Consider the following 203339-nt stretch of genomic DNA (forward strand, 5'->3'; position numbering starts at 1 on the left):
TTTTTTTGTTTGTTTTCCTGGTGCTGGGGATTGAACCCAGGGCCTCCTGCACGCTTGGCAAGTGCTTCACTACTTAGCTACACCTCAGCCTTCATCAGACCAATAACTATTTTTTATTTTTTTGGTACCAGGAATTCCAACTCAGGGGTTAAGTAACTAATGAGCCATCTCCCCAGTCCTCTTTCTTTTTTCTTTCACTTTTTTTTTTTTTTTTTAATTTGAGACAGGGTTTTGCTATGTTGCTCAGGGCTTCACTAAGTTGCTGATGCTGGCCTGGAACTTGCAATCCTCCTGCCTCATTGTCCCCAGTTGCTGCGATTACAGACCTGTGCCAAGACACCCGGCCTAATAACTTATTTTTAATTTTTTAGTTAATAGAACTTTATTTATTTATAGGTGGTGCTGAGAATCAAACCCAGTGCCTCACACATGCCAGGCAAGTGTTCTACCACTGAGCCACAACTCTAGCCCCCCAATAATTTATTTTTAAAGGTATAGCTTCCTGCTACACACTCACCTTTGGAATGAATACAATCACTTAGTGTGCAGATAATGTTTAATTTGAATAATTAGGAACTGAACTAATATTGTCCACTTCCCCTGCCAGAGGGTTCACCCAAACCTCAACAACAATCTCTGGGAGTCAGTTCCACCCGGGGAAGGCCTTCTGTGGTCTCTGTTTCTCTTTTCTAATCAAAAACATCCCCATCTGGCAGCCCCTTTCTACTGCTTAAGGAGTTGATCCCAGATGGCCTGTGGGACTCTCCACTGGGTGGTCAGTAGCCAAAGGAAAAGGCCTGTAGCTGCTCGCAGTGCATCACACCCGGAGAACCTCAGCGCCTAAGGATTAACCATTACCACAAATTCTCAAGACTGGGAAAAGCTAAACCCATAGCCTTAGGGCAAAGCTGGTCTGGCGTTCACTTTAAGGCCTTTCACCACAGATGCCCGGGGAAGCCAAAGTGACTGCTGTCCCAATCGCTCTGGCTGGATCTTCCTCAAACCTGCCTGGGCTCAGGAGGTTCCACACCAGGCCGGACGTGGACCTCACGTGAGGTCTGCAAAACCTTGACTGCCTGACTTGACTCAACCGCAGCCTCTGTAGAACCCCTTCGCGCCCCCGTGACTCAGTTTCTCCATTTGCTCACGCGAGCCAACGGCGTGAGGCACCGGAGTGGAATGCGGACGGTGCTTCCTACAGCTTCCTCGCTGTTGGCCGTGCGTGCTCCCAGGAGTTTACAACGCCCAGAGTGCTCCTTCTGGCTATGTCCTGCTCCGGCCGCAGGATAGTCTTGGGGTGCAGTGTCTCGGCCACATCACCAGAAGGACTGCTGAGGAGACATCGCCTTAAACCCACCCGCTATGGCTCCTGCATGGCCCGGGCCAGGAGGAGTTGCCAAGGAGAGGCCCACTGCCTGTGACCACGCGGGGCCCATGCCCACTGCCCGCCGCCTGACGCAATCCGAGGCGCCCTTGCTGCATGCGGGCGCTGGGGAAACCTTCCCTGCCGTTGCATCACTTCTGCCAGGTTTGCCACGAGGTGGAGCCGAACCAATCAGCGAGCGCACTGGGCCCGGGGCAGGCCACTCAGCCACCCACTTGAAGAGTAGCGCGGTTAACTGAGAAGCAAAATCCGAAGATGATTGGCCCAAAGAGGATTTGCTCCGCCCCAATCACCGCGGCAGCTGGCCGCGGCGGGCGGGGGGGTCCCTCCGCCGGAGGGTTTAAAGGGCACCTCCGTGGGGGCCACTCAGCTGGAGCGACCGATCGGTGCCAGGCCAGGTGTGCGCGTCCGTCGGTCCTTCCGTGCCCGCGCCGGAGACCAGCCCCGGAGGCCGTCCGGGCCCGTCCCTGTGCCCGGCACCATGAAGCAAGAGCCCGCAGCCCAGAACACCCCGCCCCCCTCGCCGTCTCCGAACGCATCCGCGCAGTCCCCCCAGGAGGATGGCGACCCTCCAGCACTTTGGATTTTCGGGTATGGCTCCCTAGTGTGGAGACCCGACTTCGCTTACAGTGACAGCCGTGTGGGCTTCGTGCGAGGCTACAGTCGCCGTTTCTGGCAGGGAGACACCTTCCATCGGGGCAGCGACAAGATGGTGAGAATCTGACTGTGCCCAGGGGGGTGAGGGCGGTGGGTAACATAGTGGGCGCCGGTGCCCTGGAATAGCCTGGGCTCTCTGGGCCAATGTGTAAAACTGTGTCTGGCTTTGTGGCTTAAATTTGTGTGCCCAAGTGATCACTGTGTGATTGATGCCTGGAGTCGGTAAACCTGTGGATCCCTGGGTTGTTTACCAATCTGGACCATTGCCATCTATCTGCCTTACTATTTCTCCTGTATCCCTACATCACTCCGTGCTCATCCCTCTGTATGAATAGGACTCTCTGAGGCCTAGCCAACAGAATGATAAGGCTTTCTCTGCATTGATGGCAGAACTGATTTCTAACTTGTCTTTCAAAATCTTCCTTCCCTCCCTAGCCTGGTCGTGTGGTGACCCTCCTTGAAGATCGTGAGGTAAGTGCTCCCGGAAAAGGGGGACCTAGCACCCAATGTGGAAGGGTGCCACACACAGAGCTTTTTGGGCCCATGACTATAAGCTATAGCTGTTGCTTGTCTGGCAGAGTGGAAGTATGTTTTGGCTCAGTGTTTCTCAGAGTTACCTAGGATCTGCAGAATTTAATTCAGTAGGATTGGAATGAGGTCTGAGGTGCACCATTTCTAACAAGCTTACAGGTGATGCCATTACATGTTTCTGAACCACACTATGAATAGAAATCCTGTCCTCCCTGGGATTAGACCACCTTTTAAGAAAGGAGGCATAAGCCAGGCCTGGTGGTGCACACCTGTTATCCCAGGGAATTGGGGAGGTTGAGGCAGGAGGATCCCAAGTTTGAAGTAAACCTGGGCGACTTAGTGGGACCCTGTCTCAAAAAATAAATAAACAAGAGGTGGAGTTGTAGCTCCGTGGTAGAGTGCTTGCCTAACAAGTATGAGGCACAGGGTTTGAACCTGAGCATCACATAAAAAAATAAATAAGATAAAGGTATTGTCTCCATCTACAGCTAAACGTATTTTAAGAAAAATAAATAAGTAAGCAAACAGATATATAGAGTGGAGTTATAGCTTGGTGGTAAAGCAGCCCTGGGCTCCCTAGTACCACCACAAAAAAGAAAAAAAAAGTACAGTCCTTGGGTCACTGGGGGTGGGGGAATAGCATTCTGTAATGAAGGAGGGACCAGCAAACAGTTTGCTGTGACTGACCAGAAATATCTTTATTTCCTCCTAGGGCTGCACTTGGGGTGTGGCATACCAGGTCCAAGGTGAGCAGGTGAGCGAGGCCCTGAAGTACCTGAATGTGCGAGAGGCAGTGCTTGGTGGCTATGACACCAAGGAAGTCACTTTCTATCCTCAAGATACACCTGATCAACCACTCAAGGCATTGGCTTATGTGGCCACCCCACAGAACCCTGGCTACTTGGGCCCTGCTCCAGAAGAGGCCATTGCTACACAGATCCTGGCCTGCCGAGGCTTCTCTGGTCACAATCTTGAGTACTTGCTGCGTCTTGCAGACTTCATGCAGCTCTGTGGGCCTCAGGCCCAGGATGAGCATCTGGAAGCCATCGTGGATGCTGTAGGCACCATGCTGCCCTGCTTCTGCCCCACGGAGCGAGCTCTGGCGCTGGTCTGAGGGGCTGAGCCCCTGCAGGGAGTGCCCATGTGGACATCAGGGCCAGGTGCCCACTACAGTGCTTGAGACAAACTTGATGCAGTTAGAATTCCTGAGATGACATGGTAGACAACTGGGGACTTCTCTTCCTAAGCCCCTGTCAGTCTGCCAGCTTCTAGCTCTTCTGCTTGACACTGACTTCTGAACACTTTATTTATTGCACCATGTTGGTGTGGTGGCAGGGTGGGTGGGGGGGCCTGCCCTGGACATGGCCCTGCTGCGCAGTGGCTCCACCTCAGGCCCTGATGCCTGACCAGATTTCCCTCATTGTTGCTGCTAACCCCACACTACACAGGCCTCCACCTCTCCAGGGAGCCTCTAAGAGCCTTGATTTTCTGTCCATCCAGACCAACCATTTCCCAGCCTTGGAAATATTACCTGCCCAAGTTCCCAGCCAGTGGGAGGGGCAGTGGGGAGTGAGCAGAGGGAGCCCTACAAGGACTCAGGCCCCTTCCAATCCCACTCACCCACTAGACTCCCAGGGCAGAGCTGGATCTGTTGCCTAGACAAAACTACTGAGACTGAGACTGGACCTGGGCCTCTTACCTTTTGGGTTTTGTTTCTCCGACTCTGTCTCCTTGTCTGTCTGGACCACTTTTGTGTATCTATTGGTCTGTTTCTGGGAAGCTCATCACCATAGGCCCTTGCTCCTTCCCTCTCTGTCTCATACTGTTATTCATAAATTGATCTCTTATTATCTCTGCTGTGCTGGGATGTGCTTCTTTCTTTACATGAGGGTTGGGGTAAGCAAGAGGTATACCCTAGAAGTTTCCTAGGAGGGAAAAGGCTTGGATCCTATACCAGGTCTTCTTTCAGCTGCAGGGCCAGCTGCTAGCTCTTCCTGGCAGGTAGGCCAGAACTCTGGCTTCCTACTAAAGGAGCATGTGGGTTAGGGTATGGGGATGACAACTTCTGGGCAACACTGACAGTGGGATTCTGTGGCCTGTAGGACCTGAGGTCCCTTTTACTTCCAGGGTCAGAGTGCTCACTGCTGCCTCCTGGGGCCGCAGTTACTGGCTGTCCCTTCTCCTGCCCCGAGCTGCCAGGACTTGCCCATATTGGGATAAGTTGTAAGATGCTCTCTTGCTGCTGCATATTTACCCCCTGCCTCACCCTGTGTACTCTTCCTCAGGTTCTGGCTCCAGGGAGGTCACAGTACCTAGATGTCAGCCTGGTCTGCCCCTCTTTAACAATGAATGGCTCCTATGAGGGTCTCCTGGACCTGCAGGATGGGAGTGGGGCCAAGATGACAGGATTTAGCAGAAGAGTCTCTGTCCAAACCACCCCTTCCTTCACTACCTAGAGACCTCAGAGAAGTACCTAGCTCTCTGAGCACTTCACCCTATGAGGGGACAGTTCCCATGAAATGATGGATGGGGACAGGCTGTATGGTATGTACTGCTGTTGTGGCCAGTGCCCTGGATTGGTCTGGTGTCCCCAGCAGGGTCAGTTCCAATCATGATGGGCAGGTGTTGTGCCTGGGGAGGGTGCCATGCTGAGTCGTGTGCCCATGTCTTGGCAGCCTTGTGATCTTAGCCATTGATGGGAAAAGTGTGGAGTTCAGCCAGGTTCTTCTGGGAACCTGGTCAGGACAACACAACAAGTGTGTGACAGAAATCCCTGGGCAGCCACCTCTGGGGCTTCCTGCATCAGAGCAGAGCCTGGCTCTAGACTGGAGGTTGAAAGGGGTGGGGAGGGCTATTTGCCAGCTAAACATGGACTCTCATTCCTCAAGTCATTGTGTCAGGCACTGTTCTAGGCACTGGGGATACAACGATAAAAGGGTCCTCTCTTTTTTTTTCCAGTGGTGCTGGAGATTGAACCCAGGGCCTCACACATGCTAGGCAAGCACTCTACCACTGGGCTACAGCCCCAGCACAGGATCCTCCTCTTTAAGGAACCTGGAGTCCAGAACTGATGGTGACCATTCCATATGAAATGGGAGCAAGTCGAAAGGAGCCCTGAGCTGAGTGAACAGGCAGTCATGGAAGACTTTCTGGGGGAGGGAGCCTGAAATGGGACCTCTGGGAACAGGGAGTCAGAGAACAGCATGTGCTTGACCAGGAGACAAGGTCAGACAGGCTGGCCCAGCAGCAGGGGAGGGGACATAGAGGGAAGGACTGGGGCCAGCTGCCCTAGTGACTGTGCTGGGCTGTGCAGGTGGCATTCCTCCTGGGTCAGTGGCGGACCTCCAGTGGATTCTGGCGTGCTAATGAGGAGATTATGGTTGCTGTGTCACACTGGAGGAGGAAGGCCAGTCAGCAGGAGGTGATGGCGCAAGCCATGGCAATAGGCATGACCAGCGGTGTGGATCTGAGTGTGATTTAGGGGTGAGATTGATAGGATTTGGTGACAGACTGGTTGAGCAGAGTGAAGGTCTGAAGATATAGTAGGGAAAAGCAGCTCAAACTCAGGCTCAGTTTCTTGTACTAAACAATACAGACCACTTCTGAGCCCAGATGTGGGTGGGTTTTCCCTACACACTGAGTAAGCAAGCAATTCTGCAGCAGGAACTCAGCAGGGTGTCCTGGAAGCCAATTTGATTCTGACACTCCTGGTGATCCCACAGGCTGAGGGTTCAGTCCCCAAGACCAACCCCTCACTTCTGATGCCAGGAGTACACACCAAGTTTTGCTTTTGTTTATTTGTTTTTGGTACTGGAGATTGAACCCAGGAGCTGTTACTACTGAGCCACATCCCCAGCCCTTTTTATTTTTCATTTTGAGACAGGGTCTCTCTGAGTTGCTTAGGGCCTTGCTAAGTTGCTGAGGCTGGCTTTGAATGTTGTGATTCTCTTACCTCAGTCTCCTGAGCCTCTGGAATTATAATCATGTGTCACCATGCCAGCTTGTTCAGCTTCTTCAGCACTCCTTCCTTGCAGCTATGGATCGGGACCCCTTCAGACATGTCAGAGAATGTTAGAGTTTCTATGACCTGTCTTGGAGAGGGAGTTATGAGCCAGGCACTATGGATGAAAACATATATGTATATCATCATATCATAAAGGTGAGGGTAGAGCCAGGAGGGCCAGGTTCCTTGGAACCAGAAAGGGAAGGGTAAAGATCTACCCTGGGCAAAAGTTGGGATTGCTTGTGGGAGAGGCCATTCACATGGATGTTGGGGGCAGCTAGATATGTTGCTGTGAAACACAGGAGAGAAATCTGGGCGAGAGTTGTATTAGATACATGCAATTGGTGCTTGAGGCCATAAGGGGAGGGAAAAAGAGGACGGGGCAGGCTTAGTGTTGAGGTCCCCAGGCCTGGCGGTCTGAGTAAAGCAAGAGGAATTGGGAACACAAAACTGGAGGGTAGGAGAGAACCAGGAAAGAGATGGGTGTCTCTAGGAGTGTGAAACATTGTCATGCTGCCAGGATGTTGAGGTAAATGACAGAGGAAAGTCCACTGGATAAAATGCCAGCGGGTCCCTGGGGGGTCTCAGTGTGAGGAACTACAGGAGCAGTGGTGAGAAGCCACAAGGCCAAGCTCTCCTGGGCCAGTGGGGGAAAGCAGATGGGTTTCAGATGTGGCCACCAAGAGGAGAGAGAAGCAAAGGGGTGAGTGAGGATGTGGGAAGGTATTGGGGTCTCAGGACCCCTTTACAAAAAGATTGTTGAAGACCCTGAGGGTTTTCTTTATGTGGAATACAGTGTTCTGTATTTACTATGCTAGAAATGGAAAATGAGAGGTTTAAAACATACTCAAAAATAAAAACAACAGGCTGGGGTTGTGGTTCAGTGGCAGAGTGCTTGCCTAGCACAAGTGAGGCACTGGGTTCGATCCTCAGCACCACATTAAAAAAAATAAAGTTAAAAAAATTAAAAATAAAAACAAGGCTGGGGTGGAGTTCAGTGGTAGAATAAATGTTTAGCTTGCATCAAGCCCTGGGTTCAATCCTCAGCACTGAAAATAAATTTAAAAAATAAATAAATAAATAAAAATTTAAATAAATAAATACACAAATGGTTACATACATACAATAAACCAGCTACATTTTACTTTTCCCTTTCTTTTTTGAGATGGGGGGGAGGGTCTCACTATATTGCCCAGGCTGGCCTTGAACTCCTGGGCTCAAGTTATTCTTCTGCATCTCTTGAATGCTAGGATTACAGGCAAGTACTACCATGCCTGGCACATGTTTAAAACGTTAGTTAAAATTTAAAATATGTTTTTTCTTTTTGGTACCAGGGATTGAACTCAGGAGTACTCAACCACTGAGCCACATCCCAAGCCCTATTTTGTATTTCATTGGAGACAGGGTCTCATTGAGTTGCTTAGCGCCTCACAGTTGCTGAGACTGGCTTTGAACTTGCGATTCGCCAGCCTCAGCCTCCCAAGCCTCTGGGATTACAGACCTATGCCACTGCGCCCAGCTACATGATGACATTTTTAGAGAAAAAAAAAATTTTACTTATCAAAGCAAAGTAGTGAAAAAGTGGCTTTATTTTTTATTTTTAACGTCTGGCTTAATTGAACCTGCTGAGAGCTCATCTGCTCCTGCATCCACTCTGTTGCAGATTCACATGTAGCTTCTAGAAAACTCTACCATGCACTGCTAAGGAAAGAGAGAGAAGACAACCCCTTGGTTTTATTATAGACATAGTTTTGAGTTTACATTCACCTGAGAGGTGTTTGGGGGACCCTTAGGAGTCTCTGAGCCAACTTGGAAAACTTCTTATGTCCTTTTTTAGTTGGGAGAGTCTTGAGAGGGGTGAAGGTTGGGTGCCCAACTTTGGACATCAGCAATGAGGAATTTCAGAGCTAATAGAGACCTCAGAAATCATCCTGTCCATTCCGCCAGGGCATCTTCCTGGACAACCAGGAGTTAGTGGGAAGGATAAGTCAATTCAATTGCCATTTGTTGAGTCTACAAGGCAGGAGGGCCCTTGACCTCCAGCTGTGGGAGACAAACAGCCCCACCCTCGCACCTGGAACTCTGGGAATGGGGCAAAGCTGTTCTGCTTCACTCAGTGAAGGGCCTTCAAGAAGCGGTAGGAGCCCAAGGGGTGGAGAGGCCCTCCAGGAAAGGAGGGAGGCACTGCAGAACTTGGCATGCAGCTGAGTGGTAGAAACTTTGGGGTGTTAGAGAGGAGGCCGGAAGCCACCTTGGGGTCAGATGTAGAAGGAAGTGTTAGGCGTTTTCTTGCAGGAAAGTCAGTTCTGTGGTGATGTTTTTGTTTTTTCATGTTTTTCCTCCCACAGAAGGATCTTTTGTTTGTTTTTGTTCTGTTTTGTTTGTTTTGTCTTCTTTAAAGTAGGCGGGCATGAGTGTTGTGTTCAGGCTATGGTGAAACTTATGCTTGTAGTGGGGAAAAGATGGGTCGCAGGCTGCTAGAGCTGAGGAGCCTGTTGTGACTCCTGTTCTGGGCAAGGATGGGTGAGGGCTGGAAGAAAGCCAAGGACCTGAGGGCATTGGAGGTGCCTACTTCTTGGCAGCTAGTTGCAAATGTGAGGCACGCAGTGGGGAGGAGACTGGCTTTGCAGAGAGGACAGGAACACCAGCCACTAGGAGCTGTGGACAGACAAGAGGATATGGCAAATACGTCTGGTTTCTGTGTGTCTTTCAAGCTCTGAGGGGCTTCTCCTGGTTGACCCCATTGGGCCACAGGAAGGATCACATTCTTCTGGGGGCTGTGGTTCTCCTGAAGAGAGTAGCTGTGCCCATGTTAGTTGTCAGAGAAGCAGAGAGTGGGTGGCTTTGGTTATTAGTAGAGCCAGTGGCTATCAGAGGGGCTTGGTCAAAGCCTGCATGGCTGTGCTTGTCCTCTGCCCTCCTCTCTATAGGACTGAACCCTTCACCTGACAGCATAGTGGCAGAGGCCCAACTCAGGGCACAAAGCCTGAGGTGGCAGCCTGTCCTTCCTTCTGTCCTTCCTCTTGCTCCCTGTGGAGAGTCCCCACCAGGCCTGACCTTCCTCACACTTCCTCAGTCCAGACCACCTCAGGCCTCAGCCCTACTCCAATCATTTCCTTGGGTTTGGGAGCTTGACACACTGAAGGTTCAGCTAGGTTATCAGCCCTTCTTGGTAGCGCCTTCTTTACCCTGGGCCTCTCTCTTCCCACCCTCTCAGCTGGGGACTGTGTGCACACTCCTGACTTTCGTCCTTTGGAGCTCTCCTCCTCTGACTAGCACTTTAGTCCCTGTTCTTGGCTCTGTTCTGGATCCTGCCCATTATCCTGGCATCTCCTTGGTGGATTCATTTTCCACATGATTCAAAATGCAAATCTGGCCACACACAACCCTCCCACTCTGATGGCCTCCAACATTGATTCCTGGCCCTCAGCACAAGTGTCACAGCAACCTGGACCCAGCGTTCCCGGCAGTAATGCCCACCCCTGACCCCTCCACCCTTACCCCTGTAAATCAATCTGCCTGTCATCTCCTCCTGCCTCGCTCCATTTCCAACCACTTGGACTCTGCTCCCACTGCTATCCCCACCTAGGCGCCCTTCTGACTGACACCTTCTCCCACCTTTCATCACCTAATGTGGCACCTTGCTGCTGCTGTGTCCAGTGCAGTCCTTCCATCTCTGACCACATCTGTTTTTGTGCTCAGCATGTTGTATGGACAAAATCTGCTTGTAGTTCTGTCTCTACTAAATCAAACATCCCCAAGGGCCGGAACTATGTATCCCAGCACAAAGCACAGCACCAGGCCCTGGGAGAGTGGGAGCACAGGGGACATATGGGAAATGACTCTTCTACTCTGTTTTGTTTGGTTCTGAGGTGATGGGAATTGAAGCCAGGGCTTCACACATGTTAGGCAAGTACTCTACCGCCGAGCTACACCCCCCAGCCTTTGGAAATGGCCCTTCTGAATGCAATGTCACACGTTACCTTGGAGGGAAACACCCCATGAAATGTTCAACCATAACCAAGGGTGAAAGCTAAGCCACCTCCCCAGGCTAATATTCCATATGAACATTCATGCGAAAAGCCCAGGAATATGAACATGGCATCACTGGGGCAAGGAAAACCAGCCAGGAATGGGCAGTGCCACCCCACAGGACTGCCATCTTGAGTAGGCCCCTTTCTACCTCAGTCTGTCAAGGCAAGGACCTTAAACACAGGCCACGGGAAAGGGGCTATCCTTTACTAGTCCCCCCAGTTCAGGGTGCTAAACTGGAGGGATTGCCCTTCAATCATGGAGTGGTACTTCCCCCTTCCCACCATCCCTCTCCTGTCCCTATAGGAGGAGCCGGCCTTCCTGGGCACAGCACAATGGTGGTAGAGATGTGAAGGAAGGGCATCCAGGTCAGTAACATAGCCACCAGTAGCTTCTCCCCACAGGTCCAAGCCTCTAGCCAAGCACAGCCCCTTGTGGGCCCAGTCATGCCCTGGCCCAGGTCAGGAGGCAGCAGGAGATGGGGAGGGTTGCTGGCTGGAAGGGATGGTGAATCCATGGTGGTGCAAGCAAATGAAAAGCTGGTTAATGGGGCCTGTATCACCCCATTAAGAGTAGGCCCTCACCCATGAGGTTTCTAGAGGAAAGACCTGGATTCTGCTCACAGGCCACTCAGCCTGAAAAGTATGATTTACACTGAATAGATGGGAGCTGATGGCAGAAACCTGCCACATTCCTGCCACATGCAGGGGGGCCTTTTACCTTGGGTCGCGCGCCTTTGCTCTCACCCTGAAAGTCTCTTCCCCGCCAGCTCTGGCATGGCTCATTTTCCCCTCAGATTTCAGGGCTCAGTTTAGATATCACCTCCAGGAGGTGAACCACCTGAACCTCCTCTAGTCACAACCAGTAAGGCCTGATTTGGGTATCCTGCAATGTGTCTCTGATATCTGTGCCCTTTCTCTTGCCCTTTATCTTTGTCAGATCCTCTCCATTCTTGTTGGCTCCCCAGGAGACAGCCCTTGAGGGCAGGGACCAAATCTGTCTTGAGGTATCCCAGCAGGTCTTGCATACAGTAGATGGTTACATCATGCTGGTTGACCAAAAGCCCACTCACTTGGCAAGAGACACTGGTGAGGGAAGGGGAGGAGCTGGGAGGGGCACTTTGAGCTGTTACCTAGATGAGGGACTATGCAACAAATGAGGTGGGCTGGTACCACCCATGGTCACAGTCCACCTCAAAGATGCTAGGGCCTCACCTGGGCAGGGACACTGGATTGTCACTCAGATGCAAAGCAAGTGTACTGGGCTGGAAGTCTGTAAGTTCTTATCCATGTTTTATGCAGTGTGTCTTAGGCAAGGCATCTTTAATTTATCTGGATATCTGCTCAAATGTAAAATGTACAGCTGGGCCAGAAACTAGTTCCTGTCTAGTCCTAATGGCTCCTCTTTTTCAGGATGGATGTGAGCTTGAAGTCAGTTCAAGAATCAAGGCTCAGCCAGGCATGGTGGCACATGCCTGTAATTCCAGCGGCTCGGGAGGCTGAGGCAGGAATATCTCAAGTTCAAACCTCAGTGGAAGTGAGGTACTAAGCAACTCAGTGAGATGTGGGGATGCGGCTTAGTGGTCGAGTGCCCCTAAGTTCAATCCCTGGTACCCTGACCCAGCCCTCACAAAAAGAACCAGGGCTCCAGCAGGGTGAGGTGGTATGTGCCTCTAGTCCCAGCTACTTAGCACTAGAGATAGCTGGGCACAGTGATGCCCACCTATAATCCCAGTGACTCTGGAGGCTGAGGCAGGATCACAAGTTTGAAGCCAGCCCGGGCAACTCAGCAAGGCCCTTAGTAACTTGGAAAGACCCTGTCTTGAAATAAAAAAACAAAAGGGCAGGACCAAATGTAGTTCAATGATAGAGGGCTCCTGGGTTCAAGCTCCAGCACCAAACAAAACAAAACAAAACCCACCAAACCAGAGCTATACTTGCCTGTTGAAAGTCCTTGGCCAGGTTATTTAATATCTCTAAACTGGAAAGCAAGACTGAGAACCACAACTTCCTCTCAGATTCTTGGAATTAGATAAAGGGAAACATTCCACATACTTTAAAGCACCATGTGAGTGTTGGTCATTATTGTTCTCGTCACTGTTATTTTTCACCAATACTTCATAAGTTTTTAGATTATCTCTCATACTAGGATGAAGCACTATGAGGATAACAGATGGAACTCCCCTGTTTTTTGCTGCTCAGCTCAGAGTCTGACTTATTTCAGGCCCTCAAAAATTTTGCTGAACAGGCCAGGTGCTCTGGTGCAGCTCAGGAGGCTGAGGCAGGAGGACGGCAAGTTCAAGGGCAGCCTTAGCAACTTAGTAAGACCCTATCTCAAAATAAAAAAAAGAAAAAGAAAAAGAACTGGGGATGTAGCCAATGGTAAAGGGTCCCTGGGTTTAATGTCCTCTACTAAAAGAAATTTTTTTTAATGAACAAATAAATGGATACATGAGTTCCACAGAATGAATGAACACATGAATGAATTAACTTAGCAGGACAAACAGGATTTCCTGGGATGTAGGGAAAAAGAGAAGTGTGGGAACAGGGTCAGTGCCTCCTGGGCAGTCCAGGTTATGCCACGTTGCTGAGGGCAGGTGACAAGCTACAGGAGATCCCTGTTTATGAGCCTCTCTCTGCTCACTGCCCCTCTCCAGCAAGGAAGGGAGAGGGAGGAGGGAGAAGGCTGGCTTCAGCCAGGCCCTTCTGATTTGTTTACTAACACTACAGTTCTGGGTCATGACAGCAGTAGCATCTGATCCAGCTAAATATATCTGCTCTGCTGGCTTGGACCACACAGCTGGCCCCTGAAGGTCACACAGACCAGGGACCACCCCACTCATCCCTTGGGGTTGGGCCCTGGGTCTTGTCCTGACCCCAAAGTCCTGTGTCCCCAGGGTACAAATGGTTACTTTAGGTCCAAACAAAGCTGATTCCATGTGGATAGTTTCATGCTGGACAGAATCAGAGGATGTCAGGGAGGAAACCCTAACTGTCCAGCTGTAGGACAACAAAATGGGTCATCTCTCTTTGTAAGCATATTTGCATTATTTATGAATGTCAAGAGAATATTTTACTCTTGGTCAATTTTATTACTGTATAATGTCTAGTGAAAAGAGCACAAGAATTAGGTACAGTGTGAGTACTATCATGTCCTTTAAAAAGCATAGAAATAGGGCTGGGGTTATCGCTCAGTGGTAGAGTGCTTGCCTAGCATGTGTGAGGCACTGGGTTTGATTCTCAGCTCTGTATATAAATAACTAAATAAAATAAAGGTCTATCAACAAATAAATATACATCTAAAAAAAGTATAGAAATATATGTGGAAGGAATCACAAGAAACTGTCAACACAGTTTACCTCCCAGGAGGGGAACTGGGGACCAGAGAATGGGAAGGGAGAGAGATTTTTCTCCTCTCATGCCTTTTCATGTTTTTTTTTTTTTTTTTTTTTTAAGAGAGAGTGAGAGAGGGAGAGAGAGAGAGAATTCCAACATTTATTTTTTTTAGTTATCAGCGGACACAACATCTTTGTTTTGTATGTGGTGCTGAGGATTGAACCCGGGCCGCACGCATGCCAGGCAGGCGCGCTACCGCTTGAGCCACATCCCCAGCCCCTTCATGTTTTGATTTTTTTCCCCCTTGGTACTGGAAATTGAACCCAGGGGCACTTTACTGCTGAACTATATTCCCAGCATTTTTTTTTATTTTTTAAGACAGGATCTTGCCAAATTGCTAAGGTTGATCTCAAACTTGCCGTTCTCCTGCGTCAGCTTCCCAAATTGCTGGGATTACAGGCATGCGTCACTGTGCCCAGCTGTTTTTGATTTTGAACTGTGCAAGTGAATTGCTTGTTCATAAGTCAATAAGTAATAATAATAATAATAATACAATGAAGATCTGCCAAGTGTAATGGCACATGCCTGCAATCCTAGTGACAGGTGGCAGGAGAATTATAAGTTTGAGGACAGCTTCAGCAACTTACCAAGATTCTCTCTTAAAATAAAAATAAAAAGAGCTGGTGATGTAGCTCAGTGGTACAGTGCCCCTGGGTTCAATCCCCAGTACCTAATCCCACTAAAAAAGAAAAAAAAATGCAGATCTGAAAAAAGAAAAACCTTATACCCAAAGAGGGGCTACATGGAAATAACCCACCTAAGTTAAGAGTACTCATTTGGTGGTGGGTTGTGCAGGGAACTCCCTTTTCTACCCAGGAGCAGGGTGGTGGTAGGGAGAAGCTAGTAAATCAAAACAGCAGACTTGCAAACAAAGTATCTGTATCTAACTTCAGATATCACAAAGAAGTAACTGCCATAAAATATACTCCCAAGATCTGAAATTTCAGCCTCTAGTCACTCATTGATCTGATCTGCAGCTCTTTCCCCTTGAAAACCTGCAGGGTCAGGTGGCATTTCCAGGTTACCATTTTATCATGCCCCAACCTAGTACTGGAGATTGAGCCCAAAGCCTCAGATATGCTACGCAAGTGCATGACCACAGAGCTACATTCCTAACCTTTTTTTTTTTTTAAATTAAAATATCTTTATTTTGTTTTATTTATTTTTGTGGTGGTGAGGATCAAACCCAGTGCCTCACATGTGTGAGGCAAATGCTTTGCCACTGAGCCATAACCCCAGCCCTCCTAACCCTTTTTATTTTGAGACAGGGTTTTGCCAAATAATCCAGGGTAGGCTTAAACTCTCAATCTTACTGCCTTGGCCTCCCGAGTCCCTGGAATTATAGGCATGTGCCACCACACCTGGCTCAAAAAGATTTTTGATTAAGGATTATTTTTGCTTATTCATTTACTTATTTTTGGTACTGGAAATTGAATCCAGGGGCACTTTACCACTGAGCTACATCCTCAGTTCTTTTTTATTCTTCATTTTCAGAAAGAGTGTGCTAATTGCTTAGTGCCTTGCTAAATTGCTGAGACTAGCTTTGAACTTGAGATCCTCTTGCCTCAGTCTCCAGAGCCACCATGCCCAGGGATTATTTTTGCTTTTGAGTTTATTCTGAATTTCTCTTAAAAACATAAACTTTCTTACTAATAGTATTGATAAAATAGCACACAATCATAGTAGCAAATTTGGAAAATACAGAATAGAAATATACACGATTTTTAAAACATTCATGATTGCATTATCCAGGAGTTTACCTCCTTACTATGTATTGAAAATCTTCACATACTCAGGAGGCTGAGGCAGGAGGATCATGAGTTCAAAGCCATTCTCAGCAATTTATTGAGGCCATAAGCAATTCAGTAACAGCCTGTCTAAAAATAAAAAATAAAAAGGGCTAAGGATGTGTGGCTCGGTGATAACCCCCCCCCCCCAGGGTTCAGTTTCTGGAAGCTAATACCAAAAACAACAACAAAACACTATTAGAATTCACATACCATACAACTCATCCCACAAAGTGTACAACTCAATAGTTTTTACTGTATATTCACAGAAATGCAACTATTGTCACAATAAATGTTGAGAGCCACAGCCCAAGGGGCCCCAGCAAACTTCCAGCTGCCAGCTGATGATTGGCTCACAGTGGCCCCAGTCAACTTCTAGCTGCCAACTGATTGGCTCCTCTGTGGTGATGCTCATTGGGCTGTTTCCCTGCCCTTTCAGACCATTGAGCTGCTCATTGGGGGACTTTTTTTGGCTCTGCCCACGTGACCCAGCCAATCAGCCTCAAGAGCAGGAGGAGTGGGGGAGGTTGAGAGGCTTGTGGGAGGCCTGTGGTGGCAGTTGGGCTCTGAAGGTTTTTCCTGAGGAGCTGTGTGGTTTGGCGTGTGTTCTAAAAATAAAGTTCGTTTCTTTTGACAAGTGGCTTCTGAATTGTGCCCAGCCAGACTGCAGCAAATAAATTTTTGAGAATTTTAATTAGAACAAAATGAAACCCAGCTTACACTAATCTCCACATCCCTAGGCAACCATGATCCTACTCTGTTTTTTATCTATTTGCCTCTTTTGCGGGGAGTGAGGGATACTGGGGATTGAATCCAGGGTCCCTCTAACCATTGAACTACAGCCCTAGCCCTTTTTCTTAAATTATTTTATTTCTGATACAGGGCCTCACTAAGTTGCTGAGGCTTGCTTGGAACTTGGGATTCTCCTGCCTCAGCCTCCTGAGGTGCTGGGATTATAGGCATGTGCCATTTACCCTGGCAATTTGCCTATTCTGGACTTTTTGTTTTTATTTATTTTGCAGTGCCTGGGATTGAACCCAGGACTCTACACATGGTAGGCAAGTGCTCTACCACTAAACTACATCCTTAACATTTTTTATTTTGAGACAGAGATTTGATAGCCCAGGCTAGCTTTGAACTTGTAATCTACCTGCCTCAGTTCCCAGAGAAGCTGGCATTATTGGCATGCACACAATGCTGGCCATCTGGACTTTGTATAATCATACAATATAAGATCTTTTTCTTTTGTGTCTGACTTCTTTCACTTAATGTTTTTTTTTCAAGCTTTATCCATATTGTAGCACCTATAATATTTCATTGATTCATTTATGTATGTATGTATGTATGTATGTATGTATTTATTTATTGGTGCTGGACATTGAACCCAGGGTCTCAAGCATGCTAGGCAAACACTGTACCCCCCAATATATTTTTTTGGGGGGAGATACCGGGAATTGAACTCAGGGGCACTCGACTACAGAGCCACATCCTCAGCCCTATTCTGTATTTGATTAGAGACAAGCTCTCACTGAGTTGCTTAGTGCCTTGCTAAATTGCTGAGGCTGGCTTTAACTTACAATTCTCCTGCCTCTGTCTCTGCCTCCCGAGCTGCTGGGATTATAGGCATGTACCATGGCACCTGGCCTCCGATATCCCCCAATTTTTTTTATTGTTGAAATTGCGTTATACAGCCATACATTTTATTCATCTATTTACCAGTTAATGAATATTTGAATTGCTTCTACTTTTTGGCTGTTATGAATAATGCTGCTATGAACATTCACGTTCAGGTTTTTGTGTGGACATGTTTTCATTTCTCTTGGGTGTGTACCTAGGAGAGGAATTCCTGAGTCACATGGTAACTATATGAGAGTTCTCCAAAGAAACAAAACCAAGAGGACATATATAAGTTTTTTGTTTTTGTACCAGGGATTGAATCCACTGAAGCACATCCCCAGCCCTTTTTATATTTTATTTTGAGACAGGGCCTCAATAAGTTGCAGAGGCTGGCCTCAAACTTGTGATCCTCCTGCTTTAGCCTCCCAAATTGCAGGCATGTAATCAGGCATGTGCCATTGTGCCTGATATCAATTAATATAAATGTTGATCTCATCCAAAAACACCCTCACAGAAATAACCAGAATAATGTTTGACCAAATATCTGATCACTCTGTAACCAGTCAAGTTGACATATAAAATTAAAACATCACAATAGGTATTCTTTTTCTTTATTTTAAAAATATATTTAAATTAAAAAATAGTTTTTAAAATTGTGGATGGACACAATATCTTTATTTATTTTTATGTGGTGCTGAAGATAGAACCCAGTGCCTCACATATGCTATGTAAGCCACAACCCCAGCCCACAATAGGTATATTCTGTTTTTTTTTCTTTTTTAAATATTTTTTAGTTTTTGGCAGACATGATACCTTTATTTTATTTATTTTTATGTGGTGCTGAGGAGCGAACCCACAGCCTCACACGCCCCAGACAAGCGCTCTGCCACTGAGCCACACCCCCAGCCCAACAGGTATATTCTTAACTTTTAGAGGAACTGCCAAACTATTTTCCAAAGTACTACCCATTTTACATTACTATCACAGTGAATGATTTTAATTTCTCTGTCCTTAACACTTGGGTTTTTTTTTTTTTTTTTTTTTTTGGTACCAGGGATTGAACTCAAGGGTGCCGAGCCACATCCTCAGCCCTTTTTTACATTTTATGTTGAGACAGGGTCTTGCTGAGTTGCTTAGGACCTCGATCAGTTGAACTTGTGATCTTCCTGTCTCAGCCTCCTAAACCGCTGGGATCACAGGTGTGCGCCATTGCACTTGTGATTGCATCTTGATTATAGCCATTCTAGTGATGTCAAAGTGTTGCATATTCTTTGACTTTTGAGCAATAATGATATTGCAATATCACTTTCTAAAAAAGAATAATTAGAAAATGTGGTCCTTTTATTTTTTAGAATGTTAGATACAAAATTTTTATTATTGATAATTCTGGAAACTTTCCCATTGCTACCCTTAAATTGTTTCTTGATACATGTTCACAATTGTTCATTAATCTTATAGGAATTGCCCTTCGGGGCAGCTGTTCCAGACAGCTAGGTCCTCACTGCTCTTTTTTTCCACCCCCCACCATACCTGTCTTTGGGGGACTCATTGGCCATGAAAATGGGGTCATGGTGGAATAGTGTTTTGTTCAGATCATTCTCTTTAAGGTCAACAATGGAGTCTGCATGTTGGATGATGACAACCAGGGGAATCTGTCATTGGAAGTAGAGGGGCAACCCCAGGACCTCTTCCAAGGCACAGAGAGGGTGCCAGGCTAGAGCCAGGCATCTGTGCTACCTATGCAAAGGCTCCCCTCAATGAGAAGTTCTGAAGCTGAATCTACAATATTTCATAGTAAATCAGCTTCTTGAGTAGCTGGGATTACAGGTGTGGACCACGATGCCTGACACATTTTCTATTTGTGTATAGTGTATGACACACAGAAGGTGCTTAAAAAATAAATCTTGAATAAATATTTTTGCCCATTTTCTACTGAGGTATTGTATCTAAGACCAACAGCTGTCCATTCAAATTTGTTGTCTTCTTCCATAATTATATGGTAAACTTTTTTGCAGTTCATGGATGGTTGGTCTGAAGTTCTCTGATAGAATGTAAGCCAACTTAAAGGTCTAAGTCTGAAGATAGCAGGAAATCTCCTCTTCAGTCTTTCTTTTTCCTGTAAGATGTTTCTGCAAACCAATACTGACCATGCAGATGAGAACAAAGCCTAGGGATGGCAGAGAAACAAGATGGAAGAAAACTCAGACCTTGAATGACTGTCAAGAGCAGATGCAAATTCAAACACTTTTTTTTTTTCTTTTGCAGTGGCAAGGGTCAAACCCAGGGCTTCACATCTATTCTCCCACTGAGCTACATCCCCAGTTACAAATTCAAACTCTTACGTGAGAGGGAAATATATATATATATATATATATATATATATATATATATATATATATATATATTTTTTTTTTTTTTTTTAAATTTTAACCATTTTGGGGTCTCTGTTAAAGCAAGGTGTCCTATCCTAATTAATACAAACAATGATATTACTTGGTCAGAGAATACTTCATGGCCCAAGCAGTAGACATCTGCAATTGCTTTCTATGCATGAGTAGCTTAGACCCACATAAAGATGAATCAGAAAGAAGAATTAGATTCAGTGACATTGGCCTTAGAGATCATTCATTTTATTTTCTTGCTCCCACTAAATTCTGATGATGTACTACATTGGCTTATATCGACTTTATTTATTTATTTATTTTAAAGAGAGAGTGAGAGAGAGAGAGAGAGAGAAAGAATTTTTTTAATATTTATTTTTTAGTTATCGGCGGACACAACATCTTTGTTTGTACGTGGTGCTGAGAATTGAACCTGGGCTGCACGCATGCCAGGCGAGCGCGCTACCACTTGAGCCACATCCCCAGCCCCTTATATCGACTTTAGATTGAATTCTAAAAATCAACATGCACAAGTCTATCATTCAGACCTTTTGGTAGAGGTGTTCCTAGGTGTTTAGATTAAATTGATCAATACAGTTTTTGTTATTTTTTAAGAATTAAAAAAACAGGGCTGGGGATGTGGCTCAAGCGGTGGCGCGCTCGCCTGGCATGCGTGCGGCCCGGGTTCGATCCTCAGCACCACATACAAAGATGTTGTGTCCGCTGAGAACTAAAAAATAAATATTAAAATTCTCTCTCTCTCTCCCCCGCTCTCTCACTCTCTCTTAAAAAAAAAAAAAAAAGAATTAAAAAAACAAAGCTGGGTGCAGTCAATGGTGCACACCTGTAATCCCAGCAGTTGGGGAGGCTGAGGCAGGAATTTCTAAGCCAGCTTCAACAACTTAGTGAGATCCTAAGCAACACAGGGAGGCCCTGTCTCAAAATTTAAAAAAAGGTGGGGGGGCTGGGGATGTGGCTCAGTGTTAAAGCATCCCTTGTTTCAACCCCTGGTACTCCCTCTTCCCCCCAAAAAAATAATAATTAAAAAGGTAAAATAAATCAATAAATTGGTTCAATCCAGAACACACTTCTCTAGTACATGTTATTTATCCAGAATACAGGTACTGCAGAGGGCCAGAAGGCAGCTGATGGAAAGCATTCACTGAAGCTCAATCACTTGGTTTCTAGTTCACCCCCACAAATTTTCTTTTCTGAGTTTTTCTCATTATTCAGAAGTTCTATATTTGGCAAAATGGTTTCCAAGCTCCCAAGAATTTAGAAAAGGAAAGGTTGTCTTGTACAGGTTCAAAACCACTTAAGTGTTTTTGGTTCTCAAAGCCAACTACAGGCATGATTCAGTGCTGGGCAAATGGAAGTCATACTGAAGTGGGCCTGGGAGCACAGATGCTCAATGACTTAACTCTCCGGAAAGGTAAAGGTATGTGCAGTATATTTTGGTTAACTAAGCAGGAACAGTCATAAAATCCCTAAGAGGGAATCTACCAAGATTAGGTACTTAAAAAGATTACAATGTCAATCTCTCCCCAATTTTCCTTTCTTAACTGTTCAAAAAAAAAAAATTCTGGATAAGTATTATACACTATCTTTTCCAAATCCCATTGAGTCTGAAGGCAAAGCAAGACTGCAAAAGCTGAACTGTACTGTCCGTCCATGGATTGGACCTCTTTTCCTCCCCATGGCCTCCTCATATATCCTCACACAAACAGCACCATCTCTTCAGGGGTAAGTGTCAAGGCATAAGTAAGTGTCTATATTTGGCAAAATGGTTTATAGACACTTACTTCAAGGTATAAGTGTCACCCAGGGTCTTCCAGGACCTCACCTGGGATATAAGAGGGGAGCCCCTCTCTTTTCTGGCAGTCGGAACTGCTGCAGGATGAGTCCATTATTCCGGGTTTGTACTCTGTGCTGGGGGAATGGGTCAAGTGTTCTGTATTAGTCCATTTTCCATTTCCGTCACAAAATACCTGAGGCTCGGAACCTTATAAAAAGAGTCTTGTTTTTTTAAATATTTATTTTTTAATTACAGATGGATACAATATCTTTTTATTTTATTTTTATATGGTGCTGAGGTTCGAACCCAGTGCCTCATGCATGCTAGGCAAGTGTTCTACCTCTGAGCCAGAACCCCAGCCCCTCTAAAAAGAGTCTAATTTAACTCACAGTTAGGGAGGCTCAAAGTCAAAGACTAAGCAGCTCCAACAATTCAACCTCTGGTAAGGTTTTCACAGTGGATGGTATCATCGGAGTTTGTGCAAGAGTGGTCACATGCGATACAGGAGGCCAGAGAGAGAGTCAGGGGTCTGGTTTGCTCTTTTAAAACAATTTACTCACTGGGTATGATGGCTCACACTTGTAATTTTAACAACTCAGGAGGCTGAGGCAGGAGGATCATAAATTGGAGGCCAATCCTAGCAATTTAACAAGGCCTTGAGCCACTTAGTGAAACTGTCTCAAAATTAAAAACAACAGGAGCTGGGAATGTGGCTCAGCTGTAGTGCAGGTGCCTAGCAAGGACCTGGGTTCGATTCTCAGCACAACATAAAATAAATAAAATAAAGGTATTGTGTCCAACTAAAACTAAAAAATAAATATAAAAAAATTAAAAACAACAACAAAACACAACCAAAAAACAAACAAAAACACAAGCACCCAGGGTTCAATCTTTAGAACCAGTACCTAAATAAATAAATTTTTAAAATATTCACTCTTCTGGGAACAAACCAGGGACCCAGAGGAACTATCATCATCTCTTCCAGGGGCAGTGCCTGCAACTGCCTAACCACCTCTCACTAGGCTCTACTTGTTGAAGGCACTATCACCTCCCAATATCACAAGACTGAGGGTCAAACTTCTACCCTACGAACCCTTGGGGGTACAGACTACATCTATACCACAGGAGCCTGAGCTGCTTCTGGCTATTTCTCTAGAGAACAGTTCTTGGAGAACATGAGTTGGGCTGGGGGAGTTTAGAAAACTCCCCAAAGGCTGCCAGGTTGAACTCCTGTGCTCTGATTTGGTTTCTCTCTTCCCTTGAGGCTACTGAAGCCCAATCTCCCGTCCAAGTTAGACCAGGGTAGCTGCCCCAGCCCTTGATGAGGTCAGGCTGGGGCAGCCACTCTGGGTCTTTTTTACTTTTGGTATTGGGGATTAAACCCAGGAGCACTTTACCACTGAATTATATCCCTAGTCCTTTTTATTTTTTGAGATAGTTCTTGCTAAGTTGCTGAGTATGTAAGTTGCTGAGGCTGGTCTTGAACTTGTGATCTTCCTGTTGCAGCCTCCTAAGTAACTGGGATTACAGGTGCCACTGTACCTGGCCAGGCATTCATTTTTAAAAAATATTTATTTATTTTGTTTGGTGTAGATGGATACAACACAATGCCTTTATTTTTATGTGGTGCTGAGGATTGAGCTAGGCGAGCGTTCAACCACTGAGCCACAATCCCAGCCCTTAGGCATTCATTTTTGAGCTTTGGGTCTCAGGACAAAGAAATCCCGAGAGGTAGGAGAGCAGAGTGAGAGCAATCACAACAGCACATTCCCAACCCCTACCCGCTTTTGGAAGAAATTTGGTAGCTCCCTAGGAGTTCAGGTAAGAATTGGGGAGTATCACATTCAGAAAGAATACTTCTTGGACTGGGGTTGTGGCTCAGTGGTAGAGCACTTGCCTAGCATGTATGAGGCACTGGGTTCAATTCTTAGCACCACATATAATAAATAAATAAAATAAAGGTCCATCAACAACTAAAAAAACAAAAATAAAAATAAAAGAAAGCCTAATTCTTTCACCCAAGGTACCAGGAACTGTGGACCAGGGATTCTGTGAGAAATGTGAAATATGCAAACTTTATAACTTCCCCTGTCCAATATTGTTTTTACTTGGTATCCTTGTTTTTGTTTGTTTTTTGGTTCCAGAGATAGAACCCAGGGGTGTTTAACCACTGAGCCACATCCCCAGTCCTTTTTATGTTTTATTTTGAGACAGAGTCACACTAAGTTGCTGAAGGTGGCTTTGAACTTGTGATCTTACTGCCTCAGCCTTCTGAGCCACTAGGATTACAGGCATGAACCATTGAGCTCGGTTGGTGTCCTTGTTTTGATAAGCAAGGAAACCCTTAAATTAGCTGGGCATGGTGGTATATACCTGTAATCCCAGCTACTATGAGCACTGAGGCAGAAGGATCACAAATTTGGGGCCAGCCTGGGCAAATTAACAAGACCATGACTCAAAATAAAAAGGGGCTGTAGCTCAGTAGTAGAGTGCTTGCCTTATATGTACAAGGCATGTGTATACACACACACACACACACACACACACACACACACACACACACAAGATGCTCCTTTGAGGCAGCAGCTAGGAGAGAAGTCCATTCCCAGCAGCTTGCCATGAGGGAGGGGAAATTGGTGGTTAAGGATAAGGAAGCCAGCCAAGCCTCAGGACCTGAAGCAAGGAAGTAAAGGGACACAGGAGAGGCCATGGGTTAGTAATAAGCAAGGCATCCAGTTTCCTCAAGGTTCCTCAACCACCAGGAAGTGAACCTCAGACACACCTTCCCTCCTCCCTTTCCTTCTACCTTCCACCATTCTGACACCTAGTCTTGGGGACTGTCATTTAGGATTGGCATTTCTATAGCCTGCTCCTGGGGCTGTTTCCCCAGACAGTTCCCGAGTGGCAAATGGGTGAGCCATTCTCATGAGGGAGGTCCAAAATAGTCCAAGTTCTTGCCACTTGAATTTTCAGGGACCTCTGTGCAGGGGGCTCTCCCCCAGTCAGATGCCTTTCTTAGCACCATTTGCTACCTTAGAGCAAGTATCTTGGCACAGCCAGAGGCTCTGTCTTTAGAATAGAACCTGCCCTGTACATTTAAGTGATTTGAAGGTGCATCATGAAGATGGTTGGATTGGGCAACCAGCACTAATTATGCAGAGTCCCAGATTGCAGGGTTTTGCCACTCCCTAGCAATCACAGGGAAGCATGGAAGGCAGTCAAATCTCTCCATGTTCCTGAGAAGAGCTCAGGAATTAGCTGAGAAAGTTGACTGACCCCAAAGAAGTCTGGCAGTCCCCATAAAAGGACACATTATATAGGAGACAGTCCAGGAAACATAGACCCTCTAGTGAGACAGGTTGCATCTTGGTAAAGGGCACACAGGAGAGTGGCAGCAGTAAATTAGAGATCTTCTTGCATATCTAACATATCTAGTGGAGGTGAAATCCAAGGAGAGGACCTCAGTGGAGAAAATAATGAACTGACAGTTTTAAAATAAAAACAAAACAAAATAACCTGAGAAAATGCATACAGGACTGTTTTTTCCTAAAAATGCTAGGGTTTTATGTATTTATTTATTTATTTGGTCATCAGGTCAATTGAGTAATAGAAAATGCAGAGTTGCACTTTCTCTGGGCATGGTGGTACACACCTAGACTCCCAACTACTTGGGAGGATTACAAATTTGAGGCCAGCCAGGGTAATTTAAATAAATAAGTGAGTAAATAGATTTATTTTAAAAAAGGACTAGAGATGTAGCTCAGTAGTACAGTGCTTACCTAACATGCACAAGGCCCTGGGATTGCTCCCCAGCACCTAAGGGCCTCCTGTCTAAGGTTGGACAATGATGGGAGTTTATTCTGATTGGCAGAACGGCCATTATCTGGGATCTTGTTAGAAATTCAGTCTTAGGCGTCACTGAAGACAGAAGTGGAACTTGCAATTTAAAGAAGACTCCAAGGTAATACATATACATATGAAGTTTGAGAAATATCACCTTACAAGTGATATTTCAAGTTTATTTTGCTTTACAGCATGTAGAAACAGTGGCTGTATTCCGATGGGGTAGGGAGTGGGCTTGTACCAGCCCTGGAAGCACATGTGAGACTCTCTAAAATCCACCAGACAGCTAAAACCTACTAATCTAGTCTGAGCTCCCGATTGTGCATTTAAGGAAACCAAGATCTGCTTCTAAGGGCCAGGTGGTCTACTGTGAGGGACACAGAGATGAGGGCATATGGACTGCTCTTGAAAGCCAACAAGACTATGAATGGAACATACCTGCTGGCACAAAGGTAAGCCAGTGCAGAACACACTAAATACATTGCTCAGTTTGTTCTGCCCACCTGCAGCCCAGCCCAACCTCTCAGGCCTAAGTCAGTTTAGGAGCCAGTACCCAGAGTCCTGGAAGCTTAGATAAACTCCTACAAAAAGGTGTTAGTGGGTCTGGCTGGGCACAGTGGTTCATGCCTGTAATCACAATTGCTCTGGAGACTGAAGCAAAAGGATTATCATTTTTTGGGGGGGAGGGGGTACTGGGCCATAGTTAGTCCAATTTAGACCCTTGATTTCCAAGGGTGACTGTGTGTAATTTTTCTTTTTTCTTTTTGAACTTGTGATTAAACCCAGGGCTTCTTTGTGTATGTTAGACAAGTGCTGTACCATTGAGCTACACCCACACCCGCAGTTGAGGCTGATTTTGAACTTGTGATCCTTCTGCTGGGTGCAGTGGCACATACCTTTAATTCCAGTGGCTTAGGAGGATCATAAGTTCAAAGCCAGCCTCAGCAACCTGGCGGGGCTCTAAGCAACTTAGTGAGCCCTGTCTTAAAGTAAAATATATTTTTTAAAAAAGGGCTGGGGATGTGGCTCAGTGGTTAAGGACCCCTATGATCATTTCCCAGTACCCCCCAAAAATAAATAAATAAAAGTAATCCTTTTGCTTCAGTCTCCAGAGAAACTGTGATTATAGGCATGAACCACTGTGCCCAGACAGCGTCACAATCTTTTTTTTTTTTTTTTAAGAGAGAATTTTAAAAATATTTATTTATTTATTTATTTTTAGTTTTCGGTGGACATAACATCTTTGTTTGTATGTGGTGCTGAGGATCGAACCTGGGCTGCACGCATGCCAGGGGAACGCGCTACCGCTTGAGCCACATCCCCAGGCCAGAAACACAATCTTAAAAGATACACTAACCTAGGCTAACATGGCAAGGTGACCCTGGCAAAAGGGACTGGTTCACTGATCCAACCCAGGCCTTTATGTAGTACTAGATTTTTTTTTAAAATTTATTTTTTAGTTTATTTCACTTATTTATTTTTATGTGGTGCTGAGGACCGAACCCAGGATCTCACACGTGCGAGGTGAGTGCTCTACCGCTGAGTCACATCCCAAACCCAGTACTAGATTTCTGATTCTACTGAGGGTATTTCTTTCAGCCAGGCTGGAGCTCTCCCTAGCATTTTTTCAGTGTTCAAGAAAAAAATTTCTGTTGAGAGTTGAGCTGCTGCTCATGTGGAAGACTGACACATCCTGGAAGAGAACAGCTGGGAAATGAACAAGTTATTAATGAGTTTGAAGCCTTTATTTAAAAATTCAGAGCTGGGCGTGGTGGTTCACGCCTGTAATCCCAGTGGCTCAGGAGACTGAGGCAGGAGGATTTTGAGTTCAAACCCAATCTCAGTAACCCAGCAAGACCATCTCTAAATAAAATATAAAAAAGGGCTGGGGTGTTATTTTACAGCAAATTGTTGTTCGGCTCCAAGATAATTGTCTCCTTTTAATTGTTTTGAATACTTTATCACCCAAATTGTTCTTTGTTTCATTTCATAAATTCATTTGATCCCAAGGACTTTGTTTTAATGCATCTTGACCACCTGCTTCACTTAGCTGGTCCCATGTGCCATACAGTAGATTCTGCTTAATGGCACTTCTTCTCTCTATATATATATTTTGTTGTTGTTGTAGATGGACACAATATCTTTATTTTTATTTATTTATTTTTACGTGATGCTGAGGAACAAACCCAGGGCCTCACGCGTGTGAGGCACATGCCCTACCACTGAGCTACAACCCCAGCCCCAGCACTTTTTTTAAAAGATATTGATGGACCTTTATTTTATTCATTTGTTTATGTGCAGTGCTGAGGATCAAATCCAGTGCCTCACACATGCTAGGCAAGCGCTCTACTACTGAGCCACAGCTCCCTGGCACTTCTATCTTGCTTGAGGATTTGCATGACTCTTAGTGCTTTGAAGTCAATTTTAAGAGTATACAAGTTACAAACATACAAGGAAGAGCAACCTATGAAATCTAACAAGAACCCTGAAAATTTTTATACTAAGACTGTTTACAGATTTCAGTTTTGTGTTTACTGTCAGTTGATCAAAACATCTGGAAGAAAATAACTAAAACTGTTTGCATCTTTGTATATATTTATTATTTGATGTAATAAAGCTTATTTCACTGAAAAATAAAAGAAAAATAGCTGGGGGGCTGGGGGTGTGGCTCAGTGGTACAGCCCTTACCTAGCATATGTGAGGCACTGGGTTTGATTCTCAGCACCACATATAAATAATAATAATAAAAAAAATAATAAAGGTCCATCAACTACTTTTTTTTTTTTTTTAAGCGTGGGGACTGGGAATGTGGCTTAGTGTTTAAGTGCCCCTGGGTTCAATCCCTGGTACAAAAAAAAAAAAAAAAAAAAAAAAAGTCCCATTCCTCTATCCTCAGGTAAGGGAGGGACAGGTGAGGAGAACATTAAGGCTGCAAGTTTGCCTCAATACAATATATTACCTGTCTTCAGTGACGAGACTGAAGTGGTTGAACAAGTATTATAAAAGTCTGCCGACAGAAGACTATGAATGAACATACCTGCAGACAAAATAAAATATGAAAACTTCACATCCATTTCAGAAGAGGAATGGCTTAATTGAATATGCATGAAGCTGCTTTAGGTCCTCAAGAGCTGTCAGATCCCCAGGGAGGTGCTGCTGCTAACCTTGGCAAGGTTTTTGTAGGAATACACCAGAGGCCTTGCTGAGATGAAAATGAGAGAACCCATCCCAATGGGCTCTATTAACTTTCTAGATCATAGCAGCCACAGTGGTGACAGACATAAGGCATGTTAAGTTAGGAAACTGATGCTGGTTTGTACTGTATAAAGCCTTGGGTATGCTTACCATCAAGAAAAACAAGATCTGGAGTATCTGCTAGTGCTACCTGAGAACCACATAATGAAGAAAGGCTGATCCTCGTGACTGGGAGGTGCGCAGCAGCTGTCCAGGAGACTGCCCACCCTGATTAAAGCATGCAGAGTAAGTCAATGCTAGGGAGGACACACAGCCAGCTAACATGGGAACAGTATGAGCCCTACTCAAAGGTGATGCAAGAACACATTTAGTGTTTTAGTTCAATCATAGAATCACTGAATGTCAGCCTAGGCTAGGAGCAACTGCTCTTTTCTCAGCTGATCACTGAGCTACGTTTTCATAGCCTGGATATCTCTCGAATTCCTAGGAACACATTTTACTGTTTTCCGTCATAATTCTTGAAAGTAAAGCTAACTTGGAGACACTATCAGTAGTACGATTATCACTATGTAATGGACCAAGCTGTCTATACCTAGGTCCAGAGTCACAAAGAGTCCCACGTCCCCAGGCCCTTGGCTGCTACATGCCAGGGACTTGGTCAAGCCTTCTTTCTGATGGCTGGAGGCGAAATCCTAAGTCCAATAAAGACTGCTACTGAGGAAACACCCACAGTGCACTCCTTATTCCATTAACCCTGTCCTCTGATCACAGAAAGACAATAGGGCTCCACCTTCTCTTCATTCTGCCACATCCCACAAGAGCCTTAGTTTGTCCCCCAAAGCAGCAGCTAAAAAGACCACAGACACCCTGATTTACATAAAATTATCTCACTCCATTTTATTTAAGATTTTTTTAATCCAGTTAGTAAAAGAAAGAAGTGTCTCTCTTTATACATATGTACAAGTTCAGTTATAAAAATAGACAGCACATTCAAAGAGAAAAAAGGCTTGGCATTTTTCTGATTCCCTCTAAATAGCATCTGTACACAGGAGTCTGGGTTTGGTCAGGGGAATCTTAATGATTTAAATTAAATGATTCCCCTAGAACCCCTACTCCAAAAAAAAAAAAAAAAAAAAAAAAGTTTTAAAAATCAATCTATCTAAACTCAATTCCGCGATTTTCAGGTGTGCAAATTAGAGGCTAGCCCAACTGGAAGCACCTGCTCCACCAGGGACATCAGGTGGTGGGCAAGCGGGAACCCCTTCCGTCAGATACCACCCCCTTGCCTCTCTTGGAAGGCCAGCAAGCTCAGGCTGGTTGGGTTGGGGATGGGAGGGTTGGTGCTGAGCTTTCCTCCTCCTCCACCCTCTCTACCTCATTCCTGTTGCCCCTTCCTTTCTCAGTGCAATACAGACAGTGCATACAGCCAAGCAGGGGCTGAAGGGCAAGGGTGGGGAGACTGTGCATTCAGGATGGGCACAGGGGCATCTGTAAGAGGGGCAGTGAGGATGTCCTGCTGATTGAGGTGGCTCCTGGTCTCTTTACTGGCTTCTGGGAGTCCCTGGGGTGGGAGTTGCTGCTACTGTTGCTGGTGGGACCTGAAGGTTCCCTGGTGTGAACCATGCAGGACAGGGGAGGAAATGCTGGAAAAACAACTGCCTGTGGGTCTGCTTCCTTTGGCCTTTTGTCATCCTTATAAGCCACCACATTCTCTGGCACATACTGCTCTCTCTTCAACAATGACACAGTGGCAAATAGAGTTTGTAGGCCTGAGGAGCTGTCCAAAGATTGTGGACACCAGGTACACAATTTTCTCCCTTCCTAGTCCTCCAGGAACAACCTTATACGAAGTCTCCACCATGGAAGGCTCTTCACAGCACCTGCAGAGCCTTTGTAAGGGACATGGTCAGAGCTGAAGGGTGGAATGGGGCTGGAGACAGCATGCCTGAGCATCTAAAGAGTGTCTATGTCAGGCCCTTCCCCAGTAGAAGGTTTAAGACTTGGCCACAGAGTTCATTGGGGATGTTGTGGGGCTGACCCTGTCCTTGGGCCCTCTTCCTATAGGCTACCCCAGAACACTCCTTTGGAAATAGGTGATGAAAGTGCTCACACTAACCACCTATCTTTCCCTTGCTGCAACTTGTCCTCTCTACCCTCTGACTTGGGATGTAAGATGCTGCACTAGGCAAGCCATCCAAAGTCCATCTGCAGGCCAGGACTCTAGCCCCTGGTTTGGTTGAAGGAAGCTGGAGGGCCCAGATGGTTACCGTCCTCCAGAGGGGATGGTGCCTTTGCCCTGTTTCCGGACCATAGAGTCTGAGGCTAGGCTGCTGGTCAAGTGGAGGCTCTTGGGAGTCCCAGGAACATTATTTCCTTTGCTCAAAGGGGAACTCAAGGGAGAAGAGGCGCTTGAAGGTCCAAAGTCAGCAAGACCAGCAGGCCTGACAAGGGATGTCTGCAGAGGACTGCTGGCAGAGATTCCTGTGGGGATGGAGAAAGAGAATGATTTGTAAGTACCAGTTTAAGTGTGAACCTGTGATGTTGGTTACCAGAATCTGGGCTGGAGGACAGGGGTGGGGAATCCTTCCCTGCCACCCTATTCCTGACATTTTTGCTTACTCTTCCTGTCAACTATCTTTTCAGTAAGAGGGATTAGTTTTGAAAGAAAATGACATCAAACCAGCACTCACTACATTATCTTACTGAGAGTAAAATGCCCTCTTGGGACTCTGGACAGAGCACACATATAATTGGGGATGCCAGGGCTGCAGGATGAGTAAGAATTATAACTTACTAGGCGCTAATGCATTTTTCTACCTTCTCTCTCTTTTCTTTTTTTTGGTGGAGGGAGACCTAAGGATTGAACCAGGAGTGCTTAACCACTAAACCACATCCCCAGCCCCAGTCCCTTTATATTTTTTTGAGACAGGGTCTCCCTATGTTACCTAGAGCCTAGTTACTGAGGCTAGCTTCGAACTTGCAATCTTCTTGCTTCAGCCTCCCAAATTATTGGGATTGCATCACCATACCCAGTCCTGTCTTCTCTTTTGACACCACTTGATATTACCTGATTCCTTCTCGATTTCATGCATATTCTTTCTCTACTCTCCATAAGTTTGGCCTGAGGGCATAAGCCTGTCCACTCTCTTATCTTGTGTGTCCATTTTCCTGACATTGGCTATGACCACTTCAAGGCACTCCAAGACTTGCCACTTTAAGAACCCAGGTGAAATCCCTCATCTTTGTTGATGGCTTGCTGCCTGGACAACAGTGAATATATCCTTTTTCTAATATGAGCTAAATCAACTTTCATCTGATACAACGATTCATCAATGTTTCTTATGTACCATTTTACTTTTCTAAAAACGAATTCTAAGTGCTTGGTGGACAGACAGGTTCATCCACAGGGGAATTGCAGGTAACTTCTAACTAGTTCCTCCCCTTGCTTTCCATCCCCAGTTAACAAGCACTGTATCCCCCGCCTCCCCCCACTTAGTAGTGGGGATTGAGCTCAGGGCCTCACACATACTAAGCAAATGCTCTACTACTGAGCTACATCTCCAACCTTTTTTAAAATTTTATTTTGAGACACGGTTTTGCTAAGTTGCCCAGACTGGCCTTGAACTTGTAATACTTCTACTTCTGCTTCTTGAGTAGCTGGAATTACAGGTATGTACCATATGTCTAGCTAGTATTCTTGATTTATCTTGTGTTATACTATCCCTTTGCTTTCTGCATCCCTCCTTTAGTTCAGGTTTCCAAAGAAAACCTGATGAGCAGCATGCTCTGCCCTATCCATGGATGAGATGCTGTCATGGCAGCCTTCACTATTGGAATGACTGTTGTTTTCCAAGGATATGATGAGTTGGCAAAGAAACACCAGGCCAGACTATTGTATATCATATTTTCTGAATGAATTAATAAATGAAAGCTGAGATTTCTGCAGTAGGGAGGTGAACTAATATTTAGAACATTTACTACTGGCCAAACACTTTCTATCCAAGAATGACTTTATTTGCTACAATAATTCTATGAGCTAATGCTAACCTAGTGTTTTAAATGGGGACAGAGTTCTATGAATGAATTCTCCCCTTCTCACCATATCTGGATGTCTAGCATTCCACAGAACAATTATTCCTTTTGGCTCAGTCACAACAGCCATTTCTCTTCACAAACTGTCTGTAACTGCTCACATATACCTGCTAAGCTCTTGCCCATCAGAACTTGCTAGATCTTTCCAACCTTGACTTTCTCTGGTCCTCTTTGGTCCAACTGACCAGCTTGGTGACTCCCAATGCACGTTGGTTCTTGCCAATTCTTTTTTGTCTGTCCAAATCTTTCCTTATCCATCTCCTTTTTGAATTACAGTCTAGAATCCTTATCAGCAGCTTCATGGTTCTTCCCATCCTGATCTATAACCACAAATAAGCCTTCTCTTTTTTTTCATTTATCTGTATATTGCCTTCTATTGCTATTAAACATACTCCCCTTCTCACTTCTATTACACTCAAGAGCAAGGCTCACATTTTATATTCTTTTTTTTTTTTTTTTAATTTTTAATATTTATTTTTCAGTTTTTGGCGGACACAACATCTTTGTCTGTATGTGGTGCTGAGGATCGAACCTAGGCCGCACGCATGCAGGGCGAGCGCACTACCGCTTGAGCCACATCCCCAGCCCACATTTTATATTCTTATGCACATAACATGTGCTCAATACCTAAGGTGATAGATCACATTGCTGGATGAATGTTATTAACTTCTGTTAGCCTGAATATTAAAAATGTGGGCATTAGGGGGAAAAAATATCTAGGAATTAAAAAAAAAAACAAACTCTCAAGCAGGAAAGCTTGTGGATGTTTAAAGCAGTATAGTTCATAACTCAGCTGTCTTTTCACAGCTATTTCTGATTCAAAGGTGGCACTGTATCAAATAAGAAGGGCAAGGGAAGAATCAAGACTGCTCAATGCAAAGAAGCGGAATCTGAGTCTGTGCTCTGGGAAGGAAGCTTCTGGTCTGGAGGCATGCCACATTTCTCCCTGGTAGTACTCTCAATTATAGACTTCCAGATATATAAAGAACTCAAAAAACTTAACACTAAAAAAACCAAAAAAACCCAATCAATAAATGGGCTAAGGAATTGAACAGGCACTTAAGAGAAGAAATATAATCATCAACATATATATGAAAAAATGTTCAACATCTCTAGCAATTAGAGAAATGCAAATCAAAACTACACTGAGATTTCATCTCATTCCAATTAGAATGGCAGTCACCAAGAATACAAGCAACAACAGATGATGGCAAGGATGTGGGGAAAAAGGTACACTCATACACTGTTGGTGGGAGTGCAAATTGGTGCAACTACTATGGAAAGCACTATAGAGATTCCTCAGAAAAGTTGAAATGGAACTACCATTTGACTCAGTTATCCAATTCCTTGGTTTATACCCAAAGGACTTAAAATTAACATACTGCAGTGACACAGCCACATCAACGTTTATAACAACTCAATTCATAATAGCTGAACTATGGAACCAACCTAAGTGCCCTTCAATAGATGAATGGATAAAGAAAATGTAGTGTATTTATACAATGGAATGTTACTCAGCCTTTTTTTTTTTAAATCTTTTTTTTTTTTTTTTTAAATTTATTTTTTAGTTCTCGGCGGACAAAACATCTTTGTTTGTATGTGGTGCTGAGGATCGAACCCTGGCCGCACGCATGGTGCTGAGGATCGAACCCCGGCCGCACGCATGCCAGGCGAGCGTGCTACCGCTTTAGCCACATCCCCAGCCCATTACTCAGCCTTAAAGAATGGAATTTTGACATTTTGCTGGTAAATGGATGGAACTAGAGAATATCATGCTAAGTGGAATAAGCCAATTCCCCAAAACCAAAGACCAAATGCTTTCTCTGATATGCTGATGCTAATTCACAATAATGGGGGAGGGGGTTTGGGAAGAATTGTTACTTTGGATTAGGCAGAAAGAAGTGAAAGGAGGGAGTGGGTATAGGTGTAGGAAGGATAGTAGAATGAATAGAACATTATTATATTATGTGGATATATGATTATACGACTGGTGTAATTCTATATCATATACAACCAGAAGAATGATAAGTTATATTCCATTTATATATGATCTGACAAAATGCATTCTACTGTCATGTGTAACTAATTTGAACAACAACAATAACAAAAAACAGACTTCCAGACTGCCTCTTGACAGTCTGTAGCCACCCCTGACTTCCGCACCTTTAGACACATTGTACCCGTATGCAGCATAGGCAGCTGCGGAGGCTGCTGCAGCTCCTGCTTTGGCTCCTGCCATTGCAGCGGCACTGCCTGCCGTGGACTTCCGGCTTCGGCCTTTCCCTGCTCCTTTGGCTGTGCTTCCTGAACCTTTGGGGCGGCCTCGGCTTCGAGCTGAGTGACCACGACCTACAGCTGGCATTTCCTGAATGGAAATTCCTGTGGGAACAAATGGCCAAGAAGGGGGACAAAATGAACATCATTAAAATGTTAACATGATTCTCCCCCAACAGAAAGCTTGTTCTCAGGGTGTTTTTCTTCTTTTTCACTGTGAAATGGGTCTTGGCATGTTGCCCAGGTGGGCAAGCGCTATACCACCAAGTTTCAACTCAAGCCTTGCTTTCTTTTCTTTCCTTTTTGGTTTTGATGGTGCTGGGATCAAACCCAGAGCCTTACACATGCTAGGCAAGTACTCTACCATGAGCTATATCCCCAGCCCTTGAGCCCTACTTTTAGGTTTTAGATTTAGAGTTCTCTAAAAAAAACAGCAACAGTGGGCCCCACATGACAAGCAAGAAATGCCCAGACAAGCTAACTTTGACTAAAAAGTAGCAAAAATAAGTGAACTACAAAAGATGGAAATGACTAGAAACTAAATTTCAAATCTTTATGAAGTTCTTACTTTGCTTTCTCTAAACCGTCTCTCCTTTCTCCCTCCCTCCCTACTTCCTTCCTTCTAATTAAACACAGGGTCCGTTTTTCCATTCTTTTTTTGGTACTGGGAATTGAACTCAGGGGCACTTGTGCCTGGCCTTTTTTTCATTCTTGAGATAAGGTCTCACTAACTTGCTAATTTGCAATTCTGCCTCCCGAGTTGCTTGAATTATAGGTTTGCACCACCGAGTCTTGCTAAACCTCTTTCCTCCATTCACTTGATAAGCTTATTGAAAAAATAAGATCATAAAATCTTTTTGCTCCCTTTTACTCTTCTTTTTTTAAAAATATTAGTTATTGATGGACCTTTATTTATATATATGTAGTGCTGAGAATCAAACCCAGTGCCTTATACATGCTAGGCAAATGCTCTACCACTGAGCCACAACCCCAGCCTCTTTTTACTCTTCTTTAAAGAATGAAAATTCCCTTTTTGTACAATGAATCAGGACCTCCACCCATTACCAAACTAATGCTTTCTGCGAGGTAGTGAAATAGCTCTGACCATCTGGGACACCAGCAACACTCACCATTCACGGTGTCTGAGACAGAGGAACCTGTTATGGAAGCAGGAGAGTTGGTGGCTCGAGACTGAGGGGCTGAGGAGGCTGGGTCATCCACAATGACTAGCATGTCACTGCTGCTCTCGTCAGGGGGAATGGAGCCTGTGTGCAGCTCACTGCTGATGGAGATCTAGAAGTAGAAGAGTTGAGATCACTACTACTCTTAGTGCCCACAGCCCACAGCTCTGGCACCCAAGCGAGAACACGCTTTACAGGACTTGCCCGTATTTCTCTTTCCTGCCTGGAAAGGTTCACTGTTGAGGTTCAGATCCCCCTGCTTTGCTTCTGAGTAGCCAGCCTGTCCACATTTGCTTTTCTCCTTATGAATCCCATGTGCAACCCCCTTCTGTGAGGCAGGAAGACTCCAGAAGCAAAGGATGCCCAGCAGTGTGTCCCTGGTACAAGGTCAGGATGCAGTTCCACTGCTGTGATGAAGGCATCAAGGAACCTCACCTCACTGAAAGGGCTGGGCATAGCTGAATCCACACTAATGAAGGAGTCGTCCCCGTCAGCAGAGAGGTTAGAGTTATCAGCCGAAGGAACAAATGGGATCACCAGGTTTACACCCTCTTTTCTCCTTTTCCCATCCAACTCATCTTCTTTTTTCTTCTGAAAACACAAAGATTAGGCTATGAAAACACAAAGATTAGGCTATAAGGAAAAACCATAAAGATATACCCCAAGAGAGAAGTGGGATTAGAGAAGAAAATTATGATCAAACCTCTATTTATTTTTCATAAAATTGTCATTTTTTTTCTTCTTTTTTGAAGCACTGGTGATCAAGTCCAGGGCCTTGCACATGCGAGGCAAAGGCTTTTCTAACCAACTACACCCAGGCTCCTCTATTACTATATTTTTAGGGAATTAAAAACTCTTAAGGAAGGAGAAAAGGGATACTTTAAAAACTTATGTGTATTTTAGTCCTGAAATACAGGGCTGTTTTTTTAGGCTCTGGGGATTGAATCCAGAGCCTCATACATACAAAGTATGTATTCTACCAATGAGAAACCCCCCCCCCCAACCCCCTACCCCAAACAGTTTAAAGGTAGGCCAACTACCCTGAACCAATAAGTGGGCAAAGGATGCCTCTGATATATCTAAGCAGCAGCAATTATAGAATGAATGCACTCTCACAAAAGGGAAGAACAGTGTTTTACACAGACACACAGACACACACAGAGTTTTTCTGGTACTGACAACTGAACGCATGGTCTCACATATGCTAAACATGAACTCTACCACTGAGTTATAGCTCCTATATATGTTTTTAAAACTTTATTTTTGGGTTGCTTTTATCATTATCTCCTCAATTTCATGTAAGCTCTTGAATGACTAAGCAATATTAGGCAGTTCAGGATCAAGTTCAGCAGGGCTCTGTCACAGATTAGGGATCTGGAATCATAGAATGTGTCTGGATACATCTGAGAATCTCACCAATCCACTGCACCACTGTGTTTGTATTTACATCTGTTGTAGGGTTAATATATGATGTCTCTGTGAAGTTTATATTTTCAGTGGGCATTGTCTATTCTACACTTTGAGCAGGGATGACCTGATGTAAACTGTTAATTCATGACATTGTTTCTGGATATTAAAACCATTTGTATTTTAAATAGTGGTAAATAATGGGTTAGATATTTGAGGGTAGAGAGATAAAAGAGCTTGGGGAAATAAATAGAGATGGCAGCTCAGTCTTATACAGATCTGGATTCTTCATTCTCAGGATTTTTCTGTTTTGTAAATGAAGTGAGTACCCGGGGCATCCTTTAGGCTAAAAAGAGTTTGGCCTAGAGTAGGTCCAATCAAGGACATGAATTCTGTAACAGGGAAAGCTAGCACGTCTACAGGAAGATGATAATGTAATACAGACAGGATCCTACGTTGCTGACCATCAAAGCTTTATGGCTAAAGAGACACAAGGCCCTTTCTTAAAATCCTATGAAATCTAATAATATATGTGTGTAACATCAATTTTACCCACATTTAGCAGTGAAAAGTAGTTTCTATAATCAAACTGTGGCCATCAACAAGGTGGGTCTTTGAGATGAGTACAGCCCTACCTACCAAAGCTGTTTCTCTTGATCAAATATCATGGAACTGGTATAAATCACAGCTAGAGCTGGATACCAACCAATGACCAAGAGGACAACCTGCCTGGCCCCTACCAATACCCCAGGGTGGAGATACCTTCTCTGCATACTTTTCCCGCTTGCGTTTGCGTTCCTTCACTCGGTTGGTTTCCTCCTGCTGTCGTTTTTCTTCCTGCCGCAGTCTCACTACCAAGAGAAACCAAATCAAACCAAAACAAACAACACCAGATAAAGTAACTGTGGCAATCATAATCCTCATTCTCTGAAAATTAAGGAGGCCCCATCTGATACTTATGTTCCAAAATATGACGTTAATCTATTTAAGGCAGATAACTAGTAGTTTTCTAACTGAAGAATTTGTGAATCTCAACAGATTTTGGGTTCAAACCATTATTACACTTATTATTTTTTTCAGTACTGGGATTGAACCTAGGGGACTCTACCAGTGAGCTACATTCCCCTGACCCTCCCTTTTCATTTTTATTTTGAGACAGGGTCATGTTAAGTTGCTGACTTGAACTTGCGATCTCCTGCCTCAGCCACCTGAGTTGCTGGAATTATAGGCATGTGCCACCACGCTTGACTGTACCACAAGTATTATAAACCTTTCCTTATCTGTGTCCTCACTCCCATTCTCCTTAGTATTTAAATATCTGCATTACACAGATCAACAAAAGGTTTCTAGAAGGTGCTGCCAAATGTGAGTGAGCTTATTTTCTAATGGGGTCCTATGAAAGCCCTAAGAAACTCACAGGATAAATTTAAAACCCAATGTTCTCAAAAGCTAGAAACACAGGGGAGAGAGATCTGAATGATTATAGCAGTGTGCTTCTTCCTTCCCTATAAAAACATTTTCTGGGCAGAAGAGTAAATTCATTATTGCTGAGGAATTGGGCAGAGCCTTCCTTGTGCAAGCTAAAAGTATATTTTAAGTATATTTGCTTTTAAAGTATATACAAATTTATTTCACAACATCTGTGTTTGGAAATTAATAAGAATAATTAATATAAAAATGTTCCTCCCCAATATGGCCTCTGGTTTTGTCTAGCCCTGGAATACATGCAAGTGCTCCTCCCATTTTCAGATGTGTGGGACTGGAGAGGAGAGGGCACAAAGTGGTTAGAGTACGTACGTTTCTTCTCCAACTCTTCATCATCTAGAAGAAGACTAACCACCTCTTTCGGTTTCAAGGTATCTGGTTTGAAGTTCCCACCTGAAATCACCATTCGCTGAATCTACATAAAGCAAATCAAAACATCACCTCCAGGAATCCATTACCAAACAGCAAATATCGAGAAAGAAACAAATGTCTTTCTCAACCTGCTCCTCAGATGAGGGCTCTAGTTTCCCTATTTCTTTCTTGTTCACCTCCTTGTTTGCTCCTCCAGATTATTTGCCCAACAGAAAGAACAATAAAAATTTCTTTGCTTGGGACTATTAATTCGAAAGTAAAAAACCTAATAATACTGAATCAGGATGGAAACACAAAACAAAACAAATTATTACCTTGGAAACTAGCAGATTTGGAATGCAAGTCAGAAGTAGCTAAGTTAGAATGCCAGGAAGCAAGCTCAAAAATGTCATTCCTTCTTCTGAAGGTGACAGGGTGTTAGTCATGAAGGTCCTTATGAGTGTCTGTATGCACATGAACAACAGCTGAGACTGCTACTGTGCAAGTTCTGATTTTGAAGAAATTTGTTTCTTCATATCCAATGAAAGGCAACAGTCTCAAACAGTCTTAATCCAGTCAGTGTTGCTGACTTTGTATTCTCTCCACCAGGACAACCATCCTTTTCCCCTTGTGCTTACCTCACTCTTCTCCTTGGCTCTCTGCAGAATGCGTTCCTCAATTGTGCCTTTACAGATGAGCCGATATACTGTAACCTGCTTTGTCTGCCCCAAGCGGTGGGCCCTATCCATGGCCTGCTGGTCTACAGTGGGGTTCCAGTCACTGTCATAGAATATTACCTACACAGGCAAGATGAGAATATAGCAAAGACTAAAGCATTCTCAAGGCAGGACCAGAAACTGGGGGCAACCCAGTCACTCATATTGTTTGAAATGGATTAGCATCAGCAGGGTCAAGCTTCTTTCTATACTAGAATATTGTCTCAGAAAACCAAGCCATTCCTTCATTTGCTCTGGGCAAGAGACATGCTCCTGGCCTTTGCACAGTTTTCATTTCAAAAGAAGGAATAAGCTGAGCATGGTGGTGCATGCCTGTAATCCCAGTGACTCAGAAGACTGAGGCAGGAGGATAGCAGGTTCAAAGCCAGCCTAGGTAACTTAGTAAGGCCCTATCTTTAAAATAAAACAAAACAGGATTAAATAAAAAGGCAGTCGGCTGGGGATGTAGCTTAGTGGCAGAGTACCCTGGATTCAATCCCAATACTGAAAACAAAACAAAAAAACCAAGCCAAGTGTTGTGGTACCCCTATAGTCTCAGCATTTAAGAAGCTGAGGCAAAAGCATTGCTTGAGCCCAGGAGTGTAAGGCCAGCCTAGAAAAGGAATCAAGACACTTTCTTTAAAAAAAAAAAAAAAGGGGGGAAGGAAAGGAAAAAAGGGATAGTAGTTACTGGCAAAGTACTTGCCTTGCATGCCGTGAGGCCCTGGGTTTAATTCCAAGTACTGACAAAAAACCAAAAATATAAACACAAATGTGCGCACGCGCACACACAATCATAGCAGTAGCTAACATAACACTGTTAATTAACATTTATGTCGGGGCTGGGGATGTGGCTCAAGTGGTAGTGCGCCCGCCTGGCATGCATGCAGCCCGGGTTCGATCCTCAGCACCACGTACAAACAAAGATGCTGTGTCCGCCAAGTACTAAAAAAAAATAAATATTAAAAAATTCTCTCCCCCTTTTTCTTAAAAAAAAAAAAAAACATTTATGTTAACATTTAGTACTTACTAATCCTTAACGCAGCAATTTTTCAAGTGTATTAACTCACCTTGCAATCTCCATACCTTATGTACTATTAAAACCTCTATTTTAGGGCTGGGGTTGTGGCTCAGTGCTAGAGCCCATACTAAGCAAGCATAAGGACCTCGGTTCAATCCCAAGCACACACTCTCATAAAAAAACAAAAACAAAAAAACCCTAAACAACCCTCCATTTTACAGATGAGGAGACTGCAGTGCAGAGAAATTAGAGAATTTAAAGACTGCACAGGCTAAGTAAGTGATGGGCTTGGTGTAGGAGATGAGAAAGCCTTCTGCTTTCTCTTAAGCATTAGGGCTACCTTGGAAAGGGACAGGCATGGCTTTCAGTGCATTCTTGGGTTCTCATCATAGGATCATTTCCTGTTACATTAATTTCAAGGATAGAATAGAGTGTTTAAAGGAATCCCCGGAAGTTATTTTTAGTTTGTTGAAAAACAAATAAGCAAATAACAAAACGTAACACTAAGTGATTCTAAAATCTAGACTGCTAGTCTTTAGCTATTGAGTCTACTACCATCCCACATGTGGACATTCTAAAAGAATTCCCAGTTCAAAATGTCCTCATCATCTTTTTGGTCACCAAATCTAGCCAGTGCTTCTTCAGAAATGAAGTTGTGCTTTCTACAATCACACTGTCACCATCCTGAACTGGGCCCTCACTGCCTTCTTCTGGATAGTGCTCTGTTCTATCAATGGGCTTCCTAGATCTCATTTTCTGTCTTCGGTCTACTGTAGGTTCCACTACAGACGACTCCTTCTATCAGTTAAGCGGTAACAAACCAAGTTTAAACTGAGCCCTGCTATACTGAATTAACTTCGTATCCTATTTGTATATTTTTCCCCAATACAATATGTCTCTTCCCTTTAATTAGATGAGTTCCTGATTTGTATTTGTTTGCCCCTCTTTTTGCCCAGGTTGTTTCTCTAACCTAGAATCCCTCTACTTTTTTTTTTTGGCAGAGAGGTGTGTGTGTGTGTGTGTGTGTGTGTGTGTGTGTGTGTGTGTGATCCCGATCCTGGGATTTTCTCCAAACTCCCCTTAAGCATCTCCTCTTCAGCCTTCATCATTGCTTCCTCCTTGGCTTTCTCTGTGGTGTTTTACATTGGGATAAAATGATCTATTGGCAATTCAGCCTTCCCAATTGCACTCTAAGCTCTGTACAATTTAGGAGTCTAGCAGGAATAAAATTCCCCTCATGATTTTTTTGTTTGTTTGTTTTGGTACCAAGGATTAAATGAGGGGTGCTTAACCACTGAGCCACATCCCCAGCTCTTTTAATATTTTATTTAGAGACAGGGTCTTGCTAAATTGATTAAGGCCTTGCTAAGTTGCTGAGGCTGGCTTCTGAATTCATGATCCTCCTGACTCAGCTTCCGGAGCCACTGGGATAACATGTGTGTGTCACCGTGCCTGGCTCCCTCTACTTTTCTTCATTGGTCCTTTTATCTTTATAGTTCTAGCTTTAACATTTCTAAGAAGGCCTCCTTAATTTCTGTCACCTATAATAATGATGTCTCTTTTTCCTATTCCTAATTCCTCTAAATATCTATTAGAAATAATAAAGGCTAAATTCTGCTGAGCTGAATTTATTGTGTGGTGCTAAGGATAGAACCCAGTGCCTCACACATACTAGGCAAGCGCTCCACCACTGAGCTTCAGCCCCAGCCCCTACAGTGACTTTTTCTTTGCCTGGGAGTTTACAGTTTTCTCTCCAAGGATTCTAAACTATGCTAAAAAATGAAAGATAATGCCACAAAAAAAGCCAGATCAAGAGGACAGCATGAGAGAGAATAAGAGCTCTTTCTTTTTACTGAGTATGATGCTAGGGTATATACATATCTATCTGAATTCTTGCAACAATCCTGTGAATAGCCTCCATGTTACTAAAAAGGAAGAGATACTGGACTGAGACCACAGCAAGTGGCTGAGCTGGGGTTTGACTAAACAGTCGCCTTCAACACTAGCACAGTACTTCATGTTGCTTACCACCTTGGTATAAGTTCCCACTTAATTACTATCTTCCACGGATGTTCAATTATTAAAAAAAATTTTTTTTGTGTGTGTGTATGGGGGGGTACTGGGGACTAAACCCAGGTACCCTTTGCTACTGAGCTATAATCCCAGCCCTTTCTTATTTTTTTTTTAAATATTTATTATTTAGTTGTAGTTGGATATAATATCTTTATTTTATTTTTAGGTGATGCTGGGGATTGAACCCAGGGTCTTGCATGAGCTAAGTGAGCGCTCTACTGCTGAGCCCAGCCTCCTTTCTTATTTTTTTAAGACATAGTTGGTCTTAAAAAATTGCTGGGATTATTAGCTGTGTACCACCATATCTGGCTCTTGCTCTTTCTTATGGTGTCCTCTTGGTCTGGCTTTTGTGTGGCATTATCCTTCATTTTTTAGCATAGTTTAGAACCCTTGGGGAGAAAACTACAAACTCTCAAAGAAAAAGTCACTATAGGGGCTGGGGCCGTAGCTCAGTGGCAGAGCGCCTGCCTAGCATGTGTGAGGCACTGGGTTTGATCCTTAGTACCACATAATAAACAAATTAATGCATTCTGTCCATCTATCAAAACACACACACACACACACACACACAAACACACACACATCATTGTAAGCCAGGTGAGGTGGTGCACACCCTGTAATTCCAGCAACTCGGGGGAGGCTGAGGCAAGAGGATTATAAATTCAATCTCAGCCTTGGCAATTCAGTTTCAAAAAAAAAAAAAAAAAGGTATTATAAAAGCTTATTATTATTAATGTAGTGTCCACAAACCTGATTTGCAAATACACAATGCTTGTCACAGCATTACTATATTACCATAAGATATATTTTGGAATTTCAAATAAGACATACAAAACTCTAGAAACCAATATTCCTAAAATGATACATAAGGAGAGGCAATGCAAAATAAATTCTTAAATAAAACCATGTTATGTGTATATATAAATATACTACAGGAAACTTCACCTTTATGCATAGGTAGAAAGAACCTATCAAATAAAAGTAAATAGACAAGTGAAAGGAAATCGAATGAAGTACACAAAGGAGAATGGGAGAGAGGAATGAGATCTGAAAGGAAAGGTGCAGGGAAAGGAGGAGGAATCATAAATTGAAATGGAATTCCATGCATGTATGAGTTTGTCGGGATAAACCCAACTATTATGTATAACTAAAATGCTCTAATGAAAAAATAAAAATAAAATAAAACACATATAGCAATTGAGGGCTGACATCATACTCAAAGATTGTACCTTGAGATGTCCAAGCCTGGGGAATGGTTCCATATACATTCAAAATGAAGAGGCTTATATCATGAATCATCTTACTTAATACTTACAATTTTCCCCTAAATTTCAGTGGCAACCAAATCCTTGATTTAACTTGGGTTCTTTTGGGATCACAAACAACAAGAAGATTAAAGCCAAAGAAGATAAATTAACAATTTAGCCTTGAAAAAACCCCCAAATTTAGTGGCTGTATATCCTTTAAATGGATTAAAAGAAATGAGGGGTTAGGGGAAAAAAAAAAAGAATTAAAAACAGGGATTTTTTGAAAAAATAAACAGGGAAAGCCAGGTGTGGTTGCACACACCAGTAATCCCAGCTACTTAGAAGGATAAGGCAGGAAGTTTGAGGCCAGCCTGGGCAACTCAGCAACACTCTATCTCAAAACAGCTGGGACTGTGGGTTCAGAGATAGAGTGCTTCTAGGTTTGATCTCTAGTACAGAAAGAAAAGAAGGGAAGGAAAGAAAAAAAAAAGAAAAAATACAAAGGGGAAAAAGAATAATAAACTATGTAAAAGCTCATAAACAGGTTAACATAAGAATAAGGTCAGGCACAATGGTGTATGGCTAGAATGCCAGCAACTTGGAAGCTGAGGTAGGAGGATCACAAGTTAGAGGTCAGCCTTAGTAATTTAGCAAAGCTCCTAGGAAACTTAGTTTGTCTCAAAATTAAACAAACAAAAAACAAATAAAAATAAAATGCCTGGGAATGTAGATCAGTGGTAAAGTGTCCTTGGTTTCAAGTCCCAGTATGTGTACACACATACACACACACACACACACACAGAGAAGAATAAGAGAATGAGACAAGTGTTCAATCCCAGCACCAACCCTCAACACATACACATACACAAAGAATGAAAAACCAAAACAGATGTTTATCTAATTTGACAACCAATGAATGCCGGATCACCCATGTGAACTGGGGGAATGATGGAGACATTGTACCACAGTAGGACAGAGATACACCTTTATTTTATAATCAGGTTTAGTGAGTTCAGTGAGTTCAGTGAGACACACTAGAGAAAAACAACTAATAATTATAGGACTAGAACAACTGACATACCTAGGAAAGATTAAAAGCTACAGATTAATCTTTAAAAGATTAAAGCTACAATGCATGGCCTAGCAATGACTAAGTGGAAATATATGAATAGTCAACACCTTCATGAAGTTGTAAAACCCAAGCCAGGCAGGCATGGGGGAGGGAAGGGAGAGTAGAGATGTGGTGTAGAGACCCAGCTATAATACAGGTGGATGAGAGGGAGTTCCAGGAGATGAGAGAGTGAAATGGAAAACAGGAAAATTTCTATAGAACAATTGGAAAAAGCTGGACCAATATTTGGAGGGTGGTGCTTTTCTCCCAAGAGAATGGGTGAAAGTTTAGTCCCTTGGGAGGGCTAAAAGTTGACCCATTGGACATATGTCTTGTCATCTTGCTACTTGTTCTCATTATATGTAAGCATTTGAGACAGGTCTAATAGAAACAAAAACAGGGGAATTTATCATAACAACCCTCACTAAACAGAATTAAATGCAAAGATATCCCCATGCTAAAAACATATTTACTAAACAAGTGGGCCAGACAGAATACATGCTTACCTATGGGCCCTCAATCACAAGACATTAAGTTTTTCCTGACATTTTAGGCTGACTAACCTCTTCCTTGTCCATAAATGGTTCTAGGGATCTCCCAGAGCTAAATAAATCTTGAAGCAAAGGAAAATGCCAGACAAGCAGCTAAAACTATTGTTCTCTAACACACACATACACATACACACACATAGCAAAACTTGAGTTCACACAAAAAATTGAGAATTAATTTCAATCTTGCTGTCCCATATCTCTAAGGAATATTCCAGGAGCTTCTAATTTACAAGTGAATCACAAGCCTCCCCCAGATCAAGTTATTTTGGAATTCAGAGTATTCAGAGTCTCTCTCTAGCCCTCAGATGGAAAAGGAATTAACTTTTATTCCTTTTGCTATGGGTTAGAGGCCTAATACTTTGGTTCTTTGTGGCAGGAGGTCCTTACCCCCACAGGACAAATTATGTGAACCTTGCAAGCATAATATAGGTCACTCTGCAAACCTGCTTATCATTTTGACCATTCAAGTAAACAAAACAACTAGAGGAACTATTTCTTAAGAAAGCATAGCCAAACCTAAGACAGGCAAGATAGGAAGGGAAATACAAATGTTAGACCTCCCCAGGTGATCCCATGTAGCCTTATATATTACCAATGACTGATTCCAAAATACATATTTAGTCACAATCTTTCTCCTGAATTCCAAACCTTGCTGCCTGGGCAACATTTCACTTAATGTCTGATATTCTCAATTTTCTTGCTTCTACCTTTCTCAGTGTTTTGTACTGACCCCCAACAGAAGCCAGAGGGGCACATGTGAAACCCAAGCTAAGGTGAATATCGTAGTGTGTGGCTATAGTCCTAGCACTTGGGATGCTGAGGTCAGAGAATCACTTGAGTCTGGGAGTTTGAGGCTGGCCTGGAGACACAATGAGAATTTATCTCAATAACAAACATACAGAACCCAAGCTAGACCATGTTACTCATCTGTCAAATTCTTCCAAATTCTCCATTTCCTATGGCTTACTTAGCCTTGCATGCTCTGCTTCTGTGACACATACCTCTTACCAGTCTTCCCTCATTGATTCTGCCTACCTACTCTGGGCTTCTGGCTGTTGCTTGATTATGCCAAGCATGTTCTCACCCCAGGGCTTTGCACTTATCGCCTCAGCTTGGAATGCTCTTGTCAGATAGACACTTGGCTCATGTCCTTGCTTTCTTCAGATCTTGGCTCAAATATCACACTATCAGAGAGGCTTTATCACCCACATAAATAGCAACCCTGATCACTCTACCACTCCTTATTTGCTATATGTCTCTTTGTAACATTCATATTAAATAGTTCTTTAAATTTTGTTCATATCTTATCCCTTACCTTTACTAGAAATATAATTTTTAATAATTATGAGGACAGGAATGGAACTTCATTGTGTTGCATGCTGAATCCTACTGCCTAAAACAATGCCAGGCCCTTGAATGATGCTCATTAAACATCTGTTGAACGAATGATTTCATGCACTAGAAATAAGACTTCCTTCTACTGATGAGATCTAAATTCATTATGTAAAATAATTAATTACAATATAATGTGATTAACTTGAGTAGGGGAGGTAACTGGAAAGGAATGTGACACCTGAATGGGGTTTTGATAAGCAAATAAGTTTACCAGAAGAAAGAGGAGCTCACAGGACAATCTAAGCTGAGGGAACAGTTAACCCAATAGTGTGAAATGGCATGGTGTATTAAAAACAAAAAAACAAAAGTCAATCATTTATTTCTGGAACATAAATTTTAGAATGGAAAGTAGTCTGGAAATTAGGCTGGAAAAGCAGATAAAGAACACAAATTAAGGGCCTTATGTGTAATGTAAAGGAGCTTACACTCTATTTTATAGATGATGGAGAATCCCTAAGAGTTTTGGGTGAAGGAATGGCATGGTTAATAAAGAAGGATATGGCTCAGTTGGTGATGCACATCTGTAATCCCAGCCTGGGAGGCTGAGACAGAATTTTAAGTTCAAGGCAGTCTTGGCAATTTAGCAAGACCTGTCTCCAAATATGAAATAAAAAAGGCTACAGGCTGGGGTTGTGGCTCAGCAGTAGAGCACTTGCCTAACATGTTCGAGGCCCTGGGCTCTATTCTCAGCACCATAGAAAAATAAATAAACAAAATAAAGGTATTGTGTCCAACTACAACTAAAAAATAAATGTTAAAAAAAAAAAAAAAAGACTAGAGAGGGAAAGCATCTCGGTTCAATTCCCTGTACAGGAAAGGTGGAGCGGGGTCGGGGGGAAGGGAAGAGAGGAATAAAACAAAACAAAACAGAAGAGGGGGAGAAGAATATAAACAAACTTAATAATCAGCACAGCAAAAAATGGATCTGGGTTAATAGGTATGGAGCTGGGGACTGAGACTGGAGCTCAAAAGATCAGCAAGGAGAAAGCAGTGAATCTGTACTCACACAGAACCTATATAAAATGCTTGAAAAATAGAGCAGAAAACCAAGAAAAATAAGGACAAATTTCTACTATCTGATATGGCATTGAGTGAACTACCACATCAGAGAACCCACAAGAACAGGATCTACCACCACTGACAACCTACCCAGAGATGAGTGGTTGATGATGTGCAACTATGCCTGCAGCAATCCTCAGGCATTGAAGCTCTACCCCACCTGGCTAACTGGTAACTGGTGGAGATTTAGAGGGCAAGAAAGGTATAGCTGGATCCTATGAAGACAGGGAGTTAAACATACAGTAGACAATAAAGAGAGTGAACCCAGCCTAGAAATGGAGACTGAAAGATGCAGGATCTAGTTCTAGTTTTGGTTCTGTCTCTTCAAGAATCTCCATCTGTACTTGGTTTTTTTCATGACACTCCTGAGTTTGCATCCTTTGCATCCTCTTCACATATGTGGGGAATTTTGTTGTTGTTGTATTGGGGATTGAACCTAGGGCCTTGAGCAAGCAAGGCAAGTACTCTACCACTAAGCTACTTACCCAGCCTTTTAAATTTTTTTAAAAAATCTTTATTTACTTAATTTATTTTTTTATGTAGTGCTGAGGATCGAACCCAGTACCTCATATGTGTGAAGCAAGTGTTCCACCGCTAAGCCACAACCCCAGCCCCCAGCCTTTTAAATTTTTATTTTGAGATAAGGTCCTGTTAAATTACTGAGGCTAGCCTTAAATTTGTGATCCACCTGCCTCAGCCTCCATGCTGTTGGGATTACAGGATTGTGCCGCCAGCTTATATTTTAATTTTACTATTATTGGTGGTGCTGGCAATTGAACCAAGGGCCTTATGTATGCTAGGCAAGCTCTCTACCATTAAGCCACACCCCTTCCTGTTATTTTATTTCTTAGATTAGCAATCTCATTACTCTCTAACAAACTTTTGAAGTTCAGGATGTTAAAAAATGTGAGTTTTTCCAGTAGTGGAATAATGCATAAAAATAATGAAATTATCGTTTTTTTTATCTATTCAGTTACAGTTCCTAAAACAAATCTAGTGGGATTACTTGTCTTTTTTTTCTCTAGTCTGTTTATTTAGAACAGTATCAGACACAGAGTAGACATTCATCAAATACTTGTTGAGTAAATGTGTAAGAAAGTTAAGCAGTGTATTATGTTCTCATTATAACTTACTGTATCTGCAGCAGTGAGATTAATACCCAGTCCTCCAGCTCTTGTGCTTAACAGGAACACAAAGATGTCATTCCTGCAGAAAAGGGAGGAACATGTTAAGAGGAAAAACTGAAAAGAAAAAAATAAAATGTGGGAAGAAAAGAGAGGTCTCTGAATACAGAACATGGAATCTAGTGCTGGAAAGAGTTCTGGTGGTTATCAAGGCCTGCTGATATTCCCTTAAAACACTACACAAAGGTGCACTATTCCTAAAATAAAATGATGGGAGTCACCTTCTAATTTGCACAGAAACTTGCTGCCCATCAATATCTAATTGCTCAGCACACAAGCAAAAACGTGTAGCAAATATACTAGAAAAATAATGCTACCATGAAGTAGAGACCTCTTTCTCTTTATGAACTAAGAGCAAATAAATCAGTATTCCCTGATGTTTTCCTTAGGAATCATGAATTCCAATACTTTGGAAACTTATGATCATTATAGCAAAGAACTCATTTTAAGATGAAGAATATAAGTTCCAGAAAAATGAACTGAAGTCAGGGACTAAGACTTAGGCTATGTCATCTATGTATAAAATTGAATTTGGGATTAATTCTTGAGATAGGCTATAATTAAAGGGCTTTTGGATGTATGCCAACACAGCTCTTGAGTGCGCGCGCGCACACACACACACACACACACACAGTTAAAATTTTCTTCGATTTATACCCCAAGTCCTTTTGGAACAGGATTCTGACTGTAAGATTTATCTTAAATAAGGAGGGACTCAGCTATAGCTCAGTACTATATCTTAAGATCATCATACACTTTCATGTTTTTATCCTAGATTATATTCAGAACATTTCTGAGGGAAAGGAACTGCATCATACCACTAAGTAAACCTGAAAATCCACTAAATCAAGTTGCCAATCCCCGTTCTTCCTAGCTATAGTGAGGAATACAACTAGATATTCATTCAGATCAGGATTAAACTGTAGGTCACACTTATTCTTGGTCATGAAATAAGTTTGGTAGATCTGGATGCATTTAAAAATATAAAGACTAGATTAAAAAATTTTCTAGTGCATCACAGCCACAAGGGTACCATTCTGTAAAGTTTTAGACATGGTATATAGGTACTAAATCACAATGTAAAACAATTATTATTATGAGGTTTTGGAAAAAAAATAAAAACATACTGACATCAGGATGTTCTCATCCCTTCAGTCTATTCTTCCTTAGTGAAGTCACTTGACTGCAGAAATCAGGATGTCATGAATATAACTGAAGTGATTAACTGATGACATCAACATCAAATACGAATATCAGTGAAGGAATGAACTATTTTGAAATAAGCATCCTGATTAATCATTAAGTTGGTCATGATAGAAATTAAATACAACTTTCCTAGAGGGAAGCATGGATTATAAAATGTCTGCAGAGTCTATTCCTAGGAAAGTTCTACTGTTGTGTGTGTGTGGGGGGGAGCAGTGCACAGGAGTGCTGGGGATTGAAGCCAGAGGCATTTTAGCACCGAGTTTCAATCCCAGCTCTTTTTAGCCTCCGGAGTTGCTGGGATTATAGGTATGTGCTACCATACCTGGCCTGCTTTATCCTTGAAATCTTTTGAAGAACTTTTTTTGGGGTTTGTTTCTTTTTCTTTTTTTACTCACTGTTGCTTCTATAGAGTTGGGGACTGAACCCTGGATTCTACAAAAGTTAAGCATATACTCTACCCAACTAAGCTAAAACCCTAACCCCTAACCTTGAATTTCATAATAAAGTTTTCAAAAAAATTTTACTGAATTTACATTCTCTTTTATGATTGAATCATACAGAGAAAAAAACTTTTTAGGGCCCTATTAGTGTCTCTCTCACTCTGGCACCGAGATTATTGCATGTATCTTCTTCTGCTTTGGTAAGTACAGAGGCAGGGGGTGAGAGGCTTCTCTAATACTTGTGTGAGAGGTGACAGTCTTCCAATGGCCAGGACTTTTTTTGGTAATTTTTGAAGAAGCCCAGCATAAGAACATGGGTCAGAGTGGGATGAGGGAAACACTGGAATGGAACAAGGAGGTAGACAGAAGACAACTGGCAAGTATAACAAAAGAAAAGTGTGGAAGCAGAAAGAAAGGCCATTTCCCACAGTCTAAGGGAAATCAGTTGGAGATGCAGTAGCCACTTACAAATAGGGCTATAAACATAAAAATACTGGTCAATGCAATGTAGATAAAAATAATTCTAAAAAAATTAGAAATATAATGGCAGAAAAGGCTTCTTTCAGATACAATTATGTATTGAGAAGATGCCCTTTGATGACGTACATGTATGCTACAAAGACTGGCTGCATTCAATGTTATTTTATTATACTGTTGTGGAAAAAAAGAATTATAGAAGTCAAAGATATCAGCTTCCATTCTGGATTATTTATAACAAAAATATATAGATTAAACTGCTGAGAAGTTCTATTATTCTTAATAAATCCAGTATTTATAATGTGGGTTAATGTTTTGAGAATTCTGATTAAATAGAAGAAAACAAAATTCTGGAAGGCAATGGGGGTGGTCTGGGTGCCCTCTAGAGGCTGAAAAGGAATCTCTCACAGGGTTTCTGTTGAAAGAGGCCTTAGGTTTCTGGGTGGTCTGTATAGGAGCCTATGAAACCAAACAACAAAGACATGCTTAGGTCTCACTCTCACATCTTTAAGGAAGACTCTCAACCAAAGTGTCCAGGCAGTGCTAGTTACCAAAGACTACAGTAAAGGCTTGTTGACTGACTAAAAAAGAACCAGAATGAAAGAAGATATTGGAGCTTTATAACACTCTTACCAAAAAAGAGAAACCCATGCTACAGCTACTTTTTCTCATATTTTCTAAAGAGTCATCTTGAATGGTCAGAAAACCATGGTAGGGGGAATAAGTAGGGGATCCATCTGAAAAAAGTTCATGGGGTGAGTAAGTGAAGTAAGGGTCAAGGCACCAGAGTGCAAAGACCTTGTGAATGGCTTCTAGGATCATGCTCTGGTCACATGTTCTGAATGTTGTCCAGTCAGGACATCCTGGCCAAACAGTCTTTAGTCTCAGTCAGACTTTTTCCTGGAAGGATCCCTCATAAATAAATCTTGTATGAAGGGAATGTAAATGACTTTTTATAGGAGTTCTTGTTTACTCTGGCTGACCTTTGAGCCACAGGGCTTTCCAGTTGAAACTACACTTTTTTTCTTTTGATGTCTTTTCATTAACAATAATAAAAATATTTAGCAAGACATGGCTTTTTGTTTTCAAAAACACCTGCCCTTTTCTGTATATTGGGCTACCATTGCTACTTAAAAGCATAAGCTGAGAGGGGCTGGGGTTGTGGCTCAGCGGTAGAGCACTCGCCTAGTACGCGCGAGGCCCTGGGTTCGATCCTCAGCACCACATAAAAATAAATAAAATAAAGCCATTGTGTCCAACTACAACTAAAAAATAAATAAATAAATAAAATGTATAAGCTGAGAACCCCTTCCTGATGGAGGGGTCAGTTTAATAACCTTCTGGTCAGCAGAGGCATATTCAGAGAACATACATGAAAAGCAGATTATTTCTGAGCCATAGCCTCAACTCTAAGAATCTAGCTAATAATGCAAAAATAGATCAGAAGGCACAAATAGTCTCTTTTTTCCTCCTAATCCTAGATACAGGGTAAAATGATGGTACCCAGATGCTGAATCATAAATTATCTGCTTTGATAATTAAATAACTCATAAATAACTCACTATTATCTTAGTAATTTTCAGTTATAGAGCCTGGAGGCTCAAGTAAGGTTTCCCAGTTAATGATGTGCAAATATTTTTACTAAGCAGAGATAGTACAATTTAGTGGTAAAAACACTTTTTTTTTTTTTTAAGAGCTAAGTTTTCTAAAACTACTATGCATTTCCAGGACTGCCCAAATAAGTGTTTCACAAATAATCAAGAGACTGTAGATGTAATAAATTAGATATATCTACTCTTTTTTTTTTCCCCATTAAAAGGTTGTAGCAGGGCTGGGGTTGTAGCTCAGTGGTAAAGCGCTTGCCTAGCATGTGTGAGGAACTGGGTTCAATCCTCAGCACCACATAAAAATAAATATATAAAATAAAGATATTGTGTCATCTACAACTTAAAAAATTAATAAAATAAAAGGTTGTAGCCCAGTTTTCTGGAAATGAATTGTTACAAGAACAGCTCTACAACTTGGAAGTCCAATCTAGCTCTGATTAGAGTCTAAATCAATAGAACTTTTCTGCAAAGCAACTATCTGCATAGAATCTTAAAGGCTTATCCGTTCACCTAGTGATTTCCTTGTTTGAATCTATGAAAAGATAATTTGAAATAGTGACAAAGTTTTATATGCAAAGATATGGTCTTAAAAGTAAGAAGATAAAGTTAAAGTAAAAAGGGTCTGGGAATGTAGGCTAGTGGTAAAGTACCCCAGGTTCAAACCAAAATATATATAATATATATAATAATAGTATATTAACATAGTACCAAAATATATATAATAAAATAGTACCAAAATATATATAATAATGATTGCAAAGAACTTTAAAAGATATGTGAAAAATGAGATCCTTAAATGAACACTATCAAATATACTAGTGGGAAGTAAATGGAGAACTGGTGAAATAACTATTACCTAATGGCTTTTCTTATAACAATGTATAAACCTCATACAACATACCAATAATGTGTCTATGTGATGAGAAAAGAAAGACTTCCTAGGGAACTGCATACTCTATAATAAACTTATTTATTTATTTATGGTACTGAGGCACTTTACCATTGAGCTACATTCCGGTCTTTTCAATTTTTTGAGACAGTTGCCACAACAAGGTAGTGGGCTAACAGGCACTGCTATACTTATAAGTTTCAAATCAATTCTGGAATCTGATTACTTCTGCTAAGTAAGAAATTAGGTCAGTCTATCTCCACAGCTACTCCAAGGTAACAAACTGAAATAGTTTCAAAGTGGATCTTCCCTTCCACTGTTGGCTGAACAGCCATCTGGAATTCTTGTGTGCAGTTTTAACTTAGGAGTTATCAGCCTAACTGGGTACATACTGTAAACCAAAACATCAGGCTATGACTCTTCACCTCCATTGTAAAGGACAGCAAAACTGGCAATGGCAAAAATTCTGAATCAGAAGAGGCATTTTTGTTGAGCTATGGATGTCTTCTATCTTAAACTGTTTTATATTTGAGTTAAACCATGTTCTAAAACACAAATAAAATTAAAAATTGTAACATAAATATAAATGGCTATGTGCTTAATTTTCTTCCCAAGAATTAATAATTATTAGTTAATTGGCCATACAATTAACGGTCAGAAAGTTAAAACTATTCTGATTTAGACATTAAGATCTACTTTATTTTTCAATTCTCCAGGTTTAAAGAAGAAAATTAAGGGTGAAGTTCAGCAGATCTGTCATCAATGAAGTTTGGCTTTCTCTGTGGAGAAAGCAGTAATCAGACTCTGCTTACTTAAGAACCAGCACTTAGGATAATTATGGCTCTGTAAACCATCAGCATTCAGCAGGTGGTATTTGAAATTTCATAGGCTCATTAGCAAGTGGGAGAGGTTCTGTGACTAAGAGCCACTGGCTGATTGTCAACTACTGCAATTTATTAAACTGCCAGCAATGCTTGAAGAAAGCAAGGAAAGATATTTTCCCTTAAACTCATACAAAATGAAATGCAAAAACAAACTAAAACTCAATATAAGCTGGGCATAGAGGTGCACATCTGTAATTCCAGTGACTAGGGAGGCTAAGGAATGAGAATTTCAAGTTTGAGGCCAGCTTTAGCAACTTAGCAAGACCCTGTCTTAAAAAAAAAAAAAAAAAAAAAAAAAAAAAAAAAAAAAAGAGGGCTGGCGATGTAACCCAGGGGTAAAAGCCCTCACCTGAGTTAAATACCCAGTATGAAAAATCAAGGCTGAGGCAGGAGGATCACAAGTTCAAAACTATCGTCAGCAACTTAGCAAGACCATCTCTCAAAATAAAAGATAAAAAAGGGCTGGAAATGTGGCTCAGTGGATAAGTGCCCTTGGGTCCAATTGGGGGGGGGGGAGCTGGGAAAAGGGGAAAATCAACCCTAACTCAACAGAGTAAAGCTGGCTGGCTATTGTTAACATTCAGGAACACATCCTACAGCCCTGTGGACTTTTTTCCTACATACACATTATCCACTGAGGAGGATCTTCATTCACATTCAGAAATCCTTTTGTTACCCAAATAAATAGGCACTGGCATGGTAAGAAGGCTTATTTAAAATAAAAATGACCAGGTGGATATTCTCATTTTCTCTTTTGCTCAGACACATAAATATGAAACACTCTAAGCAAATATAGCAACCTCTAAATGGCAAGTACTTTACTGTGATTGCTTAACAATCTAAGATAAAATGGTATTTCTTTTTAACTCACCATTTCAAAATCAAAGTAAGAACTTTTATAATTTCTAACCTTACCTGTTTTGAAAATCAGCAACCATGTCCCGCCTCTCTGAGATCTTGGATGAGCCATCAAGTCTCATGTAGGTATGCTTCCTGTAAACCATATATTCCTATCAGCCAAGAGAAAAGGATATAGTAAGTCTGATGCAAACTAATGCATTATAATTCTCACAAACATCTACCCACCTTCTACTTCATCCATACACTTACCGAATGTAAGTCATTATATCCAGTATGGGGAGAAAGCAATCCCCAAAGCACAAGAAATTAACTGTATATGAGTTTACTGCCATTATATGGGAATCAAGAACAAACTGCACCCTCAAATTCAACATGGAACCTAATTTTATTCCTACAGATTTCAGTAGACTTTACTAAGAAAAAAAAAATTTTTTTTAAGAGAGAGGGGGGGAGAGAGAGAGAGAGAGAGAGAATTTTTTAATATTTATTATTTTTTAGTATTTGGTGGTCACAACATCTTTGTATGTATGTGGTGTTGAGGATCGAACCCGGGCCGCACGCATATCAGGCGAGCGCGCTACCGCTTGAGCCACATCCCCAGCCCTAAGAAAAAAATTTCCAAGTGGAAAAACAAAAAACAAAAACAACCCTCAAAATGAAATACCCAGGGGCTGGGGATATAGCTCAGTTGGTAGCGTGCTTGTCAAGCACATACAAAGCAGTGGATTCAACCTCAGCACCACAAAAGGGAAAAAAAAAAAAAAGAAATACCCAAATCAAAATGGCTTTTAGTTACCAACCAGATGTTTTTCACAGATAGGAACATATACTGTTTTCTTTCAGTGATTAAGGTTCACACTAGAAATTGAAGAAGACAGCAGAAATTCCATGTTTTTATGGAGAGGCAGAATTAATATTGTTAAAATGGCCTCACTAACAAAAGCAATATACAGATTCAATGCAATCTCCATTAAAATACCAATGGCATTCTTCACAAACTAGAAAAAACACTCCCAAAATTCATTTGGAAGAATAAAAGACCCAGAATAGCCAAAGCAATTCTAAGCTAAAAAAGCACTGTGGGAGGCATCACAATATCTGACTTCCAATTATACTACAGAGCTATAGCAACAAAAACTGCATGGTACTGACATAAAACATAGACCAAAAAAACAATGACAAAGAATAGAAGACACAGAGATAAACTGTTTATCTGTAGTCATCTGATCCTTCACAAAGGTGCTAAAAACCTCTACTGGAGAAAGGACAGTCTTTTAAACAAATGATGCTGGAAAAACTTGTTATCTTTATGTGGAAGAATGAAACTAGACCCTTACCTCTTACCTACACCAACATCAACTCAAAATGGATCAAAGACCTAGGAATTAAGACCACAAACTATGCGACTCCTAGAAGAATACGTAGGGTCAAGATACCAATTATATAGGTATAGGCAACAATGTTCTTAATAGGACCCCTAACACTCAAGGAATAATGCCAGGAGTTAGTAAATAAGATGGCATCAAATTAAAAAGCTTCTGCACAGCAAAGGAAACAATTAGGAATGTAAAGACAGAACCTATAGGATGGGAAAAAAATCTTTGCTAGCTACTCTTCTGACAAAAGATTATAGTTTTGTGAGTTCTTTATTCTAGATATTAAACACCAAAAAACGAATAACCCTATTAATAAGGGGCAAATGAAAAATACAGTTTTCAAAAGAAGAAATACAAACGGCCAATAAATAAAATATATGAAAATACATTAAATAAAAATATATGAAAAATGGACAACATCATCAGCAATCAGGGAAATGCAAATCAAAACTACACTGAAATTTTATCTCATACTACTCAGAATGGAAGCCATCAAGAATACAAATAATAATAAGTGCTGCAGAGGATATGAAGAAAAAGGAACACTTTTACACTGTTTGTGAGATTATAAATTTGTACAGTCACTATTGAAATCAATATGGAAGTTCCTCGAAAGACTAGTAAGGAAATACCATATGACCCAGCTATACCACTCCTTGGTATTTATTCTCAAGTATTAAAGTTATCATACTATATTGATACATGCATACCCATGTTTATAGCAGCACAACTCACAATAGCCAAACTTTGGAACCACCTTAGATGGTATATATACACAAAGGATAAAGAAAATGTGATATACACACACATACACACACACAATAGAGTTTTATTCAGCCACAAATTTTTAAAAACTTGTTATTTGGATGGATCTAGAGACCAATATGTTAAGTGAAATAAGCAAAATTCAGGTCAAGGATCATGTTTTCTATCATAGGTTGAAGCCAGAAAGAAAAAAAGAAAAGAGGGTGGTGGGAGGGGGTAGGATCTCCTGAAAACCAACAGGAAATCAGTAGAGGAAAGAGACAAGTGGACAGGGGGTTGGGAGGAAGAGGAGGAAGTGCTAGGGAGTGATAGTGGCCAAATCGTTTTGTTATATTGTGTGCACGTATGAATACGTAACAACAAATCCTACCATTATGTACAACGATAATGCACCAATTAAAAAAAAAAAAAGATTCACATTATAGTGCCCAAAAACCCCACACAAGCAAATCCTGGCTGACCAACGTTTTGAATTTACAGCCTCCTTATCAGAGCGAAACAGAAAACAAGATAATTTCTTGTCTGGCACAGAATCTTCTTGACATCATCTATAAAAGGAATTACAACTTTAAGAACGGAGAGGAGGGGGCTGTGATTGTAGATCAGTGGTAGAGCGCTTGGTTAGCATGTATGAGGCACTGGGTCCAGTCCTCAGCACCACATAAAAATAAAGGTATTGTGTCAATCTACAACTAAAAGAAGAAAAGACTTCAAGAGATGTAGTGGACAGAATGTCTTCCTATTTTTAGAATTTGCAATTCCTCTTATAGATTATGTTCAAATGAACACTGATTTCCTCTGTGACCTTCTGGTTGCATTGGTAATATTATAAATAGTCCACTGTGGAAAAGCCAATGCCTATTTATAAGCAAAAACAAGAGACAGTTATAGTAGTCCTTCCTTATACATGATTTCAGTTACCTGTGGTAAACCACGCCTGTAAATATTAAATGGAAAATTCCAGAAATAAATAATTTATATGTTTTGAATAACTTGTAGTATAGTTTACTGTTGTAATTATTCCATTTTATTACTAGCTCTTGTTAATCTTACTAATTTATAAACTATCAAGTATGTACAGGCAAAAAATATGTATGGTATTTGATAAGATTAGGCACAAGATGAGGTTCTTAGAATGAATGTATCCTTCACAGATATGGGGGAGACTGTCCTTATCTAAAGGCCCCCCTTATCTAGAGGATACTTTAATCTATTTTAAAAAAACTAAGCAAGTTTTTAAAAATTAGAGCATCATGATTATACATAATAACTGGGTTCATTTTGACAAAATCATACATGTAAGAAATTTGATTTAAATTCCCATTCCCCTCCTTTCCTTCCCTCCTCCCTCTCTACTAAACTTCTTCTCTTCAACATATTATAAAGGTTGAATTCTCTTTGATAACTTTAAATATGAATACAATGTAATTTTGTTAAATTCATTATCTTCCCCCTTCTTCCTCCCTCCCTCTTAATTCTCCTTTTTTTGCTCTGATCTTCCTTCTATCTTTTTGCTATCTTATCTCTTCTCTGAGACTAAATATTTCTACTTTTGGAAAATGGTTATATCAGTCTCTGGGCTCAAATATTCTTTTACTAATATTCTCATATGTATTTTTGACATAAGGTTACTGAAGTTTGGTATGGCTAATGCAGTGTATGTGGCAGCCTATTAAGAGCAAATGATGTTCAACATCTCTAGCAATTAGAGAAATGCAAATTAAAACCACACTTGAGATTTAATCTCACTCCACTCAGAATAAGTGTTGATAAGGATGTAGAGAAAAAGATACACTAATACATTGCTGGTGGGACTGCAAATTGGTGGAATCGCTCTGTAAAGCAGACTGGAGATTCCTCAGAAAACTTGAAATCAAACTACCATTTGGTCCAGCTATCCACTATCCCACTTCTCAGTTTATACCCAAAGTACTTAAAATCAACGTACTACAGGGACACAGCCACATCAATGTTTATAGCAGCTCAATTCACAACAGCTAAGCTATGGGACCAACCTAGGTACCCTTTAACAGATGAATGGATAAAGAAATATGGTATATACACAATGGAATATTACTCAACCATAAAAAAGAATGACTTTATGACATTTCCTGGGAAATGGATGATCTGGAGACTATTATGCAAAGCAAAATAAGTCAATCCCCCAAAACCACAGGTCAGATGTTCTCTCTGATATGTGGATGCTAACACACAACAAGAGGAGGTGAAAAAGAATAGAAGTTCAGTAGATTAGACAAAGGAGAATGAGGGAGGGAGGGGAGACAGGAAATAGAAGACAGTGGAATGAATCTGACTTAACTTTCCTATGTGCACATATGAATATACCACAATAATATCCACATCATATATAACCACAGACTAGGATCCTAATTAGAATAAGATGCACTCCATGTTTGTATAAATATCTCAAAATACACTCTAGTGTTATGTATAACTAAAAATAACAACAAAGAGCAAATGATTGTAAAGAACTTGACAGAGGTCTTGGGCTAGGGTATCACTGAGGTGAAGCTAGTCAACCAACTACATTAGGGCACTGAGGCACATATATTTCATTGTGTTTTATGGTGTTTGTTTGTTTTAACTATTTTTTTCCCCTGTCTTGGGGTAGTTCCCTAATGGCTCTGATAATCAAATAGGGACAGAAAATATTCAACCAAAGTAAAATTTCAAGGTTACACTTAGTGGTAAAAGCCCTACAACTGGACAGAATTAATGGTAGATGAGAAGGAATTCAGGATAGAAGATGAAAACAGTAGCATCCCACAAATTTAAATCTAACAAAAAAAAAATTAGTGAATGGACATGCAAAAATCTGTTAAAAGCTGGACGGGGGAATATCTAATTTTCATACTATAGAAAAACACTTCAAAGACAACTCATAAGCCCATTCATACCTTGGCAGCTAATCCAATCAGGAAATGCTGCAATCCAAGACAGCAAAATAAACAGACTATACCAGGACAGTTTACAAAGTCATCCATCCCACAAATTTAAATCTAACAACAACAACAACAAAAAAGGTTGGCTTCTTGCACAGACTCTAAGTACTGGTGATTAAACCCAGGGCCTCAACAGAGTAGACAAGTGCTCTGCCACTTAGCTACATCTCCAGATCTTTCCAAAAATTTCATTTTGATATACAACAAAAAAAATTATTTTAATCTCTGCTACATGGCCCAGACTGGCCTTGAACTTGAAACCCTCTTTTCTCAGCCTCTTCAGTAGTTGGAATTACAAGTGTGTACACCTGTGCCTAGCCCACACAAGCACTCTTTTGCCTTTTAAACCAGAACTTCTAAACTCATGAAAGCACTAATAATAAATTTCTTTAAAAAAATCTGGAGGGTACTTGGGATTAAAACCATTAAAACCAGGGTGCTCTACACAGAAGTACATCCACAGTCCTTTTTATTTTTTTAAATTGAGATACCATTTTTCTAAGTCTTGGAGGCCATCCTCAAAGTTGTGATCCCCTTGCTAGAATGGCTAAGATTATACCACCTGGCTTCTTGTAAATCTTGCTGCTCACATACTTAATATTTCAAGGTTAGCAAAACATCAGGGACATTAATCCTAGACCAACCCTGATTACAGAAAGCCTCTTACAGAGGCAACAGAAGTGAATCTTTCGTTTTTACTACTTCAAAACTTAGCTCTTAGAAGGGGAGAAATGGGATTTCAGAAGGCTTTAGATGAGTTAAGATCCTACTTCAGCAAACAGCTTCAAGATATTAAGTAAATGGACATGCAAAAATCTGTTAAAAGCTGGACAGGGGAATATCTAATTTTCATACTATAGAAAAACACCTCAAAGACAAAAGACTATGCTAAAAAAGCAATACAATGATTTTTTTTTTTGGGGGGGGGGGAGGCACTAAGGATTGAACCCAGGGGCACTTTACCATTGAGCCACATCACTAGTTCTTTTATTTTTATCCTGACAGTGTCTCGCTAAATTACCCAGGATTCACTAAATTGCTGAGGCTGGCTTTGAACTTGCAATCTGCTTGCCTCAGCCTCGAGTTGCTGGGATTACAGGTGTGTGTCACCACGCCTGGCTTCTAATGCTTCTTTTATTCACCAATTCTGAACATTCCAAAGTGACTCTAGATGTCTTTCTAAAATTCCAAGCTGTTTAGCAAAAGATAATACAGTCAAATGCTTATTTGGAAAGAAATTCTTAATTCCTTCCAAGTGTTAATTTCAAGAACTGTACCCACTTCCATTCTTAGTTTTTACATAACCTTTTTCATATTATATGAAAGAAATCTTAATATTTGAGTATACAATTCAATTCTATACAGTTAAAATCCTCTAACAAATGATTTTATAGTATTCATAGCACATCTGAAAATTATAAAAATCTACCTCAAAAAACTATCAACACTCACCAATTGCAACACCAAAAGGGTTTCCTAAAATCTGTTGTTAGACCCTTCCTTACTATATTCTTTTCAAACCCTGCAGTTGAGATCCAGTTAATCAAAAACTTTTGCTGAATTTTGCAGCCTAGGTATGGCTTAAAAATGGTACAACCATTTCCATTTATCCTTCAATTCCCTATAGTACACTCTTGTATCTGAGGACTACTGTGGATGATTAAATTTAACATTTATGAGGTTTGTAGTACTTGTGCATTAAAGCACTTCTGAGCATTAAGGAGGATTTATGGGACAAAAAAAAAAAAAAAGACACCAAAATTTTTTAAATTTTTATTTTATTTATTTATTTTTAAATATTTATTTTTTAGTTTTCGGTGGAAACAAATAAAATCTTTATTTTATTTTTAAGCGGTGCTGAAGATCGAACCCAGCGCCCCGGCACGCCAGGCAAGCGCATTACCGCTTGAGCCTCATCCCCAGCCCTTATTTTATTTTTTGGAATGCTGGAGACTGAACCCAGGATCCTGTGCATGTTAGGTAAGCACCCTACACCAAGTCACACCCTCAGCTCTCAAGACCAATTATTACCCAATTCTTTACACCAGGAACTTTGTAGAAATCAAGGATATTCCACCTATATCCATTATTGGCATTTAGTAAAGGATAACCAATTAGTATGATTAAGTTTCCTGAAGCCTCTAAAAGCAAGCAGAATTCCTTCTGCTCCATTTAAGCAGCAGCAGAATAGAACCAAAATGTATAATTCCTTTCCTATAGCTTTAAAGTTCTCTCCTTTGATTAAACAGATATGAACATCACAAATAGACTACAATGGATCAATAATTATGAACCAAAGTGAATGCTACTTGAACTAACAAAATGTAGTCTTTAGCATTTAGGAAGTATTGAGAACTATGTAGTTTTAATAGGCATTATTTTAATTTTAAAATTACTTTAAAAAAGAAAATTTAAAAAAGAAGAAAAAAATTAACAAAAATAATTACTGAAGAAGTAAAAGGCATTATTGATAAGATGTCCTATTGGCATTTGAGTAGTGATTCTTAAATAGGATTAAAAATAAATAAACTGGGATCTATGCTGGTGATTCTGATTTTGTGGGAGGACTGGGGCCCATACTGATTTATTTTGCTAGAATTGCTATTATCAGAAAGACAAAAGATAACAAATGCTGATGAGGTTGTTGAAAAATGGAATCCTTGTACATTGCTGGTGGGAATATAAATTAGTGCAGCCATCATGGAAAACAGAATAGAAGTACCATATTATCTGGGATGCCCACTTCTACTTCTGGGTATACAGTCAAAGGAAATGAAATTAGTATCTCAAAGAGATAATTGTACCGCCATGTTTACTGCAGAATTATTTGTTACAGTCAAGAGATGTTCATCAACAGAGGAATGGATAAAGAAAATGTGCTATGTGTATGTAAGTACATACACGTATACACATGTACTATTATTCAGTTTAAAAATAAGAAGGAAATCCTGCTATTTATGACAACATGTATAAACCTCAAGGATGTTATGCAAAAGTAAACCTATTAAGTCAAATTCATGAAAGCAGAGAATAGAAAGGTAGGTATTAGGGACTGGAGTTATGTTGGGCAACAGTTCAGTTATGCAGGACAAAAAAAGTTCTGAAGATCTAATGCATAGCACAGTAACTATATATAGTTAATAATACTGTATTGCATGCTTAAAATTTGGTAAGAGTCCATTTCTAAATGTTCTCATAACATACAAAATTATAACTACATAGGTGATGAATATATTAATTAGCTTGACTATAGCAATGATTTCACAATGCATATGTGTATTAAAATATGTTATGGAGCTGGGCATGGTGGCGCATGCCTGTAATCCCAGTAGCTTAGGAGGCCGAGACAGGAGGATTATGAGTTCAAAGCCAGACTCAGCAACTCAGCAAGACCCTAAACAATGCAGCAAGACCTTGTCTCTAAATAAAATTCAAAAAAGGGTTGGGGATGTGGCTCAGTAGTTAAGCATCCCCTTGGTTCCAATCCCCAGTACAAAAAAAAAAAAAAAAGAAGTGGTCCAAGGTGGTGTCTTGCACGTGGCCTTTAATCTCAGTGACTGAAACGGTTGATGCAGGAGGATCACAAGTTCAAGGCCAGCATAAACAACTTAGCAAAGCCCTAAGCAACTTAATGAGACCCTGCCCCAGCTCCCCCCCAAAAATAGGGGTGGGGACATAGCTAAATGGTAAGGTAAAGCACTCCTGGGCTCAATACTCAGTATCAAAAACAAACAAACAACAACAACAACAAAATTATGCTGTCCACGTTAAAAACACACAATTTTTATTTAGCAACTATACCTCATTTAAAGTTGGCCATTTCAAAGTTAATAACAATAGACACCACATACCAGCAGTTGAGACACTATAGAAGGAAAGCAGGGCAGGGTCTTTTTGATCCTTCCTATGCAATACGGCCCAATATCTAAAGTTTGTCAAAAATGCAGGATAGAGGGAAACACCCTATGAACAGTGAACCACAATCTGTATTTTAATAATGTATGACTTGCAAGCCACAAACTGTTGTAGAACATATGCTATTTTTAAAGCACTGGGACTAAAAAATACACTATTTATAAAGTAAGATTCTTATAAAGAATCCTTCTAACATATAAAATAGAGAAGCATTACTATTCTGGTTGACAAAGAAGGAAGGAAAGTTCAAGGACCCATCTGCTTAATCTTTACCTGTCCTTTGCGTACCACATCCCATTAGTTTGAAAACCACTGCTTCTTTTTTCTCCTTAATATGTTTTTAGTTGTAGTTGGACACAATACCTTTATTTTATTTATTTATTTTCATGTGGTGCTGAGGATTGAACCCAGTGCTTCACATGTGCTAGGCAAGCGCTCTACCATTGAGCTACAACCCCAGCTGAAAACTACTGTTTTTTTTTTAAACATTTATTTTTAGTTATAGGTGGACACAATACCTTTATTTTATTTTTATGTGGTGCTGAGGATCGAACCCAGCACCTCATGCACGCTAGGTGAACGCTTTACCCCTTGAGTCACAACTCTAGCCCTGAAAACAGTTCTGGATCATATCCACAAGTCCTACTTGTTAAGCAGTAATATGTAGATGTGTCAACATAACTCAAGATAGTTTTATAAATGATTTTTCACCACTTTAAGGTATAAATAAAAGCAAATATACATGCACTCTGTAGTATAATATAAAGGGACTAGGCTCACTTGAGTAGCAGTGATAATTATGGCATTTACTAAATATTCATTAATAATATTCACTAAGTTATAGTCACTGTTTTATGTACTTTATCTGGTTTAGCTTATCTAATCCTAAGATAATTTTTAAAGTAGTATTATTATCCCATTTTCCAGATGTTAAGTAAGGTCTCTAAAGCAAAACAAGTGGTAGGGAGTAGACCTAGAACTGAAACTCAAGTGGACTGAATCCAGAGCCCTCAGCTTAATCCTTCTATTGCTTCCCAAATGAAAAGAATGTTCACCACCACTGGGGGCGGGGAGTGGGGGAAGAGGTGGAGGGAATCCCACTAATCCTAAATTTCTTATTATATTCTATCCACAAGACCTAGCCATTATCATCAGAAAAATTAAACACTTGGAAAAATAAAGGCAAATGTTGACACACCCCTATTGTCAACCTTCTATTCTGAAACTTCTATTTCACAGTTGTCTTTGAAGTTCATTCTAACCCAATTTCACTTTCATAAAACAATCTGAGAAAAGAACCAAGGATAATCAACAAACCTTTAGACCTGGGTTAACTTTAATCTTCTTGGACATGCTTTCCATCTTTTCCATCAGGGAAAAGTTAGGTTTTTCTCTATGGGCATCACAATTTCTTTGCAGTCCAACCAAATAGCACCAAAAGAGTGAAACATGACGGCCACACTTCTCTATGTAATAGAGAGAGCCCTTCACAGCATGTTCCTATCACAAGGCCTTCCTGGGCCCATCATAACCTGCCTTCAACCTACTTAACATGTTTCCTTTTCTCCTAGATCATACATTCTAGTATCACTGGACTACTTCCCTCAAATGTCTTGTACCTTTGGGTCTTTTTGCCTTTTTATATTAGGCTTCTTTTGTCTTAAATTCCCTTCTTCCCTAATGGTTAATAGTCTGTTTAAATTCAGATATCACAGTCTATGAAACTTTTCTCAATAGTGACCCCTCATGCTGTTCTTAACCTTGTCAATGCTTCACTTGGGCACTAATATTAAGGTTCATCTGATGATCATTTCTGTATGTATGTGTTTCCTTGAAGTCAAAGACAGGTTTAACTGACCTTCACATCTGCTTTACTCATGGGCTGGGGATATAGCTCAGTTGGTAGAGTGCTTGCCTTGCATGCACAAAGCCCTGGGTTTAATCCCCAGCACTACCAAAAACAAACCAACAAAAAAAGCTTTACTCATGGGTGCCATAGGATGAGAGGAAGAACTCTACAAATACTGTGATGGTAAGCTGACAAATTTCCCTCTTTCATTCTTAAGATCTTATGAAGATTCCAGTTCACAGCAACCCAAATTTGCTTTTCATTTCATGGGGGCAGTTTTGGAATCTTTAGCTTTTCAGTAATCCAAATGTCACCATTTATTATGGATTATTTACTTTTAAACTCTATAATGTACTATTGGAAGATTTGTCTGGGCTTCAGTACTTAATAATCACACTACACATAGCATCAGTTGGCTGACCCTTTCCAAGTACTTCTGTATTGCATTAAAAAAAAAAAAAAAAAAAAAAAAAAAAAGACCATATGGCTTATTTCCTTAAACTACAGACTTAGTTGCTTGATATGCAACAAGAATAAATCTCAAAAGAGGAAACCCAGAGATAAGGTAAGTCATGTGTAATGAGTTAAAAGCACTTTGCAACTACTGGATATGGAAGGGGTCCCCAACTATGATAATACCAGTGAGGAGAAAAAGAGTTTTGCCCATGTCTATACCATCATCCCAATGCACAGGGATTATGTCTATTTCCATAGTACTCTGAATAGGCAGACACCACAGGGGACTCAGTAAGTATAAAATAAATCTACTAACATATAACATTTAATGATCTACCATATCTTTATACTTTTTTAGAAAAATATTTATTTGTTTTTAGTTATAGGTGGACACAATATCTTTATTTTATTTTTATATGGTACTGAGGATTGAACCCTGTGCCTCATGCATGCTTGGCAAGCGCTCTACCTCTGAGCTACAACCCCAGCCCCTTTACCATGTGTAACTTATACCTACTGCAAACTAAAAATTCTTGATCCTAGAAATTAAATGATCACTTTTTTTGTGTGTGTGTGTGTGCACAAAGCCCTGGAGATTGAACCCAGGGCTTTGTGCATACGAGAGGCAAGCACTCTACTTACTGAGCTATATCCACAGCCCAGCATCACCCTTTTGACAATCCTCTAATCCAGAATATTTAGAAGACATGGGAAAGAATAAGACATTCCTGAATACAGAATTCTATTTGAAAGAAGTTCTGATATTTACACAAGCAATTTCAATTAATTTCATATTTTTACCCAAGGGAAAAAGAACACTATCATTCTCTTTAGAAAATACTAAGCAAATACTAAAATGCCTAGAACAAATTTTTCTTACAGAATGGAAACCAAGCATGTGAATCTTTACTGCCATCTATTTCTGCTGAGTTCTAGAAATAAAGAGATGGACAGCTAAGGCTAACACAAAAAACAATAACAAGGGGGAAAAAATGCCAAATAAAAGGGAAATGCTAACACGTTCCACAGCTACACAACTGAACTTTGATGCTTCCATGTGAGTTTCTAACTCCTACTCTATTGGAAACTTTTCAATCCCTATTTGTATGGTATAAGATGTCAATGGAAAAAAAAAAGAGACTCCTATAAAAACCAAAACAATCAACATACTCTGTGAAATAAAAATGGAGACATAATCATGCATTATACCAACATTCACAATATGCTTACATTTCAAAAAATGATTAGACATAGAAGAACACTGTAGCCATTATAATTCCATGCTCACACAAAAAATTCTATTGAGAACTAGTTTCTTGGAATATAGAATGTGGTTCATTTGAATGAAAAACATTAATACAAATGAACAAAAAAATAATACATTTTCATAAAAGAATATAACATTGAAGAAACAACATTATAAACTATGTCCTACTCCCTCAAGTAAATACTGGATTAGATAGAAGTGACCTATGGGTGGGGCTTTACAGCATACTTCCTGAACAAAACTCATCATACAAGACTCTATTGATAATGCCTTGGAAAAAAAAAAAGATCATCACCTCCCTTACTAAATCTGTATGTAGCATTATTGATTTTTCATAACTCTTAGCATCTGAAGAACACTACTTTATCTGTACTGTCCTGACTCTTAAGGACAAGACAAGTGTACTTTACCTAAAAAAGGCATCAGTGTAGGAAAATTGTTTTGGTTGTTGGCATCATCAGGTTTGAACAGAACATTAGAGATGCAGGCAGCCCTTTTATTTTGGATTGCTGCTGTCAGTACCTTTAACATGGTCAAAATTTATATCAAACATAATGGTTTAAACACTTATGACTTATAGCTTATTAGCATTATTTTCAACCTTCAAAAATAGGTGATCTACTCAAAACACAAACCAGAAAGTTTGTCTTATCAATGGCATTCAAGGGGCTAAACATTATTATGAAACCTAAGACTTGGTGATTAAACTGACTTCAAATAGCACATATGTCTCTTGCACAAAGAGCCTGACACCCAATTTGGATAAACTCACTGTAAAATTCAGTAAATCAATCTTGGCTTCCCAAGATCCTAAAAACCTTCCTTACAGGTACCTTTGTTCCTTCTGCACTTCTATGGTCCCTATACCGTTATTCATAGACAGCGATGTCATGGTCCAATTTCCATTTACTGGAATATAAAGCCTTACAAATATTATACTCAAGGAAAAACATAAAAGCATTTATATACTCCTCACAACTAGGCACTTTAGCCTCTCCAACATTCTTGTATAAAGACTTAATCTAGTGGTTTATGATTATTTATTCTCATTCTCACTCTATTTCTGTATCCATGATCTCCTCTCCTTTATTAAGGCAAGAAAGAGTGAGAAACTGAATGTCAAAATAATTAAAGGGAAAAAACCCCTGCTTTCCTGTAAATATTTTTCACCACTAATCCAGTGGTTGTGAATCCTGGATGTATACTATAATCACTTCAGGAAATTTTAAATATCCTGATGCCCAAGTTACATTCCAAACTTCCTAAATAAAAATCTCTGGAGTTGAGATCAGATGTCAGCATTTTTTAAAAGCTTACTAGGTAACTGCAATATGTAGTCAAGAATCATTTCATTAATTAAGGTTGAATACTGGCTCTCTGGTTTTCTATATAGAAAAACTAATCCCAATCTTGTGGGTTTTTTGTTTTTTTATTCAATAGAAGAGATAGAAGTCAGGGTTGCTCAACCACTGAGCCGCATCTCCAGTTCTTTATTTTTTTAGAGATAGAGTCTTGCTAAGCTGCCGAGGCTGCCTTTGAACTTGTGATTTTTTTGCCGTAGCCTCTCAAAGTTGTTGGAATCACGGGTGTGCACCACAGTGCCCAGCTCCCAATCTTGGTTTCCATACAGAATTTCAAGAAACTTTTCAAAGATTCCTGGGCTGTGATTTGCTTTAATATTGGGGAATTTCACCAGGTATGGTGGCACATAACTGTGATACCAGCAATTTGGGAGTTTGGGGCAGAAGACTGCAACTGTAAGACCAGCCTCAGTAACTCAGCAATACCATGTCTCAAAAAGACTGGGATATAGTTAGCTCAGTGGTAAAATGCTGTTGGGATCAATCACTAGTATGCACCCCACCCCCCAGTCAAAAAGGGAAAAATTAGAGAATTTTGTCCCTTGGAAAAGGATGTTTTACATTGGCTATAAGGAAGGAGACAGAAGAATTTTTTTTGCATACTCTCCATCTGCCAGGAGCTGGTTCTGTTCCCTATGTTGACTAAAAGCACAAAAAGAAATTTGGGGGTTCTCATTAAATAGGATTAATACTAGTCATGAATATCTGATTCTGCCAATGTAAATGCCAAGGAAGCTTAGGCCCCCAAGATTCCTTCTCCTACCTCCAGCAGATCTATCATCCTGGTCATCTGGGAGTAGATAAGGACCCTATGTCCTTGAGATTTGAGCCGAGTCAGCAGGACATCAAGGGCATATAGTTTTCCACTGTCAGTGATGAGGCTCTCCTTGCCTGGGGAGAAGAAAAAGGAGGAGGGGACAAACTATTTAATTGAAGCAACAAAATCACTCACTGCAAAGCTGTATGCAGGCAAAATTTTACATCCAGGATACCTTTTATCATGAGAACAGGAAAATGCACCCGAAGAAGAGTGCAAAGTCCTGTTAAATCATGACTCCAGGAGTACTCGACATTCTAAAGAGGTAGGTATAGACTTTCTCTCAGCTGACAGCTCCCAATCAGACAACTCCCAATTATTCTGTTGTTAAGTGTTTATGTCCTGAATAAGGAACATGATGTCTGAATTTTGAGAAGCTTCAACTGATTTCTTTGTCTGCTGCAAAGAAATCTGGAAGCTTCTCTGTTCCACATTCTTATGCAGGGGGCACCAGGTTCATGTGGGCATCTATGAGTGATGTCTATGTCATACCTGCTATAAAGTAAACTGAAAAATCTGGTTTTTTTTCCTTTGACTATCTCCAGATAGGTTTCTATTAGTTCTGTTGTTAAGTGTTTATGTTCTGAATAAGAAACATGAGAATATATAGGAAAAATGGCTGTTCCTGCCTTCTCTTGGAGAAATATAAACACTAAGAAATGTAAACACACATATCCACACTTGACCTTTCATTAACATTTTTTATTGTTCTGCAGTGCTGGGGATCAAGTTCAGTACACTGTGCATGCCAGGCACATGCTCTATGACTGAACTACATCCTCAGGCCATTGAGGTTTTTGTTTTGTTGTTAAAACCTGATTAACCAACAAAACAACAACAACAACAACACAAAATCAACCACCAAAACTCACTCTTCTGATGATTTCAAAAGGCTGGCTAGTAAATGTCATTAACCCAAGATGTAATTCAATAAAGACATAAGGGCTTGTTCAGCTTTTAGAAGGACTGGTTCTGGATTTCTGTGAAATGAAGTTGCTTTCACTTGCTGACGTGCATTTTTTCCTTTCCTCTTCCCATTAGAAAAGTGTTCTGTGGCTGAATGCATTTCTAACTCACAAATTTTCATCTCATCCATTCAGCATCATTCAACTCCCATCATATTTCAGGAAGCAGAGTTTCCTGTTTCCAGACTGGTCCATAAACATGCCCTGAACAATTGCTGCCATTAGAGGATAAAAGAAGAAGCTTGAGAGGTTGGATAAGAGTACATATGGAAGTGGCTCGGGGACACAAAAAGGATGGAGATCATACATTGAAAACTAACAACTGGGGCTGGGGATGTGGCTCAAGTGGTAGCGTGCTCGCCTGGCATGTGCGGGGAGCTGGGTTCGATCCTCAACACCACATAAAAATAAAATAAAGATATTGTGTCCACCTAAAACTAAAAAATAAACATTAAAAAAGTAAAAAAACTAACAACTGAAAGTCAAGGAGAAAATTATAAAGGAAATTGCTTCGTGCATCCTTAGTATCTGGGTTTAAACCTATGAATTCTTTTTTTTTTTTTTTTTTTTTTTTAGATTTTTTGTTGTTGTTAGACCTTTATTTTATTTATTTATATGTGATGCTGAGAATTGAACCCAGTTCCTCACACATGCCAGGCAAGTGCTCTACCGTTGAGCCCCAGCCCCAGCCCTGAACCTATGGATTTTTTTTTTTTTTTTTCAGAACTAAAGAGTCTGACTATTGAGAGTAGTCCAAGAGTTGTCAACTGTCATTCTCGCCACTATTTACCAAGTGCATAATTATTGTCTAAACTGAACAAGAATGGATGTGCTGATAGCACCATAACAAATCATCAGACACTGTTTACGCTACAAAGCTATGGGTTCTGGATGTTTACTCCTCTGTGCCACAGCCTGCCTTTTCCCACCTTCGGAATACTGCCAGGTCACATCTCTCCCTCCCCAATCCTTCCCTGTCTTTGTGACATACACCTTTTTTTCAGCTTCTTTGTTTGGTTCTGTTTAGATTATTGAAATGCTCTTCATTTTGTTGTCTTCTTAACAGCACAATCAAACAACTACAGCTGGGACAGAAGAGACTACTAAGCCCCCTCCATGACACCAAACAAGGAGGCCTGTATAAATTCCAAGTCTGATCAGGCAGCAACATAGTTCTGTTAACAACTTGAAATTTTCTTTCTCTCATAATTACCCTTTTTTAACTAGATTGCTAGGGGTGTCTCAATTTTGATTGTTCCTAAATAATCCCCACTGAGCTACCTACCAATCTGCTTCAGATATTATGTTCTTTCTGTTCTCATTAAAAGCACAAGAAATCTAAACGTGTGTGTGTGTGTTCTTTTTCTGGGATTACAGGTGTGCATGACGGTGCCTAGCAAGCCCATGTGTATAAGTGTGTATGGTGGGGGGGGGGACTAGGGATTTAATTCAGGGGTCCTTTACCCACTGAGCTACATTCCCAACCCTTCTTATTTTGAGACAAGTTGCTTAGCCTAGTTAAGTTGCTGAGGCTGGCCTCAAATTCGTGATCCTTCTCTATCAGGCTCCCAAATCACTAGGATTACAAGATGCATAACCATGCCTGGCAAACACACATATTTTAAGCCACTGAATGAGTGGGAAAGCTTAGCTCTCCAGATTTCTGCAGTTTACTTATCTACTATTTCCATATATACTCCCTCAGCATAAATATTAAAGTGTGGGCATCCATGAGTGACGTCTCTGTCATACCTGCTATAAACTAAACTGAAAAATCTGTTTTTTTTTCCTTTGACTATCTCCAGATAGGTTTCTATTAGTTCTGTTGTTAAGTGTTTATGTCCTGAATAAGGAACATGATGTCTGAATTTTGAGAAGTTTCAACTGATTTCAAAATCATGATTAAATGGTTTTCATGCATTCCACTTTCTACATTGACTGCTAACCAGAATGACCTGATGCGAAGATTAGAAACACTCAAGAATGAAGATGTGCATACACTTACAAGGATAAACTCTGATGCACCCCCGAAAAAGTAAGAAATGGTGTCTATTGCCAGCTTATTATTATGGGAGTGGGGGAGGCAGAAATGTTTGGACTGAACTTCTTTGGACTGGCCTGAAGGAAAAAGCCTAAGAAAAAAATAGCAGCAAGGGCTTAAAAATGAGAAAACCTTAGATTCTCTGGTAAGTGTGCTAGGCAGGGAAAATCAGTCTCAAGTATTTGTCCCTAGTAAAGAATGTAGAAAAAAATAAGCTTCTTTTTCTGCATAAGCTGTTGTCTTCTGTGTCTGACATACATCACCCGATTTTGAGGAGCTACCAAAAGTCGCACTGGACAAGAGCACCACCTGTTGCTAAGCAGGGCACAGAGCCAGGAGGAGCACAATTCCACAGAAATCAGAATGATTCTGCCAAGTCAAACCAAGGCCCAGCCTATTCTTTAAAACAGGAGCTCAATGTTGAAACAGACGTATCCTACCCTTATAATCTCTCCTATAATGCTACTGTTATTTTCATGTAGATTTAGGTTTGTACTGTCCACAGTTTACGATACTGTTCAGAGACAAAACAAAACAACAACAACAAAAATGTAGCCGGTGACAGTAAAATTAGGGTAACAGATTAAATAATCTCTGTTTTCCAAGGAAAGGAGCCTTCTGAAAGGATCTTATATCCACCTGGTGAAGCATGGGGAAGCAATCAAGGTGAAAAACCCAGGAGATTTTGGTTCAGTCTCTCCAAGGAATGTAAAAGAACCAACACTTCCCAGTGGAAGAAAAAATGTGAAAGTATAAAGGAAAGAGAGATAAAATACAGGTTCCAGTGACACCCGCCTCTGCGCCCACCACTGGCCCAGAGAGTCTACAGAGCACAATGGGGTCAGTGAGGAGCTGGTTGGTTCTCACAGTAAACAGCCAGTGAGGCTGGTGCTTTTTATCGATGCAAAAAGAACTCAGACACTTCCTGCTATTTAAACAAGGTCCATTTTTCTTTCAAAGAACAGGAAAAGCCACAAGAGATTCCCACAGCACCAGCAATAAGCCTTCTAACTCCTGTACTGGGAACTAAGAAACCAGAATGAAGAAGAAATAAGGTGCTATCCTGCTTTTTTTGATACCTGCACTCACCTCCAGCCTGGGCTTTCTACAGTTGGGCTTTCCCCTGATTTCCAAACAATATACATCCACCATATTCATGTGTTGTAAGTCAGTTCTGAGTATGCAATAGTGCTTTAAAAAAATTTTTTTTTAAATTGTAGTTGGACAAAATACCTTTATTTTATTGTTATGTGGTGCTGAGGATCGAACCCAGTGCCCCACCATGCTAGGAGAGTATTCTACCGCTGAGCCACAACCCCAGCCCAGCAATAGTGCTTTTACATATCAAAAAAGGCATCTTCCAGTCAGAGCTTCAACAAATCACAAGAAGCCTTGACACAAAGCCCCTTGACACTTGTAATAAAGTTAACATTAAATGGAAAAACCAGGCCTTCAGCACTGGAATCCAATAACTTTTAGAAATAATAGATGTTCCCTTTTGAATGTTTAGCTCTAGTTTACTTACATTTCATGTCAGTAAGATGAATATACTCAAGATATCAGAGAATTAGAACAACCATAACTAATACCGTAGCTCCAAGTTCATACGCCAGTATGCCAGCAGGTGTAAGTAAAGATTATGAGCATTAATAAGTTGAACACAGAGATTATGAACTCTCTTTATGTTCAACTTCCTTACAAGTAGTCTCACCAAAGCAAAGATGAAAACCTAGTTTCCTCTCAACCCCTGACCTTGACCCTAGGGGGTCTGGGAATCTGCTAGAATTTTGGCACAAAACACGCTGTTTTTCCTTTTGTTATCATTCAGATCTCTAGTGTTCCGTGCAAGACACTGTTTATGCTACTTAAATGAGGCTTTCTGGGAGTGACGACATTCTCATTCATTCAACTGGCAATGACATAGACAAATGAATTCATTCTACCTGAATCCTTTCCTCCTACCATGCTTCCCCCCTCTTTTTTCCCATCCCCCCTGCTGTACTGGGGATGGAACCCATGGCTTTGTGCATGCTGGGCAAATTCTCTACTACTGTGCTTCATTCCAGTTCCACTCACTCCCCACCCCCCCAAAAGAGTATTAGTATTTTCACTTAAAAATTACTAAGAATTAAAAATGAGATAGAAACCTCAAGAACTCTGCAAAACCACCACAGGGAATATCTCATGTATTCTCCTTTTGCTAAAGCTGAGAACACATTCCAAGAGAATGTATAACTCACCTGGAATCCTGATGAAAGACCAACCATTCTGGGGCCTGATGCTCCACAGTCCTCCGGCTGGCTCTGGGAAGAACTGAGATCGTCGATTTAGCCAGTCTGCAGCCAGTTCAGGGGCCCCATTCAACAAACACTGCTTGGCTGCCAGACTCCCTCCTTCCTTCAGAACTCGCCTCTCATATTCTGCACTTCGGTCATTGCAATAAGAATCCAATGGCACTGCGGTGACCTGCAAAGATTCACACAAGACAGCTTTCACGTTTTTCATACACATTAAGTTTTTGGGACTCTGAAACCAGACTGATATGGAAAATTCTTAGGTTGATAGTTTTAAATACCCTGTACTGACAAATTAAGCGTCCCAGATACTGACTTAATGAGCTTCTCCAGATTAAAAGGCCAACTCTAGTAACATGAATCTGCAAACAAAATAGAGAGAGCTAGAGTAGACAGATAAGTGAGGGTATCAGGCCAGCAATGATTCTGTTTTTATATATATATGTCCCATCATTCTACCACCTCCATTCATTGCTAGATTATGTTCCTGGTAAAGTGCTACTAGTGATACACATCATGGCGATGCCTAAAAGACAGCTGGAGCTAGTCATCATTAAAGAACTACAAGAGTATTGGCCTGGCACATCTGGAGCCATCTTTAATGCTCCAGTAGCAAAATTCCCAAGTTTATCAACACTTCTTTCTGTTTCTCTGACCAGTTTTCTGTCAAACCTAATGGAAGATAAAAGAAACTTTCTTTCAAGCTATAAGCTAGGAAAGAGGGGGTCAATGGGGTGAAGGATAGGAGAGAAGCAACTGCCAGAAAAAAACAGATTCATGGCCTGGGTAAGTAAGAGACTGCACAATTCTTATCAAAAGGTGTTTTAAATGTAGATTATTTGGCCTGGTGCAGTGGTGCATGCCTGTAATCCCAGTGGTTCAGGAGGCTGAAGCAAGAGGGTCAAGAGTTCAAAGCCAGCCTCAGAAACTTAGCAAGGCCCTTAGCAACTCAGCAAGATCCTGTTTCTAAATAAACTATAAAAAAGGGCTGGGGATATGGCTCAATGGTTAAGTGCCCCTGGTTTCATTGCCTGGTAACAATAACAACAATAAAAAAAGGTGCAGCCCAACAACAGTATGATGCCACCCTAATAAAATAGTGGTATATTCAGATGGCTGTGGCATCATCTGATAAGGAACCTGCTGAAAATGACAAAGCTACCTCTTGTCAAAATGTAGAGGCCAAGAATGATAATAATGCTAAAGCCTATTACAAGCAATGAATTGGTCACGAGAACCTTGGAGCTAGACTGAGACACAGAGAAACTGGGCATAAGGAATAAGGGCAAGAATATGAAAGAAAACAAGAACATAAAGCATTGGCTGTAACTCTATTACTTCTTAGAAGTAGGCTATTAACTATTCTATTTTTACATCAATGGATTTTTGAGGGCAACAGTTCTGAAGTTTTTGCATGCATAAGCAGTTGAGTGGGAATGTATCAAAAGTGAGCATTTTAATATAGAAGGCCTGGTCTAGGTTTTTAATACACCCCAGATTATCAAGCTACACCTTGAAAAATACTGCATTGGGGTACATAAACAATCAGGTACATAAATGAACCTGTAGCTGTAGGTGTTTCTACTGGGAACAAGAAGGTATCAAGATCAGAGAAAGAACATCATTTATCAATAATCAGACAATAACCTCTCTGGGGGCGGATGAAGTGAAATGGAGTTTGCTAGGGAACAGTGCCATCTATAGTCCATATGCAAAATTACAAAATGCCATTGCAAATGGGGCTCAGAATTCTAAAATCCACCCAGGTTCACTAAAGAAATAACTTTATCCGGACAGTTCTAGGAGATCATACCACCTATATCTCTCAAGATCTTGCTTTCTTGACTCCAATGTATGAGCCTTCCCAATGATACTTGAGCTTAGGAAAATAAAAGACTGAAATACATAGCACAAGCATAAAAATTAGATCTCTCCTCCCTGTTATTGTTTGCCCTCGTAAGACCCCAGGAAGACTCTGAGCCAGAGTAGACATTCTCCATGTAGGATGTGAGTCCCATAACCTCATGATTCATAATACCTATACTTCAATAAAAACAGCTAAAGTAGGGCTAGGGTTGAAGCTCAGTGGTAGAGTGCTTGCCTAGGTGCCGAGTTCAATACTTATCACCACATATAAATAAGTAAAATAAAGGTATTGTGTCCATGTACAACTAAAAATATTTAAAACAACAATAACAACAAAAACAGCTAAAGTAGTAGTGGCCTGGACATCAGAAATATGATCAGCTTTATATATTTCCAACAGCATGCATACTCTTGAAGTAAAGCATACTTGGTCTTTTCTAATGAGACTGATAATGATCAATTGTACATTCAATGACAATTGCTTTTTTTTTTTATAAAAAGCAGAACTCACCTGGGAACTATACATAAAGATTTTGGGCCATTACTCTTAAAAGAAAAATTAAGAGCTAGAAACTCAGGATGAATAGGTAGAGAACAGTGACGGAGAAAGGATGCTTTCTGCTGAGGACTCATTTCTACGCACTTTTTTTTTTAAACTTGTCCTTTTTAGATATACATGACAGTAGAGTATATTTTGACATACCCACATGGAGTATAACTTATTCTAATTGGGATCCCATTCTCGTGGTGGTACATGATGTGGAGTGGAGTTTCACTGTTGGTGTATTCATATATGAACATAGGAAAGTTTTGTCTAATTCATTCTAATGTCTAGGTATTCTTTTTAGGGAGGGGGTGGTCGTGGGGGATTTAACTCAGGGGCACTTGCCCACTGAGCTACATCCCCAGCCCCTTTTTTTTTTTTTTTTTTTTTAATTTAGAGACAGGGTCTCACTGAGTTGTTTAGTGCCTTGCTTTTTTTTTTTTTTTTTATAAAAAGAGAGTGGGAGAGAGAATTTTTTAATATTTATTTTTTAGTTCTCGGCGGACACAACATCTTTGTATGTGGTGCTGAGGATCGAACCTGGGCCGCACGCACACTAGGCAAGCGCACTACCGCTTGAGCCACATCCCCAGCCCTAGTGCCTTGCTTTTTGCTAAGACTGACTTTGAACTCACGACCCTCTTGTCTAAGACTACTGAGCCGCTGGGATTACAGGCATGTGCCAACGCACCTGGCTAGGCACTCGTGGTGCTGAGGATCGAACCCGGGCCGCATGCATGCTAGGCGAGCGGGCTACCGCTTGAGCCACATCCCCAGCCCTCACCTAGTTTTTCAATTTCCATTTTGCTGATATCCTTCCAAGACCAGGGCTGAAAGCAAAGTATAGTTCTTAGTGAAATATTTTTTAATGTTTTGATAAGCTTCTTTGGCTAGGAACACTGGATCAAGATATATGCAGAATCACAGATGTCATGTTCTAAGTAGTAAGGAGTGTACTTGTGAGGTCCTAAAGAGGGCAAAAAAAAAATCTTTTTCTGCTTAGAATCAATCCCGCTTCCAAGTCAGCTCCATTCTAGACAGCTTTCACCCATTCTGCTAACCCTAAATGGCCTTCCTGATGGCCCAGGTTGAAGCTTCAAAGGAAATAATTTTCTCTAATCCCATCACAGATGGGATGAAAATTCATAGAAGAGCTGGAAAATGGTGGCACATGCCTATAATGGTAGCTACTCCAGAAGTTGAGGCAAGAGTATCAGACGTTCAAGGCCAGACTACTTGGCAACTTAGCAAGATCCTGTCTCAATGTAAAATAAAAAGGGCTGGGGATGTAGCTTCATGGTAGAGTACTTGCCTAGCATGTGCAAAGCCCTGGGTTCAATTCCTAGTATCTTAGGAAAGAAGAAGAAAAAAAGATAACACAAAATAAGATGTGTCATGATAAGTCATCATTCACTCTAAGACTGATCTGAAGGTGATAACTACATATATGTACATGTAACATTCAGACACGCTTAGAATTCTTACTATCTTCATAATCTTGATGTAATTACTGCCATTTTCAGGTTCAGCACAGGCTATATGATAAAACTTTACAAAGATGAGAGGGTCTCAGGTGGAAAGAAGGGTGCTGGGGAGTAGCTTTTCAGAAAAATTAGTAGTTGGTTATAGAACACAGAAGGATTCAGTAGTAATGAAGAATTTTTTTAAAAAAAATTAATCTTTTTTTAGTTGTAGATGGAAATGAAACCTTTCTTTTATTTTTATGTGGTGCTGAAGATCGAACCCAGTGCCTCACACATGCTAAGCAAGTGTTCTACCACTGAGCCACTACCCTAGCCCAGTAACAAAGAATTTTTATGTCCGTAAATGCAACTACAGGTCAAAATAGTTCATTTTTATTGGCTCTATAAAATATTGGGAATGTGAGAAATAAAGCCTTGATATCCGTCTCCCAGAAATCTAAACTTCCTCTACTAGGAAGAACAAAACCAGAAGTGTATCTCCAGCAATTAGAGAAATGCAAATCAAAACATCTCTGAAATTCCATCTCACTCCAGTCAGAATGGCAATGATCAAGAATACAAGCACTAGAGTAAGTGTTGGCAAGGGTATGTGGAAAAAAGATACACTCATTGATGGTGGGACTGCAAAACTGGTACAACCACTATAGAAAGCAGTATGGAGATTCCTCAGAAAACTTGGAATGAACCACCATTTGGCCCAGCTATCCCACTCCTTGGTTTATACCCAAAAGACTTAAAATCAAGATACTATGGTGACATAGCCACAATAATGTTTACAGTAGCTAAATTCCCAATAGCTAAACTATGGAACCATCCTAGATGCCCTTCAACAGATGAATGGATAAAGAAAATGTGGTACATATATACAATGGAATATTACTTTAAAGAAGAATTAAACTATGGCATTTTGCTGGTAAATGGATGGAACTAAAGAATATCATGCTAAGTGAAATAAGCAGATTCAAAAAAAAAAAAAAAAAAAACAAAGGTTGAATAATGTTTTCTCTGATAAGTGGATGCTGATTCATAATTGGAAGGGGTGGGGTAGGGAAGAGACTGAAAAAAAAAAACTTAAAATTTTTTTTTTTTTAGTTGTAGATACACACAATGCCTTTAATTAATTATTTTTTATGTGGTGTTGAGGCTCAAACCCAGTGCCTCACAGGTGTTAGGCAAGTGTTCCACCACTGAGCTGCAATTCCAGCCCTGGGAACTTTTTATGCAGAGGGGAGTGAAGGGTGGAGTGGGGCTGTGGGGAAAAGGATGGTAGAATGAGACTGACATTATTACCCTATATACATAACTATGATTACAGTACTGGCGTGACTCTGCATCATGTATAGCCAGAGGAATGAGAAGTTGTGCTCTATTTGGGTACAATGTGTCCAGATGCATTCCACTGTCATATATAACTAATTAGAACAAATTAAAAATTGAAATTAAAAAAATTAATTAAAACAAAACCAAAAAACCAGAGGTGTAAGGCTGTCTTCTATGGAAACATGGCTTTAGATGCTGTCCAGTGTAAGTATACTTCCCTAAGTCAACTTAAGCTTCCAAGACCAAGAGTATTTTGGAAAAGCAGGATACATACAAAATCTAAATTCTTTCTAGATAGCCAAATAAACCCAATGAAGTTGATAGTGGCAAGAGAATGAAGTTCACACATCAAAGGACTAGTAGAAAGAAATCTAGGCATGCAGGAGTCAGTGGGACTCAATACCTTATTTCCATTCATCATTTCTTTGGAATCTGCCAGATTCTGGTGTTTTTGTTTTGTTTTGTTTTGTTTAAAATAAACTTAAAGATGCAAGCCAATAAAAATAATGTTAGAAAAATGTTTTCCAGGAGACTGACCCATATATACGACTCCTCAGTATTTATCAAGAAGAATTAAAGTTATTATATAACAGTGATACATGAATACCCATGTTCACAGAGGCACAATTCAAAATAGCCAAACTATGGAACTAGCAGCCTAGGTGTCCATCAATGAATGGATAGATACAGAAAATGTGGCATATATACACAATGAAATTTTATTCAGCCATAAAGACAAATGAAATTATATTATTTGCAGGAAAAAATGGATAAAATTACAAATCATCAGGTTAAGGGAAATAAGTCAAATTCAAAAGATTAGGGTAGCGTGTTTTCTCTCATAATATGCAGAAGCTAGAGAGGAAAAAGGAAAAAGAAGGTGAGGGTAAATCTTATAAAAATCAAAGGTAGATCAGTAGAGGAAAGGGACCAAGGCGTAGGAAGTAGGGAGGTAGGAGGAAGTACTGAGGAATGATAATGGCCAAATTAAGTAAGTAACGATAAATCTCATCATTACATACAACTATATTGTACCAAAAAAAGGAAAAGGAAAAAGAAAGTTTAAAAAAAAAATATATATATATATATGTATGTATACATATACATATGTATATACATTCACACACACATATATATACATACACACACACACACACACACATATATATACATACATACATACATATAGATATATATAAAAGAAGAAGAAAATGTCAGTCTCAGAGAGCTGCCTGGCCAACTAGAAGTTGTCCACTGCAGCAAAAGAAAAAAACTGGGTAAACAGAAACTTACTCTTTTCTCTAATTACTTAGTCTAGCCACATGTCTATTCTGCCTTTCTCCCATCATTACTTCTTTGTAGAGCTTTTGTCTGGCTCTGATCAACATGGATAGGAAAGGCAGTGAAGATATAGGCAAAGTAAACAACTCATTGAGCCAATGGAAGCCTTTGCAGTGATACTTGTTAGCAATCACGGAAGTACTGTTTTGATAAACAGGGTATTAGGAAGGATCCAGCCAGCTGCTCAAAGTTGAACCACAATAGAAATTACTCCCGCTCTGCAAATAAATGTATAACTGCTGAATGGGGAATAGATGCAACAGTCACCTTTTAGATAGAATGAACTTGTGAACCTCCAATGTAGGCAAGACTGCTTAGGAAGTGAGAAAACATCAGAATGAGAAACTGCTTGATTCTGGAGTGTAATATTTCCTTTTATTATGTGAAAACTGTACTGAGGTGATAAGGCCCAGATCAAATTTCCCCCCTAATTGGGGTCCCTCCTATGAAAATCCTTTAAAACCTCAATGCACACGACAAATGCCTCCCTCTCCCCTGACCCTGCAGTTGAGTGATAATCAACCCGACAGATGGCTTGTTCCTATTGTAGTTTAGAACCCCTGATAAAATGAGAAGCAGCAGCTATCCACAATAAACTATTCTCAAATCTACACAATGCAAGATAAAGAAATGCTGTCTTGTGAAGGCCAGGACCATGGATGTCATCCTTTTTAAATACTATGACTTATATGTTCCCTTAAGGTTCAAATAGCCTTAAAACAGTTCTGTTTACAAAGCAGACTCTTTGAAACTTGTTTTATTTCTTCTAGTACTATTCATTTAATCTCTTCCCCTCTGTGGCACTTACTCGTGGACTGGCCACACACAAAAAAGATGGCAGCTCAGTGAGCAGGCAGCAACGAAGTGAAGAGGTAGCTGATCTCCGCTGATGGACAACCTGGTCTGAGTAGCCACTCACGGCTTTACAGTGGCTGCTGAAAACAAGAGACTTCAAAACAAAAATGCAAGTTAGTGCCAGGACAGACGCAAAATGAAGAGCAAACAAAACAAAACCTCATTAAGTATCTGAATCAACGTTTGTCTTCACCAATACTATTAATTCTAGTAAACAATTAGATACTAATTAGAACCAAGTATGTAATATAGATGATGTCCATATTGATTTCAAAATGTGCTTCTGTTGGTATACCTTAAGTAGTATAACTAATTCTACACCTTGAAGATAATACTGTTGATTATAAATAGACACAACAAAATTTTAAAAGACAAAAGTGTACATAGGACCCAGAGCCTCTTAAAATTTCAAATACTCACAGCACTCATTTCTGAGAGTTTATAAAATGTGTCAATATGCAAAAATAAAAACTTGATTCAATTGTGTTAAAACATTTACAATAGCTGCCTAACATAGTTACATCGATAAAGAAAAATTTTATTGTATAATTTGAAAAGCTCAATGCAACATTTTCTAAATTCAAGAATCAAAGAAATACTATTTTTTATGAGATGCTCCATGAAAGAGAAAATTTTTTAAAAAATCACTATGCAAATATATTTTGCAAACCCTCTATGGTTATTTTCCTTCTTGAATAATCAAAATACACATTCATGTATTAAAGGCTCTGAGGAATTCCTTTTCAAGAGAAAGCAGTTTATGTTTTTTAACTTCTGTGTAGCATAACATTTAAAAAACTTTATCTGACTACAGAGCAAGGGAAAGACTTAATGTAACATATTTTCATACCTGACAAAATTGTTTAACTAAAGAGCACATTTTGAAAAATGCTAGCTTATTTCATAATGTTGTTTTTACTATAATCAAGGTAATAACTATATCTTAATTGAAACTATTTGATGCTTGAATCAAAGTTCATGTCTTATAATCTTACACACAAGTTTGTAACCTTAGGTCCATGACTTATGCGTATTCAATAAACTCTTAAAAATTGTATGTTAAAAAAGAAAGTGTACACAGGGAAAATTTAGTTCGTTTGTTATACTGTGGATTCAAACTCACATCTTGAATTAAAAACAATGATGACCAACATTATTTACCTAAAATTTTAAGGCAATTTAGATCATGAGTACCAATATAGTGCAGTACAGTTCTAGCAAAGGTAGATGTTTTCTTTATTTTAAAGAAACATAAATATAAGTGGTCAGGAAAAGCAAACAATATCCATTTAGAACAGCTATCTCATAATCATTTAAAAATATAAATTCCTGACTTAAATTATTATATTAAAGAGTCTTCATAGCTGCCATTCATACAAAAGATTTTAAGCATGGAGTGTTCACACAAAAGAGAAGCCCACAGTGAGATCATTGTTCTATGTTGTAAACACAGAAGTTCTTTCATTAGAACAATGTTAGATATTTTATCTTTGGGTATTCAATCTTGATTATTTCATTTATTTGTTTTAGTGGTTTTTAAGTAAGATAGGTGGTAATCCTAAAAACGATAGAGATGAAGACAGAACACAAACTAGTCAAATTTATACACAGTTTTAAGATCAAAAAATAAACTGTAAGAATAGCAACCATGATGCTGCAAGAGAATGACAGTTATAACTGCAGTAACATCTTTCTGATGTTTTTTCCAGTACATATCCTGTTCTTCCATTCATATGGACCTATTTTACCCAGGGCTTAAAGCTCCTGAAATAAAAGAGTCTCAGGATCATGATTTGAGTGAAGTCTTCTCAAGTTGTCTAGTAGGACATATGCATCAACATCTGTTTTAATGAACTAATCAAATGTTCTTTTGCTATTTCTCAGCAGAGTAGAACTGTCTTTGGAGGTTTCTAATCACAAGCATGTAAGTTTTTACAACATTTGTTTTACGCAGTTACATGAGTAAAAAGTTACATGGGTAACTTTGACATGTTTGGCTTTGTCCATAGATACTGAAGTCCTGGTCAATACCCAGGAAAAAATTTTGACCTTCTGGCAGTTTTCCAATACCATCTGTATTCTCATCTTGACTGAAATGTGCACTGAAGGTCATCTATTTCACTACATGCTTATGTCCTTTACCATCTGAATGCCTAGTATGAGGATAATTATGAAGATTGTTAAGTCTAGCTGTTACCTCGTTCTTTGAATACTGAATACAAGGGACATTATTCAAAAAACACTACTGTTACTGCAGAGACAAAGGTTTAAAAAAAAAAGGCCTCCAAGTTTGTTTTGTTCCCCAAAGCATATTTCTGACCTTGACCCTCCTGTGGTTGGAGAAATGACACAGGTCTACCAACTTCTGTTCATCTCAGCTAGCTAGAAAAGTAGTTCAGGGCTGCTAGCTGGGAAGCCCACTGCCTCGGACCATCCCTCCGCAGATGGCTGAGGCAGCAATTGAGATGGCCTGAAGACATCTGAATTCTTTACTAACTTCTAGAGAAAATAAACAATGTCAGGGATTTCTGTAAGTTGTTCTCATTTTACGAATCATCAAATGGCAAAATTCAGCAGAAATCTGTTTCTTAGTACATGGAAAAGATATAAAAGTAGGGGCTAGCGCTGTAGCTCAGTGACAGAGCACTTGCCTAGCATGTGAGGTATTGGATTTGATTCTTAGCACTGCATATAAACAAACAAACAAAGATCCACCAACAACTAAAAATAAATAAATAAAAGTAGAATGAACATTTCCTCCAATCTCTTCCCTTCAACAAAATAGTTATTACTAAGAAAGAGATATAATATTTATCATGGGGGGGGTCCTCTTAAAAAATGTTATTGAAGGTACCTTTCTGGGAAAAGTCTGTCTAATAATAATTATATTGCCAGGGTCGTCATTTCCAAATTAGAACACACTTACTTATATGGGACAGGAAAAATGGAATTCTTATTGAAGTCACTAAGCCAAGGTGATATATTCCTTAAAATATATATATATATTTATTTAGTTAGTTAGTTTGTTAGTTTTAGGTGGACACATTTCTTTGTTTTTATGTGGTGCTGAGAATCGAACCCAGTGCCTCACGCATGCTAGGCGAACATGCTACCACTTGAGTCATATCCCCAGCCCCTGATACATTCCTTTCTAATTCTACATTTAAAACAAAACAAAACAGCAGGACATGAGGGAACATGTCTGTAATTCCCAGGTACTCAAGAAGGCTGAGGCAGGAGGATTGCAAGTTCAAAGCCAGCCTTAGCAATTTAGTAAGATTCTGTTTCAAAATAAAAATTATAAAAGTCTGGGGGGTGAGTAGCTCTATGGTAGAGAACCCTGTTGCATTCAATCCCCCTAGTACTGGAAAAAACAAAAACAAAAACAAAACAAAAAAAACCCACACCCAAAATCAGTAGTTCAAAATGTTCATTCAACATACAGCCTTTACTTTAAAGAAATCTTGACTATTCCTAGAATATTATACTTATTATATACTTTTCTAGATTTGTTTCTCTAACATTAGCTCCATCAATTCCTCCTTAATCCAATGGTCTTTTGTAGCACATTAATTCCCTTCCATTTAATGACATGAAACCACTGGACAAAGAAAAAATTAATGTTTGAGATAAAAAAACACCTCAAATACCATTATATAATATAGTTGGAGGGTAGAAATAGAAAATAAGGTTCTTACTTCTTTGGTCTATTTTGGCCACACACACACACAAAAAAAAAATCCTAGAAAGTTAACAGAATTTCACACTATGGGGAAAGTGACTTGATTTTAATGTGGTCACAGTTTTTGCTATTCTGTTGTCCCTTTTTCATGCTCTTGAATGTCTCATTACCCTGTAAGCCCTGGCAGCTGTGTGCATCTAGCTGCCAGAACCACAATATGCACATAGTAGTGAAGTTAGGCTTCTCTAAAGAGTCTCTTGGCACCATGTAAAAGCCTCAAGTGAAAACAAGCAGGCCAGGATGGCAGGCCCCCACAGCTGCCCACTCCTTGCCACAGTGTAACATAGAAAACACACAGATGTTTTTCCTTTAGGTGTAATTTTATTCATTTAACAAGGGGCCGTGCATTGTTCTCCATTTCAAAAATTAAAGAAAAGGTCTCATTGTAATGAAAGGGTACAGTGTTTATAAATCAACCGCCAGAGTACATGGATTCTACTTTCACAGATATTTTAAGTATCCAAACAAAAAGGGGGAAAATAAAATACAGAAAAACACAATGGTTTCTCAGAGCTTTCCATAAAGGGCGTTGGCAGCTCTCATTATCTCAGGAAATGATGATAGATATAGATACCACAGCTGAAAAATTTAACACTTAGCGGAGGAGTTTTTGAAAATTTCCTGTTTGAGGGCTTCTTCATCAATAGCCAGTTAAAGCTCTTTTAAGGATTTAACAGAGAACAGTGTTTAAAATCTAAGCATAGGCCAGTCTTTTCAAACAACTCCCCTCTCCTTTCAGTAAAGGATTGAATCCAGAAGTGCTCTACCATTGAACAACATCCCCTTCTTTTTATTTTTATTTTTAGATTGGGTCTTGTTTAGTTGCTGAGGAAGGCCTTAAATTTGCAAACTTCCTGCCTCAGCCCCCAGAGTTGCTGGAATTACAAGTGTAATTCTGACTACACCTGACTCAAAAACAACTCTTTATGCTGAAACTTTTGTATATTTTAAATTAGAAAATCTGAAACGTCCCTAATTTCTATAAATTAGTTAGGTCACTATAATTGTAGAATATATAAAGTTTTCAACACCCATATGCTAAAGTAGAGCATTACCATGACAACTGTTCACTGAGATAGAAGTTAGAATGATACTGGTACTTCATGTCTGCCATACAACATTTTTAGTATGATATAGTTTTAATATGGTATGTTCTGCCTCAACAAAGAAAAAATGGTGTTTTTCCAGATTTTGTTTTTACTCTTTTAAGCAAAAGATTGAAAAAAATTCCTTATATATGACATGTAATACTCTTTACACTCTCAGAACTCTTCCCCCTCTGCAAAACAATAGAGGAAGAGATCTGACCAGAGTACCACACTTGGGAAGAAGGTATATGTGAGAATAAATTTATGAAAGTTTTGAACTACATACTATTCCGTACTGAAATTCAACAATAACGCAATACGGAACACAATGGAAAGTAAATAAAATACAGGAAATGATGCTGGGTTTTGCTCAACAAATATGAGAGAAGGCAATGTCAGAAAAGTATTCATATTAAGTAAGAGATTTTTTAAAACCCTAAACATTGTCCTAAACACCTCTAAGTGTTAACTGATCTTTTTTCTTTCTTTTTTTTGGCGGGGAGGGTACCAAGGATTAAACTTAGGGACACTCAACCACTGAGTCACATCCCCAGCCCTATTTTGTATTTTATTTAGAGAGAGAGTCTCATGAGTTGCTTTAGCACCTCACTTTTGCTGAGGCTGGCTTTGAACTCTTAATCTTCTTGTCTCAGCTTCCCAAGCCACTGGGATTACAGGTGTGTGCCACTGAACCCAGACTGATCTTTCTTTAGTCTACTATTTACCTTCTTATTGTTTATGTATCATCCTGAAATCAATAATATGAGAATACTTTCTTGAATTATATAGCAACAAATTCAAATTTAACTTGATTATAGGGTGAGAACAAAGGTTTTAGTGGTACATTGCAAGGGAGAAGCAGGGAAAGAAATTCACATACATGTCCACAGGGAGAAAGAGATAAGAGGGAAGATTAGATTAGACTGCTCAATATGGCTCCAGTAGTATGTGGCCTAACAGAGGTTTCCAAGAACCAGATGACAACATGTAGCTAAGTCAACATATATTATCTGTCTCTCCCCAGAGGAATAAGAACAAATTCTTCACCTTGATCTGATGATAAGAAGCTGTACTTAGGAGGCAGGCTGCTGGAACAATACCTACTACTCTTTCATGAAAGAAATGAAGACACAGAAGAACAGAATGAAGGATTTTCTGCCTTCGGTCTGAGGACAAATATGGGAACATTAATTTAAAGCTAGCTTGGTACTTCAAAGGCATCTTATTATAAAATATTATCAGAATATTATTACAGAAAGAATTTTGATATCCTTTCCAAAATGTTTGCATGTTCCCTTGTCTCTTCTCTCATCTCCATGTACCTGAGAATAACTCAGAATTTAATCTTCAAGATAGATCTGGGGGACTAGGTATGATGGTGCATGCCTATAATCCCCATGCTTCAGGAGGCTGAGAGAGGAGGACACAAGTTTGACGCCAGCCTCAGCAACTTACTGAGGCCCTAGGCAACTCAATGACACCCTGCCTCCAAACAAAAAAGATTGATCTGGAGGGCTGGGGATATAGAGTCAGTAGTAGAGCATGGAATCTGGGTTCAACGTGAAAGTTCTCCCATTAAAACCTTGAAACATAGTTTATATTCACTCTGCATCACAAAACAAGGCTACTCCTCTTCCTAGTATCAAAAAAGAAAGGAAGAGAAATTGCATCTCACCTGTATTATGTGTACAAATAATCAAAGATATATAATCAGAATTATGGTGGCAAATTAAAGGAAAAATGCAAGATCCAAAACAAAACATAGCTTGTAATGAAAAATACTGTTCATAAGGTCAGCTATCTGAAACTTCCTTACACTATGAGGTAAAACAGATAAAACAAATGTTTCTTAAGAAATATTTCTTACAAGGCACAATGGCATATGTCTGTGATCCTAGCAACTCAGATGACTGAGGAGGATCACAAGTTCAAGACGAGCCTCAGCAATTTAAAAAGAAATATTTCTTGCCAGGTGCAATGGTGTACACCTGTAAACACAGGACCTCAGTAAACAGGTATTCTGAACATAGAACAGAGGAGAATACAAATAAATGATGCTTATTTACAAACATTAAATAAGATACACATGTTTATATTAGTAGGGCAAAACAATCTCTTAGCAAAATGATGATTCAGTACCAAAAACAGAACTGGTAAAAATTTATTAACTTAATAACATATATTACCAAATTTAGTGGCTGAGAGAAGAAATTCATCTACAGGAGATTACACAGTTTTTTATTAGACATATTGGTGATTTTAGTTGATACATAAAAAGTATTTCAACTTTCAGAAATCACACTGCCAGCACTGACTACTACATTATTTCAAACAGGCCCAATTCTATTGTCCTTTTGTATTAGTAACCCTAACTTCAAAGTCCAGAAAAGTAAACTGAGAAATGCTTGAGAAACCAACTGGGAAAACAGAAGGAAAATATGGCGTTTGCAAAGTACAGGGGGCAAATATTTGACACTGGCTATAGCAAAATCCAGAACGAAACAGTTTGCAATGAAAAAAATTGTTCCTAAGGATTAGTTATTGGCTATAGCTATATCAAATATTTGCATCCTGTATACTGAAAAATCCATTTTTTCTTTCTATTCCTACCTTCCATAGTAAACAACTTTAAAACAACTATAAGACTTTCTAGAGGACCCAAGAAAAATAATCTAGCTTCTAAACTTTAAATCTAGTCAAGGCGGTTGTGTGTGATGGCACATACCTATAATCCCAGCTACAGTCTCAAAAATACAAGTGTTGGCGATATAGCTTAGTGGCCCTAGGTTCAATGACCAGTACTAGAAAAATAAACACATAAACAAATCTAGCTGAAGGACTAAAACATACAAACAATTACTTTCCTTCTCATAACTCTCCAGGTAGAACCCATTTCATTCAGAATAAAATCCAAATCCTTAGCAGTACTTATGAGGCCCCCCATGACCTGGACCTATGTCTGTAACTTCATTTCTTGCTACTTAGCCTTTCACCTACACTGCAACCTCCAACAACTGCAGGAAAAAGAATGCAACATTAATTTTTTTCATGGACATGCAATGTAAAATCAAAATGAGATATGACTTAAATTCATATTAACATGAAAAGAATTGGCAGTATCAGGTGTAGGCAAGGATGAAGAATAGCAATTTTTAACCACTGTTGCATGTATAAATTTAGAAAATCAAATGTTTTGCAGCATTACTAACAAGTAACTGATGATGAAGCATTTCCATTCTTGGATATAAGTCTCAAAGAAATTATAACACACGTTTATCAAACAACATTTGCAAGAATATGAAGAGCTATTTATTCATAAGAGCCCCAAACTCTAAAGAATTTAAATGTCCACCATTCATATGTAGAACATATTAATAAACTGTGATTCATGCAGACAATAAAACGATTTGTGGTAATAAAAACAAAATCCTTACATACAACACAGAGGAACCTATTATAATAAAGGACCCAGACATCAGAGTATATACCAAATAATTCTATTTTACAGAAAGTTCAAACACAGGTAAAAAATAATCCATAATACACTAAGATATAATTCAATATACTATACATACTCCCTTGGGAAGGTTTTGGTTCTATCAGGACATTTCTTATCATTTTTACTGACTCAAAGACCAAGGGAAAAGGAGGCTAATGCAATGTTAAGATAATGTATGTTCAAATAATTGCTTACCTTTAACAAAGGGCAGCTACAAAGGTTGGGAAAGGAAAGTGGAAAATCAACTCCAAGAAGGAAATCTTTGTTTCTCATATAACTCTGCTGGCTTCCCCCTTCTGACTCTCCCCATGAGCGCAGCTGATGGAGCCTGTAGGAGGCTTTCAGAGACAGGAAAAGAGCTAACCATCTGAAACAAACCACAGCAGATATGCTTATTCAATGCTCCAAGGAAGTCTGAGGGTCATTCACAGCAGTGAGGAACTCTCCAAGGGATATCTCTCATTACACATTTCTTTGGTAAATTATGAGCATTTTAGAAATAGTACTTTTTTACTTTCAGATAAAGCAAGTATTTTATACATCTGTTCTACAATTTTTTTGGCATGACTTAGTTTGCTACTATGAAATTAAAAGCTTCTGGAAAGCTCTTCTCAAAATTCAGGAATATTTATATCTATCATGAAAACTCATATCATGAAAATATCTTCATAATAGGGAGAGAACAGTTTCTATTGAGGTCCCTGTTACATGAATACAAAGTAAAAGTCAATGAAAACCATTATGCCTAAGTATAAGAATACAGAACTAAATTTCCCATAACACCTGAGGCTGGTTATGCTACAATTACCACTAGCTAAATGAATCACCAGCCACCATTTGCCCTGTACAAGCAAGTAAAACAGAATAAACTAATCCAATATTACACAGTTTGAAGATCTTCTGGTAGCATACAGAAGTCTATATACTCTTTATTCAAGGAATATTATGAAATTAAACAATCAAAAGAAAATTACAGCTCCCTTATAAAAAAAGAAAAAAAAACCTTAACAAATGAAAAAGAATGAGAGGCAAAGATAATATTAAATATTTAATTTCACAGTATTTCAACTTTATCCCTGTTTATTCCCAGTCTCTCTCTTATCAAATAATAATAAAACTTCTCACCTGGCCAAAAGTCCCTGAAGCATGAGGTTTGCCATTTCTGCTGGAGATACATCAATAAAACGAAGGAAAGAGAAACAGCTTTCTTCATTAATACCTGTAATATCAGAAAACAATGTCAAGGGCTGGTGAGATAGCTCAGTTGGTAGAGTGCTTGCCTTGGATGCATAAGGCCCTAGGTTCAATCCTCCGCACCCAAAAAAATAAACAAAACAAAACAAAAAACCAATCCAACAGCAAACCTAGAGATAATACTCTACCATAGCCTGCTAAACTGCTGAATTTTGACTTAAGCACTGAAAAATAGTCTAAAGATTTTGATCTAGCCAGGCGCAATGGCACATGCCTATAATCCCAGTGGCTCAGGAGGCTGAGGGAGGAGCATTATGATTTCAAAACAAGCCTCAGCAACAATGAGGCACTAAGCAACTCAGTGAGACCCTGTATCTAAATAAAATACAAAAGTGTAGGGCTGGGGATGTGGCTCAGTGTTTGAATACCCGAGTTCAATCCCTGGTACTCCCCATTCCACCCTAAAAAAAGATTCTGACCTAGCTACAGTGTCACATGTTTGTACTAAAATCACAGGTAGAAAAAGCAGGCCCATGAAATAGGGCTTATATAAACCAGAATGGTGATGGCTCATCAGTCACCTTTGGGATTTTTAGATCCTTGGTTAACTACCTTCTTCTCTCTTTTATCATGCCAAGAAATAGAAAATAACAGAACAGAGGTCAAAGGTTCTGGCTTTAATATTTTGGACAATGCATGAAGTTGAGCAGCCTCTTTTCCTCAAGCTGACTGAGGAGGAAGTAAGTCTCATTAACAAGAGTTCAGTTTTCACTTTGCACAAGGGTAAGAAATTCTTAAGAGATGGGACTGAGGTTGTGGCTCAGTAGTAACGCACTTGCCTAGCATGTGTGAGGCACTGGGTTTGCATCTCAGCACCACATACAAATAAATAAAATAAAGGTCCATCAACAACTAAAAAAAGAAAAAAAAGAAAAGAAATTCTCAAGAGGCAGGTATAAAATAAAGACAGAAAGAGTAACCACTTTATAGTGCTTCCTATTACACCCACAAAACTTAGTGCCTGGAAATGAAGATAATTAATTTGCTTAGTTAAATCTTATTAAGACATTATAAATAAAAAGCTAGTATATAGGCAAAACCACTAATAGGAACAAATCAGTCACTAAGCAAAACAAAGAGCATAGGGGAAAGTCCCTCCCTGACACTCCTTCCTTCCAAAGATTAAAAAAAAAAACTTACCTTTTCTGTGGAAGAGAGACTGTTGTATATAGTCTGGTGCAAATGGAGAAAGAAGAACCCTTAACCACCTAAAAAGTAAGTAAATAAAATAAATCCAAGCCCAAATATACATACTGAGAAATTAAATAAATGGGAGGTTCCAAACTAAGAAAAATCCTTTAGGTTTCAAAGTGTTTCTAGTTTTAAGAAGTTTCTTGTAACATTACCAGGAAAATCATGGCATAAATGTCAAAGTACAAAGTACTTAATAATGAAAAGGATAACACAAGTTCAAACAGTCTATTTCAGAGAATAATTCTAGCATTATAAATGATCAAATACTCTATTAAATAAAAAGCACTACAGTTCTGGCCTGTTTTTTGCTGCTCATCTAATTAAGCATTAACCTGGAGCTATCACAAAGAACTCAAAGTCAAACCCATGGAATACATCTTAATTTCAGTTTCATTAGGCCATGCTTATGATTATTTTTATAACATGGTTTATAATGTTTCTCTACAAAGGAAAATTTACAAGTTCATGTTTCTCAAATGTTGGTATACAAAAGAATCCTTTGGGAGCACATGAAAAAGTCCAGTAGCTGGGCATAGGGGCACATGCCTGTAATCTCAGTAACCTGGGAGGATCACAAGTTCAAGGCCAGCCTCAGGAACTTATCAAGGCCCTAAGCACTTTAGCAAGACCCTGTCTCAAAATTTAAAAAGGGTGGCAGGAATGTGGCTCAGTGGTTAAGCACTCCTGGGTTCAATCCCTAGTACAAAAAACAAAAACAAACAAACCCACAAGCATTCAGAAGCCAGGATAATTCTAACTCAGAAGTGTAAACTGAATCAACACTTATTTTTTGAATTAAGTGGTCTCTAGCATATCAGCTTAATGACCTCTTCTGCTTTTACCAAATGTATCATTGCTAACTCTATGAAGAAGGTAAATTTGATCAATCTAAAATCCAAGCCATTTCCTAATAAATATGTTCCAAATGTGTTGCCACCACAAGCCAATTTCTATATACTGGGGCATGTCAAAACATTTGCTATTCACTCCTGTGCAAGGAAATACTTGCACACAGGTGCACATTCCTGATTCATAAAGGAAACTGGAAGTGGCTACAGTCTTTAAGTTCATCTAGTTCAAGCCTTAATAGTGTTCAAATTCCTACTGTAAGTTTTCTCAACAAATAGTCCTCTACTCTTACCTTAAATTTGATCTCATTGTTAGAACTTGCAAAATTTCCATTAAATTTATCCTCAAAGCCAAAAAACTCCAAATTACAAAAGACACTCACACTGAACAGATACTAGTATTTTTTCACCTGTCTCGTGAATGGTTGAAGACCCTGATCTGTCCATGACGGTAGATAAACTTTGAAATCTCATATGGCTTTAGGGAAATGTGAAATGGAGACCACGTTTCTTGCCGTTCAAATAACTCTGGGTGATTACACACCTATGAGAAAGGAAAATGGTAAGAAAACATTATACTGTGTAGACACCTGTCTATGAAATAATGAGGATACCAACCTTGAATGTTTACTTTTCTATTTTCATCTCTAACAATCTCTGTTTTGTTTAGCATTAATCTTAGAGCCTTTTTCTTGAAATGTGTTTATAAAGACATCAAGATAGCTGACCTAAGCTCTTACCTTCCTAAATTGCATGACTAGATTCATGAGGCTGCTGGTGGTGTTCTGCGCTTGCTGGGTAGAGCCCATAGAAGATTGCAATAAATCCTCAATGGAAATTTTGTTCTTTAGTGCCTGATATAATAGCTTTTGTCGGCTGGTCAGTTGGCAGTACATTAGAATCTCGATCTAAAAATCAATAAATTATTTGGAAAAAAATGCTTGTAAGAAAATTTAATATCAACCTAAATTTGAAAACACATGCAAACCAGATTATGAACTCATAATCTCTATAAACCTATGATGCGGATTTTCATTCAGAAATAATGTTCTTTCCTTGACCTTTCTGTTGTTATTCACACACACACACACACACACACACACACACACACACACACATTCTCTCTCTCTCTCTCTCTCTCTCTCTCTCCCCAGTCTCTTGGATTTCTGATAACATTAACTATCACTCTTCACAGTAACTTGGGAAAATGTATTTCCAAACAACCCCAGCCCAATATTTTCAAGTACCAACTATGAAGGTACCAGTCAGTCTGCAACAACTGCATATGTGGACATCTCAGGGTGGGGAAAATTGCCTTTTCCACAATTTACTAAATGGGTTAATAGCATTACCATTAATTCAGTTGTCCAAAGACAAACTTGGATCATCTTTTGATATCTCTCTCTAGCCCACTGCCCCCTATACCTCTCTCCATGTTTTATTATATCCTAGATCTTGAACTTTACCTGGGAATTTGTCACTATCCACCCTTTCTGACCACTCCCATAGCTCCTCATCAGATTTAGTTTATTTTGGGGTCTTCCTGCCTTTAGTCTCTTCTGGTTCTAACATTTCTCACAAAAACCTTCCAAAGTAATTCAATTCCTATAAAACCCACAATGAGTGTTACTGCCTATGGTAAAATATTAAAAACTTTTCCTCTAGGCAGAAAAGGACTCCCATACTGTAATCCACCCTATCCTCCTAGACTACCTCCTCTTAAAACAATCTAGCCATGCTGATCTGAATACTATTTGGCAAAATACACTACATGTTTGAACACTGTTCTACCTTTGTTGCCTAATTTTTCATACATACCATATTTTTCTAGAATATGACAGCTTATCATTGGAGACCCAGCTCAAAAGTTATCTCTGCTTTGATACCTTCTCTAACCTTCCCTAACTGAACTATAGAGATCAGAAACATTAAATTACAGGGGCTGGGGCTGTAGCTCAGCGGCAGAGTGCTTGCCTAGCATGTGTGAAGCACTGGGTTCAATCCATAGCACCACATAAAAATGAAGCAAATAATATAAAGACATACTGTTCATCTACAACTACAAAAAAATGCATTAAAAAAGAAACATTAAATTATGTTTAAAACAATGAGATTTATCAAATTATGTTACACACATATATGAAAATGGCCATTCAAATAACTCTGGGTGATTACACACTTAAGAGAAAGGGAAATGATAAGAAAACATTGTACTATGTAGACACCTGTCTATGAAATGATGAGGATACCAACCTTGAACGTTTACTTTCCTATTTTCATCTCTAACAAACTCTGTTTTGTTGAGCATCAATATGAAAATGGCATAATGAATCCCACTTTGCATCCATTAAAAGAAGAAATGTGTGTTAAAGAAAAGAAATTGGGCTGGGGCTGTAGCTCAGCGGCAGAGAGCTTGCCTAGCATGAGAGATGCACTAGGTTCCATCCTCAGCACCACATACAAAAAAATAAAATAAAGGCATTCTGTCCATCTACAACTACAAAAAAAGAAAAAAGAAAAGAATGTATACTATCTATAGTGGTTAAGAACCATACCACAGCCGGGCATGGTGGTGCACACCTGTAATCCCAGTGATTTGGGAGGCTGAGGCAGGAGAATTGCAAGTTCAACGCCAGCCTCCCTGGTACAAAAAACAACCAACCAACAATAACAAAAACAAACAAACAAACAAACAAACAAAACACACTGTATCTGATCAGTTCCCTTTACCACTAAACAGCAGAAGTTATGATGCTGTTATTATTTGAAAAACCCTTTTTGATTTAAATATTTCAAGGATCCATATTTCATAAAATGTTTTCCTAATATTATGGCTGTTATTAAAACCAGAAATTTCACAAAAAGTAACTAAGATGTTAGAAAAAGGAATAAAACAAAGAGAGATATGGTTCTACTCCTCTCCTTGAAGCCATATACCCACACAACAATCTTCCAAGGAGTCACTGATTCCAGTATGACCAAATCTTCTGTCAGTGAATAGAGGATAGTACCAACAATCAGGGAAGAAGGCTTTTAGGCAGAGAAAATTGTAACAGGTGCAATACAGGGAAAATGGGGAAAACCCCTAAAGGACTGGAAACCATGAGAAAAAGAAGAAAGACTACAGGAAGGATTCAAGGAGTTAATAGAAAATTACAGAAGTTTGAGAAGGATTTAAAAAAAAAAAAAAAAAAAAAAGCAACTTTTAACAAACTAAAATCACTGGTTTTGTATTAGTAAAAAAAAAAAAAAAAAAAAAAAAAAAGTTAAAAACTCCAAAGCAAACTAAATTTCTATAATTAATTCTTAATTTGCAGAAGTACAAAAGACAAAGAAACATGTTAGATAATACCACAATAGATACAATCAACAAAATCTAGTTTATGGAAAACTCAACAGCACAACTCAGTTTCTTCAACAAAGAATGGCAAAGAAAAAAGAAGACAGTGATCAAAAACTACATACCACCTATGCTATCTGTGGACCTTGCTTAAATTTGAGATAGACACAAACAGATCTAAAGACAACAAATGATATTTGGGCACTGACTGGATATGCAATATTGTCATAGAACTACTGCCTTTTTTAGGAAAAGGGGTAATTGTATAGGGATTGTCTTTTGTTTTTTAGAGCAAATCTTTCAGAGATACTATAAAAATATTTGTGAATGAAATAAAATATCTGGGGTTTGCATGAGAATAATCCAGGGGGGTATGGATAATCACAAACGATCATTGTTGGTGATATACATAGGTTAAAGGGAATTCATTATACTATTCTTTCTACTTTTCTAATGCTTCAAATTCTCCACTAATATAAGTATAAAACAAAACAAAGGAATAAAATGTTACCTTCATTGATTATTTGACTTATTTTAAGTCCTCTTTAACTTTAAACCACTCAACTTTAAAGGCCTTCTCTCAAACTAATTACCCTTCCAATAAATACATCAAGTACCCCCCAATAATAATTTTGAGCCTTCTGAAGCTTCTTTCCTTACCTTATCAGACAATTCATTCTCTACATCTTTCTTGATTCTCCTCAGCATAAATGGCTTCAAGATCATGTGTAAGCGAGAGAGTTGATCTGATAAAACAATAATACATCATATTGATTTAATACAACCTACCAAAATAAATACCATACTCATCTCTCCTAAACTCTCCAAACTTACCTTCCAGTTCAATGATTTTCTGAAAGAAAATTAGAACTTTTTCTCAAGTAGGAAAAACCAAGGAATTTAAATTTTCTAGAGGATCTTGGCACATACATTAGGATGTTTTCTTTTCAATTTTATGGTGTGTGATACTGGAGACTGAACCTGGGGCCTCTCATACACTAGGCAAGTACTCTATCATTGAGCTACATCCCCAGTCCATGGTTCTATTTTTATTAGAATTTACTTTTAGAGCATTTTTGGAACATTTCATTAAATAGTTTTCTAATAAACGTCTAGTGAAAGTTATTTATTCCAAAAAAATGATTTTTCAAAGGATGATGACAATATAGTGTAAATCACTCAAAAACTTATTTATCTATCTATTTATTTATTTATTTTGGTGTCAAGGATTGAACCCAGGGGCACTTAACCACTACACCACATCCCCAGCCCCTTTTACAGTTTTTATTTAGAGATAAGGTCTCACTAAGTTGCATAGGGCCTCACTAACTTGCTGAGGTTAGATTTGAATTTGTGACCCTCCTGCCTCAGCCTCCTTAGAGGTTGGGATTATAGGTGTTCAACACCAGGTTAAAGAACTTTTTCTTATAGTTGGTATATGTCACCTTATGTTTATGTAGTAAACATCCCAGACTGTTTTTAATATCAGGCAGATATCATTCAATGAGGCCAAAAGTATTGATAAACAAAGTTAAAAATGTTTCTTCAACAAAGAACGGCAAAGAAAAAATATATACTGATTAACAAAAATGACCCTTCTAGTAATTTTGGTTATCTTAAGAAAAAAGTCATGAGGTGCTGGGGTTGTGGCTAAGCAGCAGTACGCTTGCCTAGCACGTACAAGGCCTTGGGTTCGATTCTCAGCACCATATAAAAATAAATAAATAAAACAAAGGTATTTGTGTTCAACTACAACTAAAAAATAAATTTTAAAAAAAGAAAGAAAAAAATCATGAACATTACACAGGGAATATAATTCTGATATGAGTTTTCCAGGATATATATGGTAAATGAGGAGTCTATGAGCCAAAATATAGTATTTTATGTACTGTTTTCTTGATTAAAATCAAAAGACTAGAGATAGCTATTACCTAATTAGTTCATTTTGTCTCTAAAACACATCTAAAGTACATTATTATTTTATAGGAGAAAATACTCCCCCCCAGATTATTCTATGTTTAATGGAAGAAAAATTCTTTTCACAGAAGAAAATACATCACAATGCAGTTAATCACACTAATAGGTAGAATGAAAAGAAAGCTCTTAGTAGTAGTACTCACTCTCATCAATGGCGGATTTGTTTTCAGCATGGCTCTCAATGTCCTTGGAAAACCATTCATTAAATTCTTCATGGGAATCAAATAATGTTGGCATAATGAAATGTAGCAGAGCCCAGAGCTAAAAATAAAGGATAAAATAAATGGCTGTAAAGTAACAAAGTATCAGTGTGTGATGATACATTAGGGTTTGAAGATAGATAGTCATGGGTGTGTGTATATGTGTTAATATTTGTACCTGTGTAAGTTAAAGGAAAGTAAATGAGAACAAGTTTATGCTTCATTAATCAATCCTGATTCTATTAGGTATTGTAGGAAAATATGATTTAAAACAAAAAGACGAAAAGTACAAGCACTGCTTTAGTATTACAGCAGGATAGTTTTAAAGACACACACATAAGTCTATATATTAAAAACTCCATGCCACAATTGAACACAATCTGAGGTACCATAACTTGCTACACAAAATTATAGCCTCTGGGGCTAAGTCTGTTCTGTCATCTACTTTTGTATATAAAATTTTATGGTAACACATCCCTAACTATGGTTGCTTTCACATTACACAGGCAAAACCTTAGAGTAGTTGCAACAGTAAGTGTATGAACTAAAATATTTCAATATATTTACTATCCGGACCTTTATAGAAAGTCTTCTAAAGATTATTCTAGATGAGAATGAACTATCTTCCTTAAAGAAAAAATTTAGTTCCTTTTGGTGTTAAGTATTAATGTATTACCTTTCAATTCTGCATAAAAACATCTCTGAATTAGATGTGTAACATTTCTGTTATGGTCACTATTACATAAACATAAAGGAATAAAATAATAAGAAATAAGAATATATTAAAAGAAATAATAAAAACAAAATTAAAATGATGACTAAAAGACTACTTAAGGAAAACTGCAGTCAATTTTTTATTTGATGTGGGGAATGTAATTTGTACAAAGCAATAACACTCTAGGGAAATAAGGGTAAGGAATTCTATGCTGTGCTGAAACTCTGTCTTATAAAGACATAAATATGGGACCTTGATTTGCTTACCTCTGCCATGGTGTTCTGAATGGGGGTCCCAGTTAACAAAAGCCGATTGCGACACTGGAACTGTAAGAGGATCTTCCAACGAACACTGTTAAAGTAAGTTATGAATTCCAAGTAAGCAATATTATCTTTCTTAGTTACAGTGCTGCAACCCCATATTTCTAAAAATGCTTTCCAAACAACACCCAGAATCATGTACTCCATCATGTAAACAACTACAAAATAATATTCAATTTCAGCAGGATTAACTCCTCTACATTAAAAACATGGTTTTAGGGTGTCCAAAAAAAAAAAAATAGCCCACGAATAAGACAAGCAGGATTCTTTCTTGTGTTAGAAGCCTTCTACCACCCTTGATCTGTTTTTCTTTTAAAACAAAACTCACTTACTTAAAAGGCATTTACCTATAATAGTGTTAAAACTATTAATCTGTGCTCTTCCACTGTGAATTAAGAGGGAGCAATGTAGGAAGGAGAAGAATGTGGGAAGAAGATGTAAAGTGAGTATCCACTGCTCCTGGCCACAGATATGTCCTCTTTCAAAAGTACAATATGAAGTAACACCCTTCAAAGGATGAAAAGGTTCCATGAAAAAATACCATGTGCTGGGCTGGGACTGTGGCAGAGCGCTTGCCTCGAATATGCGAGGCACTGGGTTAGATCTTCAGTACCACATATAAATAAGTAAAATAAAGGTCCATTGACAACTTAAAACAAGCATGTGCTGGTTAGTATGGACCTCTTAAAAGTCCCACGGACTCATCAAAAGTTAGAATTACATCTCACTCAAGGTTTAATAACACCAAATAACAACATATAGAACTCAAACACACTTGGTTTGAAACCTTAAAGGTACTGAAATACTTAAAACATATAACTTACAATAAAGATTCTTAGAGATCTAATAAATCATGCAAGAATTAAGATAACCCATATAAAATAAGAGAGAGGACTGGGGATGTGGCTCAAGTGGTAACACACTCGCCTGGCATGCGCAGGGCGCTGGGTTCCATTCTCAGCAAGACATAAAAATAAAATAAAGATGTCGTGTCCACTGAAAACTGAACAATAAATATTAAAAAAATTCTCTCTCTCTTTTCTCTTTCTTAAATAAATAAATAAATAAAGACAGAAACTTCAGTCCTTCAAATTTAACATTCCACTTCTTACCAAGAACTCTAGTCTAAAATAATGATTCAAACAAAAGGCAAAGACTTCTTCTATACAGCAATTTTCCCTGCAGAAAAGGACTTGTTAGGATGTCATAATGACTGAATGGGAAAATAAAAGTTTTTAAAAAAGACTATGTACATTAAGCATCAATGTTTGTATCCCAAGACAAAATGTGAAAAAAATATTTTAAGAATTTATCTTTGGGGCTGGGGATGTGGCTCAAGTGATAACATGCTCGCCTGGCATGCCAGGGGCACTGGGTTCAATCCTCAGCACCACATAAAAATAAAAAATAACGATGTTGTGTCCGCCGAAAACTACAAAATAAATATTTTTTTTTTAAAAAATTCTCTCTCTCTCTCAAAAAAAAAAATAAAATAAAATAAAAAATTTACCCTTTATTTATTTGTTTTTATGTGGTGCTGAGGATGGAACCCAGGGCCTCTTCATGCTAGACAAGCACTCTACCACTGAGCTACAACCCTAGCCTATAAATGAGAATTTTGTTCTTAGTATACAGTTATGGCATAGACCACATCATGCCTTGTTCTAACACTTCTCTAATCTTTGTGTTTATGTGTTTGTTTTCATTGCTATCTATAGAGTTTGGTTTCTACAACATATGTTACCTGGAACTACTCTTGAGCGCCTGAGCCTCGTCCAGTACCATGTATTGCCACTTGACTCGTTGGAAATATTTTACATCCTGTACCACCAGCTGGTAGCTGGTGATAACCACATGGAAGGGGGCATCCTGAGTGTAGAGGGTCTTCTGTAAACGTAAGATGCAGAAAGTAAAAAGGGGTATCTCACAATTCAAAATAAAATAATGAAGTATGGTTTAGTTTTTAGGGACAAGAAGCTCAAGACAGCCCTAAAGATAATTCTCCCACATAGAAGGGAGATGTGCAGTGAGATGAACTATGAATGTTTTTAAAGCAGTAATAAAGTATTTTAACAAATAATCTCCAGCTTATTGAAGAAAAAAAGTTGTTTTTAAAAAACCCTGGACTTAAGTCCAGCTGACTGCCTGTAACAGGAAAAACACTGCATCAGTAAAGTACACTGGGTCCAGCATGGAGAAATATATCATTTATGAGATCTTATGTATGAGAAATTATTTGTATCAAATGGAGAATACTAACTGCATGTATGTATACATATGTATATAGGTAGTTGAAAGTTACCTGACTCCAGAATCTCCTGATAACTTTTCTATCATGAGGATTACCCCAATATGGTAGCACCTGAAAAAGAGGATAATATATATATTATCTTTTACTGATAACCATAAAAGTATTATGATAAATGTTATTCAGAATGATTTTTTAAAAAACTAATAATACTGAGAGCTACTGAGGCAACGGAGAATTATGGAACCAACACAGGAAGAAAAAAGACAGCCCATAGAGGAATGTGGTGTATTTTCCCTCTGCTGGTGTTGATCCGTTCCAAAAGTTCTAGTTGAGAGGATAAGAAACTTGAGTTGTTTTTTTTTTTTTAAAGGAGATGTAGGACTCAAAACAAAAACAAAACCACACATTTCAAGATGGAACTCTGTTAAGCACCAACATCACTGGCTCTAAGCTAAGGGTTACACACTACTAGTAAAGGTAAACCACACATATACTTGCCTTAATGGGTACTGAATCTCTCAAGTAGTGCCTTAATGGGTACTGAATCTCTTAATGGGTTGAATCATCTCAAGAACTCAAATTAGGATGACTTTGGATTATTTATGTACTGAGGGAAAAAAATTTGCTACTGGCAATAAATAAATAAAACCTCATATAAATCCTGTCTGGAAGAAAACATTAATCACAGCCCATGAATATAGAGTTTTCCCTGCACAATGTGTGGCATACAAAAAAAAAAAAAAAAAAAAAAAGTCATGGAAAGACAGTTATCATAAAACTAAAAACCAGGGCTGGGTTGTGGCTCTTTTGCTTGCCTGGCATGTGTGAGGCACTGGGTTGGATTCTCAGCACTACATAAAAATAAATAAATAAAATAAAGGTCCACCAACAACTTAAAACAACAACAACAACAAAAAAAAAACAAAAACAAGTAATAGAAACAAAGTCAGAGGGGCTGGGGATGTGGCTCAAGTGGTAGCACGCTTGCTTGGCATACGTGTGGCCCAGGTTCGATCCTCAGCACCACATACAAATAAAGATGTTGTGTCTGCTAAAAATAAAAAAAAAATATTAAAAAAAGAAACAAAGTCAGAGGAGATCAAAATGATAAAAATATGAGAATTAAGACTTCAAAAAAACAAACAAAAAAAGACTTCCTAAAAAATATGCTAATTTGTTCATGAGAAACAAGATGGAAAATTTCAGTAGTGTACTATAAACTATAAAAGAATCAAAAGGCAAGTGCAGTGGCACACACCTGTAATCCCAGTGACTTGAGACGCTGAGACTGAAGAATCACAAATTTGAGGCCAGCCTCAGCAGTTTAACAAGACTGGCTGGGGATGTAGCTCAGTGGTAGAGCACCCGGGGTTAGTTAATTTCCCAGAACCAAAACATGGAAAGAAAAAAAAAGAAAAGGAAGAAACAAGGGAAGAAAGAACCAAAGGGAATTTTACAAGTGAAAAATTACAATAAATTTGAAAATTCAATGAATAGGATTAATGAGAAATTAAATGCAGAAGACCAACTTAGTGACCAAAATGATAGATCAGAAGAAAACATCTAGATTAAAAAATAAACAAAAGAATGCAAAATTCAGTGTCCTTTTCTGTTACATTCCTAGAAAAGGGTTTCTTTTCTCTTTATTCATCTTGTCTTCTGGGTTTTTAAAAACTTTCAGCCAAATCAAAGTACAAATATAAAGAAATGAAGATCAGGGACCAGGGTTGTGGCTCAGTAGTAGAGCGCTTGCCTAACATGCATGAGGCACTGGATTTGATCCTCCATACCACATAAACAAATAAAATAAAGGTATAGTAAAAAAAATGAAGATCAATAAAAACTATGCAATATGAATATGTTCAAATGAATATATGAATATAAAGTGTGTAAATAATAAAATATTTCATGAGTATTAAAATATTAAAAAATACACAAAAGGGCTGGTGATGTGGCTCAAGCGGTAGCGCGCTCGCCTGCCATGCGTGCGGCCCGGGTTCGATCCTCAGCACCACATACAAACAAAGATGTTGTGTCCACCGATAACTAAAAAATAAATATTAAAAAATTCTCTCTCTCTCTCTCTCTCTCTTAAAAAAAAAAAAAATACACAAAAGAAGTGGGCATGGTGGCACATGCCTCTAATCCCAGCAGCTCAGGAGGCTGAAGCAGGAGGATCATGAGTTTAAAGCCAGCCTTAGCAACTTAGCAAAGTCCTGAGCAATTCAGCAAGACCCTATTTCTAAATAAAATCTAAACAAGGGTTGGGGGGGGCTAGGGTTGTGGCTCAGTGGTAGAGCGCTCACCTTGCACATGAGAGACCCTGGGTTCCATCCTCAGCACCACATAAAAATAAATAAACAAAATAAAGATATTGTGTCCATGTATAACTAAAAAAATTTTTTAAAAAGGGGGGGGTGGGAGCGTATGGGGATGTGGCTTAGTGGTTCAGCACCCCTGGATAAACTCCCTGGTGTCAACCAAAACAAAAACACACAAAACCAACAGTAAATAATACTAGGGAAGAATGATATACCTAAAAATATACTAGGGTCTTTGTACCATCTGAAAAGTAATAACACTTTAGGTAACATCATATTTTCTTAAAAAGACAAGAATATATGACGTGGGCTGGGGTTGTGGCTCAGAGGTAAAGTGCTCACCCAGCATTCGAGTGGCACTGGGTTCAATCCTCAGCTCCACATAAAAACAAAGATATTGTGTCCACCTACAACTAAAAAATAAATATATAAAAAAAGAATATATGATGTATTCTCCAGATTATTTACTAAAGATCAAATGAATAAATAACAAAGCCAGCAAGCTAAGGGAGAATAAAAAGTAATAAACTATGATCAATTCAAAAGTACACAAGAGCCAGATAAGGTGGCACATGCCTGTAATTCTGGCTACTCAAGAGGCTAAGGCAGGAGGATCTCAAGTTCAAGGCCAGCCTCAGTAATTTTGCGAGATCTTGTTTCAATCAAAAGAAAAAGAACTATGGATGTAGTTCAGTGGTAGTGCACCACTGGGTTCAATCTGCAGTACTATTTAAAAAAAAAAAAAAAAAAGAAAAGAAAAAAAAATATTTCCCAAGAGGGCACTAGAACGAAAATGGAAAGCTGAGGAGGTAAAATAAGTAGAAAGTAATAAAACTTATGTCAAAAGATCAAAAATTACATTAAAAGCACAAATATTTCAAATAAAGGTAAGAAATATACCTTAAATGTAAGGATAGAAAGTGGTCAAAAAGATAGTATAAAAAATTAAGTTAAAGCTAGTTTACATATTATGAAAAATGGATTCAAATACAAAAAAGTAAAAAAGAATTTCATAGTAAAAAAGATTCAATTTACCAAGAATATAAATCTGTGTATATTTTTCTTTCTTCTTTTTTTATTTCCTTTCTCTTTTTTAATGGACCCTGTGCATGCTAATCAAGCATTCTAATACTGGTAATACCCCCAGCCCAATTTGTATACATCTTAAAGCTACAAAATGTATGAACAAAATAGAAACAGACAAATCCACAGTCATGCTCATTTTTAACTTAAGTCTCAAGTCTGTGATAAAACAAGCAGGCAAAACAAAACAAAATACATATATGTATCAGAAAAGATACAAAACCACCAAAATATGTTAAGAAATTTGACTAATCAACATATCCATATATATGTATGTAAAAATATCTAGAACATGGCACCAAACAAATGGAGAATACCTAATACTTCAAAACATTTATATGCATATAAAACCTGACCATATGCTAGGAAAGAATATGGAGTAGGAGTTAGAGATTACTTTGAATGGAGAAATAATGAACATATAATATATCAAAACTTTGGTTAAAGTCATGCAAAGAAAGCAATTAACACCATTAAATGAACAAATAAAAAACTGAAAAATCTCAAAATATTAAAAAAAATGCTTATGAAGAAAAGTAGAGAAAAAATAAAAACAGTAAAAATACATGAAATACACCAATTTCAGGAATGAAAAAATGGAACAAGTAACCATTAAAAAGAAATAAATCCCATTGCCTGGGTTAAAAAAGGCGGAGAAAAAAGGAAGATGTTAGAGGCCCTGATCATAATAGAACTATGAAGAATATTACTCAGATGCCTATCAAATACAATAAACTTTTAGGTATTATCAAAAACCTAAGTATCTTTGAATATAATCAAGCTATAAACCTGAGAAAAGTATACATCTAACTGTATACTGTCGAAAAGTAAAAATATTTCCAACAATCTAAGGGTAATAGCAACAGAAACAATAAATCAGCTGTGAGGTGGTGCAGGCTTTATACCCAGCTACTCAGGAAGCTGAGGCAAGAGGATTGCCAAATTCCAGATTAGGCTCAACAACTTAACAAGATCCTATATCAAAATCAAACATAAAAGGATCTGGGAATGTAACTCATTAGGAGTATACACCTGGGTTGAATCTCCAGTATACAAAACAAACAAACAAACAAAAAACAATGCATCAATATAACTTGGGCTCAGCAAACCTTTTCTGTAAATATTTTACATACCGCAGCCCATAAGGTTTCTGTCAAAATTCAACTCTGCTGTTATAGTGCAAATTAAGCCATAAGTAACATATAAACAAAAGAGTATCACTAGGTTCCAATAGACATTTATTTGAATTTCATGTTCTATGACAAAAATATTTTTTATCAACAGTTTTTAAAAAATACAATTTATTCTTAGTTCTTAGACCACAGAAAATATGTGGTGCATTCCTCAATAAGTAGAATTACCATATGACCTAGCAAATCCATGTAGTAATACACCTAAAAGTAATGAAAACAAGACAGATATTCAAAGAAAAACTATACATGAATGTTCACATCAGTACTGTTGACAACAGCCAAGAGGCGAAAAAACACAAAATATCTATGAACACGTGAATGGATAAACAACATGATACACTCAATCTAATGGAATATTAAATATTTAGTTATAAAAGGCAATGAAGCAGGCTGGGAAGTGGCTCAGTGGTAGAGCACTTGCCTAGAATGTGTGAGGCACTGGGTTCGATTCTCATATGAGTAAATAAATGAAATAAAGGCCTATCAGCAACTTAAAAAGTATTTAAAAAAAAGGCAATGAAGCGTCATCATTCAGCATGGTGGAAGTTTGAAAACTCTGCTACCTGAAAAAAATCAAATATAAAAGGCCATAAATTGCATAGTTTCTATTTGCTTCTAATATCTAAAATAAGCAAATCTAGCTATAGAGAAAGTAGACTTGTGGCCACCAGAGGCTGGAGGAAGAAGAGAATAGGGAATGACTATTTAATGGCTATGAGGTTTTGTTTGGCTTAGGATAATGAAAAAGTCCTTGAATTACTTAGAAGTGATGGTGTACAATACTATAAATATACTTATTGTTCCAAAACTGTATACTTGCAAATGGTTAAAATTAAAATTTTAACCAAATATAAAGACTATACAATATAGAAAAAAAAAAAATCAGCCAGGTACAGAGACTGGGGACATATCTCAGTGGTAAAGCACCCCGGGTTCAATCCGTCGTACCTCCTAAAAATAAATAAATAAAATTCAATAAAATAGTGGCAACTAGAATTGACCTACAGGCTCTATTTTACATACCCCATACTAGAGTATTAAAAAAGAGGCTCAAGGGGCCGGGGTTGTGGTACAGTGGAAGAGCACTTGCCTCGCATGTGTGAGGCACTGTGTTTGATCCTCAGCACCACATAAAATGAAGTAAAAATAAAGGTATTAAAAAAGAAGAAGAAGAAGCTCAACATACAAAGGGAGCTCAGCTTCAGGCATAGAAAAATAAAGTCAGAGATTCAATGATAAAAGTAGTACTACATTGTCATCTATCAGCCAACGGAGGAGAAAGTGAAAACAAGTGGTTTGGTAGAAATTTTAAAGATTTTATTTTTCAGCAACTTGATTGTTCACCATGTACCAAACATTGTATGAAAAAGAAGTAGAAAAAAGAAATTGATCCCCATATTCCACAAGGATAAGAATTCAAGCGAAAATATTCAAAAACTGTTAGAATGGTCTCACCTTCTCCTTACAACTAAAAAATGAGTGCTTCAAGTTAAAAGCTATATACTTAGTATTCCTTGTAAACAGTTTCTATATCTATAATTCAGCCACAAAAAGCACAGTCATAAAGCTGCTCCACAGTGAGAAATCCCAACCATATTCCTATTCCTTACAAAACATGCCAGAAAAATATCTTTTATCTTCACTCTAACCCCTACCCTTTAAATTGTATGCAACCCATGACCACTATAAAGAATACAAATCAGGAGCTGGGGCTGTAGCTCAGTGGTAGAGTGCCTGCCTTGCATGCGTGAGGCACTGGGCTCAATCCTCAAAGAATACATAAATAAAGATATTGTGTCCATCTATGACTTTAAAAAATAAAAGAATAAAAATCAAAAGATTACGTCAACATATATAGTCTCCAAGAAATTAATATATAGTCTTAATATATAGTCTCCAAGAAATTCTCCCTATACAGCAAGCAACCTCATTATCATTAGTCTTTAAAGTCAGATCACATATTTAATTCATTTCCATCCTTGGAAATTATAAGCAATGTAATCAATCCTATCCCACCTCTTCCTTTTTAAAAATATTTATTATTTTTTTAGTTATAAGTATACACAATATCTTTGTTTTATTTTTATGTGGTGCTGAGGATTGAACCCAGTGCTTCACATATGCTAGGCAAACGCTGTACCTCTGAGCCACAACCCCAGCCCCACTTCTTCTATCTTAAATCCTTAAAATATTCCATAACTGAATGTTTGTTTTGTTTTGTGGGGCTGGGATCAAATCTAGGGACTATACTAGGGTAAGCACTCTACTGTTGAGCTATCCCCTAGTCCTAAATTCCTGTTTAAATTGTGTCCATGTCTTGCCAACTTGATGCAACATTGTTTCCCTGCTTATCACTTCCTTCCTCAATATCAATTCTGTTCTTCTAAATTAGTTATTTCAATTTTTACATTATCTACCTCAGGAATTATAAGGACCAAAGATCTGGCTTTGATCCAGATAGACTGGCCAGAGCCTACAGGCACACCTGTAATCTCAGCTACTCAGGAGACTAAGACAGGAAGATCCCTTGAATCCAGAAGTTAGAGAACACCCTTGACAACACAGAAATACCCAGTCTAAAGAAAAGGAAAAGAAAAAAAAAGTTTAAGAACAGGCAATTCATAAATGCATAGAAAGGAGGGAGCAATGCACAAATTATGGTTTTTGTTTGTTTGTTTTTTGATACTGGAGATTGAACCCAGAGTACTTGACCACGAAACCATCACTCCACCTCAAGTTTTTTTAAAGAGACAGGATTTCATTAAGTTGCTTAGAGCCTTGCTAAATTGCTGAGGCTGGCTTTGAATTTACAACCCTCCTGCCTTAGCCTTCTAAACTGCTGGGATTATAAGCGTGCTACACCATGTCCATCTAGGATATGTATCTTGATAAGACCTGCCAAACTCATAACCAAATAAGGATATAATATGACAATGTGACCAGGAGCAACAATTCATGGAACAAATACAGCAATTTATTCAAACAGGACTTTGGCTTTCTAACTTATTAAATGTAAAGATGTAATATACTCTCTTATTGTTCCCATAAGTAATTTTTATAGGGACTGGACATAGGCATTTCAGAAACATATAATAAATATAAGAAATTTTAAAGGAGAGTAATTATATTAGCAAAGAAACAAAAGAAGAGTCAGAAAGTTTACCTTAAAGAGCAATAAGTTTTTTGTTAGATTGATTTTACCTTAAATTTAGGAACAAATCTAGTAAACTCCTGGTGCCAATTGTTAAGTGTAGAAGCAGGTGAAATTATTAAGAAAGGTCCCCAAATGTTCTCTCTCTGCAACAGAAAAACTGGGTAAGGCAACTGAAGGAAAACTAAAAAAAAAATGTAATTAAAAATTATAATTAAGTAATGACAAGAGGGGTTTAAGAATAGGTGACACATTAGAACATGAGAAATAGTTGTCTATTTACCAAATTGCCAAATCTGTACATTTAATAATAATGGCCTATGTTAATATAGTAAAATTGACAAGGACACACTATGAGAATTTAAAAAACAAACAACTATGCCATCTTCTGACTTCTTATGTATCTTTTTCCACATTTTTTTATTGGCGTGTTATAATTATATAATCATTTGTGACATACTAACTTGAATGTATTATTTTCTCTTATACTAGATAATCATAACAATTTTTCAATTATTTAATGAATATAGAACTTCTTCCTTTTCTTAAATTTGTATTTTTATTCATGTTTTCTGATTTAATTCTTGCAAAATTCCTGTAAAGTATGATATCCCTATTTTATAGAAAAGGAAACTAAGTCTCACAGAATTAAAGTGAAATCAGCTTCAGAAGGTTAAATGGACTGCTCAAGTGTACTCTGCAGGAAGGGTACAACCTTGACATGAACACAACTTCTGATCTAATAATCCAAGTATACTTACTGGCTATTACACTGGTAGCTCTCAATAAGGGGGTTGGTGAGAGTCAGTGATTCAAACCACACATGTTCAATACTGTCCTGGCTCCCCTTGAAAATCAAAATGTTACACAGAACCATTCTGTTCTGTAAAGAGCTTCAGGACAAAGATCAAGTCATATTCTCTTGTTATGCTACAGAGCCTACAGTGCCTACAGTAACTTTCTCAATATAAAAATGACCCTCAGTTTTGGAGAGCAAAAGACTGAGAGGCTGCATCTACTCACCTCAGCCAGATGGGCCAGGAGGGCAATGCTCTGTACTGTTTTACCAAGGCCCATTTCATCAGCAAGAATACCATTAATACCCTGGATAGGGGAAAGAGAGGGGAGAAATACATGATCAACACCTCGTACCTTTCTTCACACAGAATTCCATCTACTGCCCAAAACAACTATCAGACTTAATCAAACAAAAGTGAGTGCAGATACACAGCCTTGGTACTATCACCAAAGTCTATAATGATGTATTCTGCCAAACCTACAGCACTGATATATGAGACCAATAGGCCATGGCCAGTTCCTTAGTTCATCTAACCCAGACTCAAAGGCAAACAATCAGGTTTATCGAGACCACAAAAGACAAAACTACATGCATGATATAAACATTCTTCAGAAGACTCTCCAGGTTATAAACATAGAAAATGCTTTCTTGTCAACAGAAAGTTTTTGAAAAGAGTTAAAATCTAACCATGTATTTGTTTCACAATTACATAACCAAAAGAAAAACAGACAATGAACAAAAAAGAATGGGAATGACATAGTTCTAAAATTCACCTGTTCATACAGATTGGCCAACCAATTCATGCCTTTCAGTTGGTAACCTTTCAATTTCCCATTAAAAATTGTGGGCTGTGGAATATCTTCACCAGCCCGGATAGATGGGTTTGCCAAGCTGTAACTCTCCCCAAACCCAGTGCCAGACTTGTTTGCTGCTCGTAGGGCAGCTGCTCGGCTTTCTTTTGCATCTTCGTCAAATGACCTCGTCTAGAAATAAAGAATAATAGTAGAAAAAAATATTAAACGCAAATAAAATTCAAAACAAGATATCTACTGTACTAAGAAAAAATTGAAACAAAATTTCTAATATTATAATTTGATATTCTATCACATTATTCATAATATACTATAAGCATATTACTGATATTATCTAACATACAATTATATTAAGAATATTTTTAATATGTTTTCAATAGACATACACTAAACCACATTACAATATTACTTGTTACATCAAGAAATTTATTAAAGATTCAATATAAAATTTGTTTGACTGATTGGAGGTGGTAGGTGAAGGCATTTATATTGATCCTTGATCTGGACCCTGTCAAAGTAATGAAGAGTTTCCTACACAATATATTTAACTACATTTTCTTAATTTAACTTAACTGTACTTTTTCTGATTTTATTAAATATCTCCATATAAGGTAATAACAGAGAGCAAGTAATTACTAAAGTGAACAATAGCTAGCATTTTCCTTAAGGCATATTACTCTTTCAGTAAGCCAACACTGTGATTTTTAACTAAAACAACCATGATACATTTCATATACTAACCATGATTACTCAAGGAAGGTGGGGGGAAGCAAACTTTTTGACTTCTGTCAATATACTCTTAATGCTTAGAAAAGTGAACATTCATTATTCTGTTTTTCCTAAAGTAGTTCCACTATTCTGAAGTAAAGAGACTTAAAATTACCACCCTATATATACAAAGACATGTTGGCTAATGCTTTTAATTGAAAATATGATAAGAATAAAGGGCAAACACCAAAGTTAAAGGTTATACTTTATTTCCAGGACCAATTATACCACACCTTTTCATTTTTAAGACTCACCCGAGCTTGGTGTATATGGTAAGCATTTTCAGCATTCTTCAGGGCTTGGGCTTTAAAATGGTTACTATCTGAAAAGGAAAACCTGTAGATTATCACACCACATCTCCTTCAAAGACAATTCAGGCCAACATACAGATCCCCGATTTCCCCATTCTACTAATCCCTAGGATCACAAAGGATGGAGGAGAAGAAAGGCTAAATTCTTTGACAGAGTATAGAGTTAGAAACATAACAGAGGCAGAGGGCTGCCTTGGTCTTCCATAGCCAAAGCCAGCTCATTAAAAACCACTGGGCATAGAGATCCACTGTCTCTCAGTACTGGGGTTTCTTCTACAATATGATACCACATTGGGCACGATGACACATGCCTTTAATCACAGTGACTTGGGAAACTGAAGCAGGAGGATCACAAGATCAAGGCAGCCTCAGCAACTCAGCAAGAATCTCAAAATAAAAATCTAAAAGGATTGGTGATGTGCCTCAATGGTAAAGCACCCTCTATGTTCAATCCCATTACCAAAACAAAGACAACTACCAAAAAAAATCTAATACCAATAGCCAGAACAAGGGGAAAAAAATGATATTTCAAAATCATAATATATTTATTCTAGGTATAATTATTTGAACAGATGAAACAAAGGTGTGTATAATATATATACTCTAAAACACTCAATATACTCTAAAACACTCCCATTCTTATTTATGTCTAGGACTACATAATCTTGATCACTACTGTCTGTCAAATTCTTCTCAAACTTCATTCCAATTTCTCCTTCCCCTTGTGGTCACAAATATACCAAAATTGACTAGTCTCTTTCTCATGCTTTTATCACCAAGGATCTTGTTATGTAAAAGGTGAATTTCTCTGCTACAAAAGTTTACTAAATTTCTAATAACAAATCACAAAATATAATATATTCCAAAACTTGCAAGATCTCATAACCACATCCTTTCCTTTGCAAATTCTTTTATCAGTCATTTTATAGGCATCTTCTCTAGAAACACCCTCTCTTCTCTAATACAATCAATTCCCCTTTGCTAACCAATATTACCTATGAATCAAAACAAAGCTTACAAGAATTAATAACCTTAGATATGAAAAATGGAGAGAACCTGCTTTGTCTAGCTTCTGGCTCAGTACTCACCATAATCTTCCTGTGTGATGTTAACGACAACGCCTCCACCAATGTCAATTTGTCTCTGGGTAGAAGTGTCTTCCAGTTTCCGTAAGATTTCTTCCTGGATCCCATCATGACCCATATCTCGCTTGCGACTCATGAAATGGGCATACAACTCTGTCTGGGTGATTAAGAAGTTGAGTTTTCGCTGCTGTCTCTTAGCCTAAACCAGGGGAAAGTTAAAAGTAAAAATAGAGCAAAATCATTGGTAGTCAACAGAATTTGTCAAAATTTCATACACTTTGCAAAAATTACTTAACAAGCCCTTTGACTTTATTTTTTGGTACCAGGAATTGAACCCAGGAGTGCTTAACCACTGAGCCACATCCCCCACACTTTTAATATTTTATTTTGAGACAGGGTCTCATTAAGTTACTTAGGGCCTTGGTAAATTACTGAGGCTGGCTTTGAATTAGTGATCCTCTTCCTTAGTCTCCCAAAGTGGTGGGATTGCAAGTGTGAGCTACTAGCTGGTGTTAAAAAGTTACCCTTTTAACATTAAGAAGGTAAAACCACCAGTGAACAATTCTATTTAGCCAAGTCACTGGTAATAAATGCAAGAAGGAATAATTTTCATTTATAGTTTAATAATAACTGGTATTTTCCTCTCTTTACAACATGAAAGCTTTTGTCTCACAGATTTTTGTATAAAATGTTTATGTCTTTGCTACATTACTTTTTGATAATGGCACTAGGACATCAACTGAATTTAAACAGATGTTATAATCCGGGTGTTAATGTGTATAGCTTTATTATATTAAAAAATGTGTTAAAAACACTTTTCTAGCCAGGCATGGTAGGAGGAGGATCCCGAGTTCAAAGTCAGCTTCAGCAACTTAGCAAGATCCTAAGCAACTCAGTGATACCCTGGCCCTAAAAATATTTAGGGGATGTAGCTCAGTACTTAAGTGCCCCTGGGTTCAATCCCTAGTACAAAAAATAATAATAATAATAATAACTAAAAGGCAAAATAAGTGAGTAGAAGCTATAAATTATTCTCAAAGTCAGTATGTGGGAACAATAGGACAAAGGGGAAAAAAACCCTCTCCAAAACAATCTATAATTCATCTGTAATAATGATAAATGTAAGCAAAACATGAATATAAACTAACACAATAGCAATTGGGTATAGGCCTAGAACATAGGAAGCTGAGGCTGAAGGAGGACAATTTAAGACTAGGAGTTCAAGGCAAGCTTGGGTAACACAGTAATATACCATCACCAAAGAACAAAAACATGAATGTGGACAAATATGAACACACATACACACAAACACATACTTTTTAGATGGGGGAAGTTCTGGTTATTGAACCCAGGGCCTTGATTGAGGTAACCAGCATTTGATAAATGGGTTACACCCCAGCCCTATAGTGTTTTCTTGAAAATGTAAAAAAATTAAAAGAAAAAAAAAAAAATAGGTAAAAAAAAAAAATCATTGTGTCAATAAATAAAATCATCCTTAAGATAAACAATGAGTAAATAATCAAAACAATCCTGAATTATATGGAATATAGTAAATACTATAATTATGAAACCAAATTCATAATTTTGAATATTTTATAACAAAATTCAAATGAAGTATACTTGATTTGTTCTTAATACACCTCCCCAAAAGGAAAACATAAAATAAGGCATACTGCAAAGTAAAGTCTGAAGTTCTAAAGTAGTACTTTACAAAGAAGTACTCTATATAAAATTGACCCTTTTCTCTTTCTCTCTCTCTCTCTTTTTTTTTTAATATTCATTCTTAAGTTTTAGGTGGACACAATATCTTTATTTTACATTTATATGGTGCTGAGGATTGAACCCAGTGCCTCCTGCATGTTAGATGGGCACTCTACCACTGAGCCACAACCCCAGGTCCCCCTTTTCTCTTTAAGACATTATTGTACTTGAGCCAAATTCAAATCAAAAGAAAATTTTAAAAGCCAAAGTGTCATCAAGAAAATCTTTCAACACTAAAAGAAATTTTTAAAACACAAGATCTCCTTTTCACCTTAAAGTTAACTATTACTTGTTATTTTTAAAAAACTTATTTTATTTATTTATTTTTTAGTTGAACAAAATACGTTTATTTTGTTTGTTTATTTTTGTGTGGTATTGAGGATCGAACCAAGGGCCTCGCGCATGCCAGGCGAGCGAATCCCAGCCCTATTACTTGGTTTAATTGAACAAAGTATTAAGGGAACAATAAAGATACATCAAAAAGTTTATTTCAAAAATTCCGAGAAGAAACATACAAATCAATATAACTGTGACTGAAACTACCATCAGTTATCTACCAATAAGTCAAGAGAATGTGAGTCTCACAAACCTAGATGGTTTTTTGCAAACCAAGCTACTGTGAGATAGAAGGAAGTCTTAGAAAACTGAGTTAATTGTCTATTGCACCTCTCTGATCTAAATCTGGCCCATAATCCAATAAACTGAAACTACAGTCAGTACACAGAAACAAGTTAAGATAAACGATAAGCTATTTTCTTTTCCTTTTGTTCATTCCTTTGCTGATGTTGTTCCTCCAGACACATACAGGAATGAGATTTACAGAATAGAAGAAGATAGCATAAATAAAAGAGGAAAAAGGCCAGGGGAAGGCCTTAGTGAAGAATAAAAACAGAAATTAGTTTAGTGGAGTAAAGTCACTATGCTCAAAATTAGATCTTTAAAAGATTTCTAGAGGTGGGAGTGTAGCTCAGCAGTTAGAGCACTTACCTGGTATGCATGCACCACTGGGTTCAATCCCCCAGATACCACAAAAATAAATATTTTTGCCTTGATAATTTCATTGGTTAATTAAATGTACAATGTTCAAAGCATTGATAGGGTGGAAGTAATTATGATCTTCAAAATTTTATGCTTTCGTCCTACCTCCCGCATTTCCTCATCCAACTTCCGCTGCTCCAGAGCTTCCTTCTCGGCACGCTTGCGGTGTTCCTTCTCCACCTTCTCATATTTCTTCCAGTACAGAAGCATCTCCTTAGTGAGGCGGCGAGCACGAGGCAAAGTTTCCTTACAGTTCTTCTGGGCCTGCAAAGCTGCTCGACGTACCTCCTTCATGCACTGGTGGGCAAGCTACAAGATACAACGTTGCCATGATGGGAGACACCAACACTAAGTGACAGTTGTCTCTGGACAGTATGTGACCATAGGAGGAGTGTTCAGTATGAACACTGTTCAGTATGAATACTGAATCCTCCTATGGTCACATCTTTCTTCCCCAACTTGATTAATGTCCCTGGTACAATACTATATAACCCAGGCTTAGATTCTGAGGTAATATCAAGGATAAGAAATCTATCCACATCTACAACCTTAAAAGATGAAACAAAGTATAATTACTAACAAGGATCAGGGAAGTTATCAAGCATTATCGCACATATAAATAGTGAATACCTATCACTACTTTTTATACTATTTTAAAGTTAACATACATTAATTTAACCAAACCCATGAAATTGTTATTATTTCATTTTATAGATAAGAAAACATAAAGCCTGAATGACTAGTCCACAGAAATACAACTAGTAGCATTACCTCACCTGATCCTCAAGACAAAAGTTCTATTGTTTCCCTTTAAGAAAAGATTTTCATAACATCATTTCTTAGAAAAAGAAGCTGGAGCACAATAATTTGTCCAAGGAAATAAACAGACTATTGATGGTCTTATGAAAAAAAGACCCCCAGATACCAGTAATGTGAAGAATAATAATTTTACTTATTAAGTAGACTGAGGATATTTAGAAACTCTCTTAGGTATTATTAGATTTATAATCAACAGATCCTAACAGACAATGGCAGGAAGAATGGATCCAAAGAATAGAAACATATTTATACCAGCAAAACATGAAATGGAAATACAAAACTGCAATGTTACCTTTCGGCTATTGGTGAGAAACAGGTTACGAGCTGAAGCTTTCTGCTTGTTGGCCTAAAACAATTAAAAGTAATATTTCATTTAGGATTCATTTTTCAAATAAGATTATGTAGCCTGACAGTGTCTTTTATTTAATTTCTAGAGGACTGAAAAATAAAATGTCAAGTAAATGCAATATACGTTACCTCTAAAAGTTATACAGATGTACTGTTTTGGAATCACACACAAAGCTAATAAAGTAGCATTAAGAAGAACCGAGTGCCATAGTTGGCCTAAATATTATGAATACAAATGAAAAGAATTTAAGTTATAAGTCTTGAAGTAGACTAAGAGAATATATTACAACCAAACTTTAATCTACCCTGACTACAGCACACTGCTTTCCAGGACCAACCTGCAAGGCTGTTAGTACACCCAGATACCCAGATCTAGGACAGTTATGAGGAAGGTAAATTAACTTTCCAGTTCCACCTTCAACAGTCCCACCACCAACCAGGACAAACCTGCTGCCACTATTTCTCAAAGTCTCATTTTCTCCGAGGCAGACCTAACATAAGATGACTGACAGCCCAGAATCCAGTCTCCAGCTTTTAAAATCTTCCACTCCATGCCAAGCATGTAATCACAGTGGCTTAGGAGGCTAAGGCAGGAGGATCATGAATTCAAAGTTAGCCTTGTCAACTTAGCAAGGTCCTAAGCAACCTAGTGAGACCTTGTCACTAAATAAAATACAAAAAGTGCTGGGGATATGGTTCAGTGGTTGAGTGCTCCTGGGTTCAATTCCTGGTTACCCGCCCCCCCCCCCAAAAAGAAAAACAATTTCCACTCCAACTTTTTTTTTTTAATATTTTAATATTTATTTTTTAGTTTTTGGTGGACACAATATCTTTGTTTGTATGTGGTGCTGAGAATCGAACCCGGGCCGCACGCATGGCAGGCGAGCGCGCTACCGCTTGAGCCACATCCCCAGCCCTCCACTCCAACTTAAAAAACAAAACAAATCAAACCTCAATAAAGAAACCCAATTTCTTGTGTCCATTTAACATGGAAGAATATAGAAGAGATTCTCTGACAATTCAGCCACTTCCTCTGATGCTAAAGAAACAATGAATTCAAAGTTACAGACAGCCAGAGGCCATTTTTATAATATCCCTACATCAGATAGCCTGCTTACAGGAACTTTTAAGCCTTTAATCAAAAACTTCCTCTTAATACTTTAAGAATTAGTAGCTAAGCCAACAATCTCAAACATTCCCACTGAAAAGCCTTTATCATTGGAACATCATCATCTAAAATTCCTTCATCAGGTACTAAAGCCAGGTTTCCCATTAACTTTCCTATTAAGAATACTCAGACATAAACGATTTCTAGAAATACTATGGGGGGAAAAAGAATAATTTTTGTGGTGGTGAAGCACCATCATACCAAGGAATCAAAGCTAGTATTATCATATTGGGGCAGATATATCATGTGTCACCTGATATACCAAGGACATATGGCTTCTATGAAAATCCTACCAAAATGGATAACCCAAACATAATCACCTGATAAAAGCAGACAAATCCAAATTCAAAAATATCTTAAAAATAACATCTTCAAAAACAACAATGTCACAAAACACAGAGGAACTGTTTCAGATTCAAGAGATTTAACAACTAAATGCAACATGTAGTTCTAGATTGTATTCTGTATTCAATTCAGAGAAAAAAAGGGATATAAAGGAATTATTGAGACAACTAATGAAATTTTAATATAGAGGGGCTGGGGGTGTGGCTCAAGCGGTAGCACGCTCGCCTGGCATGCGTGCGGCCCGGGTTCGATCCTTAGCACCACATACAAACAAAGATGTTGTGTCCGCCGATAACTAAAATAAAATAAATATTAAAAAATTCTCTCTCTCTCTCTCTCTCTTTCTCACTCTCTCTTTAAAAAAAAAGAAAAAAGAAATTTTAATATGGACTATGGATCAGATAATATTATTATGTCACTATAAGTTCCTAATCTTGTAACTGCATTGTGCTTTTGTATGAGAATTCCTTTTCCTTAAAAAACAGAATGAAGTATTAGGAATAAGTTTAACAGACTGTCTCAAAATATATAGTTGAATGAAAAAAAAAAACTGAAAATAGTTGAGGGAAAAGAAAAAAAGATACATATGTACATAACAGAAACTAATGAGACAAACAATTGCTAAGTGTGAATTTTAAAATATATTTGGCAGATCCTTGATTTATTCTTGCCATGTTTTAAATTTTTTAATTAATTTTAGATTTACAAACAGTTGCAAAATAGTACATTTTCTTACACTTCCACCTGCTTCCCTAATTTTAACAGCTTATACATAACCTCAGAATAATTATTAGGAAAAGGAAACTTAACAGTGATATATTATTACTATTATAATCTTGTAAAAAACATGGGGAATTGAACCTAGTGCCTCCCACATGTTATGCAAAGGCTCTACCACTGAGCTACATACTCCTCTGGGGAGGCTACGAAATTTTTACCTGAACTACAGATCTTATTGGAAGGTTAAGAATTTTTCAACTCATATCTTCTTATTGTTCCAAGATTATATGCACAATCCCACATAGCAATTCATCTTTTCTCTCTCTGTGTAGGTCTTTTCTTTTGTGTCCTTGAAGTCTTTTTTTTTTTTTTTTGCACTAGGGATTGAACTCAGGGGCACTAGACCACTGAACCACATCCCCAACACTATTTTGTATTTTATTTAGAGACAAAGTCTCACTGAGTGCTTAGCACTTCGCTTTTGCTGAGTCTGGCTTTGAACTAGCAATCCTCCTGCCTCAGCCTCCTGAGCCACTAGGATTACAGGCATGTGCCATGCTCCTTGGCACTTTTGAAAAGTACTAATCATTTATGAAAAACGTCCTCCAATTTGGGGTTTGGGGTTTTTTGTTTCTTTGTTTTGTTTTGTTTTTAAACTTCTTTGTTTTAAAAGCGGGAAATAATTTTTAATATTTATTTTTTAGTTTTAGGTGGATACAATATATTTTTTAACTTTTATGTGGTGCTGAGGATCGAACCCAGTGCCTCCCGCATGCTAGGTGTGCACTCTACCACTGAGCCACAACCCCAGCTCTCTGTTATTTTTTATGATAAAAATCAGGTTGTGTATTTTGGTACAAGTAACACAGAAACAATGTATTCATTTTAGTGCATTAAATCGAGGGATTCCTGATGTCAAGATTTAAAGTATTAGTGATGTTTATTTGAATATTTGATTAAGACACTTTCTTCCAGTTTGGAAAAGTAATACATTCGCCTATATTTCTGTATCCTCTGTATGTATGTCACCATGAGTTCACAGAAAGATCTTTGATTCAAATTCAACTCCAGGCTTCATTTTGCTTTCCCAATCTTTATTTATAACTTCACTATCACACAGTATGAAAGTGGCTCTCATCTACAATACAATTACCTCAGTTGTTCATAGTTTTTGTTGTTGTTGTTGTTTTGTTTTGTTTTTGTACCAAGAACTGAACCCAGGAATGCTTACAAACTGTGTCATATCCCCCAGCCCTTTAGTTTTTCTGTTTTAAGGCAGGGTCTCACTAAGAAATTACTTAGGGCTTCACAAAATTGTTGAGGCTAGCTTTAAACATGCAATCCTCCTGCCTCAGTCTCCGAGCCACTGGGATTACTGGCGAGTGCCACTGCACCCAACTACATAATTTTTAAATTGCTAATCCATCCCCTTTGAGAAACACATTTACAATGTTAACTTTAGCCTTTCTGCCGACTTCTTTTGGTCTTTAGCCTCTCATATACAGTCACTGTTTTCTTCTGCTACTTTGGTTAATTCATTTCTTCTCCACTCCCTAAAATGTGATTGATATACATTTTTAAACACAATTAAGTTCATTTATTAGTGTTTGTATTTCACTTGCTGCAATACAATATTACATACATATCTATCCACATCTTGGTAAGTTTTATCTGTTCTATTTATTTTGGGATGCGTGAGGAGTGTCTGAAATATTAATGTTTCTAAAAGTCATCCCTACACTAAAAGATAGACTTCAAGACTCCTCTTCATTCCTGCTGCCCTATTCCCATAAATCCCTTTCATAAAAATCTCTTTCATGGGCTGGGGATGTGGCTCAAGTGGTAGCGCGCTTGCCTGGCATGCGTGCGGCCCGGGTTCGATCCTCAGCACCACATACAAAGCAAAGATGTTGTGTCCGCCGATAACTAAAAAAAAAAAATATTAAAATTCTCTCTCTCTCTCTCCCTCTCTCACTCTCTCTTTAAAAAAAAAAAAAAAATCTCTTTCACGGGTCTGCAAAGAAAATTACTTAATTTTTGTTTACCCTTCTTGAATTTTTTTTTGTAGAACTGAGCAACCATTTGTGTATTTACTTGTATCTTCATTTTTCTTACATGAAGAGTAATATACACGATTGTGCTTTTTTCCTTACTTAACAGTGTACCTTAGAAATCACTCTATATCAGAACAAAGAGACGTCTGATATTTTTTAACAGTTGCATAGTGCTTCACTGTGCGCATCTATCACAGTTTTACCTAGGTATTCTTTCAAGGATGGGCCTTTGGGTTGTTTCCATTATTTCATAACTACAAATACTGCTGTGATAAATATTATTATGCACATGTAATGCAACAGAATGCCTTTCTCCACAGCATTCCTAATAGAATGTGTTCACTTTCAAATTTTTTACCAATGTAATAAATATGTCTGTCCTTTGTCTTTTGACTTTCAAGAGGTTGGTGTTTTGTTTTTTTGTTTTTTGTTTTTTTTTTTTTTTTGGTATTACTGGCAATTGAACCTAGAAGCACTTTACCACTAAGTTACCTCCCTAGGCCATTTTCTATTTGTTTTTTTGAGAAAGGGTCTCAATAAGCTGCCAAGGATGATCTACAACTTTAAACCCTCCAGCCTCAGTTTCCTGAGTAGCTAGGATTATAGGCATATACGACTACATCCAACAAGATTTCTTAATATATCAGAGTAAGCAGCCCTCTGAATGTGATATTTAATGTAAATAATTTCTCCCAATTTTTTGTCTGTTGTTTTCTAATTTTGGTTATTTCTTGCTCATGTAAATTTCATGAGGAATGCAATCATGTCTCTTTCAGCATTTGTAGGATTTATTTTTTCTTCAAATTGAGGTCTCTACTCCCTTTGGGGCATATAGCATATTTGTGAAATACACATCTTATATTATCTATTTCCAAATGGCTATCTAATTATCCCAAAACCATTAATCAGAAAGTTCATTAGTTTATTCTACCAGACTATTTGCTTATGCATGTGTCAATACCAGACTTTTTTTAATTATAGAGGTTTTATACCATGTTTCAATGTTTAACAGGGCTTTTCCAATATTCCCTAGCTACTCCTGAATACTGACTGTATCCATATAAACTTTAGTATCAATTTTTCTCAATTCATAAAATATCCTGTTTAGAAAATATCCAACTTATAATGAAATATTTCATCTTATCAGGATATACTCAATTTACATAAAGGGTAAAAAGCAAACAAGTTGTAAATCTGAGTGGTGAACTATTCCTTACTACTTTTTACTTTGAAATAATATCAAAATAAAATGTTATCTAAGTGTGTATGGATTCTCTAAGAAACATCTCCTTTTTACTTAATTTTCTCTATTAACACCTATCCATTTGTTGTCAAGTATCTATTGCTATTTTTAAGAAAACTGTTTTCTTGCCAAGTGCTGTGGCACATGCCTATAATCACGGTTACTCAGGAGACTGAGGCAGGGGCAAGATAAATTTGAGGTGAACCTGGGCAAACTAGTGCGATCCTGTCTCAAAATAAAATAAAAAAACTGAGCTGGGGGGTTCTGGAGTTATGACCCAGTGGTAGAGTGCTCGCCTAGCATGCATAAGGCACTGGGTTCGATCCTCAGCACCACATAAATTTAAAATAGAGATATTGTGTCCACCTAAAACTAAACAAATAAATAAATACTTAAAAAAAAAAAAAGCTGAGCTGGGCACAAATTTCAGTGGCAGAGCGCCTGCCTAGCATGTACAAGGCCCAGGTCCAATCCCCAGCATCAGAAAAGAAAAGAAAGCACTAGGAATGGTGGTATATAACTGTAAACCTAGCAGTTCAGGAGGCTTACAAGGAGGGTTCTAAGTTCAAGGCCAGCCTCAGCAACTTGAGTCCCTGTCTCAAAATAAAAAACAAAACTGGCTAGGTATGCATCTCAATAGTAAAACGCCCTGGACTAAATCCTCAGCACAAAAAAAAAAAAAAAAAAAAAAGCTAGGAGCATTTGCCTATACATGTGAAGCACTGGGTTCGATTCTCAGCACCACATTAAAAAAATAAGTAAATAAAGATATTACATTCATCTACATTTAAAAAAAGAAAAAAAAAAAGCTAGCTATTCGTCCACCAAAGAGGTTTCCCCTCTGGCATTTTGTTTTATGCTGTAATTTTTTTAACGGGAAAACACACACACACACAATTTCTGTATGTGCAAGTCATGAAAGTTTTACACTCCTCCATTTTTTTTTTTTTTCTTTTAACCAAGGAATATGATGAAACTGTCTTGTGAATTCTGAGCAAATTCTGGGAAAAGTTAACTAAAGACAATACTATTCCTATTCTCTTAATTTCAACAGATTACCTTCATTATTTTTACTTCCTTTTCTGAAAGGATCTAGCTCTCACAAATGCTTCTTAGAGGGTGGGAAGAAAAGCTTTGGTAATTCATTTACCTTTGGTAATTCCTTTTTCACAATGCTGAGCCACACTTTCCTGCGTCGAGCATTAAGCTGCTCAATGGATAAGTGCTTCTTCTTAGTGCCAGGGGGAGGCGCATCATGAGAAAATTTGGCGAATACTTTGGTCTGGTGGTGGTGGCGACGAGGGGATTCTTCAGAGGAAAGCTCTTCATCTCTTCGTCTTTTTTTCTTTACTTTTTTCAACTTGGCTACAAAGGAAAACAGATGTTTATGAAGTTGTATTTCTTCCATTCCATACAGAAACCTCATCACTACAAGAAAACTCTCGGTGCTTTCCTCATTCTACCTGAAGCTGGCAACATTGCTCCCTTTATCTATGCAGGCCAATAAATATTCCAAGAGAAAAATCTCACTAACTTGGAAAAGAATACTGGATACTCCACCTGTTTCCATGAAACAGAAATACATAATAAAGCCCTAGAACCAAATTTCTTTTTGAACTCAACACTAGAAAAGGCTTACAAATATCATCAGGCTCAAGGAAGAAACCTATTTGTGTTTGGTGGCCATATAAGTGAATCAGGTAGTCCACTATTAACACTGTATTTAATAAGGGAGTTATTAAATAAAAAAGGAAACCAATTTGTATTTGGTGGTCATGTAAGCTAAAGAAGAGGAACATTAAGTGATATGACCCTAAATGCATTAAGTTATATGTCACTAAAATCTGTACAAAAAGCTAGTGGGGCGAGTGAATAGAAAATGAGAAAACAGATATAAAAGGAGGATGTGGGAGATAAGAAGGGAGGAAACCTAAAAAGACATTTTTTGACTTCAACTCATACCTTCAAGGGAATAAAATTTGCCTTCCACAGATAGTTTAAGACTTTCCCTTCCTGTTTCCTTCCTGGTTTCCAGCTGCTTAGAGCTCAACAAGAGAGGAAAGATATAAAACTGCAAACACTACAGGAGATCATCAGGATCTGATCTATTTTAAATCACCTCAGCCAACAACAATTATAACTTACTCCATATATTTCAGGTTACTCATCATACCTAATGATGCATAAGCAACTTTTTCCCATCCCAGATCACTTTCTTTCCTTTTTTTTTTTTTTAAGTTTTTTTTTGGATGTACACAATATCTTTATTTTATTTATTTTTATGTGGTGCTGGGGAACGAACCCAGTGCCTCATGCATGCTAGGCAAGTGCCCTACCACTGAGCCACAACCCCGGCCCCCAAATCACTTTCAACATTGCCAGAGTGCATAGAGAAAACAACAAATACATTAATTTGCTGAAAATCTTTGACCAGGAATCTCTAGTTATGTTTTTCCAACTCTCAAAAAGACCATAAACCAAATATGAAATAAGGTTAATACTTCCGAACAGAAAGGAGTCTAGAGTTTTTCAGGTAAAGCAAATTTCTACTGTATATACATTATGCTTATGTTTTAGCAGGACACCCATAATTCATTCTTTTCTTGTACTATGGATTAAACCCAGGGGTGTTGAACCACAAAGCTATACACACAGTGCCCCATCACCCCTCACCGTTTTTTTTTTTTTCTTTTTTCTTTTTTTTGAGACAGGGTTTCATTAAGATGCCCAAGCTGGCCTTGAACTTGCAATCCACCTGCCTCAGCCTCTCAAGGAGCTGGGATTATATGTATGCACCACAGTGTCCAGCCAGCCACACATAATTCTGAAAATTAAGGATGAGTATATGTGGAAGGCAGATCAACATGCTCACCTTTAAGCTTTTTGTCCTCCTTGAATTTCTTTTTTTTGGGTCCAAGTAAGTGTCGTTGTTGCTCATAAAAAGGGTCATATGTAGAAAGCAGGCCTGCACTATAGTACTGGTACTGCTGCAACTGAAAAATGCAAAGTGTGTAATAGGCCTGCCTATGTTGTACAGACCAGCCTTAAAATCATCTCTGTGAAAGAAAGCTGAACCATAGGAAATCATAGCTCCTAAATAAAATATTCTTCCTACAGAGATCAGTAAGAATTTATTACATCAAAGGGAATTTCCTTAACTTCAAAGCAAAATAGCTTTAACTACTATGCATAATACAGAATGCTGGGGGAAAAAAAAACATTTAGGAAAAAACCTTGAGGCTTCTGAATTTATACCAGAAAATTTATTTGCTCCTGATATACTTGAGATGAAATTAACTCCTGACAGAAAGATCTCCCCTTGGAAATATTTCTCTTACCAATAATAGGTCCCAGGTTCCTGATGCTTGCCAGTCTGACCTTTACCAGTCAACCAAATTCTTCAATCTTTCAAGTCTTCTCTATTTGTCTCCCATTAAGAGAGTCTACCATTATTATGGATAGTTCCTGTATTACCAGAATTCTAACATGAATAATCTAATTGTTTCCATCCAGGAATCATTTCAAAATTTCACTTAAACTGACCGCCAAATCTCACATTAATTCTGTCTTATTTATTGCTAATGTATAAATATGAAAATTAATTAAAATCAGGTAGTCCACTATTGACATTTTTACCTGGATTATAGACAAAGTATTGTCCAAGGACTAAAACTAGGACGGAAGTGTAATATGAAGAACTCTTACAAGATTCTCAAAGGTCAAAATTAAATGAGTCCTCATCAAGCTGTATGCTTAGTTTGTGTTCTTTTCTACAGGTATTCTGTACCAATTTTTTAAAAAATACTTATTTTTTAGTTATAGGTAGACGCAATATCTTTATTTTATTTTTTATTTGGTGCTGAAAATTGAACCCAGTACCTCACGCGTGGTAGGCAAGCGCTCTGCTTCTGAGCCACAACCCCAGCCCTGTACCTCAATTTTTTTTTTAAATATTTATTTTAGTTGGACACAATATCTTTATTTAATTTATTTATTTATATGTGGTGCTGAGGATTGAACCCAGGGCCTCGCACGTGCTAGGTAAGTACCTTTCCACTGAGCCAGAACCCCCACCCGCCGCCGCTGTACCTCAATTTTTAAAGTGAGCAAATTTGAAGTTACATGCCTTACCACTAGACTATAATAAGAAAAAAAAAAAAAACAATTTGAATTAAATTTGTCAGGAATTCTCCTTATCACTTCTACCAGATTAAAAGTTTCAGCATATTATATTCAAAGCTTTCTGAACTAACTTTGGACTATAAGAAATTGCTGGAAAATTATTTAGGTTTCCAAATATGCTATTTTTCATACGACAATGAATTATACTTCTGGCAAAAATCAAAACACTTTAGTAAGAGTGTCAAATAGTTATCACTTAAAACTATCATCATTTTAATGTTAGTAGGTAAAAAAAAAGGAGTTTTTCAAGACAGAACACTTTTTAAAGAGCAGTTGCATGTAAACATTCTGGCAGATACTCAAAAGGTTAAATAAACATATTTACCATGTGACCCTGCAATTCCTCTGCTAAGATCACACCTAAGAGAATTGAAAACATATATCCACACTAATACTTACACACAATTTTTCACAGCAGTACTATTCATAAGTAGCAAGAAGTAGAAATAAGCCAATCAGTTGATCAACTGAAGAACAGATAAATATGGTATATATGCAACAGAACATTTGACAATAAAAAGGAATGTAGCACAATATAGGCTATAAAAGGGATGGATTTTGAAAAAATTATATTGAGAGAAGCTGCACACACAAAAGACACCGCTATATAAATCCATTTGTAAGAAATGTTGAGAATGGGAATATTTACAGAAAAAAAAGGTACATTCTTAAGTCCCTTGATTTGACATCTAGCACAGCCCCCCAAACAAATAAGATAGACTGGAAGTTGCCTGGTAGTTGCCTGACACTAAAGAAAAAGAAGAAAATGAATGGCAACAGCTCAGGAATATGAGTTTTCTTTCTAGAGTGATGAAAATATTTTACAATTAGTGATGATTCTAACATAATGCTATAAATATACCAAAAACTATTGATTAGCAAGTATTTAAAAGCTGAATTTTGGGTGTATGGATTATGTCTCAATAAGCTGTTCACAACCACCACCACCTAAATATAAAGTTTAAATATATATCTCATTAATGACTACAAACCAGAGAGAGTAAACACCCAGCATGAAGGTCTGAGTTTTCTCTTGAAACCCTCACCTCCTTGTCTTTGCTATACTTATTTTGGTGAAGTTTCTTATATTTGTGTAGTCGAAGCATGTTGTGAAGTTCTTCTCTGCTGAGATTGAGTTCTTCTTCATCATCATCATTGTCTTCACTCTGAGAATCTGCTTCACTGGATTCATCACTTAAAAGAATGTTCTGGAAAATGGCAAAAAAAGAAAATATAATTTTCGCTATGTTGTTATTCAATTTATAATCCAAGAATTTTTTCCCCAGATCCTAAAACAATGACAAAAACAGCTGGAGAACAGTCATTTCAGTTTCCTTTATATTCCATTTACCAATTCAACTGAAAAACAAAAAAGGATACTACTAAACCTAATAGGAAGGTTATACTTCACTGAGTACACTATACATAAGATTCTCAATCTAAATTTTGAATTCCAAGGCAAACAAAACCAAAACAAAATCTACCTATGGAATATAGAGGAATAAGAAAAAGTAAGCCACAATAACAAAAAAAGGGAAAAAAAACAAATAGCCATTAATTGATGAATGGATAAACAAAATGTGGAATATCCAGACAATGAAATATTACTCAGCTATAAAAAAAAAGTACTAATATGTGTCACAAAAATAAAGAAGCTTAAAAAATTATGCTAATTGAAAGAAGCTAGGACCACAAATGATGATTCAATTTATGTTAAATTTCCAAAACTGACAAATCAAAAGAGACAGAAAGCAGATTAGTGGCTGGCAGGGACTAGGGGAACTAGAGTGTAGGGAGTGGCTATTAATGACTACACAGCTTCTTTATGAAGTAATGAAATGTTCTCAAATTAGACAGTGGTTATATCTGAGAACAACATCATGAACACACGAAAAACTACTAAACTGTATGTTTTAAAAGGTTAAATTTTATGGCAAGTGAAGTGTATCTAAATTTTTAAAAATGTCATGGCTACATATAAAGATTTATGCATAAAGCCTTACTGACATTGAGTAAATCAGACCTTTTACACATGAGCCTTTTAAAGTGCACAAGGTAACAGTAAAGAATTCACACTTCTTTTAGCTTTTCACAGGAAAAGAATGAAATAGTGAAATAATTAGTTTTATTTTATTTATTTATTTTGGCGCTTGGGATTGAACTGATGACCTTGTGCATACTAAGGTAAGAACAATTAGTCTTTATTTTTTTTAATTTGTTTTAGTTGTAGCCTGATACAATACCTTTATTTATGTATTTTTATGTGGTGCTAAGGATAGAACGTAGTTGTTTCACAAATGCTAGACAAGTAGCGCCATCACTGAGCTACAATTCTAGCCCCAAATAGTTTTAAGACGAAATACTATCCTAAATTCAAGTCTGGCCATTAATAGTAACCTTGTAAGAATGTAAATGATATTATACCACTGGTGCTGCTTGTTAAAACTCCAATGGCTTAAGATTATTATTAGAATAAAATACAAATTCTTAAGTGGATGTATGAGGCCCTGTGTGATCACAGCCTCCAATCTCATCTTCTACCTCTGCCCTCCATTCACCAAGCTCCACAGACTGGCCACACTGGACTTCCTTTTCCCCCAGACATACCAAGTTGATTCTTTTCTTTTTGGTACTGGGGATTAAAACTAGGGGCACATAACCACTGAGCTCCACCTGTAGCCCCTGCCCCACCTATAGACCCTTTTATTTTTAATTTTGAGACAGGGTATTGTTAAGTTGCTGAATTTGATCTAGAACTTGCAATCTTCCTTCCTCAGCCTCCCAAGTCACTGGGATTATAGGTGTGTGCCACTGCACACAGCACTAAGGTGTTGTTGTTTTTTGTTTTTTTTTTCCAATATTTTTTCAGTTGCAATTGACAATACTTTTGGTTTTTTAATTAATTTATTTATTTTTTATGTGGTGCTGAGGATTGAACCCAGCACTTCACACATGCTGGGCAAGTGCTCCACTGCTGAGCCAAAGCCCCAGCCCCCTAAGGTGCTTTTTTAACTCATGAATCCCACAGTTGTTTCTTCTATTTGAAATGCTCTTACAATTAGACCCTCACATGATTCTCTCTGGTCATTCACAAGTCAGTTGAAATGCTGTGACTTCCTAGTTGACTTGCTTGAAAGTTTTCTTGTTTGAAAGTTTACTTGTTTACAGGCTTACTCCCTACCTCCTCATTTAGAAAATAAGCTCCACAGGGCAAGAAACCAGTCCATGTTCAATGGTTCCTGGCACATGAATGCACTAATCAACATTTATTGCATTTATTTAACTACTCATGGACTGATAGAAAATTGATATTCCTGATGACATGAGCCAACAAGGGCAAAGATTTTATCTAATTTGATTACTATATTCCTTTCTCCATTGTGCTTTACCAATGTTTGCTAACATGATGTCACTGAACCTTCTTCAAAATACCACAACCAAGAACCCCTAGGCCCCTAGGGGTATAGCTAAGTAGTAAGGCACTTGCCTAGAATGTGCATCCCCAGGACCAGCACGAGAAAATAAAAACAATCTGTCAATCTATCAGAATGAGTTAACAACCTGCCCTCTATTAGCAATATCAGCAGATTATTTGAATTGTAAACATTCTGCCTTATTTCTTACCTTTAGCCACTTTCTGCTTTTCTTCAACTTAGAGAAGTTATACAAATTCCCCTTGTCAGATTTTGATTCTGTATAAAGAAACAAAAATAAAATGAAATAAAAATGAAAGAATGACTACACCAAGAGAACTGCTAGACCAAAGAGGGATCTCAAGCCACACAGACCTGACTGCAGAACTCCATTCAGCGAGTACGGGTTTAACATTCCAGAACTGCTTGCTCCAGAAGTTTCACCAAGCAATGAATTTGGAGGTTCTTCCTTTACTTGTATTAAGGGATCCCCAGACTGGGGCAATAAAGGATTGTTGTCATCCAGTCCATCTTCACTATCATCACTAGAAATTGAATAGCAAGTCAATAGTCACAGTTCTTCCAGCAAAACATTATACTTTAAAATTAGTAAAACTGGATATTTTATAGAAGAAATTGATTCTTAGAAAAGGCTGACTGTATTTTACTTAAAAGAAGAAAAAAGAAAACATCAAATATAATAAAAATCCTAAAATACTTTAACCCTAAAGTCTACAGGGATAAAAGGAATCAGAAATGCAGTACATTATAATACTACAAAGATGAAATAACATACCTAGAAATATTCCTGTTGAAGATGGCTGATGTTTGTCGCAGGAAATGGTCCAACCGGAGGGCCCTCTCCAGATACTGAAGATAGAGGGGCTTTGCCAGCTCACTGCAGCCGCCATCGTCCCCGGCACCCAACTCTGAGGCCATAGAACAAATCTGTCTTCATGCACAAGGGCCTCCAACTACACAGCTGAGGAACAGAGGTAAGTAGTAAAAAAACAAAAAAGACTATTCATTTTCTTTCTCTTGCCTACTCTCTCACAAATTGAAGACAAGTCAGACCATCTAGAACAAGACACTGAGAAGATAGCATAAAATAAAGGTCCATCAAAAATTTAAAAATATTTAAAAAAACATTAAACAATGTAGAAGGATCATGATAAAACTCCTTAGAAAATGCCTGTTAATTTAGCTAAGGCAGAATTAAAAGCATAGGATGAATACCAAAATATAGTAACATTGTCATATGTTACAATGAAAATTCGTATTACACATTTTTGAAAAAGTACCCTTTTCTCCTACAATTAACGACGACTCATAATAACTATGAGTAAACAACTACCCGAATCTATTCAACAAGTTCACTGCTATGCACTTCACAGGAGAGAACTATAGGAGTACTTCTCAGCATCACCTTAGAAGTAGTTGTTCCTTCTTCATTTTGCATTAATAACACATGTGAGAGGTATTCTATTTACAGCGGAATAGATATATTGACAGAGTTTTTTACAATCTCTTGTAAAAATGTCACAATGGGTTTAATTTTAAAATGATTTAGAAAACTGGAGCAAAAAGAATAGAAGGGTCAAAAAAAACAGGCAGAGCTTATGCATTCTTTTTGCTACCTCATGTTGTTAAACATGAAGTCAAAATGTCTTCACTTGAGGAATTATCATATCAGCACAACTTTTCCCACAACTGTCTTTTATGTAATACCTTCTATCTATAAAGAATTACAGGATTTAGCTAGGATTAAATAATGAAATGACAATATACAGCAATTAAGCCACCATCTATGAAAACAAAGATAAACCATAGATCAGGAGAAAATATTTGCAAATCATCTATTGGATAAAAGTCTTATATATTGGGGCTGGGGTTGTAGCTCAGCAGTAAAGCACTTGCCTAGTGTGTACGATGCCCTGGGTTCAATCCCCAACACCACATAAAAATAAATAAATAATACAAAGGTATTGTGTCCAACTACAATTAAAAACAATAAATATTTTTTTTAAAAAGTCTTATATCTACAATATATAAACACCTCTCAAATAGCCCAATTTAAAATTGACAAAAGGTTCTGAAATTTCATGATGAAGATATACAACATCAATAAATACAAATTAAAGATACAGCATGATACAATTTTATAACCTCTAGAATGGCTACAATTAAAAACAAAGATGAATTCTAGATAGGGAAGAGGGGTGTTATGTGCTTGCCTAGCATACGTGAGGCACTGGGTTCGATTCTCAGCATCACATGTGAATAAAAAAAAAATAAAGGTCCATCAAAAACTAAAAAATATTTAAAAAAAAAATTGTTAAGTAAAAGAAACCAGACATAGAAGACCACATTTTCTGTGATGCCACTTACATTAAGTGTTCAGCACTGGCCATGGTGGTTCATGCTGTAATCCCAGCAACTCAGGAGGCTGAGACAGAGAATCTCAAATTTGAGGCCAGCCTCAGCAACTTAGTAAGACCCAGTTTCAAAAAACAAAAAAGGGGCTGGGATGGCTCAGTGGTAAAGTACTAGCTTGGCATAAGTGAGGACCTGGGTTTCCAGCCCAAGGGGAAAATAATAATAGTAATTTTTGAAAGACTGGGGATGTAGCTTGGTAGTAGAGTGCCCGAGATTCAATATGTATTGTGCGCAAATACACACATACACACACACACACACACACAAAAAAAAAAAAATCAGGAAACAAAGGTTACAGAGAAAGTAAACTAGGATTGTCTGGGAGTACCAAAGAGAATGGACTCTAAATGGATATAAGAGATCTTTTGGGGAGGATCAAAAATGTTCTAGGGCTGGGGATGTAGCTCAGTGGTATAATGTTTACCTAGTATATGTAAAATCCTAGGTTCAATCCCCAGTAACCCCCATTACCCTCCCGCACACAGAGTTCTAAAACCACATTGTAGTTGATGTAGAATTCCAAAAAATCCACTAAACATCAATGAATTGTAAACTGAAATGAATTACATGGTATTTAAATTATCAGTCTTGGTAACATAGTTCAAGAAAACAAGAATGTTAAAAACACTTTTTTAAAGGCTGGGGCTGTAGTTCAGTGGTAGAGCATTTGCCTAGCACATATGAGACACACTGGGTTTGATCCTCAGTACCATATGAAAAAAAAATGAAATAAATAAAGGTTATTGTGTCCATCTACAACTAAAAATAAAATTAAAAAAAAATACCTTAAAAAGGGGTCTCAATAAATTCTTCTCTGTAAATTGAGACCTAACATGTTTCACTTGTGTTTAATAAAAAATACCAAAACTCCCTCATTCCCTGGGCATGGTATGGCATAACTGTAATTCCAGCAACTGAGGAGGCTGAGGCAGGAGAGTCCCAAGCTCAAGGCCAGCCTTAGCAATTTAGCAAGGCCCTAAACAACTTAGTGAGACCCTGTCTCGATAAAAAATATAAATAAATAAATAAAGGGCTGGGGATGTGTAGCTCAATCCCTGGTACCAAAACAAAATATTTTCAAAATTAATTTCTTAGTAACTGGGCTACATGAAGTCAAAATCTATTTCTCCAGGAAAGCTTAATTATGTCCATAATTGCACAATGCTCAACAACGACTTGTTACACCCTGTACTCATGAGTCTTAAAATCTCATCTGTCAGGCTGGGGATGTGGCTCAAGCGGTAACACGCTCGCCTGGCTTGCGTGCGGCCCGGGTTTGATCTTTAGTACCACATACAAAAACAAAGATGTTGTGTCTGCCAAAAACTAAAAAATAAATATTAAAAATTCTCCCTCCCTCCCTCTCTCTCTCACCTCTCTTTAAAAAAAATAAATAAATTTTAAAAAAATAAAAATAAAAAAATCTCATTTGTCCCAGCATCACTTCTGTAGGTAATCATCTCTGATGGCTGAAATGGTAATCCTGATGGTAATCATTCCCTTATGTCCACAGAGCTACCAGAAGGTGCTACAGGCATGAAGTTCTTGACCAATCTCCACAAAAGGTTTCATGACAGTATCTGGAAAGTTAAGCAATATTTTTAAAGTGTTCAATTATTTTTTTTATTGTGGTAATATATAAAATTTACCATTTTAACCACTTTAACAGGCAGTGGCATTAAGTATATCACAATGGTGTAAAACTATCCTTAATTTTTATTTTTAAACTCCCTTTTAAGATTGGTGAACTTGGGCTGGGGTTGTGGCTCAGTGGTAGAGCACTTGCCTAATAAGCATGATGCACTGGGTTTGATCCCCAGCACCACATAAAAATAAATATTTTTTAAAAAACCTAAATAAACAAAAGAAAAGGTATTATGTCCATCTACAACTAAAAATATTAAAAAAAAAAAAAAAAGATTGGTGGACTCTATTTTCAGCTTGGGTGCCTTGATTGGCCTGTTAAAAGCCTTAGACATTCATCTCCCACATTTGTCTTTTATTCTCTACAAAAAAATTGCAGGGCCATGGCCAACTGACCCACTAGTTATACAAATTCAGCAGAGCACCTGACACTTCAATAGTCCTTTTACCCACTTCTTATCACTCTCTACAAAGATTACTTCAAATCCTTTCTTCTTCAAAATTCTTAAGTCATGCACCTCCTCACCTTGGAAGGGTTTGAGGAGCAAATATCTCCATTTTTTTAAAAAAAATTTGACCTCAGCTCACTGGTTTCCTCCTTATTTGTGGTATTTGAGTTAATAAGACAGATTGACTTTATCAGTCTACAACTGCAACTCTTCAGTCAAGGTGATTCTGTGTACTTGTGCAAAGGACCTATTTCCTATGTCATCCATTATGTGCCATGCCCATAAATTCATGTTTTAAAATATTATTTTAGTCTTAAGTTATTTATGGTTCTCCAATATAGTACAACTGGGCATACTGTGTTGTTTTTAATTATAGATAATATTACCTACAGATTTCATTTGGTGATTAAAAAAGAGAGATTATAAGATACTTGCAATAAGGCAGAATTAGAGCTAACCAATTTGAAAATCAGAATGATATTGCTGACTAAGTAAATCTTATTTCTGAATACTCTCCATCTCTTTGGAAACTTCTGTCTTATTCCTTCTTTATCCCCTCTGTTGAAACTTCTTGGGGCTGGGGATGTGGCTCAAGTGGTAGCGCGCTCGCCTGGCATGCGTGCGGCCCGGGTTCAATTCTCAGCACCACGTACAAATAAAGATGTTGTGTCCGCCAATAACTAAAAAAAATAAATATTAAAAAATTCTCTCTCTCTCTCTCTTTAAAAAAAAAAAAAAAGAAAAAGAAAAGAAAAAAGAAACTTCTTTGCCCTAACTGTATAGAGTCCACTCATTCCTTCATCCACTTTTTACTCTTAGGAAATCTCATCTATAACCAGGACTTCAATGAACAGTTATGTGATTGATTCCCTGGCCCCAAACTTACAAAGTACACATTCTAGATGCTTGTTGGATATTACACCCTTTAAAAAAAAAGTTTTTTTTTTTGGTAGTTGTAGATGGACAGAATGACTTTATTTATTTTTATGTGGTGATAAGGATGGAACCCAGTGCCTCACACATGCTAGGCTAAGTGCTCTGCCACTGAGCTATAGCCCCATCCCCGAAATTCTACCCTAGATAACACCTATTCTACCACTAGCACCTACAAACTCAAATTTCTCCTCTGCCCCCAAACCAGCTAGTTCCTCTTTCTTTCTTATGTGTTTTGGGGTTTTGGGGTTTTTGTTGTTGTTGCTGTTGTTGTTTGGTACCAGGGATTGAACTCAGGAGCATTCAACCCCTAAGCCACATCCCCAGGCCTATTTTGTATTTTATTTAGAGACAGGGTCTCAACTGAGTTGCTTAGCACTTCTCCTGAGGTTGGCTTTGAAATTGTGATCCTCCTGTCTCAGCCTCCGGAGCCACTGGCATTAATATTATTTGGACTTGAAACTCACAGAGAATCACTTTTTACACTCCCCTCTACTTCTCTTCTTACCTTGTAACCAATGTGTAGTTGATTGTTCTTTGGAAATCAAAGTCTGGTACCAGACCTTTCTTTCCCTGTTAAAGTTCTCCTTTAAATTCTTAACTCATATCTAGACCACTGCTTCCAAATGTAGTTTCCCAAGTTCATCTTAATCTATTCATGCTCATAGCTATTGTCAAACCAGTACCCCCAAAACATCATTCTATGTCATTACCCCTCAATACTTTTCCAAAATTAAATAGTCTAAATAATTCAGACTGAAATTCAAAGACCTTACCATCTGGCTTCAAATTATCTTTTCCAAATTAATCTTTACTGCCCCATTATACTTCAGATAAATTGAGAATTCCTGTAAAAGTATCTCCTAACATCTTAGTAGACCCACCCCCTTCAATTCAAAAGCTTTTTAAAATTCATCCGACCACAGGTTCATGTACACAGGATGTTAATATATGCTGTCAAAGTAATTCACTGTAGACTGGTCTTTCCACAGGCTCTCTCATCCTAATTATCCTGAAACTGGACTCTGATCATACTTCAGTTCCTCTTACAACAGTCTACTGTCCACACAGTAAAGTATCTGCTTCTGAACCTTACCCACATATATCAGACTTCTTAGCCTGTGTTCATGAGTGATCCTAGACTGATAGTTTTCAGGTAAGAGTTACTGCTATATCTTCATTAATGATGTCTTGCCCTTGACCTATGAAAATGCCTGTTAAGATGTTTTACCAGGGGGCTGGGGATGTGGTCAAGCGGTAGTGTGCTCGCCTGGCATGCCTGGGGCCCGGGTTCGATCCTCAGCACCATATACAAAACAAAGATGTTGTGTCTGCCGAAAACTAAAAAATAAATATTAAAATTCTTTCAAAAAAAAAAAAGAAGATGTTTTACCAGGTTGCAATAAAATCTTTCAAAGATAAAATGAAATACATTGTTATGGAAAACACTTTTAGATTATCTTTAGCTAAGACTATTCTCTCTCTCCTCTGAACTTTTGAATGGTAATAGAAAACATAGTGCTTATATGATCTTATATTCTATTTAGTGTGTGTGTGTGTGTGTGTGTGTGTGTAGACAGATATCTCCCCTATTAAACTCTAAATTATTGGGGAAAGGAATTCATAACTCATGAATCTTATTTGATTCTGATATTTTATAAATAATTACATTAATTTCCTTTTCCTTCTTTTTTTTTGGGGGGGGAGTAGTAGGAAATGAGATTGAATCTAGGACTTGCACATGCTAGGCAAGCAATGTACTGCATTCCCAGCCCTTTTAAATTTTTTACTTTGAGGCAGGGTCTCCTCTCCTAAATTGTCCATACTGGCCTCAAATTCATGATGCTCCTGCCTGAGGGTCTTGAGTAAACGGGATTACAGGTATGCCACATCATGACCAGTTGTAGATGGACACAATACCTTTATTTATTTATCTTTATGTGGTGCTGAGGATCGAACCCAGTGCCTCACACATGCTAAGCAAGTGTTCTACCACTCAGCCACAACCCCAGTCCCCTATTTTCCACTTTTATACACAGTCTAAATTTCAAGGCTACAAAACTATAGCTCTAATGTTATACTCTACATAAAGACAATCTGCAGTTAATGACCATTAGTCTCTAGCCCCATCTTGGATATATTTGAGAACAAAAGTTTAAATCAAACTGAAAGATACAAAAATAATAAGTAGAATGGGTCTAATCATTCATTATCTTACTCCTGCTGAGCAAGGACAGGAGAATTCCATGAATTGATAGTCTTTCAGACAAATGACCATTAAAACTGGTTTTCAGACAGGTTTTTAAAGATTGGGCAAGTGAGACCAAGGTTTTACTTTTAGACAAGAATCTGAAATGCACCTGCACCAATCACCAATTCTTACCTGAGGACAGAACTTTTTTTGTTTGTTTGTTTTGTTTTGTTTTGTTTTTTTGGAGGAATGGGGGGTAGGGATTGAACCCAGGAATATTATACCACTTAGTTATATCTCCAATCCTTTTCATTTTTATTTTGAGACAGGATCTAAGCTGCTGAGACTAGCCTCAAATTTGCAATCCTTCTGCATCGGCCTCCTGAGTTGTTGAGATTACAGGGGTACACCAACACACCAACAAGAACAACAGAACTTTTTATATCTTCCCCTAAATGAAGAGCCTAATAATGATACCTATTTGGAGAGAAAGCAATTTGATCTCTAGATAGAAATGAACTAAGAGGTGCTGTTCAAACGGCAGTTTAATCTAACACTTTTTAGTTTGGTTGCATTTGTTTGTTTAAAGATGGGTGAGAATGCACTGATTGTTTTTTCCTAACCGCAATGGTAAAAACAATATATAGACTAGTGATGTAACTAAGTGGAAAAGCATAAGCTTTTAGAATGCATGAGGCTCTAGGTTAAATTTCCAGCACACACATGCCCCACCCCATGTCCACACACAAAGAATGACATCTAATGAACACCACATACACTACTATAATTACAATAATAACCATTACAAAGGTGTCCATTATTTACACATTTAGATTTCCTGGGTTCAATCCTCAACAAGGCCCTTCCTATTAAAAAATATAGACAAATATCTACTAATATTAAAAATATAAAGCATTAAAGTTAGACCTAAGAGTTATATTTTTTTAATTTTATTTTATCATTTACATTATGGTAATGTGCTCTTTTTGTCTCTTCTCCATTAGGAATTCCAAACTTAGTGGACTTTTTTTCTTTTCCTTTTTTTTTGAATGGGGGAGGGGGACAAAATACCCATCAAAATATCTGAGAAAATTAGTTCAAGAATGTTGATTTAAACTCATAAATTAAATCATATCAGCCTTGAAGAACTAATTTCTACATGAAGCAGAGGTTTGCAAGTTGGAGGCCAGCTGGGCAACTTAGTGAGACCCTGGCTCAAAATAAAAAGGGTTAGGGGTATGGCTCAAAGGTAGAATGCATACTTAATAACTGCAAGGCCCTGGATTCAATCCCAAGCATTAAAAAAAAAAAAAAAAAAAAAACTAAAAAACAAAACTCCCAAATTTATCAAATGTAAATAAAAAAAGGTTGAATAAAGGCAATATGCTTCTTAAGGAAAGAACTATAACTTAAAAAGCATTTAAATGATTAAAAGCTCAGTGGTAAGGCACATGTCTGTAATCCCAATAACTCAGGAGGAGGCTGAGGCAGGAGGATTACAAATTCAAAGCCAGTTACAGCAATTTAACAAGGTTAAAAGCAACTTGGCAAGACCCTGTCTTAAAATAAAACATAAACTGGTGCAGCAGTGCACATCTATAATCCCAGTGGCTCAGAAGGCTGAAACAGGAGCATCCAAATTCAAAGCCAGGCTCAGAAATTTAGCAAGGCCCTAAGCAACTCAGCAAGACCCCCGTCTCTAAATAAAATATAAAAAGGGCTGGGGATGTGGCTCAGTGGTTAAGTACCTTTGAATTCAACCCCCAGTACTAAAAAATAAAAACAAAACATAAAAAAAGGGCTGAGGATGTGGCTTAGCATCCCCCGGATTCAATCCCCATACTAAAAATAAATAAAGACAGACAGCATGAAGCTAGTTAAAAACAGTGCTTTATACAAAAGGCCAAATATTAAGGAACTATAAAATCTAAATTTCCCACCTGTGCTCCAAATCTGAGAAATTCTGTTGCCCAAATCTATTATGTCCAGATCTGATCCACAGGTAACACTGATAATTCATAGTGCTAAGCCATAAATAACAGAATCAAGCCAAATAAACAAACTCCATAATATTTTAATAGATGGTTCGATTCTTAGCACCACGTATGGATAAATAAAATAATGGTCCATTGACAACTAAAAATATTTTTTTAAAATGATACAAACACTAGATTAACATTTCAGTCACCAGCATGATGATCTTTCAGTGCAGTGTAGAAAAGGGTATTTCCTTCAGATAACTCCTTTTAACACAAGAGGTAAGACTGCAATATAAATAACTACAATAAAAAGCATACTTGGGGCCAGGCACAGTAGCACATAACTGTAATTCCAGCTACTTGGGAGGCTGCAGAGTAAGAAATTTGAGGCCAGCCTGGACAACTCAGTGAGACAATGTCTCAAAAGGTGTGTGTGGGCGGGGGGGGGGGGGGGGGGGGGTAGAGATATAGTTCAGTGGTAGAGCATCCCTTGGTTCAATCCTAAGTACTGTATACATGTACATGCACACACACAGGGTTTGGGGGATGTAGCTCAGAGGTAGAGCACTTGCCTAGTGTATGCAAAGCCTTGGGTTTGATCCCCAGCATTGCAAAAAGGAAAAAAACAAAAAACTTTTGAGTTAGGAGACTTAAGAGATGTACAGATAAAGTGTTATAGTTTAGTTTTCTTGGTTATGCTGGGGATCAAACCCAGGGCTTCATAAACGCTACGCAAGCACTCTGCCTCTGAGCCATCCCTAGATAAATCCCTATAGGATTTTAAAGAAACAATGATTATCTTAGATATTAGACCATATTAATGTTTCATGAAAAATTTATATACCTAATGATTACATCCTTTATAATATCTGTAATTTTTGATGAAGAAATAATGGGCTGGGATATGGAAGGTCCTTCCATGGACATATGCTCTTAAAAACAGAAAATGAAAAGTCTAAGCAGGGCGGCAGGGCACACCTGTAATCCCAGCAGCTCAGGAGGCAGATGCAGGAGTTCAAAACTAGCCTCAGCAATTTGGCAACTCTCTGAGCAACTTAGCAAGACCCTGTATCTAAATAAAATATAAAACAGGCTGTAGATGTGGCTCAGGGGTTAAGTACCCCTGGGTTCAATCCAGGCACCAAAAAAAAAAAAAAAAAGGTCTAGTAATTATGATCATATAAAATCAATGCCCAAACCAAATGGCTCACCAATGAATTCTACCAAACATTTAAAATAGAATTAATACAAATACTTCACAAAGTCTTCTACAAATGAGATAAGAACACTTACCAAAATTATTCTATGAGACCAATAGCACTCTGATCCCAAAACCAAGTAGAAATAAAGAAAACTATATATCAATATCCCTTATAAAATACACACACACACACACACACACACACACACACTCCTCAACAAAATATCAGCAAACCAAATCCAGGAACACATAAAAAGGATTATATACTATTACCTAGCAGAATTTATCCTAGGAATGAAGTTGGTATAACATCTGAAATCAATTGTGCTACACACATCAGTAAAACTAAGGGTACAACATACATGATCATCTAAATAGATACAGAAAAATGATTTGACACAAGCCAGCACATTTTCAAGATAGAAACACTGTACAAACTTGGCATAAAAAGAAATTTCCTGAGCTTGGTAAAGGGTATATATGTAAACTCCAAAGCTAATATCATATTTGGTGGCAAAGGCAAAATGCTATTCCCTTTAAAACCAGAAACAAAACAAGAATGTCTACTTTTACCATATGTATTCAAAATTGTACTGAGCGTTTTAGCCAGGCCAATGAGGCAAGAAATTTTTAAAAAGGGCACCTAGTTAGAGAGAAAGAAGTAAAACTTTCTCTATTTATATAGATAACATGATTTTAACAAATCAACTGGAAAAAAATGATTAGAATAAGCTCAGAAATCTTCCATGGTATAAGATCAATACATAAAAATGAATTATATTTATAAACACTATCAGTGAACAATCTGAAAATAAATTAAGAAAACAATTTCATTTAGAGGCCTTAAAAATGACAAAATACTTACAAATAAATTTACCCAAATAAGTGCAATACTTATATATCAAAAGCAGGAAGATATTATTTTAAGAAATTAAAGAACTAACTCCTGTCATCCCAGCTACTCAGCAGGCTGAGATAGGGGGACCACTTGAGCAAATGAGGTATGGGGCAATATAGCAAGAGCCTGTCTCATTAAAAAATAAATAAAGAAGAAGAAAATGGAAAGAAAAGATGAAGGAGGAAGAACTAAATAAATGGAAAGACATTCCATGTTCATGGATCAAATGATACAATAAATTATTAAAACGACAATAAATATAAATTTAATATAATACCTACCAACATCCAAATTGACTTTCTTTTCTTTTTTAAATAGTCAAGCTAAATTAAAATTCCTATGGAAATACAAGGGACTTGGGATAACCAAAAGGATTTTAAAGATAACTCTTTTTTAAGTATGAGCTGGAATTTCTCAATTTCAAAGCTTACTAAATAGCTGCAATATTTCAGGCAATGCAGAAACTACAAAAGGATAGATATATACAATAACAGACTAGATCAAAAGCCCTGAAATTAATCTTTACATTTATAACCAGGTGATTTTCAACAAGAATATCAAGATAAACAAAGAAATAAAATTTTTCAAAAAATAGTGCTGTAACAACTGGATACATGCTAACAATGAAGATGGACCCCTTCTTTTTTTATTTTTATTGTTTTTAGTTGTAGTTGGACAAACTGCCTTTATTTTATTTATTTATTTATTTTTATGTGGTGCTGAGGATCGAACCCAGCACCTCACATGTGCTAGGCGAGCGCTCTACCACTGAGCCACAACACCAGTCCCTGGACCCTTCCTTTTAAAGCAAACAAAAATCAACTCAGAAAAGATCACAGATCTAAATTTAAGAGCTAAACTACAAAACTCTTCGAAGAAAACAGCAATAGTGGATGAGGTAAGCGTTTCTTAGCGTTAAAACAATAGCAGAAGCAATAAAAACAGATAAATTAGGCTTAATACAGTTCACATTTGTAATCCCAGCTAGTTGGGAGACTGAGGCAGGAAGATCATGAGTTCAAGGCCAGTCTGAACAACAGCAAAAGTAATAATTATTTAGTGTTATAAATGATACCATGAAGATATTGAAAATAAAACCCATGAGAAAATATCTCCAAATCATTTAGCTAATAATGAATAGTATCCAGAATATATTTTTAAAACTCTTAAAACAATTATAAAAAGACAATAAGCTGGGCTGGGGTTTTAACTCAGTGGTAGAGCACTTGCCTAGCACATGAGAGGAACTGGGTTCAATCCTCAGCACCACATAAAAATAAATAAATAAAATAAAAGCATTGTGTTCATCTACAACTAAAAAATTTTTTTTTAAAAAAAGACAATAAGCTATTTCAAAAATGAGCAAATTGGGTTCAATCCCCAGCACTGCAAAAATACATTAATTGAAAAACTTAAAATGAACAAAAGATTTGAAATAGGTACTTCTCCAAAGAAGATACGCCAAAGGCAAGCACATAAAAAGATGCTTTAACACTGGTAGCTATTGGCAAAATGCACAACAAATCAAAATCACAAGCAGTGGGATTTATGAGACAGGATGATCGTTTGAGTCCAGGGGTTTGAGGCCAGCCTGGGCAATGTAGGAGACTCCATCTCAAAACAAAACAAATAAACAAAAAACTACCGCTCAATGACATACTGCTTTGCAGTAAGATGGCTATTAAAGAAAAAAAAAAAAAAGAGAGAGAGAGAGAATAACAAGAGGTGACTAGGATGTGAAGAAACTGGAGCCCTAAATCACTGCCCTAGGAATGTAAAATGGTGCAGGCACTGGGAAGTTTGGCAGTTCCTCTGAAGATTTATAAAAAGTTACCATGACCTAGCAAATCTACTATACCCAAGAAAAATTAAAACATTTACACAAAAACTTGTATATAAATCTTCACAGTAGTATCACAATAGCCAAGAGGGATAAAAACCCCCAATGTCCATTGACTGATGATAGAAAAATAAAATGTGATCCATGTACTCAATGGAATATCATTCAACAATAAAAAGGAAGTATTGAGAAGTGGATGTACTTTGAAATCATATGCAAAGTGAAGGAAGCCAGTAACCAAAGGCCACATATTCTGATTCCATTTATATGAAATGTCCAGAAAAAGCAAATCCATACACTTTTTTTTTCTGGTGCTGGGCACATGGGAGGCAAGCACTTTACCACCGAGCTACAGCCTCAACCTAAGGTATAACTTTCTTTTTATAAGTTTTTTTTAATACCTTTTAAAAAAATAGCTCTGTTTTTAATTACTGAGTTATTGAAGTCCTTTATATAGTATAGACAATTCTTTTACTATATATGTACGTACATATTATTTACATGTGTTCATGGATATTATCGATTCTCTCCTAATTCATCTATAAATTCAACACATTCCCAATCAAAATCCAGAGGATTTTAGAAGAAACTGGTAACTGAGTGTGGAATTGATATGGAAATACAAAGGACATAGGATTCTCAAAACAAGTTTGAGAAGATGGAGAAAGTTGAAGTTTACCTAACCTAAATCCATGATTGACTAAATTTATAGTAATCATGATGACATTACATTGGTATAGACAAAATGACTAATGGTATGGAAGAGATTACAGAAAGAAACCTACATGGTCAACAGATACTTAACAAAAGCAATGAAACAATCTAACAAGGAAAAAATTTTCAAACAAATGGAGTTGAATGGAAAGGAGATCTATATGGAGAAAAACAATAAGCTTCAAATCCCTACAGAATACCACACACAAAAATGAAATTAACATGAATCACAGATAAATGTAGAGTTAAATTGATAAAGTTTCTAAAAGAAAACTTAAGAGCATATCTTTGAGATCATGGGGTAGATAAACTTCTGCATTAAAAAAAAAAAAAAAAAATATATATATATATATATATATATATATATATATATATATATATATTAACCATTCTCTCTGGTTTAACTCCCTATCAGTTTGCAAAAATATTTTTTAAATCAGTCTGGTGTCTTCTAAGTGGCATCCTATGCAACTCTACACTAATTAAATGCATGAATTCCCTCTAATACAAATATTATAACTTTGCCAGACTTCTCAAAGAAGTGTGATGGGTGCCAAGGTCACCCAGAAGTATACAGTATATATATGCTGGTATATTTTCTCTTGGCCAGCTTACACTGGGATTCAATTTACAGCCTTTTGGCTCTAAATTCTGTGTATCTCCAGTATTAGTTTAAGGTAGAAATACTAAAGGATACTATAGCATATGCTGAATGTAACTAGCACCTCTTTCTGATAAAATAAGCAAGAGACCCATCCTTAACTCTCTTAAGGAAATGACAACTTAGTGTTTACATGGACACACTAAATTATTCCCATTTCTCTTAGTTCTCTTAGCTTAATACGTATTGTAACTGTTCTCTATCATAAGTCTTTTTGCATGAACTAATTATCTGTTGTTTAATAAGTAAGGAATCATACAAAATACAAGGAGTTTTCTTAATATCAGAACGGTTCTCTTCAGTGCAGAGCATGGATGTCTGTACTAATGCACAAAGCATATTTTAAAAACTGCTTTTCTTTTGTTTCTTTTTATAAAGAACATAGGACTTCGGGGTGGCTTGATGTGCTTGTCTAGCATGTACCAGGTATATGTTCAATATTCAGCACCAACAAAACAAAACACAACAAAGCCCCACAATAAATTAAAATAGGTTAAATTAGTAAAACATCAAAACCTCATATGGGAGAAAGTAACACAATATAAAAATATATATAATTTTATACAATATAAATATTGATAAATTTAATGAAATGTTCATTACTATACTTTTTATTAAATAACATTTATTCATTTATATTACCCATTTTTTAAAATATTTTTTTAGTTGTAGATGGACACAATATCTTTATTTACTTATTTTTATGTGGTGCTGGGGATTGAACCCAGTGCCTCATGCATGCTAGACAAGCACTCTACCACTGAGCCACACACAACCCCAGCCCTATATTACCCATTTAGTTGACATAAAATGACATCTTTATTTTGGTAGATCTAAATTATTAAAGTATTTTTAAGCAATTCTACAAAAAAAAAATTGAGGGGAAAGTTTTTCATGAATATTTAAAGAATAATTAGGCTTGATAGGAAGTTTCCTGTCCACAATAAATATACTATGATCTCACAACAAAAACTCAATGGCTCATATGAAAAACCTTTCTGATTTCTATGAAATGTTTCATTTAATCTTAAATCCATTCACCAGAAAAAGAGCTATTCAAAACAAGCCTCAGTTGAAGGTAAAAATTCTACTTATGGCCTGATGGCCTATAACACAGAATAAGAGCCCACCAGTATGAGAGCCTTCACTGTCATAAACTTTTAGTCTAGTTTTGGTTAATTTCAATGACTTGACTAAGTTAAAACTCAATCTACTGTCATTGACTCCAAAGCCCAATTCTTCACAACCAGCCTCTGCTGTAGAATAAGAAAACTTAAAGAAGCACCTGGGGGTAGCTCAGCAGTACAGTGCTTGCCTATCACATCTGTGAGGCCCTGGATTCAATCCCCATCACCACAAATTAGTAAAAATTAAAATGATTAAAAAAGCTTCAAGGCTGAGGTTGTGGCTTAGTGGTAGAGCATTTGCAAAGCATGTGTGAGGCACTGGGTTCAATACTCAGCACCACATAAAAATAAATAAATAACAGTATTCTGTCTATCTATAACTAAAAATGGAACAAAGAAAAAGATCTTACCCTCAACAAGAGGCAGGCAGAGCCTTCTTATGGAGGCCAGAAACAACTTGCTTAAATAAAGGGATCACTATACAATCATGAAAATTCACAAGCCTAGAGTTTACTCAAAGCAGAGAGTTCCAAAGATAAAAATAGTACTTGTATTTTAAATGTGAAAAAATTTTTTAAATGCCCATATATTTTCCCTTCCTTTTTTCTTAACACTATTTCCCAAATTAAATATGTGTCATCCTCAGTATCCACAGGTGGTTCTTGGACCCAAATTAATGGATGTTCAAGTTCTCATATTAAATAGAATAGATCTGCATATACTATAAGTATATTCTCCTATTCACTAGATCATTTCTAGATTACTTCACTATACATTTCTAAGTTACTTACAGTATACTGTAAAAGCAATGTAAATACTTGTTATACTATACTCTTCAAGGAATAGTAAGAAAAAAGTCTGTACATGTTCTCAAACTTTTCTAAGTATTTTCAATCTGCATCTGGTTGAATCCTCAATTGCAGAACACCACAGATATGGAGCGGAGACCATATAATCAAACAAAAAAATCCATAATGATGCATTTGATTTCTTCTGGGAAAGAATCATTTCAACTTCCTAGAAGATAATGTTCAAGAAGGCAAGGAACAAAAACATCAGGACAATAAAAGAAATAGCCTTTATTAGCACAAATGCCTCAGGGGAGTTTTATCTTGTACAACTGGGACACAACATTGACCAAACAAGTTTAATTCCTCTTTATAAAGTATTTTAGGGTCTAAGTATTACTACATGGAGAAATTTTAAAGGGGATCCAGGCACTATGGTACACACCTGTAATCCCAGTAGTTTGGGAGGCTGAGGCAGGAGAATCCCAAAGTCAGCCTCAGAAATTTGGCAAGGTCTTTTTTTATTTTTAACCACATTCGTTTTTTAAAATTCTTTTTTTCTTTTTAGATATAATGATAGCAGAGTGTATTTTGACATGTTACACATAGATATAGTATAAATTATTCTAATTAGGATCCCATTCTTATAGCTGTACATGATTCTCTGGTATATTAATAAATGAACACAGAAAAAGTTATGTGTGATTCATTCTTCTGTCTTTGCTATTCCCATCCCCGTTCCCTTCCCTTCATTTCCCTTTGACTAATCCACTGAACTTCTCTTCTTCCCCCCACATCCTTGGCAAGGTCTTAAGCAATTTAGTGAGACCCTGTCTCAAAATTAAAAAAAAAAATAAAAAGGGCTAAGGATGTGGCTTGTAGTAAAATACCCCTGGGTTCAATCCCCAGAACCAAAATTAAAAAGAAATTCAAAGGGGATAAATGTTTCCTGAAAAAAGTTGACAGATTTTTCACATAATAATTCTAAAAAAAAAGTTAGCTATGTTAGTGACCCCTAGGATACACTTCAAAACTCTTCTGGGCCAGGCACACGCCTATAATCCCAGCAGCTGGAGAGGCTGAGGCAGGAGGATTACGAGTTCAAAGCCAGCCTCAGCAAAATAGAGGTACTAAGCAACTAATGAGCTGGGTATGTGGCTCAGTAGTTGAGTGCCCCTCAGTTCAATTCCCAGTACCGCTCCAAAAAAAAAAACACACTCTTCTGGTATTAAAGCACCCAAACTTAATACAAAAAAATAAATAAATAAAAACAATTTATCCAATTAAGAATTTGAAATGGAAGTGTTGCTCAGTGTAAAGCACATGCTTAGCATACACGAGGCCCTGGGTTTGATCCTCAGAACCCCGCCCCCCCAAAAAAAAGAGCCAAAAATTCTTCTCAGTGAAGAACCAGTGACTTCCAACAACTTCCAAAGCTAGAACCATGAACCATGAAAACATTTACCGTATTCAGAATTAGCAAAGAAAAAAAAAAAAAAACCTCCTGCAGAAGTGATAAAGAACTGAATTCAAAGCCCAAGGAAACTTGACAGCCCAGTTCATAACTCAGCAGAGGGAATAAAGCATTAGCTTACTCAGCAGTCACTTGTGAAAAACAGGAATCACATACAAAGGAGTGGGGAAATTTAGTTACCAGTTCTATATAGTTAACAATCTATTATTACAAAAATGATAGGTAATTATAGAGAATATAATGTAAAAGACATCCAGAAACAGCTGATATTTCAAATGACTTTTATAATTAGTTTTCCTATACTAAATGTCACTTTTTACTTTGGGAATGGACTTGTTTAACTGATATTAGTGCCAAGAGAGAAGTTGCGTAGAACTAGTTCCCAAGGGAATACCGAAAATCAAAGTTCAGATATTTCATCCTATAGACAAACCTTCTGTAAATAAACAAGAGTTGAATCATACATTAATTGGGTCTTGCTTTTAGATCTTTAGATATTTCAGCCACTCAGGTCTGTAATGGTTATATTAACAGCAAATATAATTATTTTCCTTCTCTTTGCTATACAGTCTAACAAATATGAGCAAGGAGATATGCTTACACTAAACTAGGTCCTAGTTAATAAATATTTGTTAAATTAATGTCAGACATTTTTTCCTCTATGCAAGAAGCCTCAGGGTAGGAGGAACCTCCATTACAAAGAATTCCAAGGTTGGTACAAATTCTATGATTTTTTTCTTATCAGATATTGTTGTAATAATGAGGCTACGCACACATTTTACTGATGTGCTAAAAACATCTTATGTAAACGTACATTTTATATATGCATTTACTCAAGCCTTGTATCAGGTACATACTATTATAATCCCATTTTCAAGAAACTAAGGCTAGGTATCTTGTCCAAGGTCACAATGCCAGAAGTAGAAAAGCCAGGATTAAAATCCATTGTCTGACTCCAAAACTGTCTAGCAGTACAGGATGGCACACACCTGTAATCCCAGTAATAGTAACCCAGGAAGATTTTAAGTTCCAGGCCAGCCTCAGCAACTTAGAACCTGTCTAAAAATAAAAACAGAGCTGGGAATGCTGCTCAGTGGTAAATCATTCCTAGGTTAGATTCCCAGTCCTGGGAAGACAGATCACCCCTGGTTTAGATTCCCAGAATGGACTAGATGGATGGATGACTAGAAGGACAGACAAGAGAGTGTGTGAGTGTGTGTATGTGTGTAGGCTAAAGTGCCGCAAAGAGGCTCCTAGGACATGAACCACACCATTGGAGTAGTTCAAGCAATATTTCAATTTATTCAATTGTTTGTATCACTATATTTGTATTCAGATATTTACTTTATTCTATGAGTTATAATCCAACAGTTTTTGCCAGCATTGGCTATTGAGAGCTCTTTTCAATCGTTTCTGGTGCTTCTTTGACATATCCCATCAATATGGGGCTCCTGCTGCTGTTTTTTGTTTTTTTTTAAATCTTTTTATTTATTTATTTTTATGTGGTGCTGAGGACTGAACCCAGTGTCTCACACCTGCAAGGCTGGCGCTCTACCACTGAGCTACAGTCCCAGACCCACCTGTTGCTGTCTCTAAAGCCTTCCTTCCTTTCTGGCCTACCAGATGCTCAAGGCTCATCTTATAAATATTTCCTGCACCAATCCTAGAATCAGGCATTTCTACAAGGAGCCCTAGTTCCTTTTAATGAAGTATATATTAAAAACCAAGGTCCAGGCACTAGGTGTATTCCTGGGTGTCATTTCTTATAACTGTTTCAACTAACACAGCATGGAAATATATGTACATATATTAACCCACATATGCACACATATCAATATTTCTATATGTAATCATCAGCATCTATATTAAACATTGATTTCCAACTCTAATCCATTAACCCCCACATCATTCTAGTCTCCTCTGCTTATCTGTAAATTCCCACTTCAGAAGTAAAACAATCTCTCATCATCCATTTACTTAACTGTTCAATTACCTTGCACCCCTGGAGATGTAACTTTATCAATTAGAATACAGTGTTGTTTACGTTCAGTTACCGGTCTTACAGATTTTACTAATATCCAAATTTGGTGAAGTAATTACCTTGCTCCTTTGTCTTTTTAGTTAAGATTGCTTCACTCATCTGGGATATAATTAGACTCTATTGTCACAGTCTGAATTCCTTCTTGGAATCTCTTGACCTCCTAAATGATTTTTTTAATTTGCATAAAGTTTATTAGTCACCACCAGTGAAATTCCACATCATGTAAGAGTGGGTTCCTAATTAAAATAAGTTATACTCCATGAATCTATAACATGTCAAAATACACTCTACTGGGGCTAGGGATGTGGCTCAAGTGGTAGCGCGTCACCTAGCATGGGTGAGGCACTGGGTTCGAGTCTCAGCACCACATAAAAATAAAGATATTATGTCCACCTAAAACTAAAAAATAAATATTTGAAATAAAAACTTCATTTAAAAAAAATGCACTCTACTGGGGGCTGGGGTTGTAGCTTAGCAGAACGCTCGCCTAGCACATGCAAGGCACTGGGTTCAATCCTCAGCATCACATAAAAATAAAATAAAGGTATTATGTCCAACTACAACTAAAACAAAATATTTTTTAAATGCACTCTGTCATGTATAAACAAAAAGAATTTTAAAAATTAAAAGTTTATTCTTTGTGCTGTAAAGTTCTATGGTTTTTGACAAATGTGTAAATTTTAGTTTAACCATGACATTATCAAGTAGAACAATTTTATCAAGCAGTAATTTTCTTTTTAAGTTATTAGGAATTGAACCCAAGGGCACTTTAACACTGAGCTACATCACCAGTCCTTTGTATTTTTTCTTTTGAGGCAACTTAGACCTAAGCTGCTAAGGCCTCACCAAGTTACTGAAGCTAGACTTAAACTTGCAACCTTCCTGCCTCAGTTTCCCAAGTTGCTGCAATTATAGGTGTACACCACCAGACCTGGCCCAAGCAGTAATGTTAATAGAATTAAATGGTACCATCCTCCTGTGATGATGGAAGCAGCACAATAGGGTAGAAAGAGTAGCTGAAGAGCTGTAGCCTGAAATGTATTGATAAGCCATAGACCATGATCAGCTCACGTTTTGGGTCCCAACAACCTCACTGTAAAATAAAGGTGTTCAATATGATAATAATATATTCCATTTATTATGTGTCAGGTACTTTCTAAGCACTTTACATGGGTTATCTTGTTTATATCTAATAACTCTATAAAGTAGAGTCTGTTCTTATTCCCATTTCAAAGACAGAATTATGGTTCAAAGGTTAAGTAACCATAGGCAGAGAGTGGTAGAATCAAGACTCTAGAACAGGGGTTGGAACAGAAATGGCCTATAAGCTAAATCCAGCCTGCTACCCAGTTTGATAAAGTTTTTATAAAAGCTGAACATGGATTTTACATTTTTAAATGGTGGAAAACAAAAAACAGCATTTTGTAACACCTAAAAATTATATAAATTTAAATTTTCAGTATCAATAAATAAAGTTTCATCAGAAAACACTCCTTCACTTACACATCAACTGTGGCTTCTCTTATACTTCAACAGCAGGAGTTGCTGTAAGGTCTAAGACATTCACTATCTGACCCTTTATAGAAAAATCTGCGCAAGGCCTGTTCTAGGGCCTAATCTATTATTATATTATGTATTGTGTACTGATTCTAAAACAGCAAATAATTACTAAGATTAGAATGACATCCTAGACAAAAATATTTTAGAGCCTGACCTAAAAAATTCAATATATTGCAAAACAGGAGTTTCATAAACCCTTAGGTACAAATATCAATAAATGTTTTATCAACCAGAACTGAACTAGGGCTGGATAGCAAAAGTCTTTGGCTTTATCATCCTTAAATTATATCTGGTCTGTTTTTAACTACTTTCTGCTCTAGTAAGTTTCAAAAACAAACTACTCACTATTAAAGCTCAGTCAAGCAATATTCATTTTTCAAACTAGTTCTAATTTTCCAGTACTATTCATGTTTTTCTTTTCTTTTTTTCTCGTTTTTTTTTTTGTGTGTGTGTGGTGCTAGAGATTGAACCTAGGGCCTTGCACATGCCAAGCAAGTGTTCCTCTACCAGAGATACATACCCAAACCCTCGTGTTTTCTTAACTCAAAACAATTCATAGTGGGTTGTGTCTCAGTGGTAGAGCGCTTGCCGAGCGAGGGAGGGAGGGAGGGAGGGAGGGAGGAAGCGAGGAAGGAAGGAAGAAAGAAATGTTAAAAAAACAAAAAAATTCATAGTCTACTTCAGTCTGTCCATTAAACTCCGGAGCCTCAAGCAATCTAGGCCAGTGCTCTACCACTGAGCCACACCCAAACTGGAGACCAAGCCTGACCATTACCTTCATTTTTACTGCTACTTTCTGGAAATTTCTCTTCTGCTCAATTTGTTCTTTAATTAAAATTAATGGAAACCATTCAAAAGTTTAAGAGTGAATACATGTGGTTTCTTACAAGATGATGCAGTTCTTTTTTGGTGTGTACTTAGGATTGAACCCAGGGCCTTTGCACATGCTAAGCACATGTAATATTCTACTGAGCTATCAACAGTACATTTTCAAATTTTATTTTTCATTCTCTTCTTGGAAATGACTTTAATATTTTCATTATTTTTTTTAAAGAGAGAGTGAGAGAGGAGAGAGAGAGAGAGAATTTTTTAATATTTATTTTTTTTTTTTTAGTTATCGGCGGACACAACATCTTTGTTTGTACGTGGTGCTGAGGATCGAACCCGGGCCGCACGCATGCCAGGCGAGCGCGCTACCACTTGAGCCACATCCCCAGCCCTAATATTTTTAAAAAATTGTTTTTTAGTTGTAGATGGACACGATGCCTTTATTTTATTTATTTATTTATTTATTTTTATGAGGCGCAGAGGATCAAAACCAGTGCCTCACACATGATAGGCAAGTGCTCTACCACTGAACCACAACCTCAGTCCATGTCTAACATTTTATTTGGCTCTCTGGCAATATATTCAGGCAAAATTCTCAGGGATAAACTGACCATTTGGCCTAGTATCCTTTTTGATACACTGTTACTAGCCATTTTTTCTATTCATTCATACAAATATGACAGACTTATCCACACTTTATTCTGCTTAGTTACTAACTTCTTACCAGAAAACCTAACTATAACATACCAAACTGGAGGCACCTTATTTTTCTTTTATAAGAAATAAAAATATTCTTCATGGCATTCCTAAAAGGTATACTATATACTTGAATACCCTGAGAAAAACCTCATGTCCATACATGTTGTTCCTACCTACATTATAATAATTTCCCCTCCTCTGAATCAAAACTAAATGTATGTCACAGCTTTTAGTATGTTTATATCTTCAAAGAAGAAAAACCATTAACATTATTGATATGCTTTGTTTAAATTAATACATCATTAACTTTCAGACAGGAGAAATTATTATGATCTCCATTTTATAATTAAGAACTGAAACTCGAACTAAGGTCTTTTTAAGTCCAAAACCAGCGAGTATCTTCCCACAATACTAACTGATTTCTACTTAAGGAAACTATGAACAGCTCTTTTCCTATAAGAAGTCATGTTCATGTTCTTGTGAACATGACTCCAAAGTCAATCCTGCCAGGCATGGTAGCACATGCCTATAATCCCAATGGCTCAGGAGGATAAGGCAGGAGGATCTTGAGTTCAGAGCCAGTCTCAGCCAAATCGAGGCACAAAGCAACTCAGTGAGACCCTATCTCTAAAAATACAAAATAGGGCTAGGGATGTGGCTCAGTAGTTGAGTGCCCCCTGTGTTCAATCCCTGATACCAAAAAAAAAAAAAAATTCCTACTTCTCGTTACCGAAATCACCATTGTGCCCTATATGAAATAACTTAGTTATATGTCCAGGACTCTCTAAGGTAGGGGTTCTTAAACTGGGGTCCATGAACTCAGATGGAAAAGATTCACATCTTTGCCAGGCACGGTGTTCCAGTTACTCAGGAAGCAGAGGCAAGAGGATTGCAAGTTTGAGATCAGCCTGGGCAAATAAATGAGCAAGACCCTGTCTCAAAATAAAGGGGCTCGGGTGTGGCTTAAAACACCTGCTTACATGTGCAGAGGCTCTGGTTCAATCCCCACTACTATAATAACACTAACAATTATTATTTACATTTTTATTTTTGCTAACCTATAATTGAAATTAGCATTTCCTACTATTGGGAATATAGGCAGCACACCATAGCAGTATTAGCAGGGCTACTTCTAATTATTACTTTATAATAATAAGAAAATTTCTCATATTAAAAATTATTTTTTAAATATATGAACTGTATTTTGCATTTAAAAGTCATATTCTGAGACAGGAACATAGCCCAGTTGTAGAGTATTTGCCTAGCATGTGCCATGCCCTGGATTCAATCTGCAGCACCACCAAAAGAAGGCATGTTCTGAGAAGGGGCTCAAAGGCTTCAGACTGCCAAGGAATCAAAGACACTCTATATAAATTTAAGAACCCTGCTCTGGAGACCATCACAGAGACTATTTATCAATCCTTGCTAGTTAAGCTTTTATATAAATGCATGGCATCATTTACTCATTTTCCTTTAGTCCATTAAAAATACAGACCTCCGGGGCTGGGGCTGGGAGTCAGTGGTAGAACGCTCGCCTAGCACATGCAAGGCCCTGGGTTCGATCCTCAACACCACATAAAAATAAGTAAATAAAATAAAGGCATTGTGTCCAATTACACCTAAAAAATAAATATTAAAAAAAAAAAAAAAATACAGACCTCCACAAGGCCCTGGGTTCAATCCCCAGCACCATAAAAAAAAAAAAAAAAAAAAACAGACCTCATTAAGTCACAATGATTTTTGTATCTAATTTGTCAACTACGCTTACTATTACTGATCTTCTACCTCTGACCTAACACATAAGAAATCTCCCTTATATAGTTATTGAAGACACAAGCATTAAGCTTCTCTGTGATCAACTTTCCACCCCAAGTAAATCCACTCTCTCAGGATCAGAAACCAAATCCATTATTCCTACAACTGAAACTTGATATGAATTACATGAAAAATCTTATTGATACCTTTATATTTCTATACAAAATACTCTCCAGAACATTTGTGGGAGGGCAAAGAGCTTTAAAAAAGAAGAGAACACTGACTTTGTCATTTACTGGCTCATTTCACATATTGTTATCTATGAACAGATTGTTATCTGTGAAATGGGATATATAGAGAGGGTTTTTTGAGGATTAAATGATCATAAGATACATACTATGGCCATTTTTTGGTTTTGGAAGCGGGTACTGCAGATTAAACCCAGAGTTGCTTTACCACTGAGCCACAACCTCAGCCCTTTTTATTTTTTTATTTTGAGACAGGGGATCTCACAAAGTTGTTTAGAGCCTCACTAAATTGCTGAGACTGGCCTCTAACTTGCAATTCTCCTGCCTCAGCCACCAGAGTAACTGGGAATACAGTTGTATGCCAACATGTCCAACCATAATATGACTCTTAACAAGTTTTTACCTGATATCAGTGATAAGTTCTTTACATTCTCTACATGCTACAGCCTACTGTATTAAAATTCTGATACTTAAGATTTGACTTCTAAAAGTCAGATCACACTAAAAAAAATAAAACCTGAATTTCTATTTAATCACAAAAAAAAAAAAGAAAAAAAAAAAGATTTGACTTCTATGCTGGGGTTGTGGCTCAGAGGTAGAGGACTCCAACCATGCGTGAAGCATTGGATTCGATCCTCAGCACCATGTCAAAATAAATCCAGATATTGTGTCTACCTATAACTAAAAAATAAATATTAAAAAAAAAAAAGATCCAACTTCTAGGTGGGCACAGTCACACACCCCTGTAATCCCAGCGGCTCTGGAGGCTCAGGCAGGAGGATCACGAGTTCAAAGCCAGCCTCAGCAAAAATTACCAAAGCCCTAAGCAACTAAGAGAGACCCTAAGAAACTAAGTGACCCGGTCTCTAAATCAAATACAAAAAAGTGCTGAGAATGTGACTCAGGGGCTAAGTGACCTGGGTTTAATCCCTGGTACCAAAAAACCAAAAAGATACAACATTTAAACTTGTCTTTTTTTTTTTTTTTTTTTTAAGATGGACACAATATCTTTATTGATTTATTTTTTTATGTGGTGCTGAGGATAGAACCCAGGGCCTCCCATGTGCCAGTCAAGCACTTTACTGCTGAGCCACAATCCCAGCCCTTAAACTTGTCTTTCACTTCACTTACTTTCCTACACAAATGCAGTTTCCCATTGATCGTATCCAATTGTGACTACTCTAAAAATCACAGTATTTTGACATTTATGTTTTTTTTGTGTACTTGTATGCTGACATTAAATTCCTAAGCCAAATTTTATCTTCTCATGGGTAGAAAAGGTGTCTATTTCTTACCTACCCATGTTGATGGAAGAACCATTCGTCAAAGCCAACATACCTTCCTTCAGTAGTACCATGACAAACTTTGATTAAGTAAAATTATAATACCAGTTTATGATCAGTTGCCTTGACTTAACCCATTTTCCACTTTGACACATTCAAAATGTTTTTATTAGCTATAAACTTTTCTAATCACATTTGTATTCTCTATAGCTATTTATTATCAAAAGATGCAGAGCACCAAAAATAGGCTTGAATTTTTTTAAAACAAAATGTAAAGGAAAAGAACACAATAAACTAACATAATGGAATTCAATCCCTTAAAAACAAAATTCACTTTAGAATCTAAAAGGCATGCAACATTTACATATGCAGTCATGCTTCACTTAACAAAAGGGATACATTCTGAGAAAGTAATGTGCTATTTCTGTCCTGTGAACACTGCAGAGTGTGCTTATGCAAACTTAGATAGTATAACCTACTATACACCTCAGCTACACAGTACAGCCATCACTGTGTATGTAGTTCAATTTTTACCAAAATATCATTGTGACACTTAACTACACAGTCATTTTTCAATATCCTGAAGATTGGTTCCAGGCCTTCCCCCATACCAAAATCCCAGAATGTTCAAGTCCCTTATATAAAATGACATAGTATTCACATGTAGCCTACACACATCTTTCCATATACTTTAAACCATCACTAGGTTACTTTTAATACCTAACACAATGTAAATGCTATGTAAATTATTATATTGCATTGTTCAGGGAACAAGGAAAAAAGTCTATGTGTACAGTCCAGACACAATCATCACAGATGGAGCTACACAGTACAGAAAAACATGCAAAGTGGGCTGGGGTTTTAGCTCAGTGGTAAAGCCCCTGCCTAGCATGTGTGAAGCACTGGGTTCAATTCTAAGCACCACATATAAATAAGTAAAATAATGGTCCAACAACTAAAAAAAAAAAAAAAAAGACAGACATGCAAAGTTAACAAAGCTCAAACAAGTGCTGAAGAGAGACTAAGGATCTGTGAAATGGGAGGAGCGACAGCACAGTGTCTATTTATCAATTCATTCTTGTGGATTTTCATAGTGCTTGACGCATAGCAAATTCAAGTTTTGTTTCTTGAAATTTTCTGGAAATTTGAAAAATATTTTCAACCCAAAATTGGATATATCCAAGAATGTTGAACCCATGGATATAATGACTCATAATAATCTCAAAATTGTCTTATAGGAAGGGCTTGAGAATTTCAACTATAAAATATAACCAAGGGCTGGGGGATATACAACTCAGTTGGTAGAGTGCTTGCCTTGCATGTACAAGGCCCTGGGTTCAATCTCCAGCACCACAAAAAACAAACAAACAAAACATAAACAAAAAGAAATATTATTCGGCAATAAAAAGGAACAAAGTCCACATGCTAAAACAGGTATGAACCTTGAAAATATCATGAAAAAAGCCAGTCACAAAAGAACACCAACTGTAAAATTTTCCTTTATATGAAATGGCAGTGTCCAAAATAGACAAAAATAAGAGAAAGAAAAGTATATTATGTATTACTGGAACTGGAAGGAAGGAAGGAAGGAAGGAGCTGGAAGAGAGGAAATGGGGAGTGACTGCATAGGAGCTTCTTTGGGGGGGTGACAAATAGTGGTAATAACTATACAATTCTATATATACACTAAAAATCACTTTATTGTACCTAATTCAGCTGACTTTTTCGTGTGTGTGTGTGTGTGTGTGTGCATGTGTGAATCATATCTCAATAAAGCTCTTAAAAAATATATATGTTTCTGAGCACAGTGGTGCACAGCTGTAATCCCAGAGAAACAGGCAGTTGAGGCTGGAGGAACACAAATTCAGAGCCAGCATCAGCAACTAAGCAAAGGCCTATGCAACTGAGTGAGATCCTGTTCCAAAATAAAAACTAAAAAGGCTGGGAAGGTGGCTCTGTGGTTAAGCACCCCTGAGTTTTTTTTTTTTCTTCTTCTTTAATTATAGATGGCCACAATGACTTTATTTATTTTTATGTGGTACTGAGAATCAAACCCAGCGCCTCACACATGATAGGCCAGCGCTCTACCACTGAGCCACAACCCCAGCCCTCCCCGATTCTTAAAAAAAAAAAAAAAAAAAAAAAAGGTTCCCACTGGTAAGCCACAAGGAAATCATGGAAGTCACTGACTGGAAATCTAAGCTGATTATCTGTTATGTTAAGAGAGGTCATCTCCAAATTCTATCCCCCATTCCAAACAAGTACAAGAACAGGAAAACGGGGACAGTGAGAATCAAAAAATTTTGAAAACAGTTGGTTACTAACTAAAATAGTTAAGTCCCTTCTTAGGCTCTATCACTCCTAAACTGTAGGGGGCTTCCATCCTCAGTGATTACGGAAGTACTACTTTTCATCAGCAAGCTCAAGAAGAAACGTCAAAATAAGATGACACTTGCTTAGACGCACTACAAAAGTCTAAAAAAACAGAAAGGATGTCACCTACACACTCCTAAGTCTGTGCACGTGTTAGTCTGCCCCCACCAAAAAACAACCAGCAACGTGCACGATTCATCCACATACCAACTTGCTCCCCATAAATTGACACTGAATACTCAAGCTCTTAGATCTCATTTTAAATTGACAGGCATAACTCTCACTGATTCCCACTCCAGCAAGAGCAGCCTCCGCCCTGCCCCTACCCACCCCCAAACCCACACACGTGTTAGCCCGACACCGCCCCACCGGGTCCCACGTGCACCTGGTCTAACACACTCCCCACATGTGCGTGCCCCACGGGCTTCCTCAGGTATCTGAGGTCATCGCGTGACCCTGGGTCTCCAGAGGTATGAGGGGGAAGGACAGGCCCAGGTCCCAGAGGTCCCAACCCTGCGGGGAGTGTCCACACCCATCCTACTATCCCCAACAAATCCAGGGGCCGGGGGCGACGGCCCCTTTAAGACGCGGCCCAGTCGTCGCCCGCAGAGAGGGGCGCAACGGGGCCTATACAACCCCCCCTCCGTTCGCCCGCCCACATCTAATCACCTCACCTCGGGCCGCGGGGCCCCGCCGCCGCGACGGCGGCGGAGGGGGGGCGGGGTACGGGCGGGGTCTGGAGGGGGGGGTCGCCCCGCCGACGGTGGAGCCGCGGTTCGCTCTCTGAAGCCGTGAGACGGTGACTGCGGTGGACGTGAACGCTCCTAGCTCGCTCCCTCGGCGGCTCCTGGGACCCCAAGATGGCGGCGGCGCTGAAGCGGCTGCGGGCGCTGGGCCGGCGGCGGCGGCGGCCACTTTCACTCACTGAGAGGAGCGGAGCAGGGACACGGGGAGCCATGGCGGGGGGGAGGAGAGGCGCCATAGCCAGGCCAGAACAATCGAGCCGTTACTCGGCTGGCTTACCCCCGCCCCACCCACGCTCACTGCTACTCGCCAGCCCGTGGCCGCTCGCAGTGCCGCTGTCGTCGGTCTCGTGCAGTTTGTACCCCGCGGCTGCCGCCTGACACCCCGCGTGGACCGGGGTTCGGGGGGAGACCCTCATCCATGCCATCTGCGTGCAGATTGGTCGGGGCTGGGACTGGCGAAGATTGCCGAAAGGCGGCGGGGAGGAGGAGGATGTCTTCGCTAGAGTGAGCAAGCAGATCTCGCGGGAGCAAATCTCGCGAGAGTTATCAGATCCGCAACCGCCAAAGAAAGGTTACTTTTCCCGGAAATAACGTCAATGGGAACCGCCCCGGATCCTGGGAATATTTGTTCACAGAGGTAGGAGGTGGGAGGGGCTACCGAACACTGATAATATTGGCAGACTATCTAGCGGTAAGTTTTATGCCTTTGGTGGGTGCATGCAGATACGAGATCGGCGCTTTAGGGTGTCTGCACCTGCCTGGGCACCGTTCGCCTGAAGACTTCTCCAAATCGTCTTCAGACGGTGTCACCCACCCAGGCTTAAAACTTCTTGGAACAGAGAAACGTGTAAGCTTTGGTGCACATTCCATTTAAAGCAGTCGGATGCGTCGCCTCGGCACGTGCGACCACAGAATTCTTTTTTCCCTTGTTGTTTTCTTAGGTTCCATGTAAAAGGATCGACTGCCTAGGACAATTTGATGCATGGATCCTCGCTTTGGATAAGTGTAAGGAATTGTTGGACTTCAGCCCTTAGATCTTCCTGCAGGAGTTGTTTTTGTTTACTGTTTTTTGTCTGCCCCGATGTTGTGGGCAACTCAAATCTGGTTTTAGATTGTAGCCTATTAGGATGTATCTTTTTGAGTTCAACTACTTTCAATTATGAGCCTTTGAAAAGGAAGAAAATTATCTCTTTTTGTTGCTTGGTTTTAATGGGCTTTAGCTGTGGAGGAAATGGTCCATGAACAGGTCCTTAAGTTATATCATCTGACAATATAAATTTGTTTTGTAAGAGAGAAGGTAAGTGGAAAGAAGTTCCATATGCACTCCTTCGTGTTATATCAAAATGAAGCTGCTCACGGAGATAGCAAATCATGGTTTTCACCAGGCAGGAAAACCTGAGCCCAGACTTTCTGTTTCTGGTACAGAAGGGGAGAAAGACGAAGAAATAACTGCTCCAAATCAACCAATAGCCCTTCATATCAGAACAATCGATCCAACATGGAAGATTTATTTGTCTCCATTTTTGCTACTTATCAATCAAACCCACCAGGGCTGACACTCAGGCTCTGGTGAATATTATGGTAATGACTAGAGCTGCATGGCACTATCTAATCATGCTAGAGTAGAACCCAAAAAAAGGTGTCCATACAATTGAACCCAATTTCGACATAATAACCATGGATCGCCATATCTCAGAAATTATAGGAGATGCATGCTGACAGGACTTCAAAGAAAATTCCTTAAAGTAGAGATTCTTAAGAGTGTTCAAGAGGTTAAACAAAAACCTCAGGAGGATCCTTCAGAGCTCTGTCTATTAAGAATACCAGTGCTATATGGATGCCAGTTCTGAGGCTCCAGAAAACTTTTAAAAATGGTGAACAGGGCTAGGGATGTGGCTCAAGCGGTGGCGCACTCGCCTGGCATGCGTGCAGCCCGGGTTCGGTCCTCAGCGCCACATACAAACAAAGATGTTGTGTCCGCCAAAAACTAAAAAATAAATATTAAAAATTCTCTCTATCTCTCTCTCTCACCTCTTTAAAAAAAAAAAAAAAATGGTGAACATTAACTTCTCAGCCAAAGAATTTCTCATATAAAAAGGAATGGATGGAGCTTTAGGGATGTGTGCTTCACACATTGTACAAATAGTTTTTAAAGTGTACAGTAACAGACGAAGCATGGGATTTGAAAAAAAACAACAGAAAATGCAACAGCAGTCTTCCTTGCTTGCAGAAACCCGGGGGAAAATAAAGGATTATGAGAAGAAACAAAAAAATAAGCAAACATCAGCCACCTCTAGGGAAAATCAGTACAGTTACTGCAAGGAAGAACACTGCATTGAAGATTGTCCAAAACTGAAGAAGTTGAAATAGTTCGAAAAACAACTCTCAAATGGCAGAATTAAGAGGAATTTCTGAAGAAGAATAATTAAGTTGAAGGACTTCCTTAGATTTAACATGACCTCACTTGTGGACATGGGGACACTTATTCTGTCATTAATATACACTTATCTCCTAATTTTAAAAAATCATACAAAGCTGTCTCTCCCCCTGGAAATAGTCCGCATTTTACTATATTCCTTACTTTACCTTCAAAAGCCTCTTTCTCTAGAGATTGCCTCATTCTCCCTTAAACATGAAGCTACTTACTTCAATAAACCTCTGTCTATAGGGAATCAGGGAAAATCTTAACCTCGCCATTACTGCAGCCTTTGGAATCCCACCTAGGTGAACTTAAAACATAGCTTTCTATATATGCCTGACTTGCAAAACTAAAATCTCAGGTAAATTTTTCACCAGAATAGCTAGAAACATAAGTGTCCATGCCTGTAATCCCAGTGGCTCGGGAGGTTAAGACAGGAGGATTACGAATTCACAGCCAGCCTCAGCAAAAGTGAGGTGCTAAGCAACTCAGTGAGACCCTGTCTCTAAATAAAAATACAAAGTAGAACTGAGGATGTGACTCAGTGGTGGAGTGCCCCTGAGTTTAATCCCCAGTACCAAAAAAAGAAATAGAAGTATCACCTGAACAGGCCTACACCTTCCAGATGCTACTGCTACAGAATAACTCGGGGGGAAGCTGTGGAGGTACTAAGAGACATCTTGAACCAGATGAAAGAGGACATATGGATGGATGAGAAGCCAGGATATGCCCGAACTATCGAGGTGCTCCTAGAAGAAGGCCTTGAAATAACCTGACTTCAAATAATATGCTTTTGAGAAGTAAGCCACAGGTTAACAAAAATGACTTTTGAGATTCTGAATTAATAACCCAAGTCTTGTTCCCAGCTATTCATGTAATCAACAAATTAATATTTTTTGGTTCTTCTCATAATCTTTTATTTTTCCCCTGGGTTTCTGTGAATATTGCTGCAAGCAAGGAAGACTTTTCAAGAAGTCAAAGACTATTACATCTGGGATGCCAAAACTGGGGCACTAAATAATTTTCCCTTCATCTGGTTGAAAACCCATTGGCATTCTTTATAAGGGTTCTAAGTCCCTTAAAAGCAGGGATACAAGGCAGGCATGGTAGTACACACCTAAAATCCCAGCTACTGGGAGGCAGGAGAATTGCAAATTTGAGGCAAGCAGCCTGTGCAACTTAGTGAGATCCTGTTCCAAAATAAAGGCTTACAGTCTGTCTTAGTGCCTGCCTGGCATGCAAAAGGTCTTGAGTTCAATGCTTAGTACTTCAGGGACGCTGGTAAAAAGGGAATATAAAATAAGGCACAAAAAAGAACATAGCCATTCCTGATGGTGCTTCATTTATTTATTTTTCTTTTGGGGTACTGGGGGCTGAATCCAGGGGCACTTAAACACTGAGCCACATCATCAACCCCTTTTTTTTATATTTTATTTTGAGATAGGATCTCACTTTGATGCTTAGAGACTCACTGAGTTGCTGAGGCTGGCCTTGAACTTGCAATCCTTCTGCCTCGGGCTCCCCAGTTCCTGGAATTACAAGCATGTACCACCATGCCCAACTTTTAGATGGACTTTTTAAAAGAAAAATTTAATAAAACTATGCTGTTGTATATATACACAATGAAATATGAGCCATAAAGAAGAATGAAATTATGACATTTGCCAGAAATGGGATGAAACTGGAGACTATTATGCTAAGTGACATAAGCCAAACCCCAAAAAACAAAGGAATGTTCTCTCTGATATGTTGATGGACTCAAAATAGGCAGAGAGGAGTGGAGGTTCACCAGATTAGACAGGGAAGTGGGGGAGGGGTGGGGATGCAAAAGACAGTAGAATGAATTAGACATGACATTCCTATGTTCATATTTGAATAACACAACCAATGTGTAACTTCGTATCAGGTACAACCACAAAAATGGGAAGTTATACTCCATGCGTGTATAATATGTCAAAATACATTGTACTAGGCTGGGGTTGTAGCTCAGTTGGTAGATAGCTTGCCTAGCATGTATGAGGCACTGTTATTTCCTCAGCACCACATTAAAAAATTAAGGTATTATGTCCATCTACTATTTTAAAAAAATACATTGTACTGTCACGTATAACTAAAAACAAATAAAAATTTTTTAAAAAGACCATGTCACGCCCCACATACTATGCCCATCTTCCCTTCATAAAAGTCAAATTGCAAAGAATATTGATTTGTACAGGACTTTAAGTCCATTGATCAAATGGTGTTGTATGTATGCCTTATTGTTCCCAGCTGGTACATTCTCCTGACCAGGTAGAGACCTACACTAGTTCACTGTACTAGAACTTAAAGGATGCCTTTTTCTGATTCCCACCGGAGAAAACTCAAAATGTATTTGCCTTTGAATGGCAGGACGGGAAAAAAAAAATGTAAAACTTTTTTGTTTGTTTGTTTGTTTTTAGTTTTCAATGAACCTTTATTTTATTTATATATGGTGCTGAGAATTGAACCCAGTGCCTCATACTTGATTACACAAGTGCTCTACCACTGAGCTACAACCCCAGCCCCCAACAGCAAACAATTTTATCAAACTATTTCCACAGAAGTACTCACCTATGCTCTGAAGAAATACTAACCAAAGGCCTAAAAGACCTTCAGTTAAAAGAAGGAATCCTATAATATGTCAGTCACATTTTGGTTACAAGTGAAAACAAAAGAGGCTTCATTGAAAATACTGTTCAGAGACCTTAAATTCCTTGACTGATAAGGGACATAAAGTCCCTAAGGAAAAAACACACACACACACACACACAGAGAGAGATCTGAAGACTGTTAAAATACTTAGGATTGAATTCTCTAAGGAACAGAAATTTGGACCCTAACCACAAAGAAATCATTGCCCGTGTAGCTATACCCCCTACTTACTGAAAATTGTTTAGCTTTCTGGGAGTGGCCAGATTTTGCTGTGTCTGGATTCCCAACTTGGACTAAGGCCATTTTGAGGTTTTAATTAAAGGGAGACCTAGAATCCTTAAGGTAAGAAATGCCAACTGGGTTTTCAACCAGCTGAAAAGAAAGCTGCTTAGTGCCCCAGCTTTAGGCTTCCCAGATTTAAGGAAGCCTTTTGACCTTTTGCACATGAAAAGATGGGAACAAAGCTGGGTGCAAAGCACAAATGGGAGGATTGCAAGTTTGAGAGCAGACTAAGCAATTTTGCAAGTTTGTCATCCCCCCCACAAACTAACCATTATGATTTCTGTTTATTGTTTTCTCCACGCTTTTATTCACATGGGAAGATAATCCTGTGATCATGATCTCTCAAACCATGGCTAAGGCAGGAAAACTGATTGTTGGACACATCATCAAAAAAAAAACCTTTGGGGACCCAACACAGCAGCATACGCCTGCAATTCCAGCTCGGGAGGCTGAGGCAGAAGGATCACAACTTCAAAGCAAACTTTTGGTAGTAGATGGACAGCATTTCTTTATTTTAGTTGTTATTTTTATGTGGTGCTAAGGATTGAACCAACCCACTGCCTCACACATGTTAGACAAGCACTCTGCCACGCAGCTACATCTCCAAGTCTCAAACATTTAATCATTCCTTACAACAGCAGTGTGGAGGTAGATATGTGTGTGTGTGTGTGTGTGTGTGTGTTCATTCTTAGGGATCAAACCCCAGGGCCTTGTGCATACTAGGCAGCAAGTACCTGACTACTGTGCTACATCCCCTACCCTTTTTATTTATTTATTTATTTTACTTTGAAACAGAGTATTACTAAGTTAGTTGCTTAGAGCCTTACTGAGTTGCTGAGGCTAGCCTCAAATCTTCGATCCTCCTGCCAAATTGCTGGGATTACATATGAGCACCACTACACATGGCCCTCTTTTCACTTTTGTAGGTGTTATTGGATCATACTGATAAATTTTTCCATTTTATTTTCTATTGTTCCTATACTGGGGATGAGCAATCTTTGCTTTTCAGCTTGGTGAGAATTCAAAAGAGAAACTGAACCCAAAGTGGAGTATCTTAGCAGTTTTGTCTATTTAGTCTCACCTTTTATTTCCTGCCTTTCTTCTTTCCCTTCTCTGCTAATTTAAAATTAAAATACAAGTCACATATTTCTGCTTTGAACACAATAGGATCACTCCTTGCTTCATAGTTTGCTTTGCTTTATAAAAACGTGCCATAAGTTTTCCTTATCTTTCAGAGAAAATATTAATAAAATAATCTTGCTTTATATGTAATATATAATGAAAACATTATAATTTTTTATTGAACTAAGAAAATTCACAAATACAAGGGTGGGTTGAAAGCTTTCATCAATAAGGTACACTTCTTTCTAAACTACTTACGTGAATATTTGTAAAAAAATCATATGAATTCATCTCAGTTCTGTATATAAAGAGATTTTTCCCCATAGTTTTTTCAGCTAAGATGTGCAGTATTTTTTTCCATGTTTCCTATTTTATACTTTAGAAAAATTGTACGTTTTTTTAAATGAGAGGAATAGTAGCTTATTTTGAAGCTATAATTTTTCTTTTTAAAATGTTGTTTATTGCTTTGGGTTTCCTACTCAAAGGTGATAATTTAATGGGTTAACCAGTCCTGGTGCACTAATTTTTCAAAGGAGATTTGAGCCAGGCACAGTGGCACACACCTTTAATCCAGCAGCTAAGGAGGCTGAGGCAGGAGAATCATAATTGCAAAGCCAGCCTCAGCAACTTGGCGAGGCCCTGAGCAACTTACAGAGACCCTCAAAATAATAATAATAATAAAATAGTAATAAGAGGGTTGGGGATGTGGCTCAGTAATTAAGCACCCTTGGGTTCAATCCCTGGTACCAAAAAGAAAAAAAAAAGATTTAATTTCAAACCTATAAGAACCATAAATGCTTGAATTGTTTCTTGATATGTGTGAGCTTTCCAGTTGTTTGATATAAATTAATTTTGTCTACTTAGTTATTTGTCAATAAGTATATTTCATAAACTGTGCTAGAAGTAAACTCACTGAAATTATTACATCTTTTTAGAATTAAATGAATAAAAAGCCCTCCAAAGTAACATAATATGTAAGGGTAACCAGCCCAAGACCTCACACACCCCTAATCCTGTTTGTTCTTTACTCCTCCATAGAGAAGCTTGAATTTTGCCTAATACCTTGAGGTTGCAAATTGTCCTGAGCCCATCAATACTGCTATAATCAACAGAATATTTAGATTATAATTTCTCAGTAAGAGTTCAGATAGAGTCTATGAAAGCAAAAGTGAACATGAGGCTCCTGCTTTCTGGGATGACCTTGATTCAGTCTAGCACTGAAACAGCCAACCCTCCCCTTTGTTTGGCATACTGAGGACTCTACCTGGGATACTCAGAGTACATGCTCTTCTAAATCTTTAACGGTGTGTTCAATAACCCCAGGCTTTAATCATGGCCCCCAACAAATGATGCCAACCAAAATTTATGTTTCCACTAGTTATAGACCCCTGGTTTGATCTAACCAGGAAGCTTTGCCTTGAAACTCAGATCATTTTAAGTAATTTATCAATAATCCTTTGTGCTCTTAATAGAATACCTGTTTATAAGATCCCTGAAGGAATCCCATGAGCATATATATTTCCAGGTAGCTGGAAAATAGGAGGAATTTATCTATTAGGTTGTGTGGCCATGCCAGTTTCCATTTGCCAGTTCCAAGAAATTGAGCACTGAGCCAGCTCTCTATTTCAAGAACTAAGAAAATACAGGGATTGGGCTGAGGATATGGCTCAAGTAGTAGCGTGCTTGCCTGGCATGCGTGAGGCACTGGGTTCAATCCTCAGCACCACATAAAAATAAAATAAAGATATTGTGTCCACCTAAAGCTAAAAAATAAATATTAAAAAAAAAGAAAAGAAAATACAGGGATTACCCCCAATAATAGTGCTTGCCTAGTATGTGTAAAGCTATGGGTTCAACCCCCAGCACCACAAAACAGAACCAAGTCTGCTATTTCCCAGGTTACCAGGAAGAGGGTTTTGGTGTACATTCAATAAAACTGTCTTGCCCTGGTAGTAGATTGGAGCCCATGAATATCTGTTTTAAAATCTATCACCCTAGATATTATAATTAATAAAAACTGCCTGGGCCAAATCCATGCAGCAAAGGATATAGAATACTTACCTACAGTAGTGCTCAATAACCCAATTGCTATAGTATATTTTTACAAGCAAGGGTCTGTGCTATATCAAATACTTACTGTTGTTTTTACATTAACACTTGTGCTGAAGGTGAAACTCACCTTGAAAAGATTGGAAAACAAGGGCTGGAGTTGTGGCTCAGTGGTAGAGTGCTTGCCTGGCATGTGTGAGGCCTTGGGTTCGATCCTCAACATAATAAATAAATAAGATCCATTAACAACTAAAAAATATTTTTTTAAAAAAAAATTGGAAAACAAGCATTCTAGCAACAAATATGCCCAGAAGCCCTAGGAAATAACTAGTTCTCAGTACTTTTATTAGATTCCTAGGGCATTATAATTATCTTGTTGGGCATGGTGGCATTTGCTTGTAATTCCAGTGGTTCAGGAGGCTGAGACAGGAGGATCCAGGTTTGAAGCCAGCTCAGCAATTTAGCAAGGCTGTAAGCTACCTAGTGAGACCCTAAAATAAAAGTAAAATGACTAGGATGTGGCTCAGTCCCTGGTACCAAAACAATAACAACAAAAACAACAAGAACCTATCTTTTCTGGACTGCTTAAATTAGGAATGTCCTTTTTACTGAGCTTATTTCTGATTTCTCTTATAATTAAATGTGTTTTAAAATGTATTACTAAAGAGGTCAAGCTGTGGTTTCAGAGACTTGAGTTTATTTCAGGTATTTGTGAATATTTCAGATTTCAGGTGAAACAAGTTCATTCCTTCATCCCACATACTTCAACCCTTTTCAGCAAGAAGTAGCCAGAATGGTCTTTGTGCCTATTTGTATAAAACTGAGGGATGGTCAGATAGACAGTTGAGACTTACAACAGCTCCATAATAATATTAAATCTGTCTTGTAAGAGATTTGAACCATTTCCCCTTCCAAAAATTTAAAAACCAAACAGTATATTCTTTGCTAAACCTGACCAAATCTTAAGCACATACTCCTAGTTCACACTTCTGTAATTATCAATTCCAATTTTGTCGTCTTTGTTCCAAAAAATGAACTAACAGCTTTGCTTGATGATTTACAAGCTTTGTTTTGCAGAACCATAGATTTCTCAATGGTCTGCCAAAAGTCCACTAGCATCAAATCTGAAAATTTGTTTTTATCAAAACCACCAGTTTCTCCCCTGGACTCCCCTTTCTATGCCCTTTCCCTTCTAAAACCCATGACTGGGCTTTCTGGGAAACAGTGGAGTTGAGACCCATCTCCTGTCTTCTCTAGTACCTTCTTGAAAAAACTTTCATTCAGTGTTTGGTGTTTACTGCGTAATAGGCACACAAATCTGATTTTGAGGTTTGTTACCGATAAGGTCAGTTAAGGGGATAAACTCAGAGCTGATATTTTATCCTGTTTCTGGCCCCATTGGGCAGGTTGTAGATTGTCCAGGAAGTGCCTGGTATTTATACAGTAATTAATTGGGGGCTTCCCTTTAGCCTCAGAAATCAAGACACTGACAGGTTAGGTGAAATGGCATAGTTAAGTAATACACTGCCCTAGCTTTAGGATTCTAGAACATGAGAACACACTTATTCCCATAGTCGCAGTGAGTCTCTGAAAAGTGAATAATTGGATTTACCTGTGGCAACTCTAGTATAAGCCTCTTGCTGCACATTTACTAAACTTAATTTAGTGCAGAAACTAGCAGTAGAACACTGTTAGAATTTCCTGAAAGTTAAATATGTTGATATTTCAGTTCCTTCATGTCTTATACTTTATTTCAATCTGACCTTTAGCATTTAATGTCATACAGCCTTCTTATGCTACTGGACATTTTTTGTGGTGTTGGGCGTTTAACTCAGGGCCTCAAGCTGGCTAAATGTGCTCTACCACTGATCTACACCTCCAGCAGCAGTTCACCAAATTTTACAAAATTGATTTTGCTTAAGGGCAAAAGTATACTTACTATGTTACACTTTGTTAGAAAGATGGATATAAGAAAGCATATCAGGGGCTGGGGTTGTGGCTCAGTGATAGAGTGCTTGCCCAGCACATGTGAGAGTCACTGAGTTCGACCCTCAGCACCACATAAAAATGAAATAAAGATATTGTATCCAGGGCTGGGATTGTGGCTCAGCGGTAGAGCGCTTGTCTAGCACGTGGGAGGCTCTGGGTTCGATCCTAAGCACCACATAAAAATAAATAAATAAAGGTATTGTGTCCAACTACAATTAAAAATATATTAAAGATATTCTGTCCACCTACAATTTAAAAATTATATATATAAAAAGCTGGAGCTTTAAGCAACTCTGAAAAACCAACGTATCACAAAAAGGATTAATGAGTAGCTCCACTTTGCATTTGGGAGAAAAAAAAAGAAAGAAAGAAAACATACAGTTGTCTGCTTATTTGTCCAAAAGAAATTCAAGAAGAATTAACCAGAAACTAATGTGATTGATTTCCTATGGGGACAGGATGGGAAGAAGGGAAGGAATGGAAACTGGGTAGCAGTATGGAAGAAGTAGTGGCAATTCTTTTTTTATAAGTCTATTAGAACCATAGTAATTAACACTTGCATTATCTCACATACTTAAATTTTTCTTTTTTTCTGGTAAGAAGTTAAAATCTCTTAGTGCACTAAGGGATACAGCTGAGTGGTAAAGCACTTACCTAACATGCACAAAGCCCTGCATTTAATTCCCAGTACTACATACACACAAAGAATCCTTTAAAAATCTGCTCTTGTCTGATGCAGAATAGCACAATGTAATCCCAGAAACTCAGCAGGCTGAGGCAGGAGAATCCCTGCAGGAAGCCATCTGTAAAATAGTGATGACCTTCTCTCTGCATGGAGCCAGAGAGGGATAGGCCTGGCCCTGGGAACTTTCCGTTGTTTTCCCGGTGTCAATAGATCGCCTAAAGCAAGTGAACTTCCCCTCCGCTCTGGGAGAAATGCCCCTCACGGTAGTACTAGAGATGGTGTATCCTATTAAGAACTAAACAGCCCAGCTTTATCCTATTTTGGTGGAGAACATTCTAGGGTAAGGCCTATGTAAATAAGGCAGGCACAGGCTCCATTTTTGTGGAGAAAGCTAGATCCCGCAGATTAGCTTGCCCCCGCCCCGCTCCGCTTCCCTTTTGAAACTACTTTCTATATTCTGCAGTTTTTTCGCAGTTTTATTTCTCTTAGCCTTTATTTCTCAGCCAGCCCATTGCACTGAGGGTAACTTCATTCCACTACAGGCACAGAACGTGGGCAGGAACTGGCACCTAAACGGGGACCCTCATCACGTGGACCCTCATCACGTGGAATTAAAACCTAACTGGTGGGTGTTTGGCCCTCTCTTTCTGGAAAAGTGTACTTGTTATTTAGCATATTGTGAATTAGTATATTGAGAGAGAAGAGAGGAAAGTTTTTTGTTTTTTTTAAAATTTTTTTGAATATTTATTTTTTATTTTTTGCCGGACACAGCATCTTTGTTTGTATGTGGTGCTGAGGATCGAACCTGGGCTGCACGCATGCCAGGCGAGCGCACTACCGCTTGAGCCACATCCCCAGCCCCAAGGAAAGTTTTTTATTGTGGGACATTAAGCATGGGGAACTCTTTGTCTTCAGAGGAAAAAAAAAATTATTTTACTATTCTGAAGACAATAATAAAAAAAAAAGGAAAAAATATAAAAAGATCCCAGCTTACTCAGTTCTTAGAAATAGTTAGGGAAGTATGCCTATGGTTTTGTGAAGAGGAATCACTTGATTTTCATACTTGGGAAAAACTCGTTAACGAGCTGCAAGCAGGATGCATCTCAGCTGACCTGCCCAGAAGTATGATCGAAAATATAGAAAAAAAAAAAAAAGAATTGGACTACAATAGAGGATGTGTTTATTTTTGGACCACGATATTGGTGATGGTCTTGGGAGACTTTCGATCCAAGCTGGTAACCTAAAGTACCTAAGACAGTGAGAAAAAATTAAGCCTGGAACAAAGTCACGCCCCATTTGTAACTATTGAAAGTAAAAGAAAAAAAAAAACAAAAAAAAAACAGCCTTAGGGCAGAATCTAAGCAGGCTTCCTTCATAGCAGATAAAACCAGGAAAACAGCCTGCGGGCACAGCCAGAGCCCAATTCGCTGTTCACAGCAAAAGGCTGGGAAACAGCCCAGATAAAATTTCATTAGGAAGAGAGGTGCAGGAAAAGTGGGGAAGGGCTGCACTGGGGGACTGGGAGGAGGATTCTCAGTCAGAGGAAGAGCTGAATTGGAAGCAGACCTCCATAATTTGCATTTAAATGGTCCTGCTCCAGCCACTCTCCCTTGGGGAAGGCCTAGGCTTACACTCTGGAACCTGTCTGCCACAGACATTTCCCCACTTCATGTGGTCTCAGAATCACATTACTGGAAGGAGAAGATATTTCAGGATTTAAACTGTTTCCAATTTTTGAGCAGATAAATGAACAAAATCAATGTGTATGAATTTATACTGCCATTTCTTTCTTTCTTTCTTTTTGGAACTCAGGGGCACATCTGTGGAACCACAGAGCCACATCCCCAGCCCTATTTTGTATTTTATTTAGAGCCAAGTTCTCACTAAGTTGCTTAGAGCCTCACAGTTGCTGAGGCTGGCTTTGAACTGAGATTCCCCCTGCCTCAACCTCCCAAGACCCTGGGGTTACAGGCATGCACCACCTCACCCAGCTCTGCCATTTCTTTTCTTTCCTTTCTTTCTTTTTTTTTTTTTTAATTTTTAGATGTTGATGGACCTTTATTTTATTCATTCATTTATATGTGGTGCTGAGAATTGAACCCAGTGATTCACACATGCTAGGCAAGTGCTCTACCACTGAGCCACAACCCCAGCCCCTCTGCCATTTTTTTTAGACATTAAAAGAATTAAAATTTGCTTGTTCCACATGGCTCGAACTTACCTTTTGTTCAAAGCCTGATAGAATCAATATCTAGTGAAGCTCTGCCACATTATGATTGGGTCACACTAGCAAAAGTGCGTCTTTCCAGAGGCGCTTATTTACTGTGGAGGTCTAATTGGGTGGATTTCTGCTCCAAGCAAGCAGAAGTTAATAGAAGGCATGGAATTAATATTATGGTAGACATGTTGACAAGTACAGGACAATTTACTGATTGGGAACAACAGTTAAATTTTGATTTGCAAACTTATAATCAGATTAGTGTATGTGTCAGAAGGGCATGGAGAGAATAGAATCTCTCTACCCCTACTGTATCCTACATCATTAGAAAAATCAAAGCCATTGGTGGGATCATTCTGACAGCCAGCCACAACCCAGGAGACCTAATGGAGATTTTGGAATCAAATTTACTGTTTTTTAACAGAGAACCTGCTCCAGAAGCAATTACTGATAAAATTTTCCAAATCAGCAAAGCTATCAAACAGTATGAAATTTGCCCTGATCTGAAAGTGGACCTTGGTGTTCTGGCCAAGCAACAGTTTGACCTGGAAAACAAGTTAAAGCCTTTCACAGTGGAAATTGTGAATTCAGTGGAAGCTTATGCTTCAATGCTAAGAAATATCTTTGGTTTCAATGCACTGAAAGAACTTCTTTCTGGTCCGAACAGGCTAAAGATCCATATGGATGCCATGCATGGAGCTGTGGGCCCATACATAAAGAAGAATCTCTGTGAAGAACTCCGCATTCGGCACCCCAGAAAATTCAGCAGTTAATTGTGTTCCCCCTGGGGCTGGGGATGTGGCTCAAGTGGTAGCGCGCTCGCCTGGCATGCGTGCAGCCCAAGTTCGATCCTCAGCACCACATACAAACAAAGATGTTGTGTCCGCTGAAAACTAAAAAAATAAATATTAAAAAATTCTCTCTCTCTCTCTCTTTAAAAAAAAAAAAAAAAAAAAATTGTGTTCCCCTGACCCCAACTGACCAAGTGGAGACTATGAAGTCTGGAGAGCATGACTTTGGGCTGTGTTCAATGGAGATGGGAATCAAAACATGATTCTGGGCAAGCATGGGTTCTTTGTGAACCCTTCAGACTCTGTGGCTATCATTGCTGCCAATATCTGCAGCATTCCATATTTCCAGCGGACTGGGGTCTGTGGGTTTGCACGCAGCATGCCTACAAGTGGTGCTCTGGACTGGGTGGCTAACGCTGCAAAGATGGCTTTGTATGAGACCCCAACTGGCTGGAAGTTTTTTTGGGAATTTGATGGATGCAAGTAAACTGTCCCTTTGAGAGGACGAGGTCTTTGGCACTGATTCTGATCACATTTGTGAGAAAGGTGGACTGTGGGCTGTCCTCTCGGGACTCTCCACTCTTGCCACCTGCAAACACAGTTCAAAGGACATTTGCAGAGATCATTGGCAAAAGAATGGCCTGAACTTCTTTACGAGGTATGATTAAGAGGAGGTGGAAGCAGAGGGTGCAAGCAAGATGAGGAAGGACCTGGAGACTCTGATGTTTGCTCCTTTGTGGGAAGCAGTTCTCTGCAAGTGACAAAGTCTACACTTTGGAGAAAGCTGATAACTTTGAATACAGGGACCCCATGGAGGAAGCATTTCAAGAAATCAGGGCTTGTGAATCATTTTTGCAAACAGTTCTCACATCATCTTCCAACTAAATGGCACTGAGAATACAGGGCCCACCATTCTACTATACATTGACAGCTTTGAGAAGGATGTTGCCAAAATCAATCAGAACCCCCAGGTCATGTCATGTGCCCCCCCCCCCAACTTATTTCTATTGTTCTAAAGGTGTCCCAGTTCCAGGAGAAGACAAGATATACTGCACCCACTGTAATTACCTAGGAAGACCTGCCAGATGCTGTATGTCCTTCCATCCCAGGACCTATTCATGTCATCTGATTAAAAAATATGGACAGAAACAAAGTGTATCTACCCAGATTTTTAGGATTTGATTTTTCCATTTCATAGTTGTTGATAAACAGCACATTGCAAAGCACTTCCAATTGTGTCCCCTCTGGAGCTGTGTGAGAGAGGGAAGAGGACCCACAGGCTTATGTCAGTTCCTTTTCATGCCCTTCTGCACTGAGGCTGTGTGGGTATCTCTCCTTAGCATCAGACACTGTTTACAGGACAGTGCAAGATGGAGGCTCAGCATCAGTGAGTGAGGCCAGCTTTCTTCTTTAGGATGTGCCTACAAAATGACAGCAGAAGTTTCATTCTCCTTGGTGAATATTTCCCCCAGTTTACTGTCTACATGTAATCCAACAAAATGTAATTTCCGGTGCCGTCTCTCCAATCAGTTTTCCTCTAAGTGAGACGTACTTGTCTACAGATTCTGACTTGTTTTGTAACACAGTCCCATTTGCACAGATATTTTGATATATTAAAGCAGAATAAGAAACAAAAACAAACAATAAAAAAGGCTGGGGATGTGGCTCAGTGGTTAATTACCCAGGTTTAAGCCTCATTAATCTCCCACCCTCCCCCCAAAAAATCTATTCTTAGTGATTTTATAGTCACTATATTGTCTTGAATTTATTGCTTCTTGTCTAACTGCAATTTTGTATAATTTGACCAAATTGTTTTGCAAAAATGCCCTTCCTATAAAAGTTCTTGATTTATTCTTCATACAAGTTGTTTGCTAATTCTATCATGAATGTCTTCCTTCAGACTATTACTTACCTTTTCACTTTCTTTAGAATATCCTCTTTAAAGAAAAATTCTTGGTTTTAATACATTCAAATCTGTTGATATTTTATTTTTATTTATTTAATTTTTATTCATTTTTGTGTACTGGGATTTGAACCCAGAGGGGCTCTACCACCAACCTATACCCTTAGCCCTTCATTATTTTTCTTTTGAGACAGGGTCTTGCTAAGTTACTGAGACTGACCTTGAAGAGGCAAACCTTCTGCCTCAGCCTCCTAAATCACTGGGATTATAGATATGCACCACTGCATCCTGCTAAATTTATCAATCTTTTATAATAATGCTTTTAATGTTGGTTTTATTTATTTGTTTTTGGTATTGGGGACTGAAATCAGGGACACCACATCCCCAACCCTTTTTATTTTGATACAGAGTCTCACTAAATTTCTACAGTTGGCCTCCAACTTGCCATTCTCCTGTCTCAACCTCCTGAGTCTCTGGGATTACAGGCACATGACACCAAGTGCAGCCTTGTGGTGTGTGTTTGCCAGGCTGGTCTCAAATTCATAGGCTTAAGGGCTCCTCTTAAGTACTGGGACTATAGGCATGTGTCACCATTCCTAGCTTTACAAAGATATAAATATAGATAGCTCTACACGCTAAAAAATAGATGATAGAGCAATATGTGTGTGCATGCATACGTGCTTGAAATTGAACCAGAGGCACTTAACCACTGAGCCACATACCCAACCCTTTTTATTTATTTATATAATATTTTTAAACATTGATTGACCTTTATTTTATTCATTTATTTGTATGCGGGGCTGAGAATCAAACCCAGTGCCTCATGCCTCACACATGCTAGGCAAGTGCTCTCCCATTGAGCCACAACCCCAGCCCTTATAATGTTGAGGCAGAGTCTTGCTAAATTGCTTAGGGCCTTGATAAATTGCTGAGGCTGGGTTTGAACTTACGATCATCCTGCTTCAACCTCCTAAATCACTGGGATTACAGGTGTGCACCACTGCACCTGGCCTACAAAAATATTTTTGATGCTTTGTCTCTCCTTGACCCAAGGCAGTTTGTCTTAATTACTATAATTTCAAAATAAGTCCTGATACCTGGTAGACAAGTCCCTCACCTTAGTCCTTCTTCAGAAGTGTTTGGCTACTTTGGGTCTTTTACCCTTACTCTTCCATTTAAATTTTAGTAATAGAAATTTTATTTAAAAATATGGTTGGTATTTTGATTTTACTACATTGAATTCGTTTAGAGAAAATTGGCATTTCCTGATATTAAATCTGCCCACAAATATTGTATCCTATATTTATTAATTTTATTTCAACTTCTTCTACCTCTGTCTCCTGAGTCTTTGGGATTATAGGCATGCACGAGTGTTCCTGGCTTAATATACAATATATAATTTTTTCTGTAGAAGTCTTGGACCACTTTTATTAGACTTATTCCTAATTTCTTGATATTCTCAGATATTCCTATATCTGATGTGTTAATACGTTGTAAGAGTTGCCTTCTGTTTATTTTATTTATTTTTTTAAAATAGTTTTTAGTTGTAGTTGACACAATACCTTTATTTTATTTATTATTTTTATGTGGTGCTGAGGATCGAACCCAGGGCCTTGCACATGCTTGGTGAATGCTCCACTGCTGAGCCACAACCCCAGCCCTGCCTTCTGTTTTATATTGTGTATCCTTCGTCAGGAGTCCCTGGGGGTGTGTACCTATGATTCAAATTGTTAATTTGTGGGGTATGTGCATCTTCATCTAAAAGGACTTTATAAATAACAACAAAAATCCCACACAAATTTAAGTTTTTGGCACTCAAATATTTACTGAAATCCCTAATTGAAATGATGAACTACATTTTTAAAATTTTTTTTATTAGTTGCTCAAAACATTACAATGATCTTGACATATACATTTGATTCAAATGGGGTACGTAATCTTAATCTTATTTTTCCACGTGTACAGATTGCAATATTACATTGGTTGTACAGCCACGTTTATACATAGGGCCATACTAGTGTCTATTGTATTGTGCTGCCCTTCTATCCCCCCCTCCCCAGATGAACTACATTTTTATCACAAAAATTATGGTATAGGACTAGAGCTGTGGCTCAATGGTAGAGCACTTGCCTGGCATGTATGAGGCACTGGGTTCAATCCTCAGCACCACATAAAAATAAAACAAAGATATTGTGTCCACCTAAAACTAAAAAATAAATATTAAAAAAAATTATGATACAGCCTGAGTCATACTAGAGGAAAGTCTTGTTCACAATAAAGGATGGAATGTCCTGACAGTTTTATAATGGGCATCAACAGGAGATGCGGTTCTTTGCAATTTGTTGTTGTTTTCTATTTTTTGGTACTGGGGATTGAACCAAGACTCTTAACCACTAGCCACTTCCCCAGCCCTTTTATTTTTTATTTTTAGACAGAGTCTCACGAAGCTGTTTAGGGCCTCACTAAGTTGCTGAGGCTGGCTTTGAACTTGCAATCCTCCTGCCTCAGCCTCCCAAGTCACTGGGAGTACAGGTATGGGCCATCATGCCTGGCTAAATCAAAATTCTTGAAACAAAAGATTCTCTTAAATAAAAGAGGGTTTTACTGAGTTGTAACTGATGCTATTCAGAAAGAAACTACTTCCTAGGAAAAATTCTGCAAATACTAGCTACAAGGCTAAATACTAGCTGGAAAGATCTCCACCAAACCTGAGAACCAAGAGCATTTTTATAATAAAAATTAGGGGAAGAAAATTATCAAATATTTATTGACTCTACATAGGCTATAGATAAGTGGGATGACATAATGTGAAGTAGGGAATTTTGGGGATAGAATAGTAAGCAAAGAAAAGTACTGGCTGCTTATATATAGGTTGTAGCTAATAGAAAAGTTCATTCATAAACTGGAAGCAGTGTTCCTTGGTGGTCATCCATGTTAGAATTTTAGTCAAATTTCAACATTCAGGAATGTGGAAGTTTTTTCTTGACCAGTAAACTAATTATCTTACCTTATTTCTTCCTCACAACATTTTCCAGACCTTGTAATTTAAATTTAGGACCTCTTAGAATTTTTGTTTTATCATAATACCTAAAAGAAAATCAGAAGAGCCAACCCAATGGTGCATACTTGGAATTCTAGTGACATAGGATGCCAGTGTAGGAGGATCACAAGTTTGAAGCTAGGCTGGGTAATTTAGTAAGACACTGTTTCAAAATTAAAAGGGCTAGGAATGTAGCTCAGTAGTTGAATGCTCCTGGGTTCCAAAGAAAGAGAAAGGAAGGAAGGGAAAATAAGCATTGTGGTGAAGAGCTCTGCAAGGATTTTGAAATATTTAGGGCACATTGGAGCTTTAAGACAGTAGGTTAAGTAGTCAAAATGCAAAGAAAATAAATTAGATATGTTTAGTGATAATGACAACTGATCTTTTCAGATGATGCTTGAGTCAGAAGGCTGGCAAGAGGAAATATGCAATAAATTTAGTTGTGAGTGTGAAAATACAGAAAGTTTCTAATAGTTTTTACTTTTTTTTTTTCGTGTATGGGTGTTTGTGTGTGTGTGTTTTTATCCCAGTGCAGGGGATCAAACCTAGGGCCTTGTGCATGTTAGGCGATAGGGGATTTTGTTGATGGTGTTTGGTGTTTGTCTTTTGACAAACAGGCAAAATCTCTAGGCAGAATCTCCGGGTTGAGGGAGGAACAATGACACACTTCTCCTCCAATGATCTTTGCACCCTAGGAGCTGAGAGCTAGATGGATGGATGTGCAGTAGGCACAAGTTTTGGCTTGCCTCTTTTGGTATGAAACCACCACCTTCAGAGCCAGCCCCAGTGTTTTCAGAAGAGCCACACCCAACACATAACCTCCTTCAGTTATTGGGGCTGGGCAGAAGATGGTAGCCTCCTCATTTGCCCAGAACTTAGATTCAGCAATGGGCAGCTGGGGGCAGGGTGAGAATTATTGATAGCCTTCACTTATTGGTGAGTGCTCTACTCAGGAAGATAGCCCTCAAAGGTCAGGTATCTCCCTGGAAGGTACTTGTTACTGACAAAAGGTAAAATAGCTTCACAATGGAGAAGCCTGGCACAAACATCACTTTTACCAAGTAAAAACAAAGTTAACACCACTGATGTTGAAAACCAGCATGTACCTTCCAATATAATGCACTGAAAAGAACTCAACATCACTTCTGTAGAATTACAGCTAAATTAACCAAAATAAAATCATGAGGGGATATCAGAGAAACAAATTGATGAACATTATCTCACAAAATCATTGGTTTCCAGGAAGGTGGAGTAGACAAACTTTTTTTTTTTCCCTATTCCTACCACTAATTACAACTAATATCTCCAGATATTAGTTGTAAAATAAACATAAGAAAGGTGGAGAGAAAACAGACCAACAAAGGACCTCGGTACTCAAGGAACAATATCATGGTGAATTCCCTGTCTCATATATCAGATTTGGATCTGAAGAAACTGGCAATCATGAAGTCAGTGGATACAGATATAAAAGCTTGCTTTCTCTTGCCAAAGGACCAGGAAAGAGGCAGCATAGTAAGAAAAAATGTTTACATAATAATTGTATAACTCCAGCCAAATACCACAAGAAAAACATCCAGCACATATTGATGCCAGCAAATGCTGGTGGAAAACCTCGGCTTCTGTGGAAGGCTGTAAAAAGGTACCCCAATATTCTTGCCAAGATGGCACCAGAGAAAATGAACTAAGGAGCTGGGATATGCATCCCCATCTGGAGATAACAAGAACCTGTATGCCAGGGTATCAGCAGAGATCTTGTGAGCATCTGGAATCTCAACACCCAACAGGTAGTAAGGGGGAGCATCCCATTTGGAAATAAATAGAAAGCAAGGACTTCTATCTCCACTTGGCAGTAAAAAGATGGCTGTCTGCCGCAGTCTGGCTGGGCACAAAATCAGAGCCACTCAAGCAGGAACAAACTTTATTTTTGAAACTGCCCCTACCCTTCCCTGGCTGGAATAGTGTGGAAGAAAGCCAACTAAATATTGTTTGAATGAGATCCTGAATCTAATATGAAAATATCTAGGTTTCAATGCAGAATCGCCCAGAACCAGAAAAATCCTCATAATGAATAAAGACAATTACTAGAAGTCAATGCCAAAATTATATATAACACATCACTTAAAAATTTCGAATGAGGGCTGGGGATGTGGCTCAAGCAGTAGCGCGCTCGCCTGGCATGCGTGCGGCCCGGGTTCGATCCTCAGTACCACATACAAACAAAGATGTTGTGACTGCCGAAAACTAAAAAATAAATATTAAAATTCTCTCCCTCTCTCTCTCTCACTGTTTCTTTATAAATAAATGTACACTGCCCATTATTTAAAAAAAAAAAATTTCGAATGACAGTGAAAAAAAATTTTATAAGATGCTGGAGACCAAACCTAGGGCCTTGATGAATGCCATGAAAGTGCTTATCTACTGAGCTACCCTCCCCCCCAGCCTGACAGTGAATTTCTAATCAGAAATTATGGAAGGCAAAATAAAGTAATATTATGTTTTATAGAGATTTTTTTTAAAAAAAACTTGACAATCCAAAATCTTATACCTAGAGAAAATGTCCTTCATAGAAAAATGGGAAATGAAGACAAATTGTAGTCATCAAACCTATCTTAGAAAAATTGACTAAAGGAATTCTCTAAATAGAAAGGAAACGATGGGGGCAGGGAGAATAGAAGTTCATTGGATTAGACAAAAGGGAATAAAGGGAAGGGAGGGAGAATAGGAATAGGAAACACAGTAGAATGAATTGTACATAACTTTCCTATGTTCATATAGGAATGTATGACCAGTAAAACTCCACATCATGTATAACTGCAAGAATGCAATCCTATTAAAATAAGTTATATTCCACATATGTATGTCAAAATACACTCTATTGTCATATATATCTAAAAATAATAAATAAAAAATGAAAAAAAACTATATGGTATTGGTGAGAGATGCACAGATATATCACATATATCAAAGGAACAGACTAGAGAACCCCAAATATAGACCTGAACATATGTGCCTTTTTTTTTTTTAGGGTGCTGGGGATCAAATCCAGGGCCTTGTGCATGCAAGGCAAACACTCTACCAACTGAGCTATATCCCAGCCATATGTGCCTGACTTTTTAACAACTGTATTGAGGTATATAATTAACCTACCATACAGTTCACCATCCCCTGCCCCCCCCCTTTTTTTTCTTTTTGGTATTGGGGTTTGAACCTAGAGCTGTTTTATCACTGAGCTACATCCCCAATCCTTGTTATTTTATTTTGATACAATGCCTTGGTAAGTTGCTAAAGGTTTTACTAAATTGTCAAGGCTGACCTCAAAATTGTGGCTGGGCAAGGTGGCCCATACCTGTAATCCCAGCAGCTTGGGAGGCTGAGGCAGAAGGATTGCAAGTTCAAAGCCAGCCTCAGCAACTTAGCCCTATCTCAAATTAAAAGTTAAAAAGGATGGGGGTATAGCTCAGCGATAAAGTGCTCCTGGGATCAATGCTCGATACCCAAAAAACAAACAGGATGAAAAGACAAACTATAGGGGCTGGGGATGTGGCTCAAGGTGTAGCGCGCTTGCCTGGCATGTGTGCGGCCCGGGTTCGATCCTCAGCACCACATACAAACAAAGATGTTGTGTCCGCCGAAAACTAAAAAATAAATATTAAAAAAATTCTCTCTCTCTCTCTCTCTCTCTCTCTCTCTCTCTCCCTCTCTCTTAAAAAAAAAAAAAAAAAATAGAATACCAGACTGTTCTGGAGGAGGAGAGACAGGAAGGCAAAGCCAGGAATTAAAAAAAAAAAAAAAAAGACAAGCTATAGGCTGGAAGAATATATTTGCAAACCACATACTTGACAAAGGACCAGTAACTAGAATATATAAAGAAAACTCAGTAGCAAAGAGGAAAGAAACTGAAAGCAAACAATCCAAATAATCTATTTTAGTCTGTTTTCTGTTACTATAACAGAATACCATGGGACTGGATAAATCATAAACAATAGAACTTTATTTGACTTATGATTGTAGAGGCTGAGATGTCCAAGAGCATGGAAACACATGTGGTACGGGTCCTTGTGCTGCCTCATGGCATGGTATGGCAGAAGAGAAAGCAAGCAAATAGAGAAAGTTGTGTCATCTCATCTATTTTATCAGGAACTCAACCCCATAAAAATAGCATTAATGCATTCATGAGGGCAAAACCCTTGTGACATAATCACCTCTTAAAGTTTCTACTTCTTAATACTGTTAAAATGGCATTTATTTATTTGTTTGTTTATTTATTTATTTAGAATGAAGTCTCAGTCAGGTACAAGGGGACAATGGGTATATGTCTGTCATTCCATCTACTCAGGAGGCTGACGCAGGAAAATCACAAGATCAAGGCTAACCTAGGCAACTTAGACTTGTCTCAAAATAAAATTAAAAGGGCTTTGGGATGTACTCAGTGGTGGGTGACCCAGGTTCAATCCCCAATCCCCACCAAAAAAAAAAAAAGAAAAGAAAAGAAAAGAGATGGAGTCTTGTTATGTTGCCTAGGCTGACCCTGAACTCCTGGGGTAAAGCAATCCTTCTGTCTTTGCCTCCTGAGAAGTTAAGAATACAGACAATTAAACTTTAACATGAATTTTGGAGGCAATGTTCAAACCATAGCACAATCCATGAGCAAGAGACACAAAGTGATATTTCAACAAAGAAGATTGCAAACAAACATAGGAAAAGATATTTGACATCATTAACCACCAGGAAATGCAAAATAGAGGTGATACACCTCATTCTTATTCCCATTGCCAAAATAAAGAAGAGAAACAATACAAGTTTTAGTAAGGATTTGGAGAAAACAGATCACTGTAGGGAATAAAAAAATGGTACAGCCATTGGGAAACAACTGCAGTTTCTTAAAAATCCAAACAGCCCAATAGTTGCACTTCCGGCTTTATCCCAGAGAAATGAAGACATGTTCTCAAAGAAAACTTCACAGAAGTGTTTGTAGCAGCTTTTTGCATAATATTCAAAACAGTCCACATATTTTTCAACAGGTTAATGGTTAAAAGAATTGTGGTAATCCATACCATGGAATATTACTGAGTAAGAGGGAACTATTGCTACGTGCAACCTAGATGAATCTCCAAAGCATAATATGCATGATAAAGGCAATCCAAAAGATTATATACTGTATGATTGTGTTTGTAAAACTTTTTCTTTTTTGTATCAGGGATTAATCCCAGAGTTGCTTAACCACTGAGCCATATCCCTAGACCTTTTTATATTTTTTTTTGAGACAGGGTCTCGCTAAGTTGCTTAGGGCCTCACTAAGTTGGTGAGGCTGGCTTTGAACTCTCCATCCTCCTGCCTTAGCTTCCAGAGCCACTGGAATTACAGGTGTGCACCACGGAGCCTGGCTAGAACTTTCCTGAAATTATGAAATTATAGAAATGGGAACAGATTGCTGATTACCAGAGTTCAGGAGGGGTGAAGCAGGGAAGAAAAGTGGGAGTGATTAAAAAAAGGGAACATGAGGGAGCCTTCTGGTGATGGAAATATTTTATATCTTGACACAATTAATGTCAATGTCATGGTTTGAAATATACCATAGTTTTTCAAGATATTACCCTTGGGGGGAAATGGGTAAAGGGTACACAAAATTTGTCTGTATTATTTTTCTTTACTTCCTGTCTTTTTGTGGTGCTAGGAGTACAGCCCAGGGCATCACATGTGCTGAGCAAGCTCTCTATTACTGAGCTATACCACATTCTATTGCATTATTTCTTTTTTTTTTTTTTAGTTATTTTTTAGTTGTAGTTGGACACAATACCTTTATTTTGTTTATTTATTTTTATGTGGTGCTGAGGATCGAACCCAGGGCCTCACATATACTAGGCGAGCGTTCTACCACTGAGCCACAACCCCAGACCTGCATTATTTTTAAACTGCATGTAATTCTATAATCATCTCAAAATAAGAGCTCAATTAAGAAACAACTTGTTGGGGCTGGGGTTGGGGCTCAAAAGTGGTAGAGTGCTTGCCTGATATGTGTGAGGCACTGGGTTCAATTCTCAGCACTGCAAAAAAATAAATAAATAAATAAAGGTCCATCAACACTAAAAAAAAAAAAAATTTAAAAAAAGAACGAAACAACTTGCACTCTGGGTGTGTAGCTCAGAGGTATAGAGTGCTTTCCTACCCTGCTCAAAGCCCTAGGTTTGATACCCATTGCTGCAAAAAGTAAATAACTTGAATAAATTTTCAAAAATACCAACATTATGAAATACATTTTTTTAAAAAAATTCAGGATCTATTCTAGAATAAAGAATACTAAAGAAACATTACAATTATATACATATATATTCCTGGAGTTTCTTTTGCTGTTAAGGATATCATAAAGACAATTGGCAAAATCTGAAAAAGATCTGTAGATTATACAATAATATTGTATTTATTGTATTTCTTTCCCCCCCTACAGTGCTGGGGATTTCTTATAGTATTTAGTGTACTATTTACATAGAATATATAAGTAACAAACCAGTAAAAATATATGATAAGCTGGTACAATGGAACACATTTGTAATCCCAGAAGTTGGGGAGGCTGAGGCAGGAGGATTGAAAGTTCAAAACCAGCCTCAGCATGTTAGCAAGGCCCTAAGCAACTCAGCAAGACCCTGTCTCTAAATAAAATATAAAAAGGGTTGGGGATGTGGCTCAGTGGTTACGCGCTCCTGGGTTCCATCCCCAGTGCAAAAAAGAAAATTTTATATATATAATATATTATAATATATAATTTTGAGAGAATTGAGAGTTTCTTGAGTGAGAATGATACTTTTATAAATTTTCTAAAGTGATTTCTCTGAGGAAAAGAGATAGGATCAGCAACCCTTACTTAGTTCTTGATGTTTCCTTATGTATTTTGTCCTTCAGGAAATCTCTTATGCCCCCAGGCTGGATTAGATGTGTCACTTAGCTCCCTATCCATATTGCTACATTTGTATTCACTGTGTTCATATATACTTTATATATATTTATATATATACTTTTTTTTCATAATTTACTGGGGAAAGTATTCTTGTTCTCAAACTGGATAACTTGGAATGTCCAAAAATGTACTCAGTTTGCTGAGTTTGTACCACTTTTTTTTTTTTCTTGTGGTACTAAGAATTGAAAATAGGGTCTTGTGTATACTAGGCAAGCACTCTACCAACTGAGCTAAATCCTCAAATCCCTGTTCCTACTTGTCACCTACTTGTCACATATATATCCTTAGGATTTACACTAGACTTAATGAATACCAATTAGGGAGAGTGTGGCCATAGTTGTGGTGGGTTTATGTTTCTCAGGTGTTATTGACACGCATCCTGTTTTTCAAAGTAAAAACATTATCAGAGCTCAAATTGTAGCACTCAATCACCACTCCAGTGGACTGGAGGGTACTTAAGGTTACCACTTGGGCAGCTGTTCCAAAGGCAGATTCCTTGGCCTCAGAAGGGTTTCAGAGGAGGCCTAGATATCTGCATTATAAATCAGTACATAGTGATTGTAGGGCAGGCAGGCCTGGAACCAGACTTTGATCAAGACTGACTTGAGAAATAATCTGTTTGCCAGTAAATTCCCATTATTCCCTGATGACTAGCATCATCACAGGGAATGCTTCCCCTATGTTGCCATTTGGTCCATCCAAGACTGACTCCCCAAATCTGATACTTGTTCTCTTGGCTCCTCAGTATGATGGTCTGCAAAATCTCCTTTCTGATATTCTCCTGTATCCAGTTCTACTCTCACCAGCCTGTTGTACAATCTGCCATACATTTATTTGTTCTTTATTAATTCATCCAATAAGTTGAATATTGACCATGTACCAGACACATGGGATGCAAAGTTGAGCAAAGCTTGGTTCTGCCCTTAAGGAGGTCAACTGGTGAAGAAAACAAACACAGTGGCCAAACATTATGAACAGAGTGAATACAAATGTAGCAATATGGATAGGGAGCTAAGTGACACATCTAATACAGCCTGGGGGCATCAGAGATTTCCTGAAGGAAAGAATACATGAGGAAACGTCAAGAACTAAGTAAGGGTTGCTGATCCTATCTCTCTTTCTCAGAGAAATCACTTTAGAAAATGTATAAAAGTATCATTCTCACTCAAGAAACTCTCAATTCTCTCAACCCAGATGAAGTGGTATTACCAACCAAAGAAACTTCTACAAATCAGACAAAATATATAAATATTATCCTAATTGTAAATGATAACAAGAGCTGCAATTCCAATTCTGAAGTCTCTCTGGAACATGCTCTACAATGACTAAGGATTCTTTCTTGGAACTCAGTGAGATGGGGAAGTAAGAATATATACTTGAAACCAGGCATGGTGGCCTGTAATCCCAGGCTGAGGCAGGAGGATCAAGAGTTCAAAGCCAGGGGCTGGGGATGTGGCTCAAGCGGTAGCACGCTCGCCTGGCATGCGTGCAGCCCGGGTTCGATCCTCAGCACCACATACAAACAAAGATGTTGTGTCCGCCAAAAAAAAAACTAAAAAATAAATATTAAAAACTCTCTCTCTAAAAAAAAAAAAAAAAAAAAAAGAGTTCAAAGCCAGCCTCAGCATTTTAGTGAGGTCCTAAGCAACTCAGTGAGACCCTCTCTCTAAATAAAACACAAAATAGGGCTGGGGATGTGGCTCAGGAGTTGAGTGCCCCTGAGTTCAATCCCGGTACCCTCTATCCCCCCAAAACACACACCAAAAAAACCAAAACCAAGAATACATACTTAAGCTGGGCATGATGGCACAGGCCTATAATCCCAGCAACTCAAGAGGCTGAGGCAGGAGGATCCCAAGTTCAAAGCCAGCCTCAGCAATTCAGCGAGGCCCTAAGTAGCTTAGTGAGACCATATTTTAAAATAAAAAGTAAAAAGGTTTGGGGATGTGGCTCAGTGGATAAGCACCCCTGGATTCAACCTCCAATACCAATAATAATTAATAATAATAATAATAAATAAAATAGGTATTTGAGTGGGGCACAGTGGCACATTCCTAAAAATTGTACATACTGATAACATGCTTCAATACATGTGTACATTATATAATGTTTAAATCAGGTTAAACATCTATTTTCCCAAACATTTATCATTTCTTTATGGTGAAAACTTTCAATATACTCTTTGAGTTTTTTTAAATGTACTGTTGTTCTCTATAGTCACCCTACTCTGTAAAAGCACTTATTAATCCTATCTAAATGTAAGTACCCATTGATCAAACTTTCCCCTCCATCCCCTCACCTGATATTCAATTTTGATGATTGCTTTCTAAAATGTGTAATATGACCATTTTCCCACATTATTAAAAATTCTTCAAACCTTATTAATAGATGCATTATTTAGATTTATGATAATTTACTTAATTATCCCCATAATGTCTAAGTTATCTCCATTTTCTTCACAATTGGGGCTAGGGTTGTGGCTCAGTAGTAGAGTGCTAGTTGCCTTGCATGTGTGAGGTACTGGGTTTGATCCTCAGCATCACATATAAATAAATAAAATAAAGGTATCGTGTCCATCTACAACTAAAAAAATTTTTTTTAAATTATAATGTGGTGAACATGATACCTGCATTTCAGATTAATTTTATAGAACTGCTTTTCAAAGTCGAGAGCAATGTAATCCCAGCGATTTGGGAGGCAGAGGGAGGAGGATTGGAAGTTCAAAACCAGCCTCAGCAAATTAGCAAGACCCTAAGCAACTTAGTGACACCCTGTCTCAAAATAAAAAAATTAAAAGGGCTGGTATGTAGCTCAGTGGTTAAGTACCTCTGGGTTTAATTCCCAGTCCCTGTCTCTGCCCTCCTGAAAAAATCAGGATAAGGTTACCTCTAGGGGTAGAGAGAGGAAAGGGAATTGTAATGTGAGAACAAGGTGTATTTCTTAAAGTTGGTGTTGACTTTAGATTTTCTTTAAACAGTATATTTTTTATATTAACTTCTATGTATATTTCACAATAAAAAAGAATTTTTAAAAAAATTCCCTGGCATTGCTCATTTGTTACTCTAAGATTTCCTTGAACATTTCCAGTCATCACTCTCACCTGGAAATCACTTCAATTATTTTCGTAATTGAGATTTCACAAGATGTAGATCAAAATGCTATACTGATAGCTCAATACCGAGTATCTAACACTTGGCTGCTTCTCTTGTTCCTGGAATTCTTAATCCAAAAACTCCCCAGAAAACCACTCACACCAATCTGGCAATGTCCACTGTTTACAATTCAACACTGCTGTTGATTTGTCAGGATTCCTTCATTCTTTAGAGGCTTACACATTTTTTCTTTTTAAATATTTATTCCATTATTTTATTAGTGTTGAGATCACAGTTGCATATGGTGATTTCCAGAAACATTTTTTGAAGTTCAATATTTAGTGCTCATTCTTTCCTAATTTCTATCATTTATTCAGTATCTGCAGCATACATGGAAATATAAAAAATAATAATGTTACATTATTAATATTTTTAAAAAATAACACAAATTGAATATTTAACCTATATCTTACAACAAGAAACACTATTTTGGACAATACTTTGATTTCCCTGTTGGTTTTTTAAACATTAGCAATGATTCACAAAATTTCATTGATATTTGTGTTTCATTTTGACTAGGCCTTTTATTTTTTCTTATTGAAGGGAGATTTTCAATACAATCAGCTTTCTGGTCATCTGCTTGACATTAATTTTCTAATTCCTCCTTGTTTTTCATGGTTCTACTGGTCTCACTTCAAGGATATTACTCCAAAATTCACTTCCTTCCCTACATATACAGCCCATAAATACAAGATTTTCCAAAATATCATTATTGAAAGTTTTTGTCACTAACTGCAATGCATCTCCAAAAACAGGATTTTTCTTATTCCTCCAGTCATTACACGGATGGCAGCTAACACAAATCCATATGACACAATGTCCCATCTCTGGGAGAAATCACAGATGACTTGGTAAGCATTGCAGGCATCTTCTTATGGCATATATCTTCCTTAAAAATGATATGGTATGTGTGTGTGTGTTTCCATACCAGGAAAACAGGAAGCACCCAAGTATTTGAATTTGAAACAGGTAATTCACGCAGGGAATTAATTATACAGCTAATGGAGGAGATGAAAACCCAATGGTGGATGATGCGGCAGTCCAGAGATTATCAACAGCAGGAAGACACTTGCCTGATGGAAGTAAGTGAACAAGTGGTATTATTGGTACTGAGGAATCTGAATCTTTGTTTAGAAGCTGAAAACATGGCAGGAGCCATGGAGGAGACGCAACCCAGCCAATGCTGGAGATACCATCCAGGGCAGAATGGGGGTTTGTGATATCCTGGTCTCTCCCTTCGGGTTTCTTCCACCACTGCTCAGGACTAGCCAAACACAGCTAAAAAATAGTGGAAGCAGGAGAACAAGGGAAGGATAAGAAAGGGGCACTAAAGGGTGAAAGGCAGATCAGCAAAGTCACGATACTCATCTCCAAGCAAACTGCTATCACATGGAAGAAATATATTTATTCTCCCTAGAACTTGGGAGAACTACAGAAAACTCAGATGAATAGAATTCAACTAAAAACTAGGAAGAACCCTGACATGTGGTATAAGCCTGTAACATGGGAGACTGAGCATGAAGATGACAAGTTTGAGGCCAGCCTCAGCCAATTTAGGGAGGCCTTAAACAACTTTTATTATTATTATTATTATTATTATTATTACTTTATTTATATTATTTATATTTCCCTGTCTCAAAATAAAAAATAAAAAGGGCTCAGCATGTGGCTCAGTGGTAGAGCACCCCTGGGTTCAAGCGTTGTACCAAAAAATAAAAAATAGAGATCTAGGTATCTAGGTATTGTTTTTGTGAGTGGTCACTACAGAATCTTTTGACTTTGCTGTAGATTGGAAATGTTGTGTGATAAAATGTTAGAAAAACATCAATGAAGCAGCAAGACATCTAGGCCCACAAAGAGGGATCACATGTTCATAGACACATAAGTTATTTCAAACTACCCAGAATTTAGCAGTTTAAAGAAGCAAAAAGCAAATTTATTATCCTGTAGTTCCTTTGAGCCTATAATCCAGAATCAATTGAGCTAGGTAATTCTGGTTCAGGGTCTCTCATGAGGTGGCAGGCCAATGGTGGACTGGGCTGCAGTCATCTGAAGGCTCAAAAAGAGGGTTCAATTCTAAACTCACTTATGTGTTTTTGAAGACACAGTCCCTTACTGGTGGTTGGCTGGAACCCTAAATTCTTTGGCAGGTTGACCTCTACATAGGGCTGAATATTCTCCTAACAGGGCAGCTGAATTCCCAGAGCAAGTTATCTGAGAGAGAGAAAAGTATACTCAATATGGAAACCACAGTAGTAGGCCTTTCAGTAAGGATTAAAATCTAACCAAGATTCTAGAAAGATAGTAGTAGTAGAATTGATTGCATGGTCTTCAGATCTTCCCAAATTCACACATAAAAACAGAATGATTAGAAAGCAAGACCAGAGAATAATATTTACAAAACAAGTTGACCCATAGCCTGAAAGTATAAACAGGTAGGAACAAACCCAAATGTATCAACATCCATGTAGGAAAAAAACAGGGAAGTATTGAGGTATTTGACAGACCTAAGAAGAACCCCTAAAATAGCCAACAGGTAGTAACTAGAATACATTAATGGCCAATTTAAGAACAGTTGCTGAAACCAAGTATTGCCCACTTAAATAGCAAGCAAGTGTGAAGATTCTGCAGTATGAAGATTTATACAAGCAAGAGTAATTTAGACCCTATAAACTGTGGAAAATAGCCAACCATGGCTCCCTTCCAGGACAAGTTCCCACCATGTGGAGAAACTCCTAGAAATGAAATAAAAACTGAGAAGGGAAGAGACAAGAGAGAAGAAAAAAGAAACTACAGATAAAGGTAGAAGAGGAAAAGAGAACCAGGAAATCTCAGAAAGAAAACCACCATAGTTTTAAGACTACACAAAAACAAGAAAAGTGGAAACTTTGAAGTTAAAAAAAAAAAAAAATTGAATAAAGTATTCTTCTAAGTTAAAAAAAAACTAGTTGTAGTTGGACACAATACCTTTATTTTATTTATTTATGTCAAGCTGAGGATCAAACAGTGTTTCAAGCCTGTAAGGCAAGCACGCTACCACTGAGCCACAACCCTAGCCTCTTCTAAATTTTTAAGAAAAATAATTGCACATAAATGTGAGAGGAAAAAAAATTGCTATTCAAATTCCATGCAAGTATACTCTAAGAAGCAAAAGTAACATCCAAGTAAAATCATTTCAGAAAGTCACATTCAAAACCAGATCAATACTCTAATGTATTTTTGCATACAAAAGCTAAAAGGCATTAATATTATATAAGGTATGAAAGAACATAAATAAGGATAGGAAATATTCAGAAATGAGGTGACAAAAATCTAAAAAATTAATTAATGGTATAGGGTTTAAAACCATGTTAAGAATAACGACTAGGCCAAGCACAGTGGCGCACACTTGTACTCTAGGCAGCTCGGGAGGCAGACACAGAAGGATCTAGAGTTCAAAGCCAGCCTCAGCAATAGAAGGTGCTAAGTAACTCAGTGAGACCCTGTCCCTAAGTAAAATACAAAATAAGGCTGGGGATGTGGCTCAGTGGTAGAGCACTTGCCTAGTATGTGTGAGGCACTGGTTTAATTCTCAGTACTGCATGCAAATAAATAAATTAAATAGGGACTGCGGATGTGGCTCAAGCGGTAGCGCTCTCGCCTGGCATGCGTGCAGCCCAGGTTCGATCCTCAGCACCACATACAACAAAGATGTTGTGTCTGCCGAAAACTACAAAATAAATATTTAAAAAAAAATTCTCTGTCTCTCTCTCTGTCTCTCTCTTTCAAAAAATAAAAAATAAAAATAAATAAAAATATAAATAAATAAATTAATTAATTAATTAATTAATGGTCCATCAACAACTGATAAAAATATAATAAGAAAAGAAAACAACTAAACTGGGGCTGGGGTTATAGCTCAGTGGTGGAGTGCTTGCCTAGCACACATGAGGCACTGGGTTTGACCTTCAGCATCACATTAAATAAATAAATAAAGATATTGTGTCCATCTACAACTAAAAAAAAATTTTTTTTTAAGAATAATGACTAAAATAAAAAAAACGCAAGAATAAATTACACAGTGAAATATTTTGTTTTAAAAAAGAAAACATAGGGCTGGGGTTGTGGCTCATTGGTAGAGCGCTCACCTACAAAGTGTGGGGCCCTAGGTTTGATTCTCAGCACCACATAAAAATGAATAAATAAAGATATTGTGCCCAACCACAACTAAAAAATAAATATTAAAAAAAAGAAAAGAAAATATGAGGCTGCACATGCCTATAATCCCAATAACTTGGGAGGCTGAGGCAGGAGGATCACAAGTTTGAGGCCACCTTCAGGAATTTAGTGAGATCCTCAACAACCTAGTGAGAACTTATCTCAAACTAAAATTTAAAAAATGAGCTGGGGGTGCTGGGGTTGTAGCTTAGTGGTAAAGCACTTGCCTAGCATGTGTGAGGCACTGGGTTTGATTCTCAGCACCACATATAAATAAATAAAATAAAAATCCATCAACACTAGAAAAAATATTTTTAAAAAATGAGCTGGGGAGGCTGGGGTTGTGGCTCAGTGGTAAAGCACTTGCCTAGCAGGTGTGAGGCACTGGGTTCAATTTTCAGCACAACACATAAACAAATAAAATAAGTGTCCATTGACAACTAAAATAATATTTTAAAAAAGCATCACTGGGACTGGGGCTCAGCGGTAGAGTGCTCCTCTCACTCATGCAAGACCCTGGGTTCGATCCTCTTCACCACATAAAAATAAATAAGTGAAATAAAGGTATTGTGTCCAACTACAACTAAAAAATAAATATTAAAAGAAAAAAGAAAAAGCATGCTCTGACCAGGTGTGTTGGCTTGGGAGGCTAAGGCAGGAGGATCATGAGTTCAAAGCTAGCTTCAGCAACTTACACCATGTCTCTAAATAAAATATAAAAAAGGGGATGTGACTCAGTGGTTAAGCACCCCTGGGTTGGATCCCCAGTACCAATAAACAAATAAATAAATATTAAGCATGCTCTGATTCTGAAATTGTTAGTCCAGAATGACCAACACTAAGATACAATCTAGAAAAATTTTTATTATTATCATTATTATTATTTGTGGTACTGTGTATGGAAAACTAGAGTGCCCTGTCTCTGAGCTACATCCCCCAGTCCTTTTTATTTTTTATTTTGAGACAGTATCTCCTCATGTTGCCCAAGCTGACCTTGAAATTGTGATTCTCTTGCCTCATCCTTGTGTGTTACTGGGATTACAGGCATGAACCACCACACTAAGCTCTAGAAAAATTATTTCACTTTAAAGAAAAAAGACAAAAATCCTTGGAGTATCTGGAAAGAATACCATGTGACACAAAATTAGAAATAAAATTAGTTAACTAATAGCCTTCAACAGCCAAATTTTATGCCAGAAGAAAATGGAGTAACATATTGAAACACTCAATCATTGAAAATGTGAATCAACCATTTTATACCCAGGAAAACTGACCTTTTAAAGTGCAAAGAACTGGGTTGTAACTCACTTCACCAATCAATGCTCCAAGTGGGAGAGAGAGAGAGCACAGAAATACAAGAACCCATGGGCTAGGGTTGTGGCTCAGTAGTAGAGAGCTTGTCTAGAATGTATGAGGCACTGGGTTTAATTCTCAGCACCGAACATAAATAAATGAATAACATAAAGGTCATTAACATATAATAAAAAAGGAAGAAGAAGTCAAAGTGAGAGGAGGAGCCATAAGGACCTCCCATTAGGCCCCATCTTTTAAAAGACCTATCATCTATTAACATCACCACACTAAATACCAAGCTCTCAACAAATGAACCCATGGGAAACAAATTCAAACTATATCCAAATCATAGCAGGAATGGTGTACTGATATATACAAGAACATAAATAGGGCTGGGGATGTGGCTCAAGTGGTAGCGTGCTCACCTGGCATGCGTGCGGCCCAGGTTCGATCCTCAGCACCACATAAAAACAAAAGATGTTGTGTCCGCTGAAAACTAAAAAATAAATATTAAAAAAAAAAAAAAAGAACATAAATAACCCTTGAAAACATTGTGCTAAATGAAAAAAGCCAGTCATCGGGGGCTGGGGTTGTGGCTCAGTGGTAGAGCTCTTGCCTAGCATGTGTGAGGCACTGGGTTCAACTCTCTCAGCACCGCCTATAAATAAATGAATAAAATAAAGATCCATCAATATCTAAAAAAAAAAAAAAAAAAAAAAAAGCCAGTCACAAATTACCAGATTATATGCTTTCATTCATTGAATTATCCAAAGTGCTGGTTGCTTAGGTCTGGGAAAAGGTGGAGGAGAGATGGAAAGTGACAGCTAGTGGGTATAGTCTTTCTTTTAGGGGAGATAAAATATTTTTAAATTAACTGAATGCAGTGGCACATGCATGTAATTCCATGTGCCACTCATGGAGCTGAGGCAGTAGGATTGCAAGTTTGAGGCTAGACTCAGCTACTTAGTGAGACCCTGTCTTAAAATAAAAAATAAAACTGGAGTCATAGCTCAGAGACCAAGCACCCCTGGGTTCAATCCTCAGAATAAAAAAAAAAAAAAAGTGAAAAATAAAAAAAGGTCTGGGAATATAGCTCAGGGGTAGAATACCCCAAGGCTCAATCTCAGTATATAAAAAAAAATCTAATAATTAGATATGGTAATGGTTGTACACCCCTGTGAACATACTAAAATAAGGAATTGTATACTTTCAATGGTGAATTATAAAGATGAGTTACAAATAATTCATGCTTTATGTACTCACAATGAGTATTCATCAAACTACAAATTAATTATCTTCTATTTACATGATATTATTCTAATTTTCTTACTATTTGTTTTTTTCTTTTTGGCTTCGGTGTAAGCTCTTCCTCTTTACTCTTCTTTTTAGAATATAATTTTTCTTGTTTCTTTTCTTTTACACTCTATGATCAAACCATGGAAAATACTGTACATGTCCATGAATTTAAGAGCCATTTACATACTACTACAATCTGTCTTGGATCATTTTTCTTTTCTATTCCCCATATATCCAACTGCTTAATATTTCCATTTAGAAATTCCAAGTGAGAAATGAGAAGCACATAGAATTCAATTTATATCAAATCACATTTCCTCAACTATTTCCTTAATGTAGTCCTGTCTTTAAATGGCACCAATTCCTAAACAGATGCCCACCAGAAATCCAGGAGTCAACCAAGACTCCAATATCTTCACCCATATCATAGTCAGTTGGTCATTTCGTTCTTTTGTTTGTTTGTTTGTTTGCTTGTTTTTTGTTTTTGTACTAGGGATTGAACCCAGGGGTACTCTACCACTGAGCTACATTCCCCCAGTCATTTTTATTTCCATTTTGAGACAGGATCTCACTAAGTTGCCCATGTTGGCCAGGATCTTATGATGTTCCTGCTTCAGTCTCACAAGTAGCTGGGATTACAGGGATGCATCACTATGCCTGACAGTGACAGAATTTTTATAGAAGAACTCCACATATAATTCTTGCTCCTTTTTAATCCATCCTCCAATTTATTTATTTATTCATTTGTTTATTTATTTAGGTTTTGGAGATTAAACTCAGGGAAAGTCAACCACTGAACCAAATCCACAGTCCTTTTTATTCTTCATTTTGAGGTAGGGTCTTGCTAAATTATTTTTTTTTATTATTTTTATTTTTTAGTTTTTGGCAGACACAACATCTTTGTTTGTATATGGTGCTGAGGATCGAACCCGGCCGCACGCATGCCAGGCGAGCGCGCTACCGCTTCAGCCACATCCCCAGCCCCTTGCTAAATTCTTGACTGACCTAGAACTTGTGATCCTCCTGCTTCAGCCTCCCAAATTGCTGGAATTATAAGCCTGTGCCACCTTGCCCAGCCTGCGCTCCAATTTAAAGAAGGATGACCTATAATCTACATCTCTGATCATTTAATTTCCTTGCTCATAATTCTTCAATGGTTTCTTATAGTTAAGATAAATCCTGTACTTCTCAAGAGGGCATATCTTTAATTCCCCTTCCTCCAACAGTAAGTAGTTTTATTTTGAAGGAATTACCTTTCCCATTTTGTATTGATAGGACAATAAATCAGGGTGTCCTGGATGGGCAAGTTCATTATAAAAAACCTGAAATTCTCCTCAGGATTTTTTCATTTTAATTAATCAATTGTACCAGGATTGAACCCAGGAACACTTAATAACTAGGCTCTATCCCTAACCCTTTTTATTTTTTATTTTGAGACAGGATCTCACTAAAAATAAGGCTGACTTTGAATTTTCCATTCTGAGCCACTGGGTTTATAGGCGAGCACCATCACGCCCTGCTAAATTAAATTTATTGTTAAATGACATATAAAGTTGTACATATGAATGATGTAACATGATTTTTTCTTATCTGTATACACTGTATAATGTTTAATCAGGTTAAAAATATATATCTGCTTGAGCATTTATCATTTTCTTCTTTATAATACTGGGGATTGAACCAGGGACAATTTACCATCAAGGTATCTTCCTGGCCTTGTTTTCATTTTGTATTTTGAGACGTTTCGCTAAATTGCCCAAGCTGGCCTGAAACTTGTGATTCTCCTGCCTCAGCCTCCCAAATTGCTGGGATTACAGGTTACATGTGTGGACCACTAACCCGGCTATCATTTCTTTATGGTGAAAACTTCCAATACACTTTCTTCTAGCTTTTTGAAATGTATATTATTGTTATCTACAGTTACCATACTGTGCAATAATACACCAGAACTTATTGTTCCTAATTGTAAATTAGTATACACTAATAAACTTTTTCCTATTTTTCCATTCCCACCTCAGAATTTTGAATCAGATTATGCAGTGATGGAATATATATATAGGCACTCACTCTGACAGTTGATAATTCTTGCTACCTACATCTCTGCAGCTATTTCCAAGCCTAGTTGTCTAGCTTTCTGGTCAATTCTAAGAGTCATTCATTTTTCCAATAAATTCTCTTTTTGCTTACATTAGCCAAGTAAGTTCTTTTGCTTATGACTGACTAAATAAATAAATAAATAAATAAAATAACAGACACATGGACCCGACCTATTTCCCAGTGTTGCCTTTCTCCATCATATATTATGTTTTTCCCTGTTGCAATAATGAACTCTCCATAGTTCTCTTATCCAAAGTGTACACTTCCCCAACTTTTAAGAAAGTTTTTGAGCCTGGCAGAGTGGCCCACTACTGTAATCCCAGCAGCTCAGGAGGCTGAGGCAGGAGGATCATGAATTAAAACCAGCCTCAGCAATTTAGCAAGGCACTAAGCAACTCGGTGAGACCCTATCTCTAACTAAAAAATACCAAAAAAAAAAGAGTTAGGGATGTGGCTTACTGGTTGTGTGCCCCCGGGGTTCAATCTCCAGTACCAAGAATAAATAAATAAAGAAAGAAAGAAAGAAAGAAAGAAGAGGCAGCAGCTCTTTGAGCTGAGCTGATGATTTTAATCCCAACAGTGATTGGGATGACTAAGGCAGGGAGATTGCAAATATGAGGCTAGCTTTGGCAATTTAGTGGGATTCTGTCTCAAATATTAAAAATTAAAAAGTCTAGGGGCGTAACTCAGTAGTAGAGCACTAAAAAACCCAAAAGACCTCCTTGATTCCCATCTCAGCTGCTGGGCAAGTGCTATATGCTCTCCAGGGCTTCTCTGCCTCCCTAATGCCTACACAATGCACTGGGACACCTTGAACATAATTATTAATTATTTAATTATTAATTAATTATTAATTTCAGTTACACTTTTTCTACATGTCTTTCACTAGACTCTTTAAGTTCTAAGAGAAAGAACTCTGTCTATTATCTCTGATTTCCCAACCCAGCCCAGTGCCCGGCTCTAAAAAGTCACTTCAAAATGTTTGCTAGTAAATATACAAATAAAGCCTTCTATGTGAGATACTGCAGTCAGGTAACTTCATAGTTACCTTCATAGGCAAGTATAAGTATGTGAAAGTCATACATTAAATATTTCCATTTATATTTTACTTCTTTTAAGTTGGCCTTCTCAGAAAGATAGGCTAAGGAAGAGTTTCCTTTCCTTTTACGTCAAAATTTTGCTATTTCAATGGCTTCTTAAAAAGCAAAATATGGGATGGCGGGGCAGTGGTGGTGCTAGGGAGTGATATGGGTCAAATTATATTGTTGCATTGTGTACATATATAATATGTAACAACAAATCTCATCAATATGTATAACTATAATTCACCAATTAAAAAAAAAGGGAGGAGGTTATGCAGCAAACTATGGATGATGTCCCAACAAATTGCACAATAAGGAGAATTTCTTTCCCTTCTTTCACTCTTTCCTGGAACTTGCTGTTTTGGCTCTAAGGAATGTTTTAATTAGAATTTGTTTGCATTATAAAATTCTTATTCAAATACTCCAGATTTAGCCATCAGGTGGCTTTCAAGTTATGAACAATAATGCACTTTGGGGAATTTGAGAATTCCAGAATGTGGAAGTGTCTCATACAAATCAGAGAAGCTATTCCTGCAATTTGGAGAGATCAGCAGCTCTTACAATCAAATGTCTTTCATCAGTTCACCACTTTCCACTTCACCACATTACACTTTAGTTCATTGGGGAAAAATGTTTAAGTATTAAAAAGTGGATGCTTCAGACTGGTTTGGTGGCACTTGCCTGTAATCCCAACCCTGGAGGTTGAGGCAGGAAGATCTGTAAATTCGAGGCTAGCCTAAGGAATTTAGGAAGACCCTGTCCCCAAAATAAAAAGTGCTGGGGATGTAACTTGATGGTTGAGCACCCCTGGGTTCAATTCCTAATGTCAGGAAGTAGCTAGCAATGAGCAGTGAAATACATGGCAAGGTCACAAGTTTTCTTAAAGTCATTACCATTTTATCTATCTATCTATCTATCTATCTATCTATCTAGGTATTGAGAATTGAACCCAAGGGCACTGAGTCATATCTCCAGCTGTTTTTATTTTGAGATAGGGTCTCACTAAGTTGCTTAGGGCTCCCTAAATTGTTGAGTGTGGCTTTTGTTATGGAAATCTCCATCCTTGTCCCAGATGCCAATGCAATAACAAGGACTTGGTTTTGAGAAAAAGGAAACAAAATTGTATTGCTCTGCTAGAAGGAGAAACGCAGGGGACTCCTGTCCCAGAGACTGTAATTCTGCCTATCAGTGGGAACATGGGGGTTTTAAAGAAGTTTAATCAGAGACCATAATCCATGTGTTCTCTGTCTGGAGTTGTAATTCACTTGTTAATTGTTGAGGGCCACTGTATTTCATGATCCCATACTTAAAAATATTTAAAATGTTATTAAAGTATATGAATTTTCCTGACCTTGAGTCATGGAAGTAATCTGTTTTGGGTGGCCACCAAATATGTATTATCATGTACAAGTATACTTTTCTGGATTGCTTTAAAATCTGAACAAAAAAGGAGGTTAACAGATCTGTTTGTTTACTTTCACCTTTCCTTTTCATTATATCTAATTCTATTCAGGATACTAAATTGTTTAGAAAATTGCTTTCTTTTACTGCCTGCTGGAATGTTACATAATTTTTTTTAGCC

General features: G+C 38.2%; 2 protein-coding genes, 1 non-coding gene and 1 pseudogene across 4 annotated transcripts; 3 read left to right on the forward strand and 1 right to left on the reverse strand.

Moving 5' to 3' along the window:
* Positions 1 to 1701: 1701 nt before the first annotated feature.
* Positions 1702 to 4422, forward strand: Chac1 (ChaC glutathione specific gamma-glutamylcyclotransferase 1). The gene is made up of 3 exons (XM_076848496.1): positions 1702 to 2096; positions 2477 to 2512; positions 3285 to 4422. The coding sequence occupies exons 1-3, from the start codon at positions 1866 to 1868 to the stop codon at positions 3684 to 3686; spliced, it is 669 nt and encodes a 222-aa protein (XP_076704611.1). The 5' UTR covers positions 1702 to 1865; the 3' UTR covers positions 3687 to 4422.
* Positions 4423 to 29512: 25090 nt separating this feature from the next.
* Ino80 (INO80 complex ATPase subunit) lies at positions 29513 to 162743 on the reverse strand. Of its 2 annotated transcripts, none has more exons than XM_076850577.1 (36): positions 162449 to 162743; positions 133449 to 133634; positions 133028 to 133197; positions 132864 to 132931; positions 130286 to 130447; positions 127930 to 128044; positions 126208 to 126422; positions 119472 to 119525; positions 118466 to 118669; positions 115565 to 115760; positions 114420 to 114487; positions 113359 to 113568; positions 112810 to 112890; positions 111837 to 111932; positions 104090 to 104149; positions 103532 to 103674; positions 101734 to 101818; positions 100696 to 100813; positions 99236 to 99321; positions 95976 to 96143; positions 95646 to 95779; positions 94334 to 94401; positions 93065 to 93158; positions 92135 to 92306; positions 83564 to 83704; positions 76147 to 76372; positions 70847 to 70974; positions 56186 to 56280; positions 49717 to 49789; positions 40049 to 40207; positions 39372 to 39474; positions 38337 to 38425; positions 36603 to 36758; positions 36117 to 36279; positions 34876 to 35091; positions 29513 to 31101 (listed from the first exon to the last, which is right to left on the reverse strand). In XM_076850577.1, the coding sequence occupies exons 2-36, from the start codon at positions 133589 to 133591 to the stop codon at positions 30884 to 30886; spliced, it is 4677 nt and encodes a 1558-aa protein (XP_076706692.1). In that variant the 5' UTR covers positions 133592 to 133634; positions 162449 to 162743; the 3' UTR covers positions 29513 to 30883. The 2 variants fall into 2 exon arrangements, with proteins under 2 accessions (XP_076706692.1, XP_076706691.1); XM_076850576.1 differs by having other exon boundaries at positions 127930 to 128050.
* On the forward strand, positions 53045 to 53117 carry Trnat-agu (transfer RNA threonine (anticodon AGU)). The gene has a single exon. It is a non-coding gene; the product is annotated as a tRNA-Thr (tRNA).
* Positions 162744 to 176562: 13819 nt separating the features above from the next.
* LOC143395357 (phosphoglucomutase-1-like) lies at positions 176563 to 177817 on the forward strand (annotated as a pseudogene).
* Positions 177818 to 203339: the final 25522 nt, after the last annotated feature.

This window comes from Callospermophilus lateralis, chromosome 3 (assembly GCF_048772815.1).
Source record: "Callospermophilus lateralis isolate mCalLat2 chromosome 3, mCalLat2.hap1, whole genome shotgun sequence".
Lineage (NCBI taxonomy): Eukaryota > Metazoa > Chordata > Mammalia > Rodentia > Sciuridae > Callospermophilus > Callospermophilus lateralis.

Excerpts from the sequence above, each read along its gene's own strand:
- Ino80 (XM_076850576.1), bottom strand. The coding sequence starts at position 133,591 with ATGGCCTCAGAGTTGGGTGCCGGGGACGATGGCGGCTGCAGTGAGCTG. Across the intron at positions 36,759-38,336 it reads GGGAAAAGTATGCAGAGAAG|AAGAAAAAAGAAGATGAGTT; the intron begins GTATCTCCACCC and ends TTGTGTTTTCAG. Across the intron at positions 36,280-36,602 it reads TGCCCAGCCCTTTCAGTGAG|ATCTCCATCAGCAGTGAGCT; the intron begins GTGAGGTTCCTT and ends TTCTACTTCTAG.
- Chac1 (XM_076848496.1), top strand. The coding sequence starts at position 1,866 with ATGAAGCAAGAGCCCGCAGCCCAGAACACCCCGCCCCCCTCGCCGTCT. Across the intron at positions 2,097-2,476 it reads ATCGGGGCAGCGACAAGATG|CCTGGTCGTGTGGTGACCCT; the intron begins GTGAGAATCTGA and ends TTCCCTCCCTAG. Across the intron at positions 2,513-3,284 it reads CCCTCCTTGAAGATCGTGAG|GGCTGCACTTGGGGTGTGGC; the intron begins GTAAGTGCTCCC and ends ATTTCCTCCTAG.